The sequence below is a fragment of the Conger conger genome, chromosome 2 (genome assembly GCF_963514075.1).
Source record: "Conger conger chromosome 2, fConCon1.1, whole genome shotgun sequence".
NCBI classification, from domain to species: Eukaryota; Metazoa; Chordata; class Actinopteri; order Anguilliformes; family Congridae; genus Conger; species Conger conger.
In genome coordinates, this window is record NC_083761.1 from 14,645,088 (window position 1) to 14,933,445 (window position 288,358).

General features: G+C 41.9%; 7 protein-coding genes across 28 annotated transcripts; 2 read left to right on the top strand and 5 right to left on the bottom strand.

Annotated features, from left to right (window-relative positions):
* Window positions 1-10,279: 10,279 nt before the first annotated feature.
* On the bottom strand, window positions 10,280-16,732 carry slc16a9b (solute carrier family 16 member 9b). 2 transcript variants are annotated; one of them, XM_061231903.1, is made up of 6 exons: window positions 16,471-16,732; window positions 15,392-15,632; window positions 13,643-13,786; window positions 13,102-13,197; window positions 12,098-12,964; window positions 10,280-11,951 (listed from the first exon to the last, which is right to left on the bottom strand). In XM_061231903.1, the coding sequence occupies exons 2-6, from the start codon at window positions 15,594-15,596 to the stop codon at window positions 11,767-11,769; spliced, it is 1,497 nt and encodes a 498-aa protein (XP_061087887.1). In that variant the 5' UTR covers window positions 15,597-15,632; window positions 16,471-16,732; the 3' UTR covers window positions 10,280-11,766. The 2 variants fall into 2 exon arrangements, with proteins under 2 accessions (XP_061087887.1, XP_061087888.1); XM_061231904.1 differs by lacking the exon at window positions 16,471-16,732 and adding an exon at window positions 15,780-15,916.
* A 4,320-nt stretch (window positions 16,733-21,052) lies between these two features.
* On the bottom strand, window positions 21,053-42,606 carry ccdc6b (coiled-coil domain containing 6b). Of its 2 annotated transcripts, none has more exons than XM_061232552.1 (9): window positions 42,240-42,606; window positions 37,536-37,685; window positions 36,122-36,250; window positions 35,339-35,442; window positions 34,860-35,020; window positions 32,525-32,681; window positions 31,283-31,383; window positions 28,602-28,723; window positions 21,053-24,423 (listed from the first exon to the last, which is right to left on the bottom strand). In XM_061232552.1, the coding sequence occupies exons 1-9, from the start codon at window positions 42,492-42,494 to the stop codon at window positions 24,253-24,255; spliced, it is 1,350 nt and encodes a 449-aa protein (XP_061088536.1). In that variant the 5' UTR covers window positions 42,495-42,606; the 3' UTR covers window positions 21,053-24,252. The 2 variants fall into 2 exon arrangements, with proteins under 2 accessions (XP_061088536.1, XP_061088535.1); XM_061232551.1 differs by having other exon boundaries at window positions 21,053-24,426.
* A 2,215-nt stretch (window positions 42,607-44,821) lies between these two features.
* Window positions 44,822-182,538, bottom strand: ank3b (ankyrin 3b). Of its 17 annotated transcripts, none has more exons than XM_061226283.1 (44): window positions 181,885-182,538; window positions 118,168-118,269; window positions 117,335-117,433; window positions 115,581-115,679; window positions 110,222-110,320; window positions 107,505-107,690; window positions 106,723-106,746; window positions 104,112-104,210; window positions 101,388-101,486; window positions 99,538-99,636; window positions 97,918-98,115; window positions 97,028-97,126; window positions 96,704-96,802; window positions 95,625-95,723; window positions 94,910-95,107; window positions 92,787-92,885; window positions 91,528-91,626; window positions 89,023-89,220; window positions 87,846-87,944; window positions 86,702-86,800; window positions 86,302-86,400; window positions 85,656-85,751; window positions 84,461-84,533; window positions 84,213-84,272; window positions 80,380-80,503; window positions 76,814-76,916; window positions 74,515-74,621; window positions 73,834-73,866; window positions 71,969-72,193; window positions 68,748-68,902; window positions 68,147-68,358; window positions 67,681-67,888; window positions 67,101-67,197; window positions 66,421-66,649; window positions 66,026-66,151; window positions 65,577-65,699; window positions 65,114-65,140; window positions 64,085-64,130; window positions 54,589-54,663; window positions 54,107-54,238; window positions 52,979-53,122; window positions 50,523-51,180; window positions 50,190-50,427; window positions 48,725-49,745 (listed from the first exon to the last, which is right to left on the bottom strand). In XM_061226283.1, exons 1-44 carry the CDS (start codon window positions 181,951-181,953, stop codon window positions 49,266-49,268), a joined length of 6,132 nt encoding a protein of 2,043 aa, XP_061082267.1. In that variant the 5' UTR covers window positions 181,954-182,538; the 3' UTR covers window positions 48,725-49,265. The 17 variants fall into 17 exon arrangements, with proteins under 17 accessions (XP_061082347.1, XP_061082211.1, XP_061082267.1 ...); XM_061226319.1 differs by having other exon boundaries at window positions 53,042-53,122; window positions 64,049-64,130; XM_061226247.1 differs by having other exon boundaries at window positions 64,049-64,130.
* Window positions 182,539-217,105: 34,567 nt separating this feature from the next.
* Window positions 217,106-222,781, top strand: cdk1 (cyclin dependent kinase 1). Its single transcript, XM_061229349.1, has 8 exons — window positions 217,106-217,246; window positions 217,837-217,885; window positions 218,094-218,250; window positions 218,396-218,519; window positions 218,856-219,026; window positions 219,164-219,327; window positions 221,847-221,988; window positions 222,404-222,781. The coding sequence occupies exons 2-8, from the start codon at window positions 217,849-217,851 to the stop codon at window positions 222,509-222,511; spliced, it is 903 nt and encodes a 300-aa protein (XP_061085333.1). The 5' UTR covers window positions 217,106-217,246; window positions 217,837-217,848; the 3' UTR covers window positions 222,512-222,781.
* Window positions 222,782-229,007: 6,226 nt separating this feature from the next.
* On the bottom strand, window positions 229,008-236,603 carry rhobtb1 (Rho related BTB domain containing 1). The gene is made up of 7 exons (XM_061231435.1): window positions 236,467-236,603; window positions 235,107-236,065; window positions 234,484-234,602; window positions 232,449-232,599; window positions 231,820-231,908; window positions 231,554-231,659; window positions 229,008-230,895 (listed from the first exon to the last, which is right to left on the bottom strand). The coding sequence occupies exons 1-7, from the start codon at window positions 236,586-236,588 to the stop codon at window positions 230,726-230,728; spliced, it is 1,716 nt and encodes a 571-aa protein (XP_061087419.1). The 5' UTR covers window positions 236,589-236,603; the 3' UTR covers window positions 229,008-230,725.
* A 21,175-nt stretch (window positions 236,604-257,778) lies between these two features.
* On the bottom strand, window positions 257,779-263,236 carry tmem26b (transmembrane protein 26b). 3 transcript variants are annotated; one of them, XM_061231998.1, is made up of 7 exons: window positions 262,783-263,236; window positions 262,534-262,554; window positions 261,907-262,003; window positions 261,484-261,567; window positions 260,853-261,061; window positions 259,435-259,511; window positions 257,779-258,638 (listed from the first exon to the last, which is right to left on the bottom strand). In XM_061231998.1, exons 2-7 carry the CDS (start codon window positions 262,545-262,547, stop codon window positions 258,367-258,369), a joined length of 753 nt encoding a protein of 250 aa, XP_061087982.1. In that variant the 5' UTR covers window positions 262,548-262,554; window positions 262,783-263,236; the 3' UTR covers window positions 257,779-258,366. The 3 variants fall into 3 exon arrangements, with proteins under 3 accessions (XP_061087982.1, XP_061087981.1, XP_061087979.1); XM_061231997.1 differs by having other exon boundaries at window positions 262,534-262,557; window positions 263,183-263,219; XM_061231995.1 differs by having other exon boundaries at window positions 262,534-263,236.
* On the top strand, window positions 258,802-277,102 carry cabcoco1 (ciliary associated calcium binding coiled-coil 1). 2 transcript variants are annotated; one of them, XM_061232000.1, is made up of 8 exons: window positions 258,802-258,870; window positions 263,773-263,879; window positions 264,401-264,570; window positions 264,870-265,011; window positions 267,305-267,377; window positions 270,713-270,826; window positions 272,259-272,402; window positions 276,719-277,102. In XM_061232000.1, the coding sequence occupies exons 1-8, from the start codon at window positions 258,832-258,834 to the stop codon at window positions 276,800-276,802; spliced, it is 873 nt and encodes a 290-aa protein (XP_061087984.1). In that variant the 5' UTR covers window positions 258,802-258,831; the 3' UTR covers window positions 276,803-277,102. The 2 variants fall into 2 exon arrangements, with proteins under 2 accessions (XP_061087984.1, XP_061087983.1); XM_061231999.1 differs by lacking the exon at window positions 258,802-258,870 and adding an exon at window positions 263,469-263,578.
* The last annotated feature ends 11,256 nt before the right edge of the window (window positions 277,103-288,358 follow it).

The window sequence follows — 288,358 nt, forward strand, 5'->3', positions numbered from 1 at the left end:
ACAAATACATTAACAGAGCTGTACAGGTTCACTTCTCAGTAGTAGTATGCCAATTCGTGGAACCTTATTGTAAAGTGTTACTGAATAGCTTGCTACCACAATAAGGAAATTCACACAGTAACCCAGATTATATGGACCAGACATGTGTTTGTAGTTTCTTTTTCATGCCTATAAGGGATCCCTGCTCCTGCTTCAGTTCTGGAATAACATCATACAGCACGATTGAACATTGGGCTTCTGATCTTTCATTTCCAGTTAATGAGCCGTTAAGCAAATCAGATAAAGAGGTCAATCTGTTAAGCCTGCATGTTGAAGCTACCTGCAATTCGGCACCATTGAGTCAAGTCAACCAACGAGCCCGTTGTGTATTCCTCTTCCAGTGTCCACACACCAAGTCTTTTTTCCCGACATTTTACAGTTGATCTTTCTCATCCTTTGAAGCACTGGAGGCTGAGCAGTGGCCTAATTTGGGCCTGCCAAACACAGACGTCACTGGTGCAGTAAATGAGTCCATGCTGCCCGGGCAGAGCATGAATAATGGAGGGCTGGAGGGGTAGGGGAAGGCAGCCTCGCTGTGTCCCAGGAAGAGCTGCTCTTCCCCGCTGCTGCCGCAGGACAGAGCGGAACGAGTGGAAGAGAGAGAACGGGAAAGAAGGAGCAGCAGGCAGAGAGGACCCCCTGTTCCATACAGTGTGTCTCTCATTAAACATCGCCCATGGGCTGGTGACATCATCGCTAACATGTCTCTCTCTCTCTCTCTCTGTTTCTCTCTCTCACACACACACACACATACACACACGCACACAGACACACTCTTTTTGTCTCTTTTTGTCCCTCTCTCCCTCTCTCCCTCTCGGTCTTTCTTGTATTTCATAGGCTCATTTCCATTGCACACTACAGTCCAGGGCCATCCATACCCGGAACTATCTGGAATGCATTTCTGTTTTCACTGAACTTCAATGCCGTGTTCATGACAATTTGTGAGAAAGTGACAAAAGAAAATGCTTACATAGTTTAACTGCTGGTAAGATAGATTCAAAAATGTATTTAGAGGTGCCACCTCAGAGTGCAAGGACTTCCACGTACCTGCAGCAATGAATGTTCACTGAAAGTTTTTTGAAGTGCAGTTTCTTTTATAATAGCAGAGTTAGAGCTAATTAAATTAATTGGCTGTATTTTTCTTTGAGGATTTACAGACTTATATAATGTATAATAATAATGTATTAGAAATGACAAATTAAAAAAATTGTATTGTTTCAGTTCAGCTATATTTTATATCTTCTGCATATGGGAGCAATAACAGCATGGCACAATTTACCATATAAAACGTCTTAGCTTAATTGACTGGATTAATAGGATTTAAGAAGCATCTCTAGGTTTTTGCCTGGACAAAAGTGGTTATGCAACAAAAACAAATTATATGTGTTTGTGGGTACATACATACTATATATATGAAAATAAATGTGGTTTTCCAAACTGTGGTTCAGATAATTAAATTGTTTGTCATTATTTCATTTCAAACTTCAATTTTAATCTGCAGTCAGCAAGATTGTCAAGGCAGGAAGTGACTAATGGTGCTCTAAAACAAAGGAAGAATGTGAATGATAAGCATATACTGCCTTTATCATGGCTAGCTAAAGACCTGTACTCTGTATTGCTGTCTGGGTCACCCTTCCCAGAGCTGATAAGGCCTTCCCACATCTTCCGATCACCTCACTGCAATAAAGCCAGAACCTTATCAGTTAGGTAACCAAAGTCTACATATCTGAGATGCCCAAGAGTGCCCTCTCCATGGACAGGGATCTCCTGATTCTGAGGATAGCTTGTGCTTTTCAGCAATATATAACCTCAGCACAGCTCAACCTTAAGCTCTCTTATCAGTAGTATGCCCAAGTATAATTCACACCAGGGAATAAACCGAAAGTCTATGAAGCTGCACTTTACCAGGCAAAACGAAACTTCATTTACACGGGGCATTGCCTCTCATTAAATACTGATTTGGGTCAGTTATAATCATAATCAATAACCATTACTGCTATGTTGAGTTACCTCATCTATGAGTCCAAAAGCACATTGTGTAAAACCACAAGAAGTATTAGCATGAATACAAATAGTATATAGCAGGGGTAATTAAGATGAAAATACCAAGCAGAAAAGAAGACGTCTCTCACATTGAGCTCACACTCTTCCTCTGAGCGCTCACTCATTCACTCTGGTTTGCGATACAAGCTTACTGTAGGTGCAGGCTACTTAAGTTTTTCTTTTTGTAATTACATTTCTGATACCAGCATGTGAGTTCAAAATGGAAATATGTCCCTCCGTACCATTTGATTACATAGGGTTAATTTTTTCACTCTGTAGTTTCCTGCCGTCGTTTTTCAGTCTTTTTTAACATACAGTTTTCAGCTAGTCATCCAGAGCTAGTCATCCAGCCATTATTGTGCACAGTCATGGTGTCTTCCTTTTGGTTATGCAAAACTGCAGAAAGAGGGATACGGTTACATCATCTGACTGCTCACTACTTTCCGTTGGCTAACACTTGAGTTTATCACAGGTAAACCAAGGTAAGGCAAAGTGGACAATATCACCTGCACCCAAATACTGATTAGCTTAATTACTTCTACAGTCATCAATGAGATTGCAGACAGCAAACACAGCTCTGGCAGGACATGTCATGGGAAAATGTATATTAGGAAAAACATGCATCAGCTAATACCCAGCATGACAGCATTGGGCATTTGGATATTTGAGTTGTTATTTGCAGTTGTAAACACACAGAAGATATAACCTTATATAATCTTCTCTAGACAAACAGCTCACAAATTGATTACTTTATCCAGCAGCCTTTTGAGATTAAAATCCAATTTGGGTGCTGTAGGTTATACAGTATGGAACAGTTGGGCTATAATAAAGCATACAGAATAGCGGTCACTCTGTCCCAAATCAAGGTATACTTTATACTCCAAAGACTGGAGTGACACAGAGGCTGTGCTTTTGCAGTAAATCCAGTACATAAACTGGTCATAAACTTAACAACTACATATGATAAACTCTGAATTATCATCATCTATCAAAGGACAAGTGATTGATTTTTATTATTGGATTAAATATGTAATCTTTTTAATGGATTTATGAACAGAAATGAACTCGATTGACTCCACTATTTATTGCAATCTGTAGTGAACTTAAAATTATCTTTCAGTTTCAGAACTGCATCAAATATTCACATAATCCATTATTGTTAACAAAGGGATTTGAATGCACACTGAGCTGTAGGAGACACCATTTTTAGGGTGGGAGTTGACACTGTAGTCATTAAAGTTCCAGTAGCAATACATGTAAGGTGTACGGGGGTTTCCTGGGGTCTTGGGGAAATAGCATGTTCTTTTTTTTTTTTTACTTTCTTTTATTTATTCGTATACAAGCTCTAAAAAAAATAAAACAGACAATTTGTATATTAGAGGGACAGTGCAGGGCAGGTAAGAACCACCGCCACCTAATGATATTAAATGATAATATAGAAATATAAATACTTCATCTTTCTTATGAAATTATTATTTATAAAAAACGCTGCTCTCATAACCTGATGGCATAATAATTTGCTCAGCTATTATTATTATTATTATTATTATTTTTATTATTATTATTATTATTATTATTATTGTTATTATTATTCCATTCCAGAAGGCTTTGAGTTTGAAAGATTAGTCCATTTAAGAGGATTTTAGTCATTGAGCTTTATGTGAATAACTGACAGCCCGTGTCCTTTCCCCAGATTTTCTTCTCTGCCATGGAAAGCTGATGAAGGCCATTTGTTTTTGCGTCAGCACCTTTTTCCCATTATTTTGCTCCACTACAGGAAGTGGTGAAAACCCACTATTTAGAAACAGCTGAAAAGGAACTTACAAGACAGCCTCTATATTCTTTTTTCACAGTTGATCCAGACAAGATACAGATCTGAATTATAATGTTTTAAAGTCTAAACTGCTGATGTGAAAATCCATGCGGAGTTGAATGATTATCTTTATTTATGAAATTACAGAATTTCTTTCCTTTTCCTCACATTTTTATCCTCCTAGAACAAGGACGTGTTGAACAGATTTACTGAAGGATAAGCGGAGTGGAACTGCTTTGAAAATCATACGTTACCCAGACAATCAACCAGTTTATCACTGGCAATAAAGATTCTGCTGACAGTATCTTTACCAGATAAATGTGCCTTACATGACAAAGAATGATGTCAGATCAGGTACATAACATGTTTTCCTGTGTGCGACCATGTTACGCAAAGCCATAGGTCTTGATCTAGAAATAGTTCAGGTGTGCTGTACATTGGTAATGATCACATATCAATATTACTTTCATATTTATATCACTTTCAAGGACGCATATGCACTGTCCTGCTACATATAACTTTGTTCTGAACTCAAAGGAGGTCAGGTCAGGCTGTTGGAGATGTAATCATGTAAAGAACCGCTGATGTAATCATTGCCCAAGTAGATAGCGATTACAGTTGTACATGAGCACTTAAATCGAGTACTGTACATGCACTCTGTTCCAGAACTAAACAATCAACATTTGTCCTTAATGTTAACATAACAAAAGGTGTGCATTGCTTTTCTTCACAATAACAGATTGGCAAACTCAGCAGTCGCCAGAATTAAGCATACAAAAATGAAATTGAAAATGCTGTCGTAGGTAACAATTGTATCAACGTTAACATTATCATTTTAATCTATCTGCCTGTTATGAATGTGGAACAAAGATAGATTGTGAGGGCTGTCAGCAGCATTTAGAAGAGGCATGGCTTCAATAGGGGCATGGGAGGAATGGGGTTTGTGGTCTAAGGGGAGTAGTGGTGAACCGGGGATGGGGTTTGGGGTCTCAGGGGAGCGATGGTGAGTCGGATGATGGGTTTTGGGGTGTAAGGGGAGTAGTGGTGAGTTAGGGGATGGGGTTTAGGGTCTCAGGGGAGTGATGGTGAGTTGGGTGATGGGGTTTGTGGTGTAAGGGGAGTAATGGTGAACCGGGGATGGGGTTTGGGGTCTAAGGGCAGTAATGGTGAGCTGAAGGATGGGGTTGGGGTCTTAGGGAAGTAATGGTGAGTTGGGTGATGGGGTTTGGGGTGTAAGGGGAGTAGTGGTGAGTTAGAGGATGCGGTTTGGGGTCTCAGGGGAGTGATGGTGAGCTGGGGGATGGGGTTTAGGGTCTCAGGGGAGTGATGGTGAGCTGGGGGATGGGGTTTGGGGTCTCAGGGGAGTGATGGTGAGCTGGGGGATGGGTTTTGGGGTCTCAGGGGAGTGATGGTGAGCTGGGGGATGGGGTTTGGGGTCTTTTAGGCAATGGTAAAACTCAAACCTTTCTTTAAAAAAGTAATAGTCCAATTGTTTAATCAGTACAGTTTACAATGGTAAGTCATTTGCCATAGTACATAAATGTGTGAAGAATGGATTAAAAAGCATAATTGCATTAATGTGAAATTAGCGTCTCATAAAGCACAGCTAAACCTTCAGGTTTTAACACAATTTCATGTCACTTGTTGGCCAGTGCTAATGTATTTAAGGTGCACACGTATTCTGTTTAGTCTAAAGGAAATGACTTAGAAACTGTAGTAACACTTTACAATAAGGTTCCATGAATTGGGATGAACTAATGCAGTTGCTAAGTAGCTACTAGCGAGAAGTTAATATAGTTGTACGTCATTAATACATGTTAACAACTACACTAGTTATTGCCAATTCATATTGGAATGAAAAAGTCAGTTAATGTATTTGTTAATGGTTAACTAATTATAAGTTCATCCTATGGTTTGCTAATGTATAAATATTTTGTAACAAATATGTTAGTTTGTTGTTAACAAATGCATTAACTAATTAAAAGTTACTTTTCATTAATGTATTTGTCCATCATTAATCCATCATCATGTATTCATGTTAACAACTACATTAGTTAATGGCAATTCATGAACCTTATTGTGTGACCGAAACTGCTTTCTAATTGCGAACTTGTTCTGAAAACCTATCTATAGCTGGGGTAGATAAGATTTTTAAAAAATGAACTCCTAAGTGTAATTCGCAACAGTCACAGCCTAGGTACACTGCCTAAGATCAGGGTGGAGTTTCCAAAAGCTTGTTAGTAACCAAGAGAACCAGCGCTGAAGGTGACTCGTGCTGACATCTGAACTGTGTGTGACCTACTGCAGATGGCTGTTTGACTTCTGGGACCACAAAGTACAGTGTAAACGCTGACACCCAATACCCTGCCCAAAATGTTTTTCTGCCCTTTGCTGAAAGCAGAGCCGTGCGCCAGGAAATGTTTGAAGAGGTAATCAGGTGGAGGGGGACACTTAACCAGATGGCACATGGGGCAAAGCCTGCAGGCAGTATAAACAACATCCAACCCTCAATGGCCGGGAGACAACAAAGGTCCAGAAGAGCTGGTGTGACAATAAAGACTAAATGAATCGTCTCCTTCAGTTTGGTCACCACAGCTCATTACCAGATTTCGGCAGATTCTATTGTATGAAAGGCTTCACATTTGTCCGTGAAATTATGTTGTTAAGGTTTGTGCTTTTGTGTGCTGATAATATCCAAATCCTAAAAACATTAGCACATCCCGAATGGAATGGAAAGACATAAGAATAAACTCACAAGGGAAAAAATACACAACCATGCCAATTTGTATACCAATGTCAGCAGTAGTGCACCTCCACGTACAGTGCAGCCCTTTGAGTAAGCAGGCAAAACAGGATGAGCTTAGTTATTAAAATCACCAGATCATCCTCTTTTAGGAACTACACGAAAACACTCTTCTGACTCTCAAAAGCCATGAGGAAACTTTCCCAGCTTTAGAAACCTCAGCCACGATTATTTTCTTGGGGGAAGAGGGGTATTATGTTTTATTTGTACTAGCAACACCAGGCATCTGGTCTTCCTTAAGAAAACGAAGATTTCTCATGTCACTCACAACACTATTATTGAAAGTGCTATACTCTGGCAATTCCTGTTCAGGTAACCGTCTTATCCCATTGATCAAGAATGAAGTTACACTGCAAAGTTGGCAAAACATTATGTTCACATTGAAAACTGCGTTGTACAAGACATGCCAGTCAGCACAAAGCACACACCTTAGCATTGACAATAACCGATGTCCTGTGATCTCCAGGGGATCATGCTGAGAATGAGCAGGGTCTGGCCTGTTCACTGTTACCATGGAAACCAAGACTTCCATTTTCGTTAGATTGGCCTCGGAGACATTCAAGACAGAAGTGGCCCTTACAGTCACCAGAGTCCTAACACAATCATCTTTTATTAAAAGTCTTTCATGAGAATGCAAGTGCACAATGTTCAGTTTGTTTACAACCCCTCAGGTAAGCATTTGTTTGTTCTGGGAGGTAAGAACAGGAATATTACATGTAACTGCAATGTAACTGAAGGGACTGAGCAGGTCATAGGATTATATACTAAGAACAAGGTCTATTTACATTTTTAATAGTAGGTCTTGTAAAATTATTGTAATATATCACAATAATTCTGCTCACCAAACAAGTATAGTAATGAAACCTTGCATGTGTGAACTATATGTAAAATAGGAAAGATTAATTGTTTGAGAAGATTGTTGGTGGTGAAAATAGTGGTCAGGTCAGGCATTGTTTTCACAGCATTGGCTGAGATAGTTGTGCCTTATTTACTCCATGATAATAGATGGGTTAGAAATATGGAGACATCCAGATGGTCTACTGTAAAGCAAAAATACTAAAACATAGATTTTTTTGATAGAAAAGTCATAACAATTCAGAGCTCCCTCTAGTGAAATTAACAGCACAGTGCAACTGTTTGGGGAAATATGAAATAATTTGATTTTGCAGCACCATGAAGTTGCCAGCGCAGACAATAGTAGATGATTTTTTTTTTTAATATTCTGCCCAAAATGTTATGTAGCCTTATCAATGCAGCTGCACTAACTATGTACATATATGTACTGGGCAGTAAAAGGTTATTTTTCTGACTTGCTGCGCACATATTTTTTAATCATATACATATAAACATGTTTATCTTTAGTTTTGGGCTCTGCAAATACATTGTTTACATGGAAGTGAACTGCTGAAACCTTACATAATCAAAAAGGATAGACAAATGGTCGGAAGAATATCTTTAAGTACACCAAAGGCATACAAGTCAAGTCAAGTGTATTCCTATTACAGCTGTCCCTCTCGTGCCCTTCTGGTTTTAGCTCGGGCCTTTTTTAGACACTGGGAGGATGCTGGTACACGTGCCTCCCATTACTCAGCTGCTAGAGACTTATGGCATGACAATAAAGATCCGTGACCTGCCGGTGCGTATATAGAGCGATAGTCGCAAACAACAACTTTCCACACCATGGAGCAATTACCAAATGCAAGATGTAATTTTGTTTAGCCGTTCTGAAAAACTCCCTCCGACAGTAACAGCCGATCGACCCAACCTAAATCAATTTCTCAGAAAAAGGACATACCGTGCGCAAACATATGAAACGGCATTGAGTTAGCTTTACCTCTGTTTGAGGGCCTCGTTTTAGTTTCAATTTGAGAAATAGTCATTCGCTTTTGTAGGATTTGTGGGGGTTTTATTGATCAAAATTTGGTTTCTTAGCCAAATACACATTTTTACAAATATTTCTATACTGTATGTACATATATTTGCACCCCGCTGAAAATCGAAACGCCTTGCCCCAGAGGACTGAAGAAAATGGTAATAGCATTGGTTTACCCAAGCCGTGATTGGCTTTCTCTCAACAGGAAATGACAGAGTAATGAGTGCGCAATCTAACAGGAAGCTGGTCTGAACAGGATGGTGTGGTATTTTGAAAAAATTAAATGTATTCCTCCATACGATTGTCAGTAGAAAAATAAGTGCATGTACGTCTTTGTTTCAAATTGGTAGTTTCATGTGGCACAGGAACTAGTGGGTCTGTTCCCCAAGTAAAGATCAACAAGAACCAACAACTGAGGGAGAATGTCAACACTTACACCCTGTCCCTCAATGGAAGCAATGGACCAAATGGCCATTGCCAATTAAAACACATCACAGGAAGTGGGGAGGGGGGTGATTAGATGTTGTCTGAGGATAAACAAGGTGTGGGGAATTGGGCTGAGGGAGGGGGTAGGGGATATGACGAAGAGGTACAGGATTAGGATTATCATCTCAGCAAATATGCATAAGATCCACAATTATCCCATATGGTAGAACACAATTTCTGTATCGGTGCTTTTCATTCACAACACCGAACTAGTAGTACTTGTACTAATAGTTTTCTGTGTTATCTGGAGGTGCTACCATACTCTCTGCATTCCTCTTCCTCCCGTACAGGCATATCCACCATTGGAAAACTCGATTTTGGGGGGTTTCCTTTCATGTTTTGTAAGCAGACCAGGAAACTAGTTTGGTGGATGTGGACGTGCCTAGTAAAGCCTTTGGGGGTAAAAATACCACCCAATCATGCTTACCTCAGAGGAAAATCAAAAGTAAACAAGTTAAGTACACATATAGTAATCACTTACACCTGTAGCCAAAAAGGCCCTTGTCTTAATGTTTGGCTCAGAAACCAGAGCATTACATTTAGTGTTTGAGAGAGTGTGTGGGAGTTTTTCCATAGTCACAGTATCCATGGTGACTCTTAGGTCAGAGCGGAAAGAAATGTGCTTGGCCTACGATTAAGTACAGTATTAGCCAGCCATTACAGTTTGAAAAGCTTCATTCAAATTGAGCATGAAGAGTCCTTCTGACCGCACATGTAAATATTTCCATTGGTTTCAATATTCAGCAAAATCCATGTCTGGTATCTTTAAAACATAAACAGACTACTTAATTATTTTTACTGAAAACAGCTTGACGAAGGCTACTTCAGTAAGAGGTAGCAATGAGTGCCATGTTAGATTGGTATCTGTTTCGGGACCAAATGAAGGTATTGTGCCCTCATCTTTGAACTTAAGCATTTAGACATAAAATGTTAACTTGAAACATCAATCATTTCTCCTTGAGTATGTTTTGTCGATACAATGAGACAGTTTTTGCTGCTCACGTTTCAGCTTTTTGTCTAAAACTGCAGTTGCTAAGACCAGTTGCACTACATGTTTCACTCATCACTGTCTACATGGAAACTGTTCTGAAGAGCATTACATTAACATTGCTTTAAAAATAGGCCATTTAAAGTAAACACAATTCAAATATGAATAAATATAAATTGCTCTATAAATTGTGATTTCAAAAGCCACAGAAATCAGCAAGGAATATTCACCACATTTGAGAGGTAATGTTCTCTTTATTGCCAATTTTCTTAGAAAAATGAAAAAAGTGAAAAAAGAACAAAACACAGAAGGCAACTCAACAAAGACACAAAACATAAAGGCTTAAGACAACGTGAAGCTTCAAACACTGAAGATTACAGCATAAAGCATCTTCAGGGAACTTTTTGGAAAACAAGTTTTAAAAATGTTTCATCATACTTTAAAACCATTACTTTTAAATGACAAACATTTTAACAGACATGACAAGAATAGTAATAATAATATTATAATAATAATAACAATAAGAACAATAATAATAATACCTGAATCAGTGCATAAAAAATTGCTAAAGGTACTGGGATCTTGTATGAGTATACAAAATTAGTTTCCTAATCAAATCTGAAAAACAGTCTAGACAGTGCTAGACAAGTGTTATTAAATGTACTGGATATTAAGTCATTGTATAAATGGCTAAGAAAAATGGCTATTGCTTGGACGTCTAGGAAATAGGACCAGCCTTGTGAAAACCAACATTATCAATAGCCATAAGCGAAAGCATCTGGACCAGAATGTACTCTAATATTACTTCGATTCATACATGCCATTTGTGTAGTGCATGTATTTTGAAAATGGCAAATGACTTTCTGTAATCAAGCACAAAGAGTTTTCAAAGTCAGTTAGAGAGAAACACGGTGCCCCTGAAAGTAAGGCACCTTTATTCACTAGGCATAATGTGTAGTCTGCAAGGCAGTACTGAAGGACTCAAAACTCTGGCCTGCGGAAATGCACCAGTCTGAAGTCCATAATGCTGTATAAATAAAAATATATATTTGGAAAAAATCTTGTGCGGTTGTACTTGAACAGATTTCATTAAAGTGCATTTTCTCATACACTCCAATCCCTGTCATCCAAACACAAAGGCATGTGGGCTGAATTACAAGAATTGGAATTAGCATGGTAACACAATTCAATGCTCTTAAGTAGTTTTCAACAGTGTCTGTATAATATTCCTGCAGGATGTTTCATCACAGAAGCCGAGAGAGTTCACAATAGTTCTTCTCTGGATCTTAACTGGGTGACCTTAAAACTGAAAATTTAAGGAATTTTCTGTCAGTGTAAATATGAATGACTCCAAATCAAGTGAAATGTACAATGCACAGCACTCTTACAGTAAACATAGTTCAGTATTCCAAATGTCTAGCATAACACTTAATTTAACTAGAGCCTCTTAAAACAAGGCCATAATGATACATTTTGAAGACAGAAAATATGTAATGCCTAAAAGATGCTGCAGTCAACATTGCCGATTCAGATTCATTTTCAAATAGGCCAACCTGTTCCAACCAAACGCACAAAACAGTGAAGGCCAGATTCAATGCACCATCAATACTATTTTCCCAACAAGACAGAGGCCTTGTGCAGGTGGGAAAATATGCATTCAGTGGTTGCTGAAATTACACAAAACTGTTTGCAGGACAGCTCATTGTTTTCTTGACAACTACTTAAGCCACTGAGGCGATTTTGTCACAGCTACTGGTATATTCAATGTCAGGTCTGGGGTTTTCTTTTTTGTTCTTGTCCCAGCAAGGCAAAGCCAGCAGGAAGAAGCTGATCCCTCCGAGCAAGACACAAGTTCCACTGAAGTAGAATGCCAGGTCATATGAAAGCGTCCAGTCATAGAACCAACCTGGAAGAGAGAGACAAGACATTTGTTAAAGGACACCTTGTGAGATGTAGCATTGTCGAGTCCACAATAAAACAACAATAGGTCACTTTATCCCATAGACACACAACACAAGTCATCTCTCAGAGGTGACAGGGTAACAGCCTTACCTACAACTGGAGGTCCCAGCATAATTCCGAAACCACCAAAGAACATCAAGATCCCATAGGCTTGAGTTAGGCCTTCGATGCCGATGATCTTGGTGGTAACGTAGGGTGTTATGGCCCAGTTCCCTGAGAAGAACCCCACTATCCCTGAGAGAATCTGGAGGCCAACATAGTTCTTGGCCACAGGAATGACAAGCAGGGCTACCCCTGTACCGAACACGGTGAAGGCGTAGAGGTACAGGCTGTTGATCCACCTAATGTCAGTCAGGATGCCCAGTACCAGCTTGCCGACCCCTGTGGTGATGGCGACAATGGAAACCAGCGGGATGACGCTGACCCCGTCGATCAGGCCCTCGCTCTGCGCCACGTCCTCCATGAAGAGCACGGGCGGGAAGGCCCCCAGGCTGAACAGGAAGAGGGTGACGCAGAAGGAGACGAAGACGCGGTCGTGCAGGAACTCGGCCGTGGAGTGGAAGTACGTGGAGTAGGCCTTCTGCTTCTCCTTGATGATCTTGACCAGCGCCAGGCCGCTCAGGAAGCTCTTCTCGTAGGCCAGCGAGTCTTTGGTTTCCATGGTAATCAGCAGGTCGTTGGCGGCGGCGCCCTTCTCGGCCGTGCCGGGGGCGGTCTTGATGGAGTCCTTGGCAACGGCGAGCTTCTCGGACGGGGGGAAGAGCTGCTCCTCGGCCTTCTCGTACGCCGCCTTCTGCTTGAGGTAGTAGCCGGGCTGCTGTAGCGGCCTCATGGGCCCAGCGCAGGCGATGACGTTCAGGGAGAGGGCTCCGATGATCAGCAAACACCCATCTATCCCAAAAAGCTCGATGAGCTCATTTTGTCCTGTGGCATAAATGAATCCTCCCACGCTGGTTCCTGGACAAAAACACACAGTTTGGAAGAGGTAAGGAGGGGGGAGCTATCAGGGAGCGTGTACAGACACAAAAAAAGATAACGACGTTGTGGTGCTTCCAACGACCGCTGAAGTGAAAAGCAGGTGGAGGGGGTTGTACCTGTTGTCACGATTCCAAGCGCGAGGCCGCGTCGCTTGTCGAAGTACTGGCAGGTGATGGTCACCGTGGCAGCATAAACCAGCCCAAGGCCCAGCCCTGTGCGAAACAAAGCAGATTAATCAGTGATTGTATCACAAAAGCAAGACTAGGTCATATACAAGAATACATATACTGAACCATCATAGTGCCAAATCCTACTAAGAATCACAGAACAAAAATCATTTGATGAAGTACATAGTTTTTTCTATGATTAATATGATTAAGAAGCATTATTAGAGTATAAGTGGCGGTAATAAATAAATAAAAACATGGCCACTGTTGTTGAATCCACCATTTAAATTCTCCTCCCTTCTTCAACTGCACCATGTGAAAACATGCTGGCTTACTACACATTCTGCGTTGTTCGAAGGTTTCTAGGGATACAACATTTCTTATCTCACAGACATGTGTTAAACAATCTGACTTATTTTCAGGCTGTCATATTGTGTTAAGAGGGCAACAGCCTGTTCAGCCAACAGGCAGCCAATAGGTCTCCACATACCAACAACGATTCCATAGGAGAAGATAAGGAACTCGACGTTGGGGGCGAAAGCGCTAAGCATGAGACCTCCAGCCACCATAACTCCACTGAAGATTGTGACCGGTCTGGCACCAAAGTTCATCACACAAGCACTGCAGATGGGACCTAGAGAAACACAGATGAGCGCAATTAAAACAACACATACTCACACACAAAATACAAGAGCACTGTGACACTGCACTGTCCACACATAATTGTCTTGACAACACGGGTTACTGTAGCTTGGGCCTCTTGCCAATAACAGAAACAGGAATGTCATTGTAGGCCTATAGCTGTTGACTCTTTGTGTTTACAGTGGGGGCCTGGAGAGATCTTTGCACAGAGCCACTTTACCTAACTCTAAGTGTCTGGGAGGCAGAGGTTATCCAAGGCCACTTTTTTTATGGGTTATCAACCCTTCAGACATCTCAAGTAACGGGTGATAAGACCACACCACTTGTTTTGGGGGCCTCTTGTTTGTTTTGTAAAGCTAAATTTGGTGAGCATAGCTTTTTGAGTTCCTGAGTTAGTTCTGAAGTCATATAAGGACAAAGAGAGCTCCCTCTGGAAATAAGAGGGATTTAAAAACCCACAAAGGTCTCATATCAGATTAACTCCTTTGAAGTCAGACTTGCTTTTGTCATTTCTTAACACTCTGCTACTGCCAATTATTTTAATTTTCAGTTATACACAGGGCAAGAATAAACAGCACAATATGCTAAAGAAATAACAAAATAAATTAACTCTAACCTTTTGAAAAAGGGGTGGTGGAGGGAGGGGGGCAACAGAAGACTAAGGAAAAGTTGCCCTCCTTTATCACTTGTTTTTGTATGACCCTATCTGCCGAATTACAGGGCATTCAACATCAGACAGCAGCCTTCTGCATGTCAGGGCAATCTACTGTTACAGTCCTGCATTGCTGTAGTGCTGTATTGGTCCCCCTGACTAATGGCACATTTGGCATCACTCTGTGGCAGGGCAGAGAGTGTTGAGCAGATGCCAGCAGTTGGCATATCTCCTGGCACTTGCTGAAATAATTAGCCTTTCAAAAGCTGATGCTACAGAATACTATAGGCTGATTTTGTAACGGGTATGGTCCAATAGGGATCCACTGCCAGGACTGTTTTCGTTTCAACGGTTTCCAACTTTTGCAAAGTAAGGAATAACACTGCTCCTCTGGCCATGACCCTGCAATTTAAGTGCAGATAAGAACCATGCAGAGTTCAGCAGGATATGACTTGCCCTATATTTTTTTTAAACAACAAGCCATACATATTAAATGCTTTAATAAGCATTGTCTTTTTTACCAGCCTCCTTTCAATTTTACAAAGCCAGGGGCTAGAACATTTTACATAATTAACTCTGGTTCTTCTATTCAACATTGATTTGAAGCAATTAATTTATTTAACCTGTCCTCACACTTAATGTCATACTTGAACCTAGATCTTCCAAAAAAGTATTGTTCCAGTATATGGTTGTGCCATGTCGGAAATTTGTTGGATGTATTTTAATTATTAAAACAGCAAGCATCTAGGATGCTCATTGTGTAGAAAAACATTTGAATAAATACATGAATAATCCAACCGACTTTTAAATGCTAATCAACATTATTAATTCAGGTCCACTATTAGTTTCAAATTCCTTTGACTTTTTAAAGAATGGGAACCAAAACATAATCATCAGTAAGTGTCAGTAACATTTTTGATTGAAACAGTTTACGTGTTTACTTACTTGCAATCAATCCAACACCAGACACCAGAGACCCAACCCATGCAGTCATTCCCTTGCCCTCCTGGAATGCCTCTAGCCACTCTGGATAGAGGACTCCCACGGACTGGGGGGAGCCATAGGCAAGAAACTGAGCCATGAATGACACCACAACAATGACCCATCCCCAGCCCCCATCCAGTGCTTTTGTGGAGCTCTGTGGACTCATCCTGCCTGTTAGGATCGAAGGTCTTAACAAGGTTTCCTACAAGAGATGAGAAAACACAGCAAAAAAATTACATTGTGAAAATCAACAACAAACAACTTATGAAGCGATGTTTTGTAAACCCGTCCACCCGAATATAATCGCAATACAATCAAATAACAGGAGGCATATAATCCTTTCGTTTACCTCGATGTTAAAATTAAGACCTTATCCTGTATGTTCACCAGGCAGGTAGTCTGCCCAACCGAGTCCTGGCTAATTAGCGGCTTTCTATCTGCCCATCGTCTCATTTTGTGTGCTCGGAAACCACACCTTCATAGGAGGGAAATCCACGTACACAACCTACTTAATTATTTGCCCTACTAGACATTTTTTCTTGAACTTTTGCCCCGGTATTGTAGAGATTACAACTTATCTGGTGCGCGTTACTGGTAGCTATCAGAGAATGTAAAAAAAAAAAAAAAAAAAAAAAAAAAAAGACCTTTGCGCACTGCACTACTGCATCCACTAGGACAAGCTGTTAGACAGACAGCGAAGTACCAGCAACATCCTTTTCCTGCCTTGCTGGCGAATAGTTTATCATAGGATAAGTAATTTCGTATTACCAGCAAACTGCGAGCCGAAACGTATGCCATTTTCTGATCTTAATAACCATTTATAAGGAATGTTTAGCTCCTTTTAACCATTTCAGCTACATAAAAACACTTCATTAGGATAGATGTGAGAGCCATTTCTGTGGTCGGAAATGGCAACAGTCTACCACATTCACTGTTGGACAAATTCACTGCATGTCATGATTCTGTCATGCAATATTATTCAGTATAATCTTGTCGACAGCATAGTTTACAGTTCAAAAATGAGACTAATTTCGACTTACCACGGCAATTACAGACACCTGCAAAGCTGTCGATCAAGTTAGCGCAAAGTTGGCAAGGTGAGTCGACATGAAGGATGATATCATAGTATTTTATATGAAATTAAAACAAAACGGATAAAAGTAGACAACATGTCATTTCTTCAAGTAGACCGTTAACCCTTATGGGTAAGAGACTTCCTCTACAGTTAAATAGCAAATGTGAGCTCAAGCTCCTCTAGGTACCGCTTTTGTTGCCTGGATTGGAAACCGGTTTGAAGCTGTTCTCGCTGGTCTAGCGAAAATACGATGCTAAACTTCCTCCTGTTTTGTAGTTGGTATAAGCTACAGCTGATCACACAGCTGAACTGCTTACTTGTCATTTGCGTATGGGAATATATGAAGCTATTTATACAATTGTAGCTATCGTATTTATGTGAAATCGTAAAGCGACAGGCTATATTGTCAGATAATATTATTTTATTGGTGTGTGATAGATTATAGGCTTGATATTTTAAAATGAAACCTACGATGATATCACTACCCTAATTAGTCAAATAGCTGAGCGACTGTGTTATAAATCCGAATGGATTATTCGCTTATACCGTGTATTCTGCACAATCAGGTAACATGTTTTCCAATGTATAAAATGTATTTATCTTTAAGCATAAGTCGCTATTTTAATCAATTTAAACATTAACGATACTTGCTAATGTATGCATAAGCCTACGTTAACTAACGGCTGTCGCATAAATCATAAACTCTCGACTTAAAATGCAGCCTAGTTGTCACAGCTCCCACATACGCTGCGCTCTGAAACGGTAGCCTACTAATAAACGTACTGCATAATGTGCCGCTGATGCCACGAGGCGTCATGGCAATCCCTCTTTTAAGCATTCAAACAAAGAACTTTATTATAGCCTACATTACCTCAAACACAGGGTGTTAATGTGTTTCGTTGTGAGACATGGATCACTGTAACGAAGCTGTTTAAACGAATGGATTTGAAGTTATCCCTTTCTAACAAACCTGATACATTACTATAATGAAAATAATACCAAACACAATTATTGCATGTTTTATTTCTCTTAGGCGTAGGCTATACTTCGCATTTGATTATTCAAAAAAAATGAAAGTGATGTCTTCCAAAACATAAAACATACTACACTTGCGTACCTAAGCAGGACAATTCACCATAAAATTACAATATACGGAAAATACATAGTAGCCTATATCATGCCTTCTTCCCAGGTCCTTCTAATATATGCCTACTTATATCTTTCTACAATTTATTACAAGCGCAGTTTGACTGAAAATATAAGCGTAATATGGTTTGCACTTTCCAGCTGTTTTCCCATGTAATTTTGTAGCCTATAGAGTTTGAGGCGTATCATGGAGAGATCTGATATCTATGAGAAAGAGGGGTATCATAGTTTACTTTACCACAGGCTGTTATAAACACAGACCTATTGTCAATGTTACGAAATCTCGCACGCATGTGGCATAACCAGGGCTTGCGATGGTTTATGAATTTAGCCTAGGTTTTTGTAAATGTCATTATTATTAGATAATTACATTTGTAATATGAAATGAGGTACCACTCATACTAAATACAACCATTTGCAATATTGGTTTCATTGCCAGCCTTAAGAATGCCTATATTCCGAGCAAATTAAGGATTTCGCATGATTTAACGCAGGGTGAAGTCAGGTAAATTTGACCACTTTTTGACTAATCGTCTATCACACCATAAAAATGTCTATGGACTCAATGCTCAGCTTTCAAATATTTTTCTTATTTAAGTCAGGTCTCCTCTGTCATTCTCTGTTGGAATTATGTAATAAAAAACAAATGCTTCAGTCCTGGAGCTATTTAAGTATCAGATGTTCCCCTCCAAGACAAGCGTACTGTGATGAGGTAAAATGGGCCACCTGTTCAGCTAAAATGGACCAGCAAAGCTGGACAGCAAAAACATTATTCTGAACGATGAATAAAATTTATTTCATTTTTAATTGAACAAGGCATCATAACAATACATTGTTTTAAAAAATGTTTCTGTGAACATGTGTGTTCATCTGTGCGTGTGTGTGCATAACATGTATAGCCTATAGTGCATACATTTTTCTGAAAGACCATCAAGTAATTACCAGCTTATAACGGACAACGGATCATAAGTAATTTTACTTCTGGATGTTATTTTCTTATTCCTATAAGAACCTTATCATTGAAAGCTAAAACTTTGCATGTGAAGGCAATCATCGTGCCGTTTTCTTCACCAATCTCCGTATCAAACGTTGAGAGATTATTTGCGGTTATTGATTATTAAATCTTAAAGCGCTAAGACGCCCCAAACCCCATTTTAACTGATGGCCCAATATACTTCACTTGTACCTCACCCTACCAGCATGTATTATTTTTGTGGCGCCACACACATGCACACAATTCATCTACTTATGTTATCGATTTTTGTCACAGTCAAGATTTCATCAAGAGTAATTTATCATAGCTGATCAAAGATCACAGGAGGAAAGGAGCTATCGATTGCCCTATTTGATATTCATAACAACATAAATTAGCACTATAAAATTATACTAATCAGGAATTATAAGGGTAAAATGGTCAAATTAATATCGAATTATCAATGAGAAAATGAACAAGTTCTCTTTCTTTTCACATTCACTCGAGCCATTGTCCCAACTCTGAGTCTAAACTAGTATGCTTTATGCAATTACACAATAATGGACTACAATAATGTAGCAGTAATTATACACTTCATTTACAGGGTACTTACCTCTTAATTGTACAGTATGACTTGTATTAAGGGACAAAGGTACGTTCTCATAGACCGTGTCAATAGGTACACATGGGTATGCTTGACTAGAATGTCAAATATTAATCAGGGGAATTGTCAGATGAATCATCTATTAGAATGAGATTACCTGCCACCAAACTGACATTTAGAATGTGAAAGAATATTCTTCTACTTTGCCCATTATGTCAAGGCCAATATTCTGGCTAAAGATAAGTCCTGTCCAGAGAAGTCATGTACCTGCTCCTAAGCCTGCTGGGTCACAGCTTCCTCTGACTCTTCAGAAGAGGTACATGCTAATTCCAGGGTTAAAGAAAGGATACACATAATTTCCATAGGTCCTAATGTTCCCAAGGCACTTTGACGGAGTTTCCCACAGATGGGCCAATGAGGACTTACTAAATGGATTAAAAACTCTTAATCCTCTTTTACTTGAAAAAGAAAAACTTAAAAAGTTGGAAGTTAATTGCATTCCGTGTTCAAGTGTCTTAAACCAAAGCCAGTTTAGGGGAAAAGTTCCACATTCTCATAAAAGGTGGAGACAAACCAAAAATAGATTAACTGCACTAAAGCTGAGCAAAAAACCTGATTACAGTGAAGGATATGTATCAGATATAAAATACACTCAGAAAAGTTCTTGAAATGTTAAGCCTTTCCCATCAACTGAGCAGGATGACTCAATGTCTTTCCTGAAAAGGTATTTTTGAGAAACTGATGAAGCTGTAGGAAAGAGCTGGGCTAATACCATACATCATGTTATCGTCATTTACCCCCTCAAGAGGCATTATTACAGTAATTATAGAATTGTTTTCTTTTTTTACAGCATAAAATAGTTTCAGAGACACGTATAATGGACTGGTGTTTGTTGAGTATGATGGCATACACTGGGCCAGATCAAATCAGGGCTAGTTTTTTGCCAATCAGCCAGGAAAAATGCAAGGTGATGCAGGACTAGGTATATCATCACTCAGGTAGGGATGGATTCAGTCAACAGGGTAATCCATGCCTCACAAGTACCCTAGACAGTTGGACAAAGAGAAAAAAAGGAATGCTTTTGAGAGCTATAGAACAAAATATACAAAGCTATAGCTTTGGCATTTCTAAATACTCACTGGCAGATGAAATTGTTTTCTTTGGAAGAAAATATGACCAACATAGAAACATAAGGCGAAACCTGAAAGAATAGGGCCTAGCTATTATAAAACTAGATCTGAGGAGAGGCTGAGTCAAGCCGAAAACAGCCGGTCCTTAACATGTCTTGAATTCATACATTTAAAGCAATTTTACATTTTGTGATACCACAAGTCACATACTTTTAGAGCATGCAGTAAACAGTAAACGTGCACTAACAGCAGTTAAAACTTTAAGACAGTGTTCACGTTTAAGTGGCTTTTCTAAAGTACAGGGAGAGTGAATACAAAGACGCCGTATGGGGTAAACAAACACTCCACTGCCAGTGTTGTGCACTGCCCCGATTAAACACCAGCCTTTTCGCAGCAGGGTTTTTCCTTTATCCTTGTACTCCAAATTCTTCCGTGGATTTATGCAGGTTTCTTATAACTGCCATGATACAGCATATTTGAAATAAACATTCCAGTCAGTTTTGGCTAATATTAATATTTATAGCAAAATTCTATTAATTATTTTGCTGTAAATAATATATCTCAGAATTTAAGTTTGCACATTAGAAAACTATAATGTCACTAACTGAAAGTCAGGCTAGATCAATCATCCCATTATGTCGCTTGCCTGTGCCAACTACTGACGATCCGTTTGGGTCATGAAACCTTCTCAAGGTAAGATTAAATACGGTTTAATCTACTAAAGCTGGGGAGAAAAGCATGTGTAAATGATACATTTATACAACAGTATAACTACACCAGGGTGAAGAGTACATGTGGAAAAGGAAAGTCCCTTTAATTTCAGAGTAATGTAGGTCAGACCTAGGTCAAACAGGTAATCATTTTGGATTTAAATACGTTTCTATGCTTTACTGAGCTTGTCTGGTGAATTGGAACCTACAAAATTGGTTGGCTGAATTGTACCAGGCAAGATTAATCGAGCACAGAAAAACATTTAAATCCAAAACAATTACACATTTGACCCAGGCCCAACATTGGTATAGGCATGAAAGGCCAGCAAAGCTATGGAGATTTTCATGTGCCGCAGGAAAAAGCTCTAAAGAGAGACATGGCATGTCTTGCACAAACAACAATTCTGAGTCCACATTACTTGCAATGCCTGTGAGACAAGCAACACATACATGATACACACACACAGGGCCGCTGTTAAGGGGGTCGGAGGGTACACTGTTCGGGCTCCATAGTTCGGCTCGGGCCTGGGGATTTTCCCTGCACACACATACAAACATAGCATATGTACTTGTGTACTGAATTGTGTCACAATCCCAAGTCCCCAGTCAAATGTTTGTCCAAGGCTAAGGGCTAAGAAAATAATGAGGCTGAGCAGTCCCCAGTGTTCCACACTGATACAACCTTTCGACCTCCATAAAATGTAGATAATCAGGAAGACCAGCTTATAACGGACAAACCTCATGCCCTGAGGACACAAACATTTGACCAAGATACTATGCAAGACATGCAGAGTAGGACCATTTACACCAAAACACTGATCATACCACATATTAAGGCTTTAATTATTGATGTGGGGAAAAGCTAGATAATGCTGACGGTGAGCAATACCACAGTGAGTTAAGGCTCGAAGGTGTTCCATCCATTAATGATAGCAGTAAAACATGAGCAAACTTTACATTCATTTGTCAACAGTCTGTTGAAGATATAAACACCCCCACCCCAAAAATCAACCTAAATTCAACAGAAAAAAAAATACTTGTGAATGGGTCTGGTAAAACTATGAAATGTATATGAACACTTCACTGGTAAACGATTTCTTATAACAATGAAATTAAGCATATTTACAACATGAAATAAAAAAAAAGACAAAAAAAACAGAAAAGGAAATCAAGAATGAGTGCCTGGCACCCTGTATATAAAACATCCCCACTGATGTTGATGAAATAGATTCCAACATAAGCCCCAAATCTTAAGTGAAAATACTTGATGTCAAAACTGTATACAATGGTGCTAAACAATGAGTGGAGGGCAGAGTCACCATAGCAGTAAATGAAGGTGGAAATTGTGCATTTCACCCTCAGTATTATGGTAACTGGCAGGTATCATCAAAAGACCACAAATTTCGGTTTGCTTTGCAAGTGCCCTCAAAGCCACTTAGAATATGTAGGTTATTTGATACACAGGACTTAAGACACAACTTAAGTGCTAAATGCTTCCTCATTTAACTTATTTACCTTCTTTCAGATGTCAGTTAGCAACATGGTGGACGAAATCAAAGTTTAAGACTGATTACTGATGTACTATTTTTGAGAATTCAACAAAGTTCTGCAAAGCTTAAAAACACATGTACGTATACCCACTCACTCTCACTTTCACTTTCACTCTCACTCTCTCTCATGGTATGTTCACTCGTGCCATTATTGCAAGTAATGTAGTTTACCATTTACCATAGCAGTATTTAACAATGATCTGAGGATCATGGAGCTATTCTACAAGATATTCAGCAAGATCACAGTGATAGCAATTACACAGACACTGAAATATTGATGAAATATTGAAATATTCATAACCCAAAAGCAAGAACCAGACTAGGTAAAGGACGCAAGTCACAGCTGAGAATCCTAATGTTTTTTTCTGTAAAAATTCAATGTTCATTTTTCAGAGTGCTTTCCTTTATGGAATTTCAGAGTTAAGCAGAGACATAATGTGTTTAAAGGTTTAGCGTAAATATCAGCCAGCAGCATGTTGTTGTTAGCCTTAGAATCCCTTATTTGAAAAACCCAAGTACTCTGTCCACTGCTAACTCAGCCACGTCTCATAATGGTGCAAAGAATGCATGAACATTGTCACAACCAAAGTATTCTACACTTGTCAGCTTTGTCAGCCATGTACTACTTGAATTACCAAACACAGCTAAACAGTGAACAGGACACAGTTAATTTTTGAATCTTTCTGATAGACCCCTGCATTGAGAGCTCTACTGGACTGCTTGTGCAGCTCAGTCTGCAATGCTGTTATCGCACCAACTTTTTTGTGTTTCTCAGAAGCAATGATGACTTTCCTTGGAGAATCTATTAGGAGCATTCAGGACAGAAAATGTGTTCAAAAAAAAAAAAAAAAAAAAGAACAACAACTTTGTGATCAATGATTTCATATGGATAAATGCATTTTTGCACATTTACATAAATAATATCAAGAATTCCCACACTAAGAAAAAAGATCATATTATACAAGCTTTTAAACTACATTATTTTTCTTGTTCTGCCGTACCTTGAATGTGTATATTTATATCGTTTTTATAGCAGGATGAATGCATTTTTTTTTCCCAACCCAAATGAGGATATTTCAAGCACTCCGTTTTACACGCAAAGGGACTGTGCATTTCAATCATTGACACGAACAATGACAACTAGCGGGGGTGTCTATCAGTATTTATCAACACTGTGCATTTCAAATGTAGTGCTCAATCTACAATAGCTGAGGAATCTAATATCCTTGCAGGGACACTGCAAATTAATTCTGGGGTCTGTCCGACTTGAAGCTGTACAGGGAGATATAGATATGGGTTCCCTTTTTCATCAGACCTCAACGGCTTTAAACTTGAATATTATATGTTTCATATCATAGATGGAGTGGTAAACATTTCCGATGCATCCGAAATGGAAAAAATTAAAAATAAAAATAAATGAAAACAGGCGTAGTTCCAGTAAGCACTGACGAGAATGTGTTGCTGGGGTTTAGTGTCGCACTGCCACAACACTGGCTGCATTCTAAACATTTACAACACAGTTAACAGTGAAGCCTATATAATATCAGTGCAAGTACGTCAACTCCATACATGACGGGTAAGCCTTTGGCTTCGGGTGACTTGCTCTGTCCCAGTCCGCAGCTGCAGGCCATGCTCTAAGGCTGTGAGGGAGGGTGCACTGAATGCTGGGAAGAGGAGGACTGCACTGCCATTGGCTGCGGAGGCGGCGGGGGTGGGTGCTGCACCCCAGACTGTGTGTTGGGGGAGGGTGGGGGCGTTGGACGTTTAAATTTATCAGGACTGTTGCTTCTTCTGGGAGAGGGTCTCTGCTGGGTAAAAGGAGAAAAAATAAATATTAAGAACAATGATGAAACAAACTGGAGCACCTTCAGACATGCATGTTGCTATGGTATCGTCGCTCATATTATCCACAAAAATTAAAACCCATTAAACCCATTCTAGTAAAAACATCCAAGAGAAATCTTTTTAATTTTACCAGACTTAATCAGACTAATCACATGACTACTTATATTCTTGGGCAGTGGTGAGGTCTATATTTTGTAGTCTTTTTAGCAGTTCCTTAAACTATTTTGGGAGAAGCATGGAAAATAAATCAAATGAGACAACTACTTCTTTTCACGTTATGATGGCGACATGGAATCAAATTTCCAACAAAAATAAAGCTAAAAGACTTCATGGTCTGACCTCTCCAGCAACCCCAAAATGTGGATCATATTTATTGTACCATACCTCGCTATGTCCTTCACAGTTCACAATGCTCAACATCCAACCTACTCTTGTGTAATAGCAAAGAGCAGCCTAACATGGTCCCCCCCTAATACAAAACAGTTGTACAATAGAGCTTTCCTCTTTCTGAACAACAGAGCCTGTTAAGCAGATAAACAACTCTGGAGTGACCCAGACCTTCTGGAACCTTAACTGGAAACGTCATTGCCGTAAGCCGCAAGATGGCAGGACTATGCAAATCCAGTTTAATTTGCTACAGCTCCCTTCGAACCCACCGAGTCAGTGTTTTACAGTTTACCTCAAATGCTGAGTCAACACCGATTCTGACCGTAAACGCAGCAACGCAGTCGACCGAGCAAATGGCAGAATGAAGCTGAGCCCACATAAAAAGAAACGGGACCAAATCACAGTCTGCAGTGGTAGGGCACAAGTGGCTTCGCTCCACTGAGTTAAGATGGCCGCCCGTGGCTCCTATGGATAGCGCTGGGCAAGAGGTGCTCGCAGGTTGCCAGTTAACCAGTGACTGTACTGGAAGCATCTGCTCAGCAGATTTCCAGCCTGTGAAGTGGTACGTGTTATGTGAGCGCAAAGTACAACTGACGACACGGAAAAAATGAGGCGGAAAATGGAGAAAGCCACAAAATCACACAGGGGAAACGGCAGGAGAGATCAGAGGCCAAGTGCAGCGATATACTGTATGCGGCATTTACCGGATGGTGATGACGATAGACAGCGCACATACAGAAATAATCTTAAAATGAAGTCAGTGTTGTGAAATTGTAGACTTGTGACCATGAAATCGCATCAATTTCTCAGCCAGGATTTTTCAGGAAGAGAAGAAACCATTTCCTAGCTGTACCCTGAATTGCAACAAAATGTTGAATTAACTGAACAAGAACAGGACACTACTTTTTGCACACAAATGGTGTCAACACAAAAGGGAAATTGACTCCTAAATGACTTGAGCCAAGTCATCAGCCAATCATCCATGACAATGAGACAATGCGTCATCCTGACCCAAATTCCTGAAAGAGAAGAATGGCACCTCACAAACAGCCATGTAATGAGAGGGAAGAGACAGAGAGAGAGGTTTCGAAGATCAGTTTCAGATACAGAGTAATCAGATGCCACTGAGGGGGAACACACCACATCCCAGTGCAGATTCTGGGCTTTGACACAAGGCTTTTCTTTCAACATGTTAGCCGGCCAGCTGTAGAGAAACTAGCGTGTCACCTAAAGCAGTTTTCTGCAAGTAAAGTAAGTAAAATAATCAAGTAAATACATGAATAAATGGCCAGTAGCTATCACTTTACAATGAACACAGAATACACACTGGAAAATGTGTAAAGCTCCATGCTAAAGGAAAATTGAAGGTCCATTACAAGCAATCTCAAGCATAAATGGGAAAATCTGTTGCCCAGCTCTCAGAAAAATCTGAAGATTAATTGGATGTGCAGAGATCAAAATGAGATTAGTGTTCCTGCAAGCCAGTGACACAAGACACACATTTTCCATTTGTTTAATTCAACAGTTAAAGGTACAACAGGCAAAGTTTTTTGTGTTAAAACATTGTTACGAGACCATTGTAAATCCCTTCCTATCATTGGAAAAAGGCATGTTGACTCACCCTCTGCTTGTGATTATAGTAAATTTGGGTTTCAAAATACAGTTGACGGACTAACACTTAACACTTATACCAAAACATAGCTGTACAGGGTCATTGGTTGAAAAATGGTTCCAACTACCACAGCCAATAGGGGTGGGTTTCAACGTCAGCGCGTTCACAAAGAAGGGGGAGGGATAAACAGTGTTGTGGTTTGAGGGTGTTTGCTGCTGCAATTCCTCTCTTGACCGTTAGAAGTCAAAAATTACCTATTGTACCTTTAACCCCAAGCAATGAAAAACGCTTTTCTAAAGTGATGTGCATGTACACTCACAGATGTACATTTACAGAGGCAGCTACACCGTCCAGAAAGTGGTGCTAGACCCACAGATGGAGTGTGTGTGTGCGTGCGTGCGTGCGTGCCTGTTAAAAAATACAAAAACAAAATTTAACCTCTACTATTGAAAACAATGTCAAAGAACATAGATGGACATATCTCTGACATTGAGATTAATGTGGCTTTGGGAAGGGCACGTGACTGTCTGAAATCAGAGTAAGGAGAGGTATCCAGCTAGTCCTGTCAGACGAGCAGCAGTAGTTTTTGTCGTTTCTTTTACACAGAGTACCTGGCATAAGGTCATGATTATGGTCAAAGGGACAGAACATTTAGCTCAGGAATTTGACAGATTTTGCCCAATTTCAATACTGTAGTATACTATACACAGTACTAGTGAATGAGTTTTGGGGGGGGAAAGGTTGCTATTGTGGCATGTGTTGATTAAAATATCACCATTTAATGAAAATTCTGTTTGAATTCCAACCCTGCATTTTGCATGTCTCTATCTTAAGCACAGATAAATGTCAGCATCTCATTTAATGGGAGTTCAGTAGAAATGCAACCCTCTGCTTACACAGCACATTCTCCCATCAGGGTATACAGTATTCATTACTGTTTTTGGTTGCTCAGTGAAAGAATCCCATGTAAAAAGTAAATGTTCAACTCAAAACTATATTGCTGATTTTTTACTTCTGTTAGTACCACTGACTGCTTATAAGGTAAAAGGTTTATGTTTCTATATGCAGTAACTGCAGGCTGTGCAAACAACGCAAACAATTTCCATTCTATTCCTGTTAATTCCCATATATTCCTCTCAATTCCTGTATATTCCCGAATATTTGCAGCCCTAGTCATGATGCTGCAACACTTCTGTGCCTTACAAACGTGCCACCACTTGCTGTGGCACAACCACAAACACAACACACTCACACAAGTAACACAAACATATTTATATAGCCTCTCCCTCATATCTATAGTCATATCTGACAGTTACACTGTTAAATTCCACCCTACCACCTGCATTCAACGCCACCCACACTGGACACCTTTAACACTAAATACTGTTGGGATCTACAGTGCAGGTGTCCCTAAGAGAAAATACACTCAACGGGAAGACGGGGCGACATGGCTCAGGCAGTAAGAGCAGTCGCCTGGCAGTCGGAGGGTTGCTGGTTCGATCCCCCGCCCGGGCTGTGTCGAAGTGTCCCTGAGCAAGACACCTAAACCCTAAATGCTCCTGACGAGCTGGTCGCCGCTTTGCATGGCAGCCAATCGCCGTTGGTGTGTGTGTGTGTGTGTGTGTGTGTGTGTGTGTGTGTGTGTGTGTGTGTGTGTGTGTGTGTGTGTGTGCGTGTGTGTGTGCATGAATGGGTGAATGAGAAGCATCAATTGTACAGCACTTTGGATAAAGGCGCTATATAAATGCCAACCATGTACCATTTATAAGATGGATGCCATCAACTTATGCTAGACATCCCTCAAATAAATAGTGAGAAAAACCTGTAATGATAAAAGGATCTTTTTTTCATCCACTGTGCTATTTTAATAAAAACATCCCACAGTTAAGCCATCAACGCTACATAAATAAATCTGTAAACACAGGTGGCAGAACACATCAGACATGAAGGCAGACGGATAAAAAGAAAACGATTGAGTCAGCAACTGTCCAGTAAATCGGTCATAAAAGAAAACCGGTCATTGACTGTCCACTAAATCGGTCATAAGAGGGGAAAGCGGTCAGCAACTGTCCAGTAAATTGGTCATAAAGGGAAATCGGTCACAAGAAGCAAAGCGGTCGGCGACTGGCCAGGACTCACCGCAATGCCGTGGGAAGAGCCCACATGGACGTGGAGGCCTGGGGTGTTGTAATAAGACATGCCCGCCCGGGTCAGGGTGGCTGGAGGGGTGAACCCCACTGTGTGGCTTGCATACGATAGACCTGGAGGAATTAAACCTGTTAGCATTTCAGTGGATGTACAGCACTACGGCACTTAGCACAACATGCCAGTGACTCGCAGTGTAATGTAATGCGGCATGAATATTTGGAGTAGGAGGTTTTTGTATCCGCTGTACAATTTGAAGTATCGAATAATTACTCACGAGGGTTAAATACTTATTTACAGCCAAGGAAAATAGCCATGCTTCAACTGTCCAGACATATCGTGTAAATGGCATTGTCTTAAGTCAGTGTTACAGTATTTACTCTTCTGCCACTAAAGCCAAGCTCCCATCATAAAGCACAAATATTATATTATACGCTTATCTTGATAAAATATGTTGGGAAATTCACGTTACATTAGCAATGATTAGTTTGATTACATCAATCTCAATCTTGATTCTAGATTGAGAATACTGTGACGTACATACTTGCAAGACCAGTTAGTTTACGATGTCCTTTCATTAATAGACTTGTAAACATGCACTCATCAAAATGCAGCTCTTGAATTTATCACTGCAGTTTATGAGGTCAGAATAAAACGATACTAGTCAGCAAGATATCTACAATAACAGTTCAACAGCCATTTGGCAGACAGTCACTTATTTTGCCAAGGCGATTTCATATTTAGGAAGTCTCCAAATCTAGTGCTATAATGCACTTTTTAACTTTTTACTGTCCAATTTTTCACTGTACACTACTATACAATATTATGAAGTATTGAAACATTTCAGTTCAAACCAATTGCTACCGTTAAACAATAACCCTCATAAAAGAAGAAAAAAAAACATTCACCAACAGCTAAGTATGTCAGCTTTGTAGCTTTTTTTTTGAAACAGTAAGGAAGTTCAACCTAATTTTCTTCAAATATGAAATACTTTTATTTTACTCATTAAAATTATTTATTATTTACTCACAAATTTTTGATTAAAGGGAAAACACTCCACCTTATGAATACTTATTAGCACAGTAACTCATAGCACCTACAAATGGAAATGGCAATAACAGTCTTCAACCTAGCCATTTTATATATGCCTCAAGTTTCTATGAGAAAGGGTTTTCACAAAACAAAAAAGACAAGCATAGGGCTTCATGGATATATGAATTTGATCACGCCAGCCTTTGAATTATCCTGTCTAGACGGCACATTGGCTCCAGGAATGCCACCTAGTTAGTCCAGGATTCAGGAGCCAGGCGAGCAGCGACTGCGGGTGCCACTGGGTCGGGTTACATTCTGTGATTAAAAGGTGTGCCAGTCCCACAGGGAGCTTTGATGGCCAGCGGGTATAATAAATATCAGCGCTCGTCTTCCACAGCCAGCCCGAACTCTGAGCCTGCCATGGAATCTGGCAGAGGTAAAAATACGCTGTAGGTGGGGGCGCGCACAACACATTCTTTAGCCGGGCGCTGACGCGGCAGGGCGCTAGCATTACTAATGGAAACCTGTAAATGCTAATGCCATCCCCACTCGCCATTGGATCGGCAGCACTGGGAGGGGAGGGAAAACAGGGGGTTGGGGGTAGTGGGCAGTGCTGAATTTAACTGGCAGGGCTATATATTGCCCTGAAAGCCTCTGTGCAATTTGACCTTGAGGTTGCTTTCGGACACCCGGCATACAAGTGGATATCTGCCACCTCTCAAATTATATAATGTAACTGTAAAAGAGGCATTCAAGTACTTAAATTATGCCTCTTCCCCAAAGGTGGATTTCAACATTTTAAAGCAAACAGTCTGGACAAGCAATAGTCCACATCCAGTACAATACGCAGCAATGCTACACTAATGTTTTCCACCCTCAAAATATGGGTACAAAAGAGCTGCCTGGTTTAGCTTCTTGTGATTACATTGAGGCCAATAGCAAGACTGCACAAGGAATAATATGCCTCTGTAATTTGCTGACCAGGTATTTGTTTTGTATGCTTGACCTGGAATATGCCCCCTGTTTTCCCCACTTGTCCTTTCCCCTAGTGGCTTATGAGTGCTCTTCATGTTCTTCAAATGTCTAACAAACAAGTGTTTGCAAAAGCAGGCCTTCTGAGAAGGCACAAATCAATTTGACAGGCAAGTCCACACCACTTGGAGAGAATTAATGTGGAACAGTGTCCTATTTTCAGCCTGGCTTATTATGAATCAAGTAAGAGCTGGAGAAACCGCTAACAAAACTAATTATTTCAAAATTGGGAAATGTAGCATGATGGCTACATACAAAATGGTAGCTTAAAAGATTTTTGTGTTAACTACAAGAATAAATTGGGGTGATATCTTTAATTTCTCTATCTTAATCTTCAGTTCTCCACCTTTTGCTGAGCAACACGCAAACTTGCTTTATGTAAAGCATGTGCTCTTGCTGCAAGCCGGACACTGAAGCACATCACCCTACAACACAAACATGCGAATCCATCGGTCAATAATTAACAAGATTATCATCCATCTCATCAAATCTTGTGTTACACAACCCACTTTCACAGTTTCAAAGGTGGGCTTTATGGACACAGGTACCAGGACACAGAGCAGTAAAATGATTGAGACAGGTTTTTCACGCCTGCAGTGTGGCATACGTACCAGGCGATATGGGCCTGCTGGAGCTGGGGGAAGGTGTGTAAGGTATTGGACTGGACACAGTCCGGGGGCGAAGACCTTGGGCAGACATCTCATTAAAATACCTGCAGACAGAGAGACAGACTGAGCCAGAAACAAATCACTTCTGCTGACGCGTAACAGAACCATAATGGCCTTAACGGGTAAGAAATGACCGTATAAAATGAAGAGCAAAAAAAACATGTTCCACACTTAAATCCCATCAAAAAACCTGCGGTCTGAATTGAAGAGGCAGTTCCGTAAGCGCAAACCAAAGGATATCAATGATTCAGAAAACCCATCCAAATATGTTTTCTAACCTCATCACAAATTATGGGAAAAGACTCATGGCTGTCATGTTTTAGTATTAAACCAGCGATGCCAATAATTGTGAAATATAGCGTTTTTTGGGGAAATATATTTTCCATTCGAAAAAATGTAGGACTTTGGTTGATTTCATAGAATTATTAATAAACCACATCACACATGTTGGAAAATAAAGTTTGTCAATAACTATTACTGTTTTAATAATGGTATTTTTTGTGCATTTTGAAGGGTGCCGATAATACTGGAGCGTACTGCACGTCATATCGCAGAAACTAGTGCTGCTCTAACTTCCGTTTCAGCTTGTCTATAACTGAGGGGCCTGTAGAGTCCTCTGTCCTGCATTTCACTGCTGCCAGTGGAATGTTCTATGATCTCAGTAACTGCTAGGTTTTTTTGACCAGAATAAGTAAAAGGCGATATTGTCCTCCAGGTACTAAGAGTGGGTAAGGAGGGCTGCTTCTGGTGCATCCTAAAGTGTTATACACAGCCTCAAAAAGTAGAAACAGACAATATTGTATACTCTGTTCCAGAACTACCAGGCCCTTACAAAAGTGTATTGAAATCACTCCTGCAGAAACCTTGACTTAACCTCTAAATCAAATTTCCAAACTGCCACTGGTTTCCACCACTGCATATTTCATCTTTTAAATGAGCTAGGCACAAAGATGATGTTCTTTATTCTAGACTCCGAATCCAACAGCTGGCGCCCGTTTGGACTTTCTCTCTGAGACAGTCTCTCACCACAAAAAGTGTATGCAGCGTCTTCGGAAAACCTTCTGAAACGGGGCAGTGAGGGAGGGATTGCGGTCCCCACGGCAGCGTGCTGCCACGGCACAGGACTGGGGCCCGGAGGGTTGGCGGTGACTGTAATGCAATGAGACGTGGGCCCCGGGGCCGTACCTCTCGTCGTCCATCTCCAGGCTGGACTCGCTCTCGGACAGCTGGCGGCAGAGCGCCTCCCTCCGCTCCATCTCCCTCTGCAGCTTCCTCTGCAGCCGGATGTTCTCCTCCCGCATGTGCCGCTCCTCCTCGATGTACTGCGCCCGCTTCTCCGTGTCTGAGGGGCGCAGGGAACAGAGGCCTCCGTTTAGAGCAGCGCTACTCCTCTCCACGTCCTGTGGGCTGCGGCATCTGCAGGTATTCGGCCCTACCGTGCGCTACACCGCCTAATTTCACTAATTATTTCACTAACTATTTCACTGATTATTTGCTTGGTTCAGATAAGCTAATTGGTGAAATCAGGTGGTGTAGCGCACGGTTGAAGCAAATGCCGGCAGACATTGCGGCCCTCATGACTTGGAGTTGCAGTGTCTGCTTTTAACCCTACGGTGAAGTAACAAAGCACAGGATTTCATCAGCCGACAGTCCGTATTTGCTGGTCACCTTTGGGTGGCCAATGTAATGGTGCCCCCTCGTGGTTACATGGAGTACTGCTTTGTATGTCAATGTTTTTAAACCTAAGTGAGCAGACGACACCGAGGCCAAAACCCTTGACACACTTCAAACACATTGACTACTGAACATGATTATTTTACACTTATTTTAAAAATCTATATGTTGTTTAAACATAGCTGCAAGCAGCAAATATGGGAATAATGCTTACAGAGAAAGGCCACACCCAGGGCAAAACACAAGAGGGATTCAAATTAGAAGCTCCCAAGGACAGGGTAACAACCAAAGTGCCACTTCTACTATAAATACACAACAGAACTCAGACAAAGGGCCTCTGCCTTATCTTGTCCTAAGTTTTGTCTAAAGGCTTAGCCAGACAAAATCAGAAACACTGCTACAGTGCTGTGAATTGAAGGGGTGCTGGAACAGTTCTGCCACCATATTGATCCCCCCCCCCTCTGTTGCTTTGGGAAACAGGCTATAAAATCCAGATTGTTAACTCAGTCTGGCAGGCTTTAAGAGGCCTACAGGAGTTGTCTGCACAAGCACCATGGAACCGACTCACCCTCACAGGTGCGCGAACAGATTTTTGACATTTCTGAACTTTCATAACAAGCATACCATAAATAAGTGTCCTTCAACTGCTTTCTGAGGGCCAGACACTTTTTACAAAAGGCAGCTACAGGTCAAATATTTTCCACACACCATTTATAAATAGTGGATAAACTGTATGAATAAACAATATATTACACTGTATATGTATGTAAAATGTATATGCTTAGCCATTACATACTTTTCTCTAAATGTTACGCTTATGTGTAATAAATTATGATTCATGTAAATAATTTGTTTTCAACAAAACAGTCATCTTACCACCAACTTTCTGAGCTGCTGAGCAGAAACAACTGGAATAAAACTAACAATATAATCCACATAGCTGCTGTCTCTTCAATGCAAAATAGGTAGGAAAACTGGCTGATGACCAACAGGATATTTGCATTGTCCCTAACCTTCCCTAGAACATCAACAAAGTTCATTATGGTCACTGTACTGTGTTGATATAAAAACAAAGATGATTCCAGACTGCAAACAGCTTAAATAATGAATTTGCAGGAGGCACAAGGACAAGTACATTTGAAATGGAAAAACTCTGAGAGACAAAACACAGAACGGCAGATGCAACTTGCCTTGTTGATGCAGTTTCTGAGGTTAGAATCTAGGTCTAGGAAGATTATTGTACTTGTTTGTGATGTTACAAAACCATCTAGATGATTCCAGACTACAAACGGCCTAATTAATGAATTTGCTGGAGGCACAAGGACAGAGTAAATTTTAAATGTAAAAACTAGGACAGACAAAGCACAGAACAGCAGCCCCAACTTGCCTTGTTGATGCTGTTACTTCAGTTAGGGTCTAGGGCTAGTAGGACTATTGTACTTGTGTTGTTACAAAACCATCTAGATCAGGGATGGGCAACTCCAGTCCCGGAGGATTAGTGCCATCAATTACCCTGGCTCAATCAGCTAATTAGCCATATGCTCCATGACCGATTCACTCGTAAATTACACCACAATAAAATGCTACAAGACTAGAACATTTATCAGCTGCTGTTTATATCACGGAATGTGGCAATAAACAACAGATCATGTAAATGATAGGGCTAATTAAATAATGAAGAGCAGAAGTTGGTCTGAAATCCCGAAACAGATACAGCCCTCCTTGCCCATCCCTGATCTAGATGAATCCAGACTACAACCAGGACCTGAAAGGGGAGACATTAGGACATTTAAGGGAGAGATGAAGCACAGGAGAATGGCCGGAGGAGTGTGGCGTCTCCACTCACGCTGCAGCTCAGCAGTCCTCAGGTTCTTCTTTAGCCTCTCCACCTCGTTCTTTAAGAACCGGATATGCCGCATCATGTTCTCCGGAGAGTCGATCTCCATGGATATGTCTCTGGGAGATGGAGGGGCAGACACGGGCTGGTCTAATTTCTCCTGCAGGATTCTGGGGGTCGAAAAAGGAAGAGGAGCTTTTTGATTTGCCTATAAATCACCGCTGAGGAAATTAACCCTGGCCATTCGCCGAACCCTTGGGGAAATTTCTCACCCAGACAAGGATTTAATACTTCATATTATTTAAGTTTTAATACTTTAATTTCAGCCGTATGGTCTCAGTACTGTTAGTTTTGTGAAGTGTAGCCAACAAGTTCTGTGTATGACATACACAGGAATTATAAATTTGTTTTAAATCATTTTTTTTTTAATGATAGTAGACAACCAGGGCTTTGTTCTTCTTTGAACCTTCCAATTCTTGAAAACTGACCTCTTCTCTGCTTCCAGTTTGTCCATCCTCTTCCACAGTCGATTAACTAGTGCTTCTTGTTCTTGCTCTAATGTGTTTTCAAGGTCAATCTTCTCTCGTCTGAGCTGCAAAAATAAACACAGGGCAACACCTTAAGTAACCTTCAGCAGCCTCGGATAAATAACAAAATTACTGTGCCGAGTTCAGTACACAACCAATTAGTCACGTCAATCTTCAGAGATTCTTAATCATTAACCTCCACAGAGTGCAAACAGCGGTAGCCACTACCAGTCTCACATTACAGCATGTAAAATATTGAGTTCCATGGATAATTATTAGTGAACTATTTAGTAAATTGGACTATGTGAACAAGGCATGTGATGGTAATTTGGACCACACCAGTTGGGAGTTGCGCACAGCCATTCGACCGTATAAAGCACACGTTGTGAAAAAGAGCCCCAAACACTTCTGAAATTGCTGATGCCAATTGCTGATGTCCATAAGGATTTACGCTGAGTACCCACCTTTAATAAGACACAGGCTTAAGGTCCAAGACATTTTGCTAACAGATAATATTATGGGCACAACTTGGTCAACAAATGTATTACCTTTTAAAAAATAAAAACAAGGTTTTTGGAAATAAATAATGAAAATCTGAACATCTCATTAAATCATCCTCAACATTGCAGGGAAGTAATGTTCTTTTGTTGATAATACTTTGATTTAAACCCTTGGGGAAACCCATTATGAAAGCCTGGTGATACAGTTGCACTTTGGGATGAATCTTATGGAGTCCTGCTGTACCTGCTCCAGGGTGAGCTGCTTGGAGATGGTGTCATTCTCCAGCTTCTTAATCTTCTTCATCAGCTTGTTCACCTGGAACTCCTGTTCCTGCTCCAAGTGCTGCTCCAGCTCAGCCTTTTCATGTTGTAACTAGGGAGGAGGGAAGGAGGGAGGGAGGATATGTTATCAAACAGAGCTGAAGACTGCACGGCTCTTGTTTATATTTGTTCTGCTATGTGATCAAGAACAGGGTCCCTGCTTTAGGGTCACATCAGTGTACAGTCAAATGATTTTATCAGACAACCTTGGGTACGATACCCAACACTGTGTAACTGCGAAGACCTGGACCCATGAAGGCATTTTCAATTATGAGGAAATACTGTAAGCAAGAGAACTCAAAGTTGAGAGTGACCCTGAACAGGACATTCCTTTGCGTGGAAGGGGAGGAAAGCTGGTGCTCGAGCCAAGCAGACATCTCCATCAATGTTCAGTCCAAGGTCTTTAAAGGGCAGGGCTTAAAGAAGGAAAGGGCTAAAACACAGCAAGTTTTCCAGCATCAGGCTGAATCAGTTGTTACCTAACCGGCCGTACTTGTGGAGACGTGGCGAGTCTCACTCATGAGCAGGCCTGGCGTGCCGATAACTACCCTTCAACCCTCTGCCTCACTCTCTCAGGTGAATCTTTCGCATGAACACAGCGTAGACTTGGTCCTCCATCTCCCCTGCACTTTCAGGACAACCCGTTCCTCTGTTCTACCCCCCCCCGAGCAGAGCTCATCCTTTCGACGTGCGATGCGAGCGGTGACCGCATTAGTCACGCGGGGAACGGTCCACTCCGTCTGCCAGGCCAGCACGCCATCGCCTCCACAGGCATTTCTGCGGCAGAACGCAGGGTGAATCCAGGCAGGCCCCAGGGTGAATCCAGGCAGGCCCCAGGCAGATAAACTCCTGACTCACTGCAGCACTGATGTTCCCGGCACATCAGCCATCATGAGCACGGAGTACATCACTACATACTGAGCACGAGCACCATTAACTGCATTCACGGTGCTTTCACAGGGCCGCTCTATTATTGTTACAATAGACCTGTTTTAATACACCACAAATCACTATCATAATCATGCGCTTTTCACATGAATGCACTATGGCAACCCATAAATCGGCAAACCTCAATGGGCATTACAAGTGCAAGTGTTTACATATATCCATATACCCAGAGACACAAGTTTTCATCTTGTCCGGTCTCACGTCTGGTACAAGGCCGTAAAGCTTAGAAACAGTAGCAGTCGAGTGGCTCCTGATCAATTTTCATAGGCTAGTCACAGAGAGCGCAAGTTGAGGCCCATGTCAACATTTCCTGTTTGTGTCACAAAGGCCATAAACAAGAATAAAGAAGAACAAGCAGAATGGTCCAGGTGCCCTGCTCTGACACTCACTTGCATAAGTTTTCGAGAGAGTTCGTTAGTGAGAAACTCCTCCTCTTTCTCATAATTGACTGCGAGAGTTTCCTTCTCCTTCTGCAGGGCCTGGATCTTCTTGAAAAGGGTGTTGCTGATGAATTCCTCTTCTTGTTCTGCCCTGGCTTGCTGCAAATAAAACAGAAAGAAGAGAAGAGCGTCAAACGCCACAGCAAAGTGCACAAAAACATTTTTTTTTTTTTTTTCAAGCTCATTAAAATTCTGAGGGAGAAAGTGAGTATGGCAATGAATCTGAACTTCGCACACTCTTTTCCTTTTTTCTTCATAATGGGGTAATGCAATATTCATACCGCACTATCACCACAGCCTATCCTTGTTCAAACAGCGAGAGCAAAAGGAAAACCGCAATTTCAATGAGTGAACTTGATCGTGTGGTGTTTGTCTTCATTAAGTTTCCAACATCATACAGCACTCGACCATTATTTTTCCCTCCGCCATTCTAATGATTCTACAAACTGCAAATCCAGTATCTCTGACACACACCCACGCGTGCTCACTGCTGTGTCTGTCACGTCTCCACGGATAAACAGTAAATACAGCTGGCCGGAGCACAAAACATTTATGTGGGAAAGAAAAACTGACAAAGATGTATTGGCACTCCTTCATTCCCTGTAGAGAACAAAGGTACCATTACTCAACATACATCAGGCATGAGCAAACATTTACTCTTCCACCTGTTCAACAGATCCACTGCCTGCGTTCACCACAGAGGTATAAAAATCATTCCGCAATTAGCCTACGAGTGGCTGGGAAGGAATTGTAAGACGAATGGCCTAATTTGACTAAGAATTAATTAATTAAAAATAATAAAATGCAATAGGCAAACAAACAGGTTACAACAGGTGAGAGTGATACGAGAACTCTACATTGTCACCAGTAGTTTCAGCAATGATATGCCTTTTCATGCATAGTCCTTCACACCTTTCTGAAAAGCTATGCCAGTCATTACTGCTAACCAACTTAGCTTAACATGGTAACCAGTGTTCCTTATTAAAATCATTCCAGGTTTTCAATTTCAACCAGCCACAGAGGATTTCATTTAATTATTGAAGTAGAACTGCATTAAATCTGTATAGTATAGCAGCTTCCCTGACAAGATTTATTTTTGTTTCTTATATTCGTGTGCCAGTAGGCATGTCATGGCATGGGTAGGCAACAGTTACAGTGCTGAAAAACTGGAAACATGTAACCATAGCATTAATGAGCAATATAAATGCACTGCGACAAAAACACTACATTAATGAACATTTTCATGGATATACCTTCACCTTTGAAATCAAGTTCCCCAATGTTTCCGGATTAAGATATAAATTGATAATCTTAATTAAATTCAGGTTAAGGACTCAACAAATTTCAGTTTCAAACAAACAAAAATTTACCATGAATAGTTTGTTCATTAAAAATATTAATAACAGACCTGGGAGAAATACTTAATAGCTTTAGATTCAATCATGCTTTACGGAGCTTGTCTGGTGTATTGAAACCTATGAAATGCTCTCAAAAAGTGCAAACCTGGCTTCTGTTCCTCTTGGCTCAATTGCACCAGACAAGATAAATCAAACAGAAAAGTATTTGAATCCAAAACAATTGCATACAGTGTGTGATGCCTAAACCTAAATAAATGCACTGTGTATTGCCCCCATCTGCAGAGGTTGTGATATGATTATTTTATCCATGTCACCAGGCAAGGAAGCCTGTTGTGATTATAAAGTACAGCAACAAGAGGACACCCTTGACAACATGAAACACCAAAGACAAGGACACAGAGGGCTATGCAGAACTGTAGCTGATGTGTTGTGGAAATGCATGTCAGAGCGTAGGAGAACTCCACTGAAGGTGTGTTGCAGGTATTGGCACCAGCATTCTCAGAACAGAGAACAGCTCACTGATGTATAATGAATCCAAGCCTATTCAAGTCTGAATATAATTGAACACAGATGTAAACAATACATTTTGTTGGAAGTTGAGTCCATCCTTGCAGTTTCATAAAACTTGAAAGCAATGGACATAACTGCAAAAGACCCTCTCCAAAATCTTGCAAACTTCCTGTATGGAAACCACACACATAAATTCTTAGTAACAGTGGATTACACATTTCTGGCAGATGGGGAAGTAAGATACAGATTGTGAATCACAAGGAAAGTGATTTCAAAACATTGTAAATCCTCTTTCTCTTAAAAATTAAAATCAGACACATCACACCCTACTTGCAGTCTTTCATTGAAAGAAAGCAGAATCCCAGTTACTGGACAGAGTAATAGAGGTTAACAGCATAGCCTTATAACCAGGGGTGGAACATCTGAGAAAAAATAGTTTACATCCTCCCAACAGTACCTCCACTCCAACCTAGTGCAGTATATTTCTGGACCAAATACAGGGAAACTGCCCCAAAGCAAAAATTATCCTTGACCGCATACTGCTACAGCTTGTCTGTACAATTTGAGTTTCACTCAAATTCAGGTCAGTCAATTAACAAATCAATCAAATTGTAATTAGTTTGAAGTGCTACACATTGCTGTACAAGGCAAATCAAGATACTGCCTGGCTAATTCATATGAAATTAAGTGCAATTGCAATGACTTCAATTTGTACAAAAATGAACAATCGGGACAAATGTACACCATTTTCTTCATATAGATGGTCATTTAAGGCTAAAAGTGAAATATATTTGCAGGATATCTGCCTGGTGTATGTATCAACTGCAGTTTTGCATGCCACCCACCACAGGACTGTATCAAGAGAACCTGTGAGCCCTAAATTTAAGCCAGGCATGATAGCCACTTAAATATACCACAGTATGTAAAACAAAAGAATTTGGTTTGAAAAGAGCACTGCCTGTGACAGAAATAAAATGCAGGCAAATGTTACAGAATCTCTGAGTGTACAGACGTGTAGAAATTACATTCAGACATAAATGCATAGCAAATGTAAAGGCTGTGTGTCTCTATAACAGTGGTCTGAATATCAACAGCACCATGTCACTCTACTGTAGGCAGCTGAAAATAATGCCAGGGGCCATATAGCAATCTTCCAATTATGTGTGCGCAATTTACCCATGAATGTAGAACAAAGTGCAACAGATCTACTTTGTGACTTGAGACAAAAAAGGCTGCACATAAACACAGATCAATGGAAATCAGTGGTTAACAAGTAATTCAATCTGAATAAGACAATCATACAAAAATGGTCATCTTACAGACAATAATTTTGAAAACTGGCTACAAGAAGCTAAGGAAAAGCAGACATACGTTTACTTGATAGAAGTTACATGTATGTTGCCATTTGAGGGCATATTTTGTGTGTGTGTGTGTGTGTGTGTGTGTACTGCAGTGCAGTGTAGCAGAATATACAGAAAGTGTAAAAAATACTGATGTTACATGCAGCTGTCAGATCTGTCTTAAGAAAGCACAGTGATCCTTCTTGCAAGTCAACAAGTTATCAAATTAGCAGGTAACCGAATATTCTAGTCTCAAGGCTTAGCCAGAATAATGTCCCCTTCTAAGACACAAAATATGTAAGCACACACGGTCAATTGCAGGATCAGATGGTGTTTGTTCGTGCAGTGTCCACGCTAGACCATACACAACAGGCCTACCAAAACACAAATGGCAAACAGGCTTGTTTCGTTCCTGAATTCTGCAGAACTAACACTAATGGTCGGATCTGATGAACAGTATAACAGCCAGTTAGAGACGCGTAACCAATCGGTTAATGTAATTCTCGCTAAATCTTCACAAAAGCAACACATGTTCCGAGTTACTGTTAAAACATTAGCCTGCATTCCAGCACCTGCAAAGCAGTCAGTGTGCACCCATGTCACTGACTGAATTCGCCAGCACGCGAGTAACTTCCATCTGGGCGAGCTTAATTTGTTTTAGCACAGTCATACGGCTGGCCAGCAACCAAGGTTTTCCCATTATCAGGACTCCGTGTTCGTAAACACAATTAACTAACAGTGATAAATAGCTAATGTTCATTTCGTGAAACAAAAAAGGAGCTAATGTTACGTGAAACGTGCAAGCTATGGTTTTAGCAATTCAGCGCATCAAGCTACCTGAATACCAGGCCTAGTTAGCATGCCATTTAGCTAATTAGCAAGCTTTAGCTCGTCTGTGTTCCTGGTCAGTAGCTAGGCATTAACCTAGCATTACCAAGCTAATTTAACCAACCGTTTGCAAAACAGCTCTCACACAATCTTACTATAGATTACCTCCAGCGTTGGTGATTAACTAGCTACCTGGTTAGATTAACCAATTTTAGGCTAACAAAGGCATCGGTCAATCTGCATGTGTTACTCGACATATTGTATTGGGAACTCCCTATTCACTTGACCAAGGGGAGGTTCGTAATATATACACTGAGATAGGCCGTTCTGGTTTATATGCTAAGAGGCTAGGTAGCAAGCTCGCAAGGACATACGGATGGAAAATATGTGAAGTAGTGAGCGAACACTAGCCAGCTAACTAGCGAGGTAAATTAGCCAATTATGACCAAGCGATCAGCGATAGTTAGCTATCCAATTTAGCCAGCTAATCAAAACAACTGACCATTCTTCAAATATTGTCGCCACTGTACTCTTGTTAAAATAGCACGCAATGGAAAGTTTTTGTTATGGTTATTCACAGTTGATTTCTATATACAGCATGCTCTATAGCTACTCACAATAGTGACGCTAGCTTTACGCAGATCCCGATTCTCCTCCTGAAGCGCTTTGCACTTCAGTTTGAACGTTTCTAGCTCGATTTTCAGCACTTTGTTCTCTTGTTGCAGGGAAGCTAGTCGGTTGGTCAGCTCTTCTAGTCGAAACGGAGAAATGACTATTCCTGGTTTACTGGAAGATGAGGACGATGCACACTGTGGGGCGGCTGTGCTACTCCCCGCTCCATCAGTATCGCTCTCGCTTGCGCTGTCCGCCATGATCACCAAGCGATTGTAGCCAGGGCGCAATGATTCATGTTTCGCAGTGATGGAAGAGTGGCACACGGAGCGAGCGACCTCTCATGCAAACCACTGAAACTACAGTGCTGCTGAAGTAGTGACATCACGTGGCGAAGAAGCGATAGTGCCTCTGCATTCATTCAAACTAAATGTACAGTGAATTATTATGAGTGCGTCATCGCATAAAAATATCATGCTGCACAGCACCATGCTTGAGTATTAAATCCAACAATTCAATATTTTGTAATGATATATTAGTACTGATATTAAACAACAACCGCTTCAGAGATTTAATTTGTGTCCAAAATGAAATAAATTGCAGATAATACATTTTCAAGGGCTGTACAAATACGTGTCACATGTGCAGTCTAACGACGTGTGTATTATAAATTATAAATCACGTTTTTCTTTCTGAGATGCATTTTCTTTTTTCTCTAAAAATATACACATGTATTTTTAGAACTAGAGAAAAGAAAGATAATTAATCTAATTTACAATCAAATTAAAAAATGAGATTATCTCCCCCATGATAACACTGAATTAGTGTTTCTAGAGCTGATAATATAGTTACAGTGCAGTATTGACATACCATAGGAGTGCTGTGGACATATCTGATATGGTGGTTAAAATTGTATTGTGTTCTTTGGCTGTATGACTGATAAAGACATACAGTCTATGTAGTAAGTCAAGTTTCTCCTGATGATGCAATATTCCACTACTGTAAGTGTTATTTGGCAATGGCTGCTTACAGGAATTGACTGTATTTTGTTCCTCCAGAACATTCCTTTGTGTTTCCTGAGACTTGCAAAGTATTTGTTCACGGCATCCCGAGACACAAAGGTGATAAGTTTTGCCGAATAAGCATCTGTGCTAGGCATGACTTCATGAATGAAATATGTAAAATATGTAAAAAGAGATGCAATGAACAAAAAAAAAACATGCAGAACTCTTCTCCCCTCAGGCTGTAAGTAGAGAGCTGTAAAGGGGAATGGGGCACGCTTTGGTAAAATGTTTATCCCTCGGGCCATATTAGCACTGAACAAGCTCCCACATTGAATGTATCACATGTATGTCTCACCTGCATATATAAGTATAAGTTTCAGCTGTTGAATTCATATAAGGATGCTTGTTGAGTGTACAGTGGGCTCCAGAATAATTGGCCCCTTTTATTTTATGTTCAAACATGCGGGACAACTATATACTTTTATTTCAATACATTTTCTCTCATGTTTCAATATTTGTTATTTTTCCCATGCTTCGTCAACCATCAGCATGGGAAAAGCCAACGAACTGTCAATTCAGAAGACACCGATGATAATTGACAGGTAATGGGTTGGGTAATGGGTACAAAAAAAATGCATAAAAGGTTAAACATACCACTTAGCACTGTAAGGGCAATGATAAAAAGGTACAAGACATATGGAATGGTCACAAACCTGCCAGGAAGAGGATGCAAGCGCATACTATCCCATGGATGGTAAGCAAATTGGCAAATATGGCAGTGGGTTATTGATGTTTTGGGGATGTTTTGCTGCCAATGTTCCAGGGGCACTATTTAAGATCAATGGCACAATGAATTCAACAAAGTACCAGGAAATCTTGGCAGTCTCTGAAGAAGTGGTCTCCCCAATGAGTTACAGCATTTGTTTTTACTTATTTATCAAGGGTGCCAATAATTCTGGAACCAACTGTATGTACCGTATGATGTGCATTTTTTGTGAAGATGTTGCTTTTGTCTTTGTGTATGTGTATTGCATCTGTGAAGACAAATTTCCTCTTGGAGGGAGAATCGACTGACCAAAAAGAAAAAAATTATACAAAAGATACTTGATAGCACTTTCTTAAGAGAAACTGAATTATTCTGAAGCTCAGGTATAAATAAAACAACTTCCACTGTGATAGACATAATAATTCCCAGCGGTAGAGCAGGATCACCCCCTAGTTTGGAGAAAGTTGCAGATCACACTTCTATTACATAAAGATTTGGATCAAGTCACCGACAAGTCACCAAGTAGGCAGTCATTTTCTTTATAGAGTTAAGAGGAACTAGGAACTGGCTAAATTCAGAATTTAGCTCTTACATGTTTAATTGGTCTGAATCTGACACCAGAAAGCAAAGAAAGAATTCAGTAAAACCTGCTCTTTAATATTTTCAGAAAAAAGTCAGAGGCAGAAAGAAATTGACTTTTCTTTGATATTGCATTGATGGAGTCTCAAGTCAGTTATAAAATGCAACCCATTGTGTAATATCTGTGCTGTATGAGCAACCTTCTGAAATGTGTTGTAAAAACAACATTATAAATTCATTTATGTATTTTATTTGGGGTTTTATTTAGAAATTTGTTGATGTGGAATACATTTGACCGACTAATACAATGTGGTTATGCTGTTGGGAGAGCATATCATGAATACAGAAATCATGGATACAATGCACACTGCAGCTTAGGTTCAACAGCACAAGGTCCTACATCGTGCTATTTAATCACACAAGTCTCAAAGGAAAATGGACCAGAGGATTTAAAAATAATATCTTGCAAGGAAATTAAAATAAGTGCCATATTTCTGTGGTAATACATAACGCAGTAAATTCAGAATCAAATACCTACAGTACTCTACAGGTACCATTTCATGCTCATTGTAATAGTTAATCTTTTTTCATACCAAAGGGATTTCAACATGATGCTAAAATAATTGTAAACCAAACCCATAAAGTAAAATAGTTGTTGTTTGCTTGTTTTTAAAAAGGTGGATATATTTGTATAACAAACACCTTAATTAACCCAACAACCAACACAAATTGTCTTGTTCAAATGGCCTCACTCAATGCATAGCAAACTGGCTTGTTGATTTGAATAACAGGCTGCAAAACAGTTGCCAACAATAACTACTGTGTAAATGCATGAATTAACGTCTTCAGGTGGCTTCACAGCAAGGTCAGTGTGTTGTGTAGGTGGACTAGTCCTGATACAAAAGAGGTATTCATTTAAAATAAATTTAGCAGAGAAAACGCCACTGAATCGTGAAGTAACCAGCTGGCTATGCAAACAGTGCAATACATTTAACATATTTTCAAGCCTAAAAAACAAGACACAATTTCAGAGTTTAAACACAATTTATTTATGCTTAAATAATCAACTAGATCATCCAGTGTTTGTTGGTTTTTCATACATGTTATTTGATCTACTATCCATGAATGCTTTAGGTGTTTTCATATGAATAGATTCAATGGAAGGAAATGTTTCACCAAAACCCAAATAAAAATGCCCTTTTAAACCACAGCAGCCTTAAAACCTATTAATACACTGCTATAATGATTACAAAGACCGGCTTACAGAAAGACTTCTACATCTTATAGCCAATACACATGATACAGTTATAATTTTACAGCGTGCCAGTCTAAAACGTACATTCTGATCATTTCTCTCCAAGTGCTCAAGCCCATGTCTGCAGAGGCCATCCGTTATCAGCAAGCAGTAAACCTTCAAGAAGCATTCAAAAGAAATATCCCCGTATGCATGGTGAATGTTTTAAAGATACTGTCTTTAGAAAACCAGCAATAGTGACAAATGTTAGGGTAATGTGTGTACACAGATAAAAGTTTTTTCTTTCATGTTATTCTTAATACAGTGTTTGCAAACTTAGAAAAATTGTAATTAAAATAAGGTGGATCACATGCATCAAAATATTAGTACTCTGAGGAATTATTTTCACAGAACTACAGATATTCCCATTTTGAGAATCACAGAGAATCGCAGTAGGTTTTTAAAGAAATGTCCTCTGTTAAAATCAAGCTAGCTCTGTTTTCCATTTACAAACATTATACCTGCAGGTAATTGTACAAGAACGTGAAGTTACACCCAAACTCTCTGATAAACGCGGAACAAATCTCAGCATTTCGTTCCAACAAGCTTCTACAGTCCTTTCCAGCCAGTGCCTTCACAATCCGCGAGCTACTTTTAGAATTTATACAGTGGAATTTATATACAGCAAGATCACCAATAATTTTGTTAAAAAGAAGCGAAACAGCATTTTACACCCCGACATTATGGGTCCAAGAAAAATATAAGGCGAGTGTAGAAGGTGATTCAAAAGTGTATTCCTCTGGTTTCACCAATCCAATTTGTTTATGTGCCATCTTTGGTCACAGAAATGTTTTCTCAGGTGCTGCTGTTGTCCTCGGTGTTGTATCGGTTCTTCGCAGCCGATCACCGTGTGTAGGTTGATATGACACCATGGCACCACGTGTCATTGATTACGAAGCCCCGGATCATTGACAGAAAAGTGAGTTTTCATGCTCATGCTAAATCAAAAAAAAAGAAGAGAGAAATGTCTTCTTCGCTGAAAACCATGCGATAATGTGGAAGCTGCAGACACACGTTCTTTTGGCCGATTGATTTCCTGTGTTTGGGTTTCCAGTAATCTCCCCGCAGGAAAATTATAATAAATCTTTTCCAAAACCTAGAAGTAAACAAACATAAAGACAAAGTATCAGAATGCAATAGAGATCCATTTCTGCCCAGCCTTAAAAAAAAACCAAGTTCATCATGTATTATTATTTTTTTGATGTACTTTCATTTGAATACATTTTAATAAGAAAACAGTTCTTAAGACTGGGTGTACGTCTCTATTCAGAAGGGGAATTTTGCATTTTGCAATGGTTTAATTGTGGTGAATAGTCGTCAGCTGTTAAAATGTGAAAATAGGTAATGTTACACACTTGCGATACAGTTCGAAAGTATATGCAAAATATTCTGTAGATTTCATGTTAGTTTACAGTGTCGTGAGTCTCGCAGTGTAATTACTGCATCAGCACAAAAAAAGCAACGCTGTCCCATTTGCCAGACCTCCAGCTGTTTGTTCCCTGTTAGCATTGTAAAATATCAATAGACGCCCAAACACCAGCTCATCTCGGTGTCATGCCACCTCCTTTTCAATGAATCATTTAATGGTCTTTGACATTTCTAAAAAGGCTTAATAAGCAGGCCAATCAGACAGTGAGTTTGCAGCAATGCAAACTCCCTCACAATAGTTCCAACTGAGTGGGCCGGCGGCGGGGATTAGCGGGACAAAGAGAAAGAGTGTCTCATCTTCTTTTGGTATACACTGTTCAGCAGAGTCTGCATGTTACTGAGAGAGGTGCATTTCAATGGCTCTGAAAAGCATTGCAGAGCGTGCTTTTTGTGTCGCTCTAATTGAGAGGGAGAAACTGTGCGTGGCACCTTCAGCGTGGATTTCATTGTGTTTAGCGTTTGTTCATCCCCCCTCCACTGCACACCCCTGCCCTCCACACCCACACCGTGCAGCGGTGGGTGTGTACTCTACGTACCGGTTAGAGCAGTGCGACCATTATGACTGAACCTTTTTCTCCCTCCCTTCCGTCTGTTTCGTCTTGCCGCCTTCCCCGTGCTGTAATTCAGAAAACAACGCAATAAAAAAAAGGACAGGCCCCACCCACGTTTACGAAGCATCAGCCAATCAGAGAGCTAAGCCAAAAATAGCACTCGGGGAAGAAAATGTTAGGAAAAACTTCTTTTTTTTCTATTCACCTTTAAAGGGCAAATACATGTTAGCAACACACTCCTGTTAAACCACACAAGAAGCACAAGGGGTTTTCCAAACCCCTGGAAAAAGAGGGCTTCATGGCAACTGCCTCAGACATATGTACAATACTGTAATGCTTCAGTACTAAATCACCCCTAAATTGAAAATATATGCTGCATATGCATGTTGAACAAATCCTAAATGGATGCTATAGGTTGATAAGAAGTGTCTGTGAATAGCACCATGCAGAGTCTGATTAATGTAAGACTGAGCAGTTATACTTCCAAAGCAGACACATATGCAACCTAGATTTCCTTGCAGACACACCGACACTCTGTCACAGCAAACTGTGATTCTGAGAAACTCAAACTCAAAGGCCCATAGTTTCCATTGTGTTTGATCCCCCAGGCAACACGGTCAGAGCAGCACAGTCAGGGCACGGGGTTCTCGTCTGTGTGCCAACCTCTGCTTTTGCCCTCGGGTTCTTTTGCCCTAAGCCCTTGGAGCGGTCCTCCTCGTCCTCAAACATTTGCGTTTTTTTGGGGTCCCCTTCCTCTGCCCCCCTTTCCCGGTCTCTGTCATCCGGGGTAACCATGCGGCGGATTACTTTCCGGATGATCTGCGAGAGGGGACAGTCAAGTCATGTGGGGTCGCTTCCACATGGCAGGGGAAAGAGAGTATGCAGAGAATGGGCAGAGAACGGCCAGAGGGGCCAAAACGTTACTTTTCTGGTGATGATGTTACCGTCCTCGTCCGTGAACTGCTCCTCCGTGACGGATTCCCCAGGAATGTTTTTGGCCTGCTCTCCCTAAAGAGCGCAGGATAGGACACGAAGAACTGTCACCTCCCCTTACCTGTCGGGAGGCTCACACCTCCACAAAATCTCAAGACATCACCCAAACACACACGTTTAGGATCACCACGGTTCTGCATGAAAGGCCGCAACTATTAAACCTTTTACTAATCAAATCAAAGGTGTCCATCCAAGACGCTCATGTTTCCCTTAGTGCAATTTTTTACAGAATGTGGTGATCATAAATTTTTTTAACAAAATCTTCTCAGGATGCAAAACCAGCTTAGGGTGTGCAAAAAAAGAATATATAATCAGATCCGAATTATGTCGAAATTTGAGGTTACTTAAAAATTGAGACAGCGGTCATAAGACCTATGTATATCACGTAGCATCAATACGTTTAAATAGACTTACTATCATGCCTTGTATGACATTCTGTTTTTGCACACCTTCCAGAAGTCACACAAGCATATCAGAACAGCCTTCATTGAATTCAACATACAATATATTGTTCCAGATTTAGCATTCTGACAGTGGAAGAGGGGCTTGAAACAGATACTCCCAATATGTATAGTATGAGGAGAGAAGGGCAAGCAGGCGTAAAGTTTGACAACAGCCAGTGAGAGGAGAGCCAAGAAACACTGCAAGGCCAGGCGGGGCCACCTGTCCATTCGGCCTGGCCCCACTGGTGCATCGCGATAGGCCACGCCATCACGCCCGTGCCTGCGGTCGCACAGCGCACACAAAACCCACCGCACGGCTGACCACACCAAGACCGCGTGCAGGCCACACTCCAACTCGCCACTGCTGGGTACCTTAAGAATGACCCGTCGCCGAAAAACCCTGGTGGTAATGGTCCGTTCCTCGTCCGAGCTGGACTCTTTATCTCTACCCTCCTGGTGAGTGCGTCAGCAAACATCATCACCAAAGGTATCGGGCAGATTTTACAAGTGAGGAAGAGTGTGTGCGCACAACCAATGGCAACCTATCGACCTGGCAGGGAGTCTGTGCCACATCGAACTACAGCTGCACAGTACTGTACTACAATGAACATCAAGCATGTGCCGTGAAACAGGAATGATACTCTTTATCGCCCCTGAAAGATAACACTGCTTTACAACAGCAGCATTCATTCAAGTGGCCATGAACACAAACAGGGTTTAGTGTCTTATCTTGTGTAGAATGTAAAAAAGTCCTGATTGCGTCAGTGCGGTGATAGTGAAATGCAAAAGACGTAGTCCATTAAGTGGAGGTACTGTTTCACGTGCTTGCTCTGGTCTACTGCACCTGTTGGTATGGTAAACGCTAACCCCCAGTGGTACAACCCCCCCACAGTTTACCTGGACTTTGTGCTCAGATGCAGGGCTGTCGTGGTCCCTGCTGCTTGGTCCCGCCCCGCTCGGGCCATCATCCTCGGACCCCTCGATGCGCTCCGTCTCCTTCGGCATCTTCTGCCCCTCTCCGGCCGAATCCTGCGCGGCAGGAAGTGACCCGACTTGCACGTGCTCGCCGTTCTGCTTCGCGCTTCCCGCCTGTCCCTTGGACGCTGAGGTAAAGGAGTCGTTGTCGTTCTCCGGGCTGGAGGACAACATCGCCGTAAAACAACCGTTAGTCTACACACTCGTAGTCCTCACTTTGTGACAGAAGAGGCAGGACCGGCCGCGGGTGCGTACCTGTTTTCCTGCCGATCGATCAGGTCAGAGCTCAGACTGCGACCCGGGGTCGGCGGCTCCACGTTTACGCTCGACGTTTCGCTGTGCCAACCTGGAATTGAACACATGTCCTTTTCTGCCTGCTCTACTTGACAGAGAATAGCCTGCACCCTCTCCTCAGTCATCTCCTCCCCCTCTGAGCCTTCCTCCAGCTTAACGTCTTCCAAAAGGGACTGCAGCCTCTCGCGCGTCATTTCTTCCTCTTCCTCGTCAGAACCAGACTCGCTGCCCTCCCTAACCGCAAGGATGCCGGCCCCCAGCTGGGCTTCTCCTGCTGACTTCTGCTCTTCTGGCTGGGATGGTTGCACGGGCTCTTCTTGCACTTGCGCTAGGTTAGCTCCATCGTTCTGCCCAGCAGAGCCGGGATCTTCTTCCGCTCCCTCTCTGTCTCTTTGTCCATCCAGAGAGGTGTCCTCGCATACGACTGTGGGAGGCTCTGCTCCGGCAGCAGGACCGTATGGTGGCTGGGACAGGGACAGATCGCTGGGTCTACAGGGGCTACTACTGGGAGAGTCTATGCTATAGTTCTCGCTAAAGAAATCATCTTTCCGAAGTGGGGTGGGGGGCTCATAGCCCAACTCTGTGGGAGACTGCAGTTCCAGCTCGATGTTGTGGAAACCTGAGTAAGATGACACAGTTGGACTGACATGAAGTAACACATCACAGGAGCTACAGACCATACGCATGCAACAAATGAGATGGAAAATGTCACAAATGTTTAGTTTTTTTTCTCACGTGCATGCACAACATTTTAGACTTGCAAGAAAATGCAAGATAGCACATTGAAACACTAAAGGACTGCTTTTAGCACATTACAGTGCAGACCTTTTCAAAAATAGTCAATATGCATATTAGATGGACATTAGTCAAGCCCAGAGATGTTAGCTCCTTCAATTAAGGCTTTCAAAAAGGTAATTTTCAGTGTATGCTGTGCATGACTTATGAGAAATGACATTTATTTCAATGGAAAAAACGTGTTAAAATGGAGAATGTGGTGGAAAGATTTTGGAGGGGTTCGGCCATATTTAGATGTGAGTTTGAGGACTTGGAAAGATGAACCCAGGGGAACTCTAAATGTAGATTTCAGGGACGGAGGGGTCGAGACGTAAACCCTGTGGGAAGGGGGCGGGGAAGAGGAGATTGATGCACAGAGGGTCAGAGCACGGGCAAAGGAGTGGGGAGGAGCTGGAGGAGCAAGCGTCAGGGGAAGGGAAGGCAGAGGGGGACAGGGGAGGACAAGACAAACCAGGAGCTACAAAGCACCCTGAGGAACAGAACAAGAGAGACAGAAAAACCCCACGTGTTATTAGAGAGACACATGATTCGTATGGATGGAGAAGAAGATGATGAAGGTTAATGGCAATGTGAGAAATAGGGATGCAACGCATAGCCGCAGCCACAGTGTAGACACCAGCTTCTACTCTACGAGAGAAATTAGTCCTTATGCGAGCCATGGGGGCACGGGTAGGGGTCAGCAACATGGTCTGCCAGCGCACAGGGATAGGGTGCAGGTAGTCTGGTTTTGCAGAGGAAGCACTCTACCAGGAAGGTTCAGAGAAATAGGAGATGCTCTATAAGCAGTTCTATCAAACAAGCAGACATTCTTTTTAGCCACAGCCATGCTAACAAGAGAGGTAAGTATGATATTAGACATAATAGAACAGACCCTGTTACTCAAAGAAAGCAAAAATGTGCAAGTTAAAAGCAAAATTTGAAAGAGCATGCAACAACAGAGGTTTAGGTATCATAAGCATGTTTTCATGTACCTATATCAATAATTAATATTCAATGAATACATATATAAATAATGGGCAAATTATAAATGTATTCCTTGTATTGGCACTATTATGTCCTTGAGTTTCAAAGACAATTGTCCATAATTGTGACTGAATATGCCACATGCATGTTGTATTACAACTGAACATTAAAAATGGCGCATACAGTACATTTAAACATAACTATTGTTTTACCAAATAAGAACTATTGTTGAATCAAGACTCTAATCCACTTGCTCATCACTGGTAGCAGTGACAGTGACATCCCTAGATCTCTTTAAAGGTGTTCACTGTCAGCTTTATGCATTCAGATTATCAGGTGGGTCAGAGTTGATTGAAGCCAAAGCATTGAGGAACAGCACCATGCCTTGCTGTTCTCTTTGCAGGGAAAAACAGTTACTGTTGCTAGGCTGCACAGTAATCGTTTGAATTTACACACACCTGAATACAGTAAATAGAAAAGAATCAGGTGGGGGGGAAAAGCCTTTATCAGACACTGAGGGATGATTTGAGATTGGCCTCATTATCACTACAGTCTGCATGACAGCTAGTGTTTAGCCATGATGGTTCTGCATGTGTACACAGTTCCAAGAGAGAAATAAAAGGACAGATAGAGTTCAGCTAGATGGGGCTAAACTTTACCATCAGCCTGATCCCGGAAAACAGCGTAATCATCTGCAAAACATCTTGTGCCTGAAATGTTACCATAGTCAAATATTGGCCCTTCCAGCAATGTCACAATATCCATCCGATTGATCTTTGTCAGCACTGCGGTTAAGGCATCCGCTGAAAAGGGGAGAAAATCAAAAGATTTGTTGATTAAAAACTAAAACTAGATACGTCAATTTAATTGTATTCAATTCAGTGCCTCAGATATCTTTACATTTATATTCTTTATCAAAAAGTAAAATGAACAGATGTTACAATTTTCCTATTCTTGCCTCAAAAAACAATGGTTTCCTTTTATGCATAATCTAACAATCTTTATTAAGCAGTTTTTCTCTGATGACAATATTATATTAGAATATGAAAATGTCAGATTAAATCAAAAGAAAAATACATCACTTTGATTTTCCCTAGCACGCGATCTAAAGAAAAAAAACTGGAAAAAAAAACTGGAAAAAAAAAAAACTAAAGGAACATTTTTTTTTCTGCTTCTAAATGTTTTCAGAGCTGCATTAAGGCTTCAGTGCACATCAGCCTCTCCTGGAGACACATGACCAAGGAGATGTAGCAGCAACATTATGCACCCCCCCCCCACACACACACACACACACACACACTGTACTGAGTCATTCACCAAATCTCAAACATACAAATCTCCAAGGGCCCAAGACAGCTCAGACACATACAGGCTAAGAGTAGAACTAGGTCAACCAAGATTATCACTTGACAGGTCTTTTTTTGTTAACAATATGTTTGTTGTAAAGCGTGGCTTTCATTTGGTAACATGAAATTGCAGTGTACTGTGTGTAGTCCCTACTGAAACTCTCTTTGAATTCCCAATCAACAACAGTATTAGCCTGCATTCCCACTGGAAAATAGCCTGCAGAAAAATTATCTTCCTGGTGGCTTGGGGAATTGGAAATAACAATACCTTTACTACTAATAGAAACACTGTAGTTGTCTGACAAGAGTTCTTGGTGGTTTAGAAACCATAATGGTCACATACAATGCCTATTCCATAATGAAAATGTTGTATGCTTTCAGACATATCCCTTCTCCGCAGAAACGTGGAAATCTTCTTTAAGAATAAAAGGGGACACTTACTTGTGGCATTTTTACCATCTCTGTTAACCCATTTCTTTAATAGCATGAAACTCTGAGCTGTCAATGAGTTAGGGTTCTCCACTCGAATGTGGTTTATTTCATCGACAGAGAAATCCATTTCCCTGGCCAGCTCTGCAACACATTAAAAATGGATTAGCAGCCTCTTCTAGACACATGCCGAGAGTGCTGCAGTGCAGACAAGTCCTCAGACTGCAGATGACACTCCCTCGCCAGACAAAACACCCATGGAACAAAACAAAGGGACCCATAATCAAAGCAAAACAAATATAAAAATATTGCTGTGGATACATAAAAATAAACAGTTCTCCATAGAAACAAACAACGGACTGCAGGATGACATCGCTGACGAACGCACAGTCAATGTTAAGAACGGCACATAAAAAAGAAAATGGCATGCTGCCACTGCAGGAGTAATTCCTGCAGATGTCCTCTAGGTGGGGACATTTCTTGCTTTTTCTTACCAGTCCAGCTCAGGCCCAGATGATCTGCTACGATGGCCATTCGCAGGTCAGTTCTCTCACAGGGACTCTGTGGGCCTGGGGAAGGAGAAGAGCACATTAGTATCTCATTGTGTCACTTCAATTGTGGATAATGAAGAGAGACTGTACCCTTTTCTGGCCATACACACATACGCTCTCCAGACGCAATAAATAAATGATAATTTGACCCCCGGTACAATATAAACTACATTTAAAAAATCTTTTTTAGTATAACAGAGCACGTAATTGCTATGGATTGTTCTTTAGAACACACACCCAAATCACAGATCACACAACACAAAAAGCACTAAAAATGTGTACGGAATCTACAATGGCAAGAAAAGGGATAACAGGAAATTTATTCACCCTGGAGTTTGTTAACAATCACTGGTGCTCACATTTTGTGATTTGAATCCTACAAATCTACACAGGCATTTCGGCTCACAAGAAAGATAAAAGAAATAAAAAAACAAAAACAAAAATCAGAATTCTACAGAATTCTACTGAACTTTTGTGTTTGAGACTAAAGTGATTCTACTGATGGGAGTATGCATGCGGACAAATTTACGCTGTGCTAATGTTGAACGTCTGTGTGTAAGCTGCACTATCCACTAGCCGCACAGACACGGACTCAATAGCCCTCCACAGGGGACCAGTCAGCTGGACCAGTCGGCTGCACCAGTCAACTCTAGCATGCTGCAGTAAACTGACCACTTGAGAGGATCTGAATCTTGATAGGACAGTACACAGAAATGACAATGACAGAATGACAGCTACAGTTAAGTCACGCCACAGGCAAATCACAACGGCTCATGCACTAAGATCAACAAGTTGAAAATTTTACAAACTAGGCTTGATCTCCGCGATGGGAGCCACGTGGGGCCCCGCAACCTGACTGCCTTCCTTCCCAACCGTCCGCCTACTCCTCCTTCTCTCACTGCCGGCCTGCTCAACCTTTTTTCTTACGGGCGCTGCCTCAGTTTTCATAACTCTAGCAGACCGCGACGTAAAGGATGGTTGAGAAGATGGTTCTGACAGTGAGGCGTTCCTTGACGTGCTGTCTTCATCGTCTGACAATTCTGACCGTGTCTTTTTCTCTTCGTCAGAGAGGCGACCCACGGGTTTTAGCGCCTCCCCACTAGCGCCTTTAAACCCCTCACTGGAGTGCTTGCGGACCTCACTCGTGCTCTCCCTGCCCCTCTTACCAGCTGAGCCATTCTCAGAGCTTGCTCTCGACCTGTCTTTTACTGGCAATCTGGATGGCACCTGTCTCGTCCTTTTCGGCTCTGCCTTCCCTGAGTGGGACTTACCCTGAGCTGACACTGACGGTGTGACTTTAACCCTCTTCACTTCTTTAATTGGAATTCTAGATTTAGGTCCCATGCTTGCAGAGTTGTCTACTTTTTTTCTGGACTCTGGTTTAACTATCTGCTTCGGCTTCTCCTTTCCTGCTGTAGTAACCTGTAAACACGGTGCTGGTGCCCGCACTTTAATCGGCAGCCGTGACTTTGGCTGCCTCGTCTCTGTCTTCCTTGTTCCATCTGTCTTTATTTTGTCACATGGTACACTGCTCTCCGGCACTTTCTCTGAGTCTCTACAGGATGAGGCATCTACCCTTCTGACTTGCTGAAGTGTCGGCTGTGACGATGATTGCAAGTTAAACACTACACTGCCACACTGAATGTAGTTAGCTTGGATGTTAGAGGACTCATGGTTATTGTTGTTATTGCAGTTCTCTGTTGGGGAGCCCCTTCCCTCAGATGGCTTTGGGGAATCTGTGCTTCTGCAAGGCTTACTTTCTGCCTGTGCTTCTGGGAACGTGTGGTCTGGAGTTTGACTGTCTGGTGTATCAGTTTTAGAATCTGTCGATTCCATGGCATCAGCATCTTTTTTTACAGTAATGGAGGGTGTGATTCCCATTTTAATGGGGGTACGCAATTTGGGATCAATTTTAGAGGCTACCATTGTACATGAGGATGTCTCCTCAATGTTCTCATCAGGTGACGCCTCTCTAGAGTCACTGCTGATCTGTATCAGGGCGCACGTTGATGTTGCAACATCTGAGGGGGCCTCTAGTGTAATCCCTACAGCTTTCTCCACTGTCTGAGCTTGTGAGATAATTATGTCTTGCTTTTTGACCCCTTCCCCTTTGTCCCCTGGCTTCCCTTCTGAGGTATGCTCACCAATCTGAAAAAACTGAAGTCTTTCTTCAACAAAATCCCGCTTGCTCATGTCAATCGCACCACTGCGAGTCATCTCAAACATCTTCCCTTCATGAAAAGGGAAAGGATTAGGCTCGCTAGTCGGCGTGCTTTCATCAGTTGGGGTTCTGGCAGGGGTTGTGTCTGGTGTAGTTGCTTGTGACCTGTCGTCTACTGCTAATCCAAAAGGCCTGGGCTCCTCGTCTTTTATTCTAGAGTCAAAGACTTCATCATCTCCTCCTTTGCTGGACCAAGGGTCAAAGTCCAAACCTTTAGTTGCAACAGTTTTAAAATGGGAACTGAACTCCTCCTCTAATTTGTAACTAAAGTAAGTGTCCGATTGTCCTCCTCTGCCAGACTGTCTTCCATCAGGACAGACTTGTCCATTTCCATTGCTTTCGTTTTTGTCAAATGAGTCACTTTTTGTTTTTGCTTTCCTCCCCTCTTCTGGGACTATCCTCTCCTCTTCCTGGATGACCTCAAGCTTGGTCTGGCTAAATGAGCGATCACATGGCTTTAAAATACTTTCTGTGGCCCACATATCTTTTCTGCTATCACAGGAGAAGCTTAGTGGTTTTGGGTCCTCCTCACTTAAGCCATCATCCTCATCTTGAAGGTCGTATCCATCAAGAGAATCGATTTCTGTTGCATCAGTGTCATGAGAAAACTCTGCAGTTGTTGCAATAGAGCAGTCAGTTATTGACTGATCATTCCCATTTTGCTCAAAGTCATAATCGTCTACTTTTCCATCACCATTGGGGCTGGATTCCCGATGGTTTCCATTCTTTTCCTGCTTTTTGGATTTGGACTTTTCCCCTTCTTCCTCTGCAATCTTAAAGGTGTACTTCTTAAAAGGAATGGGTTGAAAAACAGATTCTTCATCTGTAGAGTCGCTGTCATCTGCCCCAGGGGGCACAGGAGATGGGGGTTGCACTCTGATGATAGGTTCAGCAAGAAGGTGTTTATCATGCTCCTCTTGGAGGTTGACCTCCATCATTTCTGTCTCAGCCTCTGAGGAAGGACAGGAACCCTTCTTTTCAGGATCTGATTGTTCAGAGGAGGAGTCCAGAGGAGGAGGTGGAGGAAACTCAATGTAAGCAACTCTTTTATCTTTTGCTTGACTTTCTGCTTCCTGGTTTTCCTTTGTGGAATCTGCCACGGAAGGTATAGTTTTTTCCGATGGAGATTCTTTGAAAGGGAAAGCTTTGCCTTGCTCCTCTTCTTCCTCAGACACCTCTGGGATTGGGCTAGGCTTGCTTGGCAAAAAACCAATGAATGAATCAGGGGTCCTGGAAGTGAGGTCATAACTCACTTCCTCAGAACTAGGAGTCTCAGGGGTCAGAGGACTTTTACCAGAACTGTCAATAAAAGATACCTGCTCTAGTGTATCATCTTCTGGGCTACCTTGTGGGGATGTAGCTTGTTTTTGTTTAACCGTGTGAAATGCTCCCCTATTTTCGCTACGGTTTTCCTGACTGACAATCTTTTTGTAAGTCCCCTGCTGTCCACCTGGAGTTTCTTTCTCACCCTGCTTGCCTACTTGAATACTGACATAGACAGGTAATGTTTTTAAACCTTTGAAGCTTTCTGCAGTGACAATTGGAGCCTGTTTCTCAATATACTCTACCGGGCTGGGATCACTAATGTCATTAGAGTCTTTTATTGAGCTAGACTCTAATGATTCCGGATATTTGTTTGCTGAAGACTCATCCCTTGATGTACTTGTTTCTGAGCTACCTTGGGATCTGCTTTTAGCTAAGGTGGGTATATGTGACACACTCCTTTCAGAAGGTTTAACTAAAGTATCTGGTTTTGCTTTCTTGGACTGATCACTGTCTGTCAGACTGCCTGGCATCCAAATAGGAATTTGGGATTCTTTTTTTTGCATCTTGCTTTGTGTGTCACCAAATTCTGCATTGCTGTGTGTCACAATTTCAGTGTATGTGTTTTTGTTTGTAATGGAAACTGGTGTAGCCTCTTTTACAGGTGCTCCATTTTTCAAAGGTTGCTTTTTTTCTTGGTCAGAGATGATATTTTGCAAATCAGGACCACTGTCCTCTTTTATGATGCCAGGAACAAGGGTATGGCTTAATTTCTCCTTTTGCACTTTATTGTTTCCATTTCCATGACTCTCCCATGTCTTGTAGATTTTTTTTTCTTTGTCTGCATCCAGTTCCCTGCCATTCTCCGCCTGTGAGTGTTTGGGAGCTGTGGCTTCTGTTAAGCCTTTATTTGACATTTTCTCACCCGATTGTTTTGGAGCAATGACAGGCACCCGTGACTTAATGATCTCAGGGCTTTGTGAGGGAGATGCTTTGCCTTTGTCACTATCTGGAACTTTCTTTGGACCCCCTGCTTCATCTGTGTTATCTGCAGATTTGGGAGTCTTTGCTCCAGTAAAAAGTTGATACACAGGAAGCTTACTTTCCTGGAGCTTTTTCACTGGGGGTTTTGCTGGTCCCCACTGAGGACCCTTGTCGTGCTTTTGAGCTTCTGACTCAAATTTTAGTCTCACAGAGCTTACATTGGATGACTTCAGTTGAACAGTTTGTGAGGTTTCACTGGCCTTGTTCTGTGCTGGAATGTCTCTTTGTTTTGTTTTATCATCATTATAGCGGGAACTGATGCGTTTTTCAGGACTGTTGGGCAAGCTAGCACATTTCCTTTCACTGGAGCTGCCAAACAGTTTCCCTACAGATGGCTCTTTTAGTCTGCCCTTACCCCATTCCTCACCACTTGCTCCATTCTTGTGCTGTGTTTTCTCTGGGCTACTACAGGTAGAACTTGGTCCAGAGCGGGTTTCTCTGGGTTCTCTCTTTTGTGGCTTTTTCTCTGGGGACTGGAGCTCATCATTTAGTTTCTCAGTTTTGTCACGAAAAAACTGAGAAACCTCACTCAGTTTTTCCTCAGCTTCCTTCACTGTTCGATCTACCCTGTCTTCATATATGAGCTTTTCTCGATTTCTGTCAAGTCTGTCTTCAGTAAAACGCATCCATACGGCATGTTTCGGGCTACCAGGTTCTGTTGTATAATGCAACACAGTCAGTTTGTCAATGTGCTCATCCTTGCGTGCAAATTTACCTGCATTATCAGACGCATCCTTTGACGGTTTCTTAAAAAAATCCTTCTGGGTCCCACTGGACATTTTCTCACCGTAATGACTATCAGCACTATGCATATCTGAGCTCTGGATGTGAGGTTGGTCAGTCACAGATTCCTCTGTATCAGAGTGAGAAATGTCTAATTTCTCAGAAAGAAGCATTTTCTCAGCGAATCTGTAAGACTCTCCTCTCAGTTCTGACAATTCGTCATCATGGTATTCAATGGAATGCTGACTCAGTAGCTTCAACGCTTTGTACGAGTCATCAGCAATAAGTTGCGCTGAACTTGGACGGCTGTCCTCTTCCTGAGAGACAGGTGTATTGACTCTTGATGATTCCAAGTAGGAGGGAAGCGATTCTTCAGCAGTAAGCTCCTCCTCCTCCAGGTGTGCTTCATCATCAATGTAGAATCTGTCTGGTAGTTCCTTTATCGCTCGATCCCCCTTGTGGAGATATAACTCTTTATCTGGATGCTTTTTTGTTTCTCGGATGATAACCTCAGTAGGATCAGTCTTATTGCCTTTTTCAATGTGAACCTCTATTATTCTCTCAACTTTTGGCTTTGCTTTAACGTCTTTGTCAAGAAACCTAGGTGATATCTCATTTCCTTTGTGAGACTCACCGGCCTTGTGTTCAAATAAGCCTGCCAGTTCTTTGGAGGGATCCCGACCGGACTGGAAGGCTTTCATTATGTCTCGAACCGACATTGTTTCCTCAATCCTCTCAGATGTAGCATCCTTAGTGGGCTTGTGGTACACCATTCGAGTGGTGGTAGTAATGTGGGTTTCCTCTTTGAGACGCATAGCTTTGCTAACAACAGAGTCCTCCTCTGTATTCACTTTGATCTGAAATGCCTTTACTTTGTCTTTGATAGATCCTGCTTTTGGTTCAGGTTCGATACATGCAGGTGCGGTAATTTCTGCTGCCTCTTCCATTACAGGTTCAGGGGCCCCCTCAGGGGGGTCATAGCTTCTAATGACATGAACAACCTCTGTGCGTGTTTCTGTAATAACGGGGGGAATGGGCACATCTTGGAAGAGGGGTTTAGGCCCGGTACTTTCTGCACTTTGAGGGGCCGAAGGGGTCTTCTCACTTCTTGTTTCAAAGCCACTGTCTGAGAGAGGACTCTTGTCCTGGTCATGAGAAAAGTCCTCAGGGGACTCTAATATAGCATCAGTGCCAAAGACGGAATCAGCGAGTTTGCACAACTCCTTCTCCGAGGAAGAGGAGCGCATGCAGGAGGGTGGCATTTTGAGCTTGTGTTCCTGCAATGCCATGGCGGGTTTGAGAACACGTTTCTGCTTTTCCTCCCCATCTCTTTTTGCGTCATCATATCTTTGCCTCATTTCTGACATTTTTGACAAGGAGTTAACACTAATGTCATTGCTTAAGTAGTCAGCCACCTTAGCTAGACTGAAATCTTTCTCAGATATAGACTGGGTTCTAACAGGGGTGGTTACTGTATCATAACTAGGGGGACATCTTCTGGCACTTTGCTGCGCCTCCTCTATCTCATCTTTTGAGAACTCCTCCCAATCTTCCTCAGGTGTCTTGTCTTTCATGGAGGCTTTGCTTTCACTCAGTACATCCTTTTTCAGGATTTCACTGACTTTAACAAGATCTTCTTTCACTTTCTCAACGATGCTGAAGGGCTCCTCATCCTCAATCTTAGATTCTTTTGGAGGGTCTGTTTGGAAGCTTTTGGTTGCAGAACTGGTGTCAGTCTGCAGGATGGCAGTCATCCTTATCAAATCCTCTTTCATTTCTGCTACATCCTTCAGTATCTCCTGGCTTGATGATAATGAGGAAGAATCAGTTGTTTTGAGGACTGCCGGAGAAATGAACAAAGAAGTTTTGATTGGTGATAGGGTCCTGGAGAAGGAAGACTCAGCCTGCGTACGGGCATCTGTGGGTGTGGTGGTCCTTTGAGGGGAGGCTGGTCTTGTGACAGACGTCACATCAGCATGTTTTTTTACCTGTGCCTCTGGCAAAACATTCACAAAGGAATACACGGGAACAGTTATTGAACTGGATGTCACGGAGGTGGTGGATGTAGCAGGAGACCTCATAGAGGTGTAAATGGAACTCGCAGCAGGAGACCTCATGGACTGGTAAGATGAGGACACCGAGGAAGACATGGACTTGAGTGTGCTGTAGCCTGAAGCAGAGCCGGAATTAAAAGTCTTTTCTGCTTCGTCAAAGGCTGCATTGACACTCGTTGTAGCTGCATGGGTAGTTGCTTTTATCCTTTCTTGTAAACTGCCTCCATAGCTGGATGAAGAGCAGGCATATTTAATTGGTGAGGCAGTTCCATTTAGCAGAGCTGTCTCCATGGAAGTGACTGGACATTTTGCTGGTGAAGACAGGGAAGAAACCAGCATTCCTTTGGATGTCATAACATCTGCAGTGGGTTTCACTGAAGGCAGGCCACATACAGATTTTGTGGATGATGATTCCGTAGAGGCCATAACAGATTTGAATGGCAAACTGGAGCTGTACAAGTTTAGGGTTGACTTTGGAGACACAGGAGGGGTCATGGTAATTGAAGACCTTTCCAGCACAGACCCAGTGGTTGTGACATTGGAAGTTCTTGAGGTCATTGATGCAGCCAGTCCTTTCACAGACACAGGATCTGGTCCAGTTTTACCCGGTGAAGACAGCAGTGTAGTCTTTATTGGGGATGAAATACTTCTGAATGACCGGATGGGAGAAGCTATGTCGCTAACTGATTTGACTGAAGTTGCAGGTGAGGCTCCTAAGGTGGACTTGATTGGAGACACAGAGGATATTGACCACACCGACTTTAGTGGCGAAGCAGATGGTGTGTTGGAAGATGAGCTGGAGAGGGAACCCAGTCCAGACTTTGCTTGGCCAGGGACGGTAATAGGAGCAGTCGACCATGCCTGGTAAGATCTTGTTGAAAAGACAGGTTTGTGAATGTAACCAGCAGGCAGTGTTCTTGTTGTACTTCGTTCAACTGTTTCTTTAATGAGTAAATTAAAATTCAACATAAAATCAACAAAAATGGTTGAAAAACAGAGAGACCAGAGGGAAAAATCAGTCAGTGAGTCTTGTATTATTAAAGGAGAAAGAACAATACATTCATGGGGTTTTGAAATGGAAAAGGGTGATTACAATGGAGCCAAAACGAAAGATGATCCTTTGTGATCCATGGTCCAACGCAAAATACACAAAGAACACAAGAAATTCAGCACAGGAAAAGCACATACAGCAACACAATACGACAAAAACAATGACGAACAAAACAGAATAATGGCAAGACATACACTTGAAACTCAACTCAAAAAAGCTATACTCTTTTGACTTTAGATGTGCTGCATTCTTCTGTCCCTGGCTCTCTCTTTTTCTAGCGTGCCTTTTATCTGTTTGGTCTGAATGTCCATATCAATGATTTTATTTCAATTTTGTAGTTCCGACAAAACAGAAGTAAGGCTACAAAAAGCCTCGATTCCTGTAGTAAAGCAAATATATATTATGGAAAAACATAGGTTCCATGGCTAGTTTTTAAGTCCATAATATCTATGCATGTCATGCAAGACTGAGTACCCTTCATTGACAAGCATTTGAAGTGCAAACTGTGAAGCACCTGGGAGAAAGTCAACTTGCGACCTTCCATGCATTTCCATTAAAACAAAACAAAACGCTGCACAATCACAAAGCCAATAAGAGCAAGAAAAGTTATTTAGAAAACCAAGGGTGAATGCAAACCAAAGGAGGGATTTTACTTTGACTTCAACTTTAAATATGTATTGTTAGATTAGTTCAATCAAAGTAAAATAATAATATATGGATGTTGCAATTTAGGTTGTCTTGCTCACAAATGGTTCAACAGAAATATTCATAAACAAAACATAAATAATATCTCACAAGGTGGGCAAGCACTGCAGAGCAACTTAAAAGTCACAATAAATCATGCAAAGTATACCATGTCAGAAACAAGCATGTGGACTTACAAATTATGTATGAGAGGAATATGCAGAAAACAAATATGCATGTATATAAAGATATGTTCTTTTAATATTATTAATTAGGGCATACTTGCTCTTACATATTAATCTTTAATTACTTTCAGGCAATTGTCATTTGCAAAAAAAAAGTTAGTGGAAATGTCACACTCACTCATGGCAGGCTCAGTCAGATAGCTGTAGCGCTTACGTAAGGCTAGAGATGCAAAGGTATGACGTCGGTCTGGTTTTTCAGTCTGCAACAACAACAACAAAATTCCAGTTACTTTAACTACTCTATTTCTGACTAGGATTGTTGATCCAACTCTTCCTTAAAGTTATGGGCTCAAAAATGTTATTTTAGTCATTTTAAGCACATTAATTTCTAGTGTGCATGGTGGGTGTGGATCAATGGCTGTGTTACTCCATTTTGGGTAGATTCCACGCTTAGTGATTCATTAAACGAGATTGTAAGTGAGCTCTGATGTTGACTAAGATGGCCCTGGCCTACTGTGATCCGCTCGTGTGAGTGTTTGCTTTCTAGGCAGGCTGACCTCTTTCAGTATCAAATCACTCAATTACAAAAAGTTTGGAAGCAACAAGTCCTTGTTTTTATAACCATCGGGATACATATCTTGGAAACATACTTTATCTGAAGATCTATTTGTGGATATGTTTTAATGGTTACAGGTAAGAAATGCTTCTTTATAGAGAATTTATCAGAATGTACATATGGACACATTTTGGTTACTGTTCACAACTGGTTACAATATATCAAAATATGGGGAGTTTTACATGATGCCCAATAATGGTGGTGCTACTACGCACTAAAATCAATTGATTTCTTTTCATGAAATTGTAGAAGCACATAATTATTGTGCAAAAGCAGCATTGGTTCATGTAAAACAAATAATTTAATAGTGTCATCTGGCAAACATTATATCTGTTCATATATGGAGCAGATACTCTGATTTAAGAATTGTTCAACGAAACTGCTTGTTTACCTAGGAATTAACTCATGCAGTTAAGTTATGTGGAGTTGACTAAGCCTGAGTTTGATATACCCACAGGAATTAATCATGGGTCAACACTAAGTGGCATCTCAAAGCTTATACATCATGTAGAGAAATGTGACATTAAATGTGTTCGCACAAAGAGAAGCACCACAGAGCACTGCCTCCCATCTAAGACAACGACAACAGCAGCACACCACAAGGCCTTAATGGAGGGTATATATTACCTCATCATCTGGATCTGACTCCATATCCTTTTGGTTCCCAAGATGCATTGAGGAAACAGGGAATAACATAATGGAGAGCAGGGGAAAGAAAACACCAGGATGTGAAGAGGGACGATTGGTAGCACACGGTATCAGGTCAGAAAAGCCACCACAAACCAGCGAGGAAACAAGGCCAGCCGTAGCAGAAAAAAACAACAACAACAACGACACCAACAAAAAATGCCACCACAAAGCAAAGAAAACCTGTGCACCTTCAAGCAAAGCATGAGACCCAAATAAGGAAACTCTGATTTGGTAGGAAACAGCAAGGACACAACTAGAAGAAGCTCGAAACAGATAAAAGACACAATTGGGCAGCCTAAGCCAGGTTTAGCCCTCTGTGCTGAAATCACTACTCTGACTTCCTGACATATGCAGATGATGTGATGTGACACAGGAATGGACTGTTCAGACCAGCACTTACCTTTTTGTGAGCTGGCAGTGTGATGTTCAGGTTACAGGTGGCAGTCTGTGGAAGACCTTTAGCAGTTTTTGACTCTTTAAGGAATGACAATCGCCCGCAAGGCTCTTGGCTACTGTCTCTGACCTACATAATAAAAAAAAGGACAACTTTGCTGTATATTCTGTGAATGAGCGGTACATCCACACACAGTGTATGTATCTGATTGCAAATCGTAGGTTAGTTTTTCTCAATAAGAGATACAGTACAGTCAATGTACTGTACAATGTAGTGATATTTCACACAAGAAAAACATTGGGATACTTAAAAGTCAGCAATGGACAGCCAATCAAATGGATTTTGGAACAGAATAAACCACGTACTGTACTATAGCCCTGACATCATTTGGAAAGTCATTTTCCACCCACCTGGGCCTCTGTAATAGAGAATAAACTAAGATCTTGGTATGTTACCTTCACACAGAAAGGAAGCCGGTTTTCTTTGAATGCGTAAAAGTTCAAAACCAGCTGCTGCCCAGCCTTCGTCAGTGGAGTCAGGTTGCCATAGCAATCCACATAGATTGGCTTTCCCTCCAAAACCTGTAAAACAACAGGAGCATGTCTACTGAAACCAAGCAGTTAATGAAAACACCTATAGTACAGTATTTAGTGAAATATACTAAAGGAACCCAAAATATTGCTAAATGACATCAATACAAATTATCATGGTGGTCATTGGATTAAACATTAGTTTGAGACATTGACCATAGAGATTAAACCAAATATGTCTCAGTGCCTTTCAAAGTGTGCTGAAAGAAATGAATATAGGTCTATGCATGTGCAGAGTGTGCAGCAAAATCCAAACACACCTCAATGTCTTTGCTGCGGGCCACCTCCTCAAAATTCTCCTGCTGTTCCAGGGTCTTGTCCACTTTATCGTCAGTCATGCAGAAGCATCGCAGACGGGACTCAACCGGGTCATTCATTTTGGCAAACACCACAAACTTGGCCATGTATGGAACACAGATCAATTCCCGGTAGAGCTGAGAGGCCAGAGGGACAGTTTCTGGGATCTGGTGGCAGTCTGCAAGCCAAAACCTAGATGTGGAGAAGTATAGAGTTTCACACAGAGCAGGTGGATGTCGATAAGGAAAGCAGGAGTTACATACAGTATGATAAAGAATGACTTCTTAACTGCCTGTTCTCATCTGTGTCTCTTTGTATATCTAACACTGGACACAGCCTGTATTTGAAATGTAGCCTAGCAACACGTACTGGAAACTGAAATCATTGTATGATATCAGCCTGATGTTTAAAGGTCAGCAATATTGCAAAAAAAAGTCTAATCCTGAAGAGTTTTTAGTTTTTTTTAGTATGTCATACAATTACAGCTAAGTACAGCTACGTAGTAAGTGATTCCAACACAATTCAGACATGTCTTCAATGAAGTCCCGTATGCGTTCTCCAATCGTTTTATGTGATATATTCTGTACTTGTATGATTACACATAGACACACACACACACACACACACAGGTGCAAAGCCATACCTAGCAGACACATTGGTGGTGAAGGAGACACAATCGTTGACGAAGGTGAGAGGAGTGGTGCCTGTGATGTCCTCCCATTGCGCTGGTGAAGTTCCCCCTGTAAAAAGGACTAGATAAGTAAGGGACAATACACTATGAACAAGCCACTTATGAGGAAATAACTGCCGGACAGGGCGGTGCTCTGTTTACCACCTTGAAGGGGTACATTATGTTTGAAAAATCTCATTTTTCTGTGCTGTATTGTAGATAACTGTACAGCCTTGCAAGACCAGACCAAGCCCATTCACTGCTGTTCAAAAACCTTCAGGATTACTAACAGTCTTAAAGGTAGTAATACTAAACCTAAAATGTATGTTTCAGGACTAATGTGCATGAAAATAATAACAATATACCGTATGTTTTTCACATGGAATATTCATCCAATGTTACAAGGCTGCTCCGATGCGCATCATTGGTACTCCTAATGAACTGCGTTTAATGTAATATAGGAAAATATATGCCAATAATTGATGGAGTTCTCTGTAACAACAGAAGACAGGGATAATAATATGATGTTTCCGGAAGGTTCCAGGGCACATGCCTGTAATGCTGCACAGGAGCCGCAGACAGGGGGTGGAGTCCCCCTTGTAGCCGTTGGTGACCCCTTCCCCTGACAGGGGAGGGACTGGGATTGTCATGGTGATGGGCTTGTGGAACTTCCTCCTCCGGGGCTCCACGGTCACGATGGGGCTGAATGTGGCCCTGTTCCCCAGAATCTTCTTCACCATTTCATCTGGGACAGGCTGAGCCTGGTTATTCCGCAAGAGACCAATCAATAAACTTTAGCAGAAATCGTGTGAAAACTGTGCAAGATTCAATTCATGATTCTTAATTTATTTAATCAATAATTGTGTATTCACATGTAATCCTCTTTATGTAGCAGTGTAGTATTTTGTAATGCTCATGAGTATGTGCTTATTCTTGATTTATCGAACCTGCCTTGTTCACTACCATTGCATTGTACTTAGGCCTAAAGCTATGCATATGTGCTACAACAGGACACACACCTGCAGGCCAACCCGAATCTTCTTGGTCAGCGCCCCTTCGGGGAAAGACGCCTGGACCAGAGGAACTGTCAGGCTGGACAGCACCCCTCCCTCTGGGCCCATCTGGTTGCTCTCTTGCTTGATTCGAGATACGACTGCAAAATACTGTGGGAAGTCCTTTGAGATGATCCGACAGATACGTTTCTTCTCGAGATCGTCTGGGCTGTCCAGTTCTGTGGGAAGCAGCAGCCTTTAACACATACTCTGTCCTCTATTTCACACATTTTACCACTAATTTACGTAAGATCATACAAATACTGTAGTAATTAATTGCCAAATGCAGTTAAATTCCTACTCTTTGTGAGACTCCTAAAGACAATGCCTTCTACAGATGTCCCTGGTAACATGTTGAATTAATGGATCTAAATGGTACAGAAATAGAAATAACGTCCAATAGCAATGTATTTAGTACAAGGTCCAATATACAAGCAACAGCTATATGGTCAAAAAAGCCACAAGATACAGCACAGCCAAAGGTGGAATGGCTGTGTGCAATACCGTCAGGATCCTAATTCTTTTTGCGTCCGTATTAATTGTCTTTGCAACAATGACTGAGGCATACCTTCGTCCATGCCGTTGAGAAGCTCGTTGAGGTCGTCGGTTTTGCAGTCGTACTGATGTTCTTTCCACGTCTCGCCGTTCTCGCTCCTGAGTATGATCAGCTCCCTCTCATTGCCCCTCATTGAGCCAAAATGGGGGATCTCCACTATCACAGGGCTGGAAAGAACACAGGATGTAAGCAGTGTGCTCTATGAAGCCTCTTCCATCTTCTGGGATGGAGAAAATGGAGGTGCGTGGGGTGAGGCATGCTGGTGATTTCATGGACGGGCTACATCGCCAATTGTGCATGGATATTTCATGTTTTTATCTGTTTTTATAGAAGGGGTGAAAGTGAAAGAATGGTTGTAAAAACCCAAGACATTAATCATACACCAACTTGCAATGTTTCAACTTCAACATTACTTTGACAGCAGAAGCAGTTTCCATAGGATGACTGAACTCAAATAATTACCATTAAATTAAAGCCATAATGATGCAATTTACACTTCACACAATATTAAATCATCAGAAAAGCTGCATAATCCTTGGAATCCGAATGAAAAATGAGGAAAAAATAAAGGGAATTTGGAAAAGGCCATAAACAGGTTCTCATACAGTGGAAATATGTATCATTTTCATAAAATTTGTTCGTTTTATGTCACCATAATTTAATATTTGAATTCCATAATTTTCTGGCATATTCTTTTGATGTTTCAGATATGCATATCACAAAAAAGATTTTCCTGGTTTACAGAACACATAAGGTACAGATTATATTATGCAAATATAGATTATGGTACAGAGTCTAGTTTATGAACTGGACAAAGCACAACAGATAGAGGGTTAGGTCTAAAAACAAACGAGATAAAAAACGAGATTTGGCTTTGAAAGATTTGAGTTGCATATACTTATAACAATATAAACCATTGGACCTAAGAGAAGGTTCAGAAGTCAAAAAGAAAAGAAAAACAAAAATTTAATCAGATTAAAGTTGAGAGGTGATTAGATTAGAGATCAATCATTAGGACTCTGCTTGTAACCCTTAGACAGTATCCTTGTGTTTCTACACTGGCTGCATCTACACATATCCTGCAATCGAGGAAAATATTGTACTGCACACTTTGAATTAAGCCATGTGGAAAAGTGCACTAAGGAAATACTAAGTTTGAATGTAATTGATGTAGTTGTCCCACTAGGAAGGGTTTGGTCACATGAGCACTGAAAAACCTAATCACAGGACTTCATCTGATCTATTCGTTTAAAATGCTATATGGTGAACTTTTTAATGAATTGCATACTTAATTGCATACTAACATTTGTAATGCTACCTGTGTAGTTAACAAGAATGATACTGTCTACCCGAACATTTAATAAAGTATGATTTTACAATTTAGTGCATACCATTTAATGTGAAATAAATGAACACGGAGAAGGTACCAGAGATAACAGTATAAGCAAACATTGATTATTATTTATTTTTATTATTATTATTATTATTATTATTATTAAGTATTATTTACCAATAATCACATAAATTGACATGTCAAATGGTGAGCAAAAGTTGATGTTCAGGTAAATTTTAGCTTTGGTCATATTTTGATTGATGTCATCATCACTGTTTACAAAATAAATGTGGTTTCTATTCAATCGAATGACAACCCACACTGCAGTTATATCAAACACAGTACTGTGCAAGTCTAAGGCACCCTAAAAATGTTTAAGTAAAATGTGGTCTCAGATGTTTATTTATATTGTTTTCTGCATTAGTGTGTCCGCAATTTGAGCTAATATGAATGTTCCAAAAATGTTAGAGACATTTTACGGAGTCCCTAAAGGGACATTGCGGAAAACAAATTGCCCACGAGAAACGAACTTGTGAGCACCAGAACACTAAGTTGTTTGGCCTAGCAGATAAGGCATTTGCCTAGTAAACCAGAGAACCTGCTCCTGCCTTTTTCATTTTTCATCGCAATTGACCCAGTTCAGTTACTACTGCTTATTACCTTGTGCGCACAACTTAGTAACTCACATGCTCACAAGTTACTAAGTCGTGCTCATGACTTACTAAGGTCGTGAGCATGATTTATTAACTCATGCACACGACGTAGTAACTTGTTGTGCTCCAGATACCTTTCGCACTGGGCAATTTGCCTCATTGTAGTAAATTTTAAGTTTTTTTGAGTTTGATATTTATATATGGTTCATTTCATTTGCACAGTACTGTAGCCGCGTCAATAACCCGACACTGAATTGCACAATGACTTTCCACCCGGAGACACGCGTCACTTTTGAGCACCCCCCTGTCTCTGCACAGCGTCAACGGATACCTTCTCCATGGTGGACGTAAATGGAAAACCTTCCACACTGATAAATGCGTTTGATGCGACAGCGGGAGAGAAAAGGAAAGCATTCATGACCGCACGATGCCCACAGCGATGCACATGCCCAGCCAACGCCGCGCAGAGTAACAAGCTAGCATGGTCGGCTTTCAGTGAAACTTCCACAGCCCACTGAAAGCCTTAGAGAAACAGAAAAATATGGGAGTGACCAAAAAATAGCAATAATAATTGTAATAATAATAATGCCTTGTATTTATCTGGACAGTCTGCGTCCTTTCTAAACGCAATTTCCTACCCAATAAATTTTGTTCCTCGTGGCCCAAGCTGCAGGATTCGGCTAACCATGCTCTCTCCCTCGTTAATAGGGGGGAGGTTTCGGGGGAGATGGAGTTTACTGAATAACGTCCATGCAGCGGAGAGAGAAAACAAAAAGGGGAAATAGAGAACAAGCTGTCATTCCCTCAGAACGCAGCGTGTTCCAAAGCACTGCTTCAGGAGTGGAGAAAAGGCTTCACAAATTCAACATCTCACCGCATCTCAGAGGACTCGCCTGCCCGGCCTCTTAGGCTTACTGTTTTTTTCTTCTTTTTTTATCAGTCCTTTTTTTCTGTTCTCCGGAGAGATGGAATAATTGCATTGCAAAGGAAAGAAAGTGATGTCGCGGGGGGGGGGGGGGGTTAAAGCTCCTGCAAGGTGTTGGCACAGGGATATGGACACTGTGTAATGTGAGGAACGTTTTGATGAGTCTGTACATTGCAGCTTCAGGGTTAGTGCTGGGATGGAACAAAGCTGGGCAGGTCGCTCCTTCTCACTGTTAAAAATACCTTACCCTCAGACATTACAGAAAAGAAGGTTTCTATGGAGACACGCTCCTAATGGGAAGCATCCGACCAGGGCCACTTACCCGAGGAAATGAGCACCGGCAGGGCCGACTTCCACCAATCGGCTGGCCAGGCCCTCTCCTTCCACCATGGGCGGGGGGCAGGCCAGCTTGTGCCTCTTGACGAGGCGGCAGGTGATGCGCGTGGGCGCGGTGCACTTCCGCGGCGGGATGATGATGCGCATGCCGTTGTGGCGGCTGCCGCGCATGGAGCCGCCTCGGGCGTCCACCATGAAGCTGACCAGGAACCTGAGGATCCACACACCACGCAGTGAGAGGGGGGAGGGGAGGGGAGGGGACCGAGGAGAGAGACCAGACCAGACCACTCTACCAACACCAGTCAAGACCTTTCCCATGCGGTGGTACCATATACCTACACGTGTACTTTCAAGCTTTCAAGAAGGAGTGGAAGAAGTGAAAGAAGAGAAAGGGCTAGAAAGAGAGAGAGTGAGAGAGAGAGAGACACATTGACAGAGAATATGCTTTGAGATTTCAACCCTGGCAATTATCCAAATAATCTGTCAAGCCTCCTGCTTTTCCAGTGCCATGTAAATATTTGAAATGAAAGCAATCCATTCAGCTCTACTGGGTCTTTGGTCAATAGCTGGTACTCCCTGATGATGAGCCCTGTCTCTGGAACCAAATCCTGGTCTGGCAGTGCCAACTCTACCTGAGAGCCTTCTGGATCGACACACACCCGGCTAGGACCTCACCCAAAGAGGGAGGCTTTCATTCGGCAGGGTATGCCAAGGGTAACTTGGCAACTGCAACCAGCTGTGTGCTCATGCAATGCTTGAAAAGCTCAGCTCGTGGACTATAATGCAAAATAAATGAATTGGCAGCTGCTGCATGCCTCTGGGAGGAGAAGTATGCAGGAACCCTCCAAATCCACAGAGAACGCTGCAGGAATAGGATGAGGCTAAAATATGAATGGACATTCCAAGCTGACAAATAAATAACGGATAAAAGCTGTTCTAGTAAAACTCAAGGACACTGCCAAGATGGAGAACTCTGAAGCCATCTGTGATCAATATTAGACACATTTTGTGTTACTGAAAAATGCTTCAACTTTCTCAGTATGACTTATCATAACATACAATGCTTACTCAAAACACATAGTTATGCTGTTGATGAGCATTTATCAAATACAAATGCAAGGCTTGCGCATTCCTTTGTTAAAGTTGCATTTAGTATGAGGATTAGTTTGACCATCACAAAATGGATAGTGAGGAGAACTGACAGGGAATTTCTACAAATCGGATGTTGGTAGGCGGCAAGCTGATCCAGCCATTTTTAATGGCAAAGAACTTGACCATGTATTTTTGTAAGTCACTTCAGATGTAGCTATGTGAATTTACAAAAGGTAGAAGAAAATTCAATGCAGAGTATAGGCCACTTCTGGTAACGCTAGATGTGTGACAGATGCAACACGACTATCCACAAGCATGTAATGTGTTTTTTTGCCCTAGAGTTGTCGCCTGATATTTACTATCAGTCCAAAAATCATTTGAGAATAAGCCCCTTGAAGTTTCCCTGGTAAGAGCTAAGAGAGCTAGTTCTCAAACACAACCACTGGACACTACGACGGGCCAGACCTGGATCAGATAAGTGATTGTTTTGGATTCAAGTCATTTTTCTATGCCTTACTAATCTTGTCAGGCGTATTGGACCCTATGAAACACTCTCAAACACTGCAAACCTTGCCTTCTGGTCCTCTTGGTTGGCTCAGTTACACCAGGCCATATCAACTGAGCACAAAAAAGTACTTGAATCCAAAACAATTACATATTTGACCCAGGTCTGCCGTGGGCCGAGGATCTAGGTGAGGTACCGCACAGATGACACAAACACAGAGAAGAGAAACTGTGATCACAGGTCACAATTATCACCTGGAGTCATACTGGGGAAGTGGAGAGGAAAAGCTGCAAAATAAAATGAAACAATGTAGCAGAGGCATAAATCAAAGAGCTTAATTTCCTTTAATATTAATGCTGCTCCCCGTTCATTAGTTTTAACATTGTCATCATTAACAAGCATTTAAGCAGCAAAGAAAAAGAGCAGAGGAAATGGGAGAATGCCACAGGGTAGTGGAAGAGAGGTAAAGGTTCACAGTTGATTAGTAGCAAAAGAAAACTTCGCAGGAGACGACCGTGTCGTGATTAAAGCCCAGCAAGCACGTCCGCAGTACGACATTATGTTTGAGGCGATTTACAGGTGCACATACATAAACACAGAGCAACATAAATACAGCCAGATCATCTTGTTTGCTGGGTAAATTTTGAGTCATCTTCATGTATGTTTGAGTATTTAACAATAGTAGCAGAAAACTGTGTTACAGAGCCCCTCTAGGCCAAGGTCAAAAAACAAATTCAATTTGAAAATACAATTTTTTTATTTTTTGCCTAGGGTGTCTAGGTTCCACAATGTTTTTTATACACCAAATAAAAAATGATTGTCTAAGACCTTGTTGGGGTAGGAGAATGCTCCTGAATATCAAAGGCTCTTCATCAGTGCCTCCTTGCTAACAAACATGTTGTGACGTTCCTGCGTTTGGGACAGTTGGCGCTTACCCAGAGTGGATAGGGCTGGACACCAGGTTGACGTTATCGAGGGTGTCGGCAGCCCAGCTGTAGCGTCTCAGAGAGTCTGCGTCGTACTCTCTGGCTGCCGCCAGGTGCTGAGGAACAAAGAGGTTTTGGTCACAGCACTCACAGAAGCACGACACAGCCCACCTTCCTCCCACCGATTAGAGCACACCAGCGTCCTATACGACCAGCCTCAAAGTGAGAGGTCGTATGCACAAAGCACCTCAGAGTACAGCTGATCTGAAATCAGGGTTCCCCTGCCCGTATGCTAACCATATGCATAATGAGCTATAAGGTAAAACTGATCCTAAACCAGCTGTTTGGCTCTGCGACTCTTTTTGAACACGGACCCGCAGTCACAGTATGACACAGTATGCTCCGTATCCTCAGAGTTACCAAAGCACTAAAATGAAGCATGCTCTTATAGATTTTGTTTTTATTAATATGAATAATTATTAATATTAAGAAAAATTACTTAAGAAAAAAATTGGCTTATAAGTAGAAACAGTCAAGGGGGTGGGGGCTGAAAGAAAAAATCTCTGGGGTTTATGGAGGCCAACAGTCATGTCCTGGATGCAAAATTAAAATTTAATGATAAATTAATGATAAAGTACTGCAACACAAATGACTGAAATGAAAATTCAGGCACAGCTTAGTTTGTTGACTACAGCAGAAAAAATATTAGCAAATGCAACAAAGCCATCGTTTGTCTGCATTTGAACTGTCGATTAGAAAGCAATAGAGGAGCTAAATGCCAAAAGCATCATATACCTTATTCTGAGGCTCAACAATGAAGGATAGGTCTTTACAGACACTCTGAAGCTTTTGAAGAGAAGAGACAATCTTTCATTAACTGGATGGCTCTGCAAATTTAGCAAATGAGCTTAGCACAATATGGGCCGGTTTCACAGGCACAGATTAGCCTATATTCAATTTTGAATGGAAATTCTCCATACAAAACTCAATTTAGTCCAGGAATAAACTTAATCTGTGTCTATTAGGCGTCATAAGAACACCCTCTCTGCTTCATGTGAGGAACTCATTTGCAAGTACAGAAAGCACCAGCAAGATATTTGTGAGGTGATTATGTCAAACCAAGGCTGTGTCTGCTGGCTACTATAAATAAATTAATTCATGAATGAATCATTTTATTTATATATCAGTTTAAAAGAACACAAAGTACTCTAAACAAAGTACTCCTCTACCCATTAGCAGTAAACATGACAAATGGCTTTGGATTGCCAGCATTTCAGGTCTATTTCGACTTCTGAAATCAGATATCTTCAAGTGAACATCCTCAGTGATCGAAGCAATTCAAAGCCTCCCCAAGCTATTTTCACAAGTATGCTGCCTGCATTTTAAATAGGGAAAGCTCAGCATTCTAAAGATATCATTACGTGTGGTGCTCACTTGGGAAACATTTAACAGTGAAAACGTGAATCTGGCCCTTACAGTAACTGTATCTTACTGTACTGTACAGTTCCAGTCACACCTGAGCTTTTTGTTTGCATAAAGAGAATGTGGGTTATTTGACGTTTCAAAGAGAATTGACAGAGGCAATGGGCTGTATTGAGTTTTTCGAGCTTTCGAGTTTCAAAACAGAACCTTCAGTGTTGCTGCTTCGCTCAGCAAAGTTCGCTGCGGGGCCCCAGAGGGCAAGACCGGCGTTTCAATGCCTCACTCTGTGTCTGGGGGCAGTCAGAGCTGAGATGTGACTTCCCTCCATCACACTCCACAACCATTCAACTGTGAGCACACACAGCGATTAACACACATGAAGGGTCACGTCTGTTACTGTTACACTGCACCATTTTAAAGAGTGGAATCATCAAAAACTGCAGATACCACCCTGATGTAAAATCCAGCTATGACCAGCTTGAAATTAGCAGCTAGGAGCTGTTTCATAACCTAGCCTGAGCTGTTTTCTTCAGCAGGGCAGTTACTGCATCTTGTAAACAGTGTCCTAATCTGATACAACACCGCCCTGGCAATTAATTTTTCCAGGTTGTTCTTTGATTCATCCAGGAAGTAGTGAAGCAGCACAGCTGTATGTGCTGTGTGGAATGGCTGAAACCTTTCCAGAGCCTTCCCTTACTAGGTTCCCTGCTTGAACTTCAATGTTCACCTTTGGCATTTTGGTTTTGATCCTGAATAATGTTTGATTACATTTCCGACCACATTATGCATTGTATAAATCTGACACTGCTGGTATGCTTTGGCTACTTTCCCATGTTGAATACAGTTTTTGGGTAATACACTTTTGAAAAGTCCTGAGGAGACGTACCGTTTCCTTGTTGGGAGCGAGGATCTCCTCGATCATCATGCTGTCCCTGGTGAAGGAGCTGCGGTTGAGTGTGTTGGACCTATCCGAACTGAAGGAGCGGAGGCTGGTGTATTTACACAGTTATCACACAGTTGGGGAGGTGATCGTGAGATGAACAGAACACAAACAAACAAACAGAAAACAAAATGAAAAATTGATTACTGCATGCAACTTCCAGGGAACTGTTGCATAATTCAAAAAGAAAACTCACAGCACAGAACAGTGGGGAATGGCAGAATGAGCACTTTCCAAACAGTGAGAGAGATGGGGATCACCCAACTGGGGGTAGGGGTGGCCTGTGTCTGTACAGAGATCTTAATGAAATATACTGTATGTGGCTGTGCAACTAGAAATCACATTTCCATTCAAAGAATTAAGACAATTTTGCATCTAATTTTCTTTGCATTTAAACTAATTTCCAGTTAAATCACATTAGAATGATTTCAAACCATTAATGTATTCAACAGGTGGCAAGAGAGCACATTCGGAGAAGAAGATCATATTACATTTCTGGACTGGTTTTAAATTATCAATGTAATCAACCACAAATTGACAAACACACCTATGATGTTTGAATTAATAAAGACTGACATTCTGACTATCAAATGACAAGTGGCCCAGAGCTCTGGTTATTGGCTGTAGTTTAACAGCCTAAGAACTGCAGCTCCATCAAAGCAAAGCAACAAGGTTGTTTTTCATCTTTTCCCACTAGATGGCAAAATAAGAGGAACTGCTTGAGTAGCTACATTCCCTGGAAAGTTCCGGTCAATGTCTGTGTGCTGTACTTAATGTGTGGAGCCGGAATCGCTGATGGCAGCATGTTCGGATGGCATTTAACACAGACGAAAGCAGGTTTTCTGGCTCATTGAACGTTTCTAGGCAACATAAATCCGAGCACTGAGGTGACACAAATACACCTCCTATTTTGAGATACAAATCTATTTAGGATTCATCTTTCCACTCCAGAGGTGGTGTGAGTTTCAATTTACAACTAAGCTGCATCTTTCCACGGAATAAACCGGGGCGGTGAGAAACGGCTGCGTATTTTACAGCTCTGTGACATGTTCTCCCATGTCGAGCCAAAGTGAGACTGGATATTCCCTATAGAAAAGCAAATGTTCCCTATCTTTGATTGGGAACATTGCTGTAGTTCTGGAACAGACGATACGTAATTGTTCAAGAATTCAGGAATTTGGCTAAAATATCAAGTGCATTCAGTGTAAATGCTTAATTACCAAAGAGGTATTTTTGTCTGAGAATGTTGGACCAGCCAGTGACAGGCTTATCAATGGATCCCTTTAAGCTACATAAAGTAGCACTTTCAAAGTGCAAACAATGTAATGACACCCTGGTGTTCACACCAAGCACAAAAAGCATTATCTAGAGCTAAGGTACTGAAACCAAACACAACACACTGGCATTTTCATGTTACTTTGAACTCCATGAAATAATATGTGTGAATGATATTCTTTTCTTTTTAAAATCACTGCTACATACATTACATTACATTAATGGCATTTGGCAGACACTCTTGCTTAAGGGCGGATCTTATTGTGGCTATAACAAGGATCGAACCACCGACCTTGCGGCTCCCAGTCATGTTACCTTAACCACTACGCTACAGACCACATAAAGGTGAGCACTGTTGGAATGTACATTTCTTTTGACAAGCGGACACTTTGCCAAAGTAAAAAATGAAGGGACAAACCAAAACAAATTGAGTATGAAATGAACAGCAACACATCACACCAATACGCTGTACGAGACGATGCTTGTGATGGTCAAATAAATGTGAATGGCAGTTAATGTGTCATGCCCTCTTACCTGATTTTAGGACTATGGGTAAGAAATTGTGCAAAGTGGGCGGGAGGGGAAAGAAAACAGAAGATATTGAAAGCAACAAATCAGAGGAGGGCAAAGCAGAGAATGCTGGGGCTTAATGACATTAGCGCTGACGCTTGGTCGTTGCATGCCTTATGCCCCCAGACAGCACCGTGCTCCACGGATCGGGGGCCTAGGGACACACAAAGCCTCAGGGCCGGCAGTTAACAGTTTGGCTGGGAGCACGGTCTCTGTCCGAGAACGTAAAATGCAAGCCGACTTTGGCTGAATGCTGGAAAATGTAAAAAAAATGCACCGAGCAGGAATGATTTCATCAAAACCAAGAGTCTATGGGCTCTAGCATTTCACAGCCACACTGGAAGAGAGCATACCATCAAACCACAATGCAAATTTTCCTGAACCTTAGCTAAAAAATGAAACAAAGTGCTACTTTTTAACATTAAATACACACCGTTTTACACTCATTCCAGTGATATCCGAGCTCGTATTGCTGCATAGGAAATTTAAAAAGTAACACTTGTTTTAGTTCATTCCTCTAAGTTAAGGCAAAGTGCATAGCAATTAGATTGAACAGAAACCTTTCACTCTTATTTACACACAATTGACAATTCAATAAATGCATCTACTTTAACACTCCATACTGATAACCAATGTGTATGTTAGCCCTAAGAAGCTATATCAAAGATAATGCTGAGGTGCTAGACCAGCTGTGAACAGTCTAGCGCCCAATAACAATTGTGTGGCTGGATATCCACTGCCTGGGGCCCATAACACAGTTCTAATTTCCTGTTGTGCAGCATGCTAGTATATGGCTCGAAAATTCAATATTATCAAACTTTATGTTCAAGGGGAAATTCCCTCTGGGCAAGGAAAATGTAGGTTAAAAATGAGCCACTGTGTGAGCCTTGCTTTGAACAGAGCAGTTTGTTGAGCTGGAGACAATCGGCATCAACACATAAAGACTGGCCAAGCCTCACAACCGATATAGCAGAGATCAGCAGCCTGTTTTTTTGTTTTGTTTTTGTGTAACCCGTCAGCAGCCAGTCAGCAAACTGTTGCTCAATCACCACCCAGCTCATAGTTCCATCAGACCATTCCCCCCCACCCCCTCTAGCTCTTATTGTCTCATTCCCCCACCCCCTCTAGCTGTTATGGTCTGAACTCATTCATTCATGCCTCTATGTAATTCGGCAGCTGCTACCATACACTGTCTGCACGATACATAAACAATACGCTCATGCATTTCCCTCAGGCCCCCATGTCCCCATTTCATTCTGTAGAATTAGCATCTCAAATGATGACAACCCCCTTTTTAGCATCGTGTGTGGATCATTCTTTCCATATTTACCACAACTGTTTAATAACTGCACTGACCGCAGGGATCCACTTTTAACATCAAAACAGAATGGGATATTTTACAATAAAATTACCTCACTATGAAATTGTCATCTTTTTGTAAAAAAGTTAGCATCATAAAAATGAACTCATCACTGCGCATATTACACCAATGATACACATGTCTTGCTTTTTTACAGAATAAAGAATTACATAAAAGAAAAAACATTTTCACCAAAGTGACATACTGTGTATACTGTGTTTTCCACAACATACAGTACTGCACATAATGCTAGCAGAAGCCGTGTGCTAGCTTCCCCTGCAGATAAAGTGAGGAATTTTTACGTTACCTTGCCGACCGAGCGGTGATGCTGAAGCCCATGTATCCCTCCTGAGGAAGGGAGTCGTCCCCTAGCTCCCTCAGGTCCTGGGGCCCCAGGTACTTGTCAGTGTCGCCGGTCATTGCATCCTCACCTGACAGAGAGCCTCAGCATTACTCCGAAGCAGGGACAACCACAGGCCTCTCCCCACCTCCAGCTCCCCGGCAACCAGACGGGAGGCCTCTGACCGGTAATCGATGTCGTCTAAAACCACCCCACAGGCCTTTTTCCAGAAGCCCAACCACCCTCCTTTACCCCCCCACTAACTGTCAGATCACTCCAGAGCTGTGAAGCAGCTGGACACCACTGAATTAGCTTCACACACTGGCACAGCCCAGAGAGGGAAAAAGGCTTCAGCACTTTAACAACCAAAACAAAGCACACAAAACACAAAAATCAAACTCATAAAAAAAGCAAGTCAGCTTTGTAGGATGTGTTGCTCAAACGCTCTTGATTGCAGGAGGAATTAATTTGACGGCTTGTTGCTCCTGGGTAGGCGTGGGGGTGAGGAGGAGGAGGAGGAGGGGAGGAGGGGGGAGCAGTGCAGCTTGTTACTTTACATTCAGAAAGCAGCAGGAGAGGCAGAAAGGGTTAAAACAGGGGGACTGAGAGCAAGTGCACATCAGCAGAGGGAGGGGAGGGGAGGCGGACAGCATTCCAACAGCGACAAAAGCAGCGGCCGATCCCCCCGCTGCTCTCCACGGCGACCCCCCCCCCACACACCACACACACACGCGCACATGCACACACACACACACACAACCAGAGCCGGTCCCAGCTACAGCTAAACTCCTCTTACTCTTCTCAGACTCCCACTGTACTGTTACCAACCGAAAGTCCTCGCTTTGTTTCCATATATTTCCATTCAAAGACTGCTTCTTCGTCCCAAAAAAAGTTTCTATGCCACACAGAAAGTTGAGTCACCTTTCTCTGTCAGCTATGTGAGAGAGGCAGAGAAAGTGAGGTTGAGGGGGAGAGATAGTGAGAGAGAGAGAGCGAGAGAGAGAGAGAGAGAGAGAGAGGGAGAGCTGCCTGCTGTCTGAAAACTTTCTGAGCTCCACGGCTCTTTCTCCCGGAGCACACACAAACAGATCAACTTTCTCCCGCCTGGGCAGTCCAGGGGCCGGACACACGGCTATTATTTCTGGCGGCAATTTATCAGCGGAGATTACCCTGTGCTCAGGACCCTGAGTACAAATTCACTACCAGAATAGCAGCCATTTCAAAAGGAGTGCTACCCTTACTTAGTGGGGCAGCCATTTCTGTCACCGCTCTTATCTTGCGCCTCTGCCTCCTGTTTGTTTTGTAACTTCCCTGCGCGGCGTCCGCGGTCAGTCCAAAGCAAAGCAGGTCCTGTTCTCCCGGTTAATCCAAAGAGACACGAGTTTGTGCTAATCCCGGGAGGCTAGCGCCGATGCTAAGTCCAGGAGGCATGGAGTAGTGTGGGCTCCCCTGTCTGCTGCACCTGAGGCTGCCGCTATCCGCTCTGCCCCTCTGTGCGCCCCGCCGCTAACGCAGTTCAAACTGAGCGCGCCTCCCGCACGCATCGCAGCCCAGCGCTCCCAATACGCAAGCCATCCCAGGTCACGACCGAGAGAGGTATTACTGCGGGCAAGCTCCACAAAGCTCCCACTGATTGGGTTTTAGGAGAAGTTCCCAGTAACGCGGCCGGGGTGCTACACAAAGGCAGAGAGGGGGACTTATTTGTATGTTAATGCTGGGGATTCTTAGGTGTGCTCAGTAATTTGACACTTGCAACCGGGCGCTTAACAAAGAGCCCTTCTAGAGGCTGATGAATAAAATGGCTACAAGCGAGAGGAAAAGGCGACAGCACAGCTGAACCTGCACTTTATTTTAGGGGTAATGTTGCAGAACTTCAATTGTGAGGCTCTAAAAAACACGGCTAGGGGTGTTTTCCCTTCAAAAGATGCAGCGGCAACAACAGACTCAATTTTCACCAACATGAAACACCAAATACCCGGAACACCCAAAAGTGTCTCATATCTCAACATTATAATGTACAACTTATTGGCTTGGAGCTTAACATCCGATTCATCCCCATCCCACATACAGCATTAAATTACTTTGGAGTAACTCTGCCTCTCCTTTTCCGATCTGCTGTTGTTGTAGATCTAGAGAGTGCTATATTATAGCAATGACAACATCTCTCATGACATTGCTCTGACTCTCCCACTTTCAGATTTTAGATTCTCTGTTCGGTACAGAAAGGGGTACCTCCATTTTAAAGTAAAAAGGCTGTGCATGAAAAGCTTGCAGGCTAATCAGGCTAATTAGGTCGTTCAGCTAAGATAAGCATCTACAGCATGCCAGTCTACACTACAGGTGTCTGTTGCTATATCTTAAAAAAAAAACAGCTCAAGCCAGGTTTTGCAACAGCTAGTAGCTGGTTGACCAGTTCAGACCAGCTCCATACTCAACATGGTTTAACCAGCTCAAGGTATGTTTTGAACCAGCTGGTCATTTCAAGATGGTCATAGCTAGATTTTACACCAAGGAATTCCAAATAATGACATATCCTTGAACTCAATTAAAATAAAGAGAACACATCAAACCAAACTATTACTGGAGTCATTGTTAGCCAGTCAGTTACAGACAGAACCCCTCCGTCAAAGTCATGTCAATGGAATCCTGGAATATTTAGGAGCATTATCCGACCCGGTAACTTCATCCTGGCCTATAAAGTTACCTGTCACACAGCCGGCAGCACACCCAGCACCTTCATGCAGTGGCATCTTTAAGAGCTATTCATTAGCTCAACCTCCTGACACAGAGCAAACATCTGAAACCAACCTGAAAAAGGCCCCTCTACACAGTCCTAATTCCTTCATGCCATTGGCACAGATCTGTTTATGGCAGAGTACGTGTTCAGTAAACACGGCAATGACTTTTCTTCGCAACTGCACTCGATTACTTCATTTAAATTCCCTGAATTACCCAGATTCAATGGAGCGGCTGTAGAACAGTGATCTTAACATTTCTATCACGAGTCAACAACCCCAAAACACTTTCATCCCTGTGCTCAAAAAAGAAGGATAAATTGCTCCCATCCAGGTCATGCTGTACTGGTCTTTGGTCTCAAATATTTTACTGCAACAGGGCAGAACACATTTAGGAGCAAGAAATAAGACCTGCCATCTTTTATAATTGTAAAATAGAGGGTCAACCAGAGAGTAAAAACTTGATATAGTCATCATTTAAAATCCCTCTATAAAACACAGTCAGTACGAGTTCACTGCCAAGGCTGCTGGCATTGAAAGTGTAGGATCTGCATAGCTTTTGAAAGCCCCACTTCTCTTCACTATAAACATGGCCGGCATCCATGCAAAGGTCAACCTCTGTACTGAAATACAAAATGGGGAAAAGCTCATATAACAAAACAAAATTAAACTCGACATTGTCTGAAGACAGGGCTCTTAGCAGGCAGTTCCGATTTCACTTAAACAGAAAGCCCCATTGCTTGTGAGACAATGTTTACTGTATGCCTACAGTACGTGTGCACAATTCCAATAACCTCAACTGCACAAAACCCAAGAAAAGAAACGCAGAAAAGATCAGCGCACACAAAAGGAAGAAAACTTTGCATACTTAAGTATTCCATTGTCAGGAGTGCGCTTAGCAACAAAAGCGAATGTATATTCCACACATACCAAAGCAGGAAATATTGGATCCGTGACAACATAGCATGTGACAGATAGAAAGTTTGTTAGTTTTTGACATAGTAGGGAAAGGGGGCAAATCTCACATCTGCAAAAAGACCACAGCATAAGAAATGGGACAAATACCTTCTTCAACATCTGAAATATAGTCTTCATTGAGCATTTCGGGTACATTGTCTTTATGAACTGTGTAATTTGAATAAATAGCGTGTTAAAATAGCATTAAGAAAAACTGACATTCACAAATATGACACATGCAGATTATCAAGATAATACAATTATTAAGATCTCTTATATCCGCAACATGTGCAAAACAATGGCAAGCCAATGGCAATAAGGAAACAAGGCAATGTATCAATAAGGTGAACTCTTACCTTCATCATCCGACATGTCGAGGACCTCGTTCATGGTTTCTGGGACATTCATCTTGTGTTTTTCTGTCACAGTCTAAAAAAATAAAAACAACAACCTGAGGAAAAGTGCATGTTTTGACAGTAGCCACTCCAAGCGCAGGGATTCATCACTGAGCTAGTGTGAAAGAATAACTCTCTTGTCTCTTCCAGTACCAAAAGCCCAGAAGGCAATGCTGAAGCTTTGGGGCTTTGTGGATCCTTGAATCCGCAATCTTTGTTTTTAAATGAGGCAACAACACATCCAAGCAATTATGCAAGGGCAACCAGGCCTCCACTCCCATTCCATTACTTGCACTGAATGCTATCGTCTAATATGCATTGAATTACTGTTAGGTTCCCTGAAAAAGACAAAGAGTCTTTTAAAAAGTGTTAAAAGGGTGTTTGGTTGCATGTTTGCAGCTTATGCTGATAAGATAGCCCTGACCAAGCTAATTTAATCTGCTTTCTGTGTCTGAACAGTGGTACTGTTATAAAAGTACTGTACCAGCACTCCAGATTAATTTGAATAAAAGTTTTGCATTTTCACATTTTTACATACTGTTCTGTGGACAGTATGTACTAGCATAATGTTACATGAATGGACAGGTCACCCATCAGTAGAACAGTACTTCCATTACATTACATTACATTATTGGCATTTGGCAGATGCTCTTATCCAGAGCGACGTACAGTTGATTAGACTAAGCAGGAGACAATCCTCCCCTGGAGCAATTCAGGGTTAAGGGCCTTGCTCAAGGGCCCAACGGCTGTGCGGATCTTATTGTGGCTACACCAGGATTAGAACCACCAACCTTGTGTGTCCCAGTCATTTACCTTAACCACTACGCTACAGGCCACTTCCAGCTCAGCAACTCAGAAAGCAGGTCATAAAAATAGTTGACTAAAGAAATGAAAGCCCACTTAAATGCACATGTTGCTATAAGGGCAGCCTGTAGCCAAGTGACTAAAGTACATGACTGAGACCCGGAAGGTTGGTGGTTCAAGATCCACACAGCTGTTGGCCTTTGAGCAAGGCTCTTAACCCTGCATTGCTCCAGGGGGGATTATCCCCTGCTCAGTCTTATCAACTGTAAATCGCTCTGGATTAAAGCATCAGTTAAGCAACACATTATTATTACTCATTTAGTATTCCAGGGGAGTTGACAGCAGGTCTTACCACGGTGGTCAGCGTCTCTTCTGTCACCACCTTCAAAGTGTCCACGACGGAGATGTAGCCCAGTCTCCTTGCAATGGACAGGGCGGTATTTCCGTTCTGTGGGAGAAGGCAGCACAGACCCAGGCTTACTGCTGTATAACTGCTGAGTTCATACGGTCACAAAAACCACCCCTCAAATGTTTACACCTAGTTTGATAGTTTTTAAATATTTGAATATTGTATAAAATGATTTCAATAACATTTCTATTATTTCAAATGTGAAACATTTGAAAAATCTTTCACGAACTCTTTTTAATTCTTTAAAGTGGCCTTTGAAATGGCACTCCATGACACGCCTTGAAGTATGCAGATAAAATAACGCTCTGTCATGCTCAGTTTATCTACAAAGCAATTCAGTTTGAATAGAGCTACTGTGGAACAGACGATATATACATATTTGCATAGTGTCTAGGGGGGCTCAGTAAGACAGTGTAAGCACAAAGAGTGAGCAGTATAAGTGTGTAACAGTGAGTGAGGCAGACCATCTAACAGTGTGTGGATTAGAGGTGTGTAATGCTGTGGGGAATTCCCTGTTTCTGATCCCTGAGAAAATCCTCCAGGATGTGAGGCTCTTTCTGAAACAGGATGTGAGAGCTGGATCTCTTACCACAGTCAGCTCGTTGGGGGAGGCTCCGTGCTGCAGCAGCATGTTAATGATGTGGGTGTGGCCCTGCTGCGCCGCCTGGTGGAGTGGAGTGTACCCGTTCTGCAGAGAGATGGTGCATTGGTCAGAACACACATACACACATGCACATACACACACACACGCACACACTCACATACACACACAAACGCACACATATACACACGCGCATGCACGCACACACACACATGCGCACATACACACACACAAACACATACACATACGCACACATATACACACACGCACGTACACACACACATACACACACAAACACACACATACATGTGCACACACACACATACACACACATGCACATACACACACACACATACACACATGTGTACGCACATGTACACAGACAAACCTTTGTTTTGGCATTGACTTTAGCCTGGTTCTGTAAAAGGAAGTTGACCATCTTCACGTTTCCATAGTGACTGGCCACGTGCAGCGGAGTGTATCCCATCTGTCAGACACAGAAGATGACAACAGCATGAGCTGTGCTACACACACACACACACACACACACACACACACAAATGTACTGCATATAGAGAATATGCATATTTTTTGCAACCGCATACTGAAACCGGAACACAACGTACAGTACAAATGTAATGTACACTATCATAATGAACCTTCTTAGTCTTATCTGTCCTCTTGATAAACATGTGGCACACGCGTGCACTGCTTGTCACAGTATCGATCTCATCTGCCCGTGACAGGCACCGCCTGTGTTCCCTGGCACACACACACCACCGCTGCGTTCCCCTGCTGTGTGACCCTGAGCCCCGGCGGGGCTGTTTCTACATGAGCAGCCTGCAGTGAGGCGTGAGCGGGAGGCCTGGCAGGAGGGAGGGTGGGGCGGGGTGGCAGGGCAGCTGCCAGTCTCTCGGTCTCCGGGGCTTCTGCCCCCCAGTCCGAGCCCGACCCCAGCTGTGGGGAAGCAGGGGTCTCCTGCATGTGCACCGCTGGGACGCTCTTTCTGCAGCGGGTATGACATAACCCTGCAAGCAGAGCCTTAGCCTAGCCTCGCTAGCCCTACTCAGCTGGCACTGCACGCCACCCTATCTATTATTCACACGCCGCTGATTACACATGCGGCTTCCTGTTTGATACCATACACCAACTGGCACACACTCATAAACGCGAGCGCACCTACACACACACACACACACACCGAGGCACATACGCATGCACACATACACACTAAGCAGCGTATACATAGTATATTACATAGCCCAAGGCCACATTGTCTGTGTAGGTTTCTTTGAAACTGGGTTTGAATAACAACACCAACATTCAGAAAAACCGGATCCTTACCAAAACCAGCCCCGCTTTCTTTCGACAGAACAATGAATAACTCACTGAATATGTGAACAAACTCTTCACCTTCTCTAATTCTTCAACAGTCACAAAAGAGGCTGGTGTGGTAGGAAGAATTCTAAAGCGGAGGAACAGGGTTCCAGGGCTTTGTCCGAGGACGCGGGAGAAAGCGCCGCGACCTTTACCTTTGTCTCGGGGTCGACAGTCGCCCCCTGGTTGACCAGAACCTCTGCCACGTTCACTTTGTCCTCCTGAGCGGCTAAGTGCAGGGGAGTCAGGCCACTCTGAAAGAGACGCACACGGTCAGTCCCCCAGACTCCCCTTTCTCTCCTCTTTCTCTCCCCTTACCCGCTTTTTCACTCAGTTCATAATTCAGTTCAATTCAAAAAGTGTTTACAGTCTTGAGTGGAAAATTCATTTTGCATCTGTATCAGAGCTGCATAACATTCTGCAAGGAAAGCTCAATGAAACTGTAAATTCACATATGGAAATGTATTCAGGATTATTTAGAATCCAGAGGATGAATGAAAGGTTTGAACATGGGTAGAGCGAAGACTGAGCACACATACAGTACAGTACAGTTACCAAAACAAACACGACTGCTCTAGGTCCTTATACAGGTTCAAATTTCACATAGTGGCACCTCCTTTAGAATCAGTGAATGTAACGGTCACTGCTGAGGTTGTTTACACAATACTATCCACTGAATAAAAATGGAATCATACAGTAGTGTCTACAATTTGTTACAACAAGCAAAACAAGCAGATTTCTGGCAGTGACTGGGTCCAGCTGGGCCACAACCTCTAATGTAGCACTAATGTGGAAAATAGTTCTCCACAACTCAGAAATGTGAATTATACAACTGTTATTCATTCATTTGGCTTAAACTATCACTGACTGGGTGGCAATTTGGGATAGTGAGTGAGGAATGGGGCTTGTAACCAGACATTTTCAGACTCGGTTTCCATGTGGGGCAGTGAGAAAGTTACTCAACCCGAATAGCTTGAAATGGATATTGTGCAAAAATATTGGCTTATGGGCAAGTTGGACAAGGGTGTCTACCAAGAAAGCAAGAAGGGGAGTAAATACAGCAATTATCCTTGTACTGTAGAATCAGAAGGAGAGTCAATACAGTAACTACCCTCGAAGCTACAGAAGGAGAGTCAACCCTACTTTTGCTTTTAAGAGTTACAATGAGGCTAATTTACATTTTAAAAAGAGGTATCATTTTCCACTTTTCTCACACAGGCAAAGAAATATGTTTCTGTGTGTTTTTTTTTGGTTCCCTCTGAAAATGACTGTGAAGGGTTGTGTCGCAACCAACCAGGCTGTAACACAAAATAAAAATGGAGGAGGCCTCACCTTGTTGCCTAGGTTGACGTTAGCGTTCCTAGCCAGGAGCAGAGACACCATGTCCACATTGCCCTCCTGAGCCGCCAGGTGCACGGGGCTGATGCCCTGCCTCGTGACGGCATTGGTGTCCGCTCCATACTCCAGGAGGGTGGTGGCAATGTCCATCTGGTTCTTCTTCGCAGCGATGTGCAGAGGAGTGTAGCCGTTCTGGAAGCACAGCCAGCAGGAGATATCAGGTCAACACTGGCTCCAACTGGAGCCTTCCGCTGTTTAACATTTTTTTTACAAAAAACAGATCTGCATAGCTTCTGTGTGCACAACATCTTGTGATGGTCATGTCTGTGATTGTGTCAGAACATAGCGAGGGTGGAGTTACCACCAAGTAAGACCCAAGGAAAGAAGGGATGTGAAGCACTTCATCAAACTACACTTTACTCTGAGGTTAACTTTTAAAATAAAAACACATTGGCTACTGTATATCCAGAGATGATAACGATTATTTTTATATTAGATGTTTTACAATTAGATTAAAGTTATTTGATCTTATTTCAGTGGGCAGCCCTACGTAAAACTGACAGCTATGGAAAATGACACAGTAAAGCTTTCCCGCAAAGTTATACTACTAGGAGGGGAAGGCAATAAAGCAAACAAGCGAATAACGGCAAAACCTCATTCTGACATTTTCCAGTCAGTCTCCCGGGAGACCATCTGAAAGACTACAATGAAGTGGAGGTAGAGCAGGTAATTAAACCAGGAAGCTGAAGAGGGCAGGATAATGAATGGAAACAGAGACTGATACGGAGACACTTGTGCTGCTCATACACACTGTGGTATAGATTATGGAAAAGATAATATAGAGATGAGAATTAGAAACTAATATAATTGAAAAATCTCAACATGGATTTTTATCTACCAGCTGTGAAAGAAATCAGCTGAAATACAGAACAAAACAAAACATATTCAAACATTAGCACCGTGGAAACATTTACTACAAATACAAACTTTAATTTTAACTCTCATGAAGTGGAAAAAAGGGAATTAAGTCCACTAAATGTTTTGATTTAGATATGTTGCAATATACTTTGTTTGATGTTTGTGTAATAAACTGATTCCACTGACTTATAAAAGTAAAAACCTTTCCTCAATGCTTGGCACGAAAAAGAAGGAAAATGTTGTTCTGTTTCCTCTTGTTTCAACGCAGCCTTGTCATTTCAGAGAGTTTTGTGCTTTTTTTGTGAGGGTAGAATCTGGAGGACATGCAGCTGCGGAATACATTCACCTCGCAGTGTGACTCAAGCCCAGCCTCGCCAACCACCAAAGCCACAGCTCTCAGATTTATTACATTTCCAAAACAGCAACAACCGTACAGTTCTTTCACTGGAGACATACAAAATGCAAATTGCTAAGATTACCCCCCTCCCTAAAAAAAGAGTTAGGTTTGGAAGGCTCAGAATGGACCGATTTACTCATGTCAGTTGAAGGCGGGGGCGGCCAACGTTGATGTCACAGGCTGGAAACCAGCCTGTCCAACCGCACGTCACCTGCCCGGCCCGCACTGGCACGGTAATTGCTTGTCACGGGGGAACAAAGGCAGTAACTAGGTCACCATGTTTGCTTGGGGATCACACTGCGCCTCTAGGCACGAAAAATGGCAGGAGGGGAAAATTGGCTGAATGTGGTTTTCGCTCATCGCTCAAACAGAACCCACGAAAGCCTGCAGCTCGCAGTCAGCCAGCGAACATCCGTTACATCCCGTGCGTGCGCGATCAAAGGCTCTTTCTGGATGGCTCTTTCTGTTCCTTCTATGAATTTGAAATGAAATCAAGCTTCCTCCCTCCATGTTGTAGTTTTCTCTAATGGCCCTGTGCAAAATCGACCAGTTTCAGTGCAGTGAGGCTGCAGTGAGGCACAGCGAGTTCTTCATTTAGTTTTTAAGCAAACTCCCACAAATGTGAGCTTCATTTACAGGCAGAGCCTCAGGACATGGCTCCACAGGGAGTGACTCTGAGTTGTCACAAGCTCTATTCGTCAATCCCAGTCTCTCCATTCCTCACGGCGAAATGGCCTCTCACCCCCACCGCCATCTAACCCTCCGCTCTGAAGCCATGACTCCAACAGTTAATTACCCAATTAGGCCCAATTATCTCCTTACTCAGAAGAGAGATGTCCAAGAAAAAACACCAAACACAATAAACACTCAGGCTACGGAACAGAACATGTCATTGGCTCGCAATGCCTAGATTTATTTTGTTGACTTTCCTTTCCCATAGAAATGAAGACCAATTATTTTCAATGGCCCTCAAGGGACGAACATGTTTTTTTTTTTTAGAGATAGTGTCAAAACAACAAAAAAGGATAAATCAACCAAGAGCAAGATGATGAGCAAGTGGCCTATGGCAATGCTTAGCTGTATTCCTAGACAGCATGAATGTATCAGTATGGCAGTATGACAAAAAGACAGGGAAAAGAGAGAGAGAGGGGGGACGGGGGTCCGTCCTGGTCTCAGGCCTGTACCTTGGCAGCTGCGTGGGGGGAGGCTCCCTGGTCCAGCAGGAGAAGAGCCACTTTCTGGTTATCGTAGTGCGCAGCTACATGCAGTGGAGTTAGTCCACTCTATAAACACATGCAGAGACCGTGTTAGTGGGGACAGCGGAAAACAGGGAGATGAACAGCTCAGGTTCCAAAAGGAAGCTTGTGATTCCATAGAAGACCCCTATCTAGTTCAATGGTTCGTTGTTGGGCAAAATGGTTTTGCCTGGAAGCTTTCATACTTCACACCTATGAATGAGGGTTCCAAAAACAACTAAAAAGGGGTCCTCCATGGAGACAAGCCAAATAACAATTTTTTTCTGATAGTGCAGAAACCAATGTTAAACCTGTCACCTTCAGCAGTCAAATGTGAATTTAATCTATTTATTACACATACTCAGACACAACCTTAGACTGACTAACAAATCTGCATGTGCTTTAACACAAGAAAGCAACTAGGTGCCACGTTATAGTTATTGGTCAGTAAAATAAAAACAGCTTGTGAAAGCTTGTCAGCTTTAGCATCTGGGGTTTAAACCTTTACAGGGACAAGTGAGGAATTTTGCATGGACTAGTGAGAGCTTTAAAGATGCGTTTCTGTATGTGTAGTGTTCCTTTAAGGGGAAAAAACGGTGTATTTAGACGATGACTCCACCCACAGGAGAAGAGGAAAGACAGACCTCTTTTCAAGAACAACATTTTTGTGAAACCAATCACGGGTATATTTTACAACTCCTTTGTATCCCATTATTTATACTTCACAAAGCAGTGTGAAGTGATATTAAGCTGTGTGCAGCTACAGTACACTGTATGTTTTGGGAAGTAATTGCAGACTTATCTGTCTGAAAATCTATCTGTGGTTTCATAATGCCAAAGTCCAGAGCAGTCCTGGCAGGGATAATGGATGATGACAATATTTTCATATAATTTAAACGGACATCAGACTGAAAGACTTTTATTTTCAGAATAAACTATTTCAGCTACTTGCTCATGTTTCTAGCTCTCATTTAGAGGCTCTGAGACTAAAGTCACCTCCCACCGTTACTATGTAAGTGGAGACCTGCAGAGAGAAAAGCACATCAGTTGCCCCTGCAGTCTAGTTCATCATGTAGAAATCCACTGACATATGTAAGCATCGGAATATGGAACGTGAGTAAAACATTTGAAGGCTAGCATGGCCACAGGCTTCTGTAAACAGTAAAAGCTACTCTGCTACTCCTTGTTTTCTCTTCTGCGTCACCCACCTTTCCCGCGGCATCTGGAGGAGCACTTTTCTGAAGCAGGAGATTGGCCACCTCAATCTTCCCGTATTTCGCTGCCACGTGTAATGGAGTGAACCCTTTCTGTAAGGACAGACCCAAAACAACCCCCATGAGAGCCTACCAGCCACAAGGAACAACACAAAACAGACTAATGCAGAGATAATATAAATACAGCATTATTTCACAATCTTCTTTATGTCAGGCTTCTCGAAGTCATGCTGCAATAATGTAACGCAGCAACCCTAGCCAAAAGCAACCAGATAAATGAGCAGTGCTGGACAATAGCATTCACTCCCATTGTGCTATACAGCCCTACGGCCTGTTTTGATTTGGCAGTAAATTATCACCTCTTAATAAAGAGAAGGCGTGTAAGGGAGCCTAACAAAGCAGAGATCAGTGAGAAATGTGACTCCTCCCACGGTAGCTTAAGTGCCAGGGTTTCATTGCATTAAAAAACGGCAACCAGATTCATGCACTAGCTCGGCCTTATTAAGAAATGTTGGCTGAGCAAGACATAAACACGGGCAATATCAACATGCGGTACGCTCCAAGACTTGACAGTTTATGTTCTCAATTGCTTTAGCCTTTCTAGAAATAGATACCGAGGTCAACCAATCATTGGCTTTGACCTTGGCGTACACTGGGCCTCCTCATCATGGGAAGAGGCCTGCAGTATGAGGTCATGTTTACACATGGAATACATTACAGATCAATCTGCCTCTCGCAGCTGATTCCCAGCCGGCCTGGTTAATGTAACGCTGGAGGGGAGGGCATGCCTTCACGGTGGGAGGATGAGAGGAGGAGGAGGGGGCACACGGTGCTAAAACAGCAGGCCTGGCCCTTCTCCTCTCCCGGGCAATAACGCGCAGCAGGGGCTCGACTATTGTCTCCACCGCGGTGACGTCATCCGCACCGACGGCCTTCTGTGCTCTTTTAATGAGCTCCTTCTGAGGGTGTGTGTGTGTGTATGTGAGTGTGTGCATGTGTGCTTGTGTCTGTGTGTGTGCATGCATCTGTGTGTGTGTGTTTGTGTCTGAGAGGGAGTGTTTGGCAGTGTGTGCGTGTGCTTGTGTATGTGCGTATGTTTGTGAGTGTGTGTTTGTGTGCGTGAGTGTGTGTGTATGTGAGAGGGAGTGTGTGTGTGTGTTTATGTGTGTGAGTGTGCGTTTATGTGAGAGGGAGTGTGTGCGTGTGTGAGTGTGTATAGTTGTATAATTTTATTTGTGTCCTTTATTGTCACTTTGGTATGTCGACATGAATAAAAGTATGAAAATGAATGTGTGTGTGCTTGCGAGTGCATATAGTTGTGTATTTTGGCATGAATATCAGTGAGTACTGCTATGTGGGTGGTTGACATTAATCTGTGCCTCAGGCAAGGGTCACCTTACAGGAGTCCACTGCTGCAGACTACTGCCAGACTACCGCTCAGGCCACTGCACACTCAGATACCAAACACGTGCGCACACACACAACCACGGAGACACACTGTTCCAGCAACCCTCCCACAGTGAGTTCACCCTTCTAACATACCGGTCTTTGTTCTGTGGCCACTATCCTCACCTATTTCATTCATACACACATCTAATAAATAACTTCTCTTTGAAATGGTTCGTCTTCATGAGGCATCATACTGTGGATATCCTTTTATGGATAGGTGAGCTTTTCCCTTCTTCACACATAAATGCCAAATCTGTCTCAAACATTTTCTATTTTCTGCTACTCTTGAAAGATGGAAAACAGGGCACTAGGAACAAAGTAATCTGAACAGGAACAACAGCCACGTACCAGCAGGGTGTCTCACACCATTGCTGTTAAAAAATGGCTATGTTGCATTTTTTTCGGAGAGTAGAATAAATTTTCTGAATAATTAGGCTAGTTTGAGCACCTGAGGCTTCCGAAGTGATTTTCTCTTCTGTAAGGGTTAGAAGAATTTAATTAACGTCTGAAATTTCTTTTGTGGAGGAGCGTCTCTCACACTCGCCCCCCCAACACCCCCACAGATAACTGTGCCCCCTGGCCACAAGACTTCCCGGGGGAGGGTAGGGGGGCTCGTATCCAGACTGAGAGTTTCCGGGGGGGGCGGGGGACGAGGACGCTCGGCTGACCTTGGTGGTGACGGAGAGCGAGGCTCCGTGGTCCAGCAGCACAGAGGCCACGTCCTCGTGCCCCTCGCGGGCCGCCAGGTGCAGGGCGGTGTACCCCGAGGTGGTGGCGGCGTCGGGGGACGAGCCGTGCAGCAGCAGCTGCTGCACGATGTCGGGCTTCCCCAGCCTGCTGGAGATGTGCAGCGGGGTCTGGTCGTCCTGCGGTCAGCGAGGCACAGACAGGGAGAGAAGCGTCTGTCAGCACCCCGACACGGCCCACCGCTCCGCATAGTTCACACACAGACGTATTTACATTACCGATACTGCACCCATCTGCGCTGTAACGGAAATCTTCACAAAGTCCGTAAACATTCCAGCATTCAAAGGAACACTTGTAAAACTTGACATTTTTCCTGTAACTAACTGTAGCGGGTATGCTAGCAAAGTTAGCAAACATTTACACAAAAGTTGGAAGTGAATTTATAAATGAGGTCACAACTGCCATTCCTGCATAAATACATATAAATGTGAATCTAGTACAGAATACATTACATTGAAAAAAGTTTTTTTCATTCAGTTCACTGACTATTTGTTCACAACACAAGCAAGTGATGTACAGTATGCTTCTATAATAGAAAAGTGCCGTTGACCCACTGCAGTAAATGTAATGGAAGTGCTTCACCAGTTTGTAAAGTTATAGACTGGGCTAATATCGCTTCATTTAGTGCTGCCGTACCTTAGCCTTGGCCTCCACCCTGGCCCCGTTCTGCACCAGGTACTTCACCACGTCGGCTTGCCCTGCCCTGGCCGCCATGTGGAGTGCGGTCTCTCCCCTCTGGAACACAGAAAGAGAGGTTCTGGAAAGGTACAAATGGGCTACAACACAGACCCTTTGTTCCTGCGAGCCATTCATCAAGTCCGGCCCCTCTCTCCATACTGTCTGCCTGCTTTGTTATGACTGTTGGAATGAGAGGCAGAGCCCTGGCCTCGCTACAACAAAGCTGAAGTCATGTTTCTACGGCAACAACAGCAGAGCCGTTAAGTCCCACCAGCGACTAAACGCTCTGGAAAGCGCATGATTACGGTGATACTTTAGAGCGGGCTGGGAATCCTCTGTAATTACTATTGTGAGCTGAGCCCGAGATGAGATGCAACAAAACACAAAAAGTGTGATCCTGTCATTACCAAAAAAGGGTTGACTGTACCAAGGGGGGAGAGTTAAACAAAATGTTCAAACGTGGGAGTTGGTACTTGTCTAGTTTGAGGGAGGAATTAGCCCCAGGGGGTAATGCTGTGACACTCCATCCAGTTTCTTGTTTTGACATTATGAAATGGTTTGTATCTCACTGCAAAAAGGCTGTCGTGAGTTTTAGTCTTTTAGTAATGAGACTTAAAATCTTATTTGTTTCTCTCAATTAGAAAATGTTAGCTTGTTTTAAGTTTAACTTTTTGCTTGACAAGTGAAACTGTCTCATCTCATTGGCAATCTATTTAGCCATTTTTAGCAAAAAAGTAAAAAAAAAAAGTATTTTTCTAAATATAACACTAAAATGCTTGTTAAGATTTATATAGTTTATTACATTTCCAGTGCTGTCTGGAGTTGGAAGCAGACACCAAGAAACAAAAAAAGACAACTCACCACGTTGGTTGCGTCATTGGCAATCTATTTAGCCATATTTAGCAAAAAAGTCAAAAAAATAAGTATTTTTCTAAATATAACACTAAAATGCTTGTTAAGATTTATATATTTTATTACATTTCCAGTGCTGTCTGGAGTTGGAAGCAGACACCAAGAAACAAAAAAAGACAACTCACCACGTTGGTTGCGTTTGGCGAAGCTCCGTGGTTCATCAACTGAGTCACAATGTTTTCGTGCCCCATAAAAGCGGCAACATGGATTGGTGTCAGTCCCGACTGCCAAAGAGCCACAAACAGTCACTTACGATGTGTGGGAAACACCACCTCACAGCCAAAACACTGCCTTCCACCATAGCCTTAATAATAGACGACCATGAAAAATAAACACATTAATTGCGCATCACACTTCCCGGGATGCTTTGAGGGAAGCGTTGCACGGGGTTAGCGATCCTGGAGGTGCGCAGCGAGATGCTAAAGACACTCTGGGAACCCGGTGCCTACCTCAGTCACAGCCTGGATCGATGCTCCATGCTTCAACAGCAGCTCCATCACTCTGATGCGGTTCTTCTTGCAGGCGATGTGGAGCGGCGTGAATCCATTCTAAAAATACAAAAAACACGCACTGCACGTCAGATATTTCTGGCACCGTCGCCTGTACTGTACTAGTGGGCCCCTGGAACATGGGCCGCTTCGTCTGCCAGTCCGGATAACCAAATAAACATGTGTGGACTTAGCAAAGCGCTGCTTTGTGTGGAGCTACACAGTGTGTCCCCGTGCAGCGCACTCTCCAAGCTTTGGCACAGCCATGTTTCTTCTCCGCTTTCTTTGTTTCTTCCCAATTTTTTTCCAGTTTTTTTCAGTGTACTTCTGAGACACGCCCATATTGTTCCAATTAGTAAAAACCATGACAGTATACCCCTCGCTCTCCGCCAAACCAGTCTTTTTATTAACCGTTTCGCTTCTGCCAATGTCGAGAGAAGTACGGAGACGGAGTCATGCCTCGCCGTTTCACTGACCTTGTGTTTAAAACAGGTTTTAACACTTGTGTATGAATGTCCACTCTTTTTAGTAAGGGGAAGCTAATCCCAGGGACCGTGTGCAAAGGTTAAAAACAGACATGAGAACCCCTCAGTATGGAAGGGGGATCACCTCAGACTGGATAAAAAAAGCCCTGTGAACATATCAGTACAGAAGGTCTTTCATCTGTGACGATAAAAGATATACTCGACGACTCCAGTTCAGAAGGGCTGTCCACCCAGGGAGGATAAGAAAAGACTTGAGAATCCCTCAGAACAGAATAGCTCTCACATCGGCAAGCATAACATAAACTGGAGGAGCCCTAAGTACAGAAATAGTGTAAGCCCAGCTGAAGGCTCTCGTGTCCCACTCACCAGGGCTTTGGCGTTGGGGTTGGCCTTCTTGTCCACGATGACCTTGGCCACCTTGTAGTGGCCGCAGTGGGCGGCGACGTGCAGCGCGGTCAGGTAGTCGTTGGTGACGTCGTCCACGGGAACGTCGTGGTGCAGCAGGAGCTGGACGCAGTTCAGGTGATCGCCCTGAGTGGCCATGTGCAGGGGAGACAGCCCGTTCTGCAGAGCACAGACACCAGATTACACTAAATTATACACCGTCCGTTCTGCTGAACCTGTCATTAGGATATTTTCCAGCCAGGGAATGGAAAACAAGAACTATTGACGACAGAGTCCATGAGGTCAAAATAAGTTCAGATAAAAAACAGCAGAAATACGTATAATTATGCATATAATGTCATGCTCATTTACATGACTTCAGTCTGCCCACTGTAGAAAATGATAGTAACTGGATATAGCATGAGCAATTCAAAGTCATTTCACATTCACATACACTTAAAAACTGTTCTGCAGATGTGTCTTTGAAGACAGATCTCATGTCACACATTATAAAGGTCATGACACATACAGTAATGGAAAATCCTGTCACAGCCTTGTTTACTGACATATTGAAGAGCCACTCCAGTAATTTTGTAAATTCTTCAAAATGATATCAGGGGCTTTGACAAGGCAATCAAAACAGCTTTCACCAATTTGATAAATATAGAAAGCGCTTGCCCTAAATCAGCTTCAGAACAGCTATGTCATTATTCATTTTTATAAAACCGGACGTTTCGATCCTGGATGCTGATTGGTTGAGACTGAATTCTACAGTGATTGTAAATCTGATACTGTGTCCTGCCTAACTCCCCTGTAGAATTTAATGTATCCTTGATACAGCACAGCATCTTATTCTATATTGCTTAAATATAAATACTCAGTGATAGCACACAAGAGCAAGTGTCTGACATTAATTGTATTGAGTTAGTGGGGTCGCTCAAACGTGGAAATGGACGACATCTGATGTTATAGAGGGGAAGCCTATTAAATTCGCATGAGTCACCCATCCCTGTGGCAGATAATGATAACTCTCTCCAGTACAATGACCTCTGCAAATTCAGCTTTGCCTTCTGAAAAACACTGAAAAGAGTCAACTCGAGTATGACTCATCTGAAAGGGACAGAGGAAGGGACCTGCGTCTGTGAGGTGAGGTAGGCTGGTATGACAGGTCGCTAACGCTAACAGTCATTACAACAGCACTCACTTTGGCCATGAACACAAGGCCAGTGCGCAGTGGTGTGGCCAATTCCTAACAGAGGGGTTTGTTTTTCATGGACATTGTTACTTCACTGGTTTGGTTTGGTTTTTTCTTCATGTTAGTCAGGGAGTTTTTCCTTGCCACTGTCGCCCTTGGCTTGCTCTGTGGGGGGTTTCAGGCGTGAGCTGATTATAAAGCTGCTTTGTAACAATCTTGCATTGTAAAAGGCGCTGTACAAATAAAATTGAATTGAATTGAATTAAAGGGGCTGCATTTTTTAACACTGTATGTGGTCTGATGAAGACCTTGCCAATGGACTATCTGAGACAGCTTCTTAATTGAGAATGTTCCAACCTCTTTATGTCAGCGTGCCCAGTCTTACACCATGCAGTAATGTACCGTACCTTGGTTTTGGACAGAATGGGGGCTCCACGGTCCAGCAGCATCTCTACCACTTGTTCGTGACCACTCCTGGCACCACAGTGTAAAGGGGTCAGTCCATCCTGCAGGCCAAAAGCCGTCAACAGCAGGTCAAAGAACGGTCAATAGCAGCATGGGCACATTATACTATCTGAGGAGAAAAATCCATAGGCTTGCACCCAGTAAAATGCTCATAATGTACACATTCTGTGGCGTCAGAACCATACAAAGGTATTGCACATTACCTCCACTGTCTCATTATCGGGTTGACTGTAAACACCTTTATCAAGCCATATAAATGGAGAGGCATTAACGGATTAAGAAAAGGCTTATTGTGCTCCCTTATGATGCCGAGTTTAATTTGTTATGATAGAAGCCTTCCATTGCTTTCTTAAGGGCTTGTCGGGATTGAGGTTTTATGAAAAAAATCAATCTTATGCACATCTACCAACATGATGCTGCCAAGTAATAAGATAACTTGCTTACTCACTTTCAATATACTTTGTGTCATGAAAAATTGCTCAATGTAACTGAAATCTAATAATCTTTCTCTTTGCAAACAGTAATAATGAAAAACTAAATTACAAAAATACATCAGAGCAGCAAGCTTTCCTGAACTTTAGCATTTAGATGCTAAATCAGTGCCAAAATCTGAGCAGCAGAAGAGCCCACTCCATACATGGACATTTTGTGCGATACTTTCCGAATTGTATCTGAAATTTGTATAGCATTCATTGCATAGCTACACATAATTGATGATGTCTCTCACTCTGGAGTTAAGCCTCGACTAAAGCCTGATTCACGCTTCGTCCAGCAGCCACCGTACGGAGGGGCCATAGAGTGGTTCTGGAGATGGAGCAAAAATGGAGACTCGACAAAAAAAGGATCTGTATGCTGTGCTCCGTACTGATCCGAATTGAGAAACAAATCTATGTTATAGTCTCTGTGGCACGCACTGCTGACCAGAACAAACTGAAACTAATTGGAACTATGAAAGGCAACCATCGTACGGAGTCTCCGGGCAGTACGGTGGCCTACAGTCCATCCATACGGAGTCTCTGGGCAGTACTGTAGCCTACAGCCCATCCATACGGAGTCTCTGGGCAGTACTGTAGCCTACAGCCCATCCATACAGAGTCTCTGAGCAGTACTGTAGTCTACAGCCCATCCATACGGAGTGTCTGAGCAGTACTGTAGCCTACAGCCCATCCATACAGAGTCTCTGAGCAGTACTGTAGTCTACAGCCCATCCATACGGAGTCTCTGAGCAGTACTGTAGCCTACAGCCCATCCATACGGAGTCTCTGGGCAGTACTGTAGCCTACAGCCCATCCATACAAAGTCTCTGAGCAGTACTGTAGTCTACAGCCCATCCATACGGAGTCTCTGGGCAGTACTGTAGCCTACAGCCCATCCATACGGAGTCTCTGGGCAGTACTGTAGCCTACAGCCCATCCATACGGAGTCTCTGGGCAGTACTGTAGCCTACAGCCCATCCATACGGAGTCTCTGGGCAGTACTGTAGCCTACAGCCCATCCATACAGAGGCTGCTTGGTCAAGAATGAATCAGGCTTCAGACGATTCACTTCCCAGGCAGGCCTTAAAATTATCCACACCAAAGCCATGGCTCGTGGTTGTAATCACAGTTTACTTAAGGAAATATCGTCCGGCATGTCCGTGCCTGTTTTACATTATTTGTGCAGAGCTGGCAGGGCTAGCTTTTGTATGGCAACACGTTGCAGGAAATAACAGATCCAAGCGAACGTTCTCCACAGTGCGAGTTTAATTTAGCACCAGCACATGGTGTGTTTCAGAGGCACGGCGGGGTCTCACCTTGGTTCTGGCATCGATTTTCGCTCCTCGCTCCAACAACAGTCTGACCATGTTGCTGTTTCCTCTTTTTGAGGCGACATGCAAGGGTGTGATGTCATTCTGCAAAAGTCAAAAGTGCGGCGTTAAGATATGAATATTTAAGGCATCCTCCGTTTTTCAATATTGATTCAGTCTGACTATTTTCATCTGTATAATTATCTAGTGCTATTGACCCAATTGCAGCTATTTTAATATCAATGAAACTAATAATCTAGTAAACCCTGAAAAGACTCTGGTGTATCTAAAATCCTTACATAATGCAATATATTAATGTACACAATGAGATGTGAAAGAGGTTGAATTGATACTTCTTACTATTCAACTCCCACATACTCTAGATGTGTTATGATCCCAGAAATACAGCCCTGCATCTACTCATTACAGTTCCAGCTGTCTCATTCATTCCTGTGCCATCAACAGCAAACACGCAACAAGGTAATGCCAACCATCAAAACCAGCAATTATTATTAAAGGAGGGTATGTTTGCTTGACTTACGGTTTTTATGTCAAAATATAATTACCATTTAAAAGAAGGCCATGACTTCAATATCCATTCCAAGTAAAACACAGTAAATCAGTATTTTGTTTTACTTTAGTTCGGAAATGTTTGACTGAATCAAAGCAGGGAAACAGAATTGAGTAACAGCACCCTCTAGTGTAAACTTTCCATATTCACCTGCCACAGTACTGCTACACTGTATGTACTTCCAATACTTTGTTTTTCCTGGCTTTACAGCCATTAACACGCAGACAAACAGCTGCTACCTGATCTCTTTGTAAAGGTGTATTCCAGTGTAGTCACTGACATGGACAGACAATACGTTTTCAAAGCACTTAAAGGTGTCGTATTAAGTCATCATTATTAACAGTATTACATGAGGCTTTGTGTTATGTGTCCCCAACAGAGTATGGAAGGAAACTAGCAAGATCTACTCCATGAAGAAAAGGAACAATCTTTCATGGATGTGAAGGAACAAGACATTTAATCTTCAAAATCCCTCCTTCTCCCTCCCCCCCACCCCCCTGGGAGCACAACTGCCAGGGGGATTCTCTCTGGCACCATGTTCCAGTCCAAGAAAGGCCGGGCCCGCCACTCATATTTCATGGCCTAGCGTAAGGTATACCCCCAGCGCATTCTTCAGCTCCGCTGGAGCTGTTGGCCAGGGCCTGGAGTGTCCTGACACCCCCCGCCAGCCAGGGCTGTTCCTCTGAACTGCGGGCCTGCGTTCCATCATAATCCACGCGCTCGCATTTCACACGCTGCGGGGACAAGCAGAAGGGCCTGCCAGTCACCGCGGGCCCGTGTGTGTGAGTGATGTGTGCGTGAGTGTGTGTGAACGATGTGTGTGTGTGTGAGGGAGTGTGTGTGTGCGATGTGTGTGTGTGTGAGTGAGTGAGTGTGTGTGTGCGATGTGTGTGTGTGTGAGTGAGTGTGTGTGAGTGATGTGCATGTGAGCGATGTGTGTGTGAGCGAAGTGTGTGTGAGTATGTGTGAGCGATGTGTGAGTGATTTGTGGGTGAAAAATGTGTGTGTGTGAGCGAGAGTATGTGGGTGAGTGTTTGTGCAATGCGTGTGTGAGTGATGTGTGTGTGAGCGATATGTGTATGAGCAATGTGTGTGCAATGTGTGTGTGAGTGAGTGTGTGTGTGATGTGGGCGTGGGCGAGTGTGCGTGTGTTCCCCGCCGAAAAAAAACAGCTCAAGCTAGTTTTTGAAACAGCTGGTTGTCCGGTTCAGACAAGCTCCATACTCAACATGGTTTGGCCAGCTCAAGCTATGTTTTGAAACAGCTGGTAGCTAGTCCTTTCAGGCTGGTCATAGCTGGATTTTACACCAGGGTTAGCATGCATGCTTGTGAGGGCCTCTGCTAAGACTGCGCTAGCCTGTACACTGACCACAGCTACGAGGGCCTTCTCACACCCTCTGTGTGTGTAATGTCTTCACAGGGGAGGAAGACCAAGTTTCTCAGATGTCAGACAGAAAGAAGCCATTTTGCCTCCAGCTATGTGCACAGTGCTAATGATCCAGAGAATGTGTGGGGCATGCAAGATGGTGCTTTTTTAGTTACACAAGGACTGAATGGAGATACACCCGTGGGAAAAAAGTGTACCCAAAGTATACTATTTTATATAATAGCTCAAGCTAGGTTTTGAAACAGCTGGTAGGTGGTTAACCAGATAATCCCAGCTCCATACTCAGCATGGTTTGACCGGCTCAGGCTTTGAAAGCTTTTTTCAAGTTTTGAAATGGATGGTAGCCGGTAATTTCAAGCCGATCAAGCTGGATTTTACACCAGGGAGAAAACTTTAAGTATAATCATTATTGGCATTTGGCAGACGCTCTCATCCAGAGCGAGGTACAGTTGATTAGACTAAGCAGGAGACAATCCTAAGGGTTAAGGGCCTTGCTTAAGGGCCCAACAGCTGTGCAGATCTTACTGTGGCCACACTGGGATTAGAACCACCAACCTTGCGTGTCCCAGTCATTTACCTTAACCACTACGCTACAGGCCGCCCCGGCGTTTATATCAAGAATGCAAACTATATGATTTTTTCACATGGGCAGCATTTTCCTCTGTGGAGGGGGAGGGCTGGAGGAGGTGGCTGGGGAGACTGGTTTTCGAGGAGGCGCAGCACGGGGTGTGTGGTCACCCCCAGGGCGTGTGTGGGAAACAGCCGGCCTTACCCGGGCCTTGAAGTCCACCGCCGCGCCGCGGTTCAGCAGCAGCGTGGCCACGTTGATGTTGCCGTAGTGAGCGGCGATGTGAAGCGGGGTGAAGCCACTCTGTCCCGGGGGGAGAGAAAAAACACAGCCACAGTCAGCCACAGGGGGCGCTCACGAGGAGGACACCAGGTTAGCACGTGTGCAATGGGTGCAAGCTTCTATGCTTCAGGAGACAGTGCAGCACAAGCCAGAACCCCCGCCCAGGCACCGGTGAACCATGTTAGTACAGACTGAAGGAGCTTCGAATCTGTTAAGCGCAGGGTTCACAAGGGCTTCCTGGAGTCGACAGGAGTGCAGAGTGAGGATCATTCACGTGTGAGAACGGAGGGATTCTGCTCCAGCTTTATTTGGACCAATAGTAAAGCAGAGCTTCTTTGAAACAGGAAGCCTTTCACTACTCTAGCCATAGCAAAGAGGAAATCATGGTACCATAGTTCAGGTTTGCACAGCAAAAACCAAAAAATAAGTCAATCTCAACAAGTATTTATATTAAGTCTTATATTTAGATTTATACTCTCATGCCATTTATTACAAAAATATTGCCAATGAGGTGAGAGTTTGACTCATTTCAAGATTTGCCAATGGGGAAAGAACATCACTTATCAAGCAAACAGGAACCTAAAACAAGCCGATATGTTCTACATGAGAGGAAGAAGTCGAGTTACAAGACTAAAACTCTTGTTAAGACAGGATTTTTTGTACTGTGCAGAAAAAAAAGATCTGTACACACTGATCTGTAACCATGATTATGCAACTTAATTAAATTAGGGACAATGTGCAATGTGATATAAGTAATAATACAATAATGAATTTGGAATAATCAATTTTCCTCTAGGTTCCTTTGAAATGCACAACATGCCATCTTGACATATAGGTGGTCACGTTGTTCATCTTGCTTATGGGGAGTGAGTGTGACAGACTCATTATTACATACTTTAGCTGCAGATTAATTACTGATATTCAGGTCCTGTAATGTTATTGAGAAACCCAAAGTTAGAACAAGGACATAGTTTAACTTTGACATTAATAGAATAAATTGCTTTAAATGGAACCTATTGTAAGTGCAGCTTTCTCCGTTTCCCAGAGATTTGTATGGGTTACTGATGTTAGTGTGTAAAATGTTATCTGGTGATCCATATGGGCTACTAATAGTGTTTAGAGATCACCAGGACAAGGAAGACAATGACTGCCCCAATGTGAACCTTTCAGGCCTTCAGATACTATAACGCAATAATCCCTTACGGTATCTAAGTCATCTTATCCCCTCATTATATGAATTATATTTATATACATATCTGGACCAAGCCAGATTTGAAAGGAAGTATCGCTTTTATGAACCACTGGAGCACAGGGCCCGTATGTTCATGTCTGCAAATGAGGGGAGTAATCTACAGTAACTGAAAAGAGCAGCAAGAATTTAGAATTTATTTCCCCATGACCAACTGTTATTTATTTACTAAAATAGAAAATATCATGCATAATTGCAATGACACACAGTGCCCCCAAGCCTTCTATGAAGACTTTCATCTACAAATGCCAGAGCTTTTTACAGCCATTCTGCCTGTCGACAGAAATATGTAAAATAAACCGCGTTTGGAGCAGGACTACAGATTGTGCAGTCATTAGGAGCCCTTGTCTTCCGCCGACACCTGCGAGGGTAAGTGTCATGCACAAGCCTGAGGATCCAGGCCCAAAGGCAGACCAGTGACTAGCAGACAAGCTTCTCTGCAGCTGGGCAGCCAGGTTCCTCTGTACCGTGTAGTGGTCCTCAGTCCTGGTCCTGAAGAGCCGCAGTGTGTGCCGGGTTTACTCAGCACTCAATTGGGTCATTTAACACAGTTAATGACAGTTAACTAACCTGGTTTATTGGGTCTGAATTGGTTGGTGATATTAAGGCGAAAACAAAAACCAGCACACACTGCGGCTCTCCAGGACCAGGCGTGAGGACCGCTGCTGTAGTACCTTACTACAGTGCCACCTCACCACTGCCCTCTGCTGGTGGGAACAGTTGGTCACAGGCTTCGATGGTCCCCACACCACCCAACATGCACATCATGCGAAGTCAAGCCACGATGTGATGTCACTCGGTATTTTAGGGATTACTGTGCTTTTCATTTTGGTACAGGAAGCCTAGCCTTCAGCTGCAGATCTCCTCAGTTCATAGTCCAGATTCAACATGACCACAAGTGTCCTTTACCCTCGCCTCTGAGTCAAGATTTTAAGCAAGCGTAACATTTTTATATTTAAAGTTTTTCAGAATTAATTTCACAGACCGCCAAGCTCACATATCTCGAAGCAGTAGGGCATCAAATAAAATAAAAAAACACTTGCTTAAAATCAATACTCAAAAGATGCCAAGGAAAAAGCATATTGCGGTTAGACTGAACCTGGACCTTGGTCAGAAATACATGCTACATTTTCCCAGTTAAAAGCACAAGTCTAGCAAAAAAACTAAAGGTAAATAAAAGGGAATGCATAAATAGAGGATAGAGATGATGCAGCAGCAGCAGTAGCAGCAGCACTAGGCTATGGGAGTGTGCAGTGTTCAGAGTAGAGTATGCATATATAATACCTCTGTCGTTCTATTCACCATCATCTATGGGTGCACAACCACCAGCCGAGGGAAGAGAGAATGGACTGTTAGTGGACACAATGTCACAATGGAAGCTCCAAGCTATAGGATGTCGACATGGTAGGAGGAGTCGTGAGAATAAAACAGAAAAAACAGCACAGCTCAACTGGATGGTGCCTTCTGTTTAGATAACATTACGAGGATTGGTTCATCCAGAGGTACTCAATAGTTTCACGGTTCATCTCTGGGAATATTAAAATAATTTCCACTACCTGCACTGTGTGATGTCAACAGGGTTACACAAGAATTGCTGCAGTTGGAAAATTGCATTTGTGTTTTCCGAATGCAAACTATGCTGCCATCTAGGGATTGAATTACAGCTAATTTCATCATTCTTTCAAGTACACCCAGCTGTGGATCTGTCACATAGCTGTGCGTGTGGAGCAGTGCCATTATAACGTCGATTTAGACTATTACGTTTTGGTATAAATCCCTGGTATATTATCACATCACATATATATCAGCTTTCATCTAGGTATAAAGTTTTTGTGTAAAGTTAATGACATAATTGATTTGTGTTCAATAAGAGGATGTTAATTGAACATTGTAATGTAATGCGACAGAATAAAATACTGAAACATTCCTTTTTAATGAATTTGGCTGTATCCACCATATACTACATATTACCATCCAGCACCATCAAGTTAATTAAACCCAACCGAAAAACAAATCCCTGCCCGTATAGAGGGTGTATGATGCGGGGAGTGGGGCGGGGGTCGCACCTTCGACTCCACATCCGCGTTGTGGTCGTTCTGCAGGAGCAGCGCGGCCGCCTTGGTGTCGTCCTTGCGGGCGGCGATGTGGAGCGCAGGCAGCCGCACCTTGCCCTTGGTGTCGTTCTCCAGCAGCAGGGACACCACCTGGTCATGCCCCTGCTGCAACGCCACCGCCAGGGGGGTGAAGCCGTCCTGCCGGGGAGAGGGAGCGCCACATAGCGCGGTTAGCACACAAGCTAATCACAACACCCGTTTACCACCCGCTACACTTACTGTGCAATGTCTGTGGTGTTGTACCTTAGTGAGTACCACATCCAGCCTGGTGGAATTGCAGAGCTTATATCTCACTTACAGTACGCGAGCAGAACAATGCACAATACCAACTTCCGCCAGGGCATGGAAGCCGAAGTACAGAAAAAAAGGATAACGAGATTTCAAAGGACGAAAAATACAAATGTCAACATTGTACATAATGAGTATTTTTAGAACCCGAGTTCCATACTGTGCATCCATTGTTTTGCAGCAGGCCAGACCTCTTTTCCAGCATTCCTCAGCCTATTAAGTTTGATTATGGAAGTAGTGCAGCCTGAACTAAATTATCCTTGGGATTGGAATGTGACATTTTAAATATTAGGCAAATATCGAATTGCCTTAACTGTTTAACTGGCATAACTAACATCTTCAAACTCCTCTATTCCATTCAATGTTTTTGTACATTTGAAAATGTAGCGGCAATCACACACTGAAGACTATTTACCACAGCCGCGTAACCTAAAGGGCAATTCAATGAGAGAACATCAAAATGATTTTCATCATGAATTATCACAGGTTGGGGAAAAATCGAGTCTAAGAAATAGCACAGTATCAGCAAATACTATGTCAGCGGTCTTTGTTCTCTTTATTAGATCGGTAATATTAACGCTCGTTTTTCTGCATTACAACCAATGACGTCTCTCGCTCATCTTTTTGATCTTTTTCATGCCACGGGACTGTATTTTTATTAGAAGCCTGCCCATGAAACATAAATTATTAACCAGCGGGAGTTGCTTCAAACATGGATATATATTCCCTATCATACATAATTCAGGCTGGCGGAGCTCGGGCTGCACAGTGGTCTCGTATATTCTCAAGGACGGCTCCCGAATAGCCGCCGCGCCTGCAGGGCGAGCTAGGCTCTGACGCACGGAAAAACTGAGGTTTCCGTTACAGCCCGGTAACGGTGTAAATCGCGCCAAGCGTTTTTGTTGTCAAGAAAATTCTACTCTTATATGGAGATCCAAAAGGTCACTTCACTTCGAAAGAAGATGTCCGTGCCCCTGCACTCACTGCCCTCAGACACGGGATAAAGAGCAACGTTTATCCGGGTTTGACTACACTAACACTGGAGAAAAGCAGGGTGTCTAGCAGGTGAATATCCTCTCTAGGTGGCTGTGTGAAAACACCTCCCTTAGGACATTTCTCTTCTTCATGCCTAGAATGTTCTGCCTTGCCACACCTGGCGTGCCCAGACAATCATTAACGTGTCAACCCCAAACAGATGTTAGAATTTTTGCATTCCCTCAGTGACAGTCAGTCCTACAAGCTCCTATATTCTTCAGCAAAGTCAATACTAGTCAACCCACTGAACAGAGATCCACGTAGTTATGTACTGAATATAATAATTGCTTCAAATATTGCATGGCCAAGCTGAAATCCACATTCTTTATCAGATTAAAAATGAACGTATGATATAGGCATACACAATTAATTGCAATTAATTGCAAGCTAAAGTGAATAGGCTACTGTAATCAATATCTAGATAATCCGACAGTTTATACATAGGCCTAACCCAGCATGATTAATATATAGTTTAATACACATTGGCTGACAGGATTTTTGTCTCTACTTAAATTAGCTTTTTTTAAAAGTTGTTTTTAAACTATGAGATTAATGTGACATAGAAATACACCACAAATCTTTTTTGATAACAACATTTTTGAAGTTTTGTTGAACCTAAATGTTTCATTGAAAACATCACTATTTCTGTGTTTTCTTCATACAAAGCAATTTGTGCAAGAAACCTTTATTAATTTCAGTCTCTTTGCTTTCACAATTTTCAGTTGTAGAGTGAACCAACAGAACTGGACAGCAGATGCAGAGCGATATGATGCTACAGAGGGAACAGCTTGCCAAATGGGGTGAGGGGGTGACATTTCATATCTGAACTGTTCTGGCCTACTAGGTGCTATTTTCAAACGGAAAATACAGGTTTTAGTATAAAACATATATTTGGACCCAAGACCAACAGAAAATTGATTTGTTTTGGCCTGTCCCTGACCTGCTTCATAATGTAAAAACCTACATCAAGTCCGAGTACAACCTGTTTTAAAATGCAGCTTTGAATGTGTCCCCAGTTCATGATTCTGCCACAGACATTATGGTGGCTTGTTGATGGAACAGCTCTCTGTTATTCAGGTTGTCAACAGTGGTTATGTTTCAAGGCTTCAGGGCATGTTTATAGATGCAATTTATCACTGGAAAGAACCCAGACTTCAGAAGGCACCGAGGGCCTTTCAATCAGAAAATGAAGCCCAGAGAAAACTGAGAAAAGAAGTCAAATGCAACAAACGTGTTGTTGACTATAACGCATGCTTGAGACTGGCTGACTGAGCACAATGTAAAATGGCCACCCTGCACTGTAGTCCAGCAGGGTCAGCAGGGCAGTAGGACAGAGAGCTGCTCACCTCAGTGGCGATACTCTGGCTGGCGTTGTTGTCCAGGAGATACCGGACCACCTCCAGGTGGTTCTCCTGGGCAGCCATGTACAGCGGCGTGAAGCCATTCTACAGAGAGAGAGAGCAGGACACGTCATTTCACCCCACTCACATCTCACATACCTCAGTGTGCATGCAGCGCTGTATGGGCCCTCTCTGTATTATATATATATATATATATATACTGTAGGGAAAATGCTGGGAAAATGTCAATAATAGAAAAAACCCTGAATTGTCATAATAATCAGATGTACCCATTTGATGACCTATGAGTAAAATAGTGTTCATCATAAAATTGTAACACTGGCAATTATACGTACACACACACACACACACACACACACACACACACACACACACACAAATATGGTGGTACAGACAGTACTATGCAGGGCATTGCTGTTAATCACATTTTGCACCTGCTTCTATTACCATTTCATAAAGACAAATTAAACACAAAGCAAGTAGGTTGTCCCATGAGATCTCTCCAGGAGCAAAACCATTAGCTATATTGCATGCACATATTACACCATTAGGACACACATTTACTTTCTCCCCTTCTAAATTTGAGCACTAAATAAGGACGTATATCATGTGTAACAGAGTAAAACACTATGTATAAGCCATACTAGTTTCCGCTGACAAAAATCACCCTTGCAGGTTTTGCTGATTCTTCTATCCTTGGCTAAGCGTGTGAGAAAAATGCACAGGGATCCAGTGCTACTGCACTGCTACCCAGTGTGTGACGAGTAAATGCAGTATCATTTCACTCTGCATTCCACCCATCACTGCTACAAGGACATCTCCACAAATGCTTCATCCCCTAAATGCTTAAGTACTGAAGATTCAGACAAGACTGAGACGAAAACAAAACAAGACAAAAATACACTCGCAGGCTTGAAAACTTTAAATGCAGCCATGACACATTCCCATGGGAGAATCCAATTTGGGTATTTTCCAGGTGACTCATATTAGATCAAATTAGATTAATCATATTGGATTATCAGCGTGTTTCCTGGGTGAATGATATAAACAAGATGGGAACAGCACCCGCAGTACAGCGAATGTGATCAGTTCAGTGCTGACATTATAACAGAAGGAATTTAGGGCCCGGCCAGACCCAGACTATCCCCGCAGGCAGCCTGTGCAGTTATGAGAACTCTGTGCATATTCATAAACATGTGGAGCAATTAGCTCAAGAGCCGCGGGCCTGAGAAGACAAAGCTAGCGCATTAGCATGCTGCAGCCTTCGAATATGATGCATCAGGCAATTACAGAGATACAATTAGAGGGTTTCTGAATACAAGTTTCTAATTAAAAAAACACAAGGGCCCTCCTGGTCAATGTGAGGTGAGTATCCCACAGCACACCTCTTCGAGTGGAGTCTACTCTTATTTTTATTACTTGGTTACTAAGTTTCTCAGACAATTCATTTCCATTTTAAATATGCGCAAGTCATAGTGTCTGTCTTGACACTTTTTCAATATATTTTAGAAAGAAAGATAGTGAAGAAAAACAAGTCAGACATACATACGCAATGTAAAAAAAACACATATACCCGTATGTATATTTCTATTAGTGTTAGTCTTACACGAGGCTGAGGGAGTTTATCACCGATATGTGTAATTTAAAATCATCACGAGGCTTCAGTATTCCAGCACGTATTGAGTGTACTGGTGAGTCATGAGTCTACTCGTGTGCTGTAAGTGCAAGTGCTGACTGTGGCTGAAAGCTGAACAGCTGTATATACAGTTCAGTACTAAGCCATGCTGTTACCCAGGGCAGGGTGGGTTTCATGCGGTAGGATTTAACCCGCTTTAATGTACAAGGGAAACTCCTCTGTGGGATCGGATGCCTGCAATCTCCCAGCACCAGCTGGGCATGAGAAGCACACACTGTAGGCCTCACATGCAGACTGTGGAGTGAAAGCAAATGGTGGCTGGCGGCTCATGCTTCAGAGATCTATAAGAGCTGGCACTTACCGGTTTCATGGATTCCTATGGGAGCAGCTTAGTGGCATATGAAGCCAGTTCATGGAGGCTGCCATTCGCCTGTGCACATCTGCAATTTGCACCTGAGTATGTGCATTGATGCCTTTTTGGCACCAGAGTGCACAGCATACCACTAAACAACGGGATGAGTACGGTTAAAAAAAATATTATATCTTCTTCTGGCAGCTCAGAAGAAAATCAGTCCCTTGAGGGTTAATAAACTGCAGTACCTCCAGTAACCAGTGGTGTCTTTGATGGAATATCAATCCCTGGTCCCCTGTACCATGGGAACACTTGTGTTAGACATTTGTGTTAGTCAAGGAAGTAAAATCCTTCTCTATTTTGCTGGCTTCATTGATTATTTAGCATTTTATAGGATTGTGGAGCTGAATTTATTCAAATCTGCCTTGCTGTGTGTCCAGCTAATTGGTTGTTTTTTTCCGTTTTGGATGAGATTTCTTTGGTTACAAATACTATGAGATTCCCTATAATAGAAACGCAGTCGTTTTATTTGCCATTGGGAAGCTGAGGGTTATATCATGCTGAGGTTTGCACATGCCGTGGTGAAGCTTTTCGATTTGAAGATGTAAACCATACGTCAAATGTGCTAGCAGTGCAGGGAGCTAATGTACTGTACAACCCAGGGGTAGGAGGTTAATTGTACACTTTCCAGTTAGAGGAGGACGATGTTTAGCTCTTCTTGAAACTCTTTGAGGACACATTGTAATAGGAAGGCAATGTCGTATATTCGCTGTTGGAGACGTTTCATTATAATTAGAAGATAATAAGGTTGATGTGTGGGTTTCCAATTTCGTCTGTGAATTGAATTAATTAACTTTTATTTTCAATGTTTCTTTTTCTGGATGACTGGTTTTGCCTACAATGAGAAATTCATCTTGGGAACATTATCAATGTGTGGACTAGAATTTATACAATGCAATGCAATGCACACTGAACAGAGGTGATTTGGTAACCCTGTCACATCCCTGCAAGCTAAAAGCTTGGGAAATTAGGCCATTCTGATTAATAAACGTCATGGAGGATGACTGGAGCAACTGTACTCAGGCGATGGACATTTTTCCAGAACTCCCTAATAACTAACTTTAGGGATAGAATAGCCGGTTGTCAGTGCTTTGGATCTTTTATTCCATTGGTTTGCCTTTCATAAAGGCATTCTGTTGAGGGTAGATTGATTTCTGCATCCAGGTTTTACCTGGTTTTACTGTACTTTCTATCTCTCAGCAGAATGCGGCTGGTGAAACCATGTGCTTGTGTGAAGGTGAAGCAGGCTATAACGGCCCCCTCTATAGCACCTACACTGTTTATTTAAAACCCTGAAATGCACTGCCGAAAGCAGTGTGTGAGTGCGTATGTGTGTGTGTGTGAGTGTGCATGAGCATGACTGTGTGTGTGAGTGTGTGTGTGTGTGTGTGTGTGTGCATGACTGTTTGTGTGAGTGAGTGTGTATGAGAGTGTGTGTGCATGAGCATGACTGTGTGTATGGTTGTGCATGTGTGTGCGTGTGTGTGTGTGCATGAGCATGACTGTGTGTGTGAGTGTGTGAGCTTGCATGTGACTGCCTGTATGGTTGTGCATGTGTGTGTGTGTGTGTGTGCATGACTGTTTGTGTGAGTGAGTGTGTGTGAGAGTGTGTGTGCATGAGCATGACTGTGTGTATGGTTGTGCATGTGTGTGTGTGTGTGTGTGTGCATGAGCATGACTGTGTGTGTGAGTGTGTGAGCTTGCATGTGACTGCCTGTATGGTTGTGTGTGTGTGTGTGTGTGTGTGTGTGCATGAGATGAGCATGACTGTGTGTCTGAGTGTGTGTGCATGCATGCATCGGTCCGTATTGCTGTGTGTGTCTGTGTGTGTGTGTGTGTGTGTGTGTGCGCGCATGATCATGACTGTGTGCCTGAGTGTGTGTGTGTGTGTGTGTGTGTGTGGCCATGAACCCACACAGCCATGTGTTTAGTACTCAGCCATGTCATTGGGAATCCACACACACACACACTCTCTCTCTCTCTCAGGCAGTTTGATTAGTCATGCCAGCCACGTAACAATGCAGTTAGTGATACAGCAGTGCGTGGCGTGATGGTAGTGATATGAGTCTGAGGCGCTGTGCATTCTGGGATGTGTGCCAGAGGTTGGGGGACCACAGGACAAACAGCATTTCCTGTACATCAGCCCCTCCCACACCAGGGGAGGCTGACATACCAGGATTCTCTTCATGGGGGGGGGGGGGGGGGGGGCAGACTATCGCCAACATATTAGCCAATGATAATGTGCTATTTTCAGTGGAGAAATAGGGATGGTACCCTGGGTGGCCAAACTAATTTCAGAGGTGGCCGGTGTCGCCCCAGCCACCCCATCGGACACACCCTTGTCCCACACCTCATGTAAGCACACGTAACATGGAGAACGGAGATGAGTGATGTTAACCTGGAGGACGCGGGTCCTGAAGTGTGTAACGTAGGCCGGTTCTGAAGTGTGTAAGATACGCGGGTTCTGAAGTGTGTAATGTAAGCAGGTTCTGAAGTGTGTAACGTAAGCAGGTTCTGAAGTGTGTAAGATACGTGGGTTCTGAAGTGTGTAACGTATGCAGGTCCTGAAGTGTGTAACGTAAGCAGGTTCTGAAGTGTGTAAGGTACGTGGGTTCTGAAGTGTGTAACGTCTGCAGGTCCTGAAGTGTGTAATGTACGCGGGTTCTGAAGTGTGTAACGTAAGCAGGTCCTGAAGTGTGTAACGTATGCAGGTCCTGAAGTGTGTAACGTAAGCAGGTTCTGAAGTGTGTAACTTATGCGGGTTCTGAAGTGTGTAACGTAAGCAGGTCCTGAAGTGTGTAACGTAAGCAGGTCCTGAAGTGTGTAACGTAAGCAGGTCCTGAAGTGTGTAACCAACGCGGGTCCTGAAGTGTGTAACGTATGCAGGTCCTGAAGTGTGTAACGTAAGCAGGTCCTGAAGTGTGTAACGTAAGCAGGTCCTGAAGTGTGTAACCAACGCGGGTCCTGAAGTGTGTAACGTATGCAGGTCCTGAAGTGTGTAACGTAAGCAGGTCCTGAAGTGTGTAACCTACGCGGGTCCTGAAGTGTGTAACGTAAGCAGGTCCTGAAGTGTGTAACCTACGCGGGTCCTGAAGTGTGTAACGTATGCAGGTCCTGAAGTGTGTAACGTAAGCAGGTCCCGAAGTGTGTAACGTAAGCAGGTCCTGAAATGTGTAATGGACGCGGGTCCTTAAGTGTGTAACGTAAGCAGGTCCTGAAGTGTGTTACGTAAGCAGGTCGTTAAGTGTGTAACGTATGCGGGTCCTGAAATGCGTTATGGACGCGGGGCCTCTTACCTGAGACTGCGCGTTGACGTTGGCTCCGTTGGTCACCAGCTCCTTCACCACGTCCGTCTGTCCGGCGAGCGAGGCTATGTGAAGAGCGGTGTTGCCTTTCTGGATCAACAGAGACATGAGAGGAAGTTGGGTGATGTGTTTTCCACCTGCCTGCCCCCCCGGCCCCTGCGGACCAGCTGGCCTGCGCTCTAAAGCCGGCCTGCACTTCCCATGCCCCCCCTCTATTTATACATCCCTCATTCCGCGCATGTTTACGACTATAAAACTATTTAGCACTCTGTATTTTTTAATAAGGGCTCAGTGCATTCGAATCCACAGGCATTTGCAGACGCATGCATGTTTTGTGTGACCACGCGACTCTCTCTCTCTCAGCTTTACTATTTCCGCTGCAAGAAGTGTCTTAACAAGCATTTCATTATTGAAATAAGCATCTAAAAATTTTTCTCTCAAGTCGAAAATATTTGCTTTTTTATGTTAATGTTTGCCTGACAAGTGATATTTTCTTATTCCATTGGCAAATCTCGACATGAGTAAAACCGTTTTGCCCCATTGGCAATATTTCCATCTTATTTAGCAAAAAAGTTAAATAAATAAGATTTTAAGTCTCAATATAAGATATAAAATGTTTGTTATGCTTTGTTTTTTGCTGTGTTGAAATAGTGTGCTATGTGCCTCAGGAAGATACTGTATATGGTGACCTGGTATAACAAGGATTCAGAAAAACAAAATGTCTCCATACAGCACAGACCTCATCCTGACTGCATTCATTTCACCCACTCTAATCTTTACCGCCCAGCCTCCAGTGCGTTTCTTTATGGTCCTCTCTTGCCTTCCCACCACCGTTAAACCCATTGCTTACATTTAACAATGCCACCCAGTGACATCTTCCACCCCCCTCTACCACCCACATTTCAGTATGGTGCAGAGATAGTGGGTGGGTTGAGTATTAGGGTTCGAATTTTGAGTTTGCAAGGTGTGGTTAAAACAAGTAAGAGTCAGAAAAGTAAAACCAGTTAAAAAAACCTGCATTCTGAGAGGGGACAATGCATGCAGAGTGTTTTTACATAAACTGAGATTCTTCCACCTCCATATCATCTCCATTTCCATAATAGGATTACACAGACAGTGTTCTTAAACAGATGCGCAATTCTGTTCTGTGAAACAGACGAATGCATAAAATCTATATATACATATAATCTGTTTACATACACATAATATTCCACAACCTAAACATTGTGCATTTTCTTGGCAGCTACTCTTATACAGAGCAGCTTATACATATTAAATATCGCACATTATATCGCTGAGCATGTACTGAAGCAAAATGTCCTAAGCACGTAGCTCAAGGACCACTGCTAATCCCCAACCTGGGAACCAAGCCAGGCACCTGCTTCAGGTGGGCTCGTGATGTGTAATTATACAGGCGTACGTATGTACCCAGACATGTGTGAATGTGAGTAATGACCGGTCTCAGTTTTAACATGTGAAAATGTGTGTGCGAGCCCACCGTGGGCTAGGTTTACAGTGCGCTCTATTAATCTCCCTCAGCAGCGATGTGACTTTTGCGATTCCCCTGACGCAGCAGAGACTCGCCCGGGCAGCTGAGCGGGGCTCCTCCGGGGTCCATGCCGTTATGCGTGCTGACATTACGGAGGCATCTGGCAGGGCCCGCCCCCTGAGGAATTGGGTTTCTCTCGCCGCGCCCCTACGGAGCTCGGAGCCGCTCCGGTTAAGGAGGAAGGGGGGGGGCTCACCTTGGTCGCCGCGTCCACGTTGGCCCCCAGCTTTATGAGCTCGATGACTACCTCCACGTGGCCCTCTTTCGAGGCCAGATGCAGAGCGTTCAGCCCATTCTGCGGAGAGAGGAGGAGGAAAATTCTACGGTGCGCACACACAGAGGTTCAAACCAGCAGTAAAGATTCTGAGCTAGCACCACTAGCATTAGCATCCATTTGCTTGGAAATAGTAGTTGTGACCTGATGGTGATGATCAGGTGAAAAATAACATGGTGTGCCAAGTTACTGTATAATGGGATGAATGACAATGGAGATATCAGTTTACAGCACAAGAGAGACATAGAGTAATTGTTAACTTGGGTGTTGGTGCTTATAATGTGGAAATATTCTAAAACATCCCAGCTTGCGTGGGCGATTTGTTTACTAAACCAGTTAAGCAGCATTATAAGCCTGGTGTTTATAATGTGGAATTATTTTCTGTTGAGTTCTTATCTTTATATTTGGTTCTTATCAAGTCTATGATGTTTTGCATCGGTGTTTAGTTTATCTGATGTACATCTCAGTGTCTCTGCATAACATCACTCTAAAACATCCCAGCTTGCATGGGTGATTTTTTTACTAAACCAGTTAGGCAGCCTTCCAGAATAGATCATACAGTCATCCCAAAAGCTGTGCTGGCACACAGCCACAGTGAAAAGTTTTCTCATACGTACCAAATAATAAAAAAGAAAGGCCACAATCTGAATACATAACTTAAAATCCATTTCTGGCAGAAACTGTTTGCTGTGTGTTTTTGTGTGCGCTTCAGGACAGCAGTGTGTCTAAGCGCAGTGGCGGGAAGGTCAGCTGACCTGGTTGCAGATGTTGATGTCGACCCCTGTCTTCAGGTAGTCGAGGGCCTTCTCCAAATTCCCGGCTCGTGCTGCCCTCAGGTAGCTGGCATTGCTGTCAGACTGCAAGACAAAAGGCCCAGTCAGGTCACTCCACCAAAGCACACATTTTCACTCTCCACCAAAAGCCTGCAGTGTCACGCAGACCTGCCAACCTTGAGATTCATAGCTACTCCTTCTCCCCAACAACAGAGCTGGGGAAGAGGAATCCAGACAATGTCAGACAGTACGTAGTATGTGCCTTTAGAGACTTCAAACTACAGCCTCTGCTCTGTAGCCATCAAGTCGCAGAGGCTGATGCCGGGAGATTAGAAATATCCAGTACATACTGATGTGCTTATTGCCATTCTCTCCTAATCGCTCAGCTGCTTTCTCATGTATGGTAAATTAAATTGAGCGTTGATGGAATTTTTGCTTGGACACATGACAAAAGAATCACTCTGTGGCTGAAACTAACATTCACACTGGAGTTAGTTTACCTATATAATCACCATGACTACAGGGGACTGCTGATTGGCAAACATTGTTTTGTTGCAAGGAATTTTAAAAGTAGCCTAGTAACATTTGCCCAAACTGATCAGTCAGTGCTCAGGTTGAATACGGAGGTTGGGATATTAAGGGGGATACCAGATGAGAATGGAATGTGAGTGGTTAAAGGTGTGGACAGAGGAGCTCATACTGTTCTGATGCTAATCTCTCCCCCACACACGCCACAACAGTCTGGCTCTACGCTTGGACCTGAAATTCTTGCTCCTTTTATGATAATAATAATAATAATTTCTTATTTAGCAAAGCAACTTACAGTTGATTTGACTAAGCAGGGGACAATCCCCCCCAGAACAATGCGGGGTTAAGGGCCCTGCTGAGGATCTTATCGTGGCTACACCTTGGCTTGAACCACCACTAGCCCCTTTCCATCATTATATACAGTATAACATTACATACGTCTTTAAAAAAAACAACAAGGGATTCATTTTAAGCTTGTGGGATGAAGCACTAAGGCCTCTTCTCTGCCTGCTTGTTTGTGTAAATGGCTTCTGAATACACGCCGTAAAGGCAGGGAGGCAGATGCGGGATTCCGGCTGATAATGAAGTTAAATGTACTGGAGGATTTGAAAATGTCAGCAGGGATTGGAGGACGGGCCACAGGGGAGGTGGAGCCCTCTCTCCCGGCTCCAGGGGGGAATTCCACGGCATTAGCCAGCATCAGCCTCACCCCGGCTAGCATCACCGGCTACTGTTCCAGGGAAGATTCATTTTCCTCGGGCTCAGGACTGCAGTGCAGCCAACCGACGACAAGTTCACTTCAACAAATCAGGCGACCGGCAGAATTTCAGCCGGCAGTACTGAGAGAGAACAACCTCCCCGGGGAATCAATAGTGCAGAATATCGCTGAAAGGAACTACAGAACTCTGTATTTTTAATTTATCTTCTCTTGGATGCAAATTTACATTTTTAATGTCACTTCTCTGCTCAACCGCTCCGCTGTTACCCGTGTCTGAGGCTTGACAGCCAGCTTTGTTTTTCCTAGAGTGTCTCTCTAATTGACAGGCGCTGCAGCTGAGAGTCAGACACGGTGGGCCTCAGCTATTTTAGTCCTTTTGTCTTGATTCACTGGATAACCTTGCCCTTTCTATTTGGAGGGGTAGCTTACTGGCCCTTCTCCAGCAACTCACTGGCTAATTCAGACTATAATTTCATTATCTAGACCACACCATTGGCTTACCCTCCCTCTTCAGCCTTCCAGAGCTTAAGTGAATTAAGACCAATTCTCAAGAATGATGACTCTCAAACATGCAGTGGTATTCTGTCATGTGAAATAATATTTAAGTTGACATAGTCAACAGCAATGCAGAACTTGTCATATTCATTCCAAGTTAATGTCTGTGTCATTTAAGCCTCGTACTGAACATATGCACATTGATTTGTCCTCTTGAAGTCACCACTGCAAATACAGTATAACAAATCGGAAAGGGGACAAAGTCTGTGTACAAATGGCCATGTGCGAAACCCCAATTGGGAAAAACAGAACCATGAAATGTTTTTGGTGCCCCCCCCCCCCAAGCCCCCATTACAGTACATACATGGGAACGTAACCGTGTGCACACAGTCAACCGAGCGCCTGCAGTCCCTGCGCCAAACAACAGCTGTTTGGAGTTACATAACGGGGAAGAAGCCCTGAAGGTGTGTCCTTCATCAGAGTGGAAGGCTGTCAATCGCTGCTCTCCAGAGCCGTGATTCGCTGAATGTCAGGAATGTGCTCACTGAGACCTGCAGCCTAGGGTAAAGTAATGAATGCACAATGCAATGCCCCAAATTCATCTGCACCCCTGTGACTGCCAGAGCACCTGCAGGGTCACGGCAGGACTGCTCGGATTGGACACAGGTGACCCCTGACCCCCGAGACGCTTACATTAACATACATCGACAGCCAGCCCAAAACTGTTCACTGCATCCTGGCCGGGCCTTATGCATAGCCATTCAATTAGGGCAGAGAAAAATCATTTCCATGGAAAAAATAGGATTTAACGTCAAAAATTAAAATAGGTGGAAGGAAAGGACATTAACACGGAGCTCGTGGATTGAGCCCAAGAGACTAACTGACACTAATGCTGAAATTTAAATTTTAGGAAATTGAATGTCATAATCTCCAGACCTCTCATAAATTAGTGTTTGATTAATATGTAAAATTATACAAAGTCTGAGATTAAATATTCAATTAAATCTCTTCCCATACCCAGCAATACTGTAGGCATTTTCAAGAAATCTGTTGCAGGAAAGCTCACAGTGACACACACTCAAAAACTAGCAGAGCTGTTTCCTACAGGAATTGAAAAAAAGCCATAAAAGACTTCTACTGCAGTATGGAACAGATTTGTCACCAAGAAACAGGGGCATGTTATGTACCGGCGTCGAAAAGGAACGCATACAAAATTTTAAAAACAGAAAGCAGATCAGATATACTGCGCTGTAATGCGGTTTCAGATCAGACTGAGACACTGAAATGAGTAACCCGGAGTGGGAAGGCGTGGTCGTGCCTGAAGTCCTCGGGCTAGGCGTGTGGCTCTGTCGGTGGAGTCAGAGGGAGTGGCGAGTCCGGGGGGGGGGCTGATGGGGGGGGTACGGGCGCTGGCGGTGCTGCAGTGCTCTAGCGTCGATCTCTGACACGCCCGTGGCCACTGCACACGGACACACGAGCGCACACACGAGCACGCAGACGACGGGGCGCAAACGCACTCTCGCTCTCCCTCGACTGCAGGAGCCTGGCATCTGGACCTGACCGAAATAACCTGCTGCTGCAGGGGGGCTCTTACATCACGGAGAGACGGGTCGCCTGTCCGTCTGTTCCGTGCTTTTACAGTGGTGGCACAGAGATAGGTAAATCTGCAGTCTGATGGGACATCTGGGGGAATGAGATGGTCTTCACAGACACACACGCACCCACTGCCAGCCCACCTTAAATACATTCCATGTATTTAAAATGCCATCGTTTCTGCACACTGATCTACGGCAAAAAATTACAATTCACAGCTCGGGATGGCATCACTTAACCAATCAACAAACCGATAACGCAAGGTCCCTGTGTCATCCTCTTAAAGAACATAGTCCCCTGTTCTACAGCACAAAGCGAATTTATTGTCACATTTTTCCAGTACAGCATGTGTGAGGAGTCCCAGTCCCCCACTTGTACAATGAATAGAGATTCGACCTCTGCTCCTCACCTCTTACCCACGCTCTCCATTACCGAGTCCCACCTGGGGCCATTCTCATGCTAAACTGCCATGGGGGCGCTAACATCTGCCTGGAACCAGTGTGGATAGTGTAGTTCTGCGGCAGCCCCTGTGTTCCACCCTCCCAAGTGCCCAAAACCTAATGTCCGGTTCCTATTTCACATACCAAGTCTGTCGAATGATAAACTGGCGTCTTTTTCTGGACAGTGCAAGGTTCTTAATTTGGACCGATTCATTAAAAGTGGTTTTGTTTGTTACTGTACATGGTTTTCAGAGCTATATGGAAGCCAGTACAGTGTGTAACAGAAAGCATCCACTCATCCGATGCTCAGCAGCATTGCAGGCTAAGGCGCTCCCCCCAGCCCCTGATACGTGTGTGTGTGTATAATATACAGACCGAGGCTTTGTTCAAATCCTGAGTCCAGCCACAGGCACACTGTCACATTTATCTCCACCGCCATCAGCATTATCCTGAAACTACTGCCAGGGGACGGAGCTTACCGAGTCACACCACAGAACAAAGTGCTCATCTCTACCCCACAGGGAGTGCACACACAGATATACACACTCAGACACACAGACACAGACACACAAAGGGCTCTCAAAATGAGTCCTCTGTAGAGTGGCTAAAGCCATTTAGGTGTGCATCCTAATGACATAAAATACCAGCACTTTATATTTCACTCGCATCCTGCTAAAGCACTGCCTCTCAGACCGGGCTGAATGGGTCTAACCCAGGATGAAACAGTAGTTAATTAACTGTATATTAAAGAAGGCAAGAGGGTTCAAAAAACATATATATACCAGGGATCATCAAATCTGGCCCTTGAATCCAAATCCATCCATGGTATTTTTTTCTCCCTGGTTTTCGTTTCTTAACTTAGCAATTACTGCTCCTGATTGGCCAGACTGTCTCCAAAATTGACTCCCAGGTGATGGGAGGGTGGAAAACCAGCAGTTATTGGCCCTCAAGGACTGTCATTTGATGATCCCTGGCCTATACCACCATTTCCGCATTCATTTTTTCCCAAAGAGAGTAGAGTGGATTTGGCAAATGGCTGGAATTAACAGTAACACCGGTGACTCAGAGTTCGCTTGCCCACTCTCTGTGTTTGTCATTGTTTACAGTGAGTGTGTCCCTGGAGAGGCGACAGTGTGAAGCAAGTGGTGTAAACCAGGTTATCTCAGTTCCACTAAAAAATGACCACTGGCCTGTTCTATGACTAAATATGATGAGAGTTCTGTTTATTTCCCATATGGTCCTAATACACTGATGATATTTGGGGCACCAGCTGCTATTTACAAGACATTCACTTGTTTTCTGGAGATATGAGGCCCCCAGTGCACACTGGGTAAATGTTTCTCTCTATGCTGACTTGAAAAAAGAGGCTGCTATGCAATTTTTGGATGGACTTTGAATTTGGTCCTTATCACAGCTTCTTTGCGCACAGACCCACACACCCAGGAACACAAGTGTCCATGTCTATTGCGGCTATCACTGTAGATACGTCAGTCACACAACACTTCAGGAAACGCCATTTCGTTATCGTGTCCCGGGGCGGTGCACACAGTCGCACGCCTCCCTCTAAACTTCCGACCCGGTCTTTACCAGCAGGAGAGTGCTGCAGAGCCAAAAACCGGGCCAGAGGATTACCACCCATTGTGCGGGGTCACAATGCCTACGGCTGGAGAGAAAAACGTTGGGGGGCGCGCGTTAAGCCTTCGGAGAAAAGGCGTTGATTGACACAGCGCATCACACCACTAGCCTTTTAATCCACGCAGCATGAGAACGCTCAGATAACACACAGCAGGAGAACGCTCAGATAACAAATTTGCACACACAGGGCAGGGCCGGTCAAAGCTATCGGCACAGCCGTGACTGAACGCATGACCACATCTGGGCAGAAATCTGCAGACGTTCGTCGTCGGTGTTGGTGTTCTCACCACATGGCTTGGTTATTGGCTGAGGACATCCAACTCTGCTATTCATTGGATGATTTCTTGCACCTCGGTAACCTGACACTGGAGATCCTGAGGAGCCTTAGCACAGACCTGTTTAACAGGAAGCCTTATTGTTGGACTCCTGAAAGCCATATGGCTTTCTTTAACCGATCCCAGGTCAAAGACACATTTTAATTTAAAGTAAAGGATAGGGCTTGTCTCAATTTCCACTAAGTAGGCTAAAGTAGAGATACCATTTAGATTACACTTCAAGAACTTTAGCGAGGATTAAATAACCTGCCACTCAAAAAGTGAACAGCTCTTTAAAAAGGGACTACAAAATCGTGTCCCTCTTTTGTAATTGGCTGGTTTGGACCAAAGATTTCAGGATTCATTTTTTCATACATACGAATACTGTAAACAGCCAGGTATTCTATAAGATTCTCAGGGGAGGGTTTGTCAAATAAAACAGCTGTAGTTTACCAACCAAATAGACAAAGGATTTTTTTTTTAAAGAATTCTTCATGAAACAAAAACAAGTTACAGAAGTTATGCTTTCAAGAGGATATGTTTTAGGAAAATATACAACCAGGGGAATGGTGTATCAAAGATGAACTAGACACATGGAAAACCCCACACGGTGCTTTTGTCTACAACATGAAAGCACAGCACATTTTGAGATCGCGCGAAAACACATTCAGATTCAGAAAGAGAATTCATCTGCTAACATCAGTTGCACATGTCAAGCATCAGTGGTTATGGTAAATAACGTTCCCCAAGTGGGTGTTCTCTCAAGGTCAGCCCATGGTCTGTTTGCTATGGAGAGCCGGGTGGGGAGGAGAACTCCTTTACACCTGCTGAGCCCCGTTCTCTCCTTTCCTGATCTCCTGCCGTCCCCCACCACTCAAATTCAACCCCATGTTCCTCCCATTGAAGGTACTTTCCTATCACAAGGATATTTCCTTAACCAACCCCATTCCCACCGCTATGTCGCATCCAAGGTCAAGCAGCTTCTGAGAAAGAGCGTGGAACCATCTTAAGCTGTTTGTACCCAATTTGTACTAAGAAACAAGCATTGAGCATTGATAATCCATCTAAAGCATTCGCCCTTCCAGATCTCCCCAGTCAGCTGATATGCCTTCCCCCTCTATTCAGACAATGCACCAGTGCAATGCAGTCATGTTACGCCCGTGTCCCCGTAAACAACCGACCACGCTCCTGTTATCCGGAATTCTCCATCAACTCACCTCTACAAACAAGTCAATGTACAACCACAAACAGCCTCACAGTCCCATTCAGGCAAATTAGCCAGCGATTCCGAGCGTAAAAGCAAAAAGGATTTTAAAGAGCCACTTACTGGAGCTGGGAACTCTGCTCCCTCCTCCACTGCCATTTTCCCTGCAGTCAAGAGTGAAACCCGAGTATTCAATTAGCTAGCGCTGGGATTGGGAAGTGGAGAGGGACATTATGTCAGGACTAAAAATACCTGCCCGGGGTGGGGGAAAGTAAATATGAGTTCCGGTGCTAATGCGTCTCTCTCAAAAGAACAGGACCCTCTCTGCTACCCCATGCAAAATAAACGCAGTCCCCCTGTAAAATTACCCCACCAGAGCTAATGCTGCCGCCGCCCCAGTCCGTTCCCAGCAGTGCCCGGCTCAGGACCACTCCCCAACTCACCATATTTGTCGGCACTAGTCACTCAGGAGTGCTGGTAATCATGATATGCAGAGGGGAACCCGAAATAGCAGTGGAATCAGACGCTATGCGCTCTGCACAGGGCCCTGCCCGGCCTCCCAGCCCTGGAATCTGTGCTGCGCGAGGCTCATTGTCATCCTGCTTATCAGCTCTTTTCTCCACAATGCGGTCCGGAGCCAGCCGGGCTCTGTCAGGCCCCCGCTGCTATTAGGAACAAATCAGCCATGGCAGGGGCGCCACGCGCAAAAGCAACTGGCACAGCTTAGGCGGATTTGGGCGCATTTCCCCTGGTGTTAGCCGCGCCGCGGTGTTCTCCGCGGGTTCGCACCGCCGGCCCTGCTCTGCCCAGTCGCACCCCCGCCGGCGGCACTGATAGCGTATTTCGCTCGGTCACCCGCCCTGATTCATCTGATCGATGCGGTACAGTAACTCACTCTGACATTGGGACTGGTTTCAGGTTCCCCCCGTTACCGGCTGACCGTAATCGAGTCGTGTCGCCATATGCTTGCACTGTACATGGGCAAACCCTTATAGTACTCATCTCTGCTTTAATTTCCCATGGTGTATGTACAGCAGTCAAACCTGCAAATTAATACTAAACTGAACCTGTTCATCAAGGAGCCTTTTTTCACGCATTTTAAATATTCTTACACATGGGGACCCCCTTGCCCATTCTCAAGTGAACGGTAGGATTTGCTCTGAATTGTTTTAGGCTGTTCACTGGCTGTACACCTCTTGCTAATAGTGAAGTGATCAATAACTATACACATCATGGCAAGTCTACATGTAAAGAAAGTGTAAGCTATTACAGTTACACAAAATAAAACAGCAATGTGAAAATGCCTTGAGACAATCGATAGATGCCATGTAAAATCCTTGCTTCACAAAATTTTGTGATGGTCCCTTCGGAACTCTTACTAGCGTCACTCCTAATGGTTGTTGTCATTCATCATGATCTGATACATTTTTCATTTTCTGTCTGTCATGCCTCATGACATGTAACTGTGGGAGAAATTGAGCACTTCTGAGATTATAATGGAACATAATGAAGGAGGACACACAGTGGAGTATTCACTGTTTTGTTTTGTACAGTATTATGGGCTCCATAACAAATAATGTAACTATCAACTCAAAACCAAACATAATTGAATGGTGGGACTCTGAACGATTCTTATTGGATTCTTGTATGGCATATTATTCCTCTGAGGAGTTTATTGAAATTAAAATATTCGAATTGGATCGCTTGCTAACCAGTTAGCTTTGGCAATGGCATGCCTACATTACACTTGGCCAGGACTGATATGTAACTTCACTAAAGAAATAGAACAAATTAACTACGTATATGCTAATCGATAACCAAGGACCACTAACATGGAGTTAACTAAAAGTTACAATGAATTTAGATTCCCTTGTCCCATGCACGCAGTGTCTAGTGTTAATTCACCTCTAAGAGAGCTTATGTGAGTCCCGTCTGGCCATAATGTAAGAGTAAGTATCAGCATTGACATACACCACATTTTGCTGTGAACAGTATCACAGTTGTGTATCATTGTTTATCATTTTTATAAAAAGCATCTTAAATCTAGTTGTAATTACATTATTATTGTCTCCAAGTGTGCACAGAGAGCAACTTGATTTTCAGATGAACTGTAAATTGAAATTCTCAACCTCCTGTTTTATGTAGCACTGTTAATAAGTCATCACATTTTTCACTATGATGTTCAATATTCAGCACGGTTTTAAATGAACAACAGCTGTCACAGGGATGAAGAATATGACTGGAATATCTTGGATTTGCATTAGAGATGACAAAATGTTTTCTTCAAAGAGCGCGGGATGATCCAAAGATGCAGCCGGGCATGTTAGCGGGGTGGATCACTGGCTTTCTGATCTTTTCAGAAGTGCGGCGTAACCATAGCAATGGAACCCTTGAGCACAGAGGATGCAGGGCATGAAAATGGAGCACTGGATTCTAGAATCCAGTCTCAGACATCTCATCTTTGTGCCTCGGATCTAGAGTAGCATCAGTCATGAACATTTTCTAAAATATTAGACCGGGGTCTTGATGTCAGCTACACTGAACAATAATAAATAATTATGAAATTCATTGTACATAGAATAAAAGATTATCCAAAAGTTCAAAGTAGCTCCATATCTGTATAATATTTAAGTGAAAATAGGGTACCATTGCGCACTATGAAATAAAAATAAATATAGTATAGTATAGTAAAGTATAGTTTATAGGCATCCTTTTCAAATCTCTTTCAAATAATTTATACAAATTACAAAATTTGTCTTAATTACTTAATTATGTCAAAAATAAACATCACATGTTACAGATTTTAAATATACAGTTTTACAAACTAATAATATTGACATAACATATTATACACTATATTATATAGCATGTTAACTCTCTGCAGATATTTCAGATAACTTCTACTGACATGTTGTGACCAAGGGGATGTGTATTGCCATCAATAAATTGACAACTTTGGATGGAAACTCAATACCTATCAGAGGAACCAATTGACACTGAGGTCAACAGTAGCTCTTGCCGCAGTCATTAAGTCATAAAGTTTAAAAGAAAACAGACTGGAAATGATGGATCAAAAACAGATGTGGTCACAGTAGGAGTGCCTCTGTGTACTATATATACTGTATCTTGCATTAGCACTGGTTTTTAGTTACGTGACCTATTACCTGGAAGTGAATCGTCCCCATCCCATTGCGCCTCGTGGCCAGCGCCTCCCAGGGCAGCGTAGTAATTGGCCCAGGGAGGGTGCGTTTCAGTCACAGGGTTGTGCCCGATTCGCCAAGCAAGAGCGACTCCTCTGGCCGGTCGAGCACGTGCTGGCTGTCTGCTGCGAGAAGGGTATTTCTCTGACGCGATGACAGCCCAGTGTAACTGGCGGACTGTGGAGTGATAAAGTATGCCAGCTGGCAGAATGCATTTCGGAGAATGCACACTTGTCTGCCCTGCACTCTCCAGTACTTATGTTGCAGAATTTCACAGTGATGGACATGGTATGTACTGTATCAGGCATTCTAAATTAGGAAAAAGACTAATTGGGTGTCAGAAAAATGTTTGAAAAACACGGAAAGGCTTCAAAAAACATAAGCATGTTCTGTATAGTCTGTATGCTTTCACACACTTCCCTTGGCTGCCAGTCCATGTTTTTCTTGGTTAAAGAGAACACACAACCACACACAGCCACACACACACACACACACACACACACACACACACACACACATACCCTTCTCAGCAGTAGAGCATACAAGAACATAATTGCTGACCTGGTGATTTTTTAATATGAGATAAAGCATCTTACATCCTGGACCGGGACAATCCTCACATAAATCAAACACGGAAATTGAATATTAAAAAAAACCCACTCAATCAAGTCAATATATCTACTTAAAATTTCCAGTGCACATCCCCCCCGGTGAGCAGTTCAGCATATTAGCCATGAACAGATTGAACCGTACATGTGAAATAACGGCACGGGCCTCAGCCAAACTCATTTTCCACATGGCCGGAGAGAGCTGAGCAAGCATGTGGGCGGGCGGGTGGGAGCGACCCTCCACAATCTGGGAGCGATGGCTGCCGGTCAATCCCTGCTCCCCCGGCCCCATCTGCTGTGTGCACTGTACGCCGGCCGTGACTGAGGCCGTCAGTACCAGCCAACCTGCCTTTTAAAGGGAATTCTCACTGAACCTACCGGACCTATGTCTTCTTCTGGGTCTTCTGTGTTTGTTTTTGTTTTCGAGCTAGCTAGGGAGCGTACTGTATGTTGCACTTGCCCCGGATTAGACCGGAGCTGGTCTTTTTGCTGTTGTTCCCCTCGTGGCTGTATGTTGCGCTGGCGGTTCAGCTGCCCTGTGGGCTTCGTCATTTGAAATATGCACCATTTTGGTTTCAAAATAACTCCCCGTGAGGACTGCTGTGTGGGGCAGAGGGTCATTAATTCAGCCAATCAATTGCTTGGCTTCAGTGGAGAACCGATGCACTGAACCTTGGCCATCTTTCTCTCTGCTGACTCTCTAACACACAGACTGCAACAATAGACAAAACAGACCAACTCTCTGTTTTACTTTCTCACTGTACTCTACCAAGGTTTTTGGTTTTTAAAATGGCTGCAAGTCTTTAGTCAATCATTAAAATCAATTTGTTGTGATTCCCTATGCTGTATTCATTTTAACTGCCAGGGTGATGTCGTGGGTAAGAGAGAGAAAAAATAGTGCGGTGTTTTATGGTATGACCCACAGTATTATCATTGCCTATTATTTTAAGCTTTTATGTTCTTGATGTGGTTCAGTTCTCTGCTGGGACAGCCTGCGCATTTACAGGGCACAGAGTGTGTCTGGTGTGCAGTGGAACCCACAGGACTGCTGAGCACAGAGAAATGGGGAAGTGAGCCTGTAAGGAAGGCAAAGGAGGGGGGTGAAGTCAAATCAGTGGTCTCACATCAGGCCCTAGTGGAGAGAAATTAACAACAGTGTCACCAGGCCTTTCCATTCTGTGGCACTGTAGTCTGATGCACGGTGCATATAAACCCTGGTATTTCCTCTCCCATGTTGTTAGCCGCCGCAGCCTCTGATGCTAAAGTGGAGCAGCACGCGAATATTCCCCCTGCGTGCATGCATGGGTCACACAGTGCATGTGATTGGCTCATGCCTCTGTTCTAGCCCCTTCCTGCCAGCCAATCATGCCGTTGTTTCCGTCTTAACGTGGCAGTATAGGCGATAGAATGCCATTTTAAAACACATTCACTAAAAATGGTGTGTTCAATTTCCCGCAGTAATAGATACGCGATACAGTCTGAACACGGGGGGTGTTTGCTTTCAGACACAGATAATGTCGTAGTAAGACCACAGCAGATCACTCTGGAAAACTACAGATACAGTCAAGGTATTGGATTTTTTTTTACATACTACTGCATCAGTGAGTACATCTACAGTATGATTCATGCCTTTCTCAAAAAAATAATGAATAAAACCGTAATGAGTCATCTCCCAATATCAGATTTACCTGCCGAGGATTTGGGCGAGTACAAAAGGAAAAATACCAAGTCAATTTCAGCATGTATCCCCATAAAACAATAAAGCTAATTCATATTGCATTTGCTAAAAATGAAGTTTTCACCCACCCTCGCAAGCATCAGAGTTGTCAGAGAGCATAAGTGAGTTTGAGGTGTAAAGTAAAATGGGACTGTTTTCATCAGTGCTGTGCGGAACTCCGGACGATCCCCCTCCACTACACCCCCTCCCATCCCTCCACAATGCAGATGGGGCTTCTGGAACAGAACAGAGAGCGAGAGAGCTCTCCTGAGCCCCCAGTGCTGCCTCTGACTGCTGTCACACGCTGTTCAAAGCCAGGACTGCAAATTAGTTTGGGGGACCTTCTCATTTAGATGAGGGCAGGAGGGGGTAGTCAGTGGGATTTGAAACAAAGATGAGGAATACACAATAGTATTTCTCATACCGCTTCCGTGATAATTATTACCTCTTCTTATATCATTGCTCCTATAACTACTGTCAACAGGGTCTTGGTGTCATTCCCTCATCTACAGGTATCTGATGAAAATATAACCTCATCACTTCACCAGCTTCAATGCTGGAAACTGCATCACAGCCATCTTGAGTCATTTTCACAGCTGTAGTTTTTAGAAACCAGGAGTCTCACTGTGTGAAGACAACATGTTCCTCTAGTCGAACAGCTCTACCTTATACCCATATAGTGAAAAGCAATATGGCTACATGGCGAAATATCCTTTGTTGCATTTTTCCACTAATATAACAAAGAGCAATCTAAGGCTTTGTTAAGACCAGCAGCATTTTACTGATGCAAATCCAATACTTTCAATATATTTGATACATATCTGATTTAAAAAAAACTCTAAGCTGCTAATAATAGTAAATGTTCTGATTCATATCCAATACCTAGCCATGAAACCTGTGTCTTACTAGTCAGGAGATACAGTATTGACTGATGTTGTCATTTCATGTAGCTTGTCGAAGCACATGAATCCAGACTGGCCCCTCATGAAGTTATTGTGTGGACAGTCACCCGGATTTGAAAAGCAAATCCAATTTGAGCATTAGGGTCGGCTGTCTAAACAAAGCCTAACGGATAAACTGAGCCCACCCTTTGAATGAATGAAGATGCATCATTGTAAACCATTTAGTTCACTATAATGAAGGGGGTCTGACAGCCAAATCAAGAGCTGAGTACTGTTTTCTCGCTGCTCTGAAGGCATGCAATTATCAGCATTGCATTCAGACCCAGCACCGCTTTGTTTGCTAGCCTCAACAAACTGCCGCTGTGCTCCTGTCTCGCAGTATTCTCTCGGCTGTGTGTTCACAGAGATACAGACCATGGCTTTCCCCCCCATAGACATGCATATTTAACTAGACAGGCCAGCACGTCTTTAGCCAGCGTATGCTTGTGAAGCCCTGGAAGTAAGCCTGTGCAGCTCCCATGAAAGTGAATGGGGAATATCAGACTTTTGAAGGCAAAATAAATCCACGCGATGGCATTTTAAAACTTGATTAACGATCATCACGTTTCATACGACAAACAAATTGTGAAAACATGTAATATGTAATGAAATATTGACATTTTAATCAATATTTTCCCACAACTGGGATTGGATGTGCTCTGGGTTGCCAGATGCAAATGGGATTTTATTCCCCCATTAAATGAGCGCTTTGTGGAACGGGGGGTTGGGGTCCAGGTGCGGCTGAATTGGGCTGTCTCCAGAGCCCACATCTGCTGAACAGCGTGAGCCCCATCTATAGCCAGCATCGATACCCTTCCGTCTCCCTAGACCGTAATGGCTGCTGACAGGGCAGGATGAGGAGCCACAAATAAGCCCGTCCGCTGAGAATTCCACCAAGGTTTTGACTGCAGGGAAGGGCAACGAATATTGCAGACAGAAACTACCTTATTTGTATATTCTTCTTCTGCTACTGTTGCTTATCTGGAGCACACAGCTAAAGACTTGAAGTCGGAATGTTGGTAATAAAATCGTGGATCCTAGGTGTCTGATGTTCTTTTCTTCTTTCATATAATTGCTATGAAAATTATAGTGTGCGTTTATTTCGCTACTTTATATCTGGAGCACACAAGCGCATGCATTACGGATGCGAGCCTAGGTATAATCTCAGAGGATCAAACTGGCCTCTGTGTTACAACAAAAGAAGCGCAATCATGAATGTCACTCTGAGCCACCCTTTATCGCAAAGCAATAAGCTTGAGGATCAAGTTTAATTAAATGTATAATATGCATATACACTCAGTGAGCCTTTATTAGCTATTTATTAGCTACTTACTTTTTAGATTTATTTAGTCTTCTGCTGCTGTAGCCTATCCTCATACCACTGTTGTAATGTGTGGTTATTTGAGTTACTGTCACCTTCCTGTCAGCCTTAACCAGTTTGGCCATTCTCTTCTCACTAATAATGCATTTCTGCCCACAGAACTGCTGCTCACTGGATGTTTTTTGTCTTTCGCACCATTCTCTGCAAACTCTAGAGACTGTTTTGCGCCAAATCCCAGGAGATCAGCAGTCTGGCACCAACAATCAGTCCACGGTCAAAATCTCTTCGATCATATTTCTTCCCAATTCTGACATTTGGTCTGAAAAACAGCTGAACCTCTTGACCATGTCTGCATGCATTTATGCATTTAGTTGCTGCCACATGATTGGCTGATTAAATATTTGCCTTAATGGGGTGTCTCGGTGGTGCAGCCTGCAGAGCACTGACCGCATGCTCATTGCGAGCCGCGACGTCAACGGTTCGAATCCGACCATCTGACAATTTGTTGCATGTCTTTCCCTCTCTCTCGCCCCCATTCTACCTGTCTCTATATGCTGTCCAATAGAGCTGAAAAAGGCCTAAAAAATATCTTTAAAATATATATATATTTGCCTTAACCAACTGGTGTCCAAGTCTACTTAATAAAGTGATTACTATGTGTACATGCACATAAATCATATTTTACACAACATATCAGAAAAGCCATAATGCTGCTGTACTTATGTGAAAATGTGAACTATGATATAATGAGACAGAATGGAAAAAGTAAAAGAAAATGTCAAAATACTGCAGTGTCTGTAGCACCCTAATTAAATGTCTAGCAACTAAAAGCTCCAGAACCCTACATGGCTTAATGTTTGGTTATATGACAGATTATTATCCCTGGGTAGCTGTGCCTTCAAAAGTTCTCCTGACCATGGATTCCACCCCAACTTATTAAATTGTTTACAGATTCTCACATTAATTTCCGGGGACTTAATGCTGGCAAAAGGCCACACAAGCTCATTACTGAAGCATTTAAAGACTTCCATTTCTGCTGCAGGATTAATGTTGGCGGTCGTTTTGCATTAAAATTGAATTTTTGTTTTGCCATTACTCTCAGATGAGATTTTCTTTGCTCAAAGCTTACAACTTTTAACCTTATTGTCATAGTCATCCTTTTTCAATGAACACTGGGGTTCCCAAAATGGAAATATCTCTGGGGCAGCTGTCGGCCTAACAGTGCCTCCCAGAAAAGTGATGAATAAAACAAGAAGTTGTTTTCTCCACTGGTTGACTTCAGTACTTTGCTTAAATATTCTTATTATTTAGTTGAAATGTATTAAATATGAAATGAAAGCCAGAAATAAGCTTAAAAGGTCAGACAACCTCATTAGTCTTTTATTAGACATTAGTCTTTTCCACAGAATATAAATAAAGTCTGAGGTAGAGAGCCAGACTATCTGCACAGGCACATTTTCAACATTGTTAGAAGTTTGTTGTTTGTTTGTTGTTGTGAGTAGAGAAAGATTCAATGTCACTCCAGTAAATCTGAATGCTGACAAGACGATACTGCTTATTCACTAATAACAGCCCAAAAGCTCAGGATCAGAACAAAAGAGCTTCCGTAGCATAATTTGTTCCATTACAGATCAATATTACATTCAAATAATGTTGCAAAATAAATTACAACAGCATTTGATTTTGAGTTGATTTCAGATGTTGAACATTTTCTTTAACTTTTCTTTAAACTGGTAAGAGTCTGCTGCTGGTAGTGTTTCAATGAGATGAAGAATGGAGTCTAAGGAGGAATGCTGTTAAACTCTTATGAAGGCACTTCATCTGACGTGTGTGAGTAAATACATATGGATAACACATAACCTATGTTGCCCAAAATTGGGGAAATCTACTATGCAAAATGAAATTAATAATAATGTATTCATTCCCCCAGACCTATTCTTGAGTTCTTAATTAAATGCCCTTTTCCAATTCTACCCTGACTTGCATTCTGTCCTTAAATCTTGCTGACCCGTTATGACCTGGCTGACTTAAGGATTATCCCGATCAATAAAGCTTTCACGTAATTTACTCGTTTTGGTGGAAGCTCCTTCAAGCCAGATGATTGGCTGGGCCATCTGTCGTCTACCAATGCAAGCAACCCCATTGTCTCACAAAAACAAGACAAAATGAATCTGCAACCCTTGTTTCTGCAACCCTATCAAAGGTCCTGTAGTCACAGAAAATGGCACTGTATTGTTTCTACTCATTTGGCGAATGATTACCATGATCATCACATTCATTGGGCTAAATTCAATGGCACTGACCCTTAATTTTGTTTGGATCAATGGGCTTATTTAAACGTTAACACATTGCTTTCATTAGCTTTCCATTTTCTGCCACAAGTCTATGTTATCAGCATATGTATTGCAAGCGTGTTTTATTGAAAACACAATAATGAATCAATTGCCTGTCAAAAACAACTACAAGTGTTCCAAACGCAGTCCCAAGGAGCACACAGATGGAAGTCTTACGGTTCAATTCCTGATTCTGTTTTCAATCAGGAGTTCCAGATTTCACAGTACACTAACCACAAGTCCAACAACATACTCTTCAACCACAGATTTCAACCAAAAACAGAACAATAACAGATGGATACAAAACAAAATAGGGTTTTAACAATTGGAGGTATGAATTCAGACACAGTGGATTGTATCGGATTGTTAAACTGTTGAAAACGACTCTTACCGACAATGTAGTGAGCATACACAGTTCAGCATGAGCCAGCGGTCTGACAATAAGTACTTATGTCTATAATTTAGAGACTGAATAGGAACCAGATTTTATCTGCTGCATTGCACACATGCTAACTGCATGACAGAGGGCACATGTTGGTGCCAATGTATGACCACTTGACCACAAATGGTAAATAGCCTTGTTTTAGGAATCTAAAAGTACAGGTATGAGCAGTTTGAATTCACACTAAATGTTGTCCAGCGCAAGTGGACTTATATGGTGACAACACAGCCAAGCAGCTTTGCATGCTTTGTACTTTTCCAAATGGCAGTTTCCAAGTGTTTCCAACCAGTTGGTGAGGCTAGTAACTGAAACAGGGACAGCAGCAGGTTTGTAAAAAGGCTACACGCAGGCTAAAAATGACACCATGACAAGGACTGTTCTTCTGTCCTGAACAGACTGGTCCTTCCCCGCTGCTCCATCTGTTTTCTAGAAGGTCTTGGAAAACATGAGACATCGGGACAGCCTGTTATGCACTAAAACAGTAAAATCTTTGGGTTTATTTGGACATTTGAGAGCAGGGGCTGAAAAAAGACCATGTTGATTGTTGCCCTCAGCAAAAATAGAAACCCTAAAGGAGACCCTACCATAGTTTACCTTCATGAACTGTATGAACTTCAGCTTAGGAGTCTCATTTCAGAGAGAGCAGCTTTACACAGTGGTACCTACAGTATAATCGTCAGTATCATGTAAAAACTCACCTCAGCTTTTAAAAGGCATACAGGAAATGTGACAGTGTGATACATGAGTTTTGAATGGCTCAGACATTAGGAAGAACCTAAAACCATGTCCTACACACTCACAGCAGTGCCATGTTACATGTTGAAAGGTCAAATGGTCATGGACATATTTTTGGTATAAATTACATGATGTCTGAATACTGTACGGGTGCGTGTGCACATGAGGATGTGTACAGTAGAATATACATACAGACTTTTTATAGCTCCAGATAAGAAACTATGCAGAGACGGGTGCTGGATGACTTATTTCTGTGCCACAGTACAGTCAAATAAGTGTACTGTATGTGGACATTTCTTTGAAGGTATCTGGAGGCAAGGCAATCACAGGCCGGATATGAAAGCTGGAGACGGCAAGCCAGCCTTCTCATTATAGATAAGTTCACAGCACTGTCAGTGAGGGCAGTCTATAATGACACCAACCCTGGTGTCTGGTCCTGACCCTTTTGGCAAACCACCTGCCAGCTATTTGTAGTGACGCACAAAGCTATTTCTCTCATGGGTCACAGTTTACAGTAAGGTTCCATGAATTGGCATGAACTAATGTCGTTGTTAAATAAGTACTACGGAGAAGTTAATCTGTACAGCTCTGTTAATGTATTTGTACATCATTCATTCATATTAACAACTACATTAGTTATTGCCAATAACAGTAAGTTAATGTATTTCTTAATGGTTAACAAATTATAAGTTAAACCTATGGTTTGCTAATGTATAAATATTAATGTACAAATACGTGAGCATTAACTAATGAAAGGGTAATTTCATGCTTAATTAATGTAATCTATTTGTCAATCCTTTATTCATGTTAACAACAACAATAGTTAATGCTATTTCCTGAACCTTATTGTAAAGTGTGACCCTCTCGTGTCCCTGGACAGTGAAGAGCAAAAGCAAACCTGGCTCTCACACTTCAGCTGCACCACCACTAAAAAAACACCTACTGCCATTAGCCCCTGTAATCCACTCAGCCCCAAAAGTGCCTTTATGCCAGTAAGATACCTGAGACAAAATCAATAGCAGACAAATGCACTCCTGTCCTTTGGCAGGTGTAGGAGGGGGAGAATCCGAGTGACGTATGGGGTATCAGCCATGGGGATGAAAATAAATGCAGCTCCTATGATGCTGCATTACAATTGTGAAATGCAGACAACATATTACTCACTGTAAAAGCCTATAAACTGTAAACATGATCAAACTGTACACAGTAATTAGGGGGAAACTGCCCATTGGATGAAAAGCATTATCTGTTAATCTTTAAGACAAATCTACCTGTAGTAAAAGTATACATCAATGAATAAAGCTATTATCCAGCAAGCTAGAGTAATGTGTATCCTATTTCACAACAAGGAATGAGAGATCAGAACAACTATGAGAATTTCTGAGTAACTTGTGACCCCAAAAGGAGCCAAAGAAAAAGTCTGCAATCCGTTTATTTTGGTGCAGCTCAGTAGAGTTTAGGTCTTCATACAGTGTAAGGACCTGACAACACGCAATATACCACCGGTCAAATTATCGAGTACAAACCACGCAAACCTTGCACATTCTCAGGAAATAAAAACTCAACTCTTCCCCGTGACAGACAGTGCTAATCCCCCTAAGACCACCTTGCCTGAATGGCTGATGGGTTTTAGAGCAGTAAGAGTGGAGGAAAATTAGGCCAATATTGCTCTCTCTCCCTCGGTTTTCCCAGCTCAGCAGAACAAGCGGCCAAACCTGCTGATAATGTCCCGTCCCTCTGTGTGAGCGGAGGGGAGAAGCAGGGGATAAATCACCTCGCTCTCCCCATGAAAATCGAGCTGCGCATGAATCATCGTCACGGCTGGCCCGAGTGCGTCCGTTCCTCTCACACCTCTCACCTTCAGGACGTCCTCTGGAATCCTGGGAGCTTGGCGTCAGACAGGCGAACATGCTCGCCCCTGAGGTGCTGATTGGCTTAAATCAGTTGTGCTTTGATGGTCTGTTACAGTACCAGCGCATCCGTTACAGCCTGCTGCTAGATAACTTGATGCCTGCTGCACTAGGGGTTCCCAACCTTGGTCCACTGAGTTTGCAGGGTCTACTGGCGTTTTCACCTTACAATCAATTACAAATTCGGTCCGAGAAGCTTGGTGTGGTGAGTTATCTGTGTAATCAGTTACTGTAATTGAGAAATGAAGTGCTGAGCAACAGAAGTTCCTGTGGCTCTGTGGGATCAAAGTTGGACGACACCCTCCAAAGGTCTCTCTGCATCAACTGCAGCTGCAACAGTTAATCAGGTGAGCAGCTGGTTTATTAGGGTGCTGTTTCTCAAAGGAGGATTGCTCAGTTAACTGGATAACAGCAATGAGTAAAACCCCAAAATCTGCCAAATCTGGAACATGGACTGCAGTTAAAAAGTGCTGTTACCGGTTTATTTGTGTGTAGGCAGAAAAACTGTACTGAGTCAAACCTGAAACAGCACTTTTTACTTCAGTCCCTGTTCCAGATTTAGGAGGGTTCTGGGTTTTGCTCAGTGCTGATATCCAAATGACTCACGAATCCTGCTTCGTGATGCAGATGCCTGTACTTCTGCCTTCACAAGAAATAAACAGGCTCACAGTGTGGCAAAGGATAGCCACGATTCCACAGCTGTCTCCTAAGTATGCCGCAGATGTAGGAATCCTCAAACCCTGGGCTGTGTGGGGGAGTCGGTGCGGGGGAGAGGAGTGGAGGAGTACTGTTTATTCACAGCCCGACACTGCTGAGACAGGCTCAGGTAAACAGTGTAATCAAAGGCACAGAACAGAGCATTTAGCATTTAGCATCGTCGCTATGAGAGCATTGAGGAAGGAGCCCTCTGACATTTTTTCCATTTCAATAACAGGCAATTAAGGCGTTCTTGGCCTCGTGCGTACCTTGTGTATATCCACACAGAGCCAGAATTGAGTTGCTTAGCGCAGTTGCTAAGCAGACATCTGGGCACAGTGCAGTGGCTGAAGCTCATACGCAGTAATGGAAACAGACCCCTCTGCAGTCACTGACGAAGAGCTACAGCACGCTCTGTGTATCTCCTCTGAGATGTTTGCTTTGCGTTAACTCTCTCCCACCTCCGGCGTACAAGGACGCGTTCCAGTGTGTGGGTGGGGAACTCCTCCGCCCATTGCCGTTTGGACTGACGAATAAAGACCCCCTTAGCCTGAGCCAATCGTTGAGCTCCACTCCCTCCCTGTTATTCGCCGTGCAGGAGACAGATTTCTGATGCTCCTCTGCAAGCTTTGAAAGATCCATCATTCTATAATTCATCACAAAGGAGTGATTACCCACAATGCCTGGCTACATTGGCTGCAGTATCAGGCAGGCAGCTCGTCAGCTTATCGGGTGAGAGCTGCAGATCTCCACCCTGGGAATGCGCTATTGCAGTGGTAACAGGCGTTTTTCCTCATCTGAGCTTGAAAAAAAGGTTACAATCTTAGCAAGCACATCCCTTCACCCACATGACTGCATTCTCAGCATCCTCTGGGCTGTCAGGTTCCCCAAAACTGCAATTCACTGGCTTTATGAACAAATTCAGGTTATATATGCTGAAAATCACCTGTAATTATGGATAAATCATACTCTTGAGCTAACTGTCTGGTCAGAAAGCAATAATTGTTATGGACATACTGTACACAAAGCATCTGTTAGTTATTTTTAGTGATGTGCATGTATATACGTAGCAATGTGTACAATAATATTTTGTGGACAGTAATATACAACAAGGCTTATAAGCATGCCTAATAAAGTAATATCGATCAGAAATAAATATTATGTTGTTCTTTTTATAAAGCAAGTATTTTTATCAAGTATCTATTTTTGTCAGGGCTGATGGGGGCAGTCTAAATACAAACTCAGCTACACGTTTGATAATTTTCCAGAACAAATACAACCATCATCCCCTGCCAAACTTTTCGCATCAATAAAGTAGTGTCTGCCTTCTCTGTCTTCGGTCTTCCACAGGGAGCGTGGAAGCCGCGAGCAGATGACGGTACGTATTGCGACGCGGAATTTCGCCTCCCACACAGCTAGCGTTGTACCACACGTCTCATAAACCCGCCGTGTCTGACGGAGGGAGGGAGGGAGGGTGGTGACGGCAGCTTAGTGCCGCAGTCCCCTCGTGCGGCCGTGTCCGTCTTCATAAGGCTCACCGTAGTGTCATTGATAAATAAGCCAGTCTGCGCACGTGAGTGCGTGAACGTACCACGGAGAGGACCAGGAGCAGAAGGTATCCGTTAGCCCTCCGGTCCCCAGAGACGACGTGGGAGGGCTCCTCGTCTAATCAACAGTGTGAAGCGTGTCTCTTTGTCCCTTTGTCTTACTGAATGGGCCCATTGACACCGCAAGGAAGATACTTATAGATGTTTTCTGTGGTCAAGCCTCGGCCCCCCGGCCATAAACATCCGACCTGACAGCCCATATCCAGCCCACACTCATAAGGGATGCCAGCCCTTAACCCACGTCCAAGTGATGAGTTTTACCACAAGCAATTACATGCTTACAGATTTAACATTGTATACTGAAGAGTGTGCAGCCATTTCTGAAATGTCTCATTTTTTTCTGCTGTGTCTCAGCCATAAAAAAAGCAGTATTCATCAAGATTTACAGTTGCAACTGCAAGAACGTGGCAGGAGAATTGTGCCAAATCACAGAATACTATGCCGCGCAAATGAATTCGCGAGTTCAGATAGTTAGGAGAAGATTTTTCCATTACCGGTAACTGGCATGGGTTTACCGGGGGGGGGGGAGAGAGAGAGAGATGGAGGGGAGATGGAGAGAGGCATGATGAGAGCATGCTTTCTACACACAATAGGGAGAGGGGGATGGGATCTGAAAATGGAGGCTGGTCCTTAATAAGGAGTATGGGATTAATGTAGGCGTGTGGGGTGTCTGGAGATGGGGGTTGAGGTGGGGATGGGGTTTAGGGACTGGATGCAGTGGGTCTGGGGGGAGTCAGCCCCCCCCCCCCCCCTTCCCTGGGCGGCAGGAGCGGTGGAGCAGAGAGGTGGGTGATGAACAGGAATGGGAGAGAGGAAAAGAGAGAGTGAGAGGGGGTAGAGGAGGATAGAGGGGGTATGCAGCTATAGATATAAGGCAAGTCTCATCCTCTAATGTAATTTACAGCAGTATATTCTTCAGCAGACATCCCCTCCCCACCCCACACACACAGACACACACACATTATTATGCGCTCAGGTATGCTCAGCTCCCCCTTCCCCCTGCGCAGTTCTTTAGGTAAGGTAGTGGCTTCCGATGCAGCGCTATCTACTGTTAGCTCTTTTTCTTTGTCATCATCATCATCATCAGCGTCAGCAAACTGGCGTTTTCCGCTGCTGTTCCTCACGCAGACGATATTCACACCAGCAGGGAGCTTACGCTCAGATACTGCACTGCAGAGCACGCATAACAGCTCCTGCCTCTGGTTCTGCAGCACAGACAGCTGTAGCCAAGGCGGTTCATTATACCCCGGCACAGTAAAACACAGCCACAATAAAAAACGTTGACGGTCCACAATATCCCAATAGTCGTCCTAATATTTCTCCCTCTCCCTTTCTCTCTCTCTCTCTCTCCCTCTCTCTGAATATGAACATATGAGCTTGCTATTTTTCTTCATGGCAACAACTGGCAGAAGTAGGTCTCTGAATTTTCCTAGCGAACACCAAGGGACCGTGAAACAAAAATGCTGTATGTACACACAGAGCCACACTTAAGTTCCCCTAAGGTCTGCACGGCTCCTATTACATTGAGTAAGCCCGGAAAGCCAAACAACCAATACTTGAAGCCGTAACAGTAAACAAATCTCCACAATAAACAATAATCTTGTCACATACATCATAATACAATCGTCCATGACATGACTGTCAGGAACAGGCGGTCCGTCGCCCTTGGTGTCCGTGCAGTGGGTCCACAGAAACACGCTTCTCCAACGGGCAACTCTGAAAAAGGCCTTGAACCTTGAACTCACAGAGGGCTCATTATAGCCAATGAGAACAAACGAGCCCTCTGTTAGCTGTCATGCTGTAGCGAGCACCAGTGTGTAAACCCAGAAAGGAAAAACACAACTATCACTGTTCGGTCACGATTCTGACTTCTTATGTTTGACGAAAGCACTCCATAACGCAATAATTTTTTTAATGGCTGGATTCAAACTCAAAATTCAAAAGTATTTGTTGAAAGTTCACAATTATGTTCTTGCATGCTCTATTGCCAAGTGTGTGTGTGTGTGTTTGTGTACAATAGCTTTATCATCATGACAAACTCTTGGACCTTTAAATTCAGTAGGGAAAAGATCTAAGACCTCACAATTCAATTTAATTTGATCATGAGCATAAAATAGCTTGTTGTGCAGCACTGTGTCCTTTAAACCGGCCTTAGGAGTCACACTGTTTCCAGACATTAATGCTGACTGCAGTTCCATTACCTGCACTTACAGTAGTTATGCAATAACCTGTGTCTAATGTATCTGGAATGGCTTATACGCTGAAATATGTGAAGGTAAATAAATGTGCAGTATGCGTCACCGCTCCATTGGCACAGAACCAGAACAGAAGATCAAGGTACAGTCAACTTTACACTTCAAAATAAAAAGCTAAATCAGACGGAAACTCTATGACTATTATCTAGACTATCATGATGACAGCATTAATATCACCCATCAAAACAATCCAACATTAAAAAGATGAGAATTAATTTGTCTGGCTCCACAGTAACAGCAAACCCTGCTTCAGGCTGAAGAAGCACAAGGGACAATCTTGGGAATTTCTGGGTTCCTGATAAAAATCTGTTTCCATGCAGCAGAATGAGCTGAGGAAAGAGAGCTGGCCTACACTGGGCTCAGGGAAGCCTTGTTATTTACTGCTTCCGTGTGCTGCAGTTTGGTGGACAAATTAAATTTGCGCCTCGCTGAAATTCAGCCCGGCCTGAACAATCTCACGCTGTCGTGTGGCCTCTGAGTTATGACGATGAGTAGTGACCTCAAACAAGAGCCCAGCCACAGTTAGGCTTCCTGTCCTTATCGCTGCTCACCTGTAGAACTGGCCACTTTATGAGGGTTAGAGGACATTTCTCTCATACAGTTCTATGTTATCTATGACAAACAAACACTGATTTTACCAGGCAAAAAAAAAACCCCAAAGAGACAGAAAAAATCCTGTGACAACAACAGAGCATTGTTTTTCATTTTAAAAAGTGTCAATCAAGATGACTGTTTCAGTGCTTCAGAAGATGATATTTTACTTGGGCGGCGGGCAAATGTTAATACTGTACTGTTGTGCTGATGCTGCATCAGGGCCCTTTTCCGATGGACAGAGTGATTATGAGTGTGTCATTAGCTGGGCCTGTCAGGGTACCAGACCGCTAACACATGGAGTGGGCTTCCCTGTCTCTGTGCAGGTGAAACAGGCATGCCAAGAGACCCCAGTGATGCACAGTCCCCAGACTAGTATGGATTTGTGCGTCTCTGATGACGAGTAGGGCACCCAACGCATGCTCTCTCTGAAGAGTCTGTGGAAGCTGAGCAACGCTCTCTCGTTGAACAGATGCCAACCGAGTCTACCACACAAACGGCTGCAGCTAGGTCATTCAGAGGACATCCAAACGAGAGAGCTGCTCCATGACGGCTGTCTGTGATTGGGTCCAACAGAAAGTGAGGCAGGAATTATTTCACCTTCAATTCACCTCAGACGCCCGTAAGTAACTCCTGTTGCTTTCAAAAATAAATATACGTAGCAAAGTATTTCAATTCCCACTGAGTAAACCACAGCTGAAATAACCACAAAGTCACTTCTTTGACTATGAAAAACAGGCTTTGATTCCTTTAGAGCTGCAAAAAGGCATGTAAATTCACAGGAGTTTGTGCCTATCTCAAGCTCTATAACCAACAGTAATTAATGTGCTTGTAATGGCTGTGTGGGTCCAGTCCCAGTCAGGCCTTTGTCTCTGCGCTATCAGACCAGAGCTCCGTTTTCATCCTCATTCTCTCCATTGTCTCCAACGACACCCACACCTGCTACGCCGAGGTCATTACTGCAGAGTGTGAGTGACAGACCGCCCGCCCTTGACTGACGAGGGCTCCCTACAGGTCAGCCTTGCTGCTCTGACCTTCCAATCAGCTGATGCCACACAGCTATATCTGGGACACCTTGCACCTGCAACGTCCTGCCTTTGACTGACAATACTTTTTCCCAAACCTGACTGATCCCATACAGTTTTCACAAACATATGGTTATATGTTTGACTAAAAACATCATTTCTACCCTATAACTATAAGCAGCTTTGGAATAAACTGTAATAAGTACACAGTTAAAGGGAACAAGGAACTATAATTCAATGTGGTTATTACAAAGGAAACCAACAAAAGCTAGATCTTCTGTATAGCAAGTTGGAGGAATTATTAGAACACAGATAGCAACAGCAAGTCTTCAACAGGCCTACCGGCATCTGCATGGTAATTGTTATGTACTTAGCCGGTTAACAATAGCCATGCAATTACCTTAGATATGCATGAGTGCATAATGAATTAACCTCCATCTTTATTATTGGAATATGGAGTCGAGGGGGCAGGGATGCAGCACACAGCTATTGTTCCTACATGGCTAACCTGACTAAAATTCATTTTCCTTCTCTCTCCCTGCCACTGAGAAACAATTTTTCATTTTAAGTAAGCAGTCTGGCCTGGGAAGAAGGTGTTGATGTTGTATTTTTGTATGACGTTTTTATGACGTGTTCTACTTTCCTTCTCCTTCTCCCTATCGCCTTCTTTCACGTACGTAAACAGCAAAAACCCGTTCCTCGTTGGTTGCGGAGTTTAGCGCAGCGTTAAAGACGGTTGCAGAGAGAACAGCAACAAGGATGCTACCGAAGGACACACAGGCGCAGGGAATGTTTGGGAAGCAAAACAAATAAGCCACTGCTGCCAAAAGATGAAGCCAAGCGGAAATGTCCTGACACAACCCATTGTGTTTGGCTTCATCCCGTGGAACATGACAGCAGATGAGGTGGGAATTTCAGCAGTTCTTGACCGGGGAACGGGAGACAACAAAGAATAAGGGTAGCCCAAATCCTTGGGGAGTTAATGGGGACCGGACCTCTCTCTGTCTCACTCTCTCTCTCCCTCCCTCTGGAAATCAGTGTTCATATAGAAAGCCAGAGAGACCTCCAGCTTCTCCATCGTATTATCATGATAAATGACACGCCACATGGGAGCTGGGAAAATGACGGTTTTAGTCAAGCGTGCCTGCGCCTTATTTCCAAAACCAATCGATAAAGGGCTGGAATGCCACTCTGTCCTTAATGTTATCACACATTGCTCCGTCTGAAGCAGGAGAAAGGGATGCGTTTATGGCTGAAATCTACAACACTGAGGAATAGGGCAACTCTCTTTCTGAAAAAACCATTGAATACAATAAATCGCATCAGTGAAAAAGTCTAATCGGTTCTCCAAGGTGTATGGGCATTTGCCAAAAGCATAAAACCTTCCTATTTTTAGTTCACAAGAGGTTTTTATCATTGTGCGCTCAGCACAAAGTCAGGGCAGACATATTCACATGCAACATATGCAGGCAACGCAACAGAAGGTGACCAAGCCGCGGCGTAAACCTGTCGACAGGAGGATGCGTACACATACATGCACTCCGCATGGACTGCAGCAGTAAAACTCCACGAAATGCTCAAAGCTGCTCAGCCGCCAGCCCCAGCACAAACCCAGCCTGCCAAACACATGCCTGCCCTATAAATAAGTCCACCCATCCTGGTGCAGCGACACTGCGGTCCACAGCCCCGCTCTCTGAAACAGGTGAAATTCCTCCATCACTCACAGAGGGTGTGGATGGGAGGGGGGGGTTCAACGTGAGGGGGGACATTAACCCCCCCCAGACAAAGGGATGCGGGAGCCTGCCCTGTGCCTTGCATCCCCGCAGCGGGAGCCCACCCAGGGTGCAAAAAGAATTTAAGACAAAGGAATGCTGCACTTCTCTCCCCTTCCCCGATACCTTTTTCTTCAGATCCCGGGACTTCTTCCGGATCTTTTTCTTCTTCTCCTTCTCATCCTCCAATGCGGTGAGGTCTAAATCCGCTTTCTTCTTCAGCTGAGACGCTGCGTGTGCCATAGTGCCAAAAAACCTAGTCACAAATCCCCCTTGAAAACAATGGCACTGCGAAAGGACCTATATGTATGTATATAAAAACATATACACACACATAAAATTTTTAAAAAAGGGTGATGATTCTCCTAAAAAGAGGAGAAGAAGGAGGGAAAGGACAGAGGGGAGGGGGAGAGAGCCCTCTGTTTTAAGTCATCCGCTGCACTCTAGCCCAGGAGAGAGAGAGGGCTGAGGGGGCTCGCATCACCACCGGCTGGAGCGTCGCGCGCGGCAGTTTCTACGGAAACGGCATCTTCCCTCAGGCTGGTTCCTCCATGCCTGCGCCGGAGCGGATTGGCCGAGCGGCGGCCGGTGTGGAGGGCGATCGCGGACGACGCGGAGAGAGAGAGAGAGAGAGAGAGAGAGCGGGGCGGCTGGGACAAGCAGGATGCTCTGCGCCTCGTTCCTTCGCCACCAGCTGGAAGTGGAAGTGCCTAAGTGAGCGGAGGAGGGAGGGGCAGGGGGAGAGACACACTCCTGATGGTGCGTCTGTGCGGAGCCGCGTACAGAGGGAGGGGGGGGGAGGGACTGCAATAAACCAGTACTGTCATACATGAGCTGAGCCTGGGCTTTTTATCTCTTTGGTCCTGGTGGGGTGGAATAAAAGGCTGTACAGGCGAACGGGTGGCGGTATAGCGCTTCTGTAAAACCGGCCAATAACGCAGCAAAAGGGTTCCGTTCCGTATAAAATCGCTGATTCTGGAATAAAAAAAATCTATGAAAGGATTTTCTTTTCCTTCACTATCAACAGTACACATTTCAGCATTGTGGTCCTTACTAGGTTTGTTTCAGAGAAATCACGACAAAATGCTATGGGGGACAAGGGCAACCCTTTGTGTTGTGAGCATAATAGATAGGTATTGGAGGAGCAGTCGCGGAACATTTAAAAGCATCAACAATGGGTGTGATAACATAGCTATCCTTTTGATACCGCTAACAAAAATGCACAGATAAGGGCTTTTATGTGTCCCAGAAAAATGCCATGCTATCTCATTACCTTGAGCCCACAGTGAGGGAGTATAATTGCTGAATATTAATGATGTGTGTAAAGCGTTTTTTTGTGGAAGGGTGCCATACGGTAGCACGGTTTTCGATGAGAGGTACAGCAGAGACAGGCGGGGGAGGGGGAGGGGAAAGGGGGAGCACAGGAACACAGTAAAATGCAGGAGGTGAGCTAGGTAAAAACAGAAAATGAACGGAAACAGCCGTAGAGGTAGCCAATCCCTTTACCCGTACGGCAGAGATGCATGGTGTCACATGACCTGCGCGCACTCCCCATCATGCACCGCTGTGTACCACGTTAAACCCCAATTTATTGTTTGTTGCTAGGCAGAGGCAAATACATCCATTTTCGGGTGTGAGGTGGATAGGGGAAACAAGGTGTTTCTAGCTGCCTTCTGAATAAACATACTGCTTGATGTGGATATGCTGGATATTCTACAAAATCCCTCTGATGTATTCCTAAGAATGAAAAATAAATAAAAACTGAAGCTAATTATGAAAAATATTCAGGAAATGTTGGGAAGCATTTTGGTGTGCAATCTAATGCCAATGTCTACTAGGCCGTCTTGCTGCCAAAGATGACGTGGAGAACCTGCCATACAGTATTAACCATTAATACCGGGTGGAGATTTACCGTTCTTAGTATGTGATGAAAGAGGGATTAATGACCCATGTCTCACCCGTGAACAGCAGATACCAAGGTGTTACGTACCGAGGCTGTGTGATCGCTGTATTTCAAAGAGGAAAGCCGTGTTATTAGCAGATCTTCAGCGGAGAGAAAGGACTGCAGCTTTGGTGTGCTTAAAGCGATCACAGGTCTAATGGCTTTAGAATCGTTCGCTGGTGCAGATTAAACCGGAGTCATAGCTGCAGGGCTGGAGTGTTACCAGCAGCTGTTAGCATGAGAGATAGCGTCATGCTACTGAAGAAACTGAGCACTGCACACATTCAGTGGAGAGATTGTGAGACGGACGGTTAGATAACAAAAGCATCCTGCACTCAATTACATCCACAAATGAACAATTGATAATTGAATGATTGGGTTGTAAACCATGTCAATTCGTCAGGCAAAGCTGCCACGTAACATGGAATGCATCCCAATCACAACTTGTTGAAAAATGGCTTGAAAGAGAACTATTATCAAGTGACATGACTGAATGTTCCTATATGTTCTCTCTTCACTGTAGTCTGTCTCTCCCTCTCTCACTCCCTCTCTCTCTCTCTTACTCTCTCACACACACACATATGCATGCATACAGTACATACATACATACAGTACATGTAAAAAGCTGCAACTACACACAGAAAGTGAGCAAAAGAAATGGCTCTCAGTGGTGTCATTAAGGAATATTATATCAGCATTATATGAATAATGTATCAGCAGAAAGCATCATGAATACAATATTACAAGGGCGTGTCCACCAAGAACATAACTTTGGGCTGGGCTGCTGCTTTTGTTAAAGGAGTGGGGACCGGCTGAACTGCATGAACTCAGTGCTGAAGACCAACCAGTGTGTGGAGGAGAAAAAGGGAGGGGCAGGGCAGGCCGTGGAGGAGAAAGAGCGGGGAAATGCGCTGAGGCTGCAGGCTGCAGACGGGCGTGGCCGCGGGTGGCGTGCTCCTGCACATGTGCCACAGAGACGCTCTCAGCCCCTCACTCTCCAATCACCTCTCAGCCCCTCACCCTCCAATCACCTCGCACCTCCCCTCTGCACCACTGTGATCCCTCCCGGACCCCCCCAGAACCGCACCCGCCGGCCCAGAGAACCTGCACATACACACGCACACACAGCGCCTGCAGCCCCCTGGCAGCAGTGAGCCCACGACCACTGGACTGGAACAGAGAGCCCCTGACACCAGCCACTGACCTGTGAGAATGCTGGGATACAGCAATGAAGCCAGGGGCCCCGCCCGGAAAAAAAAGAATCTAAATAAAAGTTTACAAAGACTATATAGTACTTGCCTCTATTCAGGTGATGACGTATGACGTTGTGCTTAAGGATGTGCATACTAAGCTCTCAGAAGGAGGCTGTGTAAATGTGTCCACTGCAGTACGCCTTACACGGTCACACTTTGCAATAAGGTTCATGAATTGGCATGAACTAATGTAGTTGTTAACATGTAATGATGGACAAATTAACAACTAACTCACATATTCGTACATGAATATGTATACATTAGCAAACCATAGGATGAACTTATAATTAGCTAACCATTAACAAATGTATTAACTGACTTTTCCATTCCAATATGAATTGGCAATGATTAATGTAGCTGCTAACATTAATTAATGATGTACAAACACATTAACAGAGCGGTACAAATTAAGTTCTCAGTAGTAGTTAGTTAGTTCATTAGTTCATGCCAATTCATGGAACCTCATTGTAAAGCGTGGCCAAAAAGAAAAGTGATACAGTGCTTCCTTTCAGGTGATGACGTATGACGTCGTGCATAATAAGCTCTCAGAGGCTGTGCAAATGTGCCCACAGCGGTACGCCTTACGCTACTACCAAGAAGCCCAGACACCACCTCAGAAGGCCCCAGGCGCTCTGCCAACTGGCCAGCTCCGGGGATGGATTTTCACTGGGTCCATTTCACCTCCCCGCACGGATCACTGCCAGCTGGAAATACGCTTCGGGTTTTTTTCAACTTGACGGTCAAAAATGAGTCAAAATCCGGATCCATTACATGTTCCCCGGACCGAACGGCTTGGCCACTGTTGCACACGCACCTCTTGCCCGGAAAGCAAAACTACAATTACCAAAAGAAAAAAAGTGCATCACATTGTCTGGCAGGCAGAAAGCCCCAGTGAGAGGAGATTTGTTATCAGAATGTAGAACAGATTAAACGAATCAGATGGGAGATATGATATTCGTTATGGGAGATAATGTGAGATGGAATGCGTAACGCAGAGTCGATGACACACAGTGGACATAAATATACCGCAATAAGGCAATGCTTACAAACGCAGTCTGCCAGCACAACGGGGCGTATCGGAGGGTACATACAGCTAACAGAAGCAAAATGGCAGGTGATTTGGGTCCTCCAGGCAATAATAATATCCTGCGTATTTATCACGCAGAGAAGCACTGGGGCGCGCTAATTTACTCTGAAGTGAGAGCACTTCTCTGTCAGCAAGGTGGGAGCGGCCCCTTCTCCCTGACCGAGACCCATCCACACGCGGCGGGAGGTGGGGCAGACGGGGGAGGTCATTTCGGTCTTTACCTCTTTGACGAATATGCTTTTACACCCCGGGATAGGATGAAGACAAGTACAAGAGTGACAAGAGACCTTTTGCGGCTACTTGCAGGACGACAGCCCGCTATTAGGGAGCTGAGCGGTGAAACTTCAGCCCACTCTGTCGATGAGATTTCACCTGCTGTAAAGCATTGATTCCTAGCGGTAGTGTGCGCCCTGGACAAAGCAATAACTGTCAAAATGAGAAAGAGCGCTCTGAAGGTAGAATGTGAGGGTGCCACTTTTCAGAAGAACGGAGAGAGAAATGAGCAAAGTCGTGAAAGGTAATGGATTCCGATCTGTCTTATTGGAAAGAAGGTGAAAACTCAAGCAGTTTGGCTGAAATGCCTTAAAATAGCTCTTCAAACATTAATCTCTCTCTTTGTTATGCAGAGGAAACATTCAGCATGCTAATGCTTTATGCTTCGAAGTGGGAGAATAATACATGTCATGTCATCCAACTGCAGGCCAAATCGGTTTATTCTCCATTAAATCCATGTTTAAGCTGTCCTAAACTTAAGTCCAAACTGAAAAAACTGGAGATGGTACACATATTCCACTGTCTGTCCAATAACAAACACGCTTTTACCTGATTGTACATTTTGTTTGTACTCCACAAACGGAACAACATATGGAAATTAAAGTACAGTATGATACTACCAGATTCGTAAAGTAGGACAATGCATTTGAGGATTCAACTTAATCTCCTTGTGTAACACTATGAAAGTATAGGTGTTCTATTTTCAAATAAACTGGTTCCAGGAAATCGTCTATACAATTGTCCATAAAATTGCACATGCATCACCAATCTTCTTTGTCCACGCTGATAGTTTTCTTTCATATTATTGTTCTGTGGGTCCCTCTGGTGGGCAATATGACGAACACATTCTACACAATGGTATGAAATGCTCAGTAGTACGCTGTTAATGATAACTGATATAAATAAAAATCTCTTGTAAAATAAAATGAAAAAATCACTTGTTAATTAATGACTTATCTATAAAAAGAGGTACTGAAGACTGTACAGTGATGTGATCAGTAAGCAGTCATACCCCAGCTACTGTTGCCATGGCGCCCTCTTTCTCTCGTGTAGAACAATAGACTGATGGACGTTCAATGGATGTAGCGTTTTTGAACATCTGTTAAGAAAATTATTTCTGAGCGAATGGACGTGAGGATATCTAGGGCTCTTATCAATATCATATGAATAGTCCTAGTGTTGTACCTAGATCTTATAATAAGTATATTTCCTTTAATAATAATAGTAATAATAATAATAATAATAATAATAATAATAATAATGTAATAAAGAGTATGTGACATACTGTTTACACAGACATGTACATTTCAATAAGAGCTTGGGGCACTGCACAGCGTGATACTGGAGATGTCAGTCTGGTATGCTGGGCTCCAGATCTGATAATGTGTCCCAGATTGGATGTGGCTTGCTGAGGCAGGTTGATAGCGAACCGTTCCAGAGGCTGTTTATCTATTCATCATCGGTAGAGTGGTGATTTATCACAGGTGTGAAGAGAGGAGGGGGCAGGGGTGGTAGGGGTGAGGTAAGGGGTGGGGGGGGGGGGGGTGTCAGGGGAGAAAAAGGTGAGGGGGTCAAAGAGCAGTCAGCTGACGGGGGTTTTGTCTCTGGGGGTTTCGACTCCCAATGAGAACAATGTCTTACAGTGGGCCACAGAGAAAGGGGGAGAGAAATCTGAGCTGTAGCTCTACACATTGAGCTCAACCTCTTGCACACCTTGGTGTACAGAAAGGACATGTACTGTATTTAGGTCATTTTCTGCATAGGGCCACGTAAATGTGTTGCAAGTATTGGTGAATTGCTGTAAATACAGTCAATCCATCAACGAAATCGCAAGCACACCATCCTGCGATCTGAATGACTGCTTCACAAGAGTCGTAAACGAGAGCGTAAACCAGCCTTTGTGCTTCCCCCCACACAGCCATTCTATTGTCTCTCCATTACAACCCTTAATAGAATTACATTTAGATATATTTTTTGCATAAATTACACTGCAATATGGATCATTGTAGATATGCAGAGTGTTTAATTGTGACCCAGTTCAAAAGCAACCCTTTTGCAGATGAAATATTCATCTGCTTTAATTTGTGTCAGTATCAATCACGGTGGAATCAGATCAAAGTGTGAAGTCCTGATTTCTCCACCAGAGGGCAGCAGTGTGCCGGCAGGAGCCCTTGCTAAAATGTGTGCAATATTTTCTTGCAATATCATGCTTGTGTACGGGGCAAATTGAAGAGAAGAAACTTAAGTTAAGCAGCTAAAATCACTACTGTGAACAGACTTTTTTAATTTTATGACAAAATGAAATAAAAGCTGTTTTCAGCTACAGTCAAAAGCATAAATACGTTGTTGCTTATGCTAAATACAACCATTGAAGAGCTTAATAAAAGGCGAACAGAAAAATACATTCAGTACACCTTGCGAGGTTCAGGCAAAATATTACTATGAGCAACCAAATAACATGATGTGTGTGTTATCAGTCAAATCAATTATTTCAGGTTAAAGGTGCTCCTTCTGTGATTTTAATTTGTGTTCACAGCTATAAACCAGAACATACATCCAGATTTCAAACATGGATAAAAGCAAAATGCTTCATATACAGAAGATATATATATATACATACACAATCTAACTTATATGGTGAATGATGAATTACCCTTAACTTTCAGCAGAACAATTAAGCATTATTGAGCAATACTTAGTTACAAATGTACAAATAGTCACTAATTCAATGGGCATTCAAATGAGTAAAATATATTCCATGAGAGTAAAACATGCATTTATAATTCAAAAGACAGAATACTAAAGCAGTTAGACTGTTCTGCTTAATGTAATGGACGTAAAGCACTTCATTATTGTAATAATAAACCATTTTAGCTTTTTGCTTCAAATAGCATGAACAAAATTACTCCAGTTACTCAATTAAATAATGTAATAAAGTGTGGAATGACAGTTGTTAGGCAGACTTGTCAACTTATATAAGCCTTAACTGCACAACTGCCAATGGCAAAATCCTCCAGTGTGGCATTGAGCAAGACAGAGACATCCAATCAATCACAGATGCAGTATGAGTGTCTGGAGTCAGGGGAGCCCCATAGTCCTATCAGCGCTAACCACAAGCCGTGTCCAGTGAGCACCACGCATCTACAGGGAGAATAGAGACCCACTCCCTTGTCGACATCCTCTCACTGAAAATTCACTGAGACCCACAAGCCCATTCTGTTTGAAAGCCCTTCCCTACTCCCACAAGAAGACCAACTTTGTTTTTATTTAAGGCAAAACTCCCAGCAGTCATTCCCATGATATTGGTGAGTATTCGTATGACACCAATGAGATAATATAGACTTAAGGAAGGTCAGAAGCATGAGGAAATGAAAGAGGAATTCTGGAAGGTTCTTTTTTTTTTGTCATTCAATGATCAATACCAATTTTCCACATTATACTGTATTCTAAAATATAAAGCATTTATTAGAGTTATTTTTTGTGTGGATATTTGCATTTCTGGCACCTGGCTTCCTGTCAGCTTCAACCAGTCTGACCCTTCTCCTCTGACCTCTCATTAGCAGGTCTGACATTTGTTCTGAAAAAAGCTGAACCTCCTGACCATGTCTGCATGACTTTATGCATGTAGTTGCTGCCACATGATTAGCTGATTAAATATTTGCATTAACAAGCTGGTGTACAGGTCTACCTAATAAAGTGATCACAGTGTGGACATAGGCGTTCAGGAACTGATGGTGATGAAGTGTAAAGAAGTTCAAAGGGAACTAACATCCACTTTGTGGGATCATGCATTGCTATAATCTGGTGTCAAGTGTTCTTTAATGGAATCTGTCACCAATCAACTTGTTACACTACAGCGGAAAATTATACGAGTTCAAGACCTGCTTTGAAGTACTGAATTGGGATTCTCAAGCAAAGAAAATGGTGATGGCTCCTAATTTTGCTTCGTTCAAAATATCACCAAGATCAAATCATTGACGAAGGACTCGATATTCCCTGCCTCAATTTACGCTTCTCTGCCTAAGTTTTTGAAAATTGCTTTTTGTACCAGGCAGCCCAAATTAGAAAGCAGGTGAATGTATGGATACATGCAGATTATGTCTCTGTTCTACGAACGACAAAAGCACATTGAAAATATTTCCCTTTGAAGTGAATACTGACTAGGTCGAATCATGCGTATCTATCAGAATCACGGTTTCCCAAAGGGACCTCTCCTTTGTTGCATGGAGATTTGCCCTTTATATACTCTCACTTATCCTGCTCAAGGGCTGCTGACCCTGGAACATAATTAGAGGTCAGTTTTCCCCTGTGTTTTGGTAAATAAGAGTGCTTCACCCAAACAAATGATGTGTGCTTGTGTTATAGGGGGGGGCACTGACATAAAACATGATGCTTGTGCTTTTATTTGTAATTGTATGAAAGCAATCAATGCTGATTAAACTGTATGTGAATCCCGGAGACAGCACAGTAGGCACAGAAGCTATTTTCAGGAATGAACCACTGATGCACAGCAAAATGCCCAGTGCTAATTGAACTCTAATAGAGTACATATCAGTCCAATTGGAACTGTATCTACTCTCCTAGAGTTGATTTGACACTGAAAATTTTACTTTGTGAGATGTGAATACCTTGCTCCCAAAATATTAGTCAGTGTGGCCGCCTTTCTTGTGTATTTTTTAACTTTATTCAGACGTGAGAAAGCAGAGAGAGTTGCAGAGAGAGATGGGATCACACTACGGAATGTGTTATGGTAGTATAGTGCAATAACATCCAACCCCCGGACACATGATGGATTCATGTACAGGGCGAGAGTCAGCAGCCTTACAGACTGTGCTCCACAGGACATGGTTATAGAAAGTCTTCTATAGTCTTCTGCATGGAGCTGTTTCTCCTGTGTGAAACAGAGCTCTCCTCTCCTATAGCCTTGCAGAGTCAATCTCCATCATACCTCATTACATTTCCTGTTAACAGCTTGAAGTATTATGTTTTTCTGTTGTTATTATATGGGACTGTCAGCACTTGTGATGCAAGACATATTTCTGAGAAATTAGGTAATAAAGTATAAACGTATCGTATCGTATACTCTTAAATCTAAAATGTATGGGCCCAACAGTAGCATTCACCCACATTTTTATCAGATATTTTAGCATCAAAGTTGCACAGCGCTCCATCCAAGTCATCAACCGAAATATTAACAACACGCCCTGCCTTCTGCTCTTCTGAAGTACTTACAATCTTGCTAACCATGTTTATGCTATAAACAAATACAAATAATAGTCATTGTGAGTTCTAGCTTTCAAAAGGGACAGCCAGGTTTATAATGAGAGCATTAAGAAGGATAAACACGCCTGCTTCCACTGAGCTCATCTGGGCACTGGACCAATTAGCCATCGCACATGGGGTTGGTGAAAATACCAAAGGCTCATTGCAGCTTTCCTTGGAAACACCTCTAACTCGCTTGGGGTGCAGCTGACCAATTTCCTGTCAAGTAGAAACATGGCTGAGACCAGGTCCTGCCCTCAAAAGTAGCACTGATGCTTGAGTTTGTGAGAATCTCTCAAACTGACTTATTGAACTAAACTTGGAGAAAGTGACAAAAGTGATGTCACTGTTCTGAGTTCTGATGCTAAATGCTTTTGCTTGTGCTCAGAAAATCTTGTTAATTTGCAAATGTAGACATGAAAGGCACTGAGGTCTGGATAAATGTTAAAGGGTTTAAGGCTGACAGATGTGTTATGGAAGTGTTTCTCTTGAGAAGAAAAATTGTCCGGGGTTGTTATGCTCTCCTGCTCTGTTCCCAAACGACCTCTGATAAACAATGGAGGCACGTCCATCTTCATTAGCGTCCCTCAGACCCAAAAAACATCACAGGGGCGGCGACCATTCCTGGTGCATTGAGAAGAGGGACATTTCTAAGGGAGAAGTGCATGAATATAGCCTCTTTCCCTTGTTAAATGAGAAGGGTTGCCACTAAAATGTCTGACCCTGGCTAAGTAGTAAAACATCAGACAGCTTTGTTACCCTCTCCCTGTGCTGAATGAAATGGCCGCACTATAACACAGTGACAAATATTGACACTGTTACAATGTTTTTCCATTACTCTGATTATTTATATGTTTGAAAATGTGTTATGTGATTAATGCACATAGTCATAAACTCACATTGAATGCGCTGAAAAGGGTATTTACCTGGCTTTTATTTATTCAAGATTTCTATAGGAATGACGGTATTGACTTTGGTCTGTGCTGCAGGTGTGTATCTGGCAGACTTCACATTGTTCAAACATTTCTATGTTAACATGGAAAAAATGTAATCGTTATATAATTCTACTACTACTGCACTATACAATAAAAACATTGATGCCTACTTTGAGGAAATGGGCTCTGCACACTAATGTCCAGTGCATAACTGCTGTTGGACTACTACTGTACAAATAAGTGTGGCCACAAATTTATTCAGCCATTTCTATTCCGGTAATCCATTAAGCCTAACTGACACGCCACTAAATAACATTATGTGGAAAGGTGCAATTCACACCAGTGCCAGGAACAGCCGACGGCTAAAACACACACGCAAAAACAAATATGAGGCAAACTGAAAGTAAATTAAGATGGAGGTAGACGTAGACTCCATCAAAGCGAAAGACTAGAAGAGACTAAACCAGATCAGCACTGCAGCAGAGACAATTTGCTCTGAACCTCGAGGAGGCATAACAGGAACATTAAACAGAATCGATACCCATCGGAGGTAAAATTGCCCCGCGTATGTGATTATAGGAACATGGAGGAGGCGGTGCGTGGGGCTGGGGCTCGTGAAACAGCAGACCCATTCACCACGCTTTGGCAGAGCGTGGAACGGGCTGCTCAGTGTGACTGGCAAGGGGGAGAACGGGCTGGTTCTGGCCCAAAAGGATGTGGGGGTGTGGGGAGAGGGAGGGGGGAGGTCTGGATCATAAAGCAGCCTTAGATTCACATTTTGTGAGGAGTGCTGATGCACAGAAGCCTCCCCGCATGGTCCCCAGCAGGCAGCAGGAAGCACTCTGGGGCGGCCCGGCCTATTCACCGGGGCTCAATATCGGCTCATCACCGTTTGGCATCTCCACAATACGCCGGGAGGGAGCGAGGGCAAAGACTCGCTCTGCCTTCCTGGCAGGCGGAGGACTGCACAGCTGTAGATGGCTGATACCGCGGTACGCTTCCAGAGCTATTCAATTCAGACACGTTTTTTTGGCAAAAAAATCGACTCGAGATTTTGTGTTTTACCAGGTTTGCATATCCTTGAGCCTCTGGCTACACACTGTACACGGGCAGCTGTATTAGCTTGGATATTTGCTTATTTTTAGCAGGATATTTTAGCGGGATATTTTAGCAGGGTTTAGGAAGGCAGTGAAATCAGGCTGCTCGGTCTTAATCAACATCAAACCTGTTCTGGGCAACTGGGGGAGGAAAGAGAGTTTGACTTGAGTGACAGCTGCAATGTTTCTATACCCCCCAGAACTCCCTACACCAGCGTCTCCCACAACAGCACCACCCCCAGCAGCTCAGAGCCCAGAGGAGAAGGGTCTCTGTGCTCAAGTGAAACAGTCTGTCTGGTGACATCACTGAACAGAGCAGCTCAGAGCAGTGACAGGCCACAGGAGGGAGATTCTGGACAGAGAGAGCACTGTTTGTAATCAGACCTTGGTCAAATACGTAGCTGTTTTGGATTCAAATGCTTTTCTGTGCTCGATTGATCTGGCCTGGTGCAATGGAGGCAACCACCAGGACCAGAAGGCGGGGTTTGCATTTTCTAAGAGTACTTCATAGGTTCCAATACTCCAACAAGCTCGGTATCGGAAACAATTACGTATTTCACCCAGGTCTGTTTGTCATCCCATGATACTGTCTTTGTCTCGCAGTGTGAGTGGTCTGCTGTTCTAGCCTCCATACAGTGGCTCTTCTTGGATGGATCAATGGAGAGGTTATGAAAAATTCGTATTTAGTATGGCATATGACTGTTGATTTATGTCCTATTTTTCGTTCTCATTCTCCTTCTCTCTCGCCTTTCTATAACCATGTCCTATTTTAAAACCATGTCTATTTTTTCAATTTTGTTCCTTTAATGTGCGTTGTATTTGTATTTTTGTATATTATATTGCACTCATATTGCATTTTGATTTTATACTGCTGTTTGATTGTTAAGCACACTGAACAACCTTGGTATGAAATGTGCTGTATAAATACATTTGATTGATTGATTGATTGATTGATTGATTGATTCTCTGACAGCCCACAGTTAAAGAGTACAAATCTTTCGAAGCTGCCAGCATATGTGTCATGTAAAATTTAGATTACTGCATCCCAGACCCTGCCCCTATCACCCTACTAGGACACTTCACCCAGGGTGCAACAGTTGAGGCTGAGAACAGAAATATACTATTTCCAGGGCTGGAAGCTTTTGAATCTCTGTGCTGTTTTTGACTTTAGACTTGTGTATTTTGGTGCCTTGGTCAAATTAATAAAAACAATGATTTGTTCCAAAGCAGGTGGTAACAGTCTTGAAAACATGTACCTAAATTACAGTGGTTTTGAAAAATCATAAATACCCTATTCATCCATAACACGACAAACTGGACGATGGGCTACAAGGCCTGTTCTCCTCATTAAAACATCCTCATGCGTTTGCGCTTGTTTACATTGTGCACACGTTCGTAAAGACCAGGCACACGCCCCTGGTTAGGGACATGACATTTGATTAGAGCAGTATCACGGGGTGTTTGTACATTCTGCGCCGTGTGCTACCACTGGCGTCTAGTTTCCCAAGGAGCCAGTCCTGAAGCAGACGGCACACCCTCAAGCCCACCGCCTCTAGCTGTCGCACACTGCATCAGCAGACAGCCGTGAGAGCTGGCCTCAGCCAGTTGTTACTGTGCGTAGACGTATACTGAAAAAAAAAACAGCCCAAGCTAGGTTTTGAAACAGCTGGCAGCTGGTTGACCAGGTCAGACCAGCTCCATGCTCAAAATGGTTGGGCCAGCTCAAGCTATGTTTTCAAATGGCTGGTAGCTGGTAATTTCAAACTGGTCGAGGCTGGATTTTACATCAGGGACTAACTCTCAGCAAACACCAGGCTCCATTTCAAAGAGGTCAAGGATAACACGGCCTTGCTCTGTAAACTGTATCTATTCAAACATATGTGATAAATCTCTCAGAGTGGGCTGTCACCTCTGCTTCAAAAAACACAAATAACTAACTGAAAACCCAACAAATAGGAAATCTTAACCAAGTATAAATATTGTTCTTACATGTATACAAGAGCCACACTCGAAAAAGTAATTTAAATTTAAGTATTGAGCATTGACTTGAGTCTGTCTGGCTGAGGAACAATTTGGTTTATTCAAGCCTATTTAAACCATCCTGATTATTTCCTAGCAAGTTATTAAAACTAGATATAGTCTGGGGTGCTGCCAGGGATTCTGGGGCACATGAAAAGACCTCAAATTGGGCCAAACCACCTCTAGCCAGCCCATCCCTGTACAGCACTATTCTTTGGGCTCCTGTCAGTCAGGGCCCCTTGGAATCAGCCTAAACCCCCCCACCCAGTCCCCTTCCCCCACTCCCCGGCTAGTGTATAGGTTTTTTACTTTAATACCTGGATCACCACAGTTCTGTTGTAAGCCTTCCAGCACTATCCACTTTCCAGCCCAAGCTAAAACTGTAAGCACAAGCAACTGCTGAAACCCGCAGTTAATATTTACATGGCCCAGAACCAAGGCATTGGAAAGATGAATAACATTAATATAAAAAACGAATGAGTGTGCGAGTATGCAGAGCAGTTTTTTTTTGCTGTCTTGAAAAACAATAAATATGCTAAATATGACAAATCCTAGCTGTAGCAACTTACAAATGGCAGGCCTCTTATTCACTTTCTTCCAATCCACATGCTTTTTTTGTTTGTTAAAGAAACTAATGCAATAAAAACACAGGCCTTGCAAAAAGGTCCCTTGAATTCTAAGCCCGTTGGCATGGAAGGGGTTTCCACAAACAAAGGGGTTTAATAGCACACTTACATTGAAGATGATATAAACACTGCGCTCTCCATACCACAGTAGTATCTCATACTCTCCTAAGCCCTCTCATGCCCTGGAGGCGAACAGTCCCATACATGGACACAGTACAGCTATGGAACTGCCATAGTTGCATAACATTCATGCACAACATTCATGTACAATCAATACTTCTCAACTGAAATGACAAATAAAAAATGGATGTTTTAAGCACAGATCAGACTTGTTGGTAATGTACACAGGTATGTTTTAATTAGCATACCAATCATCATCTCACCTTAGAAAAATATAAATAAAACCTATTTATTAATTCATTATTTTATCTTGTTTATTTATTTACTCTCTTTTACAAAATTGTTCATTATTTGACCTATTGTTCATTTTTTCAGGTGGGCCTGGACGGAAGCAGGTGAGGTACCTAAATTAAGAACACGACCAAATTATCCCACCAGAATTTAACCTGTAACCTTGGGGTTACAAAACCATATCCTTAAACAATAAGCCGTTTTAAAATAGAGCAGTCAATGTACGGGATTCAAATTGAAACTACCACTGCAAGTCCAGGTACTGTACACAATTGCTGCTCTACTCTACTAAAGAACTGTGCATCAAGTGCTACTCTTCTGAATGCACTTGTGAAATTAACATAAATTACTCTCAATGAATCAAAGACAAGGACAAGCAAGCACATAGAGTGCTGATTGGGCTTTGGAAAGGGCTCCATTGTAACTTATTGTACATCTCTTCAGATGGATGCTCTTAATTAAGTAAATACGCCCTGGAATTAATGCCAGCCATGATGTGAAAGCCTGCCTGACTTAGTCACTAATCAAAGGGCTTTGCCTTCAAGGTCCTTGATTTTTTTTACCAAGCCCCCTAAGTATCTAGAACAATACATATGAAATCAATGTACTGTACAAAAATCCTCCATTTTGAATTGACAAATCCCTCCTAACAGACATCCCAACCTGACAGACAGCCCCTCCTCTAACCACTTGCCTTCCTTTTCACCGACTCTGTATGTAAAGGAAAGCAGGAGAGGCCATCAGTCCCGTGCAGCTTTGTGTTTCCCTCCAAAGGTGCACACAATGAGACAGGGGTGCATGGATACATCTGAGGCTGCTGTGCACACTGATAAGCACTGCCTGCCCCCCCCACCTCCTCTCTCCCTTCACTGGTAATATCCCCAAATGTCAGGCACAGGGAGGCTAGCATCGAGCGAGGAGGCTGTGATGCCGTCGCCTGTGATCTCTGCCCTAGCGCGTAACTAGCCCCCCAGCAACAACGTCAGACTATCAAAACATTCCTGGCAACACGGCCCTCCTTCTGCAGGTCGTCCAAGGGATCAATACTCTCGACACACATAGCATTACCTCACCACCTTCTCTCATTTATACATTTAATCTTTCTGTAAACGTTTTGTCTCGTTTGTGTTTGTGTTTAACCAGCACTCAGCAACAACATGTGACTATCAAAACACCACTGACAACATAACCTTCCTTCTCCAGATCTGCCAAGGGGTCAATAGGTCACAACCTTCAACACACACAGCATTACCTTAGCACCTTTCATTTATTATTTATACGTTTAATCTTGCTGTAGATGTTTTGTCTGGTTTGTGTTTGTATAACACCCATCCATCTTTTCTAGTCCTGGTTACTTGCGCTTGGCTCTCCAGCAAAGGTATACTGTTGCTTTGTGAGTCACAGTTAGGCAGTGGAATCTGGACTGTGAGGTGTGAAAATCCAGGAAAAACCGCAAATGCAGAATTACAAGAGGGAGTAAAACACAGAGAATGCTTTTGGATATTAATCCAGAATAGAAGACAAACTAAAAAAACAAAGTTATAATTGGATATTGTGATTGTCAGAGGGAATATCTACAGGATATTTCAAACATTTCCATCAAATAACCCCAAATTTAGAAATAAAAATTGGCAGGACGAAAGGGATTCATTTTACTAAAAACCACTCAAGAGAATGTGGTTCACAATTGGCACAATAAACTGCAGTGCAGAAACTATAATAAATAATCAGAAATTGTCTCCCATAAATGTTAGATAGCTGGAAAGTGGTGCATCTAGTTATTAGAATGACAAAACTCCTACAGAAGAATTACTTATACAGTAAGTCTGTCATAGTGTGACTGGGAATACTACTGGACTTCCACAAAAGCCTTCCAATAAATACAATGGAATTCAAACAGCATACACAATCTAGAAATAAAATGAATACCAGACTTGAAAATGAAGTTGGTGTTACCTCACATCAGGGTATTTCCCTTTTTCTAATTCCATTTTCGTTTTAATGCAAGAAGCTACACGTCCATTAGTCTCTGGCATTTATCCCTGTCTGTGCTACACTTCTCATCAGCCAATGATGTTCTCTGTCTGTTTCTGAGACCAATCCAGATGCTGGGTTTAAAAAACGCTGACCTGTAGCTAAATGCTGAGAAACCCGTAAAGCTGCCTTATACAAATCAATATGTCGTCCGCCAGCCAGAAGTGCACTCTCCCTCATCACCCGCGCCTGTCTCTCGTGGTGCTGGAGAGCCCGTGGCACAGCCTCATAGCCACGCATTGAGGACGCGTCACGCCAGACATCTGCTGGCCCTCCAGCACCGCTGCATCCGAGAGCAAGCACCAGCTAAGAGCTGACGAATAAATGAAAAGTAAACAAATAAATAAACCATGACCATCGGCATGTGACTTACCATGGTTCACAGCCCTTACATCGGAGTTTCTGGGCACTTTTAGCGAGAGTCTACACCCCCACCTTTGGTACAGGGGGAAGAGGTGTGGCCGGGGGAAAATGTGTGGTGGTTGTAGCTTTGCGTTTGGGAGACTTACCTATGGAAAAGAGAGGAGGAGAGAGGAGGGGTTGAGTGAGAGGGAACTATTCTGGTGAGGAGATCAGCAACTTAGCATGAGCTTAAGGAGGAATTAGCCTGCAAACTGCAGGACCGTGGCAACAAAGGGAGAGGAAGGCAGCGAGGTGGCCATCTGTCATGGCCCCTGGCTGGGGAACCTCCACCACGGGCAGGTGGGACAGAGGGGCGCCGGAGAATGTGACCTCACGACGGGGAGCGCTCCGGAAAACGCCGGGCTGATGTTAGCGCCTCCACCGCGTCTGCCTCTACAGGCGAGGTCAGCGCCAGTCCCCTGCTGGGACTCAGCCAAGGATCTCCTAGGCAACTGACATGAGCGCACAAGAGCCACAAATAGAACAGGCACAAACCCCGCTCCGATCCCAATTCAGACGCACCACACAACGCCCCACGTTTCTGCACTCGTGTCCTTCCAGTAAACCCCGCCGTCGCGGAAGGGTTCGCCTGTCGAGCGGAAGCGATTAGCGCCTTTCCTTTCGCAGACAAAGAGATGTGAATGAAATGCATTATTTATTGGCATTTAGGCCCCAGAATTAATTGCCTTTCCATGTGCATTCTAAGGTTTAAAATCTGGCTGTGTTTAAATTATGATGGTGTGTTTTGTGTGTCCTTGCAGCCAGACTTGCCTACGCCCTCCCCAGCAGTCAGCCTGTGCTCTAGCTGAGGGCTACTGAAGCACAGTGAAACACAATAGATGCCATTTTAGTGGTTATTAATTTATTTATTTATTCTTCTTTTTTGAAGGGGCTCTGCTCTCAAGATGTCGACACTGAAAATCCTAAAACAATTAATACTATATTGACAGAAAATGATAAAAAATGCATTTTTTTTTTTTTTCAGGACAAGATTTCAACATTTTTAACACCAGATTTACTACACTTACAAATGTTGAGTGATGAAGCCTATAAAAATGGAAGAATGGAAATAATTTTTCTGGAGCTAACACCCTTTTGCACATGCCAAATAATTTAGAAAAGAATAATCTGGCCTTTAATACAATGTAACACCTGTTGTCTGCATTAAGTACAACACAACTCAAATATCTGTCAGTGGCCATTACCGGCAAGTTTTCCCCTTCGTCAGTTCGCTCAATATGACATATTGGACAAATTATGATACATGGTGCCTTCAAGAATTCACTCAACTACATTCAAATTCCTGATCTCAGGCTGCTGGTACTGCTCGTCTTCTGCATGAATTCCTAACATGCAGGAGTGAGATGACAATCAGCACGTCCTGTACCATGGCATTCCTCCTAACCAGGAGTAAAACCACACAAATGCATTACAAAAAGACTGCATTGTGAGCATTCAGTGTGTTGCATCCAGCCCTCTAACGTCACTCCGACCCCACGAACCACACTGTGGGCACTACAGCGATGTCACTGCCACAGACAGGCGTGGCACTGCAGGGCAACACTGCAGGAGGGTGTGGCTGAGGCTGACACTGACGAATGGGGACGCACTGTCTAACAGAGACCTACAGTGCAAAGAGAAACCCTCCCTCCCCTAGAGCGAGCGCACATCCGGTCAGCAAAACCTCGACCCATTTGAGCACTATCGCTTTCACTCTAATTAACAACGTTTTTCCCCTGCAAGTATCTCTTCCACCCCGGTCTTCTTTAAAAACAGACTCCCAGGAAATGTCCCAGATGCCAGCGCGAGTGGCACTCTCGCCTGCCAGGGAGGAAATAGCTGTCGAGTCAGACATAAGGCCGAAAGTCCCCCTCCCTCCCGTCTGCTTTTGCTTAATTATCACGGCACACCGAGCCACGGCATCAAACGCTTCCGCACAAAAGAGATTCGCTCTCGAGCTGACAGCCAGCCACAAATTTCCAGGAGGGGGGGGTGGGGGGTGGGGGGGCTTTTGTCTTCACAGAATAGGCTTCTCACTGCAGTCGTCACCCCTCCCTGGCCCTGGAGAGGTCAGCCCCGTAAACCTGCTTAGCCTTGCCGGTCAGCGGGGTTCAGAGGACCGGGGTCCCTCAGGGGAGGGGTGTTCTGATTTGGAAAGGGGTTTAGGGTTAGCCTAGTTAGCCCTAGGTCAAGCTCACATGATACATCTTCATAGCTACCTCACTGCAAAAATGGCAGTGTTAACAAGCATTTTAATCTTGTAATAAGACTTAAGATCATATTTTCTTTCTCTCAAGAAAATATTTGTCAAACTGTGCTGAGATATATTTTTGCATCTACTACAAAAACTGCATTGGCATATATCTTTGTCTTATTTAGGAAAAAGAAGGAATAAGGAATAAGATTTCAACTTTCAATATAGGACAAAAATAAACTTATTGAGATGGACAGATTTTTTTGGTTTTGGCAGAGCGAGGCTACCCCTCCCCAGAGGATAGCAGAACTGTGTCTTTAATGGGAGCCTTTGCAAAGATATGAAAAACGTTTTGGTGAACAATCGTAGCAGTTAATTACTCTATTACTCTATTATTAGGACACAGTTTTTTGTCTTTCACTCTTACTTCAGTTCCTTTCTGCTTCTATATAAGATCTCTGTGACCTCTAAATCTCCAACTGTGCACCATAGATAAATCAATTGTGAGAAAGAGTCACTTTAAAATAAGCTCTCTTTTGTCCGAATGACTGATATTTTCTGTTATGTAGGGCTTTTAGCATACAAATACAAATAAAATGTATGTTAAAACATTCCTGAAATTGTCTTTGAATGCATCCATGAATCTTTGCTATTTAAGTCAAAAGAGGAAGAAAAATCTGGTAATGAAATGCATGTTCTTTGATCAAGCCCAACAGCTAGCACTAAGGCCATGTTACCCAGAATACCCAGCTCCCCCCCCGGGCACCTTTTAACACTCTCTCAACCCACAGGTGTCTCATTACTACAGCACACACTTCTGTTCGGCTTTCATTAGCCTTATGCTGATCTGGGGAGACTGCAGACAGCAAGTATGAGTTTGAATGGCTGCAATAGATGTACTGGCTAGGTAGGTAGATCTACCCGGTAAATGTAGGTAGATTACCAAAGACCTCATGTAATGACAATCGCACTTAAATCAAATGAATTAGTCACTGTCATAAGTGGGATTAGTGTTCTTCACACAAATTCGAATTACTTTGTCCAGTCTGATGAATCCTTTGGGGTGAAGTTCTCATTTATTCCACCCCCCCCCCCCCCAATCATTGATGTTTCCATGGAAACAATATAGATGTAAGATCATGACACATTTGTCACTCTTTTCAGGCCAATGTTGAGGTGACATGGAGTCTACTCCCTGGCTCAGTAAAATAACAGTGCTTGGTGCAAGGGTGGATGAGGACATGGGGGCTACCACTCAGCCTTTGAGTCAAAGCATTTCAAGTGTTGTCTGAGCTATTGGGCCTTTACACATATGTGCGAACAGCTCATATGGGTGGCACAGGTTCATTCAGCTCTGAATACCCTTTATTATGCAATGCTGTAAATACAGTATTAGTGCCGCTATGCTGGGCAAGTATGAGATCATCCTCATATAGTAATACAATAGTTATCTGATAATTGCAATTATCAATATTTCTGGAGTCAATGCTATTTGTCAATCAGAATTTCACAAAGCACTGTTTATAAAAGTGGGTATGTCTGACTACAATGAGTCATATCAAAACACATCATTTATAGATGCATTTATAAAATGCTGATGACAGCCATGTTGTAGGAGACTTGAATCATGTTTCGGGCTTGGGTGACCTAGCCTGACCACTCTACAGAAAAACAATATACAATTTTGTCAAATTACTTTTAGAGAAAAGGTGGAAGGGAACACAAAACAACACAATTACATCATAGTAATAGGACCCAAATGGTGATTTAGGGGCTAATATTAGCCGACAGTAAAAGCAGCTCTCTGGTTCCAATCACAGCATATTATCCACGGCATACTACAGCTAAAATCCTCACGACTCTATGTATTTTCAAAGACATAAATCCCACTCAGTTTAGGTTTGGCTCTTCTGATATTACCCCACTAAAGTGATTTTTGAACACCCAGCTTATTACATTTTCAAAGTCTAAGAGCAACACCGTCAATAGTAATTACATTGCCTCCATTACTGGGTCCTGATATGGATTGTGTAACCATCAATTGGCTGAACTCTGGATGCAGAGAAATATCAAATCACAAATTTTAAACATTTCTATATCAATGCAAATCGTAACAACATTAATAATGCATTGCTAATTTATTCCCCTTACTTACATTGTTTTGAATACATAAAAAGGTGTGTGCAGTGCAGTCCATAAAGGAATTGTCTTCTTAGCCTAATCAATAGACATGCATTGCTCATTTGGACATTTACGCATTTGCTGATCTAGATGATGCTTGCAGAGTACAAAGAGGATGAATATTTCATGATGTGAATGGATGTTAAGTAAGAGACAAGAGACAAGCAAACACCACATACTTGTGTATAACCGTGCAGCTGGTTCAATAATGGTGCAAGCTATATAGAAATGTTGGGAGAATTTTGTGCAAACAGCCAGGGACTTCGTTCTGCTTATTAAACAGGACAAAGCCTAACAATGAACGCACTTCTGCCTGAAGACAAGTCCAGTAAAAATACATTACAATTCTGAATGCTTGTAGCTAAGCCACTGGCTGTTTGTTTGTTTGTTCGTCCTGTTTGTTTTCACCTCAATTTGGCATGGAGTGGAAAAGTGAGAGGAAAAATGGATATGCTGCCCTAACTCGGGCAGAATGAAGCCGATCATGTTTCCCCTTGGCACCGCCCTGGTGATAGTCAGCACGGAGCCCAGGCTACTTACAGTACTGCACATTTTCAACAAAAAGTAAAATGCCCCTATGGTATGCTGAGGTGTATTGATCGGTTAATGTACTGCCAAATGCCCAGTATTAAGTATCCCAAATTTGAAGAGAAAAAAACTAAAAGATAAAATTATTGGCTCAAGTTTTGACAGAATAGTAATTCTTGCCATTTTCAGTTGGGTTTGGAGAGGCATTGGACTAGATTTCATGGTCCCTGGCATCACTGTGTACCAGAAGCAAATAAATGATAAGCTATCAAGAGGGGGGAACATCAAAGCAGCTAAATCCCACAGAGCTAGCACATGTACCAACACACACACATACACACACGCACGTATGCACGCACCCAGCCACACTTTCCAAGCTTTTATCGCTATGAACCTTAAAAACCCTTTTTGCAAAACTCAGCATCAACATACAGGTATAACAAAGCTGAAATAAAATGTAAGTAGAGAAATATTGTTCATTACTGTATAAAGGCACTTATGTGTATTGGCCATTGTGCGTATGCTCACGACTCCTTTAACCTGCTGAACTAAGGGTTTTTCCTGACTGGGTTTTTGGCTCCGGCTGAGCTCCACGATCTGCGCTGCCGGGCCAGTTGGAGCCGGTGACGGAGGTGCACAGTGTGGGCCTAGCCCGGGCCCCTCCAGCAGGCTTGGGGCCAGCGGAGAGAGGGGATGTCAGTCAGCGGGACCAGGGCTCTTCCGGAAGGACCCGTCCTGGCGGCCCCCGCCGGGCCCCTGTGCAGCGGATGTGTAACTCTCGAACTCTGAAAAAGCCCAAAAAGAGGCACAACTCTCCCCCATCGGACCTACAGTGTGGCCGGCGCCGAGAACACGGAAACCAGCTGAAACACTACGGTGGGTTCCAGCCAGAATGTATTCTGTTTAAAGCAGAGCTGCCCAACCCTGTTCCTACAGTTCCTGTAGTTTTTCGTATCAACCCTAAATTGGCACACCTTATTCTATTAATTAGCAGCTCAACAAGATCTCTAGCTGTTGAATGAGGTGTGATTTCCAGGGTTGGAGTGAAAACCTACAGAATGGTAGATCTCGAGGAGCAGGTGTTGGGCAGCCCTGGTATAAAAAATGTGTACTCTCCTCTCAGTGTAAAGAATGTACTCTCCTTTCAGTGTAAAGAATGTACTCTCCTCTCAGTATAAAGAATGTACTCTCCTCTCAGTGTAAATAATTTACTCTCCTCTCAGAATAAAGAATCAGTACTCTTCTTTCAGTATAAAGAATGCACTCTCCCCTCAGTGTAAAGAACCAGGACTCTCCTTTCAGTGTAAAGAATGTACTCTCCCCTCAGTGTAGAGAATTTACTCTCCTCTCAGCATAAATAATTCACTCTCCTTTCAGTGTAAAGCTCTAATAGCCGTATTGTGTTTGGGAGGAAAAGCTGGGGATCTCTACTCCCAGTTGCCACGTGCTGCTACATTGTCACAGAGCCGAGCCGTGGCCCAGGACTCTGAGGATGGGCCGTGGGAGCGTGCTCCATCCCCCTGTGACGCACATGATACCTGCTCCCACCCACACTACAACAGACACCTCAGAGCCTCGCTGGAGGCCCGCCAAAACTGAACCGGAGCAGGAAATAAAATGGCCTCGCCGGGTGCGTGTCCACTAGCTACCTTTTCTTCTCAACCCCCTCCATGTTTCTCTTATGCTTTTCTGAAAAAGAGTATATATGGTCGCAATATGTACTGTTAAAGTTGAATTAACATTGGACATTTTACAGTGCACATTTCATGAGAATTCTTAGAACTACACTGCAATGTACAGAAATAAATTTCCACAGAAGGTGACAAAGGTGAGGACTTGATGCACGTAAGAAACACATGATTCTCCGTTTTTGGACACACACTGCATACAATTTTCTGCATTCAAACTGGTGTTTCATATTTTCTATCATTCGTATGAAACCAAATCAGCTGTCTGGAACAATACAGTCAGCCAAAGCATAACCAATCACCCTGAAGATTCAATGGTCCGGAAATAACTAGGACGAATCAACTTCATCATGGGATTCTTCTGGAAGCAACGGGCCACATCCCGGAGACAAATTGGAGCACTTTCCCTGATGCCATTACATCACCACCCAGGCCCTGGTGCTGTGCACATTTACATTAGTATTAGTCACATCACGTCATTACAAGTCACTGCCCGTTTACGTTCCCCCATCTACAAATTAGACCATGGAGTAACAACTCTTAATATGTAGCCCGGATGCAGGTTTTGCAATTTTCAAAAGCCGCCGCTCATAGATTTCTACAACAAAATGTCCTGGTGTTACAAAGGAACAGTTGTGCAGCTCCAGCTATTGAGTACAAATCTATGAACTGACTTGAAAATCATGTCTATTTGGTACTGGCTGGCAGGAAACCTGGGCATTTCTGAGGTTTGATATGGCTACTATATGATATGGGTGGCAGGAAACCGGGGCATTTCTGAGGTTTGATATGGCTACTATATGATATGGGTGGCAGGAAACCAGGGCATTTCTGAGGTTTGATATGGCTACTATATGATATGGGTGGCAGGAAACCAGGGCATTTCTGAGGTTTGATATGGCTACTATATGATATGGGTGGCAGGAAACCGGGGCATTTCTGATTTCCGTGGTTTGAGCGCAGTTTGGGGAGCCTGCGGTTCCTCTGATAAAGGAGGTATTTTTTATGAGGTGTGCTATTAACAGGTTGACACCATGTCTGGGTGGCTGGAGGAGAGGGGAGGGAGGGGGTGTACGGGGGATGTCATGCTTTAATCGGCCCAAACTGTAACAGGTGTCACCGTCACTGCAACTTCTCAATACATTACAACCTCTCTTGTTGGCACGTATTAATTTCTCCACAAGAGATTCATTCCTCCAACCCCTAAGCCTTGACTTCCACCCCCTCTTCCTATTACAGTACACATCCAGGCAACACCAACACACTTCCCCTATTAAATAGCATCTACCGTAGCAGCTGAGAGATTCCACCTACGGCCACAACTAAACTGTTTTCTTACATTCAAAGCAATCCAGGATTCATGAAAAAATTTCATTTGCTTTCTAAAGGAGACAAAGTGAATTAAAGATAAAGGTCTATTTGGAATGTAAGCCGGACGGACAGGTTTGCTGCATGCCCTAGTCGGATAGCGTGCCTTATATCATGCTGGGGGCTGGGGTGTGGCCGGGGGCCAGATGGGAGAGGGGAAGATGCGTGCAGGGCTAGGATTCTGCTGACCACAGTGTTTCTGGGTTAGCAGAGCAGGGATAGGAAAAAAACCCCACAACAGACATTGTGTTTTCTCCAGTGGTTTACAGTGCTGTTTGTGATGAAGTCAGCACTAGAGGTAAAGAAGATGTCTCTCTCACTATAGCCTTCCTTTATAAACTGGGGGAAATGCGTCTTGCCATGACTATATGCAGCACTTTACACTGATACCTCCATTTTCTCCTGTTTTGTAGTGGTGCTCTTGGAAACATCACAAGGCACAAAAGGCTAGTATTGCTACATCTTAGGACTATGATGCAGATCTAATAATAATAATTTGTTATTTAGCTGGTTTATTATATCCAAAGTGACTTACAGTTGATTAGACTAAACAGGGGACAATCTCCCCTGGAGCAATGCAGGGTAAAGGGCCTTGCTCAAGGGCCCAACAGCAGTGTGGATCTCAGTGATGTACCTCAGCCACTAGGCTACAGGCTGCCCAGATCTAGATGTGTAATATTAATCACCAGTCTCAAACCCACAACAGTGCACTTCCTGTGCAGGAAGGGGGTGCTGGGTAGAGGGTAGAGATCAAATTATGGTTTGCTAAGAGTTCCTGGAGTACAATATTATCAGGTCTTAACAGTTGGCAATTACATCTGTGAGCCTCAAATAGAAGTCAGCAGTCCAAGAGACCTAACTCCGAGTGCCTGAGAAACTGAGAAAAAACTTGGAGTCGGAGAAGGAGATGGATGCAAGGAGCGATAACATAACCCAAGTCCATTGAATGGCTTACAGGGTGATCTAGCAGTGGGGATGGCGATAGAGGGAGTTCTGGGAGAGTTCTACCCTGTCTCTCATACTCAAATGGAGAAGGAAGGATGTCTATCCTCGTTGGGTCACTAAGGATTCGCTACAATGTGACAGGTGTTTTCTTTCTCAAACCCTTGACCAAAGAGATAAAAGTGAATTTCTGATCACACCAAAGCTCTTTTGCGAGGTGGCTAGTGGCTAATGAATAAGGAGTGTTACAGCAGATTTAGGGCTGAGGTAATGCAAAGGATTAATTTAACAGTGATATCCCCACACTGTCACAACACTGTCTTACCTACAGGAAAATACTACTAATCCAAATCCCCACACCTGCAACATGTTCACAGAGTTTTATGCACTGGCTTAAACACGTTTCTAGCTAATACAGGTATGGGGAAATGGAATCTCCAAACCAAACATGTCACAAATGACTGCTGAATATCGTATGAGCCTGGAGTACTTAGTTACTGGAGTAACAATTAATTTTTGCCATTTGCCAAATAAATCAAAGATTTCAGGAAAAACTGTAAGAAATGAAAAAAATAGACCCAGAGAATAACCTTTCAAGAGTCCTATTTTATTACATGAGATTCATAAGAAAGGAATGCAATGGTCTCACAATGAGAACATTGTAATATACTGGAGAATTGGATGGCCCACAAGGTCAATCCCATCATCCTAAAATGAAAAGAAAACGAAATCTCACCAAAAGCAAGCTGGCTGGCCAATCAGAGGCAGTATGCTGCACCAGCAGCGATAGGCTTGTAATCCTAAATAGGAAGCCATTGATTGGCTTCTGTAAAATGCCTGTTATTGGGCAACCAGAAATGGAACATCACAACTTTTTTTCATGCAATTACTCAATCTGCAACAAGCAGTCACACAGAGACTTAGAGCCGACATATTAAAAACACTCCAGTCAGTAATAGATCTGACTCATTTACATTCCCACATCTCCATCAACAATGCATGTGATGCCTGCAAGGGTATTAGCAACATCAGAACTCATTAGCAGATCTAGCTGATTAAAAGTGTAGCCGGTACAATGGCAAAAGGATAAGCCATATCCCGTTGTTACTGCAGAGACATTCCGGACAGACTATGTTACAGCTGCAGTTCAGAAATGTAGTTACATATGAAGACAGTCTCACAGCGAAGACAGGTGTATGGGTCAGGTCCCACTTGAAAAAGAGCTGATAATCTCAATGGGTCTCTCTCTTTCATAAATAAATAATGTACAGTACTGTATACAATAAATAGTCTTCTGGACTGGAGCTTGAACCCTGCGCTTTACATTAACCAGGCCAAAGAATTACAGCAGCTTGCTCAGTTCCCATGAGTGCAGGCCAAATTCAGCATTAAGCGCAGTGCTTGTCTCAGCAAAACCCAATATGGTTGGACAAAATGCCCATGCTGGCAACAACAGATGCAATATATTATGACACTACATGCTTTTTTTTATGATTACATTCTCTTTACTGTCTAATGAGATGAGAAATTAAAACCTGAAATTAAAACATTACTCCTCTTTTCCCGTTTTCTTGTTCCTTTTCCAGCCCCTGAATCCACAGTTTTGTGGGTCTTGCTGAGTCAAACTGCATCCTAAATCAACATAATAAATAGGCATGGTAACTTGTTGTGTACTGCAGCATCTAACCAGCATCTAAATCTTGCTTGAACCAAGCAAAATAATTCATAAACAAGTTCATTTAATTGGAGGTTGGTCTGTCCATATTTTGTTGATATCACGCTCCCTCTCTATCCCCATCCAGGCCCACACTGGGCACAGCCCAGGTGGCGATCCAGTGAGGTCCGGTTACACTGCTGTCGAATCGCTCCACAGCCCTTGGGAATGCTGGATCCCGCTCAAACATTTAAGCACTTTTGCAGACGCGCTCCGTCCGTCCCGGGCTCCACGGTGCGCTATCGGGTTCCGGTGACACCAGAGAGCCTGGGAAAGGCCGGTCCGGAGTTCCGGAGCGGCGGCCGCACATGCCGACTAGGATTACAGGATCAAAATGCGGGAGCCCCGGAATTCGCCGGGGGTTTTTTTGCCTCTGCCCCCCTACCTCCTGAGCTCTCTGGGGCGAGAGGGAAATTGTGCAGCCAACAGGAGCCGGGTGACACATTCCGACACAGCGCAGACTTCTTTCTGTCTCTGACCCGGATTACACCCGTAGACTCCGTTTCCGGTCCGAGGCGTGTCACGCGTTAGCCGCACACGGCCCAACAAACTGCCACGGGCATTTACAAATTTACAATCAAATTGCCACTGACAAAGAACCCCTACTGAAGAAAACTGCTCAAGATAGGCTTCGAAACAGCAGGTAGCTGGTTGACCAGTTCACACCAGCTCCCAGCTCAATATGGTTTACCTGGTTGACCGGTTCAGACCAGCTCACAGATGGCTTGGCCAGTTCAAGCTATGTTTTCAAACAGCTATCAGCTCAGACAAGCTACCATCACTAGCTGGTTGACCAGCTTTTACTCAGCTAGACCAGCTTATGACCAGCTTGACCAGCTCAATTTTCAAGCTTGGTGGCAAAGTTTGATCAAATTTCCCTTCCCTCTTTGCCCCTACATGTAACGGTGCCAATCACTATTTAAATATCAGTCAGAAGTCTCACCACCTTGGAAACATACCACGCCAAAAAGTCATTTTCCAAATTAGAACTCCATCCCATGACTGTAACATTTCCTTCATACATTTGCTCTCTGGCACTGAAGGTACCAAAAATCTATACTGCAATTGTCTCATACTGAATCCATTGATACAGCATGGTCTAATTATCTGTACAGTAATTGTTCTGGGAGCAGTATAATACAATTCATTTTCTGGCATTCAGTGAGCTGAAAGGCAGGATTTAATAACATCATCCTTAATATGTTATCATCCTCTTTTAACTGCTTTCCATGCATACAGTACATTAGGGGAGTTATGCTGTAATATGAGAGCAAACTGTGCAGGGAGCACTTCAAAGGAACTGCTTCCCCACCATTTTGTTTTCCAACCTTTATCTTTGATTTGTCTTCATCCTATTAACCACATTGTGAAAACTAGCATCTACTGAAATACTCCACACTTGTGCCTGCAATATTTATACTCTATATGTGCTCTGTACAACTATAGGAGATTATTTAGGTTGAGTTCTGTTAGCAGAACGAGGGGACATAAATGGATATCGGCAAAGGATAAATTCTGCACAGACACCAGTAAATATTTCACATAGAGACTGGTCAATGTGTAGAATAGCTCAGTGGGCCATGTACTGGAGCGAGAAACGCTGGGGGTTTTCAAGACTAGGCTTGATACAGTGCTAGATACTATCTTGCTTTTAGGTTAACTAAGCATTAGGTACACTTGGTGAAGTGATAGGAAGGGACAAGCATTACTGGACCTGTTCTCTTCATCATGTTATGTTAAAATAAACAGCTTGTGCAGGTAGCTTGTCTGAGATCGTAGTTGGTCTAGCAGCTACCAGCTGATTCAAAACCTAGCTTGAGCTGTTTATTTTCAACAGGTTACCTATCTCCCTCTCCACCTCACCTGTGGTGAGCGTGCTTGCACAAAATGTCTGCCATGCATCACCCAGGTGCTACACATTGGTGATAGCTGAAGTAAGTTTACCCCTCATCACTGTAAAAGATGCTTTGATTTCCGAGAAAAGTGCTATATAAATTTAAGAAATGACAAAGGAATTATTATACCTGTCATTACACATGCTTACACTGTAGATAAAGATAAAGATTTTCACTGACTAATAATTACTCCCCATATTGAGACCACTTAATGGTATCATCAGAGCTACAATAATTTCCTGAGATTATAAATAGTGGAGAGGTGACTCCATGTAGTTTTTATTACATGCTTGGTACCAAGGCTAGCGGGGATCATTCTACATATGGCAATAAACTAAATCACTTAACCGCCATTTCCCCACGGAAAGATTCAGACAACAGCTTTTTATCCTGTTGATGTGAAATGCAATGGGGGGGGGTTCAAAATGAATTAATGATGACTCTCATTTGGGAAGAATAATTCTGTGTGGTCACAAAAAGCAGCCTGGCTAGAGTAGATTCAATATTAGGTGACTGATCATGATGTCATTGAAGCTCCCATGCGCTTGTGATGTGCAGTGTGCCAAAACCAATAGAAGACAAAGAAATTAATTTCCTTTGTTGCCGAAGATATGGCAACAAACTTCATTATACCAAGGCCAAGACTGAAATTATTTTCCATTGTGCTGTGGTGATGCAAAGCGACTGATGCGGTCACTCTGTTAATTCAGGGCCGGTCTTAAGCCTCATTAAAAGAAAAAGGTTGCCCTTTATCTGGCAGAAGCCCCCCGTTTATCACAGAGCCTTAATTTTGGGTTTTAAATAGAGGCTTCCCTAAATGAACTGTCTGCCACAACAGATTTGGTGGCTTCGCTCAGCAGTGCTGCGAGGCAAGCCTCCAGGTTCAGAATATCTCTGGCATGTTCCTCTGTGAAACGCACTCACTTTACCATCACTCACCACTGCGTCGCCCGTCGCCCCCCCCCCCCCCCCCCATTTTCCCTCAGGACCGCCAAGCTCACTTCCTGCTTTGCACCCCAATTAGAACTGCACGTCCAGATTGGTTTTCAATTATGTTGTAAATGCCACCGAGGCGTTGGGTCAGGTTGAAGCGCACCAGATGCGTAAGTCGTTTAGTGCCTCCGTCCGTGAGCCGCACTCCATCATGGTAGCAGCGGGAATGCGGTGCCCGAGCAGCGGGTATGAGCTGGTGGAGATTTACTCTGCACTCCCTGTTTTGAATATGCTCTCTGTGTGGTCGGTCATTCACAATGCAGCCTCACTTTCACCTGTGTTTCCATGGTTCCTGAGCATAGCCCTTGGATCCATATTATTGAACATTTATCTATATTTGCCAACAGTATGTCTCTTAAAATTAGTCCACTGCATGTCAAACTACAGGTCAAACCCCACCTGACTCACCTCTTAGGGCCCCCAACTGAATCTCCCGCATAGTGGTTCATTAAAATGGCTCCTTTTCACCAACTGTAAAGCAATATGCTCCAAGTTCTTACACTCTATTGCATTTACCCCATTGAATTTGAGTGTTGTGATACAATCATTACATAAATGAATCAAAATGCAAAGTGGATGCCACTGCACTGTACCTACTGTCAGTTGCCAAACACTCGAAACCAGTGTGGAGTACAATTTTGCTCCCAGTGTGTCAGCGAAAACATGTGGATGTGTAGATAGAAGTATTATTATCAATGTTTTAACAATTCAAAAGCAAAAGGTATATTCAGTAGATGCGTGCTCACACAGTATCATTTTAATTTTGCAATATCATGGAGAAGTCTGAAAGCAAACACAGTGAGATTATAAAAAAGACCTGGAAGCCATTTCCTAATTCCTCCCCGTCTTCTGCTTTGGCGTAAACAAACCCAAAGCGAGATCAGCCCCCTCACCCTCTCTGAGTTCAGCTGCGGTTATTAAACTATGAGCTAATCTTTCCACTTGCCTCTACTGCACCTACACTCTCAGAAAAGACCCATTTGATTCTATAGAAGAACCCCATCTAGTCCAAGCATTCTTTGTCAGGCAAGGTTTCTTTGTCTGGGAGCTATCACACTTCACACCGATGGTAGAGGGCTCCATAACAACCTGTAAAGGGGTCCTCTATGGAGGCAAGCCAAATAACCTTTTTCTCTGAGAGTGCACTATTGGGCATGAAGTCAGTGTTAATGTCTAAGTGATGTTCTTAAACGTTACAGTGGTGTAAAGTGCTTCAGCAGTCTGGCACCATTCGACTCAAGGGGACTCGATTGACTCAAATTGACTCAGTCCTCTCTGATGTGATTGTATGGGCTGAAAGGGATCAGTGCGAGGGGGACAGAACGAGCTGTCCCTGATGTTCGTCTGAAGGCCGATGGACAGACAGATACAGGCAGGCAGCCATCCGCACCACAGCAAGCTGAATCACCGTGAACGATGAGTCTGCATCTGCCACTTCCCTTAATGATATCACACACTTAGCCTCACCTCTCCACACCTACAGAACTGTCTTCTCTAACTTAAGAGCACACATCAGGAGCAATAACAAAGCTTTCTTTTGCTGACGGCACATGGAATTCGTAATGACGTATATAAAGAGAAAGCTTTCGTTGGCATGAGTCATTGCTCGACACTTACTGTGCGGCTCAGCTAATGTTAGGTATCTGATCTCAACATTATTCCACAAACCATCTCATGACCAAGGTTACGCAGAATGTTCCAGAAAATGTGGATTATTTTTGCTGAATATTTCTATAAGTACACCATAAATGCACAGGCTTTGGTGAAAAAAAAGAATGAATGCTCCAAATTGTTTTATGTTCAATGTCATGATAATATCATGATTTATTGGTAATATAACTGTTCATTTATATAGATACACAGTCTAATCAAAACATGAAAAACAGAGGCTCTCTCTCTCTCTCTCACTCTTTCCATCTCCATCTCGCTCTTGCTCTCGCTCTCTCTCTCAGTCTCTCTCTGGCAACCCCCTCGTTGCCATAACGACAGCCACAAATGCACCTGTCATGGTTACAGGGGTCTCCCGTCACGTGCTTGCTTCTATCTGATTCGATACAGACTCCTTCCAGAGACTTCCTTTTCGATTAGCTGCGTGCGCAGGAGACGTGTTCTCTCAGGCAGCCATTACGGTTCAACAAGACATGAATGCCAGCCATTACGGCTCACCAAGACATGAATGCCAGCCATTACGGCTCACCAAGACATGAATGCCAGCAATTAGGAAGGACGAAATCAGCATCACCCCAGCTGGGCGAAGCACGCTGGGATGACTGCCCGGACACTTTTTTTTACAACCTACCATCCCTTTCTCTGTTTCACAACTGACACCGTCAGCCACTGCCCTCGAGTGTGCGCTCTGGCGTAGGTGTTCAGAGACCCCACCACACAGGCGTTTTGCGAACGGCAACAGGACACTTATTCAGAGAGGCCCCTCGGTTAACTGGTGTCTCTGACTTCAGAGCATGATCCAAACCACCAGAGTACTGTACAAACCAACATGTACACTACAGGAAGGGTATGCCACACTGAACAGCCAAGATGAAATGAGAATTCCTGTGTTACATGGGCAGTGTTAAGAGGAGGGAGGTTCTGTGTGATTATCTTCACTACAGGCAGAGACAGGCCAGGCAATGCCCTACCATGGGGGAGGATAAGCAAGGTGTGGAGGGAGAATTCACCCCCAGTCTGAGAACAGTGATGAGGTGAGAAGGGTTCAGCGAAGGGAGTTCATTTCCACCAGGGTGCCACTTAACATAAGCAGGCACAGAAGCCGAGATGCCCTGTTATAAACAACACGGATGCACAATCACATGCACACACACACAGGCATGTATGCACACACACACACACACACACACACACATGCAGGCAGGCATCCACACACACAAACACACACATATTGTCCAAAGGACAACAAAGCGGGTCTTATTTCTGTTGAACAGAGCACAATGTATGAGGCTTGATTGTGACATGACTCTAGTCATAAATGCTTCACTTGTTTCAAGACAGTCTTTGTTAATGCAAATATGTCAGTATCCTATGAAAATCTAAATCTTGAATTATGAAAGACTATAACAAAGGGGACTATTTTATTATTATGAATATTATTATTATTACAATAATGATGAACATTAATATTGTTATTAATATTATTATTATTATTATTATTATTATTATTACCACTGATATCATAACCTGCATCATCAATTCTACATAATAACAATAGCAACCTGCAATATAGCATTTATTATTATTATTATTATTGTTGTTGTTGTTGTTGTTGCTGAAAGAATGTCAACAAATACTGTACCAAAAATCTAAATATACCAGGCATTATGAACGAGGAAAAATCCCTGGTGAGATCCACTAGTGTGTTTCTCATTATCATAGTCATTGTCTGGAGGCACTTGGCATTGCCTTGATTTATTGAACATTTTGTGCTGCGTAGTCTTGACGTGAATGATCCCCCTTCCCATTAGACAACCTAAGAACCGAAAGAATCCAGTTTAACCCCAAATGAATTATTCACTGCTTTGTGCTTTGCTTAAATGTCTCTAAGCTGCTTAGCCTGAAGTAATTAAGACATTGTCTCAAGGTTACTTTCAATCCCATTTCCAAATATATCTCACCAAATGGTACAAACACTACCCTATGACAGTGGCAAAAAAATACCATCATCATTTTGATGAAAATGTAACATTTTGTTAAAATGTAATTAAACAGGACCACACCCATGGTGTCACCCTGATTTAATGGAGCCCGGTTCAGCGGTGCTGGGATACAGGCACAGGAGGACTTCCTGTCCCTGTTTTAGCAGGAGGCACAGATGCTGAGCTCTCTTAGCAACAGGTTGGAGCGGCGCTGTGCGCCCAGCTCGCGCCCCAGCCGGCGGGTCCCGGGTGAGGCTCGGGGAGAGGGCAGGATGCGCAGGGACGCCACGGAGCTTTCCGGGAAACGGGGACCGCCCTGGGGGACCGAGGCTCGGCTCACGCGACCGCGAAGCGGGAGTGACCCCGCCTCGCCGCAAGAAACGGCGAGGGCAGAGTCGCGCGGCGAGCTGCTCTTACGAGGCGCTCTTAAATCACGCCGCTCTCTCAGAAACGCCAGCCTCGCCTGTAAATCCGAGGGGCGGTAATTAAGCTGATTACGCTCCCCAAAGCGCAGAGAGAGAGAGTGCTGGAGCGGAGGCAGAGACGCCCCCCCCCCCCACGCGTCTGCGTGCTCTTTTAGCTCAGCGCCGCCTCGGAGTCAATCCCGTGCGTCTCCCTTTACAAACACAAACACTAATAAAGCCCTCTGTAATGTCTCTCTCCGCAGAGAGCAGGGGCGTCAGGTGCGGACGCCTAAGCGCCCGGACCGATGGTGCTCCGGCGCGCGTCGACGGCAACAGGTACCTCGTGAAACAAACCAGCCCTGAAAAACGCTCGTTTACATCAGCCGGGAACGAAACTCGGCAGAAGCCGCCGAAGTGGTGAACAAAGAGACGCACAGTTCAGACAGGACGGTACAGCCACCATCGCGTCTCCTCCCTCAGCCTCCGTGCAATGTGGCGCTCTCCAAAACAAAACCATGTCAGAACACACCCCTTTTTTTACTCTACATCTCTAAACAAAAGGAAATATACTCCTCTATTATAAAACAGGAGGGACGGCATGCAGACATATTTCTCTTAAGAAGCGAGCTAATTTTGTCGAGAGAGTAAGACAAAGCACTGAAATTAGCCACCTTTATCCTGCTCAGAAAAGCCATCACTTCTGCACAGATGTCTCTTTTACCTTTTTCCCCTTCTTTTTCTTATGGTGAGCCGTCTTGCCGATGCCCTTCTCCTTGGCTTCCTCGCTCATTTTTTGGGCTACAGGTCTCCTCCTGGTTTTTTATTCCAACATGAAGAGCTGTGGCGAGCTCGGTCTCTATTCAAAAGGAAAGCAGCCCCAAAGTCCATGAGAGAAGGCCAGCGTAAGTGAGAGGGGAGGCAGATGCACACTATCTCCCTCTCTCTCTATCTCCCTCTCTTCCTCGCTTGCTCTCTCTCTCTCTTGCACTCTCTCTCACCCACTTTTCAAAGCCCTGCCTCTGTTGCCTCAGCTCCTACACGCTCCACAGAGCCAGGGTCATAGAGAGCAGGAATCAAAAGAACTGAATATCCCTGCAAATCAATATCCTGTGGGATTGTCTCTTTGCCTGCCTACAGTGCCAACCTAAGACTGTTGCCTCTACAGCGCTGGTGAACCTCTCACTCTAACTGGTACTGATGGGGAGTCTTACAGGCAGCCAGAGCGAGAGAGAGAGAGAGAGAGAGAGAGGGAGGCAGAGAGAGAGAGAAGCAGACAGGGAGGGAGGGAGGGAGTGGGAGAGAGAGGGAGCATGAGAGAGGGAGGGAGGGAGAGAAAGAGACACACACAAAGAGGGAGACAGAGAATTGGAATTAATGGCAGATTGCTGACAAGTGCTAGCCTTTCTTCCCACCCACCCCTCTCCCCCCCAGTGAAGGATTGCTCCCGCCCAGGAACACAGCGATCGCAAAGGCAACCCCTCCCCAAGTGCGCTCGCTGGCTGGAGAGAGCCTTGCCGGGTCGCCAGACGCATCAGGTCCTTCCAGAAAAGGAAGTCTCAGAGTCCAGAGCCTGTACGATCGGGTTACTGTATCTTAAAGAAGACCCCTCCTGTTGGCTTAGAGGACAGCGGATTTTTAAAAGCAAAAACAATAACACACACACGCACAGACTGTGGAGACCACTGTCAGATGACCGCGCTGGTGGAGACATGAGCGAGGTTATCTGTTGCTTTGTTTGACTGTCGTTCTCTCCCCCCACACACAATAAACAAGGTGGTCTTTATCGCAGCGCCCGACCGCCACCCAACACCTCGTAACAGACACAATAGCAGCGTCAGATTCGCCAGCGAGCGCACGACGCCCAGGCTTCCCCCGGTTCGAGCTCCCCGCTACGCCAAAACAAAACCCGGCTTTATACTGATCGCGCAGAAACGAGCCGTGGGCGAGGCAGACCCAGGGAGACTCTGCGCTGGCAAGAGGGCCGTTTCGCACAGGCAGGCAAACTGCCTTTGATTTCACATTCTCTCCTGTATAAATAATGAACAAAGCCCAGCCCCCCACCGCTTAGATGCCCAAGGTGAGGACGGATTACAACCAGCGGCTGCTACCGGCCTGCACCCTGTGTGTTTGGGATCCAGGCCTAATATTTCAGCCCAGTCTCAAATGAACATTATGCAATCTCTGTATGGGGCTCTGTATGTCCCATAAAACACCCGCGTGATACGGCCCACGTTCCCTGAGACCCCAGACGAGTGGCTTTGATTTATTCAGAGCTTGCGTGACAGAGCTTAATGAGGAGAAAACGCCCAGTGGAGATAGGGTAGCATTAGCAGCAGAGTATAACTTCAGGCAGAATAATCCGTCTTTGCTAGACGATGCACTGGGTTTGGCAGCCCTGCATAATCGAGCTCAACCCACCACACAACTGTGAGTGCCATCGTCTGTACATCCTGTTAATGCTGTCTGGCAATTTGTAGTATTATCCATACAATAATTATCATGGCCAGGTACATTGGACATGTTCTCCAGGTATACAAGCTAATACAAAATTGCATCTTGCACTGAGGTAAACTCTGTGAGATGGAAATAATCTTGGCAATAATCTTTTTTAATTTGCTAGTGGATGAGATAAATCGCATAAATAAATGTAAAAAAAAAGGCCAGCACCATTATTGTTATTATAAATTCTCAATGTGCGAAATGGAAATTCACATCTGAACTGGGCATAAATATGTCATCTTAAATTATGATGAAAAGCTTCCTGCTTTTGTTACACCAGTTTTACACCACTGACTCCCCAGTCTGCCCTCTGCTGGTCAGATGGAGACATGACATAAACAAGACTGCACAGCACAGCACTGGAAAAGCAAGGCCATCTTTGCTCACACCGACAGCAGGAAGATGGTGAAAATCGCACATTGTGAGTGAGATCTCAGGCCATGAATTGTGTCATCAAATGAATCAGGCAGAAGATATACAGTAGCATGGTTATGCATGCTGCACACTTCTTTTAGATGTCCCTCATTATGATTCATTATGACCGTGTATCTTTGCCTGCTATACTGTTCTATTTATTACACCTACTATGCAGTGCAAAACGTAATGTGTCCTTTTGATTTCAAGGAAATTGATATCATACATTCAAATAACCGATGGTAATGACAGGAATGAACAGAGATTGAAATCTGTATTTTGTCAGCCAAGGAAAAATAAGTGTGGCATTACGTTATTTTTTGGATTAGAAACTACTTCTGCCCAAGGCAATTCACAGAACTCGCTGTGCATATGCTATCTACTTATGCAGTTGTATATTTACTGAGGCAATTGAAGACAACGCATTGCTCAAGGATATATCTGGGAATCGAACCACGAAACCACACTGGCCATCCTGTCATAACATGTTGGAATTCATTCCCGGCACCCAGGCCCAGGTCTGTAGGAATTCCCCAGCCTGGTGTCATGGGAACCCCCAGAGGAGAGAGCTGCAGGACGGAACATCCAGGTGCAGGAGTGGTCCGTTACGGAAGACTCTTTCACGTCGCAAAAGACTAAAAATAAGTCAATCGCAGCAAGTATGTTCGTCATATTGAAATTTCTAATGAAATGTTTTGAAAATAAGACACAAATTTTGCTAATGAGGTTTGACTAATTTCGAGATTTGCTAATGGAGAAATTTCAAGCAACTTAAAACAAGCAAATATTTTCTACTTGAGGGAAAAAAATAAGATCTTACACCTTACTACAAGACAAAAATGCTTGTTATTAAGACATTTTTTGCAGTGCACCTCTCACCCACCAACACACTTTTTTTCTACTAATCTACTCCAAAATAACATCTGTTACTGTTTGCCCTGCGCTCATTTCTGGATAGAATATTCATGGACATATTTCACTCAGGAATAGTGTTGGCCCAGGTGAGACAATCAGGATCAATCATCAACAAATTATCTTTTCTAAATCAGTTGGTAAACAGCTGCAGATACACTTTGTGCAGTTCACAATCAGACCAGACAAGGAAAGGGTAAAGGGTGGTTGTGGCTCACACTTCTGAAGGCCTGGGGTTCTATTAAATCAGCCTTAACATTATGCATCTGTTTATGCGTATGATAGTTCAAAAACACTGTGAGGCTGAGAACCATAGCCCCCTCTCTCTCTCTCTCTCTCTCTCTCTCTCTCTCTCTCTCTCTCTATGAAAGTAGCACTGGTCTTATCGCCTCTATCTGCTCTAATTGTTCTCGGTTCGTTCTCCCACAGGCTGTTGCTTTCTCACACCCAGGCAGAGGTGAGAGATTTAAACGGGGTTTTCTTTTTTCCACCTCGATCCACTTCCATTATTCCCCGACCTCATTCCCTGCAAGAGGGGCTGAAGAACCATCCTCTTCCGTGTGACAGTTACACCACACTGTATACATTTCCATACCAATGTGTGTGATTACAGGGTCCTGTTAAAAAGCATCAGATGAGGCAGTTAGAGAAGTCATCCAAGAGTGCACTCACAATCTAAAATGAATTGGGAAAAATCCCAAAGTAAATTTATTTCAATGAATGACATCAAGCCAGCTTCAAGCATGCCCTCTATTTCTTTGAAGAACAAAATAAACATGAGACAATGTTTTCCTGCTTAGTTCTACATATGATGCACCATTGTCATAGTTGCACTGTTCACTAATCAATCACAGGCTACTCAGAAGGCAGATGATAATGACTGCTAAGGGATTCTGAAGCCACTGGCACACAGCTGGATTCACAGTTTGTACCTTCCACTTCAAAGGGTTTGGCACAAAACCAGTTATACTGAAAGAAGTTCACCACGCACTGTCGCACAGTTCAGCGCAGGAAAGAAAGATTATTCCAGAATGTGGTATTCAGAAGCAAGGTGAGGAGAGCATTTAATTTGTTAGCATTTAATGTTATTTCTGCAGGGCCCTGGTAACAGTGTTGTCTACCTAAACCCCTCTGCAGAGAGAGTACGTAATTCTCGCCTTGGGTCAATACGCACACTTTCAAAACAAACATTTCAGGATGAGTGGGAGTTTGCTGTTCTGGTCAGGGATTCTGTTCACCTCCATAAAAGCAATTAATCACCGTTCCTCTTCTCCGTGCTGTCGCCCGCACTGCTAATACCTGTTCCAACATCCCCCACCACTCAGCTCCATATTCACTGCCATTTCACAACACACACACACACAGGGAAAAGCAGCAACTGGAAGCACGATTTGAAGGATGTTGATGGGCAATGTTGTGCTAATGGAATGAGAATACAAATGATTTCAGAAGATGCAAAGAAACATAGGGAAAATGTTTTAAAAGGGCATTATTTGGATAGGAATTCTATTGCTTAGAAACAGTCAGAACAAGTATAGTCATCAGAAATGTAGTGCACTTCAGAACATACAAAGGAGCTTTTTCATAGACGCAAACTCTACCAAAATACATTTTAAGCATAGATTAAGAAATGGTAAATGGACAGCATTTATATAACACTTTTATCAAAAGTGCTTTACAATGAAGGTACCAATCAGCTCATTGGGAGCAACTAGGGATTTGGTGTCTTGTTCAGGGACACCCAAGGCAGGGAATCAAACCGGCAACCCTCCAACTGCCAGACAACTGCTCTTACCTCCTGAGCTAATGGAGGGTGTTAAAGTAAAAGCTTGTGTTTCTCCTGTTTACATTAACTTAGTAGATAAAGAAGATGGAGTGCAGGGAATTTCACAGATAGCATCTCATTTATGAATGAGAGTAGGAATATCCAAACCCCCTAAGTGCCAGCAAGTAAGAGAAAGAACACTTGTTCTCTGTCCCTCTGACTGCCTGGAACAGTACATCTGTTCTCTTGTTGTCAACAACAACTGGAACCCTTTTTGAAGTTGTATTTTATTTGTAAAGTGGGAGGCAGGGGTAAGGGGTCGGTAATCACAGCAAACGCAGAGTTTTAGCATATGCTTACCTCTCTCCCTCCCTGCCTCTCTCCTCTTTCTCTCCCTCTCTCCTCTCTCTCCTAAGCACTCATTTTTAAGTAATCACAGATATAGCAAGAACTTCCCCTCTGACATAACATGCATTCCAACCTATCCACTGTATCCACTCAGGCTAGCGGGGTCTCAGAATAGCCTGGGACGTAATGTCACTGCCTAAAGCTACCACACAATGCAACTGAAGAAATAGTAATCATGCAGGTGTTCTCTTATGCACTGCTCTAACTAACTAACATCATACTATATGGAGCTGGTAAGCATTCAATAATTATCTGCCATTCAATCCACAATTGGTTGATCAGTGTTTGAACTGGAGAAGGCCTTTACAACCAGTGTTTTGAAGAAGGGAATCCAGTTCATAATTCTGAATTTCAAAATAAATGCAAGGAAATATTGATTTTCCTTCAGCACAGAGAAGTATTACATGGCATACTATTTAAATATTAAGACTACATCCATCTTAATGTTGCATGTTTCCTTCTAGTTGTTTACAACTTCATGTCTGGCTTCCTGTTTCCTCAAGAGCAAGAGAATTCCTGAACTATTTTCCATTTTGGGTTACAGCGCCGTCATTATACTTTACCACTAGACCACTAGTTTAAAATGAAACCGTGCATATCATTATTTTGATGTTTTACAGGGAATTGTTGCACACGCTTCGCTGGACAATGGGGATTAGCATGCTAATGATATCTACAGCTTACCTTGTGCAGACTGAGAATAAAATAACCAGCTGAATGCCAATGCAACCCCCACCTGTTATGAGCAGGTAAGGCAAATAATAAATGGCTATCACTGTAATTTGGTGGCTGTGGTTAATAAGCAGCATTGCTAACTGTACCATGAAACATAGGGCAGCAACACAAGGTCCATTCACAGTGCAGGGAAATCAGCCTGGGAAAGCAGCGCTACGGGACGTGGCCCTCACGGCGGTGTGAAAGAGGCCCGCCAGCAACCTGGCCTGGTCTCAGCCGCCTCCCTGGAGCCTCCATTCAGGCTCCTCCGAGGTGCTTTATTACCGTCTCTGCACACTTTTAACAGGCCTGGTGAATCGCCTGCATTTGGACCACGGCCACGGTTCACCAGAGGATATTACCATTCACAGAAAGTCAAGCAACAGTTTATGGGTTCCTTGGGTGCACATCCAACTATGCCTCCGTGAGCAGTACCACGCCCCATATTCTAGAGCTGTACCCTGGCCGTGTCAGTGCCAACAGGACTGGCTGGGAGCCCAGTGACAAAATGTATAATTGCCCACAATGTTCCTTCCTCAAAGTCCCCAGTATATTACAAATTGCACTATGAAGTGAGCACTTAAGTTTTTTTGGGAAAAGTAAAGCTCTATCTAACTGTCTATTGTGAGTGCTTCTGACTTCATTTCAGGCTTCAACTAATTACAAGCTCTAAGTTGTGAACTTAGCCTCAAATATACAGTTTTTCTTTTCTTTTAATAATTTAGTTTCCGTACCCAGTACAGTCCTTACTGTTCAGATAGCTGAACCTTCATGGCTGGGTTTCACACACAAAACAGAGTAGAGGTCTGGGTAATATGTCCACAGTGTATATTACACGCAGAGATGGAAGTGTTCCTGTCTAATAGTATGTATGCTTCACTATAATATGGAATGTAGTACACTAGCCACTGTAAGGACCAATTTTGAAGGCACAAAGCTGCTCAAAATTAATAATTAATAAAGCCAGTTTCACACACAGATTTATGAGGCCAGTCAGGAATTCACTTGTCTGCTACATAACTGGAGGCAATGTTGGATAAAAATGCAGAAATGAAAATAAGATTGATTCATGGGACAGATCGATTGGGACAACATTCACTACTTCCCAAATTAAGGGCCAACATTTTTTGTGAACATTGAACACCTCGTAAAAAAATACATATAAAAATAATTACGGATGAACCGCACTGAGTAACTAAGAGATTGTTTTGTCTGATAAACTAGGACAGTGGAAGAAAGACCAAATACAGGATTGTGTGATATCAGATGCATTGTTTAATTTTCCTACCCAACGTCTCAGCCTGTGGGATCGTTTACCCGGGTCAGCACACCACACAATGCACGTTATCAGAACCCAAACGTGTTACACACTGGCAAGCGCTGAATCTCACAACAGTGACTCAGCATCTGCCCTTGAACAGGATAGCAACCCAACACAGACAAGTCTGTTACCCCGAAGAGCACAGCTACAACAGGCGGTACCATCCACCCACCTTCTGCAGACAAGCAATAAGCTAAAGTAAACACAGGATCAAGCACTAGTTTATATATAAGCAGAAATTAATCACAGTGTGGGCAGAGAAGGAAGTAGATGGTGGAAAAGTGCTGTTCTATACTTGGATGGTTTTGATTTGAACTGATACAGTTCAAGTACTAAGCAGCAAGCAGGCAATACATTTGGCCATTTTTTTAAAGATAAAAATGTAAGCTATACTATATTAACTCTCTGGTTAAAGAATAACACTTCATGACCGAATGGATTGAGAGAGAGCAAAGTTCAAGGTAAAAGCTTGGTTTTGAAGATCGTTTCTTTGCCTTTCAAGCCCAGAAGTACCCAGGTTATTGTAGGAATAATGACGGTGTAAACACAGCCCATGCCCTGGGCAACGACTGCTGCTGTTGGCTTTGCTGATCCTCCACATTGGGAACCAGGCTGAACTGAGCAGAGTAATGAACAGCCATCGCAGTGTTACTTTCCTGACAACTTCATCACAGAGAAATGTAATAGGTATCACTCCCCCTGTTCTGAGAAAAGGCACATGTAATCAGTCTACCCATCACCAAACGTACGATACGTTACCCAACACAGGTCCAGATTCAATCCAACCACAGCATGTACCCTAAATAATGTGCGTGGAACTTTAAGCAATTGTCATATATACACTTTTTACATGTATTTAATATACACAGAAGACAGACGAATAATAACAGACTATATGGCTACTAGACCTCAGTGTAACAGGGCCTTCCTGTAGCATTCCTTATATAAATTGCAGATACAACAATTTATACAGAATGCAATCAAGAAAATTAGACAGCCATTTTGTAGATACAAATAAAATGATAAGAAAAAGTTATTCAATTTATGTAATCAGTATATTCATATATTCAGGAATAATATTGTAGAATTGTACAAGGTCTGGAAAATGTTATGTCATTCATCAACATGAAGAGGAAACAGCCATTAGGGTTCCTGTTTAACCGGACTTGTTGGTATTCCCTGCTAGCTAACAGAGCAAACAGACATGCCATTATCAAGAAGTACAAGAAAATACAGCGACAGAGAACAGCATGTGCTTCAAACTATTTACCTACTCATGTTGCACGCTAGTTTCATTATGTTAACTGCTGCTAAGAAGGTGTTGGTGTAGCTGATAATATGCAGGAAGAACTAACTGTCATTGCTAATTCATTCATCAATTACTTTTGAAATTGCTCTGTTTTTGTTTGATTTCGTTTTTTAAACCAAAGCATTTGTAAAAAAGGTGTTTTTAAAGAAGTGCTACTAATAGCTGAAAGCTACTTGCATCAGAAAAGCGATTTCATTGTTCAATAATGACGGCAAGAACAGCGAATGTAACTATTCTGTTTGCACAGACTGATGCCAAAGGCAGCCAAATTGTATTACACTGTCAGATTACTTTGCATAATGCGAGGCCAAATTGCACTTATTATGATTTAGTTTTTATTCTAATTGTTCTGAGAGGCTGTTAGTCATCTGCCTTGTCAGGCAATGAGCTCTCTCCCATTAGGGGTCCATGCTGACAGCTGATGGGCACGGGGTGGTGGGGGGTGGCACACAGGGTGGGCTACGATGTGGCAGAGGAAGGGGCAGATTACCCAGCGGGCTGCTCACAGTCAGCCAGATGGGCCCACGTGCTGCAGAACGCCAGCGGCCATCCCCTGTACATGGGTGTCAGCTCAGACTTGTCTCTTCAGAACTGGAAGATTGAGATCAGTTCTTAGTGAACAGTGAAGCTAAGAAGGGGGGTCGGGCAGGATGGGGGGGCATTTAGGAAGATGGGGGGGTGGAATCATAGACTACAAAATATGGACAAAAAAAGACAGTGACTGACTTTGACACCCACTGAGTTGTGACAAGTGCTTTGAAGTGGCAGAAGAACAGTTTTCGTGCCGCCATGCTGTACAAATTGGAGCTAGAGTAGGGAAAATGGGGTACCCTTACTGAATATGGTCATGAAGTCCAGGCCAGTTACGGTGTGATTGACAGCGCAGGACCATTACCAAGTGCTTGATGTACTCCGCCCCCCTCCCCCCTCCCTCTCACCAAGACCAGGAAGTGAGCTTTAAAAAATGAAGCCCATTCTTTGAAACAAGCTGAGGCACAGCTGAGCCAAGCACCCAAGATTCTATTTAAAAAATGAGGAAATAGCTGTATTTCACAAGGCGGCATGTAACCGGCACATTATGCAACTCAATGACCACTTTAATAGGTAGACCTGCAAATATTTAATCAGCCAATCATGCAACTAAATGCATAAAAGAATGCAAACGTGGTCAGGATGTTCAGCTGTTTTTCAGACCAAATGTCAGAATGGCGAAGAAATGTGATCTAAGTGACTTTGACCATGGAATGATTGTTGGTGCCAGACAGGGTGGTTTGAGCAGCAGTGAGCAGTAGTTCTGCGGGCAAAAACATGTTGTTAATGAGAGAGGTCAGAGGAGAATGGCCAGGCTGGTCGAAGCTGACAGGAAGGTGACAGTAACGCAAATAGCCATGCATTACAACAGTGGTATGCAGAAGAGCATAAACCAACAACGTATCAAACCTCTAAGTGGATAGGCTACAGCAGCAGAAGACCAATAAGAATATGCAAACATTCACTCCGATATTCTCTTACAACTTAACCACCATGGGCAAGATAAGTTATTATTACAATGACATGGCATGGCAATCCTAAAACGGCCAGCAAGGCACACGCAGCCCTTTAGACATGGCAACCCTAAAACAACCAGCAAGGCATACACACCCCTTCAGACAACCCTAAAACAGCAAACCTAAAACATGGCAACCATAAAAGGGCCAGGAAGGCACACACAGCCCTTCAGGCATGGCAACCCTAAAACTGCAAACCTAAAACCTGGCAACCCTAAAACAACCAGCAAGGCACACACAGCCCTTCTCACATGGCAACCCTAAAAGGGCCAGCACACAGGCACACGCTGGTGCGAAAGGCTGCAGACAGACGAGCGTTTCATCGGTGGATTACCTCACTCCGTGAGCGGCGTTGCCTGAAACCGCACCTCTGTCTGCCCTGGGAGTCCTCCATCCCGCCTCAAAAACACTTTTTTTTGTTTGGGAAAAACAGTGGATCCCTCTGTGCCCTCTCTCACTCTAAATTCACATGAAGCTTCTCTCAACGGGCATAGATGTACGATACCAGCGATTGCTCAACATCCTGTATTAAGAGGGATGTCAGTGAAGCAACCGAAATCACCCTCCACTTCAAAATATACCGTGCACCACCTAACTAGTTCATATCAGAGTGGTATTTCTATCAAATGTCACCAAACAGAGAAGTAAAGAATAAACCACTTACTTAAAATTTTTATTAAATTGTACAAATGCTTTAAAATGCTTAAATACTTCTTGCTATGAATAGCATGACATTTTTTGCCAACACTTTAAACACAAGGATGGCTTTGTTTTAATATCAGCCAGATCTACTTGTTTATTCCTTTTTTCATCTGCTTTGCCAGTAAAAAGGGTGTTGTTTTTAGCCTGCATAATTTTGGCTGAATAGCAGGCCTTGCTACCTGCTACTCTGGCTACTGTTATTGCATAAGTGTTCAAAAACAGTTGCAGCTAAAAAGCAATACAGGAAATTTAAACGGAACAGACAAAATAAATGCTCTGGGAGCAATAAAAACACAGCTTCATGTGTGAAATTGTTTTACAGTTACACATGTCTACACACAGCTTGTGAAAACCACAAATAGGATTTATCACAAGTACTTCAAATCTGTCACTGACCAAGAAGATAGATCTGCATTGCTGCTCCTACTGGGTTTTCAGTTGGATTGGTTTTGGCCATAACTCCTAAGATGATCTTCAACGTGTTTATCTAAACTCTCTAAGTTACTTAATTAATTTATTCCTTTTTTTAGTTATTAGAGAGGGATTATATTTTAGGCGATAGTAGAAGAAAATGCCTCCTACCACTGGACGGAAACAGCCCTATAACAGAGATGTTGAAAGTTCTGGAGCAATGCGGTTGCATAAAGTACAGAAACTCAAACTGTAGAAACGTGGCGGATCACACAGCTGACAGTAGTTCTCAGGCAGAGCTCCTGTTGAGCCTTCAGCTCAGGCCAGGCAGTGAGGTCAGCAGTATCTGGCGTTCTGTGTCACATGATCATTATACTACCACCACTTCCCCAGCCCTGAGATCAAACAGGCTGCTGTGTCACATTCACACAGGGACTGCAAAGATATCAATTCATATCTTCATATTTTATTTTTCACATTTGTAAAGTATACTGCCCTCCCCCACGGACGCACTACAGTGCATATATTGTAGCATATGATTACATTTATGCATGAAGCATCTATGCTTAGTGACCAATTTGTTGGTTAGAACTGGGTAGAACTGTACACCAGCTCATTAAGCTCGCTTGTAAAAATCTAATCAGCCAATCATGTGGCAGGCACTCAATGCATAAAAGCAGGCATCATTGATTTTGCAGTTGACCATAATATACACAATGAGAATTACTGAAAATATTTTGAACATTAATGCCTTTTTGTTTCCTCTGCTGTAAATCAATATAGTTTACATGAAAAGCAGCAGTAGTATACCCACAATTGTCTTTTTGTTTCAACATTTATTCACAATCATGACATTACCTGTATTAGGGTTTTACTGTTCACTTAACAGCTCACTGCTGTGATTTGTACAATAACCTGGTGGCTTCATGGCCATAACTTGACCCATTTCAGCCCAGGAAATGATTTCCCAGGAGTTTCTGCCTATTGACAGAAACATGCATTGGGGGGGCAGTTCTGCAGCCGATCCCAGCATGCATTGGGCGAGAGGCAGGACTACACCCTGGACAGTTTGCCTGAGACACTCATACCTAATTTAGACTCGCCAATTAACCTAACCTGCATGTCTTTGGAACTGGAAGAAACCCACACAGGCACAGGGAAAATATGCAAACTCTCATATTCATAAACATTCATAAATTAAGATGAAACTTTATTCTAATATAAAATTGCATGCTGAGTAATATGCTAATTTTAATGTAAAAAAAAAAATATATATATATATATATATATATATATATATATTTGAAGTGAAATTAATCACTTGCAGTTTTGCTGACCACATTACACTGTGCCAGATAACCTGCTCTGATGTGGCAATATTTCATTAGTGTTTAATTAGGCCTTGAACTTGCCTCTTTAAATCTCCTATAGCATCATCACTTTAAGGGTTTCAAAACACCTTGCTTAAATAGCGCATAGGTAGGAGACACTCAAAGCACCATAACATGTTAGTATTATCCCATTACACTAAAGTGGCATTTGAAACAGGTCTCTTTGTATTGGAAGACTTGAACCATGCTTAATGCTTTCTCTGTATGCGGTCTTTCATTTGCATTTCAACCCTGTATCAGGGGTAAATTCTGAATAATACCTGAATGAGACATTTCAGGAGATATATCTGATATCCTGGCATACAGCATCGTTCCCCCAGCCCTGACACTGTAAAAACATTACTGGATAAAACAGCAAACCCATAAAATGCAGCAGATGTTAAATAATAAATGTAATACTTTCCACTACAGCAGCACTAATTCTCTTGTTGTGTCTGAGGCATGTTGCAATGGCACCCCTGACACCAACTGATGTAATTTTATATCAATGCTACTGCCGCTCCCGGCAAATAATCATGTCGCTTTTCCGAGAGGCTAACTCCATTATCAGCTGAGGTTTCACAGCTGCCCAATTCTCCCATTTCTGTGCTGGGCAGGATGGGTTCTGTGGGAGATAAAAGCAATAACTGCGAGCCGCTATCAATCACGAATGTCAAACGCAGGGCCCATAACACCGGGCAGCATTTTAGCAGCAGGAAGAGGCTTGGGGGAGAACTGCCCATACTAACTACCCTATGGCCTACCTGCTATGAGTGGGAGTGTTCACACTTATCTACTTCCATCTACCTGCTCAGTAACACCTCTGCTGAGCAGCTGTCAGCCGGCCCTCCCAGTCCCCCCTCACTTCACTGTCACCATCACCATGACACCCAGCGTGCTCACCCCAAAAGTGTGGAGTGGCCTTTGTTTTCACAGCTCCTAATGAAAAACGAATCAAGTGGTGTCTTGGTGCCATTTCTTGATGCAACTCATAATTCATCAATCCTTATCGGAGATTCTAAACACCGGCATGAGCATCAGGAACCAGTCACAAAGGCATGGGTAAATTTAATGAAATAAAGCACTATGCACAAACAGACCAATTCATAGAGTTCTGGCAGAGAATATTTCTACATTAGTATGATCATCGTAGCCCACCCTGAATTGACTGAAATTCTTGTTGATAATATCATTTAAATATATTTGCGGGCTTGCAAGATTGAATACTCACGCTAAATTTCTTCATTTGACATTTCCATTGGAGTTACACTGCACAGAGGTGGCCAGCACGGTCTGCTGGGCTCAGACACAAGGCAGCCTCAGCAGAAGGCATTGACCTTTGTAACAGACTTTGATATCAAATGGTTTATGATGCTTTCCTGTTGACACGGCATAATTATTCAAATATTTTCTGAAGGAGGTACATCTTTTTTCTGTTGACATGTGGATTGCTGTCTCCTTCCCCGCTGACTCTTTGGGCTAAAGACAACAGCCGATCAAAATGCATTTTTGACTGAAGAGCACCTGGAGTGTTTGCTACTTTGTGAGAACTGTTGCTCTGGTTTGGGTAACAACTACGTCAATCCTCATTGTATCCTAATCACGATGATGTAATAATAATAAAAATAATAAATCCATGGACATACAGTAAGTATGAGATTCAGGAAAAGTAGAATGTTAAAAGGAAATAATTATCTGACATCAAACAGCAAACACAGCAAGTATACTAGTCCATTTCTGAATGCTGCTTAATTACAAAGATTATTCAAATGATTATACTAATTCTTTGTAAGCACTCCTGTTCATGGTACAGAAGCAGAAATATTTATTTATTTATATACCACACAAAGAAAAAAGAAAGCAAAATAAATCCTGTGGGTGTTTAATCTTAATCCACAATAACTGCTCATGTACAACCATAATTGCCATTTATTTTTCTTCAGTGTCAAGTAAAAATAAAAAAAATGGAGGGAACTGGCAAGTCAACATAACTACAGCGGGGAAATATTTTTGCACTAAAAGATAAGCTTTGTCATTGAAAAAAAACTTTATTCAATGATACACTACAGCAGTTGCAAGGCAAATGTTTGGCAAGTGCTCTGAGCCAGGTTATGATAGTGATAGTGACAGCCAGATAGTGACAGCCAGAATTTCCACAGAATCCAGATAAAAATTCACAGGCAGATAAATGGATCCACTGTCACGAAGCGACTACAGGAGGAGCTAGAGCAGTCAAAGGAGCTACCAGAGTGGAAGGAGCTAGAGCAGTCAAAGGAGCTACCAGAGTGGGAGGAGCTAGAGCAGTCAAAGGAGCTACCAGAGTGGGAGGAGCTAGAGCAGTCAAAGGAGCTACCAGAGTGGGAGGAGCTAGAAGATACCGAGGCATACAGATGACACTGATGTCATAACAAAGCCACGCCCACAGCACAGAGGAAAACAGACCTTGTCCCCTATTGAACCTCATTCAGGATATGGTCATTTTCATCTTTGATTCACAATGCTTTTCCTTCTTGCCTGGTCTCAGCATTTTTAGATAATGTAAATTAGTTTCCTCTTGTAGTTAAAATCACGCATACTAGATGTATTTCACTCCACAAATAATAATAATAATAATAACAACAACAACAACAACAACAACAACAACAATAATAATAATAGTTTATCATTATTATTCTTATTCTTATTATTCTTATTATTATTATTATTATTATTATTATTATTACTAGGTATTAAGTTGTGTACAACACCAAGGTAAATCTACAAGGCTATATCTAGCTGGCTGGTTGGGTTGGTTCAATTCCATGATTACAGTCAAATAAAATTGTTTGTTACAAACATTGCAATAATGGTAAAAATGACTACATAGGGGGCTTTACCAACTATCTGCACAAATAAAAATAAAGCCACTTAAAGACCAAAAAGACTAAACTTTATATTATTTATGATAGTATATATTGCAGCACATGGTAGTCAGTATTTAGGAACTATATCAAACTATATATTTCTATTTAGCAACTACAATCAGTGAGCATTTATTAGACTTATTCTTTTGACTTATTGGTCTTCTGCTGCTGTGCCTATCCACTTAAGAGGTTTGACCCACTATATTAGTATTACTGTCGCCTTCCTGTCTGTCCTGTCTGCATGCTTTTATGCCTTAAGTTGCTGCCTCATAATTGGCTGATTAAATATTTGCATTAATAAGCTGGTGTACAGGTCTACCTAATCAGGTGCTTAGTGAGTGTATATTCAAAACAGAAAGTCAAAGGATATCCAGATCTACAGCACTGGACAGTTCAAAGAATCAGTGCACATCTGAATCAGCTGTCAGGTCATCTTTTCCCACAAACCCCTGGAACCACTGCCTATGACAAGAATGATGATTAAAACTAATGAGATAAATAAATCCGTGGCTAAGCAGAGCGCAAGGCGAGAACAGCACTCTGACAGGAACTTGCTCCCATAGTCTGCTGGATGAATCTCACTGTACAGCCAATATACAGAAAAGTCACTGTGAGTCAGCTTAAGCTACTTGATAAATGTCGCCAGCTGGTCACATGTAAAGTTAATCTAGGAAGTACAGAGGTTTTTACATGCTGATAGAGAGCAAAATGAGCAGGATCACTGGACCAGAAATGGAATCTCCACCTGCTTATCACTCTCGCCCAACCTGAAACTAACAGAATTTTTATACATCAGTAGTACAAAACCAATGTCAAAATCTTGATGCCAGAATGTGGAGGAAGATCATTCTCAAAGTATGCTACCCCCAATTAAACCAGTGTCACCTCACACTTTCAGAATTCAAAAATGCAACCCACATGTACACTGAACTCAGCATTCCCTCTTCAAGTATACATCTGTTTGCTAGTCTCAGACATTAATAGAACACGTCTACAACACGGTAGAAGAAAAGGTAACACCTGTTTAATGTTTCTTTTTTTCACTCAGACAACCAGAAATGTCTGTACTGCAGTTACACTGAATAGAAGGCACCATCTGTTAGAAACAGCTTCATTTATACAATGCACAGTAGAAACTGAGTTCAATTTAAAACAAGAAGGCATCCATGTAAATTGATAGAATATTTCACACCTCTGCTGTAACATTGAGAAATGACACAGCTCTAAGAGAACATCATCTGCCAGCTTAATTCAAGTTAAAATATACGTACATATTTTTGCATATTTTACATTCATTATGACACAAAGTGCATGATATCGCATTCATGTATTCCATGTGTAATTAACATAGATATTGGATACTCGTCTTCCTGACTGCACTGGAACTCATAACCAGTCAAATGTAAAATATTCCTTTCAGCATACAGTTCATGTCTGAGCTTCGATCTGTTCTATTTTTGAAACGTATTGAAAAAGGCTTTCGGGAAAGCCCATGAGGCTAGCCATAAAGGCCACCACTCTTTCTTTGAAGTGACGGCGATTTGCCAATTCTCTGCTAACACACCATAAGACACAGACTACCTGCCATTACAGTCCTTAATGTACATTATAGTAACGTTAGTTCTCTAATCCCACAAAACAAGAATAGATTTTACTCTCTTCACATGCCGATGCATCAAATATAGTATAAACAAACAAGCATACGGAATGCACAGCACTGCATTCTAAAAATGGTTGTTTAATTTGGCAGTGGTTTTAAGTGTGTGGCTTAATAGAACCAGTTATGTGTGTTCAGTCTCTGGGTTCGTGGTTGCCTCCAGGGATGGACTGCACTTGCACCACTATCTCAGTCAAGAGACACTGACAATGACACTGAATGGGTGGAATTTACTGGAAATAAGATGCAGTTCTAGGATCCGTGGATCTGTGATCCGTGTCAATAGGCAATTTCCCAGTTTAGAGGTGTTTGCTTTGTGTAATACTGGTCTTTGAAACTGGAGCCCTCCCAATTTTTTCCAAGATGGCCTCCGCCTGTCTTAAGGTATCAGCATAGGAAATTCCTCTCTTCTAACTTTATTTCCTCTACCACTCATAGTGTTACACACAATATGTAATGAATCCTTGCCATAATCACTGTATGCTGTCCTACAATTAACATGCAAATCTCATGATCTGTGACCCCAAAAATGAAATGTATCTGTAAAATCCAATACCAACTTGAGGCAGTTTTATATCACTTTTATGTTCTTGGCAGTACATAATTGTTCCTCTTGTTTTAAAACCATCTTATAGCTGGTCGGTCTGGATCAAGCAAAAAATGCAAAAAAAAAAAATGCTACTGAGGATGAGATGATAAAATGAGGTGCTGACTCATTGTAGTCAATAAAGATCCCAGGGCATTTAAGAGTATGGGGCTCCACATTGTTCTGCTCAAATTTCGAACCCAATTCTTTCAATCTGACCATCAGATCATCCACCCAACATTGCTGTGCTAATAATGTCCTCCGTTTCCAGCTCAGTGAAAGCATAGCTCTGTTGTAAAATCACACGTCTGAATCACGCAGGTGCATGTTTCAAATAGATGGTGGTTAAGATGTGCATCCCCCTTTTCAGTCTAACATGTTTCGGGATAATGAAAGGTGCTGTATGAATACAATCTATGATCCCTCCATCCATTTTCTAAACCGCATATTCCTGGTCGGGGTCCTGAAATTGAGGTGGGAGAATTTGAGAAAACAAAGGCGAGGGGGGATAATCTCCACAAAAAAAGAAAAGCCTACTTTCCCACTGCCACTGCACAAAGCCAGCTGTAAACACAGGTTGATGTAGTGTCTCTCCCTTCTGGGAGCTACGCAAGTCATAAATACACCCACACAAAAGGTGCAACAGCAGACCATCCACCACACGAAGAACAGTTTTGCAAAGCACTGTGGGTAACATGCTGTTGAAGATGGGTCATTTTTTAACATATTCACTTGCTATCGCTATGCCCTGCCAGCTGAACAGTAACCGTTATGAATGGAGAGTAGGTCTGTTCCACTGTTTCCAGGATACCTTCCAATGTTATTGTGATGTAGGGGATTTCCCAGAGTACTGTGCAATACCAGCCTGCTGACAGACTGCATGAAGTCACACGGCACAGGCAAGTGGCGGGCAGTGTCCTCTGTTCACCGTAAACAGTTAACAGTGAAAGTGTACTGCAGCCCACACAACATTAAGCCCACACCTTCTCAAAAGAAAACGTTAATAACAAAAGAGCACAATAGCATTTTGAGCTGTGTGAAAGTGTATAGCAGCTAGCATGACCTTACACGTCTATTAAAGATACCATATGTGCCTGTGTGGTCTCTCTCTCTTTCTCCCTCTTTTTCACCCTCTCTCCTTTCTCTCTTTGTATGTGTGTGTGTTACAATGTTCCATGTTTTTCTCTACGTTTGTGTCTGATCGTATCAGACAGAATACAAATAGCAAATGGATCCCTGCTCTAACAAAAGATTTAGGCAGCAAGGATCAACTAAATACTGAATAAGCCACAAAAACAGCATACTGTTCTAAACAGTACAAAACTAAAATCAATTACAATATTGCAAGCCGTCAGCACTAACGTCATTCCAGAATTGGAATTCAATAAATGGAATAATATTGGCAGATATTGCATGAATCCATACGTGTCGCGCATGTGTTTGTTTTATCAGCACGGATCTTCCCTTCCACAGTACCTGACAACCAAAGCTACAGGAGGCATTGTATGAGGCATAAAAATGCTCGCATTTGATTGCCGGAGGTGCATGATGGCAAGAAATCCCCATGGTAACCTGCGACAACTGCATGGCTTCACCATGACAACCAGGACTCCATGGGAATACTAATGTGTGCTGGCTATGGAGCACTCAGGGAGAAACAAAGGGGTTGACATAAGGGGTTAAAACGGATTTCTGTTTGTATTTTTCTTTATTTTTGCGTTAAAAAAAACATTGCACAAGAGCAAAATATGTTTTCATAATCAATCTGATATGAAAAATAAAGCATATATTAATTAAACAGTTATTTGTCACACCTGCTCATTTCAATTATAGCAAGGAGAAGACCTAGCCTAATAGTAAGGGAATGTATGTAAACTACATATCCTCCTTGGTGTAAAAACTGGGTGAATGTATAAGTACACTGTTCAGTGGCTTTAAAATATGTAAGCAAGTGGTAGTTTAAAGGAAAACACCAACCTTTCGGGAAAGAAATTCAAATGAGAAACTGTCTAACTTAGAGAAGTTAGACAGTTTGAACTATAACCGCTGAACACACATAAATCCACATCCGTCTTCCACTGGTTGAGTGTAGTGATCCGTGCACCTTCTGAAGGTAGTTTTAAAAGGTAGAACTTCTCCAAAAAACAACGTCCCTCCTTTTTCCATTTTTTTCCTGCACGTGTATTTCAAATATACATCATACCTTGTGTAAATAAGACAGCTTCGGAGTTGCTGTAAGGTGTATTTTTTCACTTTGAAGGAGTTAGGCTACTGACTCCTGCAGGCTTCAAGTCTTTATGCTAAGCTAACACGTTTTGCTAACATGGAAATTGAGCCAGTGAATGCACAAAAATGAAAAAGTCTGTGTAAGTCTCCTAAAATGTGGGTGTTTTCCTTTAACATACATAAAATATATTTATTAATGTGTATGTAATTGAGTAGATAATTGTAAATAAAGTATTTTGTGATTTAACATTTGTTTTCAGAATTTCTTTACCCAGTCCACCCAACAAGAATCTTATAAATGGCCAGTCTTCCATGGAGGTGGTTAGGCTGGTGCCCTCACAACAGGTGTGGAAAAAATAATCCCAAGGACCTCCTTCAAGGCCACCATAAATTAAGTACACATCCTACTCTCCTTAGCATATGCTGATAACATACCTGTGATTTGAACTCTGCATGCCAGGTATGAATGTTTTTAATACTTTTGACATACTTTCAAACATGCATTATGTATGTCAATCACATCAATCACACACACACACACATACACATACACACAGACACAATTATTTCTGTCCAGCCGTCACCTGTTGCTGAAATTCACGAAAGCAGGAAGGCGTCACACAAAATACCTATAAATAGATTCTAATTTCACAGTGCATAATCAATTCTGGAGAAGAAGCTCACCACCTGTCACTCATCCTTGATTCAGCTGCATCCCCCACGCCCTTATTCAGACTAGGCTGTCAAGCCGTTATTTATACAGTTGGCAATAAAGGTAGACTAAAGTCCAATCTTAGCTAGTAAACCATTTTAGTAAGGAAACTCATTACCCCGAACAGAAAGCATTAAGAGTTTTTTTTCCTATTCTAATTACACATAATTCCTCTGTGCCATTTCAATTGGGATTGTCTATTTAAAATGTTGGTTTAAGCCAACTATTGGGCATCTGGATGAGTTAAACAGTAAAAAAAAAAAAGTATATACACACGATGAGCACGGTGAGGTATTTATTACACTTTTTTTCAGACTTATTGGTCTTCTGTTACTGCGCCCTGTGCACTTAAGAGGTTTGATGCATTGTGTGTTCAGAGATGAACTGTTGTAATGCATGGTTATTTGCATTACTGTCTCCTTCCTGTCAGCTTTGACCAGTCTGGCCCTTCTCCTCTGACCTCTCTCATTAACAATGCGTTTTTACAAGCTGGTGTACAGGTCTACCTAATAAATTGCTCACTGAATGTATATGTTTACATATACGCTCACTGAGTGTATATGTTTACATATGAGTTTAAGTACTTGCATAATAAGGCACTTATAGCACTTTTTCTGTTGAAATATTTTGGCTTAACCAGGTCGCTGGACCAGCTGTGAAGTGACCTTGCTGAACTGGATGACTGGCTGGCCAATTGCCCCAAACATAGGAGTGAAGATTTCATTCTAGAAAGGTCAGAGGGTGAGTAAATAGCCTTTAACTACCTGGAACATTAGTTAAGATTACCCTTCAGCTGCCCTGAACCCCGGAGAGAAAACTTAGGCTTTCTTAGTCGTTTTGGCAGTAAAAAGAAAATGTCGCAAGGCTGAGCAAACATAATAAGATTGTGAATAAAAGGGGCTAAAGAGCAACCTTTCAGGTATGGCATCTGAAGGTATAGAAAACTCCATACTTTAAATCCTTTACAAATCAAACAAAACAGAGGATGCACTGCTTTTCAATTGACACCTTGGTCTGATCCACAAAGTACAAAGGCCATATCAGTACCTCCATTCTGTGTTAATGTTTGTAAGCCTGGAACAAAGAGAGACAGCTCATCAATTGAAAGAACACTTTAAACACTTTGACAATAATTATTCATATGCTGATTACAAATAAAAATTGGCAGTGAACATCATGAACATCATGAACATCATAAATATCACCTGTGCCAAATAATCTTCACCTGTGTGTGAACTAACATGACAATGCCACTGGGATTTGACAGCACTTGTGAAGTTTTGTGTGGTCGAACAATCAGCCCTTAGGGAGTCACACATGTTGATCTAACAAGTCGAGACCTGAGCAAGACATAAGAGACACGTTTCTTGGATGAAGATAGCATCAGAGATAGCTTCACTGGGCTGTGTCTTGCATTCAACTGAAGTATTTATTAAGAGTCATGTTTTACTACTTGAGATTAAATGTGAAAGAGATGCTATGGAGGGCTTCTGACGCATGCTTATGAACAGGATAATGCTGATGCAGTTCAGCTTTCCTTACAGTTCATGACATTGAACTGTAGTTTTTGTCATTCTGGCTAGATAAAAAATAAAAAACCTGTATATACCAATGATTCACAACAAAATACACTCAGTAAAACATTTTCAGTGAGGTCACATTTGGAGTCTAGAGATTTTTTCGATAATCTCATATCAAACTAATGACAGGGATAAATGATTATTTAGGTGCATACCTTGTCATGAAATCCTGAAATCGATTGTTCACCATTGACTAAGAGGTACCTATAAGAGGTATGCCTATCTGGGTTTGTCCATCATTTTTCATTGGAATATTTTAACCAGCATTATTTTTATTAAAACTTTCCACTGCCTATGGCAAACCACAATGTGGTTAGATTGACTCTTCACTAAACTCTTACATACTACTATACATACTTAGTCTTACAATACATTTATATCAGAAGCAAGGGGTGGCCTACTGACCTAGTCTTAATGGGGTTCTGTTTGGCAAAGTGGTGTTCCCTGTGTGAAATACTCCACCCAAATACTTTAAAGCAGCATTATTGATCCAGATAATTTGTCCACAGCAAATGTTTGCTTTGAAGCATGACAGGACTAATCCACAACGAAAGTCTTTCCCAGCAGAAAGGACTTATTCATAATTGCATATGTTTATCGTTGCAGACATTTTTGGCAGGACTTCTTTAAAAAAAATAAAGAGAGCAGTCACTGCCAGCTTGTTCTATGTCCAAAAATAAAAGAAAATGCCAGCTCCCTTGAGCTGTGTTGTCTAGACATGAAAAAAGCAGAGCAAGAGAAAGTAAACCTACAAAGAATTAGTCTTAAATAAATAGAGATTTAACAACAGATTATCACAGCTATTCTCTTGTCTGTATTGTTTTTCCTGCCAATAACGGTGTTAGGAAAAGGGGCAGTGATTTCCCATAATGCACTTACTTATAAAATTCCAGAAGGTAATTTGTGATTCGCAATTAGCGTGTTCCAAAGAAAATTAAGATCGTAAGAACACCAGCCTGTTTGTCAATCATCTGGAAACCAGTGTTGTTTGCTGACTGTGATGGTGAACAAAACAGAATGAAGCACTTAATTTCCAACCGCATTGAGGCTACATTTCAGAGTACATTCAAGGTCAAGCCACACATCCACACGTTCCTCAAAGCGATTTTGAAGTAAACCGCATGTCAGCCTCTTTAGGCTCTATGAATCGGAAAGAAAAACAAAGCAATGCCTAATTATTAAGGCACTGTTGAGATCAATATCAGGCCACGTAGACTGCTAAAGCAGTCACCATGGTACCAAGACAGTAAAGTGCAATGGCTGACAAAGAAAGTTATAGCAGACCCCCATTATAGGGGGTCACATTGTAATGAGGTTACGCCAAGCTACATTTCCAACCTGGCAAGAATGCCCTGGTGTTGTCCAAGGGCACTCTGGTGGTGACTATGAAAGCATTCCTTTGGCAGGCCCGGCCAGGTCTTTCAACACACGACAGGGCATTTGGAAATAAAACTCACATCACCGACAAACCGCTTGCCATCTTCTGAGTTCTTACCCTTGCTAAAAGGAGACCCCAGCAGCCTCAATGGTAAGTCAGGGGATTGCAGAGTTTATTTTGCAGTGTCTGTGACAACGAAAGTGGCATTTACAAAAAAGTATTCCCATGTAGAACACCAGGGTCTTTACAAAAGACAGACTTCCAGACAGGATGGTCCATCTGAGAAACTGCAGATCCAAACACAAATCAGACAGCAAGGACTCCCCGACACACACACACACACATTACTGTCAGATTTATGCTCTGGCTTGCACTCAAAAGCCAGTAAAAGGCATGTTTCAACTCCTAAAATGGTTGTACGGTGAACGCAAATGAGGTGCGCAAATTTGTTTTTGGAAACTCTCTCTACTCTCAGCAGTAGCTAACTGTTTTCCTTTTTTTCCACTGTAAAAAAAGCAGTTGTTCCCATTGATCAAATTCACTTCTCGAGCATCATCAGAGACTTCAACATCTTCAGAGACGTCTAACATCCCTACCTGAACAACACTATCACCTCAAGTGTTGTGACCCATCAGATCACAGAGGATATGCCGTTTCACAGCATAGGTTAGATAGGTCTCAGATATCTTTGATAGGGCCGTTTTTGACATTATGACTAAAGTTGCATTGTTTTGTTTTTAGGATAAGAAAGATGAGGTTGGATTGTGATATACATAAACTTGATTTTTAAAAAGTTTTTTTTATTTATTAAAAACACGCAGCACCTGTTCAAATGGTGTTCCTTGTGCTTTTCCTTTTGCTGCAATAGGGTTATATCACATCCACAATAGTGACTGCCCTGTTGGTCCATGCATGCAGTGCTGTTAACTGCAGGAAGACGGTAAGAAAGAGAACGCAACATATGTATGAGACCAATCGGGTTAATGGTAGGATGGGCTGGGCTGTAAACAAGTTTGGCACTTTGGCATGTTTGGGCAAAGCAATACCAATGCACAGGTGGAACAAATTATTAAGACGTTGCCTACACTTGCAATGCAATATTGTAATACCTACATCTTTCCATCGTATTTGTGTTGCTCACAAGGGGAAAATATGAGTGGAAGGCAACCTATTCAGTTAAATGCCACATCCCCACAATCAAGTGTGTCGCACTCCCTGTTACATCATATGGGCATTCTGTGCATTCCACATGTCTAGAGGACCATTCAAGTTCTGCATACCAGTGATGACAGAGAATGAAAGCACATGGGACATTTTACGGAGCCGCAAGCACTGTGGTTAAACATGTTTTGACCATAATAACAAAGCAACGTAGACATTGAAATATCAAATGAATGCATACTTGTAGTCACCTAGGGGAATGCACCTATAATGTCCATCTTTTCATCTTTTCACAAACAAACCACAAGGCTAATTATTGCACATGATAATATGTACCCTCAATTAACGCTATGTGCATCAGTTAGATACAAAGAAACTACTGTGTTGCCTCACCAGTGCTGACAAAATAGAGGCAGGTAATTGTGTGCCAATGCCAGGTCTTCTTATACACTTGGTAAAAACTCCTGTACTGTTCCCTTGTAATTTTAGAGAAATACAAAGCTGTTCGAACAGCACAAAAGGAGAGTCCTATCACACTGAAGGCCAGCGTTCACTTCCTTCTCAATGCTACAAATACCAGGGTTGCGTTTGAAAGGGGAGACTCTGACAATAACCATCGACAGACTTTTCAGGATCCTATAAGGCAGTGTGTAGCCAGAAATGTGACACCAATAAAGTCCAAACAAGATCTGCTTTAACAAGGAGCAGACAATGAGCACAGCATACCAGTATGAGCCAGCCATTATCATCTCCAAGGTGACAAATATTTAAAGCATTTTCTGGAGAAAAATATTCCCCCAGAAAACACTGGCAAAAAAAGAGAAACTTCTTCTCATTTCCAATGTAGACTGTGACCAGTCACCACCAGCTCTAAATCACAGACAATAAGACCTACCTATGGAAACAAAAACCACTGTGGCCAAACACTTCTGCAATATCTAATTGGTCAGGCACACACACACTCACACACACACACACACACACACACACACACACACACACAGACTAAGGCACACCTAACCGACACAGCAACAGAACTTCCTGAAACTCAGGTCTAAAATATCATTGAATGCGCTCTCATCAGTTCAGTTTGACAGGTCTAATTTTCCAAATTAGAGACAGGCACCAGACAGCAACATTCCCTACCGGAGTGGAGATTCCTCAAGTTTGTTTATGTCACACACTGTTGTGAATGACATTTGTCGGAGCACATGAGGGTATCAAGTAATACATACGTATGTGTTCCATCACCCACAAAGTAGCAGAACTTGCTTCTAATTCTTGCAAGAACCACTGCTGGAATTCACCCTTGATCATGAGTTGAAATAGGGTCACACTTTCAGGTCAGTTTGAATTTGTGTTGCTCCCAGTGCAAATGAACAAACTTCTGAACAAAATTTGCAGTTGGCCAAATGTTAAGTTTGATAATACGCTGGGGTGGGTTGGTCATTGAGAAGAAATGGAATCTGGAACTTCCTACCACATTGCATCAGAGTGACAGTGTGGTCACCAACCCTTGGATTGACTGAAATCAAATGTTCATCATTCAACTCCCAAAAACACTGTGTTAATTTAACACATATTTGTCTAAATCTGAATTTTCCATTTTCTGCTGGGTATAGCTTCTTTGGTCAAAATATTTCACACAGCTACCACAAAGCTTTTAGCAAAATACAAATGTCAGTGTTAGCCGTCTCCGCTGAAGTGGCTTGACACCAAACTGAGGGGAAACACTGGAAGCATTTGGAATTAGGCAGACTTGGGATGAAGTCCAACACCATCAGCAGTTTCCAGTAAATATGGTGATTGAATATCACTCTAAATTTGAAACAAGACAATGAGCCTGTCCCTTTCCAACTCATTAGGCAAGTGGAGTAATCACACATTAGCAAATGATAGCTATAATAATTCCCTCCATGAAAAGATGGATCATTTATTGTACGTTGCATTGGATAAAAGCATCTGATAAATAAATGTAATGTCATGTAAATGTAATGCATTAGTCAGGCATTCGTCTTGTTTTAGTTTGAAGAAGAAAAGGAGATCACGGCTGCTTTTTAAAAACTGTTTGAGACTATGGAGACACACTGTGTGCATGGCTCCTGTACTACTTTACATAAGTTTGGGACAGTTTACCATAGCGCTTTGAGGATTACAGATGCCAATCAGTGGGCCATCACTGTCTCTTCTATGAACGGCCCATGTTGACTTCTTTATAAGTCTGCAAATCGATCCACTGGTATACGTATATTAATCAATAAAACAATAATTGGCCTACTTCCTTCCTATCTCAGCTGTCTTACTGAGATTCACATATTCACATATAAAGTAGAGATTCACATACTGTAGTTATCATCTCTGCTCTAGATACGTGATGCTTTTTAAAGGGCCTCATCCCTCTACACCTTATAGTTGGAACAATCTGCAAAAAGTCTGAAAATAGGCAAATTAATTTCAAGTGCTGATTTGAAACATGTAATTCATGACGCAGTGACTGAAGCACGCTCTTGCTTTTAATCTCCGCTCTGTTCTTTTGTTTCTGCTGTCCCACTCTCACATTCACTATTCAATGTTTTTACCCTGGTTAAATAGATTTAAATCTCTTCCCGGTGAAATAAATATGTTAGATAAAATTCTGAATAAAAATAACATTGCTCCCTGTTGTTTCCCTATATCTAAAAAGCACATCTACTACACAGCACACACAATAATATCAATCATTCAATGCCATTAAGGATCCTCTAAATATTAAATTTCAGAATGTATTCCCGGGTCATTTATGCATGGAAATGGGACTTAATAACACTGCCCCTTGAATGATTAATATGATTCCTAATGTGTGCTGAAATCCACACATCTAATTAAGTCTTAATTGCACACACAGTCCCTTTAAAACACAAATCTATAATAAGTACATGTTTACTCATACTTGTTTAATGAGTTATAATTTTTTCATGTTTGTGTTCACGAGGGGACTAATATTGTGACACAAATGGCAAAATGAATTATACAGTACAGCCTCCAAGCTTGTTTAATTGTCTCAGAGCAAATAGATAACATTTGCTGCTGCATCACTTGAAAACTGTCAAATGTAGTTTATGTCAGCCTGCAATTTGGCTTTGATGTATTTCAATTAAAGCTATACAGCACGTATAGCAGCAAGGTTCAGTCATGGATGGTAAAGCTTTTGAAGTGCGGTTTACATGCAGTACTGATGGTGCATTCTGAGATGCTGAAGCAGTCTCAAAAATGATTCTTATAATGCATTCATGTAATGGTACTCCAATGAACCAGGAATCAGAAACAATTTTGGAATTCACTAGACCATTGCCGAAATGAAACCCTTTATAACTAGACATTATCTAACAATGGTGGACCATCAGACTTTTCAATAAAACATAAGACTGCAAGATACTCATTCAGTGCTTCAAATGTGTCAGTTATTGAGCATCCGTAGCTGTCACTGAGCAGAAGATAACAAGCTGACACAAGAAACAACACATTTTAATAAAATATGTGATATTTGGATCATTCCTCTAAACACCAGCAACTTCGGCAGCGGAAGCAACTCATAACGGTGTGAGGAATGGCCGCAGATAACCCTGTGCGTGTCAGAATATACGTCAAAGCTCTCATGCAGAGGCCCTGTCCTACAGTCACTGTTTTCTGGACCGGCAGGACAGGTGATGGATGGCAGTACATAAAGATGGAGTCATCATGAAAGAAAAACACAACTAATATTTAATTAATCCTCTGAGCTAGAAAAAGGACTTCAAACTTTGCAAAGAGGTTGACAGATTAGGGGCAATAGCTGACACTTCAAACAAACGGCAGTAAAGTCTGCCACTCTCTAATAACCTGTGTATTTCTCGTAAGATGGCTCGGTTTTGTTTCGTGAAAGTGGAAACTGAAGTGTCAGTGTCATCAGGGAGGGATTACGACAACTGCCCGTTCGCCCAGCCGTGACATCACCGTCAGCTGGGCGCGAAACATAAAGAGTGCTGCTGTTATGACCCAAGCGCTGTCGCAGGGGCGATGTGGCACAAAAACTCACGATAAACGGTATCACGCAAGTACCAGGCCACTGTATTGTTAACAAATCTGTTAAGTGCAAGACAAATCCCCACGCCTGGCTCAAGCGAAAAGCCAGGCCCTGTTCACTGTGTCATTTTGGGTCACAACTGACAGGGCCCATTCATTAACTTTCCCATCCTCTACAGCTGTGGCTGTAAGACACCCAGTCTTAGGCAGACACCGGGCAGTACACGTCCCCTCGCGTGAAAAACACATCACTACTTCATCTATTCATCTGTCCTGCTGAGGAGTTTGCTATACTGAACGGATACTTTGGCGGCTTACATTTAAATCTTTCCCAGTTCAACAATAGACACTGCACAGGAGTTCCAGACACAAATTGCTGTGTTCCCAGTGCATACAGACAGAGAAGGCCCATAAACCTGAGCACAGGCCAGGAGGCAGGGCAGTTACTGCGGAATCATGACAGAAAGGAAATAAAAGGCATGAATTGCAAGGAAAATACTCAAGTCAAGTGAAAGAAAGCCCCACTTGAGAGAGCTGGTGCTGGAGACTCAACAACTCACATCCACTTTATTAAATGAAGAATTCAAACAGGATTTCAGCCATGCAGATGACAAAGATTTGAAAGTATACCTTTCCAGCATTATTGATACTTGAGGAAATCGAATAAACCGGAAACAGTTCAATTTCTTACTCCAGTTACTGCAATCAATAAAAGCCTGTAAAATAATTATTCTGACAGCACAGTTGCATTAAAAGCACTCAATGTAGAGCATGAGTAACACAAGCATGCCCCTGTACTTCACCATATAGACAGACAGCTGCTTCAGGAATGCACAGATGCACCTGCACTCTCCCACAGACACGCTGGGCTGCTCACCTCACACATGATGTGTTGGCTTGCTTCTCTCAGGGTTTCATAAACAGAGAGCACTCAGGACACTTTTTAATAATTAATAATCAAACTCATGCTTGGCATCTGCACTCACTGGGATTGCAGCCACTTTTCCTTCCAGTTTGTCAACCCAAACTAAATCACAAGCCAACCATTACATATGAATCTCTAGAAGCTGGCTTGATACATTTGGCTCCACACAGATTCTATGTTCTTGATACATGAACCAGTTGTTTTTATTTTAATAAAGTCCTCATTCAAAAGCATGCACAAATAAAAAGTATTATCTATCCAGACTTGAATGTAAGTGCTCAGGGCATTGTAAAATGTACTGTATGCAGGGAATGCTTCTCAAGTACTTTAAGTAATATTCTGTGCATATGGAAATCACATACAGTAATATTACTGAATAATAGAATGACATGCAATAAAGAGCGTAGTAATGGAAATAGCAGTTGGTAGAGTCCATGTCAGGAAACATACATTTCAGTCTGACCATGTCAGTGTCCCACAAGAGGAAACACTGACCGAGAAGTAAACATTAGATAGATCTGTTCAACCCAATAAAACCGTTGTCTTGTTTTTTTCATGTACTACAATAGATATATATTAGGTTAAAATTATCATTGCACTACACCGTAATAGTAGGACAGTTATTGTATGCTGTTTTAATCCTGAGTAATCGTTATGTGAGCTACGGAAATCGAATTGCGCGTAAGCTTTCAAGGTTGTAATCATTGACGTGGATATATTACTCGTTTCAAGGATTTGCGACAGCCTAGCGGCGACAGGTCATTTTTACGCTTTGCCATCTCCTCGCAACTCAAGAATGTAGCCCTGTTTGTAGCCTACTAGAACCACTCTTACAACTAGTTTGCCTTTTGTGGGTAATTCAATAGTCTAAACGACATGCTCGGAAAAACCTGGGCCCCTGTACAGTCATAGAAATCAGAAAGAATAATGCTCAGCAACCATTAGCCCACTTAAAAGCCATGACTAAAATAGGCTACGCAAGATTACATCCACTTCTATCAAAGTTTGTTAAACTGTTCAAATTAAAATAATGGTAACAATAATTATCAATATTACAAATAAAATAAAGGTCAAAACGGGTGCATTTCAAATCATATTGAGTCAGAAGGTGGTAGCACCTTTTCACTAGGCAGTTAGTTACAGTCGAGTAAAATTTTAGTGAGAAAGGTAAGCGTAATTAATGAACATTGATCGTGCATTGAAATATATCTTAAATAGGATTTATACATTGCATTTTCAATGTTATGAAGTAGCCTACATATTTAAAAGTATAGGGACTTGGACAAAATTGCGTATCCAATCGTACAGTAACTTTTTAGCAAAACTTGCCGTAGCTTATAGCCTACCTGACTGTGGGTTACTTAAGACGTATCAGCAATGCCAGCATAGTGAGGCCAAACACTGATTTCAGACTTATAATTCAGAGTGAAATAAAGCCGGACATCTGCACCTTCAAAATCACTAAATATGCTCTCACCTGTACGAAGTCGCTTTCACCTGCGACTGGGGAGGTGGCCATGTTGCGCCAGAAGCCAACACTACCGGACAGTTTCACACTATGTTGCTTTCGTCCGTTTTAATGCAATCTCCTACAAGATCCATAAACTTTCAATCTTATAATCACTCGGTTAAATTCATTACACCGCGATAATTGTTATGAAGTGCACACGTCCCCTAGAAGGAGCCGTAAGCAGTAGCCTACTGTATGGCACAAGTTTCCTGCGGGACAGGACTAAACAGGTAAAGTCCTACTGCTGCTGTTCAGGGTTGAGCGGAGCAAGTAGTTATTCCATGTTCCGTATCCATAGCTCACCATGAGGGCAGGGTGCGGCGCTTAGGCAATGCAAATTGATACCACTTTCGTTTTTTGCTCATGTCAAACGTTATGTGTGGTTGGCTTTGCACTTTATTTACATATGACATGCTGCTTACCGTAAAAGTTTTACTGTAGTAAAGTTCCTCTGGCTCTCACTTTAAAGATCTCTGACTTTAAAGATGCAGAATAATCTTATTTCATATGTACTTGCAAGTGCGGTAAAGTTAGTAATCTACTTCAGCTGACTACCGGGCTGCTCAATGAATAAATACAGAATAGACTAAATAAGCACTTGTCTTTAATGGATGTTTTCTATCTGAAAGAGGTTCAGCTGTAACCCGATCTACCATACCCATGCATTCATAATCTTAAACTATGTTTTGCCTTTTTTAATTTCATTTCGTTTACAAAGACCACTGCATGTTAAACATTAGAGGGCGCCATTGCCATTTTAGTTACTCTTCTGCGCTGGAATAATTCGTCAATTATTATCAACAGGGGACGCCAGGAGTTGCTGACAGGAGTCTAAACTAGGGTGTCCAATCCTCTAATTGTATCGGAAAAGGCCCTATGTGATGCATATTTTTGCACTAATCATAATTTCCAATCATAATCATGATAAGTAGAATCAGGTGTCTTAGTTATAGTCTAGAACAAAAAATGCATCCACACAAATAAGAATGGACATCCCTGCTCTGTGCTGTGAGCATGTATTGGCAACAGCTCTAGTCATGAATATTGATATTAATGACAATAACTGTGGCCAGATGCAGTTTTGTTTCTCTAATATTAATTATTGTGATTTATTGTCATGACAGGGATGAAATGATGAATAAATATTGTCCTTTAGTAGATTTCCTTATTCATGTTGGCACTAAGCAGAATAACGATAACAAACATAATATTGAATAAAAAATATGCTCTGCATGTGCTAACTGAGCTAACCTAATTGAGGACACTTGTTGACTGTTTTTTCTTTATGCTCTTTTTCTTTTATGTTATCTCCGTAAAATAGCACTATTGCATTCTGGATAGCCTATGCCCTCTTTTCCAGGTGGTTCCAGTATATTCTACCAGCAGTGATGATGCACCCTTAACCATAGACTTCGAACAGGAGGTTCAAACTAAATGTTCAATATATCAAATCTCTATGAATGAAAATACTGAAAATTACAGCATTATAAGAAGTGATGATATATTTGTGGCTACCACATATGTTTCAATGTATGACATTTGTCATATTGAGTATCATATTGAGTATCTGTATACTTAATATTTCTGGGGTTTTGCTGAGTGTATTTGTGAGCTGACTTTTCAGGTAAGTAAACCATATTTTTTAGGAGGTCCCACAGAGAGGAAGAGGGGGGGTTTTATTAGAAAGGCTAGCATCTACTGAATTTACATATGCAATTATAAGCAAGTAAGCTGTTTTGGACATTGTTGTTGGGGCATTACTGGGACCCAGAAGGTTGGTGGTTCAAGTCCGATGTAGCCACGATAAGATCCGCACAGCTGTTGGGCCCTTGAGCAATGCCCTGCACCCAGAATTGCTCCAGGGGGGATTGTCTCTGCTTAGTCTAATCGACTTTAAGTCACTTTTGATGAAAGCAGCTAAATAACAATTTTTTTATTTTTTATTTTGGACTGATTGCCCCAAAGGTGAAACTACATCTTGCCCTCTGTGGGACCTCCTAAAAAGTATGGCTGAGCAACGTAAAAATGATTCAACACAGCAACGTAAAAATGATTCAAAAATCGGTTTCAGGGAAAAATGAAAAGAATAACTCAGATAATCCTGTCTGAACCAGCTGTAAGAAGTGGGGTTATCAGAGTTCAGTATGGTGGCCCCTGCTCTTCCATAAATGTCCCTCATGCAGTGGCTTCAGAAAGTATTCAGACCCCTCCCATTTTGCACACTTTATTGTGTTGTAGATTGTAACTTTAAATTGATAAAATAGCTATTTTTGCCCATCAATCTACACTCAACAACCCATAGTGACAGTGTCCCAGAATTTTTTGCCAAGCCATGAAGTTCAAGGAACTCTCTGTAGACCTCTGTGATAAAATTGTGGTGAGGTATAGATCAGGGCAAGGATGGAAAACCATTTCTAAAGCTTTGAATGTTCCCAGGAGCATAGTGGGGTCAATAATTGTGAAATGGAAGAATTTTGGAACCACTAGGACTCTTCCTAGTGTTTGCCATCTGTCCAAACTGAGTAACCAGGCAAGAAGGGCCTTGGCCAGGGACAGGGAGATGATCAAGAACTCAACGATCACTCTAACAGAGCTTCTGAAGTCCTCTGCAGAGACCGGAGAACCCACTGGAAGGACGACCATCCCAGCAGCTCTCCATCAATCAGGCCTTTATGGTAGAGTGGCTAGATGGCATATGACAGCCTGCTTGGAGTTTGCCAAACGGCATTTAAAGGACTCTAAGAGCAAGAGGAAAAAGATTCTCTGATCTGATGAGACAATTTAACTCTTTGGCCAGTACTCCAAGCACTATGTCTGGCAAAGACCAGGCAGTGTTCTTTGAAGCATGTGGTGGCAGTATCATGCTATGGGGGTGCTTCTCAGCGGCAGGGACCGGGAGACTGGTCAGAATAATGAATGCAGCCTAATACAGAGAGGTCCTTGAAGAAAACCTGCTCCAGTGTTCACGCAACCTCAGACTGGGGTGACGGTTCACCTTTCATGACAATAACCCAAACCATACAGCCAAGACAACACAGGAGTGGCTTTGGGACGAGTCTCTTCCTGTCCTTGAGTGGCCCAGCCAAAGCCCAGATTTAAACCCCATAGAACATCTGTGGAGAGACCTGAAGATGGCAGTTCACAGATGCTTCCCATCCAATCTGACGGAGCTTGAGAGGATCTGCCAGGAAGAATGGGATAAACTGCCCAAATCCAGGTGTCCCAAAGCTGTAATTGTTGCCAAAGGGGCTTCTACAAAATACTGAATTAAGGGTCTGAATACTTATATAAATTAAGGATTTCAGTTTTTTTTTTTTTATAAATTTGCTAAAATTTGTTAAATCTTTCACTTTGTCATTACGGGTTATTGGGTGTAGATTGATGGGCAAAATGGCAATTTAGTGAAGGGTCTGAATATTTTCTAAAGCCACTGTTGGCATTAACAGAAATAAAAATCTAAGTTTCCTTTGACTCAATTCTGGGCTTCAGTAATGTTTAACATGCAACTTTATGTTATGTTATATACAGTTATCCTGTACATGTAGACACTTTAAGTAGAACTGTCACATGATGGGACTAAATTAGAAAGAACTCAGTTTTCAAAAGATCTGAAAGCATTTGTTCATGTTACAATACAATGTTTTGTATTCTTTGCTGGTAAGCAGTGGCCAAAATACATGCCAAAATGGGAGTTGCCTGTGCTCCATGAAAACGTGCTCATCCTAAATGGTTTGGAAACTGAGAACTGAAAACAAAGTTTTCCTTGCCGATTTATAATTTCTTCTATAAAAATCTGTAAAACACGGAAATAACACCGTCACCGCCCACTTTTATTTTTTCAGCACCGCGTTTTAAAGCCCTTCTCCCGCTTCAAGGCATCTACTTCCCGATTGGCTCCTTTGAATGTAATCGAGAAACATGATTGCTTGAATTTGAAAGGCATCAGCACCGCCAGTTTGAAAGCGTATTGTACATCCAGCATTCATAGCTAGAACCAGTGCAACTAACAACCGCAAGAAGACGAAGTTGAAGGTAATTTTCGCGTTATGATCTTAAGCTAATAACTGATATACGTGTGGTTTGAAAATAATATAATTTAATCTACCACTTCAACAGTTTGCTACGTGTGATTTTAGCTAACTGGACAGGAAAAGTCATGTTTATTGAAACTTTTATCCTAGCTAGCTAGCTAACATTAACTAACCTTTCGCTTGGTGGTAGATATTGTAACATTAGCAAAAGTCTAGAATTACCTAACGTTATTTCTGATCTAGCTAGCTTGCATTACAGTACATTTTGTTGTCCGCAAGTTCACGTTAAAGTTACATTTAAAGTTGTGTTAATCAAGGCATTGTTTAGGTTGAAGCTAGCAAAAAGTTCGAGGTCCATATTTTTTCTGAACTCGTTAAGTAAATGTGTAACGTTAGGTAAAGTTGAACTAAGTTGCTTGTTTTGCTTGCTCTCGCTAACTATATGCACATAATTCACCTAACTATAGCTAACTTGCCTAACGTTAACCCTTCGATATAGCTAGCTACCTAGCTAAATTGAGCTATTTCTAACTTGACTTTTTTGTGTGCCACCAGTAAAGTGCTTTGCTTTGTTTAACATTACTTTGTTAGGAAACTTCAGCAATGGAGGATTACTTGAAGATAGAGAAAATTGGGGAGGGTGAGTAACGTTATGCATGTGGCTAGCTAGCTAGCTAGCTACATTTGGTAACCGTTGCTATGAACGTTACCCGTCCAGTTTCAACCCAGTGCCTTTTCTTCACCACCACACGTAACGTTAGCTATCTTCCTTGCCGAGCACTAGACTCGTAATGAGAATATTTCTACAGTAATACTTTAATAATATGCCGACCATTCTCCTTGGCCAGGTACCTATGGTGTCGTGTACAAGGGTAAGCACAGGACTACAGGCCAGGTGGTGGCCATGAAAAAGATTAGGTTGGAGAGTGAAGAGGAAGGAGTTCCCAGTACAGCTGTTAGAGAAATCTCATTGCTCAAGGAACTTCAACATCCCAATGTTGTGTGGTAAGATTTTATTTATTGCACATCCAGCATACACTGTATTGCAGTAACAGTCTTTTGAAAGTTTAGAACATGGTCATTTTCAAACCATGAATGAATATTAGTTTTGGTCCCTGGGACTCTTAAACTATTTTGAGTCCACTTCCAGCCTTTTGGATGTCCTGATGCAAGATTCAAGGCTCTACCTCATCTTTGAATTCCTGTCCATGGATTTAAAGAAATACCTGGATTCCATACCGTCTGGTCAGTACATGGACCCTATGCTTGTGAAGGTATGGAAATGCCATTTTCATAGCATGACTTTCTGTTACTTAAAGTAAAGCATATTATTCAATATCAATTTTTCAATTATTGATTAGTAGCTTAGTTGAAGTAGTGTATAGCAATCCCTCAACTTTATTATGTGTATATATTTGTTTTCTGTAGCTTTGTGGTGAAAACAGTCGTGTAGATTTGTATGGACCCCCTGCTGATTTCATTGCTCTTCATCTACATTATGAATTAAATAATGTTTGTCCAAATATGTTATTTCTTAGTTATTTCCTCTGTTTAACTGCTTGTGTTTCATGCTGATTATATTTTGTATTTCTTTTATTCATTTTTCCCAGAGCTACTTGTACCAGATTTTGGAAGGAATACTGTTTTGCCACTGCAGAAGAGTCCTTCACAGAGACTTGAAGCCCCAGAATCTGCTGATAGACAACAAAGGCGTGATAAAGCTGGCTGACTTTGGGCTGGCCCGGGCCTTCGGCGTTCCAGTGCGGGTTTACACTCACGAGGTGAGGGGCCGAGTCGTGTTGGTTCTGCGCGGTGTTTTATGCCCAGTGGCTCTGTGCCTCGGGCTCTGTGGCAGCGTGTCTATCGCAGTGCCTGCTGCCTGGGTCTTTGGTGATGTGAGATGTGGTGACCCGGGCAGGTGGTGACGCTGTGGTACAGGGCGCCCGAGGTGCTGCTGGGAGCCTCCCGCTACTCCACCCCGGTAGACGTGTGGAGCATCGGGACCATCTTCGCCGAGCTGGCCGTCAAGAAGCCGCTGTTTCACGGCGATTCCGAGATCGATCAGCTCTTTAGGATTTTCAGGTACGTCAGTTGACCACAGACTTACTTACAACTTCGGTAGGACACCAGTTGACTTCAATATTAAGCACGTATGCTATACAGCATGGCCAGTTGTCATAGTTGGCTTATAAAAGATTTACTCATGATACAGGGAAGGTTACAAAATCAGTTATGCACTGAAACTTTAAATATTCTGTGAAACCACTGTGCAAGAGATTTGTGTCCTGAAAGCTTGTCTACAATTCAGGTAGAAATGTAAAAAGTGTGAAATGTTCTGTAGGGCACTGGTGATATGTGCAGATCATTGTCCCATTCCAGCTACTGCAAAGGGAACTTCTTTTTATTTATTTATTTATTTATTTATTTATTTAAATACCGGTTTTCTGGGAGATGGAGCCAACTTGCTGGATGTGAATTCTGAATGGTCTTCAAACTGTAGCGATACTGTCACTCTGGCAAAAGGCCATTGCTCTTGGCAGAGCTGAATGTCCTGCATGTTTCTCTTCTTAACCACGTAACCCTGACAGGGGTGACCTCTGCAATGTTCTGAAGCAGAGAGCGCAAAAGTGTGTTCACTAAGTAATTACTCGGGCTGCTTTCTATGCTATAAGATTGCCAATACATTGGGTAGGTATGCAGCTATTACTGAGGGAAATGTGTACAAAAAAGCTAACAAAGCGCGTCCAATGCTTTGCTCAAGGTGATTAATGGTGGTTACGTCTGGGTGTCTTTCAAAATTCTACCAGGATTTGCGCATTTTAAGAGCTTATGTTTATTTTTTTTTGCTGTCTGTGTATTGAAGTTAATACAGATTTTTAGTCATGGTAAAGCATAGTTTAACTAATACAGTGGTGCCAAAATAGCTGCCAGTTGAATATGTAAGAATATTAATAAAATGAGTTGATTTATAGGTACTATGCAAAATGCGATATTATGAATGTAGTGCATAAGAAAATTTAGTGTAGTAATAATACTGATATGTGCCCAAGGTCAAATGGTTAAAAAAACAATGTATTCGTGTTCCTTATGGATGGATCTTGATGCAATACACTCTTTAGACACATTGGGGAGACATTTCACAGCTATAAACCATAGAAAATATAACCTTGCACTTTTTTGAAAATTATTATAATAATAAATGGCATAACTTAACTATATGTTAAAACGATAAATTATGTACGGGTGATATTCATTTCCAAAATTAGCTGTTGCATATCTCCATAAGTTAATGAAACAATTAGGCTGCGGGAAATACATTTATACAGGTATATACGTATACATACAGGCATATACACCATTATACATTTATACATGCATTCATTCTTTTGCATATATCACTTGCTGTTAAACTTTGAATAACATATTGTTTGTCCTTGTAATCTTCTAAAAAAAGAATGAGGTTCTTATCACTATTTCTTCCAGAGATGGACATCTGAAAATTTGGCCTATGTGAAAGCAGCCCATTTTAGATGATCATTGATCATTTATTTAGGTATTTCTTTATTTGGCGTCTGGTGCTCTAGGCTCTGTTTATCAAAGATGAAGGGCTTCTGTGGAACAGGCCTGACAGCCTGGTCCATTTCCTGTGTAATGACATATCTGGCTTTGTCTTCTATTCAGAAATGAAAACCTAGTCTTTTATTCATTTTGGGGGGACTACTTTTTCGGTTTTTTTTTCCTTTAGCATGCTCTGTGAAGGTTTCTGAGATTTAGTAGTTGGGTAATTCAGCCAGTTTTGAGTGGTCCTGAGATGCTTAGTTATCTCGATGAGCAGCAGTCTGTATTTTCATTAGACCTCTGTGCCAAGTGGCAGTTATGGAGCATAATGGCTGTGGAAGTGGCCTTGGAAGGAACTCAAGTTTGAGTCCCAGGTGCAGCACTTCCAGTGCACCCTTGAGTTAAAGCACTTCACCTGAATTGACTCGGCACATAACCAGCTCTACAAATGTAAGCTGAATTTGCTGCAGAGGAGTGTCTGCCAGATCATTTAAAGCATTAGTCAAGTCATAAAATATCTAATTTACTTGCAGCCTTACCACAATACAAATTTAATTTAAAAATCTAGATTTTAAGTTCACAAATGACTGCAACAACAGCTAAAACATTAAGGTTTTGTGCAGAGGTTACCCTTCCCCAAAATGTCAAAGGTTAGACAAAGGTAACATAAGTTTGATTTGTAATTGGCTGTCTGATGTCTTTAACCATAGAGAAAGGGTGTCTGTTGGTAGGTTTTCTGTGATGTTTAAGTTGGGCTGTAAATGCAACTTGTTGCTACTGACTAAAACCTGTGCACTTTTTCCATTTTGTTGTGTGTATGCAGCTGTGAGTATATTAAGCAGTCTTGTACAAAAAACAAAAAAAAAGTGATTTGTTGCATTCATATCTCCAGTGAAATATGTAGAATATTTTTAGTCATGACAGGCAAAAGGTAATGGCATATGCTTGCAAATGGTTAGCTAGCACATTTTTCATGGAATGCGCTTATGGCAGGCGGCCTCACGTGCGTGTGTGTGTAATGTTTGTATGTGTAACATTTGTAGGACTCTGGGGACTCCTAACAATGACGTTTGGCCGGAAGTGGAATCCCTGCCAGATTATAAGAGTACATTTCCGAAGTGGAAGGCGGGCAACCTTTCTTCATCGGTGAAGAATCTGGATGACGATGGCATCAATCTGTTGTCGGTGAGGTCCCCCTCTGACCACCCCTCCATTTGTGTTTCACCTCGGCACATCATTTCTCAATAAAAAATAAATGCGATTTAAATCTTCATTTGTAATGTTTTCAGTGCTGGAATTTTCAATAGGCTTGATTTTTGGCGTGTTTTTGCTGCACATGGGATATTTTCCCCAGTTGCTCATATTCCTACTATAGAAATCATGTTTTTGTGAATTCACTGGGTCTCATCTTTCAGAGCGCACACTCCCTGATAAATGATACTGTTTAGAAAGGGTGGGACTACACGTTTTAATGTATGTTTTGGGTCATTTACATGTAAAGTCATTGAATATTGGATTAGGAATCGTGTGAACATATCCGTATCCGTGTTACGCTGCTTATGGTTTTCTCAGTTTGAATGACTCTTCAATACTCTTGTAGAAAATGCTCATCTATGACCCTCCAAAGAGAATCTCGGCAAGGCAAGCGATGAGCCACCCCTACTTTGATGACCTTGACAAGAGGACCCTCCCAGCCAGCAAATTCTGAGAACCCTGACCCTGAACCAATATTAGCACATAATTATGCATTTGTATTCATTTCTGTGTGTTGTCGAGTCTCTTTGTGTTACATATTCATGTATCTCACTATACTCTCACCGAGTTCCTCTCCTATTGGTCTTAATGTGTTCTGTAAATAGTGTTGAAGATCTTGGCTCAATATTGTGTATAATACCACCAGACAAATACAGAAAGACAGGTGTTTGTATATGTATATAAATTTAAAATTAAAGGGCTTTTTTGAGCTTCCATTTATTAATCTGTTCTTGTATATTTTTATTTCTTCCGTGTGGTTTTAGGTGGACATTATGTGGGTTTAGCATTTTTTTTCTGACAGAATTATAATGGCTACGCTGTGTTCTGTAGCTCATAAAAATGTTGAGTTTCACCGGTAATTGCCAGATCGGTTTAAGCTCATTGCTACCGCGTTACTGGTGACTGATATTTTTCGGCAATACTATATTAAACATGTGATGTGCACGTTTACGAACTCATTGTATTCCACCTGCCTGCTCAGTCCCAGGTTCATGTTGATTCTGAACGATTGCATGTTTTGTTCCTGGAAAACGGAATCTGTTCGTCTTGGAAGGTTTGTGCCTGTTCTGACATGAAGCTAGGAATTTGCATTGACCTGAGTCTGCAGCCGTGCTCCTGGAGAGCCATAGGCTCTGCCCAGGTTTTTTCACCTTAAAATCAGCATTCAGTCCCAAGTAACTGAAACGATGGAAGCTGGCAGAGCCCCCACGTCTTGCAGTACATAAGCATTTAGCACATGTGTAGCTAATTCCCATGTTACTGTTACTCCATGTCTGAGAGGTAAAATGCCAAAACTTCAAAATCCAAACTGGAATTAAGACCTTCACAGTCTGATCTTGAATGCGCTCGCTCTGTACTTTATTTGAGACTCCTCTACATGGACTTATTCATGGAATCTTGTAATCAGCCTATTGTGTGGCAGGTATGCACACAATCAATGCAATGTGATCTCCGTGATTTTGACCGTGGTACGATTTTTGGTGCCAGTCGGGCTGATTTGAGTATTTCTGTAACTGCTGACCTCAAAAACAACAGTGAATGGCAGCTCTGCGGACCAAAACACCTTGTTGAGAGGTCGGAGGAGAATGGCCAGTCTGGTCAAAGCTGACAGGAAGGTGACAATAATGAAAATAACCCCACATTACAAGTGATAAGGCAGAAGAACATCTCTGAACATGTAACATGTCAAACCTCTAAGTGGATAGGCTACAGCAGTGGAATATTTAAAGGTACAATAGGTGAGAATTTTCTGTTAAAACCTACAAGACCATTGTAAATCTCTTCCTATCATTGAAAAAGGCTCACTGACATGTTGACTTACCCTCTGCCTGTGTTTATAGTCCTTAAATTCGGGCTTCAAAATATGCAGTTGATGGGCCAGCACTCTACCAAAACATTGTATAGCTGGACAATAATTCAAGCTCATTGGTTGAAAATTGGTTATAATTGCCACAGCCAATGGCGTTTCAACGTCAGCGCGTTTACAGAAAAGGGAGGAGGGTTAAACTTGTGGTTACAAGGTGTTTGGTGCTGCTATTTCTCTTTTGACCATTAGGAGTCCGAAATTACCTATTGTACCTTTAATAAGTCTAAAATATAAGACTTCTTAAATACCTAATAAAGTGCTCACTGAATATGTCTATACAGTGAGCATTCTTTTTCATTTCATTATGTTGGCATAAACTTTTTTTAGCTGACACCCCCAGATAAAGGCATAAAAATAGCTGAAACGATCTGACATTCTGAACATACAGCCTTGGGGAGAGAGCTGTCATACGCACACAATTCCTCATCAATACTGGCCTAGTGGGTGGGGTGCGTCTCCAGAATACTGATAAGCCAAAGGCATGCTTTGGAAAGGAATTGTGTGATGTCCCTTGTCTCAGCATCTCACAATTTTAAAGATTTTGGAATATTGTGTATACTATTTTTCTCTAGGCTTGTCTGCTATTATATTGTTATATTATGTTATATTAACTACACGGGTATTTACTGTACGTGCTGCCATGGATTCATTTATGAAATAGTGTTTTCTCTTGCAAACATGTTTCATGTTTTTGCAATTAATTTAAATCCACAATTTTAACAGTGAACACTGAACAGCCTCTATTGCAGAGATTACAGCGTGTTTCATGTAAAAGAGACAAATTAATATTCAATCCCAAAACTGCATTTCAGTTGGGCCACTAGGTGTCCCTATCTAAGCACCTTTTGCACTTCTGCCAATGTACTAAGCATCCATAGCATATCTGTAGGGAAGACTAGCAATAGGTACTTTAGTTTAGCCAATAGCGATCCTTGACCTGGCGTGACAGAGGATTTGTAAGTTCAGCTAAAGGTAATGAATGGAGCAAGAGGCTTAATCCCAGGGCATTGGGTCAGAGGGAACACATTCATACCAGGATGTCAAAAACTCCTGGAAGCTTCACAGAGACATCCTGCATGATAGGTCAGCACATTGTAGGAAAACAGAAGCAGACCACAGCTGAAATGTGCTTTTCTGAGGAAAGGATAAATCATATCAAAAGTATAATTCAGAAGCTTCAAAAAATGTTCTGTGTCCTGGTCTGCTTCTGAACAGCATTCTATTAGCATACTGTACCTCTCATGAATGACAGAATTACAGCGAAGCCCATTTTGCATTGATGTCTATGTTGTTTGCAAGCATTCTTAAATCACATTGGTGAAGAACCATAGACTATGACTGATGGGTGAATATATTCTGTATTTATATATCACAAATGTATATTGTTTTTGGTATCAATACGTCATTTACTGATGTTTGAACATAATGTGATGTTGTGCAGAGTGTTAAAATGCTAAATGATACGTGTTCTATGTATTTGGCTAAATATGCACTAAATGCTGTAACTGGAATGAAAAGGAGTCACTTGTAATTGTTTTACTGATTATCTCAGTCTCATTTGTTAATGTGGAATATCATTTGAAAGGCCCCATTTTGCAAGTGCAATGGGGAAAATGTAGTGAGCTATTTAACTGGCATAGCAGCATTTTAAAAAATCCTAAGGCTGTTCTTTTTTACTGATATGCAAGATAGATGCAGGTTTGGTATCTTTTCGAGAAACATTGAAAAATGTTAAAGCTGTAAAAGATTTGTCCATAAATTCTTTGTTTATTTCTCCGTGTCATCTTGGATTGATTCTGTGGCGCTAAATCGCATTTTTCAAAATGCTTTATCTTTCCAGTTGTCATAGTTGATGGATGAGTGTACACTATTTAACAAAAGCAAACAACAGTCTCATCATTTGACTAAAGCCTGAGTTTTGACAGTTTGAGTGTGGATACCCACTGTGGCAAAAGCAATATGTGGCTCTTGCTCCCGGGTTCCAAGGGATGCTGTGCTGTGTGAGCCAATGAAGGGCTTCACCTGTAACGCAGTTACAGAAAGTCAACGACCTGCTCCAGCCAACAACGTGATTACCTCTTCCAGATTCGCCCACCATAACTCAACTCAACCTTTCAGGCCAGGGTATTAATACCATTCTCAACCAACACACAAAAAACATACAAAAAACATCCCATATGCTGTACAGCCTTCCAAGTCAACTTACATAATCATAATTTTGAAGTTATAAAGGATGACAAATTGTCTGAAGGATTAGAAATCTCTTGGAAAGATAACCAGAATGTACACATGCAAACACATTCTCTACAAACAAATGATAGTTCATACACAATGTATGTCATAAACAATGCTCTATTTCTTTTACAGAATGCAAATGCAGCCTGAGAATCAATGACATGAAAGGGGAATCTGTTTGCAATTTGTCCATTGTTGGTGGCAGTTTCCCTGACGTCACATTTGGAAAGGAAAAACACTCAAGACATGCTGCAGACTGCTGGCAGCAGACATCAATTTCCACTGCAGCCCAAGACCACTTGTTGTCAATGACCTTTAAAAAAAGTAGAGGGATTTCGGTGGCTATAAATTGTTCCATCATCTAACATTTCATATTGGACCTTAAATCCGAACCTTAAAACTACTGAACACATAGGGCCAGTTTTGAAGACCCGGCCGAGACCGAGACTAAATTCTATTTTGACAAAATTCAAATTAGTCCAGGACTAAGCTTAATCTGTGTCTGTAAAACTGGCCCGTACTGTTCTCATGTTATGTAATGTAACTATATCACATTTCTTAAAGGTGGCTGTAACTCTATTCCGTCAGAGCAATGTTGAAAGAACATTGTCTCGTCTGGGATCAGAACTCAGTGTGATGGCTTAAAATTACGAATGGTTGTCCTTTCTGACATTGTGAGTATATTTGCCTGGGGCCTCCATATTGTATTACCTGTTGTTTTGAGCATGACACATTTCATAATCGACTGACCTGATCTTATACCTCTTTCAGTCCTGAGGTCAGAAAGTAAAATGTGTAGGGCAGGACTTTTGCACTTCTGTCTGGGCAACCTCTAGCCTAGTGGCTAAGGTACATGACAGGGACCTGGAAGATTGGTGGTTCAGGCCCTTAGTCCAATCAACTGTGCTAAACAACAAATTATTCTTCGTATTATTATGATGATGTGTTTCTTCCACCATGATCTCAGCCAGCTCATTTCACAAATTAGTTCTGCCTCCTAGCTGAAGAATTGTCCCAATTAGCAAATCCGGATGTCTGGAACAAAATACTGGGGAGGACTTTCACTTTCTGAACCCCCTTTTAACCCCAAGCAGTTAAAACTGTTTAGGGGTAGCAGACAGTGTTATACCAATGAATCTACCTGAAGTTCTGAAGAGGTAGACAGATAATATATTGCATGAATTACAAATGATTTACATATTGTTACAGACAACTTGGATGCCATGTGGAAGTATATTTAGAAATAATGTATGTTTTTATATACAAATATAAATTCTGGATTGTTCTCTTTCATCAATTGATCAGATCAGATATTTTAAACTGAAGGCAATGTAGGTAAAGTTGCATTAAATACACATTTGACAACCTGAGGCAACCAAGGTACCCTTGAGCAAGGTGTTAAATCAGAACTGCTGACTTGAATTTCCAACCATCGACACCTCTCAAAGTATAAAACACATTCTTGTCGACACCTCTGAAAACATAAGGCACATAGGCCTACTTGTCTACAACTCACCAGGCAACCTAAACTTTCTTCCATCAAAGTTTTTTACATTAATGTAAAAGCCACTCTTTCAAAAGTCTTGAGCAGCAAAGTCTTGTTCAAAAAACATTTTTGGAAAAGTTTTAAGAATCTGTTTATCTATTTTCTCAAAAGCTTTTATACAGTGGTGTCAGAAAGTATTCAGACCCCTTCACCTTTTGCACACTATATTGAGTTGTAGATTTAATTTTAAATAGATAAAATTGCCATTTTTGCCCATCAATGTAAAAATCAAAGACTGAAATCTCTGAAGGGGTGTGAATACTTTCTAAAGTCACTGTATATATACCAGTGTCCAGCCTGAGATTCAAACCAATGATGCCCAGGCTCACTGCCCTGTACCCGAGCTCCATGATGTCTTTTTCCGTACTTGATAAAGCCCAGCTTGCAACTATCTGCTGATAGTGTCTAGCAAATGCCAGTACAGTAAAAGTAATGAGCTTAGCAGACACTTTTTCAGGGAGGCTTACAATAATGGACTTCCATGTCTCTATACATTCTGAAATCCATTTATGCAACTGAATTGGACTACATCACTCTAGAGTAAAAGATAATAGATGGCAACACTGAAGTAAGGTTCAGTATGGAGTATTACTCAAGCATCATCACAGAATAACACAGGGCCTCTAATATATTAATACAAATTCCCTCAGTGTCAGATCCAGGATCAAAACCACTAGCTTCTGTAAATGTATCGTGCAGTATAATCTTTTTAATGTTTTCCTTTTTCTCTCTAAATGTGCAGGCTCTGGGTGTCCAATGGGATTCGCTGCTGAATGATGAGACATATGCTGTCCCAGCCAATGGAATCCATCCCTCGTCATCGTCATTTTCATCAGTCAAAAATCTACTGTGTAGCCCCATAGGGTGATGTGCATTTGCCGATTGTATTGCCTGTGGGAAGGTTCAGTCAGTTAGGGGCCCACATCTCACCTCCCTTCAGTGACCCCCCTTGGTCAATCGGGGTGCCTCTGGACTTGTGTTAAAGCGGCATATGAAAGGTCTTCCTCTGACTCCACTCTGTGTGAGCTTTATGTGGAAAGAAGCATCTGGTAACTCGGAGGTGTAACGTGAATGTCTGTACTGCCCTGAATCAGCAGTGAGTTTCAAGCAGAAACACGGCTGTGGTTGCAGATAGCTGGTCCAAATTAGAGTGGGAATTGAATATATTCATCCCCACTTTGGGTGCCAAATCATTTATTTAAAATCTTCGCTGCAGTTGGTGTAGAGCATAAAACAGTACAATAAAATAGAAAATACACTTTACTTAGGTAAAATCAATAATTTATTTAACAGTATTCCCTTTAAAAATAAATAGATAAACAAACAGCTTTAAGGATAATTACCAGCAAGATAAAAGGCCTTTGACAGCAATAACCAAATGAACCAGCCACTTGGTTTTGTTTTTTTTAGCAGCTGATGATGAGATATTGCAAATTCACCAATAAATAACAACCACACGGTGTCTAGTAAGTGTGACGGCCTACGTACCACTTTGGTTAACTTAAGTAAATCTACTCTACGAATAGAAAATTAAACACATTTTCAAGTATTTCCCCTTTCTGACGGGCAGGTTCAGACCCGCTTAAATTGTTCCAGCTGGGCGACATAGCCGGTTCTCCAGGGGGCTCATACATTGGAGGTACAAACACAAACACTTACAGTGCAGCACAGTACTGTACAGCTTCTTTATATACTGGTCTACAGTGACACAGCCAGAAATGATCATCCTCGCATTTTTCCATCTTACACTGAAAGCTTGCAGAATTCCGATCTGTAATCCCATACGTAATACATATCTACGTATAACATTCTAAATGGATTTGACTTTGGCTGATATGTTATTTTTTTATATGTTTAGTAAGTCAAATCATGTTACAAACTAAGTAACAGCTAGTAGGGCAATATTAAGAATAATATATTTATGCCAGTTGCAGATATAGGTTGTGTTGTGAAGTTAAGGTCCATGAGTAAACCCTGAACTAATTTATAATACTAAGCCCTTCTAATTACCATAGGAGATAACCCTTTAACCACACCGATCAATACTGTGCAACATCAAAGGATATAGAGAAGTTGTACAAAAATTATTTCATACCTGGAGCAAGACTAGTACATTTCCATTTCTGGGTGAAGTCTGTTGACACTTGGAAGGCTGATGACCTACTTGTCTGACATGACTTAATTTCCTCCAGGCAAAGAGTTATTGCATTAATGCTGATTTATGCCATTTGTGGGTTGGCGACTGCTGCTATACTTCAGCAATCTAATATTTAAGAAGTTACACTTATTGGTTACACACCTACAGCAAACACAGACTTCATCACAGTGAGCTTTCTGCTCAAATATTCAATGTCAGAAGTGACAAAATAACATTCAAATCAAAGCAGACTTTTGGAAATTGAGTCCACGTGGTCTTGTGGCCAGTGTAGCATACATTTCCTTCTAGTACTGTTATTACAATGAATATTTAGCACTTACAGTATATCACTTTGTGGATGAAAAAGACAACGGCATCGGCATGAGCTGAAACAGAGAACTTAAGCGACTGATAATAATATTTGGTATGTCTTATTCACAAACAAATTGAGGAAAATCTCCCATTATTACATACATTTGCTGACAAATGGCTTTACTTGTGGGCCGTGGTTTGAGCCAGGTGCTGTTTGGCAAGCCACAAAGCCTACAGCCCAACAACAAAAAAGCGAAGGTACAGTACAGTGAACAAATACAATTTCTGTCCATGATGTTTTAAGCAGTGGGAGTTACAGTACATCACCCAAACAATAATTCCAATTCCCCCTGCCCAGTGGTGAAGTGTAGTTTGTGCACGCAGGTTGTGCTTCAGGCCTGACAAGTGCAGTAAAGACCCCAATGTTTATAACTTTTTTAAAAGACAAAACAACTGGAAGTCAGTGCATTGACAGATACTGTATGTCCTCTGGAGATTAAGACAGGAATACAGGAGCGGAGTGAGTGACCCTTCACCCTGCGGTTTTCATGGTTGCCTCACAGTTGGCTGCTCAGACCATCGCAGTGGAGGTGCTCCAGAAACACCACCTACGTCTGGAATGGTGCTTGCTGTGGACAATGTCCTCCTTCTCCCGCTCCTTCCTCACACGCTGGTAGTGGTCTTCCTCCTTCAGGTACCACACTGGAGGCCAGCGGTGCTTCTCAAAATACTCCTGGTTCTCTGTTCATGTCACACACAGAAAGAGAAGCTTCAGGGCTAGAAAGGCCCTGCGGACAAATTTGACCATAAAACTTCATGGGAGTCATAGGGTACCCTGCCGAAAAAAACTCTAAACTAGGTTCTGAAATAGCTAGTAGCTGGTTTACCAGTTAGACCAGCTCCATACCCAACATGGTTTGACCATCAGGATTTGGTAGCTGGTATTTCAAGCTGGTCAAAGCTGGATTTTACACCAGGGTATTCTGTACTGTATACTGAGAGTGGAAATACTTGCATGTTATGTTGAGGGTTACTGCAGACTCCTTTTTAGCAGACTCTGTTTTATTTAGTATAATGCGGTTCTGAAGAAGCCCAGCAAACCTTTATCCCATGCAGCAGGTGCAGTGCAAAGCACTGCTGGCTATTACACACCCAATAAAGCACCACATTTATTTAGGTCACTCTGACCGGTTCTAGCAAACGCATTGCCCAGCCGTGAGGAGTGACCTTGGCAAGGAACATTTACACTATATCAATGAACAATTCATGAATTTGTCTTCGGCTGAATATTATGTTCGGAGCTTAATTATGTTAATTCCTTAACATTAAGGCAAATCTGCTTTTGGCTTTGATTGAATAGCCTTCATAAAATACTGATAACAAAACAGAGTGTTCTTACCTGCAGATTTAGATTTGATTTCCTTGCGGTAATTGGCACAGACACTGTTGTAATGAGTGCAGATATGATGTAAGCACCAAGCAGCTAACTGGTTAGCGTTATGGAACTGCAAATAAAACGGTTTAAACAATATGTTATCTGTAAGAACAAAATCAGGTAGAATACAATGAGGTCAGAGAATCATTAAAAACATTTTTATAATTGTGCACATACTATAGAAAAGGATTTACATTATGCAAGGTTGAATGTTTCACTCTGTGACTCACCTGGGCCAGTTCAAGGTATGTGAGGACGTCTCCATCGATGTCCTGTCCCACTTTTGAAGTTTTCGCCAGTTCGCTCACAGCATAATGTTCTGTGGAACAAATATGACACTTGTATTACTTGCAACTGCTTAAAAAAATAGTATAACGTTCATATAATTAAAAGTTATGTTCCAGTAATTGTATGTTTTATTACCTTAAAGAAGATTATATACTTTATTGAACCCTGTGGGGTTATTTGTTCTTGGCATTTGACCCATCCTAGTTATTTGAGAGCAGTGGACAGCCATAGTGCAGTGCCCGGGGAGAAATGTGGGGTTAAGGACCTTGCTCAAGGGCCCAACAGCTGTACAGATCTTACCGTGGCTACAGTGGGGCTTGAACCACAAACCTTCCTGGTCCCAGTCATGTACCTTAGCCACTACGCTACACTACTATTGCCTGCCCTTAACGGACATTAATAGTTCTGTCACAAGCTGTTAAACCAATAGTATGGTTACATGCTACATGATACATACATAAGCATCTAATAAAATGTTTTAGTGAAGACACACTTAAAAAAACCTTTTATTCTTTAAATACATCCTATTGAGGCAGAAACAGGCGAATGACAGCACTGACATAACACAGACCTGTTAGAGCCACCAGCCGAGGAAGGCACAGTCTGTTGGCCAGAGCAATTAACTCCAGTGGGTCAAGGTCGGCTATAGGGCAGAGCTGATTGGTGTATAGGTACTCCAGTACTGCTTGCATGCAGGCCCTATTCGTGTTGGGGAAGGACACCTGCCAAAAATAAATGGACAGAGCAGCAAATTAATGTTCCTCCCACAACTTTTTAATTAAATTTGCTTTCCTGGCTTGACACATATGCATGCATACTGCCAAAACATAAACATACAGTATGAAAAAAAAACTGTTGCTAGTATGTGCGATTTCCCTCTGTTCCGAGTCGCTCCCTCTGGCAATGAAATCCGAAATCATATAACCCTTCCTCTCTCTATGTCCCTGTCTTTGGCCATCCCACTACCCGTTGTTTATGACCATCCCACTGCCCCAGACTCCCCGGTGTCTGCTCCTCCTAATGACTAAGTCCCTCCCACAGTTTGAGTCCAAGGAGCCCTTGTGTCTGACTGACATGGGCGGGGCGTGAATGCTACACTCTCTGGGTGTTAATGAGAAGGAGAAACACAGCTTGTGGCTATTTTCGGTCTGAGAACACTCACAGTTTAAGGATGAATATAAATGTGCAATCTCACTGACTGATCAGGGAAGCAGGCCAACATTTTATGTTTCAGTAAACATTAATTTATGATCTGTACATGATACCGCAGTCAAAGGAAAGAAAGTAGAGGCAGGTTCTTGATAACAAAAGCATCCTTATACAAGCACATATTCTCATGCTAACCTATTATATATGTTTAAATACATAATTTTACATTATTCAGCAATACATAGAGTGGGGAATTATCAGCACCCCTGACTGGCAATGCACATAAATACAAAAAAATAAACAATGTGATTATTGAAAAAAACATGCATGGGTAATACGTGCCAGTCTATACCTCTGGTACCTCTATAACACTATTCACATTGTCTCCTCATAAACCCCAGCCTGATTCTCCTCCCCCTGCAGCTGTCAAACTAAGGGCAAATTACATTTCTATCACATTCATAACATCTTTTCTAAAACAAATCCTATAATAACTCCTCCCTGTTGGAAGAAGTGCTTCTCATCCCCTGGCCTCTAATGGTTTTGATCATGGCACTTAAGCCTCTTTGTGATCGATATCAAGTTCATCTCAGTGTGGCATTACTAAGCACATTTCAGCAGGAGCAGAGAAAATTACTACCAAGCCAATTACATGAGGTTCTTCAAGGGTAAACCTTGTACAGTGTGCAGCACTGAGGGGAAGACAAGGGCCAAATGTCTGTCGATTTCTATCGATGCGCTCAATTTTAAAGCAAAAAGTAGGACACCTCCATCCTAAAATAAAACTGTCCCAATTCATATCATATATTGGCAGGAAATGGTGACCGAAAGCATAGTCTATTTAACGATTTGTTTGGGCACAGCACATCAGCCATTACTATGCGACTTGCTACTGCATTTGGATCTGTTGTGTCCATGTAGCCTGAAGGGCATTTTAAGGTCTCAGTGGAAATTCACATCTTTCCTAATTAACCTGAGGGACCATGTGGTGTTTGTTAGCCTGAATGCAACGTGGGGCATGTTTTATTGAAATAAGGCAGGTATGAGTAATCATTCAGAACGTGCTCTGTTTCTGAAAATCTGGATTTTGAACAGCATGCAATGTCGCTTGTCACGGTCTTTATGGATTAAAAATAGGCACGAAAACGCCGCATGAGATTTGGCATTGACAAAATACTGCGTTGATGGAGGTACAGTATTTCTTTTTAAAATCTAGCTGACCATACTGTACTTAAGTATACTTTTAATGACACCATGATTAGATGATACTGAATTTCTGAACCCTGGCACATGCTTTGGCAGCCCAAAACCTTTGCGATTGCGCAAGCTGTCGGACCCAGGGCCATCTGTTTGCGGGCTGGCAACATTTCAACAGGAGGGAAGAGAATGTGAGAAAAACCAGCAGCAAACAAATCAATTAATGACCAAAATGTCATTAGTCTATGTCTCACACACACCTCGTTGTTTGAGCTCTCCAAGAAAGACCCGCCAAACAAAGCTGCCATCCAGTCACAGCTGGATATCAGCAAAGGCTTATGGGCATTGATGGTTCCATCATCCAATCTGAATATGACATCTGCCAGGAAAAATGGGAAATGGCTTTATCGTTTTTATTTTTCGAGTATTGTAATATGCACATAGTAGCTTTCACATCGGGGCGTCATATTGTTGGCACAGTTTGTGATCTACCTTCAATTACTTTTTTGAAGGTGCCTTCAAATGCCTCCTGGGCTATTTCCTTATAACTTAAATCCCAAAATACTATGATGCTGCTTCCATACTGTTTGTCTTACGTAGTTGTCACAGTGTGGGAATCTTAAATGTTTTAAGAAATGAAATTCTTTGGATGTTCTCTTTGCCTTGGTTTTTCAAGACTATGATGAAGTTTCAGTTGAATTAAGATATTTAGCTTCACAAAATCAGCATAAACAAATTATTCTCAACACAATCCTATTTCAGGAATAAGAATTTGAATTTGATGTTCTGGTCCGTGTTAGACCTTCTGATTTTTGTTCAAAAATATACTGTACAGTACTTTTAAAATAAACAGGCAAAACCAAACTGTCAAGTTGGTCTTTACCTGTAAAGGTGTCCTTGGTCAGGCATTCCTTAATTCTGTTCGCTTTTCTCACGTAAAATGCTTTTGTGATTTCCTGATTCATGAAAGCCTCCTTGTTCATGATGTTCTCCACCATCATCCTCAAGTCGAAGACCTCCAGGATCTCCGCGATCTGTGCAACCTTCATCAAGTCCTTCTCCCTCTCGTCCAGCTCCCCCGTGTAGAGGAAGCGGAGGACTGCGCTGAAGGGGCCCAGCTGGATGGAGTAGTCCATCTTCACCACGGTCATGGATGCCGGCGTGGCGGTCACAGGGTTGGTTACCGTCTCCTTGTGGATGCTGTAGAAGGCCTTGCTCCAGGAGGCCAGGGACAGCTTGGTCCTCCGGTGCTTCCCACTGAAGCTCATCATCTTCAGCGTGCCGTCGCTCTTGGACGCCCTGAGGGAGCAGGGCGAGAGGGAATGCAGGACGTCAGCGTCCTCCTCCGTGTCCAGGCTGAGGGTCCGCATCAGGTGGTCCCTCCCCTGTCGCTCCGTCACCACCAAGCACTGGGACTCGTCCGAGATGTCCATCTGGAAGAGGTCGTAGAACTTTGAGGACGAGGTAGAGAGGTAGATCTTGTGGGCGAAGATGTGGATGTGGTCCTGCAGGATGAACATCACGTCGGCGCAGAGCGGGCTTTCCAGCAGCTGTTGCGAGCCGTCTCGGTTGTTCGGAGGGCATTCTGGGATTTTGATGAGGGGCGGGGGAGCCTTGGGAGGCAGGAACGGGGCCTGCAGCAGGGGTTTCTGCACCCTCCTGAGGTGCGACTTCCAGAACTGCAGGTGCCTCCTGGAGATGAGGGCGGCCCGGATTGCGTTGTCGAAAATGTCCTTGATGCCAAACTGATCAAAGACGCTTGTCTCATAGTAGGGAATGCCGAGCTCTTTGGCAACTTCTCTGCCACTTTCGGGTGGTAAGATGTCACTGGGTTTTATGGGCCTGTTTGAGATTTAAAAGAAACAATAACTGCAAACAGGGCTCTATTTCTGCAACTACTCAGTTTTCCTCATTCTATTACCAAGGCAGAACAGCATAGAAAAAAGAACATGCTCACAAAATTCAGCACAGCAAAAAATTTACTTAGCATTTACTGGTAAAAAAAACTAACAAAATTCATCCAGAAGCCATGCTTTATCATGACTGGTCTTGTCCACTTCAGTTATGAGGTGTGTGAATACATGCTTCAGAAGCATGGACCTTGAGCACTTTCATATTCAGGTGCAGGCTCAGAACTCTGTAAAGCTGCTTTGTGACAATGTCCTTTCTAAAAAGCACTATACAAATAAAATTGAATTGAGTATTCAAGCAGCAAAAAAAAAGGACACTGAGCATGCCTGTACCTCGCTAATGGCCGCCTGGCTCGATTGACAGCCTCCAGGTCCGCGTACCGCAGGTCGAGCTGGCACCCCACGAGGATGACTGGCGTCCGTGGGCAGAAGTGCTTAATCTCCAGGTACCACATGGTCTTGACGTGATGGAGGGAGTTGGGGTTGGCGATGGAGAAGCACAACACCACCACGTCGGACCTGGAGGAGACATTAGAGAACAAGGACACATCTCAGCGGTGGCCCCCACACCCACTCCACCATACAGAACAACGAAGAGCAAACAACACTCTACACCGCATGCTACAATACCCAGCAAAAAAGTGTCATACATCACAGACGCCAAGCTGTACCAGCTGCAGCACTGCAGTCCTGCAGGATCAGGTGTTCATGCAGATTTTCCCCACATTTTCAATGTCAGCCAGAGAGACTACTACATTGACCTCTGATGAGTTAAGATGAAAAGATTGCCTTATTTACAGCTTACCGCCCTACCAAACAGCTTTCAACAAGTTTTTAGTGAATAGCTCCTTTGGCATTGCTTTTTCAGTCTGTCAAGGTGAAGATAAGTAAAAAAATAATTGACAACAAAAAACAGAAACCATGCACACAAAAGGACACATTGCCGGCATACCTTTTCACAAGTGAGGTTAGTGCATTGTCTATCCTGAGAATAACACCGTTCATACAGGTAAAATAAAGAGCGCTCTCTGGTCATTGGAACATAAGGAGTCGTGCACCACTAGCTGACACGGCAAGCAACGGGGTTCTGCTACGAGGCCACACAAGACTGGATTTCATTTGCAGTCAGACTGAAAATGCATAAAGCATGAGTCATGAGTAGCTACATGACTAACAAACTTACAGTTTCTTTCACTGCCAAGTCCTGTATATAGATCATAGGGACCCTACAAACAAAAACAGGCACAATACAATGCTACATTTGGCCTTTAAGAAGAAGCATAAACATAATTCAGGTTAAAGTTTTGAAGGTTAAAATGAAGCAGGCTACAAAGAAGACAAAGCTGCACGTGTAAACACAATCATACCATGAGGCTTGATAAATAGGGCACTGGCCTACTTTTTTCAAATTAAAGCTCCATTTTGTTTTAGCGCCAAGATACTATTTTGGTATATTTGTTCAATTGCTGCAAAATCCTCTGTCAATTTTCAAGAGCGCAAGCACGAGGCACATTCTTGCCTGCCACCGCTTCTTTTCAATCTGAAATCTATCATCACTGTATAGTCATTGTGTCGGACAAGTGCACTTCACACACAACTGGGGAGGCAGACTGCAGGGACCCAATTAGCTCAAAGCTCTAACACGATGGTGGAGAGAAAATCCTGTAGGCTGAAAGCTTCCTTTCCTGCGTGAAGCTACAGCCCAGGATGTTTCTTCCTGCAACTGGCACTGCCTGATCAAGATTCAAAACCAAACTGTAATGCATGATGTCACTGTGCTGTGTCACTCTGAGTTTTTGCATTGGCCCACTTTCATTGTATTTTTTAAAAAACACTCTGAGTAGAACTGAGAAAACAGGCAAAAGGGAAGCTAATGTTTTCATTAGCTTTTTTTAGGCTGAAGTCCAGTGAATGACATTGAAATCTGTAAAACTTTAAAGCATTTCAATCTGACACAACAAAGCTAAGATAGTGCACTAAAACCTCTAAAGGTCTGATCTTAAGGGGACTCCTAAGAGGTTATTGAGTCCAGATTGGTCTATAGTAAGGCTAATGTAAGCAAACCATTGACAAAGAGACAAAAATCATTGCCTTGCTGATTGATGACTGCCCATATCATTGATTGCGCATTGCGTCCAAGAAAAACCTATCGTGTGAACAAATTACCCTTGAGCGTCACAATGCCAATGGTGCGCTTCTTTACACCACCTAATTTGCCCTTAAGAATTTAATATTACAATGTGCAGAACTGGACATCTGCATTTCTGGAGAAGGCATTCTTGTATGCGTTTAGCAGCTGCTCCAAGGATCACAGCAATCAAGGACACAAGGGGAGCACTGTAAACTGAATTTACTGAGTTACTTTTATACCGATGATGATCGTTATCATCATATGAAGTGGCTCACTTTTACAGTATGTGTCAAGTGGGGAGGTCTCCTTAGCTAACTCTCCCACATTCCATTAGAGGACTCCCATCTGTGGCAGAAGTGTTTCAAAACACGAATGCAACTTGCTCGAGAGCCCAATGTGTGTGGGTGATCAGACCGTATCTGCAGTTAACAGACATGTAATGGATGGGCTCCTTATTCCCCTCACATTGGCTGACACTCGTAATCACTCTCTGTAGTCTGGGCATAGGTTCAGGTGATATTAATATCCAAGCTTTTCAGGCAGGCAGTGCTCCTGCATACACTCTAGAGTTCTCCAGAGCCTTCGCTAGGGTCTCCCACACACAGAATCCTCTCACCATCAAATCAGTGGCTGGTTTGGGGACAAGTGAGGGACATGAAATGAAAAGCTTTTTAATTTTATCGATGAATTTATATTACAGAAGCAATCATATAAGAAGACAGTAATTCTGCTGATACGGGGAGAAGGCCAAAGCGCGGGGGGGGGGGGGGGGGGGGGCAGACAGGGGAGTTGAGGAGGGGGGGCAGGCAGGGGTGGTGGCTGTAGACTGCATGAGAATTCAGGCCCAGTCATCTAAAAAAAAAAAAAAAAAACGGTTGGCCCTGTATTAGCTGACCACCGCACTAAATCAGGGGAGGAAACGTTCCCTGATCACTCTGACGGTAAAACAGAGACACGGAGCTCTTAAAGGTGAACAGCTTCCAGAATCTCAGGCGGATCCTTCACCCGTCTCGTTATCAAGCAGCCTGTCCGGCCTGTCCCTTTATTAAAGTGTATGCCTCCCTCCGGAGCCGTGTCTGAACTGCAACTCTGCTGTTATCGCCTGACACTGGAGCGACTGCTGCAGTCCCCCATTACGGCTCAGTGGATGTACTCCCAGCATCACCTGCCTCACCCAGCAGCTTGTGTCACATGACCTGGTGGCCAGATGGCCAGGCACCCACTCCATCCTATGGAGCTCACCTAAATCTTGCATTACAGAAATGGGAATGTATTGTTGTTACTGTCATAAACACAGCACAAGCCATATTGGTGATACCACTGTAATATGAAGGGTCTAAATGTCTATTCTCAGAACTTTTCATTGTACTGATTTTGAATCCCAAATGCTCTTGCATGATTACATCATAAAATCATTGTTTATGTAAACATGGATAGTTTTACATACATGTTTGTAAAATTCAACATTACAAAGCCGCCTGGACAAAAATAGTATCAAGCATATTTTTCAGGAAATATATATTTTAACAAGGACAGCACCATAACTGAATGTGATTTTGAGGAGACTTTTATACTTGTTCCCTGAGAAAGATTTCAGCTGTACAAAGCCTTATATCTATGATCATATTTAAGCTTCCTTCATTCTGATCTAGTTCTCAATTAACTGCTACAACACTCATATAATGTGTAGTCCTGTTAATTGTCATAGAAATGTTCTGCCATTTGAAATGCAGCACACAAGGCACAATCATTTTGTGTTGAAAATGTAGCACAATGTACACTCCAGGCGTACCTTCCATATGCAAACCGTCTGTCTTTATGGTGGTCCCCAAAAGTGTCCCACAGCCTAAGAGACACGCTGACTTCATCCACGACATCACGAGAACGCTCTAAGACCTGAAACCACAGACAAAAAATACAATGATCAGTTAATGGAATAGCTTGTGAAAATGACACCACTCAGAAGTAAAATTCAGCAACAAAAAGGCATACAGGAATTGTGGCCCTCTGCATTAGGCTACAATGCTTGGTCATTTAGCCAGCTCCTCAGATCCCTCACCCTGGGACAGTACTATTCTCATACCTCTTGACAGACCCGGTACTGATCGATAGCCCAGACGGTCGGTACATGGGTTGCCAGGAGCTGATACTGGGTCAGGGTTGTGTTGCATGCTCGGGCGCAAATGAGTCGAGTCTTCCCCACGGCGTTGTCACCCACTACTACACACTTGATGGTTTCTACATTCGGCCTTTCGTAGTCCATAATCACGGTCACAGCTCACTGACTCGCTCCCTTCATGGCACAAATAAAACAGTATAGAGAAAATTAACCAGTGTGTTTTAACCTGCCTGAAACACAATGCATGTTCAAAAAACATTGCAACCAGAGGAATACATACAAAACTAAAGACAACGAGTCAGTTATCTCAAAAGTGTGCCCAACAGTGACCACGTAGATTAAATTAATCTAAACTACCCTTCTGTAGCTCCTGTCTGCCCATTCAACTGGAATATGTAAAGCCCACCCCATACCAACATTCACATAGTTTCCATGGAATTCTTTCAGCTGTTTGAGAATCATTATAGGGGTAAGAAAAATGTGTATGTTGAACTTTATATCACGTTGAGCTAAAATTAATGTGCAGACCGCTTGCAAAAGAGGTTTTAGGCACACATTTTATACAAACTTCAGGTCCCAGTGACGGTTAGACACTCAGTGGGCCACGTGCAGCTAGAAGTTAAAGCTGACTCTGACGTCAACGCACAATTTGGCAACGATTGTCTCCAACGCTCGTAGGCATTTGTATTCATCTGCCTTCGCAGAAAAAGAGTGGCTTAAGCAATTTCGAAGATACAAAGGTATAACCAGCTACAAAAAATGTTTATTTAATCTTTTTTAATTTATTTATTTGTTTTATTTTTGTGAGGTTCATTCAACTAGCCTTTTAAAAAATCCTTGTTAATGAACAACCACTGGTATCGCTGTCGTTGTTGATATGATTAAATTTGGGAATATTATCTGTAGCGTTATATCATTCAATGAACATGCTGCAGTTGAAAAATATTGAGTGGTCGTCGTTTATAAACCCAGTTTTCGCTTGCAAGCCAAATACCACAATGTAAACATGTATACAGGTGCTGCAGTGATACCGCCAGTGTAGCGCCAGTGCCACTCATACATTTATGATAGTATGTCTGAGGAGAAGGCGAAAAAAACCGCACGGCGTTCAACTAAAAAAGGTTTGTAACACAAATGTCAAGTAAGTTCAATGTTAATGCGTATTCTTTAAAGGTCGATCAGCAAAGGTAATGTTCATTTAACATGAATGAAAATGTTATTGAAATATGTGGGTTTGATTTTAATTTGTAACACTGTATTGACTGCCCATTCTCTGACAACTATCAAGGAATTGCAAGTGAATACAACGGGACCGAAATAAATATATTGTACCAGCATGAATAGTTTTCCCCGACTGCACTATAGCCAACTTACGTGGAACGGTAAAATGAAAGCAACATTCATTCATTATTTCGTTAAACAATGAATAGTAGATACCGCGAATTAATTAAGAAATGTTATACCTAAAGACGCACACAGCGGACTGCACACTAAAGACAGCTGAGAAAATTAAATTAGACGAGGACACCACCCGTCTTTGTTCTAGGTAGCCTAGCTAAGGTGCGGAGTAGATTTTTTTAATGACAAAAGCACCTACCGTTCCTTGGGGTTTGTGTGTTTTGTTCTCGTATACCCAAAACTGAACTCAAAGAAATACTTTAAAGTGTCCCATACAATGATTGTAGTTAGTCTAGCCTACCCTACAATAGAACCCCGCCGGCACTAGCTTTGGAAATGCAGAAATATCATTTCGTAATCAACGTTATCTCCCAGCTTGCGGAAAGTTAATCCTTTTTCTCAATGTAAAAACACTGTCTATATATACAGCTCTCGCTGTTCCAAAACAACGTCCTTTTCTCATCCAAATGCTCTTTGAGAGAATCATCTGTGAGCGCACACAGCACGGACGTGGTTGCAGCTTTCATCGTGACGTCAACGACCCTGTTCTATTTATAGCAGAGCATAAGATTTCATTCAGGAAAACAAGGTGGTAGCGAGCACAGTCTGGTGTGGTGATGCGCGCATCAGCATCAAGTAGCACCTAAGTGAAATGTATGTTTCAAGAACAACAAAAATGTTTATTGTGTCGCTCATTTATTATTGTATGTTTCACTTGCTTAAATGCGCGTCTATCAGAAATATAATCAAACGATAACTACGCTAGGGCAGACTCCCTCCCTTCTACTAAAATAGGGATGTGCACCGTTTTGTTGCCAATTCGCAAGGACAAGACAATTACAATCACTTAGGAATGAAATTATTTATGTAATAATGTCAGATCAGAGCGGGATAGTTATTAGCTGCAGAACAACAATATATAAAACGAGTTTAGAATCGCAGAATATGCTACACATACTGTCATTATTTAAATTGATTGAGTCGGCTATGTCTGCTGACAGTGACGGCTTAATATTTGGGAACTGTGCATTTGCCACTTCAGAGGCTGATTTAGTGATAGTCACTCTGGGTAAGGCCATCTGCTAAATGAATATGCAATAATTATGGGTACAAAAAAAAAAAAAAAAAAAAAAAAAATCTAATCTAAAACTAATTTCACATGCTTAATATTTGAGTTGCAAATACTTGCAAAAACTTGCTAAAATGCAAAGCGCACAATTAACTGTAATAAGCCGATGGCAATGTAGACATAATATCTAATATTCAGAGATTATGCTACGATTACAGAAATAACTGGCTAAAAGGGGGTTTGAATTGTTCTATTTTTAAGCCACCAAAGGACAAAGAGTCATGTGGAAACGTTGATCTATAGGTTGATCTATTTAGTGATTTCTTTGGCCTTGCTCCAGACGGAGTAGTGGCAGAGAAACAGAGTTCATTTAGATTTTTCATTTTAAGCCCTATTCTATTTTTGCTGTCCTTGTTGTAAAGTTTTTCTGACATTTGTGCAACTCAGCAGCTCACCTGCTCCCACTGTGGTACACTGCTTTGCAACTCCTAAAAAGAATTCCATTTGACCTGTTTCCGACAAGCATTGCTATGAGGTTTACTGCAACTTTCCTTACAAACTGTCCAAAACCTCAATGCAAATCTCAATAAATAATTTAATGATATCACACACAAGTGGCTAAAACAGAAGCTGGAATCAATCTTAATACATACTACAAGAGTGGTAACAATACCATGGACTGATGCAATAGAGCTACAGTCACACCTGTCAGGATGATTGACATCTGCCAAGCATGTGTGTTTATAGGAAGAGCTTTGTATCAGAACATTCTGCCTTAGCCAGAAATATGTCCTTTTGGGGATGTTCAATAGCAGTGTTATTTAATTGTGGATCAGTGTTCAGTTCCCATCTATTTTAGGTATGCTCTTTGTCTCTTCAAAAAAGACCAGCTCAAATCACAGTATGCACTATTATAAATGATAATACAGATCATATGGCACCTGAAGTGGGCTGCATTTTCACAAGGCTACATAGAGAAGTATATTTCAAATGTTACTAAAAACCTGCTCCACTTATAGTATCACTGACAACGAATATATATGACCTCAGATGATAACAGACATCTTTGAGAAAACCGGGCAGATGAATCAAAACTCAAAGTCCAAGCTCCAGGTAGGCAACTTCTCTATCTGTCTTCCAGTGTAACCTCTCACATGAAAAATACACCATGCCAAAACACTTCCATGCCAACACACTTTGACCAATATCCTCTGTTGACTCCCTGAAGTCATTTTCTTATCCCAGGATCCTGGACACCATCTCTTGTACAGGCTAAAGAATGATTACTGATCTGAGCTGCTATAGGTCACTGGACAGCCCAAATGCCTGCCTGTACATGATATGCTTCCAGGATATATTTACAGGATTAAAATGTTTCCTCACGTCTGAGTCCCCATTATCTTGATTGACTCCTGGGTTAAGCTCTGGGTTAAGTTAAGGTCCAATCATCTCTCATTGCCGTGAATGCTGGGGCAGCCTGTACCCTAGTGGCTAAGGTACATGGCTGTGTGCAAGCCCCGGTGGGGCCACAATAAGATCTGCACAGCTGTGGGTGCCCTTAACCCCGCTTTGCTCCGGGGGGGTGGTCCCCTGCTGAATCTAATCAACTGTACATGCAAGTCGCTTTGGATAAATAACAATTATTATTATTATTAATGCAATATTAATATAATGCAATCATGTTTGTATGTACAAACATGTTCTGCATGGTTTGTGTTTCACATTGGCTCTGAGAGGATACAGAAGGTGAGAGCCAACACCTTAAAGTGGGCTCCTGAATTATTGGCACCCTTAATAAAAATAGAGAAAAAAGGCTGCATATAATAAACAACATGGATATGGATTTTATGTTCAAACATATGGGAAAACTATATAGTTATTTATTATTTACTCTCATTTTTCTCTTTTTTTAATTATGTGGTACACAGACAGGCCTTTCTGAGCACAATACAAAAAACAGAACCAAGCATCTTGAGTTTTCCAAACCTCATTGGAATTATGACTGGGATAATTGTCAGATGACATAAATTGAACATTTTGGCCATACACACCATCAGCATGTTTGGCAGCAAAATGGAATGCATCCAAGGAGAGTGAAATGACTTTGAACAGTTTTTGGACTTTAATGTTAATTTGTCACATGTTAAAGAAATCTATAAGACGCAGCACATTTTTTGTTAAAATGTAATCATTTTCCTCTGAGTGACTATAAATCAAACCTTACTTAAACCTGACAACATCATTTCACAGCACAGAAATGCATTAAATATCCATTGAAGAGGGAATGATGGGAATGATGGGAAATAATTATCCACCTCGATTCTCTCGACTCCCTTACGGTAATTTAAGGTGCATCGTTTATTTATTTATTTATTGCTCCTCACAGAGATCAAAGAGTATTCCTATGGGATTTCAGAGATTTTGAGGCTGCCTGTTTCAGAAACTAGTGTCTACCCCAGACCTGGGTGAAGTACATCATTGTTTTGGATTCAAAAACAACAATGTGCTATGTTTAACATCTTTTGAATGTTTGTATTCTAAGTGTGTATATTTCTTAACATCTTCCATTTAACACTTTCTGTCTTATTTTTAATATTTTTCTTCATATAAAAGCCGAACTAGGGATGGGAGTTGGAAACTAGCAATAGCGATAATCTCTGTATGCAGAACATCAGCTACATGACCCTGGTGTAAGCTGGCAGTAATGATGCTGTCTCTTGGCATTGTCCCTACTCAAATAAACATTAAATAAATAATAATAAATACCTTTCTACACTTTACTGAGCTTATTGGAGCCAGTGGTATACTCTCAAAAAGTGCAAACCCTGTTTGCTGGTCCACTTGGTCACCTCAGTTGCACCAGCAAGATCAGTCGAGCCCAGAAACGTATTTGAATCAAAAACAATTACGTATTTGACCCAGGCCTGGTACTCCCCCAGAGAGGCCACAGAGATCATCCTCCCATACTGTGCAATCACTTACCAATCTTCTAAACCTCACTCTCACCTTGCACCATACATATTAATACATGTGATTCCTTTGCACCATACATACTAATACACTTGATTCCCCTTTAAGTCTTTTTTAGCAAAAAATGCAACATACGGAAGTCATTTACAGTTTAGCTACTCAAATCTCTTCATAAAGTCTTTCGTTCGGCCTGACATGGGAAGCTGATCGGTGCACAGATAGATATGTTTTCCTCTCTCAGCACTAAATTCCTACTTCAGCAAGGGCACGGAGGCTGAGAGCAGCACCGGGACCTTGAAGTAGATCAGAGGAGGCGGCTGTCTGGCCTTTCTGCTGGAGCTTCATTCATAATTTCTTCTGTCCCGCTCTCAGCAAGCCGGAAGAGCGGCTCCCGCTGTCCTTGAGAGACGGGCCATCTTGCTGATCTCAGTACCGCGTCTTCCCGGAGTTAAGTTATTCCCGGCTCGCCCGCCGTGCTGCGCGCTGCTTCGTTAGGACTGTCGCCGTAGAGGGGACGTCGTGAGAGGGCCAGCGGTGCTTCGTTAGGACTGTCGCCGTAGAGGGGACGTCGTGAGAGGGCCAGCGGTGCTTCGTTAGGACTGTCGCCGTAGAGGGGACGTCGTGAGAGGGCCAGCGGTGCTTCGTTCGTTAGGACAGTGATGTGTGAAACAGGCCCGTGCCGTTAGTGTGAGATTTCTGACATACTGTTCAGCGTCCGACCTGGCAGCATTATTTTATGAGGTGATAACATACGCTTCCTGAGGATGCGTTTCCTCTTAAAAGGTGTTTGTGTGTGTGTGTGTGTGTGTGTGTGTGGGTGTGTGTGCGTGGGTGTGTGTGACAGAGATGTTGACGAGGCAGGAGGAAAACACCCATAAGTGTGAAATCACCCATAAGACATACACTATAGTATATAATTGACCATATAAAAGACAAAGCAAAGCAGAGTGTGAATATCACCTCTTACAATCCTAAATTGGAACGTTCATTCCAGTTTAAAAGCTACTGGATGCATTCATTTATCCTTCCTTAAAACCTAAATGTATTTGCCTTGAAGAAAGAGAAATCCCACTCCTTAGTGTATGCTCTCTTATTTTTCAAGACGCAAGGAGCAAATACGCTTTGACTGTATTTACTTAGCTGACACTTATCCAAAATATTCCCCTTATACATCTTGATATTTATTGAAGTCATATGGGTGCTCTGTTCAAGTGTCCAATGGCTGAATCCTGTCTGGGATTTGAACCGACAATCTGGCTGCAAGCCCAGCGTCTGATAGACTACCCTGCCACTGTTGTTTAGAGTTCCTTTTTTGTGTTTCAATGTGCAATGTTGAAGTTTCCTGACCTTGCTAGCTCCAGAAAGACTAGCTAGCTTTGGCTAAAAAAAACTCTGTGTAGATGTGTGCAATTGTGCATGTACAATAAAAGATGTACAATAAAAGGAACCAGTCGCAGTTGAACTATTGTCTGCTTTACTGGCACCACCATGATATACAGCTAAACTTTCCTCTCCAGTCAGTAACTTCCCAGAACCTTTTGCAGTCATATTGCACAGTGTGTGCCCAGAATACCACGTTTTTTTTCTTTTCCCATGGCTACAGCAGCTTTTGGATATAACAGAAACCTGGAGCCTCATTTCAAGGGCACACCTCTTGCTCTTGGGCCTCTATAGTTAGGAGTCTGGACTAACATATGCTGTTGGGGATGTACCCTTGCCTTCTGTGTTCTGACAGTGATGTTGCAATTCTTGATTCTCAAGGGTTTTCCATATAGAATGTGTCTTGTGAAAATTGAATTACTCTAATGCTGATTTGTTCAAAATTAGGGACGAAAAAATATTATTTTCATGGCTAGAGCTAAAAATATGTAATATAACAACATTAAGCCACAAAAATGTATACACCCAATGCATAATGGCATCAGGCGCCAAAAAGTCTGGTAGACCAGTCGCCATTTAGTGGCTCCACTGTATGGGAGCCTCAGCCACTGTAAATACATCATTCTAAGCTTACTGGTGTAGGCCAGGCTGAATGTATTGACCATTGATTTTTGTCTAATGCACTTCACAAAGTGGCATGTTCTATGTGTGATTTATAGTGAATGTTACATGAGATCCACTCACGTACAAGTGCATGCACCCACATACACACACACACAAACACACCTTTGCAAACACTGCAAAAATGCTTCCTCATCGTCATTCCGGAAGATTTTAAAATATCAGGACAGTTGCAGGTTATAAATTATGCACAATATTTAATCAGTAAGGAGCCACTCATTTACATTTTGATGGTGATTCTGGTGGCTGTGCTATGGTGGGTGTTCTCTCCTATGTGTTTGGACACAGCACTCCCCACCCTCCTCCCTCTCCTGATTACCACACAGGTGTCAGCCCTGCACAAGTTGAAGGACTAGCATATAAACACACAAACCCTCTTTCTCCCACAGCTGTTAGCTACGCGCTAGATCCACGTGACTCAAAGAGGCACTTCAACAAGAGGGCAGATTCATCCAACTCCCTCGATATTTGTATTGCTTGAACAACACACTAGAATGTTGTTTTTGTCATTTTTTTGCCTTGCTGTTCTTTTAGCATCACGCTTCCCGGTTAGCTGCATGTATGTGTATTTGCCACTAAGCGGGTGGGCTCGCGTGAGCAGAATTGACCATGGGTGGGTGTGATCCTCTTACACAGACCAAAGTGTTTTCATGTGACAGTACACAGCTGCTGGCACTGAACTGCGGTGCATCAAACTCTAAGAAACAAACAGATGGCAAAAGCCAAGCCACGCTTGTGGTAATCTGCCTTTGCAGGATCTGCCCAGTCGACCGCGTTACGTAAGTTCGATGTGTGGGTAAGCACGCTCACAAACCCAGGTCCCACATTTTTCTTATGCCTTTTGGGCTGTCGCACTCTGTTCCATCTGGATGACAGACATTTTGTGATGCGTACGATCCTAGTTTTGTGGTCTCAACCGCAGTGAAGCCTTTTGTATGCATGTGTTACCAAGCAACAATACTACAATAGCATTTCAGCAAAACCTAGGAGTTAATGAGGGACACCATGCAGTGCGATGCAGCAGTCACATGGATGATTTATAGGATTATTGAGTTATTGAGAGTTATTTGGTTGATTTACTGTGGCAATTCCACCAAATTGTATATGGCAGCACGGAAATGACAAATTAGGGGCAAGGCTTCATATAAAGACTTTTTACAAAGCCATCAAATATAGTTTTACAAGACAAGAGCCAGTACAAATCCAGTCTGTCTGATTTTATCTTTAAGGATTTACAGTTGGGACCAAAAACAGCTCCGCCAAACAATGTACGAGTGTATGTGTTTCAGTGTAATAGACATGCAAGAGAGTTGATTTTTATGGATTTAGATGGAATACTAGTTGGATATGACACTATTGAGACAATATGTTAATCATGTATAGCACAGGCAATCACATCACTATTGCTATTATCTTCTTATGGATACAGAACCACTTTACATGTAAAGAATCAACCAATTGCATCACATTCAAGCATCATAGTATCATTTGTGTGCAAAGAATGAAATCCTGACTCAGATGCTACTTTAGTGACAAACATATGCCTCTTCAGTTTAGGCACTGTTCTTTCAGTGGTAACAGCACACCCACAGCTTCTCAGAATCGCACAGTATTTCAACTTGAGCCATTTCTTTGTGTTTTGATGCATTCCTTAAACAGTATGTCACATTAAGCTCCCTTGTTCAGAAGCATGACACATTCTATTTCATTTATATTTTCACTTTAGAATAGCTTGTCTATGATATGGACCATTGGGACAATAGTTTGTATGCTTACTGTATCTCTACATGATACTTCTAGTGTCATTGGGGAGGCACGGTGCCAGTCAACAGGGATTATTTCAGGCACATCATGAAGGTGCTGAAGAATGAAGCCTGTTGGATCTAATCATATTCATTTTAATTATTTTTCAAATGTGAAGTATGCATATACTGCATTTATTCTTATTTTATTTACTGGCCATGCATTTCATTTTCAGTAATTCTATTTAAAATGTGAGTACAGTATTTTGTACATCAAGACACAGTGCATTAATAAACTGTTAACAAAGGTGGTTTTAAAGTATGATATCAAGTGTATTATGAAAATACAGCAACTGTATTTGTATTTGGTAAAAGGTAGCTTACATTCTCCCATTGAAAACACCTTATATAAAATAGGCTAAATTACTTCCTCACTGACACTGATTATAAATTTACTAATTTAATTTGAATTTACTTCTGCAGTGCCATCTAGTGTCATTTATAGACTACGCGCAATCGCCTTTCTTCATATTTGACTTCTGGGACGGTGTTTTATTAAGCATGGCAATACTGAAGTTAATAATGTGGAGACACTATGGAGAGATCCGACCGATTTAGAAATAGATTTTGTTCTAAAACATCACTATATTTACCTGCTTCAGATTTAAAAATGACGGAATTTATCATCTACATGATTGCTAACAATAAAAGCAGCAGCAAAATAATCATCGCCATAGTAGTATTAATGAATGCATTTAATTTTAATACTACTTCCGCAAACCATATAAGAATCATGATAATTTACATTTTCATGACAAATTATAGGGGGGAAAAGCGTTTACACTCACCTTACTTCGTCCGTTTTTCTTTCACAAAAAATATTGGTTTGATTTATAAGGTTTCTCTGCAATGTTAAATTATAAATGAAAACCTCCACTCCTTGTTTACTTCTTCCGCCTCGACCGTAAACGATGCGATCATCAGCATCAGTTACCTAAGAGTTTGATCTTAAGCCCTGAAGGACTTTATTCTCTTGTAGACTGCTGGCTAGGTGTGGCTAAACCCTCCTACTCATATCTGACTAATTATGGGTCGAGGAAAGGCTGGAATTCGGTGCTTTGTGAACTTGACAAATTATAGGTTTGAAGTTCACAAACGGAATACATGCAGTTAAATTAAAGCAAATTGAGCTTGCAGGTATAAAACTAAAACAATAATAAATAAATAAAAATCATGATTCAGCTGACCTATACATCATCCAAGCTGTACTTATTGCCATGAAACGGCGACTGGTTATTTTTGGCGACCACAATGTATTGTCCTGGGATATTTTTTGGGATACCATTTAAACTTAACCAGGTAACTGATAATAACCTTTAGTTTGTAGGCCTTTAGGTCACCTATATCTGTAATATGTGGAACAGCATGGCAATCACTATAATATTACCCTCTTCAAAGCCCATAATCTGATTGGCTGTCAGTCTTCTTTCACTATAAATACAATACTAAGACAGTTAAGACACATGACATCTGAATCATAAACAATCAGATTTTTCACAAGGAGCTCTAGCAGCTGCAGTCCATTGTTTCACGGGTATTACATTTAGTTTACAGGGACATCTTCAGTGTTCTGGTTAAACAAATTGATGTTATTTCACAATATGCTTGACTGAATATACTTACTGTTGATCTCCCTACATTATGCATGACCTGAAGAGCATGTATTAGTCCCTCAGTTCAAAATGGGTAGGAAAAGTAAATCATCATATATCCATGGATTTCTGACATTTGTTTAGAAGAATAAAACCAACTACTGCTTTATGAGGGGAAAGAACTGAGGCTCCAAAGACCAGACCAAATGAAGCAATCCCCCATCCCAATTCAAAATGGCTGACCCTTCTCATTCCTCTAAAACCCAGTACCTGACTTCACCGAATAGCCCCAACAGTGTAGAAAGATAGAGTTCCATGGATGCTCCTTCACAGTAACCCAGTAAGCCAGATCCTGTTTAACTTCCTGCAATTTAAGAGGCTTGTCACCCACTTCCACCTAAAGCCAGACAAAGCTACTGTAGGAGACTTCCTTTAGCTGTTGTGGTGCCAGCTGTTTGACCAGATGAGATAACACTGTTGCTCCTAAATATCCTCCTAAAGGAAAATGGGAGCCATTGCAAAGAAAAAGCAAGTTTGAAATGATAACATATTAAAAACGATTTTGTTCTGAAACACTATTATTTTCCTTTTTTAAAAGCACACAGCATTTTTAACTCACAAATGAACTCTAACATAATTAATTCAACTCCAACAACAAAAGTTTTTTTAAACAAGACAAGAAAACCAGTTGACCCAGTTTTTGAGCTAGGACCCCAATTAAAATAAATGAAAAGAAAATATTTCGCAATTTACCCTTCTGAAAGGGAAACTCAATCTTGATATAAAAAATAGTATAGTACCTTGTCGATTACCAGAGATTCAATTGTATTACAAGAATTCAGAATGTAATGATAGTGTCATACTACACTCACTGAGCACTTGGAACACCTGTACACCAATCATTCATGCGTTTAACTAATCAGCCAATCATGTGGCAGCAGTGCAATTCTTAAAATCATCATATAGGTCAGAAGCTTCAGTTAATGTTCACATCAACCATCAGAATCTGGAAGAAATGTGATCTAAGTGACTTTGACCATGGAATGATGTTGGTGGTTTGAGTGCCTTAGAAACTGCTGATCTCCTGGGATTTTTTCATACACTAGTCTCTAGAGTATGGTGCAAAAAACATCCAGTGAGCAGCAGGTCTGTTGGCAAAAACGTTAGGTCAGAGGACAAGGGCCAGACTGGTCGAAGCTTACAAGAAGGTGACAGTAATGCAAGTAACCACACATTACAACAGTGGTATGCAGAAGAATATCTCTGAACACACAACACATCAAACCTCTAAGTGGATAGGCTACAGCAGCAGAAGATCAATAAGTCTAATACATACCTAATAAAGTGCTCACTGAGTGTATATTGAAGAATTGATGCTGATGCACAGGTTCACTGTAATTATTGTGGAGCACATACTGTATACTAATTTGAATATTTAGTGATTCACTGATTCTGTTTGTGCTGTGTCTGTGCTGCATACTGTTTTTGGCGGTGAAGAATAAAGATGCCAATACTTGGGTATTATCATATCTTAAGATACTTGATGACAGTATGATTTGATAAAGGAATGTAAGGAATGCATGTAGCACTACAATCACTGTGTCATGTAAAGTGCTTGATGGATGCATACAAATTTCAGCTTTTTTGGCTAATACTTTTCTAAACATGGAAATAAGCAAACAAATATTCCAGGTAGTCTTGTGTCACATGGCGTGACACACCCCTGGGAAGACAGAAGAGCAGAAAAGGTCAGTTTTCACCGGCGTTTATTTGCGTAATACAGAGAGCGGCAGAATATACATTGGTTTTTATTCTGATAGTATGAGCTTGACATTGAACTTTCCTCTAATGCTGGCAACAAAGGGATGTCTGTTTTTTTTTTCATTTTAAAGACCTTTTAACAACAAAAGACACTGTACTGATTTCTTTAAATCATTTCTGCTACCGGAGCGAAATGTCACCTGAAATGTCATAGGTTAGCCACATATTGAAATGATCTGTCAGTTGCAGCTGATTCATGTGTAACAGCTTCTGTAGAAAAAGACTGCATGTGTATCCAAACTACCACTTTATTGATCAGACCCTCTGTTTCAAACAGAAGGAAAAATGCTTTCATGTGGGTGATAGCCTATATGGAAGAACTAACAAAAATGTGGGTGAAATGGCCAGTAGCTGTTTTATTACTCTATTACTGCACTCTATTACTCTCTCACCATGTGGCCATGCATTCAGTACACACACTGCACACATACTATTCAATGTATGATTGCCTTTGTAATGATTTACCCTGCTTAAAAGGTATTTCCATTTGTACAAGGATTACCTGTTACCCCCTGATTCACATTAACATCTTAATGCCTGGATGCTGTGTATTGCAAAGCCAGAACCTGTCACAAAATATGTAATGACTCAGATTGAGGATGCTAGCCTTTTTATATAAAATTATTCCTGACAACTCTTTGTAGAAAACTAGAACAATGAACTCCCAACCTCCCATTTGTTTCTCATCCAGTCACCAATGTCAAGTACCGTGGAACACTTTAAGCTTGTCATCTCTTTTTGAGCAGACCGTCAATCAATCTATTGACCTGAACGAGAAGCTCCAATTCACTGCAAGGGAAAAACAAAATACCCAAATCTTGTCACTAACAGAACATAAGGTGAATGATGGGGCTTATACAGAGGCAAAGTCCTTGGTATATTCAGTTACTGCCAGCCAGGGACAAAGCTGCCAGTTGACACTGGCTATTCATAGAGCTCTCACAATGTGGCAATTTTAGATTTCCATGAGTCAGACAGGATTGTTTTTCCTTTTTTTCCTGAGTGGATCGCACAAAGGATGGCGGGTGGGCAGTGTGAAAATGTAACGATGTTGCCGAAAATAGGGCCATGTGTGTATACTGTGCATGATATATTGAGAGATGACAATTCCTGGGCCTTGAATATTAATGAAAACTGACCCTATTCCCAGCTTGAGTAATGCATGATGTTTTATTATGGCATTTGCTCCTGCTTGTTTTCGTTCTCATACTCTATTGATTTGGCTTATTCGATGCATTTGTTTCTAAGGGGATTGCTTCTATTCTGTTGGCCCTGTTTTAAACAGTTTATCTTTATTTATGAGCTAAACAAAAGCAGTCACCCTCACTACACTTGGAATGCTGGTGCAGAAATGTGGCATTCATAACTGACATGCAACTCTCAGCTGTGTTATATTACACATAATACACATAATACACATAATAATAGTGATACCATAATATCACTATGTCCTCTAAACCACTGTCTATTATTCTGTTCAGTCGATTCATTTGAAACAGACCAGATAATAAAGATATGCAACTTATATTTTTATTCTGAGTAGATATCAGGCCGGTTTCACAGACAGATTAAGCATAGTCCTCAACTGAAATGAGTTTTGTATGGAGAATCTCCAATCATAATTGAATTTAGACTCGATCTAGGCTTAATCTATGTTTGTAAAACTGGCCCATAATGTTGGAAATTGATAATATCCTACTGTAAACAATGTGGCAAAACCAATGGGTAAATGGCAGTTAATTGACAGTTATATCTGTGAATCTCTATCATTTTCAACACATAAACCTAAAAGTTCTTAATTTTTCCAGAAGTAAGATTATATTGTCCATCGCATTGTGGTTTAAAACACATATAGATGCCGGTCATCTATTTTGAGTCACATATGAAATACAATACACAATATAAGGTCGGTGGTTCTAATCCCGGTGTAGCCACAATAAGATCCGCACAGCCGTTGGGCCCTTGAGCAAGGCCCTTAACCCTGCATTGGGGTAGGATTGTCTCCTGCTTAGTCTAGTCAACTGTACGTCGCTCTGGATAAGAGCGTCTGCCAAATGGCAATAGACCTGGGGACATACAGTGTTTTGCTGATGGAATGATTCAAGGTATAAGCATACATATTCCAAAACCTCTGAACTTATTAATAATGTATATTATTATGCAAATATGTTATATGTCTTTTATATTGTATAGAACATTGTAGCTGTTCTATAGAATTAATGTACATTATTGTACTTTTGGTGCGTTTTTCTTTCTTCTTTTTTTCTGGTCAGAATTATTATTTTCAGCAAGATCAGCAAGGAGTCCTGGGACCCCTTTCACCTAAAAAAATCATTCCGTAAAACTTGATATGACTCCTCTAAGTTGGTTCCTAATTTAGTTCTGGAAGTGGTGTTGAATGCCAAAAATTATTTGGTTGAATAATTTGGCTAAGCATTGGGCCCCAGGCTCTGAATTTTGTTGGTAATTTTTATTATTTCTCCACAAACTTGCTGTTGTTCACCTAATCCTCTGAAACAAACATACCTGAACTGGGAGTGCTACCGGCACGCCCCCCAGCAGTTTCCATGACAACATTGCATAAGTATGGATTATCTGGTAGTTATGTGACTCACCTTTCTAGATTCATATTAGAAAAACTCATGTATTACATGACAAATCAAACCCATATCTGAGTATTATGTAGTTAATGATAGGAATCACAAATCTGCATTTAATGGTTTTATTAAAAGTCACAGAGGAGTGTTGCACTGGCATTAATTCACATCTACGAGCATCTACGCAAGATAAATTAAATCCACACGTAATATTGCACAACAAGCCTGTCTACCTAACTGAAGAAACTAAACTGACCTAATTTCCTAAAGGAATTTACTTTACTTACTAAACAGAAGGAGAGGCGTGGGGCTTATTCAGTAGTTTCTTGGTGTAGCGAGGCCTCCTAGTGGAAAAACTGTGTTATTACTACTTGCATTAGAGAGCCCTCGAGAGCAGTAACGTTACATCAAGGGAGTGCTTTGAAACTAAACTAAATACAGATTTGTGAACATTTACGAACCATTAAACCTTATTACAATTTAACAAAGCATATTTTTGGCCAACAGGCATATGCCTGTCTGGATGTAATCACACTGAATGGTTTCAGAACTTGTTCTTCAATTCCCACTTCCAACTGTGATTACAATTTCATTTTGACTTAAATATTTTACATTTTATAGCAGAAGTTCCCATTTTTCATCTAATTCCACTCTATTCAGGAAATAGATATAGCTAATTGTCTAATTGTTGCTTACATTACAATACAATTCTAATTTCACCAACTATTCAAGAATGTGAACCTAACGTGAAGTTCCTGTTTGAATACTTTCACCAGGAACGCGGCTCCATCCATCTCACACACCTGTACGAGATCACTGATCCCCCTGGTAGGCTGGGAGCTCCAGCTCCCCTTTAATCGCAATCCCAGCCTCAGCAGTTCCCTTCTGTGCCACCTTGTGGCAAAATGAGCTGCCTCCACCCTAAAGAACCGCATAACCTAAGAGAACCGTGATGGGTTTCCCGATACACTAAGAACCTCTCAAAATGCCTCTTACGATCACTCATAAAATAATGTGGATTTCCTGAACACATTCATAACGAAAGTGTCTAGTACAGTCTTAAGTTATGAGCCATCTAAATCACTCGTCTGCAGCAAAGAGCCTCTTTAAGATATAATTCATAGCCATCCAGTCTGCATACACATTACGCACAATATTCACACATTTTCAAAGGACAACCAAGTTGGTGTTAATTGGCTAAAACATGTGATGTACAAACTCAGGACAATGATTTATCAGCTACTCACTACACATTTAAAGAAATAAATATACATGTATGGTCGCTAATAATAATATGACTCCTTAGGCAATGCTGACAGTGTCATCCAAGTCTCCAGTGAGTTAGCACGTCTTGATCACCAAACTTGGAACTCCTGTGGTAAAAACTATCGTACTAAGACTCAGAATGTTACATTTTATGCTCTGGGAATTAGGGTTTGGCCAACTTGTGTAATTTACCAGTTTCATATCTTCTCAGACCTAAAATAAGCATTCAGTGAACACTTGTCTTAGTAACAGTGGAAGGGGATGAAATGCTGTGGACTGCAAAATCTCTAATAACCGTAATATGACAACTTGGATCCTTGTTTTTTTTTATTTTATTCCAAGCAAAATAAAAACAAACTTCTGTGTATACTTTCTATAGATGACTCAAGCAACAATAACTAGACCGCATAGACCGACTGAGTGATAATCCTGAGGCATCGGGTACTGACAATGCAAGTGTCAGACCAGATGAAATTCACTTGGCAGTGAATCCACATAGGAACACACAGTGATGCACTTACACATTTCCTATTCCAGTATATGATAATGGAAATATAATGGCATTAACAAGTCACGTGGTCTGAAGCAATATTTTTACGAGATCCTTCCATGGCATAAGTTTAACACTCATGATCTGTTAGGATGACATCATTTTTCTCAGCACTGTTAGGACTGGATTTTGGCTGACTTTATACAGGAAGTTTTCCCCCACTTCGATTGTTTACTTCACAAAATGTTGGGTCAGGGAAAAGGCTAAACCGCAGGAGTCCCTCAGGATTCCTGAATGTAATATGGCTGTCATATGCCTTAAGTCCATCGTGGGAAAAATACAGTTCTTTAATTTTGTCAGAGGTGGTTGTGAGGGAGTTACAAAACTTCTCTACCATAAGACATTGCATAATGTCACTTACTGCCTATGACAGTGTGGGCCTCGCCTCCAAATCAGCCACACCAAGTGACCTAAACAAAAAGCTATGAAAATCCACTACGCCATAACAGTAATTCTGTTCTCAGAGTCTGCGCCTTCATTTAACAGGGATGGTGCTGTGTCATTGTGGTTCATCTGAGTATTTGGTACATATATCACCCGGATTCTTACTCTCACTCACTTTCTTGAAAACAATCTACAGAAAAATACTAATTTAAGATGGGTGCTCCCATATACATGTATCTTCAATCTTAAATTCAACAACACTTTCTTAAACAGGGAAGTACACACCATTTGAGATCATTCTGCTTAAATGACTATTTCCGCTTTCATGCTGATTGGACTGCATATGAATTCTGATGCAGTACAGCTGACTTATATGCAGCCACACATCTGTTCATGGGAACAGAAGGACTGATCTTATCTGTACATTTTGCACATTGTGTTTGGATTTAGTTTGTGTTTTCCTCTTGACCTTCTCATGGGACTGGTGAGGCAGATGCTCTGTGATCCTGGCATATGACACACAGATAGTACAGGTTCAGTATTATCATCAGGAAGTTCTTGACGGTAAAGAAGACCAACATTGGATGCAAGATTTCAAAGAAGATCATGATCATCAGTCGAACCAGAAGGAAGGGGCCATCCTGGATGAAGAGGCTTTGTACGATGTTCCAGATTTCACTTCTGTGCTTCTTCAGAAGAGAGTCACTCTGACCCTCACTACATTCCTCTGGTGTTGACTTCACCACTGCAGAACACAAACATGCACTTGATGAGATTGGTCAACAATCCCCAATAATGGAGGGGTGCGTTCATCTTGCATGATTATGCTGGTGTAAGGACTTTAAAAAGCCTGTAGTTTAATTCTAACATTTCCCTGGAGAGTGAAGACTGACTTCCTTGCTAGACAACTTGCAATTGTTATTTATAGAGGAAGCAAGATGACCTTCACAGGAAAACAGAAAATGCATATGGCTATGGTAAGATATCTTCTCATCTTAAATTTCGTACCAGAGATATAATTACTTCAATGAATCTAGTAGTAGCAGATCTAAAGTATAGTACACAAAAGTTTCACACTTCTTCTGCAGTCTAAAGCGGCTTCTTATCTCAATAAGACATAGGGCCGATTTCACAGCTTACTCCTGGACTAAATTAAAAAAATATTATTTAGTCTAGGACTAGGTTTAATATGTGTCAGCAAAACTGGTCGATAATATTTGGTTCAAGAATCGTGCGTAAAACAAAAAACATCCAGTGAGCAGCAGTTCTGCAGGCAGAAATGCCTTGTTAATGAGAGAGGTCCGAGGAAATTGACCTGACTGGTCAAAGCTGACAGGAAGCAGACAGTAATGCATAACCACCAATAAACACACATTACAACAGTGGTATGCAGAAGAGTATCTCTGAACACATAACGCTCAAAACCTCTAAGTGGATAGGCAACAGCAATAAGTCTAAGAAATTACTATTACTGAGTGTATGTGTGTGTCAATGGGAAACAATGATATTGCTAAAAGACAGATACATGTTTTAAAACTGACCTGAGATCTGGAGTGGAAATTGCAGCATGCTCCATGTCCATACTGCCAGAATGAGGTAGACCAGTGGTAAAATGTTCCTATTGAAAAACAATTTTGGAAGTATTATTATGGAATGGGGTGAATCGGGATGATAATGGATTTGGGTTGGCCTGGAAGTCAAAGTTTGGAGGTTCTTGGATGAGGAATATGGGGAAAATGTGTTTTCGTAAGCATATCATCAAAATCAGCTAATTGTCTACAAGCAGTGTGATGGTAACTAGATTGCCAGAATTACATATAATGCTACAATACAATTTGCTACAGTTGGTTCACATGGTGCCCATAGCATAATATACACTGCATGATTTCAGCTCAATTTAGCCCTTTTGACCTTGGGAGATTTAACATAAAATATGAACACATGGAGGGTTGTTGTGGCCTATGATTCCCAATAATTGCTCTGCCTTGAACTTTCCTGAGTGACTTGCAGACATCAAACTAATTTGAAATACTCTCATTGTTTACCAAGTATAATCTTCCACGGCCCAGAGTGGACAACCAAAATCCAATGAAAAACAGAAAGTTTAGATATTCTCCCATGAGCTTTTGTACGCTTGTTTGCATCTTTTTTTTTTTTTAGGGGCGACATTAGCTCATGAGGTAAGAGCAGTCATATGGCAGTCAGCGTTTTGATACCCTGCCCTGGGTGTGTCGAACTGTCCCTGACCAAGACACCTTGCATGGCAGCCAGTCGCCATTGGTGTGTGAATGGGTGAATGAGAGACATCAATTGTAAAGTGCTTTGGATAAAAGCACCATATAAATTCATTCCATTTACCATTTTAATGCCTTCCTGGAATCTTGATTACATGCTTTCACAGTAGTAACACTTAATGCATAGAGATTGGTTTGCTTCCCAAAGGCAACAGTGGGTTCATGAGAAACACAGACAGTAAATGGGCCCATTAGATACATTAAAATCACAAGCACAGGCAAACATTGGCTTTTGTCATTAGCTGAGTATGATGTGTTTTAGTTAGCTTCACTTCCTGGGGTTGCTGCTACATTAGTTGTTCCTAACAATGCGCCCTGGTGTGCACGTGCTACCAGTTTTCATCAGAGAGAAATACAGTTCTCCACTGTTTGGCACTAACGTTCTGCTGTAGACCAAGCCAACAAAAAATGTTCTCGCAATTTTACTGAAATGTTCTGTCAATGTTATAACATTGCAGCAACATTGTGGGAATGTTTTGTGTTAAGGGGGCAGGTGGTCTGTAGGGTGTAAAATTGTCACTGGTTTGCACATATGCACAGAGGAGTACACATAGTACAGATTCCAGTGGTACAGTGGCTACTCGAGAAGCAAACTGGAAATTCCAAATTGTGGAGAAATAAAGGGGAAGGAAAGGGCGATACATTGCTACGCACAAAGAACTCACTGTATGTCCGTGAGGGTCTCGGTAGTGAACTCCAGTATGTCCGCAGCAGTGCCCACAAAGCAGAGGAGAAGCTGGGCCAGCTTGTCCCGGGTCACCCCTCCCCCGACGGGCAACAGCCATTTCCCCACGATGAGCAGAATCAGGAGGATCTGATGCAGCACTAGAATCCAGTCGTCGTCACACACTGAAGACAGCAATTTTAAAGAGTCCTTCAGAAGCACAGGAGAAAATAAACAGTCAACAGCTCCATATAAAACTCACTAAGCACTTATTTTCTGAAAAGAACATTAAACCACCTAGGGAACAGATAAAATCTAACTTTCTGTCCAGAGTCCCTTATTATAAGTACTTGGCAGTCTGAAAGGTCCATGTACAAGCAATGGTCCTTTTCACAATAACTTTTTTTTAACTGCACTTTTTAAAAATTGTTATTATTACAAAGCTTTAGCTTTAGCAAACGTCTACCAATATAGTTTTGCCCTTCTGTTCACAAATGCTTCTTGGGGACATAGCAAAATATTACCAAACCACCTACTTCGGAGATGGTTAGTGTTGACAAGCACTTGGGGCCAATAAATCTCAAGTAACCATTTAGGAACACAACTGTAAATGTAAGGACAAATAAACATACCATAAAGTTTTCATTTTCCATCGTGCTGTTCATTACTGAATGTACAATGCTTCTCCAGTTGTCCATTGAGTTCAGTTTCTGGCACTGAAAATACAATTTTCCGGCACTTAATTAAAATAAAAAGTCATGACAATAATAATATAATAATAACATATGCATGTGTGTGTTTGACTGTAAAAAAAGTGTCAAGGAAGCTTGTTGCAAATCAGAGAACAGCGTGTTATTTGTATACCTGGAGATTTTATGCTACTTTGACTGAACAGAAAATAACAAAGATCCCTATTCATGACAGGGGACATTAAAATAAAACAGAATAAAATATACCCCACTCATGCAGACATAACTATGATCTGTAGTCACAGTATGAATGGGGGAAATAAATGTTGTGCAACCTTCTTGTAGTACTATTTGAAGATCTCCTACCTGGAGATCAATTGATTTATTCATTTGATGCTGTAATTCCAAAATCCACATAGATGGTATAATGCTCATGAGAAATAGCATGATAGGTGGCGAAATCCTGTCAGAAGAGAAATCAACAGAAGCATTAAGTTCCTATGGTACCACATACCTAAATACTTTTGTTCATCAGCAACATCTACGATAATTTGTCCATCAGTATTTGACCCATACTGGTTACTTAGAAGCAGTGGGCAGCCGCACCGACCGGCCAGGGACCAGTGCACCAGAACCAAGGCAACAGTGCTAACCCCTAACATCTACAGATACTTGCTACTTTTGAGATGTCCATGTACAGGACCCTGTTGTTTTCACAGTCATTAAACACATAGGCCTATCTAGCAGAAGCCAATAAAACATTTAAAAATAATTATATATATATATATATATATATATATATATATATATATATATATATATATATATATATATATAGAGAGAGAGAGAGAGAGAGAGAGAGAGAGAGAGAGAGAGAGAGATCATGAGTAGCCTATATAAAGCTTTTTTTTTAATCTCTGCAATTTCCGCAACATAAATAATAAATAATAATAATGAATAAGCTTAAAAACTGCAATAATATTTTTGTCTTACCATTTGTAGTCCATTCCTTTTCTTCTTTTCAAAGTGAAAAACATTTCGACAACCAGAGGCAAGAACAAAAAGGTCAGAAGCCAATACAGGACATTCTTTGTAACCCATGTTACTCTTAAGACTGCAATGAGAGCAATGAGAATGAACAACGATCTGGTAACAACCGCGCATATAAACTTAACCAGCATCATAGTGCTGGATAGCTTATGTAAACACAGTAGGCTATAAAGTATGTAGACTATCCACAACCTCAGATGCAGATACTGTGTCCCGTTATTTCAGCAATAGTCCAGAACCGATGCCATATCCTGCAACCTCCCGAAAAAAAGCACAAGCGCCGCCCCTTGACAGAACTCCCTATTTCCCTAAAGTTTTATCTAGTTTGTCGATATAGCGTTCCCTCCACGTAATACACACATACGGGATAGAATAGTTGGTAGGAACTAATAAAAGTAGGCTGCTAACAATTCTACAAGTTAACAGGCTGTCAGACGATATCCCACAATAGCTACTCATGTTTAAAATGAACGTGATTCTCGATTTGGTTAATGCGGTGTTTTCGTAAATTATGGCTTACTGCCTAAAATAATGTCTAATAGGCTACAAGTGATTATAATGGGCTATTAGATTATCGCAGCCTGTATCTTACATTTCGATAATAACAGACATCAGTCGCAGCATAGTGACATAATTGCGTCTTTAGCTAAAACATATCAATGTGGTTATGACGGTGAAACGTTGACACATTTTGCTCTACTTTCGAAATGAAGGGGTGTAGCCTATTTGTTACAGTTTAGTTGACTTATCTAATAACGTCCGAGCATACATTAAATGATAGATTGCCGACTATCATTACAAAGAAACTACTTTGTCCCGCCCACTCGGGGGCGTGGTAGGGCTTAGGTAACCAAACTGGATCCTGGTAACTATGGCAACGTTGTTGGAAAACGGACGTGGAAACATGGCTACTAGAGAAAAAGTAAAACCGAATAACAAATCACAGGCGTCAGATATAGGCACTACTGGAATTAATTCAAAAGAACGCGTATGTATCGGTTTATGTGCTATATTTACAGAAACTGTCCATAGATTATAAAACGCTTCAGTAACTACTTACAGCTTTAACCTTTGCTAGCTAACCACCTAGTAGCCTAACTTGTTGATAGTTATATTAGATATATATTGGCTGCATTTTCATTTACTGGATATTTATTTGTTATTTAAATAATCTAATTTTAGGAAAATGGTGACAGCGAAAAAAAACACCCCACCTTCACTGAATGGAAACTTGTATCTCTTGAACAAATTAATCTGCTATTAAACCTAGAAGTGGAAGACGTGCAATTGTGAGTAGTACTTTTTCTGTTTTAATCTGAATACCATGGTCATTGGTACAATCATTTTATTCACTTCCTTCAATTAATTCCAAAACCACTGGAATGTATTTGTCCAAAATGTAGTTTCCCCTTGCAATTTAGTTTTATATAGGCTACTGTCCTTATCGACCTGGTTGATGTTGGCCCTAGTGGAAAATACATCTTGGTTCCTGCCTGGATTTATGCTGGTTTAGCTGCTTTGAAGCTGGTTTAGAGATGGTCAAGACTTATTTGGACCATCTATGGACTTAAATTGTAGGCTGCCCAGTACCTGTACTGCCCAGTCCAAACTATTCTCATATTTTCAGAAATAAACGAATCTCCTTAAGCAAATAAGAATTCATTTAAAATGATAGATAAAGATGAATGTTCTGTTCTATCTTAACCTTCCTGCTTGAAATCAAGGCAGTGTATATCAAAAAAGGTGTCAAAAATCTTTGACTTTGTGGGCTCAATTGGATCTCTTACTCTGCTTTTTATATTTTTAACAGACAACTGGAGGATGTACTGAACTTCAAAAACCGACAGACATGTCTAAAGGAAGCTGCCCTGTTAGATTACTTTGTCTCTGGGTTCTGGTGGGCAAAGGAAATGAATTTTACATGTCAGCAAGTTTCAGGCTTCATGGCTTTGTTGCAACTATTGCTGGACAATATCAGAGGTACGCTGGGAATATTCTGTCGAATATAACTGTATCTATGAGACAACTGTATCACTCACAATGAAGGCCTGTGCCATTTTCCTTGGTCAAGGCAAACTTTGTGATGTGGTGTGCAGTAGTATTGACCTTTCTCCATTGATGTAAAATAGTCCTCCACCCAAAAGCAGAAATCACTCAAGGGGAATGGAACACACGACTGTAGATTTGTAGAATTCGTATGTTTTCTTTGCTCATATCATTCCACCACAGTGCATTCAAACAATATGTAACCCAACCAATCCTTTCTTGTTTTTGTGCAGAAAAACAGATGCCACTAGTTGATAATTTCTCTGAATTTGCCAATGCAATCGCTGAAACCAGGCAGCCTCCATTGCCACAGGACTCTAGTCCTTTGTTTGATGTGGATCAAGCCATTTCCATCACTGACTACTTCAAGTCCAGGTTGTGTATCTAAGCTTCTCTTAGTATCTGATGTTAAATCCTTAAATCCCTATCTTTTTACTGGCTGTCATTGTAATTGTAGCCTGGGTGCAAAGACCACATGTGCTTTACAAAAATAAAATCGCTGCAGCCGAAATGGCATTTTTATGACTGACAGGGCAAAGGAGCAGGGGTTTGAGCTGTAGTTGGGCCATGCCTGCTGCTTCCTCCCTGGGAAATACTATGGAAAAGTATCTGATGTGTAGTCAGGCTTTTGGTTGAAGATAGCACCCCTGTAGTTAGAATTCAGTGAGTGATTTAGCAGGTTAGATCTCCCAATGACGTATATTTCACAGCAGTCATCTAAAGATTGACATGCCACTCAAAATGTGATTAACAATTTCTGTATTCCGCATTCCAGATCGTGGTGTGATTTTTAGGGTAAATGAGGAATGTTGACAGCAGCACTTGGTTGTAGTTTTAGCATACTTGTTCAGTTCAACAGTCACAGGCCTTAGTATGGTTTAGATATCTAGTGTGTTTGGGACAGAAATTACGATTGGAATGAGTACACAATCAGTGCTGACGGAGAAATTTCACACTACATTGTTATATTTGTACCTTAAAATACTATTCTAAAAGTGTAAAGGGTATAGGTATACTCTCCCAGTGACAAGCCATTGTACTCCTTTAGGTCAAATCTTTGCACATTGCTTTCTGACAGTGTGTACAGTGAGTGCATTCTATCCATTGTTGACTCATACAAACCTTGTTAGAGTTAGCACTGAGGCTTTGACTGTATATAACTCTGCTATTTACAGACTCATGGTCATTTTTTCTGGAATTATAGACCATTACTTATTTGTGTATTATGATCTGAACTGTTTTTCATCCTAATTTCAACCTTTAAATGACCTAATTTACAGAATATATTTGTCATTGTCTTCCAGCAATAATGAAGTTAGTCATGAGTGCCTATTGCACTGAACTCTTTGACATCAGTGTTTCAAATTGCATACTTTTAAAATGACCACAGATATTTTATAACCAACATTTGGCAGTATGCAATTTATATGTGAAAAGGTTAGGAACCCATATTGCAGTCATTAGCAGGCAGGATACTCATTCTCTAGAGAGGGAAATAGAAACTTTCCTGACCACAAAAAAATAATCTGCACTAAATAATCAGTTTCATTCCAAGATGCTTGCAGTCGTTTAGTCATGTCACAGAACGTAAACGAATTCCTGCCGTCATTTAGTTTGAAAGCTTAAACAATATATTTCTTTATGCTCTCAGCAACTGTTCCCATACAGTTCCTGAGTCTGCCCTCCAGGAATGACGTCATTGTGTTCTTAAAATGGTTTCTTTATTGTGGTCAAGTATTATTTGAGAGGGAAAAAATAGAGACTGCATTGAGACTACAAGTCAACGTGACATAGACTTGGACTGCTTTGCTGTTTTTCGCTCAGTTTTTTTGGCAGGGCTTTCATTAATTAATTCTGCATGAAAATGTTCACATTGTCCTACATTTCTGTTTTTTTGGAGGCTGTAGCTGTCAGCATGAAATAAAGCCCTGTTAGATGCGTTGAATTGATCTAAATTAATGCAAGAACATGGAGAAATCATCTGACTAGCTGGAATCACATTATTTGATGGATATTTGCATAAATATAGAATATTCTTACAAAATAAAGTAATCTTTTCGACAGTAAAATAAAAAAATGTTCAGCATACAAGGCTGTCTACTATGTGTAGTATGTGGCTTTTTGTTAGGCCATTGAACTAAGATGTTGAGCTGGTTATGTACACTAGTCTATATTTATGATCACCAACAGATGTGTCCTAAAATAGCATGTTAAGTATTTTATACATTTTACATTTCTTTGTCTAAATAAACAGACAGCATGGAGGACACCCTTAGGTGACATGCTGAGGTGAACACATCAGATAAGAAACATGCATTTATCAAGATGGAATTTTAGAGTTCTACACAAAACTGAATATTATGAACAGCATTTGTAGTTGAACACAGTTCAACTGTAGGTTGATTGTTTGGGGCTACGTTAAATATCTTTCACACCAACACTTTCAGTCTACGGTGAGTAATGTTTACCGTCAGAGCACCTACTGTAGCAACACACAGAAACTGAATGTGGCACAGTGACTGGAGAGAGCGGCGTGTTGTCAGGTCTTATCTCTTTAGATCTGCATTGCTAATGTGGTTCACAAAGACGGCTTAATGCAGAGACACACACTGCCTCGCACCCATTGTGGGTACCTTGAAACTAACACTGGCTTTTATTTCCTGTTTAGTCTCTTTCAGCACTACACACTGTATGAGTTTCTCTTCACCGAACCCAGGGAGGAGATACTATTGTCCACTGAAGTAAGAGTCATCTCTCTTATCTTATTTTGAATTGTAAGTAGTATGTGTATGACTTTAGTGCTGCTTCTCCAGGATAATAAGAAGTGAACATAACCCTGGTTAATATCCCTCAATAGTTCTGACCACATATTTGCTCACCATGTGACATTAATTTCCATGTTTCTTTGACAACCCTCTCATACTGCCCTTTTGACTGCCTATCAAAGTTGACTACTTCCATTTTTAAATTTGACAGTAATTTAAAAATGCAGTATTCAACAATAACAACTATTACATCTACTTGTATATGGTCTAGTAGTACTGTAGGTGACACAAATTAATGGCTAAAATCTGAAAAACAACACCAGCCTTCTCACCATTATAGAGTGTCAGCACAGAGGCAATTATGATTAATTATGTTTTCCCTGAAATTAGTCATGGTCTGAATAGTTAGAAAGCTGGCTTTACTTTTTTCCCTTCATTATACAGAGAGAAAAAGACAGCCAGCCAGTATATCTGTGTATGTATAAATATGGAAACAGGATACAACCCTAATATTTATGCATCACGTTCCACTAATCAGATTTCTGTTGGTCTCTGAAAGCAGTTGTTGGTGAGGGTTTTACCTCACAGTATAGTCTGGTGTTTAATTAAAACTGATTTGAGGGAAACGGTCCTCTGGGGAGGAAACTAGATCAGGCTACTAGGAAGGGCAGTGACCCTCAAAGAGGGACAGACCTTTCCTGTCTTTGTTCCAAGTTGTCTGTCATACCAGAGACCCTCCTAAGAGCATGAAGCCCCTGAACTGTCCATGCTCAGAGAATAACATCGTAATGGAGAGAACAATATAAGAGTATGAATATGAAGGAAAAATCAGTGAACAAGTCAAGGATGTTGTGTGGGAGAAAGAACCCACAAGAATAAACTGGCACACCCATTGATGCTATATAAATAATGTAAACTAATTACTCCCAGAAAAATATCATCTGACTCACCCAGCAGAAAAAAATCAATGAGGTGAAATGGACTATTAAGAAGAAATTATATTCAACCCTTAAAAGATTTGGAGTGAGATGATGTAGTGTAGACTGGAAATGCAGAGAATACACTCAGTGAGCACTTTATTAGGTAGACCTGTACACCAGCTTGTTAATGTAAATATTGAATCAGCCAATCATGTGGCAGCAAATAAAGGCATAAAAGCATGCAGACATGGTCAAGAGGTTCCTCCTCTTAAGTGGATAGGCCACAGCAGTAGAAGACCAATAAGTATAAAAAATACACTCACTTAGCACTTTATTAGGTATTTATTAGACTTATTTCTTTGCTGCTATAGCCCATCTGCTTAAGAGGTTTGACATGTTGTGTGTTCATAGATGCTCTTCTTCATACCGCTGTTGTGATGTGTTGTTATTTGTGTTACTGTCACCTTCCTGTCAGCTTTGACCAGTCTGGCCCTTCTCTGACCTTTCTCATTAGCAAAGCGTTTCTGCCCACAGAACTGCTGCTCACTTTTTAAAAGTTTTTTCGCACCGTTCTCTGCAAACTGTAGAGACTGTTGTATGTGACAATCCCAGGAGATCAGCTATTTCTGACATACTCAAAACATCCTGTCTGGCACAAAAAATCATTCCACGGTCAGTATCCCTGAGATCAAATTTTTCCCCCATTCTGATGGTTGATGTGAACATTAACTGAAGCTCCTGACCCGTATCTACATGATTGTATGCTGCCACACAATTGGCTGAATATGTAGGTATACAGGTGTTCCTAATAAAGTGTTCACTGAGTGTATGCTGGCCCATCCACTAATGATGCTTTGATATCATGTTTGAAGCAGCCCGTGACAGCTAGACTCTAGACAACAACGTCTGAGGTGGAAACAAGACCTCTGTCTGGAATTGGGTTTGCCATGTGTAAACAACGATAGATCTTTTGACTGCCACAGCAAAGCGGCTGAGAGCACAGACATGTCCTTTTCTCCACTTTAGACGTGTTAAATAATGATAATGAGGATTTTCATCTTCTGTGTCAGAGAAACAGAAACACAAGCAGAATAAATCAGCTGTGCCAGTCTGGCTCTGGCTATCTCATTCACCGCCGGCATCTGAATGCTGCATATGCTATATTTATCCGCTAATGAGTTGCTTTTGAGGCAGGGTGGAAATGTGCTCGTCGGTATTTTTTTATTTTTTTTAATAAGTGAATGTTGGAGATTTTGATTTTACATTTGTCTATGGAGATGTTCTCTAATATTAAAATACTGATTGCACCAAAATGCTTTGTGACAGCGGACATTGAACGACTGTATTTTGCGGTGAGGTGGAAGTGGTTGTAAACTGATAATGATTTTTGTTTTCGAGTGTGCTGCAATGTATCTGGGATCAGAAACAGTATCTAGGTCAAGCACTGCGCCACAGTTATAATGGGTCCCAAATGTCACATTACATAAAAAGAACCTTTTTTCATCTGTTCTGATGAAGGGTTTAAACCATGTTTTGAATATCTATACATGTATTTTATCATTAAAAATATTTCATTATTTCTTTAAAAAAAAAAAAGTGCACTTAATGTAGATGGTAGCATAAAATTGATTTTTTCTGCATATCACAATAGTTCAGCAAAAGGAAACTTTGAGACAAAATTGTTGTTCTCGTTAATTCATTTTGGCTGAACTGGCGAAATTGTACTGTTTTCATTTTGTTGTGAGTTTGGCATCTGTTATTTTGTACATAAACATCTCTGTGGCTTTTTCAGTTTGTTATAGGTCTGAATTAATGCTTTGCTTCCAAGAAAACTTAAAACTTTCCAGAGAAAATGAAATGGAAATTTAACTCAGGTTTTTAAGTTAGCTATATTCGTTCCAAACATAAGAGGGCAATGTTTCCCTGAAGCTGGTTCCTGAATTATTTATAAAGCAGACACACACATACTCTCTCTCTCTCTCTCTCTGTCTCTCTCTCTCTCTCTCACTTGCTCTCTCTGTCTCTCTCTCACACACACACAGAGACACCAATAGCAGACTGCATTACTGTACTGTTTCTTTTAACATCTAGTCAGAAACAAAATGGGAACATGCTTCAAAACAGTCACTATGCAGCACAAGAACAACAGATCAGCTCATACTGAGCAAATGTGCAACAGTCATGTTGATTAATCCAAACAAGCTGTCCTTGGCAAAGGCAAATGCGCATGTACGTTGAGCAGAAAACAAAAGATGTTACTGTAAGCAAAATCTCACACTGCTGTTACTGTATTTCAGCTTTTTTGTGGCATATTTCAACAGAGGCCGTTGCCAGGTACAGGTTAAGTAACAGGCGAAAAGGTTTGCTGACAGATATCTGGTTCTGTTTCAGGAGCACATAGAGGTGGTCAACTCAGCAGACTTTATTGCACCCCTGGAGGAGGGCATGCCAGTCGATGTCTTCTTCCGTTATATGGCCCAGGCTCCAGCGGAAGAGGCCAAAGAGGTACCGTTAAAAACCGAGTTAAGCTTTTCATTTACCGTGTTATCGAGACAAGGAGCTGTGGCTTATATCTGAAGCCACCACTGCATCAATGGGAAGAAAATATGGGCAGTCTCATGAACATTGCCAGACACCATCAGAAATAGAAAGCTTATAAGGAAATGTTAGCACAAAGCTTTCCCCCAATATGGTTTGTTTCATATTAACATTAACTTCACAGTAAGAAGAAACGCATTCATTCATCTGGCATTGAACTGAGAATAAATATTTTGTACTTCAAAGGAACCATGACGGCAAAATAATAATTCATATCATCTGCCGTGATGTGAGGAGAAGATCAAGTCCGCTCTTGTTATGCTAATCATGTTTTAAACAGCTTGCTTTTTTCCCAGATAGATCGTATTTACATAAATTCTATCCAAAACATATGTCGTTTGAATTGAAGTGCTTTGTCTCCATGAAAAGAAATACATCTTGAATCTGTAAGAATATACTGTATATATTATTGTATTAATGCAATAATACAGTTGCATTCGGTTTTTTGTCAAAGAAAAAAAATAATGTTCAGCAATTTGGAAAGCACCGCAGGAAGGAAGACATGCTTAAAATACTTAGGTGACATTTTTGTTGTTGTTGTTTTAATATTTTGGCTTTCAAGAGGGTTACTGGGATGGAAGCCAAAACATTAAAACAAAAGGCTGTACATCTGCCTTGGCAGCATAATAGCTACCTGTTTTATCTGAGAGTGTGGCAGTGCAATACTTAATGTGTACACTGATGGTGTACAGCTGAATCCACACTGCCCTTGAGCTGCTGTTCCTCAGACGACCACACACTGGCGCTGTTCCACTTCTGAGTGACTGACTCATTTCTGACAACAGCTCTTGCAGTGTTTTATCGTAGGTTCACACCAAACTCAACCCCAGCTTCCTCCTCCTGTTCTCAAAGCCCTAACGGCCTGTCAGCTCAGAGCTCCTAAAATGTTTCACACCAAAGTAATTATAATGTCCAGTCTGCCATCCATAGCACAAAAAATACCTGTGCCTGAGCCACTTCCTTTTGTACAGTTACTACATTTTCTCCCTGTCACTGTGAAGGTGTATAAAATATTCTCAATAAAGCGTCACCCAAAATCCCTGTGAAGATATATACTATCTCTCTGCCTCTCTAGCTGCCTAATAGGCTTTATTGAGCAGTTTGAGTGTCACTTCCTTTAGTAAGTGGACTGCAGGCAGCTGGCCTATAAAACTTCAAGGTTCCTGTTCACCTTGAGCTCCAGTCCCTGTCCTGCTTTGTAGTGTTTCTTTACTCTGCCAGTGTTGGTTAAGAGCGATCCATGGCACAAATCTCCTGTTCGCTATAAACAGGTATGGTTCACCCCCACCACACACACACACACACACACACAATGACCATGTTTATTTGAACGGGGCAGGTGCTTAAAGGAACTCAAGAGATCCCTGAAGAGCAACGACCGGAAGCTGACCCGCAGGAAAAGGTCCCGGCTGATGGGGGCGCTGTAGACGGCTCTCAGGAGGTTCTGGGTCAGTCGAACGACGACCCGGTTGAGAAATTGGAGGTACGTTTTTCGACTATTTAGCTGTGGAGTCAGTGTTCCATTTGGGCTTTGTCTTGAAGCACGCCCTGAGGCTTGTTCTCTGAACATCACTGCCTTGCAGGTATCATTAACAAGTCTGTCTGGTTGGAGCTTGAAAGTCATGCTACGTTTTAAAAAAAAGAAATGTCATTAAATATTGGAACATGAACCTTAGGGAGTGGGGTTAATATGGCTGTTAAACAGACACAACAATGAGGCTGATTTACAAATGCAAGGCTTGTCTAACCAAACACGTTCCCGGGTTGTGTTTTCTCATGGAAACAGCAGCCATTTTGATACACCATAATACAATGTGAGAAACAGCATGCCTGTTTTGTAGAGTTTTATTTGTCATTTTGTACTTGCTTTTAATGTGTACATCAGTGAGCTTTCCACAGAAAGGTCCAAATTTGCTAAAGGGTTCATTGAATTAGGAACCAGTCTTTTCTGGACATTTTGATGGCATTTCTTTGCAAATTGTTATTGATGCCGAGTGTGTGTGATCAGAGAGATTTCAGAGTAGAACAATGGACACCCAGAGAAACCCAAATTTGAAGCACAAGACCATTCTCTTAAATCAATTTAGTGCACACGCCTCCTTGTTTGGCAAACCTGCTGGTATTCACAGCAGGAGTTCTCATGTGGTTTAATGATGAAGTTGCGTCTGCGTGACTCGATTATCCTTCCTGAACAATATTAACATCTGCAGAAATGTCCTGCACTCTTAATAACATTAATATTTCCACAATATCATTAAGTACACAAGTCGGTTCTCAACAGATATTTTAAATTCAATTTTCTTTGAGGGTTGTACGCTGAATGCAATTACTCATGTTATTGCCGTGGTTGCAGAAAACAGCACTCTCTTTCTCTTTAGAAAGTGCTGTTGTCTGCTATATATTTTGCATGTTTTTTTATTTCAGGAAAGTTGCTTCACACTGTACTGACCTGCATTCCTTCAAAAAATACAAATACAGTTACACTTAACACTCCACATGCAAACGTGGAACAGCATTTCCATACTCTTTGCTAATCCTTGGAAGCCCTCAAATGAGTAACAGGGTGGTTGAATATGACACTTGCCAGTTGTCTTTAGGCAACAATAAAACAATTGTGCATAATTTATTTTATTATTCAGACATTTAAATGTATTCTAAAACATATTTTTCAAAGCCTAAATTTCCCACTATAAAGGTTCACCCGAACCGTCTGGGTGTGGTAATGAGAACTGTTATATGAAGTGCCCCCACTTTCCTGTTGGCCAGCGGCGCAAACTGTGGGTCAGGAGTTATAGGGGAGGGATAAGGGGAGTGGTTATCCTCGTCTGACGTACTACTGGAGAACATTCTCAAGAGGATGATAAATTTAAAATGCTTACTTCTCCAAAACTAAATAATGGACATATTTAATACTTTCATCATGTTCTTTAATGCCCTCTTGTGCAGATTGATAAAAAGTGTGACGAACCACCATGTTACTCCTCTAATGTCCATATTTTATATACGTAATTGATGACATTTGAAAATTCTGGCCCTGAGTTTAAGGCAGCAGGACCATGAAAGCATGGTGCTTAAAAATTCAATTATGGGAAACCTGATTGTAGCCATCATACCTAGATTAAGCAGTCATGTATAACAGGCCTTTCAGATTCGACGGAGAGCAAAGACAGAAACATTGCCATTCTGCAGCGAAGTTTGGCAATCCTGACTGACCTTAGGGAGAAGGGCGGCAGACTGAACTGCACTGCTTGGTTGGCCATCGATTTACTCTGGGCAGGAGAGTTTAAATGGGCAGGGCTCTGCCAGCTCTGATTGGTCAAATGGAGCTCCTCCGGTCCCAGTGTGCCGGTCCCAGTGTGCAGTGTGCCGGTGCCGGAGGACACACACACACTGAGGAGGACACACACACACACACTGTGGAGGATACACACACTGTGGAGGACACACACACACACACTGTGGAGGACACACACACACTGTGGAGGATACACACACTGTGGAGGACACACACACACACACTGTTGAGGACACACACACACACACACACTGTGGAGCACACACACACACACTGTGGAGGAGACACACTGCAGAGGACACACACACTGTGGAGGACACACACACACTGCGGAGGACACACACACTGCAGAGGACACATACGCACACTGGAGGACACACACACACACACTGTGGAGGACACACACACACACACACACACACTGTGGAGGACACATACGCGCACTGGAGGACACACACACACACACACACACACACTGTGGAGGACACACACACACACACTGTGGAGGACACATACGCACACTGGAGGACACACACACACTGCGGAGGACACACACACACTGTGGAGGACACATACACACACTGGAGGACATACACATACTGCGGAGGACACACACACACTGGAGGATACACACACACTGTGGAGGACACACACACACACACTGTGGAGGACACACACGCACACTGGAGGACACACACACACACACACACTGTGGAGGATACACACACACACTGTGGAGGACACACACTGTGGAGGATACACACACACTGTGGAGGACACACACACTGCGGAGGACACACACACACTGTGGAGGATACACACACACTGTGGAGGACACACACACACTGCGGAGGACACACAGGTCAGCGTGTGCTCTCGCGACATGACGGAGGATGCTGTCACAGCGGGATCAGGTTACGACTCAGAGAGGGGAAAAAGGAGATAAAACCATGTTTAATGAATAAATACTGCTCAGATGTTTTTCCTTTTACCCACTGCTGCATAAATAGCCGAACAGCTGCAGTGTCAGCCCTTGAATTCATTATGTGTGCCTTCTGTAATCTGAGACCAAGTGTACATATGCTGCATGTACATCCTGTATTTGGACCGCATGCCATACAGTATGACCGGTCTATTTCAATCCGTTCCAAAGGTTTGCCCCACATTTACATGTTTGTTGGTTTAGACGCATTGTTTATTTATAAAACAATTCCGACATTTTTGAAACGTGAAAAAATAGTCATTCTCAAAATTGAAAGAGTACATACATTCAATTTTTTTTTGAATTGTTTTTATTTTTTGGGGTATTTCAGTTCACACTCCATTACATCTGAGTATAATCCCTTTCAGAATTTGCATGCTTTTAACTTTAGTGTTAACTATAGTCAATCTTGTCATTTAGTATGAGGGCTTTTCTGTATTTATGTAAATTTTATGTTGGCTGGTTGTGCCACTCCAAGCTGTTTTTCTCCCAGAAGAACTGTATTCAATAACGGCATCCATTTTTCTGGAGCATATTTTGGTTCTAAATGTTCCCCTGGGGTGTAATAACTCACGAGGATCTTACCAGACTGCTCCTTATATGGTAAACTCTTAAATTTACAAATCAACTGGAGGCTGTTGTTAAATTCCATATATTTCATACTCTGTTGTAAACTTTCCATAAGATTATTGAGTAATGAAAGGCTTTGTGGAATCAGAAACCTTTATATTTGTGTACTGTTGCTTAAGCTCTCTGTTTGAAACTAAGTTAGCTCATGAATCAAACGCAAGATCGTTTCCTTGTCACGTCCTTGTCAAAAACCAACAGCTCAGCTCTAAAAATGAATTGCCCTCAGCCTGACAGACCTGAGATTGATATTTTAATTATAAGACATGTTAAATTTATACAGACAGATTCTTTAGCTCTGTTTAAAGACATCAGTTAGGCAAAATAAACAGCTTAAGCAATCTGGGAGAATAAGACTGACACTAGCTTAAAAAAAGAAGTGAAAACTACAGTACCATTCTCTATCTCTGGAGTATCCATTGAGTGCTTCTATTTAAGAACTTTAGAACTAAAATAGTGAAGGAAATTAATTGGACAGATACTGAGCTCAAAGCTCAGGGAAGACTGTTTGGTGAACCCCTCTGTGGTCTGCTCTCTTTTCATTTGAAGGTAGGCCAGTTCTGTGGTGAGGGACACATAAGCCAGTGAATCTTCTAACACTAGTTTTGGCCAGCCTGTATGCTGCTCTGAGCTGTAGAATGGAGCCTATAGGTCAATCACAGGCCCTCCAGAGCAGGGGAGCAGTGTTGGGTGTGATGAGTGCCCTGCTGAAAAAAACAGCTCAAGCTAGGTTTTGAAACAGCCAGTAGCTGGTTGACCAGTTAGATCAGCTCTATAGTGAACATGGTTTGACCAGCTCAAGCTATGTTTTGAAACAGCTGGATTTTACACCAGGGTAGGGTGAAACAGGACCTTCCCTTCTTGTTGTGTTTAATAAATGGTTGTGCCCCTGCAGGCTGATGTCAATGAGAAGCTGCAGGTCCAGAAGGAGTCCAACTCAGCCAGAAAACGCAGACCAAAGAAGACTTCGGCCAAGTAGCATTTCTGAAATGGGGCTAATGCATGGCCATAACCTTTCTTGTTTTGCTTGTATTACATTTTTGTGTTTGTCTTGTAAAAAATTCAGGTGGGATTCAGTCATCCTGCCTTAGCAGCCTGTCTCTGGTATTTAAACTGTATGTTGAGTGATTTGCCATTATGCAATCAGTTAACACCTCAGACAAACCTGTTTTTTTCCTTTTGGAGGCCAGAAGGACAAATGCAAACCATAAGCTCATAAAAGCATTATCTCTGTAGTTCTATGGTGTAGCTCTATGGTGTAGTTCTATGGTGGTTCACTGTTTTTTCACTTATTTTATTACCCTGGCTTCACTTATTGTAAATATTGTTTTGAGACACTTCTGGTTTAGAATAGTATTTTAAAGAAAGTGCAATGTTAAGAGTGTCTGCCAAATACCATTCATGTAATGTAATGTAATTATTTTATTAAGATCTACCAGAATAACAGATGTTCCACATCTTTATTAATTAATAGAAAATACTATCTAATAACTTGTTCAGCACTACAGCAAAGCAAGCTTCAGACCATCATTTAGTAAGCAATGCACATGTCAAATTAAGGTGCTTGTATAATGCTTACACTAAATGTTTCTCTTAAGTCATTAACTATCTTTAAATATTCCAATGCTATGGCAACCTGGTGCTGTTCACCAGCCAAGGAGCTGATTGGCTGTGCAGAGTGCTGTATTATCAAGCCTGAATGGTTGTTTTAGCTGTGTTATTTCAACATTCCCACTTAAAAGGACTGCAAGCTCAGAAAATGCACTCAGGGGAAGATCAAGGGAAGCTGATAAAGTGTTGTCTTCTGTTTTGCTTTTTGTCTTTTAGTTCAGTTGCGGGAATGGTAGGGAAGGAAAGTAGTTAAAGACAATTACAGGGCTCACAAGGGGAAAAGTTGAATATTTCAATCTGGTTTTGTTAATTTCGTGTGACAAGTTCATTTGTCACAACTCTTATCCATCGCAAAGCTTTTAATTACATGCGAGCAAGCACAGCCACAAATAATGATGAATTGTCCCTCAGTGCTTTAAGATGGTGTCGTCTGTTGCGTTTTATAGCTGTTTATGCTGTATTCATTTCAGAATTTTGTAATAAGAGCAGAGCCCGAGGAGGTAAGCTGAGAACCTTTGTTCAAATTCCTTGTGAACATGTAAGCCCCCCCCCCCCCCCCCCCCCCCCCCAACCTAATTTGATTGATAGTTTCATGTCTGAGCCAACTGCAAGCTGATCTGGGTTTGATGTTTAGCTGAGAAGAAGGAACTCAGGTAGAGAAATCCCTCTCGTGTGTCATGCACTGCCCTCTGCTGGTGGAACCGGGGATAGAATCATGGCAAATGAGTGAACACAGCCAGCAAAATAAGTGATTTGATGAGGGATTTGAGGAGTCTGTTCAGCAAAGTGGTGTGTGCGACTTTACCTTCCAATTACAAATGTAAGACCTTGCAATTACAGGATAATCCCAAAGTAGTTTTAGCTTTATCGACTCTCCTCCCGAGCACTTGGGCCCAGCTTAATTGATGTTGCAGTGTAACTTTGTGGAATGCATCTACATAGACTTTACTAGATATCATGATTTTTCAATTCAATACTTAAATTGTAAAATATAGGGAGTTTAGATTGCACCCAGCCCACAGTTAACAACCTTCATGGAGCATTGAATCAGAACTAAGCTTGTTAAATTCAAATATATTTAACTATACACTGAATTTTTATTTTGATGTTCACATATTATTGTCCTGTGGACTTATTTGTTGTCTTTTTTCCATAGGACCAAATGTTTGTTCCCTTCTTTCATGAAAATAAAATACAATGTTTTGGAATCAACTTCGTTCAAATGAGATAAAAGAATAATAAATTACCTAAATTTCCTGTCGTTGTTTTGTTTCTCTTGCATTTTTCAGCACCTTAATCTTACACACCTTCCCATTTGAGATATGAGATGTGTCTAAAAACCGACTGGCACTCATCAGCCCAGAAAATAACCAGGCTATAAAATAATAGTGTTGTGAGTCTGGCTGTGAATGTTTTTTTCAATACACCTGTTGATATTAAACTGCTTCTAGAGAACTGGGAATACTTGGTAATAAAATTACGGTCTTTGTCTACAAGCCCTTTACTTTTAGTTTGCACTGCGAGTTAGGGCATGTCCCTCCCAATCCTTCAGGTACAAAGAAAGGTAATTTTGAGGTCAAACTGCAAAGTAACTATCATTATAAATAGAAACGCACTTTGGTCTTTTTTGTATTCTTCATAGGCAAATGCAACAGTAAATACTTTTCAGATGAGGCTGGAGTAAAATATTTTGGTGTACTGCCTTTATCGATGAAACACTCTCAGTGAGCACTTTATTAGGTATTTATTAGACTTATCTTTTAGACTTTTTGGTCTTTTGCTGCTGTAGCCTATCCACTTAGTTTGACGCGTTGTGTGTTCAGAGATGCTCTTCTGCATACCACTATTGTAATGTGTGCTTATTTGCGTTACTGTCACTGTACGCCCACAGAACTGCAGCTCTCGGGATGTTTTTTTTTTTTTTTTCGCACCATTCGCAAAATCAGAGATCAGCAGTATCTGTGATACTCAAACCAACCTGTCTGGCACCAATAACTATTCCACAGTCAAAGTCACTTAGTAGATCACATTTCTCCTCCATTCTGATGTTTGGTCTGAAAAGCAGCTGAACCTCTTGACCATTGGCTGATTAGATGTTGCCATTAACTAGCTGGTGTACTGTACAGTTCTACCTAATAAAGTGCTCACTGAGTGTATATCAGGGAACTTCTAATGCCATTTGACAGAATAAACATTTGAATCTATAGCCTCATATTAACTGAATAACCAGTCTTTTTTAATCTAAGTCATCATTTATGTTTTATATTTTTATATATAAAAAAATGCTCTACCCCTCCACATTTCTTTCTTATGGCATATTATATTCATATTAATTGAAATTACATTCGGCTCCTGACCTTTTCAGTGTTGAAATGTACATTTACAGAGATATGTATCTTTTTCTTTCTGTGAAACAGTATAGCGTTAAAAGGACCATAGAAGCAGGCTGGGTCTTTGTAACCAGTTCTACAGATGGGTTTAATGTTTCAGCCAGCAACCAGAAACCTGCTGTAGAGCCGTAATCTGTTCCCATTGACAGTACATAATTGTTAGTCAAACAAAATATCACTGAGCTTATTATTGCATGTTCTGCATACACAGACCTGTTTATTTTACTGCATTCTCTGTAGTCACAGGGAACTTGTAACACTCGCCTTTGATCTCCTCTGCCAATATAAGATAGCACAATGCATATCAGTGGAATATAACCATCTAAGACTAACTACAGACATGTGGCAGTCTCAAACAAACAAATTCCAGCGTGGCGAAGTTCGCATTTGTCTTTTTTCTTATTGTGTTATTGACTCAAGAAATTTGTGTGAGGGCCAAAGTGCTGAACAAAGCCTGCGGATTTAATATGTGCAGCAAAATGAGTCAAATCCTCCAGCCACCTGGCTCTGATTAGTCATGTACGGACCATTGTGAATTAATATGCTAGCCAAATGTAACTTCACTTTAACTATTAAACAGTGCTATCTCAGTCTGATGGAAGATAAGCTCAGTTTTCACTTTAAAAAACAAAAGGAAAAAGAATAATTTATGTTTAAAATTGTTTAAGGATATAAACACTTGGTCTGGCTTAGTCATAAAGCCAGATGTTTCACTTTTTTCTTTTAGCAGGAAAGTTATGAGGGTTATCCAAAACTCCTGACTGTTATAACAGCCTCTTGGCTTTCCACACATTCCTAAATTACCATGTAATTTAAAACCTTGTTTTCATTGCAAAATACTGGAATGCCCCGTTCAGCTCAGTGTGGTTACAGTCATAATGTAGAACACAAAAATAATGTTTGTATTGTTTAATAAAACTTACACAGTCCAAAAAATAAATGATGAGGTAAAAAAAGAGCTTTTGAAGAGGCTGTAACCCTGTGTTGTTTTAAACTTATAGTAACTTATATAGACAGTACATAGTTTGTTAGGGTGAGGTTTTTTCCACTAGAGGCATATGACAAAGATCACATTGTTTACGTCATGGTCATGCAATTTTAGATGTCTTCTAAGTCACATTGACTCAAACATGGTTCTTGTTGAAAAACACAACAAAAACCCTATGTCTTAACTCAGCTCAGTAAACATGAAGCCCATTGTGGAACCCTTTTTTACAATAGTGTTTATATTCATGGTAGACACCATTAACGTCACTTATATAATGAAATTCATTGACTCTTAAGGGGTTGTTGCATAAATCATTAATTCCTCCTTGTACAAGCAGCAGTAAATCAACTTCACAGTACACCTTCCTTGTCTCTTGCTTTTGAGTAATTGTTCTGGGCTTGAATGTTTTAAAACATATCTTATCAGTTGCAATATGTTCTTGAATTTACCTCTTCAGTGGTGTAAAGCTAAAAACAGTGGCAAAGTTCAATTTTATTGACAACCCAGCACTTTGCAGGAGATATAGTTAAGGATATGTATACAATACACAGTGAGATATACTTGCATGTTGAGTGCTTGGAATGTTAACTGCCTTTATGAGCGAAAGAACATCTTAATTAATACTTACCTTTCTAGGTCATGGTTGTTCATTATCTTTGGTTGGGCAAGAACTGGGTGAGGAAATTTGTCCTGACAGGACGTGCTTGCATAAAACACATATTTCCAGCGAAATACATAAGCATGGTAGATAAAATGAGTAAGTGTTATTGTTCAACTGGTCGAGTTAATATTACACATTCACTGTTTACCCCCAGTAGCCTATAATTTTCTCTTCAACAGTATGACATGGTACAGAACTAAGGGGGCATTTTATGAATATATAGGGCGATTGTTAACATAGATCTGGGCTGTACAGTACTACTACTATATCAATTGCCATTTGGCAAATTGTAATTCTTTACACAAGTAAAATAGGCACTTGTGGGCCCTGTGTAAGGCTATGTTTCAAATATACTTACAGTTACCATTGCTGTATAAATCATTATTTATCATAATCTTGGAAATGTTTTAAGATGTAGTCACACTGTATTTTAGGCTTGTTAAAAATGTGAGATGGTGCATACTTTGTTAACTGCCCATTTCTGATGGGCCCAATGATATCCAGTCAGATGGTTGGTGATACGTGCATAGTGTGCCTAATGTCTCTTCCATTCTTACCTCCCCTGCTGGCTTTGTTTAGATACACAGTCTGTGAGCATGTGACAAGAGCTTTGGGCAGAGATGCTATTAGTCAGCATCGGACACAGAAGTGCACTCACTCACAATGAAATATGCTTTGTCATTTTCGATAAACTGTGGTGTAAGTGTGTACACGAGTGTTTGTTCATGTTACAAACTGAGGTCCTGCTGTGACAAGACACATTTTGGTACTCAAACCAATGTGGCAGGAGCAGTGTCTCAGAAGGCCTGAGGGCTTCAAAAGGAATGGCTGGACACACGATAGCTGTGTAATATAATTGAATCCGAAATTTTAAACCACCTTGAGTAATGTTGCAGTAGGCGCTCTGCCTTTGGTCTTTTTTTTTTTTTGGTGTGTGCATGTTTCATGTACTGCTTAACCCCTTATTGTGTATGATAATGTTAGGACTTGCATAATTTAAAAGTGGGTATGTGTTGAGGTGACAGCTGAAACTTATGTTGTATAACAACCTGAATGATGCATTTTTAATAACAATCCTTAAAGCAGGCTTCTACTGTAATGAATTGCATTTTTTTGCAAGCAGGGGTTTAAATAATGCAATAGTAGTAGTGTCAGAGATATTGTAATGGGTTTTACCTAATAGGTGTGCTGTTAGCATACGGTCAATATTTCAAAGACTGTAGCTTCGAAGAGGACTCAATCACAGGCAGGCTATGTCAAGCAGTGTCTCCAATTAGCCGTTCATCTTTACATAAAAATAAAATGTCATCTTCAGGGATGTATTATAAAACAGGATTAATAACCATTGTTTTCCCACAGGCCTCTCTGTCCTTCAGCTTGTTTAAAGATTCATCTGACGGAAATCAAACTACCCAGCAATATATTATAGTCAGATTAATTTTTGGGTCTGTTTTATTGCCATTACCACTTGTGTGCATTTGTGCTATATTAAAGATGGTACAGACATAATGTACAAATTGCTCAATTTCCCAGTGCTTCTAGCAGAGATGCGTATTAATACACAATTATAATCAATCACTGTTTAAATTGTAATTTTTGAGTGCCAGCCTCAGGCTTGTGTGAGCAGACTGCAGAATCACTGCGATGTGGACTCAGACAACATGCACAGGATGGAGTAGAGTGTTATCAGGAAACACAATGTCAATCTGTTTTTTAAAACTGTTTTTTTTAGGTGAGAAATTACTGTACGAACTAATGCTTCATATTTGGGAAGAACTGAACAGTCTGGATTACAGAGTGAAGACTTAATATAGTATTAAAAAAATATATATATATATTGTGCTCAAACTGTGTATTGAATTTTAGCATGATTTATGTCTTTTGAAACTCATGTCATAATCATGTTAGCAGACAAGGAAACTTCTACCCTCAGACGTGGACTGATATATATATTTATTTGGCCTTACAGATTGACCCCTGATAGGTGTTATTCCAGTCCATGCAAGCAGCAGAGGAACATTACCATTTGTCATTAGTATTTGAAGCTCCAGCATTGTAATCACGTTTACCAAACAGTTCGGCCATTTTAAAAGTTGTTGATCGAAAGAGAAACAACTGCTGAACCAAAAGCCATTATAAGAACTTTCTATTTCTGAATTATTTGTGATACAAGTAGCATTCCCATATGAGCTTTGGTGAAACTTAGGGAAGTATAGCAAGATCTGCTCAAAGGACTTGTTTTCTGTTGCTGTCTGCTTGCGCTGTGTAATATTAGTGTCAAAGTAAATAATTTTGAAGCAGCACCCGAAAACAACATGATCAACTAAATGCAGGTTTTGTCCTGGAGGACACATGACAAGCACTCAACAGTGTCATTAAGGTCACACAGGTTGCTGTGGTTTCAAGTTCATATTGTCTCAAGAAACAAACTGATTTCAATACTTTCATGGCTTGGGAGTTCATAATATCAATGAAGCTTAATTAAGTTTTATCTCTGTTTAGTAACAACTCCTTTTCCTCCCAGAGTGAAACTATATCCAGGGTGTTTCTGTAATCATAGGGTATTGCTTGTTATAATTCTGTCATTATATTCATTCTCAACCAAAGCAGGTGCCACCAACACGGCTAACTAATAAACATTGCACACACAAGTGTTTTTCATTCTTTTTCATGAATTGATACATAGAAAGATGATAAAAATCCTTTGACATTTACTTGAACCAATAAATAAACAACACAATTAGATTACTCCCACAATCCTGTTTTATCACACCCGATCCTTCTCTTCTTCTCCATTTCTTTCTTTCGTTGCTTCTGTCTCATGACATTTCACTTAATGTAATGTGCCTGAAATTAACATGGTTTCGTACTTGATAGAATGACTGTTGCCTCATTAATTGTCAATTGCCCTGTGCTCCCACACTTAAAAAATCATTTGTGGTTATATTGAAACTGCAGTCCCCTTGTATTGTATACAAATGATCATTATGGGGACTGTACTCATGAAAATGTGCCTGTAACCCTGTGCAATACGATTCATTAGACCTCGTGGAAATGTGTACCTTTTGTTTGTAAAGCCCTATGAGACAAAATGCTATTCCTTTCTCTCCGTTTTGTTTACACTTATTAGTAGGTTGTTTTACAGGTACTGCAGGCATTCCCCGTCCCATTTAAACCATCTGCACAGCCCCTTGGCAGAAGCATTTTATCATACATTATTGATAGCCTCAGTCTGGCAGTGGGGCAAGTAACTTTACATATAATTTAACATATCAAGCAAGCGAATAGTAAGTACTAGCAGAGGATTGGATGCTCAAAAATGTAAACAAGCATGAAAACAAGCAGCTGACCGTCTTTTGCACTTTGTGCAAACGTTGTGAATTAGCACATTCATTTTTCTAGAGGAAGCCATGGTACCTCAACAAGACATAGTTAGAGATAGACTTTATTGAATATGTTAATGGGAAAAAAAACTGCATCTATATTCAGTCTCATGTATCACATTACAACTAATTTCATGACCAATTTGTGGATCAATAATTATATTATTAGAACAAATGTTATTATTTTATAGCTTAACAATAGAATCTTGGGGATAAGGAACATTGATACAAAATCATTGAGCATAATTTTATTGCGTAAGAAAATACATTTTATAAAGGATGTGCATCCCTGTTTGCATGCTATGATTTTCTAAATCTCAAAAAAAAGAAGAAAAAAACAGAGCCTAGAAATATTGAATTATTACTGTTTCCCCTCTGGCAGTGAAATTATGATTCAATACAAACCTGGTGTTTTTCCATCAGCAGCCTGGCTTAAAAAGAAAAACTGAAAACGATGCTCTATTTAAATGCTTTAATTCAGTGTACTTGCTGTTCTGGATGTGTCTCTCATGTTATTTATAATTCAATGATTTTATGGTATCAAAGGTTATTTGTCTGGCCCCAGTCTGTGCCATATTTCACCCAAACCTTCATGAAATGTGGTGGAACATTGATGGCCTATATAATGTCCACTTCTAACACATAATGTGAATAGTCTGCTTCAGGACATGGGGTTCTGGTTTAAAGTATTTATTTTATTACCCTACGGGTTTTGCCATCCATACTGTATGTATGGGCAGTAATTGAAGACAAAAACCAGCCCTCTCCCTGGTTATCTATTGAAATGTGAATTCTTTGCTAGATATTAGTTATGATATGATGTGATGGGCTGGGCTGTGGCTACCCACTGCTCCTAAGTAGGATGGGTCAAATGACAAATAACCCCACGGGGTTCAACAACGTATATCTTATGATAGGCCTTGCAATGTGAATAACGAGGCTCTTTGTTATCAGATACTATATAAAGTATTACACTTACTGTCAATTTAGAGACATAAATACATGAACCAGACTTCTTTATGTGGCACAATGCACAGCAATATGCTGTGCTGTGTAGACTGTACTGTGGAAACATGTTAGTAGCAGTTTTCTCACCAACAGGATGATATAAAGGCAATTGTGTGAAAAATTTCATTTTCCAGGATGAGCCAGAATTTTCTAAGAATACATTTGGCGTTATCTCTGTTTACTGTGTTTTACTGGCAAGTGAAGGTGTACCCACAAGTGTAAAGAAATATTTGAACGTATAAGCTTGTAGTATACAGTTCTCTCCACCAGCGGCACTGTAGAGTTCATAATGGCTTGTCATTAATTTATATATCATCTCCAAAGAGAGAAAAATGCTGACACTGTTTTTGTGCTCCTGCTCTGTGAATTACTTACAGTATGATGAATAGCATCTCAATCCCTTGGAGCAATCATTTAAAACAGCACCATTTGAATTCAAAACAGGTTTTTAAACCTCACAAGACTGTGTATGCATTTTCTACATATGTTGAATACTAATAGAATTGCAGGGCAAAGATGCAAATTACTGAATCTGTCATTCATTTCCCTGACTTATATCATCTAAATAATAAAAAACACATCATTTAAATGGAGAGAATTAAAATGTGAATTGAATCAGCTGGTATTTTTGATTGTATGTTAAACAATCATTGTGATGTCATTCACTGCTATGTGCATCATTTCTTTATGGCTAGGCTAACATCTATGCATTTTTATGTATATGCACTGATTACTGACACACAAATGTCACCACACACATATACCCACATAGATTTCAACACAGAGACAACCACCCCCCCCCCCCCCCCCCCCACCCCACACACACAGAATTCAATTTTTTCAGAAGCCTTTCCCACTGCAAATGTTCCCAGGAGCTCAGAAAGAGAGAAAGATTAGGCTATCAATCTGCTATACTCATATTGTCACCAACAACGAGAAATCCATGCTGCACAGCAGATACTGAAACATACAATCTGTAAACCAAATTATTCTCAGCAATGTTATCATCATTTATTATTACTTGGACGTTTTCACCAGTCAGAAAGCATTGCAATATCTGATTGTGTTTGCAGAGCTATCCTTTTGTTGTTTTGTCTAGAGAACCTGTTCATGTATGTGTATGTTTGATATATTACTTGGGCAAGTAATATATCAAACATAAAAACTATTCAAACGCATTGCTGTTAAAAAGTACAGCCTTCATTTACATAAATGATTAAAATAGGATGGTTTCATGTTCATACACATTTGGACTTGGACGTGTTTACGTGATAACACTAGTTATATTGCACTGCAGGAGCCGTCTTCTCATCCCCTGGTGTCAGCGTGTCACTGTTTGATGTCTTGCATCAGCTGGGTGATTGATGGCGCCTTGAATACACTTGCTATTTCTTGCGCGCTGTCAGAAATAAAGCAGCTTAATCACTGCATTAGTTTACGACTTCACTGCCACAAACAGCGAGTGAAATAATTAATATCCCTATAGCACACCCCGCCACCAACAGTCTGTCACCAATATTAAAATTTGTTATAACCCAATAATTTTGTGAAATTTGGAGTGGTTGCCAGTGTTGTAAGGTCCACTGAGATGAAACATAATATTTGATCGTGTGTGCGCACGCGTGCCTGTGTTGACAACAGAGAGGCATTACGTCTACCCTGGCACAGTTTAAACTGTTTTAAACGTGATTGTTTATACGTCAGTGTCCGGAGGCCATTTCACTGAGCTACTCAATGTTTATATAGACACACAGACAAGAAAACTGACAAACAGGACAACATGAAAACACGTGACGAAAAAATTACTACACGCGCTTTGGTTTTGTTATAGCGATATACCCTAGTAGCAATATCCTAATGTAGTCTACGTTGTTCAGGTAGCCCATTCCTGTTCTGTGGCGCGTTCATTAAACTGTAGAGGGTTGGTGTCGGTATAAATATGCAAATAGCTCGTCGTCTTCAGTCTACTTAAAAGCTGTTAGCTTCATACATATTTGAATGGTACCTAAACCACATTCGTCTATCATATCGTCCATTGAAAGGGCACATATTTGTCAGTTGTTTCAATTCAGTAAGACTTCACACATTTATAGTACAATAAGATCTTATTTACTTCTTTGTCTAAGCTCTTCCATCTCCTCGTTACGCCTAGGCAACTTAATTATAAGATTTTATTCACATTCTCTACCGAGCGTGCTTCGTCTTGTTGGGCCCCTACCCCCACCTACAATCCCCTTAATCTACATATAATTAATAGCATTTTCCTTTGAGCGCATGACATTTTTCTGCAGCTATCACATGGTGGTATGGTCGATTTTATGCCTGAAAAGAATCTGCAATATTACTCCGTTAATCATTTTCAACTAAATGCACTTGTTTAATTGAGCTCAATAGCCTTGCCTACACATTCAATGTCCCTCGTGCCTTCAGATGAAACATTGCATAAGTTATCTACATATATAGCTGGTATAAATGCTGCATCTTGTTATTTATT

Bases quoted from the DNA above. Each gene is read 5' to 3' on its own strand.
- slc16a9b (XM_061231903.1), bottom strand. From the start codon at position 15,596: ATGAGTCCACAGAGCTCCACAAAAGCACTGGATGGGGGCTGGGGATGG. The intron at 13,787-15,391 runs GTAAGTAAACAC...GTGTTTCTCTAG, and splicing joins TGGTGTTGGATTGATTGCAA to GTCCCATCTGCAGTGCTTGT. The intron at 13,198-13,642 runs GTATGTGGAGAC...TGTTTCGCACAG, and splicing joins CTCCTATGGAATCGTTGTTG to GGCTGGGCCTTGGGCTGGTT.
- ank3b (XM_061226227.1), bottom strand. From the start codon at position 62,376: ATGGCCTCTACGGAATCATCATCCACAAAATCTGTATGTGGCCTGCCT. The intron at 54,664-55,454 runs GTTTGTAAAATT...CTCCTTCCCCAG, and splicing joins CATCGCGGAGATCAAGCCTA to GCCCACAGAGTCCCTGTGAG. The intron at 54,239-54,588 runs GTAAGAAAAAGC...AATGTGTTGCAG, and splicing joins TCTGGGCCTGAGCTGGACTG to AGCTGGCCAGGGAAATGGAT.
- ccdc6b (XM_061232551.1), bottom strand. From the start codon at position 42,494: ATGGCGGACAGCGCAAGCGAGAGCGATACTGATGGAGCGGGGAGTAGC. The intron at 35,021-35,338 runs GTCAGTTTTCAA...TTCGACCCCCAG, and splicing joins AAACTGGAAGCAGAGAAGAG to AATCCTGCAGGAGAAATTAG. The intron at 24,427-28,601 runs GTGAGTCCTGGC...CCTTTTACCCAG, and splicing joins GCTCTTCCCACGGCATTGCG to CAGAGACCCTCTCCCAGAAG.
- tmem26b (XM_061231995.1), bottom strand. From the start codon at position 262,724: ATGATGCTGGTTAAGTTTATATGCGCGGTTGTTACCAGATCGTTGTTC. The intron at 261,062-261,483 runs GTATGTTTATTT...GTGCTTCTGAAG, and splicing joins TGGAAAATGAAAACTTTATG to GACTCTTTAAAATTGCTGTC. The intron at 258,639-259,434 runs GTCAGTTTTAAA...TGTGTTCTGCAG, and splicing joins ATTTCCACTCCAGATCTCAG to TGGTGAAGTCAACACCAGAG.
- rhobtb1 (XM_061231435.1), bottom strand. From the start codon at position 236,588: ATGTGGTACCTGGAGATTAAGCACTTCTGCCCACGGACGCCAGTCATC. The intron at 234,603-235,106 runs GTAAAGACCAAC...TTTTCCTGGCAG, and splicing joins GACCAAGGACACCTTTACAG to ATGTCATATTCAGATTGGAT. The intron at 232,600-234,483 runs GTGTGTGTGAGA...TATTTTTGGCAG, and splicing joins TGGAGAGCTCAAACAACGAG to GTGTCCTTCCCCAACACGAA.
- cabcoco1 (XM_061231999.1), top strand. From the start codon at position 263,495: ATGGCTACTAGAGAAAAAGTAAAACCGAATAACAAATCACAGGCGTCA. The intron at 265,012-267,304 runs GTTGTGTATCTA...TTTCCTGTTTAG, and splicing joins ACTGACTACTTCAAGTCCAG to TCTCTTTCAGCACTACACAC. The intron at 267,378-270,712 runs GTAAGAGTCATC...GTTCTGTTTCAG, and splicing joins AGATACTATTGTCCACTGAA to GAGCACATAGAGGTGGTCAA.
- cdk1 (XM_061229349.1), top strand. From the start codon at position 217,849: ATGGAGGATTACTTGAAGATAGAGAAAATTGGGGAGG. The intron at 217,886-218,093 runs GTGAGTAACGTT...CTCCTTGGCCAG, and splicing joins GATAGAGAAAATTGGGGAGG to GTACCTATGGTGTCGTGTAC. The intron at 219,328-221,846 runs GTACGTCAGTTG...TAACATTTGTAG, and splicing joins CAGCTCTTTAGGATTTTCAG to GACTCTGGGGACTCCTAACA.